General features: G+C 36.9%; 26 protein-coding genes, 5 long non-coding RNA genes, 1 other non-coding gene and 4 pseudogenes across 59 annotated transcripts; 19 read left to right on the top strand and 17 right to left on the bottom strand.

The window, feature by feature from the left end:
* Nucleotides 1–13259: 13259 nt before the first annotated feature.
* Nucleotides 13260–18216, bottom strand: LOC148695166 (uncharacterized). Of its 4 annotated transcripts, none has more exons than XR_015965350.1 (5): nt 18058–18216; nt 17892–17930; nt 17453–17542; nt 13654–13823; nt 13260–13536 (listed from the first exon to the last, which is right to left on the bottom strand). It is a non-coding gene; the product is annotated as an uncharacterized LOC148695166 (long non-coding RNA). The 4 variants fall into 4 exon arrangements; XR_015965349.1 differs by having other exon boundaries at nt 14029–17542; nt 18058–18209; XR_015965348.1 differs by having other exon boundaries at nt 13650–17542; nt 18058–18209.
* Nucleotides 18217–47358: 29142 nt separating this feature from the next.
* On the top strand, nt 47359–49122 carry LOC137718701 (uncharacterized). Its single transcript, XM_068458247.2, has 4 exons — nt 47359–47524; nt 47652–47690; nt 48036–48125; nt 48583–49122. The coding sequence occupies exons 1-4, from the start codon at nt 47467–47469 to the stop codon at nt 48903–48905; spliced, it is 510 nt and encodes a 169-aa protein (XP_068314348.2). The 5' UTR covers nt 47359–47466; the 3' UTR covers nt 48906–49122.
* Nucleotides 49123–55705: 6583 nt separating this feature from the next.
* LOC137717800 (uncharacterized) lies at nt 55706–63109 on the top strand. 2 transcript variants are annotated; one of them, XM_068457287.2, is made up of 19 exons: nt 55706–56025; nt 56876–56986; nt 57075–57302; nt 57392–57478; nt 57684–57773; nt 57862–57988; nt 58144–58244; nt 58500–58668; nt 58799–58920; nt 59407–59535; nt 59677–59775; nt 59873–59930; nt 60011–60086; nt 60164–60293; nt 60723–60880; nt 61267–61339; nt 61422–61616; nt 61767–61860; nt 62032–63109. In XM_068457287.2, the coding sequence occupies exons 2-19, from the start codon at nt 56912–56914 to the stop codon at nt 62910–62912; spliced, it is 2892 nt and encodes a 963-aa protein (XP_068313388.2). In that variant the 5' UTR covers nt 55706–56025; nt 56876–56911; the 3' UTR covers nt 62913–63109. The 2 variants fall into 2 exon arrangements, with proteins under 2 accessions (XP_068313388.2, XP_068313389.2); XM_068457288.2 differs by having other exon boundaries at nt 55782–56025; nt 56871–56986.
* Nucleotides 63110–64693: 1584 nt separating this feature from the next.
* Nucleotides 64694–65417, top strand: LOC137717279 (calmodulin-like protein 3). The gene has a single exon (XM_068456588.2). It carries the CDS (start codon nt 64735–64737, stop codon nt 65293–65295), a length of 561 nt encoding a protein of 186 aa, XP_068312689.2. The 5' UTR covers nt 64694–64734; the 3' UTR covers nt 65296–65417.
* Nucleotides 65418–66823: 1406 nt separating this feature from the next.
* Nucleotides 66824–70063, bottom strand: LOC137718581 (basic leucine zipper 9). The gene is made up of 6 exons (XM_088699250.1): nt 69771–70063; nt 68592–68712; nt 68283–68445; nt 68001–68076; nt 67687–67812; nt 66824–67320 (listed from the first exon to the last, which is right to left on the bottom strand). The coding sequence occupies exons 1-6, from the start codon at nt 69912–69914 to the stop codon at nt 67030–67032; spliced, it is 921 nt and encodes a 306-aa protein (XP_088555376.1). The 5' UTR covers nt 69915–70063; the 3' UTR covers nt 66824–67029.
* A 5060-nt stretch (nt 70064–75123) lies between these two features.
* Nucleotides 75124–78619, bottom strand: LOC148695165 (uncharacterized). 3 transcript variants are annotated; one of them, XR_015965748.1, is made up of 3 exons: nt 78285–78619; nt 75783–75904; nt 75124–75642 (listed from the first exon to the last, which is right to left on the bottom strand). It is a non-coding gene; the product is annotated as an uncharacterized LOC148695165 (long non-coding RNA). The 3 variants fall into 3 exon arrangements; XR_015965749.1 differs by lacking the exon at nt 78285–78619 and adding an exon at nt 78095–78265; XR_015965747.1 differs by lacking the exon at nt 78285–78619 and having other exon boundaries at nt 75783–78082.
* A 5948-nt stretch (nt 78620–84567) lies between these two features.
* On the bottom strand, nt 84568–86804 carry LOC137718443 (glycosyltransferase family protein 64 C3). The gene is made up of 2 exons (XM_068457995.2): nt 86619–86804; nt 84568–86265 (listed from the first exon to the last, which is right to left on the bottom strand). Exon 2 carries the CDS (start codon nt 86166–86168, stop codon nt 85143–85145), a length of 1026 nt encoding a protein of 341 aa, XP_068314096.2. The 5' UTR covers nt 86169–86265; nt 86619–86804; the 3' UTR covers nt 84568–85142.
* Nucleotides 86805–102051: 15247 nt separating this feature from the next.
* Nucleotides 102052–103260, bottom strand: LOC137716895 (senescence-specific cysteine protease SAG39-like; annotated as a pseudogene).
* A 4418-nt stretch (nt 103261–107678) lies between these two features.
* LOC148695164 (uncharacterized) lies at nt 107679–110261 on the bottom strand. 3 transcript variants are annotated; one of them, XR_015965147.1, is made up of 6 exons: nt 109804–110256; nt 109546–109629; nt 108964–109054; nt 108794–108877; nt 108496–108610; nt 107679–107879 (listed from the first exon to the last, which is right to left on the bottom strand). It is a non-coding gene; the product is annotated as an uncharacterized LOC148695164 (long non-coding RNA). The 3 variants fall into 3 exon arrangements; XR_015965146.1 differs by having other exon boundaries at nt 108496–108597; nt 109804–110255; XR_015965145.1 differs by having other exon boundaries at nt 108496–108877; nt 109804–110261.
* Nucleotides 110262–122691: 12430 nt separating this feature from the next.
* Nucleotides 122692–124801, bottom strand: LOC137718804 (uncharacterized). Its single transcript, XM_068458340.2, has 2 exons — nt 124503–124801; nt 122692–123340 (listed from the first exon to the last, which is right to left on the bottom strand). Exons 1-2 carry the CDS (start codon nt 124668–124670, stop codon nt 122798–122800), a joined length of 711 nt encoding a protein of 236 aa, XP_068314441.1. The 5' UTR covers nt 124671–124801; the 3' UTR covers nt 122692–122797.
* Nucleotides 124802–126924: 2123 nt separating this feature from the next.
* On the bottom strand, nt 126925–131713 carry LOC148695163 (uncharacterized). Its single transcript, XR_015965170.1, has 2 exons — nt 130160–131713; nt 126925–127269 (listed from the first exon to the last, which is right to left on the bottom strand). It is a non-coding gene; the product is annotated as an uncharacterized LOC148695163 (long non-coding RNA).
* Nucleotides 131714–140877: 9164 nt separating this feature from the next.
* On the top strand, nt 140878–141660 carry LOC137718734 (protein SMALL AUXIN UP-REGULATED RNA 51 pseudogene; annotated as a pseudogene).
* Nucleotides 141661–144586: 2926 nt separating this feature from the next.
* On the bottom strand, nt 144587–145772 carry LOC137718573 (uncharacterized). Its single transcript, XM_088699303.1, has 3 exons — nt 145502–145772; nt 145277–145408; nt 144587–144890 (listed from the first exon to the last, which is right to left on the bottom strand). Exons 1-3 carry the CDS (start codon nt 145640–145642, stop codon nt 144804–144806), a joined length of 360 nt encoding a protein of 119 aa, XP_088555429.1. The 5' UTR covers nt 145643–145772; the 3' UTR covers nt 144587–144803.
* Nucleotides 145773–146526: 754 nt separating this feature from the next.
* On the top strand, nt 146527–148164 carry LOC137718556 (uncharacterized). Its single transcript, XM_068458109.2, has 3 exons — nt 146527–146756; nt 146970–147213; nt 147672–148164. Exons 1-3 carry the CDS (start codon nt 146685–146687, stop codon nt 148019–148021), a joined length of 666 nt encoding a protein of 221 aa, XP_068314210.2. The 5' UTR covers nt 146527–146684; the 3' UTR covers nt 148022–148164.
* A 732-nt stretch (nt 148165–148896) lies between these two features.
* LOC137718914 (small nucleolar RNA snoR77) lies at nt 148897–149022 on the bottom strand. Its single transcript, XR_011065993.2, has one exon. It is a non-coding gene; the product is annotated as a small nucleolar RNA snoR77 (small nucleolar RNA).
* Nucleotides 149023–150647: 1625 nt separating this feature from the next.
* On the top strand, nt 150648–158696 carry LOC137718816 (L-arabinokinase). Of its 7 annotated transcripts, none has more exons than XM_068458354.2 (29): nt 150648–150958; nt 151057–151164; nt 151773–151841; nt 152004–152087; nt 152215–152291; nt 152454–152520; nt 152717–152774; nt 152892–152959; nt 153046–153108; nt 153215–153268; nt 153363–153465; nt 153545–153654; nt 154083–154202; nt 154289–154345; nt 154551–154717; nt 154798–154960; nt 155252–155335; nt 155552–155671; nt 155920–156050; nt 156124–156205; nt 156407–156494; nt 156587–156630; nt 156713–156808; nt 156906–156982; nt 157101–157301; nt 157585–157750; nt 157855–157926; nt 158095–158298; nt 158412–158696. In XM_068458354.2, exons 1-29 carry the CDS (start codon nt 150851–150853, stop codon nt 158535–158537), a joined length of 2967 nt encoding a protein of 988 aa, XP_068314455.2. In that variant the 5' UTR covers nt 150648–150850; the 3' UTR covers nt 158538–158696. The 7 variants fall into 7 exon arrangements, 5 of the variants coding, with proteins under 5 accessions (XP_068314455.2, XP_068314456.2, XP_068314454.2 ...); XM_068458355.2 differs by having other exon boundaries at nt 150658–150958; nt 154551–154711; XM_068458353.2 differs by having other exon boundaries at nt 150728–150958; nt 155552–155677.
* Nucleotides 158697–158981: 285 nt separating this feature from the next.
* On the bottom strand, nt 158982–160673 carry LOC137718818 (AIG2-like protein D). The gene is made up of 5 exons (XM_068458356.2): nt 160441–160673; nt 160257–160329; nt 160050–160142; nt 159538–159621; nt 158982–159303 (listed from the first exon to the last, which is right to left on the bottom strand). The coding sequence occupies exons 1-5, from the start codon at nt 160596–160598 to the stop codon at nt 159160–159162; spliced, it is 552 nt and encodes a 183-aa protein (XP_068314457.2). The 5' UTR covers nt 160599–160673; the 3' UTR covers nt 158982–159159.
* Nucleotides 160674–161160: 487 nt separating this feature from the next.
* LOC137717422 (proteasome subunit beta type-6) lies at nt 161161–163536 on the bottom strand. The gene is made up of 8 exons (XM_068456788.2): nt 163339–163536; nt 163164–163240; nt 163008–163063; nt 162843–162915; nt 162619–162730; nt 162043–162116; nt 161644–161718; nt 161161–161516 (listed from the first exon to the last, which is right to left on the bottom strand). Exons 1-8 carry the CDS (start codon nt 163448–163450, stop codon nt 161385–161387), a joined length of 711 nt encoding a protein of 236 aa, XP_068312889.1. The 5' UTR covers nt 163451–163536; the 3' UTR covers nt 161161–161384.
* Nucleotides 163537–165320: 1784 nt separating this feature from the next.
* LOC137717424 (gamma-glutamylcyclotransferase 2-1) lies at nt 165321–168066 on the bottom strand. 2 transcript variants are annotated; one of them, XM_068456789.2, is made up of 9 exons: nt 167669–168066; nt 167137–167260; nt 166941–167017; nt 166785–166841; nt 166545–166601; nt 166374–166420; nt 166160–166231; nt 165982–166061; nt 165321–165828 (listed from the first exon to the last, which is right to left on the bottom strand). In XM_068456789.2, the coding sequence occupies exons 2-9, from the start codon at nt 167243–167245 to the stop codon at nt 165650–165652; spliced, it is 678 nt and encodes a 225-aa protein (XP_068312890.2). In that variant the 5' UTR covers nt 167246–167260; nt 167669–168066; the 3' UTR covers nt 165321–165649. The 2 variants fall into 2 exon arrangements, with proteins under 2 accessions (XP_068312890.2, XP_068312891.2); XM_068456790.2 differs by having other exon boundaries at nt 167137–167269; nt 167669–168033.
* Nucleotides 168067–169671: 1605 nt separating this feature from the next.
* LOC148695162 (uncharacterized) lies at nt 169672–170151 on the top strand. The gene is made up of 2 exons (XR_015964978.1): nt 169672–169807; nt 169901–170151. It is a non-coding gene; the product is annotated as an uncharacterized LOC148695162 (long non-coding RNA).
* A 13965-nt stretch (nt 170152–184116) lies between these two features.
* On the top strand, nt 184117–186453 carry LOC137718276 (uncharacterized). The gene is made up of 2 exons (XM_068457795.2): nt 184117–184751; nt 185795–186453. Exons 1-2 carry the CDS (start codon nt 184253–184255, stop codon nt 186271–186273), a joined length of 978 nt encoding a protein of 325 aa, XP_068313896.2. The 5' UTR covers nt 184117–184252; the 3' UTR covers nt 186274–186453.
* Nucleotides 186454–187408: 955 nt separating this feature from the next.
* LOC137717013 (uncharacterized) lies at nt 187409–189842 on the top strand. The gene is made up of 3 exons (XM_088699105.1): nt 187409–188440; nt 188597–189032; nt 189301–189842. The coding sequence occupies exons 1-3, from the start codon at nt 187712–187714 to the stop codon at nt 189435–189437; spliced, it is 1302 nt and encodes a 433-aa protein (XP_088555231.1). The 5' UTR covers nt 187409–187711; the 3' UTR covers nt 189438–189842.
* Nucleotides 189843–195362: 5520 nt separating this feature from the next.
* On the top strand, nt 195363–198760 carry LOC148695161 (pollen receptor-like kinase 5). The gene is made up of 3 exons (XM_088698314.1): nt 195363–196044; nt 196251–196328; nt 198528–198760. Exons 1-3 carry the CDS (start codon nt 195363–195365, stop codon nt 198758–198760), a joined length of 993 nt encoding a protein of 330 aa, XP_088554440.1.
* A 173-nt stretch (nt 198761–198933) lies between these two features.
* Nucleotides 198934–199710, top strand: LOC148695160 (uncharacterized; annotated as a pseudogene).
* An 8515-nt stretch (nt 199711–208225) lies between these two features.
* LOC137718220 (putative LRR receptor-like serine/threonine-protein kinase At4g31250) lies at nt 208226–211218 on the top strand. The gene is made up of 3 exons (XM_068457726.2): nt 208226–208907; nt 209633–210214; nt 210548–211218. Exons 1-3 carry the CDS (start codon nt 208226–208228, stop codon nt 211216–211218), a joined length of 1935 nt encoding a protein of 644 aa, XP_068313827.2.
* Nucleotides 211219–212091: 873 nt separating this feature from the next.
* On the top strand, nt 212092–215252 carry LOC137718223 (uncharacterized). Of its 8 annotated transcripts, none has more exons than XM_088699072.1 (10): nt 212093–212333; nt 212415–212474; nt 212558–212659; nt 212782–212858; nt 212989–213113; nt 213419–213483; nt 214011–214079; nt 214297–214372; nt 214507–214600; nt 214865–215252. In XM_088699072.1, exons 1-6 carry the CDS (start codon nt 212285–212287, stop codon nt 213441–213443), a joined length of 438 nt encoding a protein of 145 aa, XP_088555198.1. In that variant the 5' UTR covers nt 212093–212284; the 3' UTR covers nt 213444–213483; nt 214011–214079; nt 214297–214372; nt 214507–214600; nt 214865–215252. The 8 variants fall into 8 exon arrangements, with proteins under 8 accessions (XP_068313831.2, XP_088555198.1, XP_088555197.1 ...); XM_088699071.1 differs by having other exon boundaries at nt 214011–214090; nt 214512–214600; XM_068457731.2 differs by having other exon boundaries at nt 214011–214090.
* Nucleotides 215253–215792: 540 nt separating this feature from the next.
* LOC137718221 (protein kinase C-like zinc finger protein) lies at nt 215793–218462 on the top strand. Of its 4 annotated transcripts, none has more exons than XM_068457727.2 (4): nt 215793–215911; nt 216896–217006; nt 217232–217711; nt 217794–218462. In XM_068457727.2, exons 2-4 carry the CDS (start codon nt 216929–216931, stop codon nt 218373–218375), a joined length of 1140 nt encoding a protein of 379 aa, XP_068313828.2. In that variant the 5' UTR covers nt 215793–215911; nt 216896–216928; the 3' UTR covers nt 218376–218462. The 4 variants fall into 4 exon arrangements, with proteins under 4 accessions (XP_068313828.2, XP_068313830.2, XP_068313829.2 ...); XM_068457729.2 differs by having other exon boundaries at nt 215812–215906; XM_068457728.2 differs by having other exon boundaries at nt 215815–215911; nt 216899–217006.
* Nucleotides 218463–220451: 1989 nt separating this feature from the next.
* On the top strand, nt 220452–224531 carry LOC137718597 (U-box domain-containing protein 35-like). Its single transcript, XM_068458147.2, has 10 exons — nt 220452–221050; nt 221191–221291; nt 221428–221549; nt 221731–221936; nt 222023–222080; nt 222197–222503; nt 222595–222696; nt 222771–223199; nt 223390–224148; nt 224257–224531. The coding sequence occupies exons 1-10, from the start codon at nt 220843–220845 to the stop codon at nt 224293–224295; spliced, it is 2331 nt and encodes a 776-aa protein (XP_068314248.2). The 5' UTR covers nt 220452–220842; the 3' UTR covers nt 224296–224531.
* Nucleotides 224532–224599: 68 nt separating this feature from the next.
* On the bottom strand, nt 224600–225580 carry LOC137718785 (casein kinase 1-like protein 1). The gene has a single exon (XM_068458319.2). The coding sequence runs from the start codon at nt 225488–225490 to the stop codon at nt 224600–224602; it is 891 nt and encodes a 296-aa protein (XP_068314420.2). The 5' UTR covers nt 225491–225580.
* A 3657-nt stretch (nt 225581–229237) lies between these two features.
* LOC137717015 (BURP domain protein RD22-like) lies at nt 229238–230645 on the top strand. Its single transcript, XM_068456335.2, has 3 exons — nt 229238–229323; nt 229451–229583; nt 229741–230645. The coding sequence occupies exons 1-3, from the start codon at nt 229285–229287 to the stop codon at nt 230514–230516; spliced, it is 948 nt and encodes a 315-aa protein (XP_068312436.2). The 5' UTR covers nt 229238–229284; the 3' UTR covers nt 230517–230645.
* A 1815-nt stretch (nt 230646–232460) lies between these two features.
* On the bottom strand, nt 232461–237471 carry LOC137717783 (RNA-binding protein 208). 2 transcript variants are annotated; one of them, XM_068457271.2, is made up of 13 exons: nt 237353–237471; nt 236820–236966; nt 236369–236430; nt 236068–236170; nt 235645–235721; nt 235456–235517; nt 235255–235342; nt 234892–234967; nt 234538–234568; nt 234322–234441; nt 233703–233788; nt 233390–233563; nt 232461–233113 (listed from the first exon to the last, which is right to left on the bottom strand). In XM_068457271.2, the coding sequence occupies exons 2-13, from the start codon at nt 236949–236951 to the stop codon at nt 232856–232858; spliced, it is 1269 nt and encodes a 422-aa protein (XP_068313372.2). In that variant the 5' UTR covers nt 236952–236966; nt 237353–237471; the 3' UTR covers nt 232461–232855. The 2 variants fall into 2 exon arrangements, with proteins under 2 accessions (XP_068313372.2, XP_068313373.2); XM_068457272.2 differs by lacking the exons at nt 235255–235342; nt 235456–235517.
* A 2443-nt stretch (nt 237472–239914) lies between these two features.
* On the bottom strand, nt 239915–250505 carry LOC137718390 (uncharacterized). The gene is made up of 22 exons (XM_068457930.2): nt 250288–250505; nt 249118–249897; nt 248610–249028; nt 247818–248472; nt 247085–247171; nt 246477–246523; nt 246004–246113; nt 245772–245872; nt 244915–245007; nt 244304–244387; nt 244019–244102; nt 243695–243763; nt 243324–243383; nt 242942–243013; nt 242653–242760; nt 242092–242168; nt 241879–241962; nt 241346–241460; nt 241145–241234; nt 240806–240871; nt 240614–240709; nt 239915–240504 (listed from the first exon to the last, which is right to left on the bottom strand). Exons 1-22 carry the CDS (start codon nt 250402–250404, stop codon nt 240385–240387), a joined length of 3534 nt encoding a protein of 1177 aa, XP_068314031.2. The 5' UTR covers nt 250405–250505; the 3' UTR covers nt 239915–240384.
* A 1267-nt stretch (nt 250506–251772) lies between these two features.
* LOC137717891 (SWAP (Suppressor-of-White-APricot)/surp RNA-binding domain-containing protein) lies at nt 251773–255172 on the top strand. The gene is made up of 3 exons (XM_068457394.2): nt 251773–252957; nt 253860–254134; nt 254251–255172. Exons 1-3 carry the CDS (start codon nt 251972–251974, stop codon nt 255015–255017), a joined length of 2028 nt encoding a protein of 675 aa, XP_068313495.2. The 5' UTR covers nt 251773–251971; the 3' UTR covers nt 255018–255172.
* Nucleotides 255173–259838: 4666 nt separating this feature from the next.
* On the top strand, nt 259839–262947 carry LOC137718829 (UDP-galactose/UDP-glucose transporter 7-like; annotated as a pseudogene). The gene is made up of 7 exons (XR_015965049.1): nt 259839–260022; nt 260224–260355; nt 260500–260746; nt 261541–261649; nt 261749–261908; nt 262513–262656; nt 262783–262947. The product of XR_015965049.1 is annotated as a UDP-galactose/UDP-glucose transporter 7-like (transcript).
* A 5920-nt stretch (nt 262948–268867) lies between these two features.
* LOC137717789 (putative xyloglucan glycosyltransferase 5) lies at nt 268868–272800 on the top strand. The gene is made up of 5 exons (XM_068457277.2): nt 268868–270137; nt 270706–271014; nt 271099–271389; nt 271600–271713; nt 271801–272800. Exons 1-5 carry the CDS (start codon nt 269415–269417, stop codon nt 272443–272445), a joined length of 2082 nt encoding a protein of 693 aa, XP_068313378.2. The 5' UTR covers nt 268868–269414; the 3' UTR covers nt 272446–272800.
* Nucleotides 272801–275172: 2372 nt separating this feature from the next.
* Nucleotides 275173–278145, bottom strand: LOC137717513 (serine/arginine-rich splicing factor RSZ22A). Its single transcript, XM_068456902.2, has 6 exons — nt 278012–278145; nt 277751–277867; nt 277528–277616; nt 276546–276789; nt 276214–276327; nt 275173–275967 (listed from the first exon to the last, which is right to left on the bottom strand). The coding sequence occupies exons 2-6, from the start codon at nt 277837–277839 to the stop codon at nt 275931–275933; spliced, it is 573 nt and encodes a 190-aa protein (XP_068313003.2). The 5' UTR covers nt 277840–277867; nt 278012–278145; the 3' UTR covers nt 275173–275930.
* Nucleotides 278146–283211: the final 5066 nt, after the last annotated feature.

The following is a 283211-nucleotide window of genomic DNA, read 5'->3' as shown; positions in this document are numbered from 1 at the left end:
TGCTGATATCTCATAGTACTGCAAATTCTTCTTTATGTGGAAGGTAACCTGCTTGGCTTTAACCTGCCTGCTCTTCACATCAACCTTGTTGCCACAGAGAACAATAGGGATGTTCTAGCACACACTGAAATACAAACGTGAGGAATCAAATATACCAAACCATCACCAACTAATGTTTAAAAAAAAAAAAAAAAAAAAAAAAAAACAAAATAAAGAAACATTAGACTTGACACAAAAATAATTTAGCCGACTCACCGGAAGAGATCACGGTGCCATGTGTTGGAGAACAATTTAGAAGCAATAAAATAACAGAAATACAGAACCGAAATACTTATACTTTATTATTAAAAAAAACTGGCAATACAGAATGCAATAACACAATAATTGCAAAAAATTAAAATGATACTAACTTGAATGGATTGAAGGTAGAGGCTAGCGCAAACGCTATGTCTTTCGAACAGTATTTTCGTCCCACTCGTGTGCTTGTGGTTCTACAACGTCTGCTCGACCAAGATACAACTACCTAATTCTACAACCCGTACTGGATTATAGAACTCTAGCGAATTGCTTTGTGTGTTTACTCTCTGGAAATTTTGTACGGAAGATAAGGAGAAAGAAAAGATGATTCTCACTTGGATACTGTGATTGCAAATATATAGGCTGTTTCACACCCTTTCAAATACCTGTTCAGTGTATTTGAAAGTACACAACTCTTTCTAATAGCTGTGTCTTTTAATCAAAACGTACAACTCTTTCTAATAGATGTGTCTTTTAATCAAAATGTTTTTTAATTAATAAATTAATTAAAAAACTTAATCCGAAAATTAAAATTAATGAATCTGATTAATTAATATTAATTGTATTTAGGCTATATTATATTCAAGTTTAATCCACACAACCATAAGGCCCAAGTCTTCAATCCATTTCCAAATGGTCCAAGTTCTAATTACTAAAAAAAGGAATAAGCCTATATAAAGGCTAGTAAAAAAATACTGTTGACCAATGTAGGACAAGAGGGTCTCAAACTCCTACAATACCCCACATTTGAGACGACTCTTTGGTCTTAGAAACACTAAGATACGAGAGTAAACAATAGATGTGACATACATCAGGAGATGTGTCTTTTGGACTTGAACCTACCTTAGTATATACTTATCAGATTTACTAGATGACGCAGTGAATATAAAACCTTGAACTGTTCATCTCCGCAGTAAACCAAGACAATGAGCAAAACATATGCCACATTTACACATCACAAATTCATACGTTTGTGTTCCTTTTGGTCCTAAACAAATCCTGGATTCATGAGAGCTTTAGAGAATGTAGCCATGTAATTCTCATAAATGCGAACCCACATTTACTCTCATATAGGTGATATTGATTAAGAATAGGCTGCGACTATTCCACTTGAATTACAAATATCAATATCATTAAACTAATGTATCCTACATCATCAGCAGTCACCACACTTCTTCCATCATAGGAATGGGTATGTAAGTGTGTTTCTTCTTGAATCTAGCCAAACCAGTTTGCCTATTGAACCTAGACCATGGGATCTCCAATCAACTAGGTTAGGTTTCCGTTTAGCAGTTTCATTTTACTCTATTGGCTTTAAACCCATTCCCCTCGATGTATGCTTAACTTGCTCTCTAGACAAACCTTTAGTAAGCAGATCCGCAATATTATCTTTTGACTTAACATAGTCAATAGAAATTACACCACTAGAGAGCCATTGCTTTATTGTATTATGCCTTCGTCTAATTTGTCTAGACTTCCCATTGTATACACTATTTTTAGCTCGATATTGTGCGGCTAAACTATCACAGTGTATACATATTGCCGTTACTGGTTTAGACCATATGGGAACATCCTCCAAAAAATCTCTTAGCCACTCAGCTTCTCCTCCAGCCATATCAAGAGCTATAAATTCCGATTCCATAGTTGATCAGGCTATGCATGTTTGTTTAGAAGATTTTCATCAGAGGTTCCACTTTTAATACTACCATCCGTAACAAACATTGGCATTGAATTGAAGAACTGAAACAAGAACTTCACAGGGCCATAACCCCTTTAATTCAATTTAGACTGAAGCTACAAACTAAGTTCGTCTTAAACTTTAATTTCAACAGCAACAGAAGGAACAATATTACATGACCTTGGAGCAGAAGCGATCAATGCTCTGCTAGCAATCCCCTTCACCCTAGCATCCAATGGGAAGTGGAAGTGGACGGTCAACATGCTCGGGTAACTTGTAGCAAGAGCTTCATTCATGGAGAACAATTAAATTTTGTAAAAAAGTTACCGAACATCTTGCAGCATAAATCTTGTACACTTCATAGCCAATTCGCAGTTATAGGTACTTGAGTCTACCACGAGCTCGTTCACTGTCGACTTTTGCCATTTGAATCAGGTAAGCAACAGATGATTCTTCTTGGAAAACAACTCTTTGAATGTAATAATTGCCACGCAATTTGGCCTAAGGATGACTTCCAAACGCTACAGTCCCGTAATATGAGCAAATGTTACTGACCCCTTCTTTCGATACTTGATTCGCTTGATAGACCGCTAACATCGCCTTTTCGTTAGTAGCTCCCAAACGGTTTCAAAACCGTACGTAAGACTCAATGGGGTTTGTAGATGTCACCTGATACCCAACTGTTGGCGACACTTGTGCCACTGCCAACATAATAGAAAAAGGAATGATTAGTATATTTATTAATTTGTTCATGAATAGAAAAGCTTATTATATTAACACTTCACATATAATTGAATAAACTCCACATACTTAATATGCTAAACATTTGCTTTTTTAATTAAACATTATCTTAACGCACCCCACATATTTCTCCATAATACCCTCACACTCTACATTCTGAACATATACCTTACATTTTCTATATGCACCTCACCTTTTGTATACAACCCACATTTTTCAAAACTTATACCTCTCATTTTTGTCGAAGGAGAAAAAGATCTATCCAAATATTGTTTGTCAATGTGAGTGAAAATCGTACAAGTTGCCATGCCACTAACAAAATGTTTGTAGACATGCTGAGATTTCAACCCATATGCTATTCCCTATTATGAACCTAATGCACTATGATGCAAAAAAGAATGCAAAAGTTTCCATGAAATTCACAGATGAACATTAAGGAATGAATCGCGTTAGAGAGACCGATTCTTTGCCTTATCTTGTATGGTCTGTAATCATTGAGGTTTATATCAAACTAGAGACTTTGGAAAACTATATTATAATTGAATAAGGACGGAGAAGCTTAAATAACGCAACAAAAGCATGCTTGAGTAATTATCAATGTGGTTGAAATTACTAAAACAATGAAAAATAGAAAGTCTTACCTCATGTGAAGCTTTCGAAACATCAATTTCGTGTTTTATTTGTCAAAAATAATTTTTCTCAATCAACGTATTTGTAATTTCATTGGTTAGAGTTTTGTTCAACAATGAAGGGTGAGAGGGGTTTTGATAGTGGAAGAAGATAAATACTCGTTAAAAGTAACTAGGGATGTATATAAATTTTTTATTTTTTAAAAATCTAATATGGTCAAAATTAGAGTAATAAGTCATTTAATATCAAATTTTAATGTGCGGTGCTAGAATAAAAAAACAATAAAAAATTACATAAACAATTAAGCGAGAAACAATTATCGTGTAATTTTCCGCCAGCGCTACCATCCTCCAAAGCGGCCTTTAACAACGCAAAGGCAACTTCCTCCTTTACGTCGTCTATGGAAACACCGCTGCCGCGTCTAGCCATCCCTTTTACATATGCTCTTCTAGCATAAACCATACCAGAGCCCATAATAGCAAATGTCTCGATCTTGCGTTGAAATCCTCTGCCGCTTCTCAAAACCTTGTCATAGCGATAGCCAAAGGAGTATAATATGGGATGCTGCAACATGCTAAAATTGGTTAGATACTGATTCAAGGTTTTTGGCTAAATTATATGGTTCAACATATCTGAAATCGATAATTACCCCTCCCTCGATTCCCCCAACGAAGCACTTTCCAGAAGCATCATCTGTAATACTGTCTGGGAATTCTTTCGCGCTATTTGCAAGCTCTTCAATAGTTACGTATCTGCTAGTCTTTCTTAGTTTTTCCGGTAGGTGCGCCCATATAGCTTTAGAAACTCTAACTCTGCCAACCCTAGTCAAAACTATGGATTCGGTAAGCTGGATCATCTTCTCTTTTCCGTCTCTCTCTCTGAGAATAGAAAGGGTAAAGACAGTAAATAAAGAAACAAAGAAAAAACCTAAACACTGTAAAATAAGAAAATAAAAATAAAAACAAGGATTTATAAACTTACTGTAGACGCCAACCCGGCAAGCCCTGGAGTCGACCGCCAGTCTCGTGTCTTCGCCGTGGATCACCCCTATGTTTGTTGTGCCACCGGAATCTGGATCCTGTATGTACAACCACAGACAAGTTTGATGTGTTGTGTAATTCCTAGTTTCATTTTGTACTGTGGAGACTAAATGCGGAGGAAGGATGTGGCTGAACATGTTACAGGTGTTGGTTATTTATTTTATTTTCCTTAAATGATTCCAAACTTTATTTATACACGTGTCACCACCACCTGATGCCTCAAATTATTACAACGAAAAAAGGTTCATCCTTCCACAAGACTATGACAATGAAAAAAGGTGCATCCTTCCTTAAAACTATTACAATGAAAAAAGGTAAGGTACAAACTTTATTTATACACGTGTCACCACCACCTGATGCCTCAAATTATGACAATGAAAAAAGGTGCATCCTTCCACAAGACTATGACAATGAAAAAAGGTGCATCCTTCCTTAAAACTATTACAATGAAAAAAGGTAAGGTACATCCTTCCTCAAAACAAAAAAGGTACATCCTTCCTCAAAACAAAAAAGGTACATCCTCAAAACAAAAAAGGTACATCCTTCCTCAAAATTATTACAATGAAATAAGGTACATCCTTTCTCAAAACGATTAAAAGTTGCTTTTTATAAGAAAAAGCAAATTTATAAGTTGCTTTTTATAAGCTCGTGTTCAGGAAGTTGCTTTTTATAGTCTGCAGTGGAATCCAACACTTGCTTTTTATAAGTTGCTAAAACCATCCCAACATGTTCTGGCTAAAATACAAAGATATTGACCCAAATATCTTTGTATTAAAAAAACAAAAAAGTAGAGAAATTGATTGAAATTGAATTTACCTTTATGATTATGCTCCAGACCAATTGGAGAAGATCATAATCCAAAAACTAGGGCAGAAAATGAGTAAAATATACAAAAAATAAAAGGGTAGAAATTGAAATGGATGGAGGGCTTTTGAATATGGTAAAGCTTAAGGAATTAAGGTTGCTGCTTTTCTTGTGGAGAGAAGTGGTCAATATCTTTGTATTTTAGCCAGAACATGCTCAATATCTTTTGTATTTTAGCCAAAACATGTCGTGCTCAATATCTTTGTATTTTAGCCAAAACATGTTGGGTCTAAACTTTATTACAGAGTGTTGTTATTGAGTGGTGACACTTGTATAAATAAAGTTTTGAATCTGTAATAGTTTCAAGGCATCATCTGTAATAAAGTTGTGAATCTGTAATAGTTCACAGATGAACATTAAGGAATGAATCTCGTTACAGAGACCGATCCTTTGCCTTATTTTGTATGGTGTGTAATCGCTTGAGCAATTATCAATGTCGTTGAAATACTAAAACAAGGAAAAATAGAAAGTCTTACCTCATGTGAAGCTTTTGAAACATCAACTTCGTGTTCCATTTGTCAAAAATAATTTTTCTCAATCAACGTATTTGTAGTTTCATTGATTAGAGTTTTGTTCAACAATGGAGGGTGGGAGGGGTTTTGATAGTTGAAGAAGATAAATACTCGTTAAAAAGTAATTTTGGGTGTATTTATAATTTTTTTTTAAAATCTAATAAGGTCAAAATTAGAGAAATAAGTCATTTCATATCGAATTTTAATGTGCGGTGCTAGAATAAAAAAATTACATAAACAATTAAGCGAGAAATAATTACCGTGTAATTTTCCGCCAGTGCTACCATCTTCCAAAGCGGCCTTTAACAACGCAAAGGCAACTTCCTCCTTTACGTCGTCTATGGAAACGCCGCTATCGCGTCTAGCCATCCCTTCTACATATGCTCTTCTACATATGCTATCGCGTCTGGGTTTTTTGGATCTGTTTTCAAACTCTTTCTTTCTTATCTCTCAATTTCTCTGGGTTTTCTTTGCAGCGACGCACGCGGTCGAGCGTCCATTTTTTCTTAAGCAAATCAAATCCTAAGCAAATCCTAAGCAAATCAAATCCTAAGCAAATCAAAGCATGTTGATTTGAATCTGTCTTTTTGTTACGTTGCATACGGACCGGTTGTCTTTTTCTTAAGTTACACGTAGGCAAATTGTTTTCTTTTTCTTAAGTTAGGAACGTATATTGTTTTCTTTTTCTTAAGTTACGAATGCTTTTTTGGGTACTGTCTTTTTCTTAATATTTGCACGTTAATACTTTCATCCCTAAGACCATCTTCAATGGTTGAGTTAAAAGTCAAATATTTTAACCCGAAAAATTTAGCTTTTAGCTCAGAAACAGTTTTTCTGCTCCAACCGTTATAGCCTAAAATTTTAGCTCGGGATTATTAAAGAATGTACTTAGGCTATTTTTTTTGTTAAATTAAATTTTTAAAAATAAATAAATATGTAGACTATCGTAAATTAATTTTAAGAATATTTTAATCTAAAAAAATTTAAATTCCAATAAATATTGGGTGGAGTTCACTCCGATTCCTGGGCTAAATTTTGGGGGGAATTTGGCCTTGATTTAGCATTTAGCATTTAGCCCAAATTTTCCCCTTAGGTTGGAGTGGGTTTGGGGGAAAATTTTGGGGGTTAATTTGGCTTTTAGCACACCATTGGAGTTAGTCAAGGTGTGAAGGTAAGAACCTTCATCCACTGAGTTCATACCTTTAACTTCATACCTTTAGAAAGTATTACGATTTGTAATAGTTTATAAACCAACTTTTAATTGAAACTATTAGTTGCTCAAGTATCTTATAATTGAAACTATTAGTTGCTCAAGTATGAACGCGTTCTATCTTTCCGTTGTAATAGTTTTCATATATAACTATTAGTTGCTAAAGCGCTCAAACACATAGTTGCTCAAACACAGTATAGATATAAATTTTCCACTTGATTCATCCACAACCTGTCAACCACCCAGCCCCATGGATATGCAGCCTTCTTCCTACGACGACTATCCACCACCTCCACCATATTACCCTCCCTATAATGACCAGTACTACGGCCGGGGCGGCTACCGCGGGGGCGTCGACGACAGCGACGATGCGGACGACGGTGAGGAAGGCAGGGACGACGAGGACGGAGATGACAGCGGCAACGACAACGACGGAGATAACAGCAGCGACGATGGAGACGACAGGGTGGACGACGACGGAGACGGCGGCGGCGATGATGATGACGGCAACGGCGATGACAGCGGCAACGACAACGACGGAGATAACAGCAGCGATGACGACGATGGAGACGGCAGGGTGGACGACGACGGAGACGGCTGCAGCGATGATGATGACGGCAACGGCGATGACAGCGAGGAGGACAGCAGCGAAGAGTACGACGACAACGACCACGGAGATGACAGCGGTGACGACGACAGAGACAGTGGCAACGACGACGGCGGAGACGACAGTGGCAATGAGGATGAGGTCCGTACTCTCTATTTATTAATTAGTTACTTGATAAATATCACAAACACTAAATTAATCTGTCAAAATGAAACTAGGAATTACACAACACATCAAACTTGTCTGTGGTTGTATATACAGGATCCAGATTCCGGTGGCACAACAAACATAGGGGTGATCCACGGCGAAGACACGATACTGGCGGTCGACTCCAGGGCTAGCCGGGATGGCGTCTACAGTAAGTTTATAAATCCTTGTTTTTACGGTGTTTAGGGTTTTTCTTTGTTTCTTTATTTACTGTCTTTACCTCTTATATTCTCAGAGAGAGACGGCAAAGAGAAGATGATCCAGCTTACCGAATCCATAGTTTTGACAAGGGTTGGCAGAGTTAGAGTTTCTAAAGCTCTATGGGCGCACCTACAGGAAAAACTAAGAAACACTAGCACATACTTAACTATTGAAGCGCTTGCAAACAGCGGGAAAGAATTCGCAGACACTATTTCAGATGATGCTTCTGGAAAGTGCTTCATTGGGGGAATCGAGGGAGGGGTAATTATCGTTTCAAATATGTTGAACCATATAATTTGGCCAGAAACCTTAAATCAGTATCTAACCAATTTTAGCATGTTGCAGCATCCCATATTATACTCCTTTGGCTATCACTATTATGACAAGGTTTTGGGAAGAGGCAGAGGATTTCAACGCAAGATCGAGACATTTGATACTATGGGCTCTGGTAGGGTTCATGCTAGAAAAGCATATGAAGAAGGGATGGCTAGACGACGCGGTAGCGGCGTTTCCATAGATGACGTAAAGGAGGAAGTTGCCTTTGCGTTGTTAATGGCCGCTTTGGAAGATGGTAACACTGGCGGAAAATTACACGGTAATTGTTTCTCGCTTAATTGTTTATGTAATTTTTTATGGTTTTTTATTCTAGCACCGCACATTAAAATTTGATATTAAATGACTTATTACTCTAATTTTGACCTTATTAGATTTTAAAAAAAATAAAAAATTTATAAATACACCCCAAATTACTTTTAACGAGTATTTATCTTCTTCAACTATCAAAACCCATCCCACCCTCTATTGTTAAACAAAACTTTAACCAATGAAACTACAAATACGTTGATTGAGAAAAATTATTTTGACAAATGGAACACGAAATTGATGTTTCGAATTCTTCACATGAGGTAAGACTTTTTATTTTTCATTGTTTTAGTAATTTCAACGACATTGATAATTACTTAAGTCTGCTTTTGTTGCGTTATTTAAGCTTCTCCGTTCTTATTCAATTATAATATAGTTTTCCAAAGTCTCTAGTTTGATATAAACCTCAATGATTACACACCATACAAAATAAGGCAAAGGATCAGTCTCTCTAACGAGATTCATTCCTTAATGTTCATCTGTGAATTTCACGGAAACTCGTGCATTCTTTTTTGCATCATAGTGCATTAGGTTCATAATAGGGAATAGCATATGGGTTGAAATCTTAGCATGTCTACAAACATTTTGTTAGTGGCATGGCAACTTGTACGATTTTCACTTACATTGACAAACAATGTTTGGATAGATCTTTTTCTCCTTCGACAAAAATGAGAGGTATAAGTTTTGAAAAATGTGGTGTGTATACAAAATGTGAGGTGCATGTAGAAAATGTAATGTGTATGTTCAGAATGTGGAATGTGAGGGTATTATGGAGAACTATATGGAGTGTGTTAAGAAATTTTTTAATTAAAAAAGCAAATGTGAAGCATATTAAGTACGTAGAGTTTATTCAAATATATGTAAAGTGTTAATATAATAAGTTTTTTTATTTATGAACAAATTAATAAATATACTACTGATTTTTATTTTTTTTAATACTAATGATTGCTTTTGCCTTTTTCGATTATGTTGGCAGTGGCACACGTGTCGCCAACAGTTGGGTATCAGGTGACATCTAGAAACCCCATTGAGTCTTACGTACTGTTTTTTGACCGTTTGGGAGCTACTAACGAAAACGCGGTGTTCGCGGTCTATCAAGCGAATCAAGTATCGAAAGAAGGAGTCGGTAACATTTGCTCAGATTATGGGACTGTAGCGTTTGAAGGTCATCCTTTGGCCAAATTGCGTGGCAATTATTACATTCAAAGAGTTGTTTTCCAAGAAGAATCATCTGTTGATAACCTGATTCAAATGGCAGAAGTCGACCGTGGAACTCAAGTTCAATTTTCGAGCGAGGGTAGACTCAAGTATCTATCACTGCAAATTGGCTCTGAAGTGTACAAGATTTATGTTGCAAAATGTTCGGTAACTTTTTTAGAAAATTTAAATGTTCTCGATGAATGAAGCTCTTGCTACAAGTTACCCGAGCAATGTTGACCGTCCACTTCCACTTCCAATTGGATGCTAGGGTGAAAGGGATTGCTAGCAGAGCATTGATCGCTTCTGTTCCAAGGTCATGTAATATTGTTCCTTCTGTTGCTGTTGAAGCTAAAGTTTAAGATGAACTTAGTTTGTTGCTTCAGTCTAAATTGAATTAAAGGGGTTATGGCACTACTAGAATTTTGGCTAAAAGACACATTTTTCATTGACGTCTATTGTCAATTGTGGACACTCACATTGGTGGCAAACCTCAATTGCCACCAAGCAGCCACTAAATTAGAGATCATGTCCTATGTAGAGGACTCTATTGTAACAATGGCTACCCTTAATACATTGGTGGCATTTGAAAACAATGTCACCCTAAATCATTGGTAGCATTTGAAAACAATGCCACCCCTAAATCATTGGTGTCAAAGTTGCAAATTATGTTTTTAAAAAAAAGGTGCCTCGTATGGTACGGGCACACAGATTGCAATTCCTTCTTTTTTTTTTTTTTTGCTGGATGGTGAGAAAACAAATTGTAATATCATTGATATATGAATAAAACTACAAATTTGCATAACTGATCTCTTATACAATTTTGCACAAATGTTGGTAACGATGACCGTTAACAAATAGACCGAAAATTTAGATCCCTTACTGAAATCACAATTATGTTACAAGATTAAGCTACTTCAGACTTACATTTCCTCCTTACACAAAGATAACAGCTTCCTATATGCATAACACCATTTTAGCTGATACAAAGTGCTTGTTTTGTGAATCCTTGTAACATCTTTACTCCAAGCTATTAGTGATTTGTGGGGGTAGAAAATGGAAACACATGAGATGAAATATAGAAATAACTAGCAAGGCAGCCCGCATGATGCTGCGAGTTTTAAAACAATATAAAACATGTGAAACCCTATTTATATACATATAGAACTATCAAATCTATTCGTACTTATATCCACTTTGGTTGGATCAATGATTTGAACAAATTTGCAATCACTTAAAAGTTATAAATTCTTTATAAAGTATGATGGCTTACCATAACTTCAGTGTCTTGAAAACTTTATTTAGTGTGCAGACTTGCATGACTAATAACTTGAACAAAAACATTTGATTATCAGTAGTAGTGACAGATATAAGGAAGGGAAAAACAAACGATGGAAGACAGAATTTTGGATAGTAGAAGATTAGCAAATGTGATTAACATGTGAAAAAAAAAATTATAAGCAATTGAGAGGGAGATTGAGATAGAAAGACACAGATGTTACACTTTTATCGTATGAAATACAACTTCATATGTATACTCTTAACTGGAAGATTGAAAACCATGCTATAACCAAAACTAAAGAGGACAATAATGTCACAGCATGGGGAGAAAAAGAAGGAAAAGAACATACTTTCCAGCTTCACCAAGTATACTTTTAGGTATCTTTGGTATGCAGACGGGACGGGACGGGACGTGACAGGACGGAACGGAACGGAGCGGGAGCAAAGATGCCCTGGGATGGAAACAAGGAGGAAGAAGATGGAGACGGAGAGGTTATAATTTTGTGTTCCACGGATGTGGAACGAGTCGTTCCAGGGGGTGAGGTGGAACGAAAATTCACCCAAAACTCGTCCTGTGGAATAGCTCGTTCCACCTGTTTTAGGCGCACCAAACGTGGGACAGAACGCCTTGTCCCACTCTGTTCCGTCTCGTCCCACGTACCAAACGGTACCTTAAGGTTCTCCACTGAATGATCCTCAAGTAGGTTCTCTACCAAAACAGTGCACTATAATGCACAAATTAGACGCTTGAACCGAAAAATAATACATAAAAAAATTAAGAACAAAAACTTAAAAAATTAAAGTCAAGTTCGAAAGGATACCTTTGCTATCAACTTTTCTGTGACCGGTAACAACAAAATTTAATTAAGACTGTAGTTTATGTAAAAGCTCCAAATTTATTTCACCAGTCAACGAAATGAGCTTTAGAGAATGACAGATTACCAAACCAAAAAGAGAAACTAAGATTTGGAGTTAGCTTTATGAAGAGATTACATGTAACATAAAAATGAACTAAGACCAACCAAAGTACAATAAATAAAAATGAATTCCATGATAATACTACGAGACTAATTATGGAGTAGTAGCAAGTAACGATGATAAGAAATTACCAGAGCTTGGCTCCAAAACAGGGCACTCTATTCCTATAGTTGCCATGATCCCTCAATCAACTTTCTCTAACCTTAAAACATATTAAAAAAAAAACAGCAAATCAACCTTGAAGCATATTTCAAGCATAAAACAAACACTAAAAACAAATAGTTTTCCAGTTTCTAGACTCCGAACACAGAGTACAAGAAGAGCTCTCAGACATTACAGAGTAATCACATATGTTAAATAGTATTTCACAACATTTTATATATGTATATTTCAATAATAATTACAGCTACTAGAAACAAGTAACAAATTAAGAAGTGGAACATTAACAACTTACTTCTTCACTGGGTATTACAATTGCCCACACTCTAATTAATAAATAAACATACTTCCACAATTCAACTTTTTATCAAACTTTAATCTGATAAACAAAATCATTAGTATTAAAATAAAAAAATTGTTTCAATCACTTATCCCCTGCATGTAAACTCATGGTTGAGGCTGACAAGGCTTTCTGGTTGCAAACGTTTTTGTTGTGGTTATAGGGTTGAACCAGCTCTGACCTCATCACACCCATTGTCGACCAATCCCTAACAAGTTCTCATCAAAATTTCTCGAAGTTTCAATTTTTGAACCAACAAAAGCTAAACATTAACAGAAAAGCATCAACAACCAAATAATATCAACCCAATCAAAAACCCTATACCAAGAAGGTTCATTTCTATGTTGAAGACACAAATTCAAACTCTAAATTAAAGGACTCAAACGTTCAAATATGAAAGAAAAAAAAAACAATCAACAAAGTTCCAAAAGTATCCCTAAAACTTTAAACGTATATTTGGATAGTAAACGAAGCTTTTTGATCGAAATTGCCCTTATGTCACAAGCAAAGCTGGCAAGTCTTGTTCCTTGCGTCGTGCTCTTCCTAACGACATATTGTAAGCCCAGTTTTAACACCGAACAACCTGCTAGTTTAGCTACCAGTTTTGCGTCTTCCCAGCTGTTCATCGATTAGCTCTATCATCTGTTTCTAGAGTAGCCAAATTGCCACACTAACTGATTTTCTAACGGAAGTAGACGATATTGGAAACTTTGATGACCAAAACAATAGACAAAGGACCAAACTGATGAGTTGCCAAAGCATAAAAGATAATTTGTTGTAAAAACTAAATACATGAGAAGATGCTTCAATCTTGACCGTTCAACACAGAATAAACGGTAAGGGATTATGACTTTTTATCTTTTCTTTACGAAACAATGCACTTGCTTCCTTCTCGCATATTCACCTTCTTTCCTTCATCTCTGAATCTCCAACTTCTTTTCATCACATCTCTCTGTCAACAATATTTGTAGGTTTTTAGTTTTAAAAAAAAAATCACGTAAACAAGATGTTAAAATCTTTAATTAGAGATGTTGGATTCCCAAAACTTTTGAACCCTTCACTTACTCACTTCATCGTTCACGTGTCTTGTCCTCCCTCCCACTCTTTCCTCATTGCAGATGTGCTGCCACCGCCTTTTTGTGCGTCCACCAGCCTCACGCACAAAGGGTTAAACCCAATCACAATTGAAGCCCCGTATCAGTTTTCCTCTTTTATATATATCCGACAAATGAAGAACCACTGTCAAAGGAGGAAAAACACAAGAAGAAAAAAACACCAAAATGTATCCATCTTTTAGAAGAAAAGAGTGACCATGAAAAATTGAAAGGAAATAGGAAGAAAGACCAGTTATGCTCTGCATGCACTCTCCTTTTGGCATTTAGCTTATAAAGGAAGTTGAGATTCCACCATAAAAACTAATTGACAATATAAGAAGTAAGTCAACCTCTCATAAGCCCTTCCAAAGTTTCTCCTTTCATCAATGTGGAACTCTTTTACTTTCATATTCTCACAGCTTCTCACCTAACAAGAGTTTGACTCCGTGACCTCCCTTAAAAATGGCATCATCAGAAATTCCGAATGAGGATAAAATTAGGGCTAATTGCATTTTACACAAAAAAGTTTCGAGCCATTTGCAGAATAAGCCATGGGGTTTTTTACACGTGGTCTTTGAATTGCACCAATTTAAGCGTAAAGAACTATACATTGAAATTGACGGTCAAAGTGTGCTTAAATGTGGGCCAAATCTATATTGCGTTAGCACTTAACGTCTGGTTATCTACACTACATATTAAAAAATTAAGGGTGAAATGGCTATTTAGTCTTCCATAAAAATAAAAATAAAATGTTAAAGGCAGTAACGTAATTTCACAAACAAAATTTTGCCTTCTTTTTTGTTTAAACCTCGCCTGCAAGTGATTTTAACATCTCTAATTTTAAAAAATTAAAATAAAAAAAAATCTCTCTACACTCTCACGTTCTCTCTCTTCCTCTCTCATTCAATTTAAAAAAAAAAATAATTAGTTAGACATTAAAATTGATGAAGAAGTTAAATTGATGCAATTTAAAAATCACATGATGTAATATGCAAAAATTGAAACCTTGTGGGCCATTTTACAAATCACCCGCAAACCTTGTGCTATAAAACGCATTCAACCCAAAAAAATACAAGTAAGAAATTGCGCTCACACCCAAAAGCCGAACCTTAACCATCGTTCTGTCGCGCGAGCTCTCTCTCTCTCAGACAAAGCCATTTCCAAGATCATATCCCAATCTGAAACTACAGCCTCCAGGTACGATGCCGGAACAAGTTCCATGGAGTGGCGTCCGTTGATAGCTATCGATGCGAACGTCCAGATGCAGAACCCTAATGGTATGATTTGTGATTATCTAGAATTTTTCCTTTTTTATAATTGTTAGTTTACGCTCTAACACCCTAATGCCGAACCCTAACTCAATTTCTATTGCTCTCCTCCCTATCTCCTCTATTCTCAACAACCATGGTCGATGATGGTATGCTTTTGATTCTCCATTTGGCTAATTTTCAATTCAGTATTATAATCTTTGGTTAGACCACGCTAACAATACAACACGTGAGGGACGATGCAGGCGAGAAAATCAGTTTTAGGGAAGGGGAGACTGATAGAGTAATAAATTTGTTTTTTTCTGTTCGATATGTTGAGCATCTCTAAGAGGTTTTTAATTTTTTGGTAAACTAGCTAGTGAATAGCATCGAAAACCTATTTTTGCTGGTCTTTAACTTAGTATCTCCAACAATACTTACTTTAAAAAACCCATAATATTTTAAATTGTTTAGCTTTGGTGAAATTCTCTCTCTATCTATAGAGTTACTATTCATTAAGTTAAACTACCAAGCAATTTATAGAGTGTATATTCATTAGAGCAAGGTTTTGTTGGGTTTTTGCTAAAATAATTAGCTAATGTTCTTTTAAGGATTCTCATGGAGATGCTTGATATTTGAAAAGAGTGATTTAAGTTTCCGAAACCTAGTGTCGGTTATCTCCCGCTTATATGAATCACAATTATGCTCTGCCTTTCACCACCCCAACTCTTATAAATTGCTCTCTCTCACACACACATTAAGTAATGGCCAATTCTAAAGCTACAGTCCAACCAAAACCAAGTTGGTTCGATGATGACGATGATGATGACTGCATTGTTCAAAGTCTCAATGGTATGCTTTTGATTTGGTATTAAATCCTCAATTTCTCCCTAATGAATATGAAGCATCTATTATCCTTAATAGTCATTCGTTTAGTGTCTTTGTACTGTATTCCCTTTTGTAGTGTTTGAGTAGTTAATGTGTGTCTTGTTCTAGTGTATTTCTAGTAATTGAGTCTAAAGTTCCTTGGCACTTTGAAAGTAGTCCCTTGTCCGAACGTAAGGTAATGAACAGTAAACAGCTAGTAGAGACGGTGCACACTTCAATTCCTACTTGTAGGTATAGGTGGAAGGCATGATGGATGCATTTCAAACAAACATATATATATAGGAAATTATTATTGGCACTCGAAAAATCTCATTTTGCACTCCAAACTCTATAATTAAAAAGAAAAATACACTTGTAAATAGTAGAATGAGATTTTTGAAGTGTTAATAATAATTTCATATATATATATATAAGCTCATGTAAAAAGCAAAATCAACTAAGTGCAGGCATACCCAAAGCTAAGAGAAAAATTACAACAATGACCGATACTTTGGGTATGCATGATGATTTTGCGTTTTTTCATGAGCTTTTCAAGTTAGGTGGCATGGCTTTGCAATATCCTAACGTTTTTCCAGTGGACGTTCTTGTAGAAAAAGCATTTATGAGCCGAAGTGCTCTTTAGAAAAGCTGTCCCATAAGGGCCTGATGTTTTGCAACTTAATTTAGTTTATATGTGTATTCATGTTTTTGTAGCAAGAAAAAGTCTTATGGGCCAAGAGATGATATTTTACTATTGTTATTAATATTATTATTTTGTATTCTAATTATGAAACTTTAAACAAACAGACGAAGAGGAAGGTATACAAAAGGTGATTAGAGACCCAATGGCTTGACTCCCAACTGCGAAGAAAGCGCAATTACTGTGAAGTTTGTTGTTAGGAAGTTAGAGGTCCACAAGAGTCACAATTGCCCTACTTTGTTTTGGTCCCAAAGGGCGCTCGTGTTGTCGAACACTGTGATATAGTTTGCACAGAATGTGGTGAACACTGTGATACATGTCTAAGCTCACCACATTCTGTGCAAACTATATCACAGTGTTCGCCAACACAAGGGCCCTTTGAGACCAAGCGATTGTGACTCTTGTGGTCCTCAACTTCCTCACAACAAACTTCACAGTAATGGCGCTTTTTTCGCAGTTGGAGTCAAGCTATTGGGTTTCCAATTGCCTTTTGTATACGTTCCTCTTCATCTGCTTATTTAAAGTTTCATTGTTAGAAAACAAAATAAGAATATTAATAACAATTAGTAACATATCATCTCAAGCCCCGTAAGACCTTTCCTTGCTACAAAAACATGAATACATGTCTAAACTAAATTGAGTTGTAAAACATCAGGCCCTTATAGGGACAACTTTTCTAAGGAGCACGTGGGCTCATAAGTGCTTTTTCTATAACTACGTCCCCCCCTAGAAACACGTTAGGAGAGCAAATTCTACTCAGTTAACCAACTATTAACTACTGAAGCATACAAAAATAATGCAAATACACTAGAACAAGACTACTCAAGCACTAGAAAAGTAGTGCGAATACACTACAAAGACACTAAACAAAGGACTATTAAGGATCATAGATGCATTCATATTCATATGCATTAGGGAGAAAATCGGGATTTAATACTAAAACAAAAATCAAAAGCATACCGCTACGATTCTGGCCAATGCAGTCATCATCATCATTGAACCAACTTGGTTTTGGTTTGAGGGTAGCTTTAGATTTGCCCATTACTTCATCTGTGAGAAAGAGAGAGAGCGATATATAAGAGGTGGGGTGGTGAGAGGCAGAGCGTAATTGTGATTCATATAGCTATAAGCGAGAGATAGCCAACACTGGGTTTCGCAAATTTAAATAATTCTTGTAAAATATAAAGCATCTCCAAGAGACTTTTTAAAAGCAGATTAGCTAATTATTTTAGCAAAAATCCAACAAAACCAAACCTTGATCCAAAATTGATTTTCTCACACACATTGTCGTATACCCCCATACCCTTTGTTAGCATGGTTTCTATAACACAATAACATATCTAAACAAAGATTATAATACTGAATTGAAAATTAGCCAAATGGAGAATCCAAAGCATACCATCATCGACCATGGTTGCTTCGTCGAACATGGCTTCGTCTGAGAGAGAATAGAGGAGAAAGACAGAAGAGCGATATAAATCGAGTTAGAGTTCGGCATTAGTGTGTTAGAGCGCAAATTAACAACTATAAAAAATGGAAAAATTCTAGATAATCACAAATCATACCATTAGGGTTCGGCATTCGTCTGGACGTTCGCATCGATCTCGTTCAACGGACGCCACTCCATGGATCTTGCTCCGGCGTTGTAACCGGAGGCTGTGGGAGAGGGAGAGAGAACTTTAGCTCGCGACCGAACGATATTGGGGCTCGGCAATTTCTGACTTACAATTTTTTTTTCTTTGAATGTATTTTATAGTACAATGTTTCGGGGTGATTTGTAAAACGACCCACAAGTTTCAATTTTTGCATATTATACCACCTGACTTTTAAATTGCATCAGTTTAACTTATTCGTCAATTTTAACGTCTAATTAGAGTGTGGGCCCATAATTTTCAGCACGCCTTGCCCGTTTTACGCTTAAACTGGTGCATTTTGTTTTGTTTTGTTTTTTGTTTTTTTGAAATAGTAACTGGTGCAATTTAACTTATCATGATTTAAACCTACAGATGAACTTGTCCAATAGGAAGATCACTGCTTAAATATTTCAGGTCGTTGAATCAAACCAAATTGAGAGGAAAGGACGAAAGCTGCCGTTTCATGTTCATCATTTATGAAAAAGAACTTTCTCAAACTGGTCAACTTTCCTCTACACCGTGTTTAGATGAAGAGATTTATGATTACTAAGGAATTCAAAAGTGACGGAATAGAAATGATTGAATTTTATTTTTAAGAATTTGTAAATTTTCTTATTTAGTTAATCTCAAAGAACTATGAAATTTGAATTTTGATGGGAGTTGCAAGGAAGCAACTCAATCCCTCCCAAATTTTGAACTCTTCTGAATCTGAGAAGAATAGAATTGCACCTCCTTTCCCATCCGTTGTCCTTATGGCTCCCTCCACATTCTGTTCTTCACATCAACCTTGTTGCCACAGAGAACAATAGGGATGTTCTAGCACACACTGAAATACTAACGTGAGGAATCAAATATACCAAACCATCACCAACTAATGTAAAAACAAAAAAAAAAAAAAAAAAAAAAAAAAAACAAAATAAAGAAACATTAGACTTGACACAAAAATAATTTAGCCAACTCACCGGCAGAGATCACGGTGCCATGTAGGGACATTCTTGTATGTCGACCTAGCGTTAACGTCAAACATGATGATTGCATACTGCCCATGAATGCTGAGAATTTTAGGTGTTCATTAGGAGGCATCCATCATGATTGTTTAGTTTTACTCACTCCACTAGTTCTTCGTTGGCCTCCTGGAAATCATGCATCCAACTGAAAGTGTTGTGAATTAAAGCCATAGGAATGCATGCTTGACAGGGCATCCATATGCGAATGACTGGCAAAGGCGAAGGTCCTGAGTTTGCACTCAGAAGCATTAATCTTGGAGGTAGTTTCACAATGACTGACATTGGCATCATTTCTCTCTAACATTGATTGATTCTTGTATGGCAAATCTACTACTACTACTACTACTGTGATTATGCCAAGTCCAATGCTTGATTAGTTTTTCTCCTCTAATGTTTTGCCAATCTCATGCTCGGGATGGAGGGGGATGCAATGACAAATTAATGTACTACTGTATCATAATCTCATAGAGTTAGTTAAGCAAGGCTGTTACTGTTAGCTGCCAACCTTTCATGAACTCCAACAGAGAATATGAAAGGCTGGCAATGTGAGAGTTGTTTCTTCATCCATGGGACTCAAGAGATTATCGGACATTTTCATGGTCTTGTACATTGAACATGGATGCGCAGCAAATCATATGTAACGAAAGGAACAAGAAAGTCAAGTAATCAACATAGGAAGCAACAAGCATTGGCATTGAAGAACTGAAACAAGAAATTCAATTCGTAACAAGAACTTCAAGTAATCAACAGAGGTTCCACTTTTAATACTACCATCCGTAACAAACATTGGCATTGAATTGAGGAACTGAAACAAGAACTTCACAGGGCCATAACCCCTTTAATTCAATTTAGACTGAAGCTACAAACTAAGTTCATCTTAAACTTTAATTTCAACAGCAACAGAAGGAACAATATTACATGACCATGGAGCAGAAGCGATCAATGCTCTGCTAGCAATCCCCTTCACCCTAGCATCCAATTGGAAGTGCAAGTGGACGGTCAACATGCTCGGGTAACTTGTAGCAAGAGCTTCATTCATGGAGAACAATTAAATTTTGTAAAAAAGTTACCGAACATCTTGCAGCATAAATCTTGTACACTTCAGAGCCAATTCGCAGCGACAGATACTTGAGTCTACTTTCGCTCGAAAATCGAACACGAGTTCGTTCACTGTCGACTTTTGCCATTTGAATCAGGTAAGCAACAGATGATTCTTCTTGGAAAACAACTCTTTGAATGTAATAATTGCCACGCAATTTGGCCTAAGGATGACTTCCAAACGCTACAGTCCCATAATATGAGCAAATGTTACTGACTCCTTGCGATACTTGATTCGCTTGATAGACCGCTAACATCGCCTTTTCGTTAGTAGCTCCCAAACGGTTAAAAAACCGTACGTAAGACTCAATGGGGTTTGTAGATGTCACCTGATACCCAACTGTTGGCGACACTTGTGCCACTGCCAACATAATAGAAAAAGGAATGATTAGTATATTTATTAATTTGTTCATAAATAGAAAAGCTTATTATATTAACACTTTACATATAGTTGAATAAACTTCACATACTTAATATGCTCCACATTTGCTTTTTTAATCAAACATTATCTTAACACACCCCACATACTTTTCCATAATACCCTCACACTCCACATTCTGAACATATACCTTACATTTTCTATATGCACCTCACCTTTTGTATACACCCCACATTTTTCAAAACTTATACCTCTCATTTTTGTCCAAGGAGAAAAAGATCTATCCAAATATTGTTTGTCAATGTGAGTGGTAGCCATGCCACTAACAAAATGTTTGTAGACATGCTGAGATTTCAACCCATATGCTATTCCCTATTATGAACCTAATGCACTATGATGCAAAAAAGAATGCAAGAGTTTCCATGAAATTCACAGATGAACATTAAGGAATGAATCGCGTTAGAGAGACCGATCCTTTGCCTTATTTTGTATGGTGTGTAATCATTGAGGTTTATATCAAACTAGAGACTTTGGAAAACTATATTATAATTGAATAAGGATGGAGAAGCTTAAATAACGCAACAAAAGTAGGCTTGAGTAATTATCAATGTCGTTGAAATTACTAAAACAATGAAAAATAGAAAGTCTTCCCTCATGTGAAGCTTTCGAAACATCAATTTCGTGTTTCAGTTGTCAAAAACAATTTTTCTCAATCAACGTATTTGTAGTTTCATTGGTTAGAGTTTTGTTCAACAATGAAGGGTGAGAGGGGTTTTGATAGTTGAAGAAGATAAATAATCGTTAAAAGTAACTTGGGGTGTATATAAATTTTTTATTTTTTAAAAATCTAATATGGTCAAAATTAGAGTAATAAGTCATTTAATATCAAATTTTAATGTGTGGTGCTAGAATAAAAAACAATAAAAAAATACATAAACAATTAAACGAGAAACAATTATCGTGTAATTTTCCGCCAGTGCTACCATCTTCCAAAGCGGCCTTTAACAACGCAAAGGCAACTTCCTCCTTTACGTCGTCTATGGAAACAGCGCTGCCGCGTCTAGCCATCCCTTTTACATATGCTCTGCTAGCATAAACCATACCAGAGCCCATAATAGCAAATGTCTCGATCTTGCGTTGAAATCCTCTGCCGCTTCTCAAAACCTTGTCATAGCGATAGCCAAAGGAGTATAATATGGGATGCTGCAACATGCTAAAATTGGTTAGATACTGATTTAAGGTTTTTGGCTAAATTATATGGTTCAACATATCTGAAATCGATAATTACCCCTCCCTCGATTCCCCCAACGAAGCACTTTCTAGAAGCATCATCTGTAATAGTGTCTGCGAATTCTTTCCCGCTATTTGCAAGCTCTTCAATAGTTACGTATCTGCTAGTCTTTCTTAGTTTTTCCTGTAGGTGCGCCCATATAGCTTTGGAAACTCTAACTCTGCCAACCCTAGTCAAAACTATGGATTCGGTAAGCTGGATCATCTTCTCTTTTCCGTCTCTTTCTGAGAATATAAAGGGTAAAGACAGTAAATAAAGAAACAAAGAAAAACCCTAAACACCGTAAAATAAGAAAATAAAAATAAAAATAAGGATTTATAAACTTACTGTAGACGCCATCCCGGCAAGCCCTGGAGTCGACCGCCAGTATCGTGTCTTCGCCGTGGATCACCCCTATGTTTGTTGTGCCACCGGAATCTGGATCCTGTATGTACAACCACAGACAAGTTTGATGTGTAATTCCTAGTTTCATTTTGACAGATTAATTTAGTGTTTGTGATATTTATCATGTAACTAATTAATAAATAGGGCACGTGTAAATTTGGATGGAAATGTGTAAATCATAATCTTTTGGAAAGAAGTAGAATAAAAAATAAAAAAATAGAGAGGGAGAGAGACAAACAAAAAAAAAAGGTTTTTTGATATGGGTCCAAAGTAACTAAAAATTGAATTTATTTCAAAAGTCAAAAGTCATAAAAAATTGAATCTATTTCAAAATGTGTCCTATAAAATTGGATCTATTTCAAAATTTTCCCAAAAAAAAAAGACATTGGATAAAAATGAAGAGGAGAAGAGAAGAAAAAAAAAAAAAAAAAAAAAAAAATCAGAGATGGGTTGAAATTCAAATCTTGTTTCCATCACCGGTCACTCCAATCCATCCATCCATCCGATTTTATCTTTTGAGTTCAATCAGTTTTCATGGTCAAGTATGAGTTGGTTTTATTGCTCATCTCACTCATTCAATCCTTCAACATTCTTAGTTACTGCAATCCACCCCAACGTCAAGAGTCTAAGATGTTATGCTAATTTACCTACATTCAAATTAATTTACCTATTCCGAAAAAAGAAATAGTTTTAAGGGGTAATGTCAAAGAGAATGACTAGAAAGATATATTAGAAACGGTGCAAACAAAAATAGAGAGTACGGACCTCATCGTCATGGCCGTATTCGTCGGTGTAGTTGCCATCATCGTATTCGTCGTCGTAGTCTTCGCTGCTGTCTTCCTTGCTGTTGTCGTCATCATCGCCGTTGCCATCATCGTCATCGTCATCGCCACCGCCGTCTCCGTTGTCATCGCTGCTGTCGTCTCCATCGTGGTTGTCGCTGCTGTTATCTCCCTTGTCGTCGTTGCTGCTGTCGTCTCCGTCGTCGTCGTTGCCATTGTCTCCGTCGCCGTCACCGCTGTCATCTCCGTGGTCGTCCCTGCCTTCGTTGCCGTCATGCGCATCGTTGCTGTCGTCATCACCCCCGCCGTAGTACTGGTCATTATAGGGAGGGTAATATGGTGGAGGTGGTGGATAATACGAGTAGTCCGTAGTCATCGTAGGAAGAAGGCTGCATATCCATGGGGCTATGAAGAAAGAGAGAGGAACAAAAATTGACAGGTTGTAGATGAATCAAGTGGAAAATTTATATGGTGGTGGAAGGGCTGCTACACCTGCTGCCAACAGCCTTAACAAGGAATTCGGGTCAAAATGGAAGGAGGAAATGCAATACTGTGTTGATCATCCTGAAGAAATAAGCAAGCAGGTTGGTTCCAGAAGTTAAAGGTAAAAGCTTATTGGATGTGGGGGAGGGATGGAACTTTTAGTCGACAACTCCATCAACAGGCACATGACTTTCGTACTGTGGAGACTAAATGCTGAGGAAGGATGTGGCTGCACAACATCTTATAGTTGGTTAACTGAATAGAATTCGCTCTCCTAACATGTTTCTAGGGGACGTACTTGTAGCAATAGCGTTTATGAGCCCTAGTGCTCCTTAGAAAAGTTGTCCACATAAGGGCCTGATGTTTTACAACTCAATTTAGTTTAGACATGTATTCATATTTTTGTAGCAAGGAAAAGTCTTATGGGCCATGAGATGATATGTTACTAATTGTTATTGATATTCTCATTTTGTATTCTAACAACGAAATTTTAAACAAGCAAATGAAGAGAGAGGTATACAAAAGGCGATTGGAGACCCAATGGCTCTACTCCAACTGCGAAAAAAAGCGTAATAACTGTAAAGTTTGTTGTGAGGAAGTTAAGGACCATAAGAGTTATAATTGCCCGAACATTGTCTTGGTTCCAAATGGCGCACGTGTTGGCGAACACTATCATATAGTTTGCACAAAATGTGGTGAACTTGTTTCTGAGCACGAAGGTGAGCTTAATGTGGACTATGAAGGTCGTGCTATTTTGAAGTACTGTGATTGGTGTGATGAATACCGTAGCCACTGGACTAAAGAATGCGAGTCCATGCCAAAATAGTGAATTGGTCCGGACCTTGTCTTGGTGAGTAACTAGTGGTAATGAAGATGATTGGTTCTCGTCGTCAGAGGAAGATTGAGTCCCTGTAGTTGTTATGTTTACAAGTCTTGTAAGCGCATCACTTTGAATGTAATGAATCTAATGATATGTTGTTATTTGCAGCATATGGTTCTATATATATAAAGAAGGGCTACCCTACCTTTTTAACTTGTTTCGTTGCCCTTATCCTTGCTTATGAATTGTTGTGCTATTAAATTAAATGGTTGGTATGGTGACATTAAGATGCTCTCAAACTCAATTACTAATTAATCTAATCATTACTCTTCAGATTTTGTGGCATTTCTTGGATTGCCATGGGTATATCCGTTGTGTCATACAAATTTTGCCTATTTCATTGGAGTGACAAACTTTTTTGATGAGACAATTGAGTAGGCAACATTTTACGTTAGCATTTATAGTACAATTTTTCCCACTTTAATTTTCCTAATACCGTTAAAGGTGCTCTAAGCCATTGCAGAAGATTGGATCTCCTACACCCGACGACTAAAGCTTTGCCCGTCGAAAACATTTTTTCGGACAAAAGGCTTTTGTCGAAAACAGTTTGTCGGACAAAAGCCTTTGCACAAACCAAAGTGTCAACCATTTTGCCCGACAAACATTTGTATTCGGTCTTCGGTCGGGTAAAGAACTAAAGATTGTTTGCCCGACAAACAAAATGGTGATTGCTGGTAGTGCAAGAGAACATGAAGCATGTCTCTTTTCTCTCCTCCACTACCCTCTTAGTTTTCCATAGGTGTCGAACATTAGAGGGTTCCTAACTTGGAACCTTGAAGAACACATGCAAGGAAGATCAAGGGGAAGAAACTTGGAGCCTGGAGCCTGTAGCACGGAGCTTGGAGAAGTACCAACGAGGGCTTAAACCATGTTACAGAGGTAAGCTTCGGAACAAAATATAGTTAAAAACTTAATTTTTTTTCACTCGAGTAGTATACATTATTCAAAAGCTTATAAAATATATGAATTTCGGAATTACGTTTCATAATTTCAGAATATGCCTAAAAGTCCAAATTTGAAAATTGTGATCCAATCCAATTCTCAAATCACAACACACATGCCTTAACGTTCTTTTGAATCTTGAAAAAAGAAAAGTGAGAAATTTAGGTCGGAATTTGGATGTTTATATGTGTTGTAAATCGATGATAAAACCTCATGAACAAAATGAAACGAGGTGGGTTCGGCCTTGGTTGACTAAACTCCTCCCTTTGCATGCATTTATTATGGTCCGAATATTAATTTAGTTTCAGTGAATGACTCTTCAATGTATCTTATGTTGTTTGTTTGGTGGACGACGCAAACAGGTGATTAGAATATTTAGACATGGTTCCCCGAGCACGTCGCGATAGGCTTCTTATGTGAAATTGTGATGGAAAAACTCAAAAATTGTTCTCGTACCTCGCTTCAAGACTGCCAAACAACCATTTATGACCAAAATCTTTTTATTTATTTATTTTTAATATGTATCATGAAGCATGTGAACTGAAGGGATTGAATTGGAACTATTACTAGGGTTTTAGAAGGGACTGGAAAACTTATCGACATGTATTCATGTTTATAACTCAATTTAGTTTATACACGTATTCATGTTTTTGTAGCAAGAAAAACTCTTAAGGGCCTTGAGATGATATGGTACTATTGTTATTAATATTTCTTATTTTGTATTCTAACAATGAAACTTTAAACAAACAGATGAAGAGGAAGGTATACAAAAGGCTAATGGAGACCCAATCGCTCGACTGCAACTCCAATAAAAAAAAGCGTATTTACTGTGAAGTTTGCTGTGGTTGAGGACCACAAGAGTAACGATTGCCCGTAATTTGTTTTGGTCCCAAAGGGTGCTCGTGTTGGCGAACACTATGATATAGTTTGTACATAATGTGGTGAGCTTGTTTCTGAGCACAAAGGGGAGCTTAATGTGGACTAAGAAGGACGTGCTATTTTGAAGTACTATGATTGTTGTGAGGATTACCGTAGCCACTGCGCTAAAGAATGCGAGTCCATGCCCAAAATAGAGAATTGGTCTGTACCTTGTGTATTGGTGATTAACTAGTGGTAAGTTTGTGTTGGAAAAGTTATGGAAAAATTGATATATATTTTATTATAAACTATTAAATAACACACAATAGTATCTCTATAAATGCAAGAAAAACAAGGAATAGAAGAACCTTAAGAGATCGAGGCTAGAATTTGATTCTATAGCCTTAAGACAAGATTGCCCCTCAGTGGTGCCTTAAGGTTTGTGTTGGCAAATGTCTCCCAGGATACAACGATCTTTCTCTTCGCGGAAGTAGCACTCCAATCCACCAAGAACAGCGAACCAAAAGTGTTTAAAACTCTCTCTTTATTGAACACTAAACTAGTCTAATTTCTATATGATTTCTGGATGTAAAATTATATCTAAAATGCTTGACTTGGTAGTCTATTTATAGGCATTGACATGCCCCATTTTCGAAGGATGCGTCTGCTCCCAAAGGACAAAGGTTCCGTCTGCACAAAAGCTGCGTCTGTTTCCAAGGCAGAAAGTATGCAACCTTTGGAAATCATACACTGAAACAATTTGTTTGCTTTTCCAAAAGAAAAAGATGCAACCTTTGAGCAAAGGTGCATCTGTTTCCAAAAGCTTCAAAAGTTGCATCTGCTTTTCCTAAACATACATAACCTCTTGGGAAAAGCTGTAGGTCAAAAATTTCCTTGACCATTTTCATAATAAAATAAAATTAAAAGGAAACATATACAACCCTTGAAAATCTACTGGTCAAACATTTACTTTAATTTTCATTCACTTGAATATTTAATATTTTAAATATTAATAATATTAATATTTAAATTATTAAATTTCTAACAATCCCTACATGAATGAAAATTACTAAAATTAATGCAAATGAAGATGCAGGCACTAAGAGAGAGTTTAATTGGACAAATACCGTATAGGGAGAGGTAGCTTTTGGCTTTGAACCTTCCATAGTGAAATATTATCGGATTTACTAGCTAATCAGTGAACGCTATGTCTTGAACTGCTCAGCTGTTGATGTAAACCACGATAATAATATTCACACGGTATTCCTCTGAACACATATAATTCTACGGTTGTGTTCATTTTGGCCCTGAACAATTCCCTGTAATCCTGAGTGCTTTAGAGAATTCAGCCGTATAATTCTCATAGAAACGATCACTTTTCACACTCATGCAGGTGATATCCCATTACGAGTATCCTGCACAATACCCCACTTGTTATTTCCAAATATAGGAATCATTAAAAGTAAAGCTTATCCTAAACACGCTGCAGATAGCACTATTTCATCATAGGATATGGGTAGGAGATTATCTCCACAGTGCTCCTACTGAATCATCCACAATTCGGTTGTCCCTTTGAACCTAGATCTTGGGATCTCTAGTCAGCTAGGTTGGATTGCCATTATGGCGATTCTTAAGACATAGGCTTTAAACCCATTCCCCTTGATGATTTATAAACTTGCTCTCTAGTCACACCTTTAGTAAACGGATCTGCTATATTTTCTTTTGACCTTATGTAATCAATGGTAATTATACCACTTGAGAGAAGTTGCCTAACAGTATTATGTCTACAATGTATGTGTGGGGACTTACCGTTATACATATGATTTTGTGCCCTTCCAATCGCTGATTGGCTATCACAATGTATACATATGGCGGGCACTGGCTTCAGCCAATTGGGAATATCCTCTAAGAAATTACGAAGCCATTCAGCTTCTTCCCCTGCTTTGTTTAAAGCAATGAACTCAGATTTCATAGTGGATCTAGCTATACATGTTTGTTTAGAGGATTTCCATGAAATGGCTCCGCCTCCCAAAGTAAAAACATATCCACTCGTGGACTTTGAGTCTTGTGTATTAGATATCCAGTTAGCATCACAATAGCCTTCAAGTACTGCTGGATATCTTGTGAAGTGCAATCCATAGTTCTGCATAAATTTCAAATAACCAAGAACCCTTAATTGCCTTCCAATGATCCTTTCCAGGATTACTCGTATATCTACTCAATCTGTTAACTGAATATGCAATGTCCGGACGTGTACAATTTGTAATGTACATTAGACTACCAATTATTCGTGCATATTCACTTTGAGATATACATTGACCAATATTCTTTGATAAATGCAAATTGACATCATATGGTGTTTTTGTAGGACTACTTACATAATTACTAAATTTTGTAAGTATTTTCTCAATATAATGTGATTGAGATAAAATTAGTCATTCAGACGTTCTAGAAATCTTGATTCCTAGTATAACATCTGCAACTCCCATATCTTTCATATCAAACTTACTAGCCAACATTCTTTTGGTAGATTTAATAATCTCATGATTACTACCAATAATTAGCATATCATCGACATATAGACACACAATGTGACATCCCACATCGCCCAGGGAAGTGATCCTTATATGTATATTCCCATCCCTACCTAGCACGAGGCTTTTTGGGAGCTCACTGGTTTCGGGTTCCGTATGAACTCCAAAGTTAAGTGAGAAGGGGGCTAGAGCAATCCCATGATGGGTGACCCACTGGGAAGTTGCTCGTGAGTTCCCAAAAACAAAACCGTGAGGGAATGGTAAGCCCAAAGCGGACAATATCGTGCTACGGTGGTGGAGCGGGCCCGGGAAATGATCCCTTCTAGGATGGGATGTGACACACAATGACATATCCCTCTTGTGTGCTTTTAGTGTAAACACATTTGTCACACTCGTTTATTTTAAATCCATTTGACAACATTGTAGTGTTAAACTTATGGTGTCATTGCTTAGGTGCTTGTTTTAAACCATAAAGTGATTTAACAAGTCTACATACCTTTCTTTCTTGGCCATGCACTATGAAACCTTCAGGTTGTTCCATATCGTCCAAATCACCATTTAGAAAAGCAGTCTTAACATCCATTTGATGAATCTCAAGATTATGAATTGCTGCAATAACAATCAACATACGGATGGATGTTATCCTCGTGACTGGCGAATATGTATCAAAATAGTCTAAGCCTTCTCTTTGCTTATAACCTTTGGCGACAATTCTTGCCTTGTACTTGTCAATAGATCCATCTGCTTTCATCTTCCTTTTGAAAATCCATTTATAACCTAAAGGTTTATTTCCAGGAGGAAGATCCACTAATTCCCATGTATGATTTTGCATGATGGATTCAATTTCAACATTAATAGCCTCTTTCCAAAATGAAGCTTCTGGAGAGGATATAGCTTCCTTATACGTTTGAGGCTCATTTTCTAATAAGTAAGAAAATCAGGTCCAAATGACGTTGATATCTTAGCCTTCTTACTACGTCTTGGTTCAATTTCTTGTACATGTTCTTGGTCAACAGAATTATCATTACTTTCTTTATGACTGCTATTAAAGTCATCATAAGTTCTTTTCAAAGAACTTTGTTCTTGTGCAATTTTCCATGGAAATACATTTTCAAAGAATGTAGCATTCTTTGATTCAATTATTGTATTAACATGTATTTCGGGTTTATCCGATTTATGTACAAGAAACCGATATGCACTACTATTTATGGCATAACCAATGAAAACACAATCAATGGTTTTAGGTCCTATTTTAATCTTCTTAGGATCAGGGACCATTGCCTTAGCTAGACACCCCCAAACTTTGAGAAATTTATAAGAAGGCTTTGTGCCTTTCCATAATTCATAAGGTGTCTTATCTAACTTCTTGTGAAGTAATTTATTGAGAATGTGGTTTGCAGAAAGCAATGTTTCTCCCCATAAATTCTGGGTTACCCCATAACTTATCAACATAGCATTCATCATTTCTTTCAATGTACGATTTTAGCGTTCAGCAACTCTGTTTTGTTGAGGTGAATAAGGAGCAGTAGTTTGGTGAATAATCCCATGCTGAGTACAAAATTTAGAAAAGGGTGCAACATATTCACCTCCCCTATCGCTTCTTATAGCCTTTATATTTTTGCTAAGTTGATTCTCAACTTCGTTCTTATAATTTGTGAATATTTCTAAGGCTTCATCTTTGCTTCTTAGCAAATACACATAGCAGTACCTTGTGCAATCGTCTATGAAAGTAATAAAATATTTCTTGCCTCCTCAAGTTTGCACAAACTTTAGATCACAAATATCACTATGAATTAATTCTAGAGGTTCCGTACTTCTTTCAACAGAGTGAAAAGGTGCTTTAGTTGACTTTGCTTCCACACAAGTTTCACATTTATGACTTATATCAATATGAAACTTAGGTAATAGGTCCATGTTAATTAGCCTACGGATAGTATCATAATTCACATGTCCTAACCTCCTATGCCATATATTTGGTGATTCCACAATATAAGCAGAAGAATTAACTTTATTGATAATTTTGGGTACAACAGTCATTACATTCGTTTTGAAAAGACCATCACTAAGATATCATTTCCCAACATATATTTCACTCTTTGTTAGTACAAACTTATCAGACTCAAAAACCAAATGGAAACCATTTTTGCTCAATAATGGTCTGGAGACTAAGTTCTTTCTGATTTTAGGCACATGAAGCACATCATTAAGAGTGAGTTCCTTTCCAGAAGTCATCTTTAGAATTACCTTTCCTAGGCCTTGCACCTTGGATGTAGAAGAATTCCCCATAAACAGTTGCTCTCCATGAGTAACTTCTTGATAGGTGGTAAACATTTTTCTATCAGAGCATATGTGGCGAGTAGCCCCAATGTCAACCCACCATTCCTTAGTGTTTCCCACGATGTTAACTTCAGATACCACAGCCGCAAGATTTATGTCAGAGATCTCTTTGGACAGCCTCTCTTCCTCGATTATGTGTACTTCATTACTCTTCTTTTTGGAATTTTCTTGACCTTTGCGGTTTCGACATTCGCTAGCACGATGTCCTGTCTTGTTGCAACACTTGCCTTTGAACTTCTTAAAATTCCCTTGGCTTGAACTTTCACCAGAGTGCTTCCTTTTTTTGTTATTCTTTGGCCCACCCTCCACAATGTGTGCCTTGGCTTGCATAAATTGACTGTTAGACTTCTTTTCAGAGCAACGATTATCCTCCTCAATCCTTAATCTTACGATTAAATCCTCAAGTCCGATCTCTTTGCGCTTATGCTTGAGATAATTTTTGAAATCTTTCCAAGTAGGAAGTAATTTTTCAATTACTGCAGCCACTTGAAAGGTCTTACTTAGTGACATCCCTTCAGCATGTATTTTATGAAGAATAAGTTGTAGCTCTTGGACTTGATTGATAACCTTCTTGGAGTCTGTCATCTTGTAGTCAAGAAATCGACCGACCATGAATTTCTTCATGCCAGCATCTTCAATCTTATATTTCTTGTCAAGAGAGTTCCATAAGGCTTTTGCACTTTTAATTGGACTATACACATTGTATAGTGCATTATCTAATGCATTGAGGATATAATTCTTGCAAAGAAAATCAGAATGGTTCCATGCATCTACTGCAGCCACTTCTTCTATGGTAGTTCTAGACACAGGCGCATCTTCAGTCAGAAACTTTGCCAAGTTCAGAGTGGTGAGATAAAATAACATTTTTTGTTGTCACCTCTTGAAGTCTGTCCTATTGAACTTCTCAGGCTTCTCACCATGGTTGGTGGAAGATGGGATCACCACGGGCACAACACTAGCAACTGATGTGCTGCCCAATTTACTAGAAAGATTACTAGTATTATCCATTTTCCCTTAAGAGAGAAAATCACACAATTCAATATATTATAATAAAAGTAAAACAACAAAGTATTTAGGAAACAACCAGACGTTAATTTCTTAATACCGTAACCCACAAGATTATTTAATTAAACTTGGCTAATAAAATATAATCAATTTATGAGCATGCTCCGAAATTACTATCATAATCATGAATCATAAATCATGCTTCATATATAAAATGCAAATACCAATCAGTATTATAATGCAAATGCACAACACAAAATATATGTCTTCGAATAGTCAATTAAAATATATATGCAGCACTATTGTAATCAACATATAGCAAATAAACCTATATCTTGTCTTAAGTTGTTGGAAAAGTTATGGAAAAACTGCTATATATTTTATTATAAACTATTAAATAACACACAATAGTATCTCTATAAATGCAAGAAAAACAAGGAATAGAAGAACCTTAAGAGATCGAGGCTAGAATTTGATTCTATAGCCTTAAGACAAGATTGCCCCTCAGTGGTGCCTCAAGGTTTGCGTTGGCAAATGTCTCCCAGGATACAATGATCTTTCTCTTCGCGGAAGTAGCACTCCAATCCACGAAGAACAGCGAACCAAAAGTGTTTAAAACTCTCTCTTTATTGAACACTAAACTAGTCTAATTTCTATATGATTTATGGATGCAAAATTATATCTAAAATGCTTGACTTGGTAGTCTATTTATAGGCATTGACATGCCCCATTTTTGAAGGATGCGTCTGCTCCCAAATGACAAAGGTTCCGTCTGCACAAAAGCTGCATCTGTTTCTAATGCAGAAAGTATGCAACCTTTGGAAATCTGCCACCGAAACAATTTGTTTGCTTTTCCAAAAGAAAAAGATGCAACCTTTGAGCAAAGGTGCATCTGTTTCCAAAAGCTCCAAAAGTTGCATCTGCTTTTCCTAAACATACATAACCTCTTGGGAAAAGCTGTAGGTCAAAACTTTCCTTGACCATTTTCATAATAAAATAAAATTAAAAGGAAACATATACAACCCTTGAAAATCTGCCGGTCAAACATTTACTTTAATTTTCATTCACTTGAATATTTAATATTTTAAATATTAATAATATTAATATTTAAATTATTAAATTTCTAACAGTTTGTTGGGATTTTGAGGTGCTGGATGAAGATGACTGGTTCTCATACTCAATTACAAACAATAAGATGTATATGTTTATATGTTTTCTAGCTATAACATACCCGTTGTTCTGGTTAATTAGTTGCCCAAAAATTCATGTAATTGATTTGTCTCAATATTCATACATGTTCTTTACTACACTCTCGTTTACATGTTGTTTAGCAAGAAATATTCAGCTCAGTTTATGTTATTTGGCCTTTGAGATGCCCGACACGAACAGCAAATGGATGTGGCAAGCCTTTCGTGAATTGGGGACGAGTTCTCATGCAATGCAAGTTCAGCGCCCCCCAGCGCCGTCATCATCTAATGATAGGTTTCCTAGTCCTTCCGCAAGTTCATTCCCACACAATTCACTTAAGTGCACTTACTGTGATAGAGATGGGCACTTGGTGGACAGATGCTATTACATCATTGGGTTTCCTGTGAGCCACAAGTGGCATGGCAAGAATGTGAAGCCTAAGAACAGGAAAGCAGCAGCCCATAATGGTGAGATCACCAAGCCTGTTGTGACCACCAAACCAACCATTTCCAACGGTCCAACTTTCATTATCGAGGAATGTAATCAGATAATTGCCATGCTCCGCAACGGTAATGGTCAACCACTCGCAAATGCGATGGGTATTTTCTCACCTACATGCAATATAACACAAAACGATGCACACTCGACTTTATATTGGGTTGTTGATAGCGGAGTAACCGATCATATATCTCATTCATCACCAACTCACAACATCGTTGATACTCAGCATGACTTTGTTGGTTTACCAAATAGGGGGCAAATGGAAATAAAAAATATTGGCTCAATAAATTTGTCGCATGACTTATCTCTTGATAAATTTCTTTATGTATGAAAGTTTTGCGTCAATTTGTTGTTTGTTATTAAGTTGACAAGAGCCTTGCGGTGTATAGTGATATTTTATTCGGATTTTTGTGTTGTGCAGGACATGGATACGAAGAGGGTGATTGGCCTGGGCAAGCATTTTGATGGGCTATACCACCTTACACCAAGTCAAAATCCTCACCTCGCCTACCATGTTACCCACACCACAGGTCTTTGGCATCAGCGCCTTGGGCATCCCTCATCCACACCCTTACTCTTGCTAGCTAAGAATAATATTGAAATAATGTTTGATTCCAAACACCTTTGTGAAATTTGTCCTTTAGCAAAACAAACCCGATTACCTTTTTCTACTAGTACTATTAAATCTACTACACCATTTGATTTAATTCATTGCGACATTTGGGGGCCTCATAAAATTCAAACACATTCCGGGGCACGATATTTCCTTAGCATTGTGGATGATTTCACTCGTTTTACATGGGTACATCTTATGAATTTTAAGTCAGACATACAAATGTTATTGAAATCATTTTTTTCTATGGTGAAGACTCAGTTCCACATCAACATTAAGGCTCTTCGTGCCGATAATGGTGACGAATTCCTTTCCATGCATTCTTACCTAGACTCTTGTGGCACTACTTTACAACATTCTTGCCCTTACACACCACAACAAAATAGGGTAGTCAACCACAAACATAGACATCTTTTAAATGTAGGTCATGCTCTTCGTTTTCAGGCCGACTTACCTTTAAAATTTTGGGGGGAAAGTATTCAAACCGCATGTTATCTTATAAATCGCCTACCTACACCCTTGTTATCTCACTAGTTACCCTATGAGATTTTACATGGCAAAGCACCCCCTTATGAGCACTTGCGCGTTTTTGGATGCCTTTGTTACGCCACCAACCTCACACCCACACACAAATTCGACATTCGTGCTAGACTTGTGTTTTCATTGGTTACCCTCTTGGCCAAAAAGGTTATAAAGTATATGATCTAGCCACCCAAAAAATTTTCATGTCTCGTGACGTTACATTCCATGAACAAATTTTTCCTTATGCCACATCACCACCCACTGACCAAAACGATTTTCCCATTTTATCAATCCTTCATCCATCACATTGCCCAAATGAAAACAATGACCCAAATGAACCCACCATTCCAAATGCAAATGAACCCCACGGACCACATGTAACCAATAACACAAATGAAACCCATGGCCCATCTGACACCATAATTCCCACCCATCTACCTGATACCCCTACTGCCCAGATTCCCATTACAACTCGACTTTAAGCAAACCCCGATCCCTAATCTGCTATTAACGACGCCGACCCACCTTCTGACACCCTTCCGTCACTTTACTCGCTCCACGCCCACCTGCTCATTTTAAAGACTACGTGGCTCATCATTTCGTCTTGCTCACGCCCCCGGCTCATTTTCTCTCCATGTCCAGCACTCGATATCCCTTACATCGGTACATCTCTTATTCATGTTTATCTCCTGGATATTGACAATTTGTTTCCCACATTTCACATCTAGTGGAGTCAACTACTTATGAACAGGCCTGTCAAGATCCTCAGCGGGTTACGGCAATGCAAGCTGAAATTAATGCTATCGAGGAGAACAAAACTTGGAGTTTTGTCCCTAAGCTCGGACAATGTCCCATTGGCTGCAAATGGGTTTTCAAACTTTAAGTACCACTCTGATGGCACTCTAAAGTATTACAAGGCCCGGCTTGTCGGAAAGGGATTCACCTAACGCGAAGGCATCGACTACAAAGAGACTTTCACACCGGTCGTTAAACTTATTATTGTGTGATGCTTATTAACTGTGGCTGCTATTCGACACTGACCTTTACATCAAATGGACGTTCAAAACGCCTTTTTACATGGCAAACTTTAGGAAGAGGTGTTTATGCTGCCACTTCCGGGTTCTAGTTGACAGGGGGAGAATGTCGTGTGTCGACTCCACAAATCCTTATATGGTCTTAAACAGGCATCGAGAAGTTGGTTTCGAGAATTCTCCACAACTATCTGTGACATTTGTTTTTGTCAATCTATGGCAGATTACTCTTTGTTCACTCAAGTCAAGGGAAATTCTTTCACTATTGTGTTATTATATGTTGATGATATGGTCATTATAGGAAACAATGAGGCTGAAATCAATAACCTTAAGGCATTTCTCAGCAGTTGATTTCGAATTAAAGATCTCGGACCCTTGGAAATATTTTCTTGGAGTTGAGGTTGCACGTTCGAAAGTCGGAGTCACGATTTGCCAAAGAAAATATACACTAGACATATTGGAGGAGGCTGGATTGCTTAATGTTAAGCCTACGAAGGTCCCAATGGAACCTGAGTTGGTGTTAACACCTACAGATAGTGCTTTGCTTCATGAACCTGCTAGATATAGACGTTTGGTTGGAAAATTAATTTATCAAACAATCACGAGGCCAGAAATTGCATATACCATCAACACCTTGAGCCAGTTTATGCAAGATCCTCAACGACACCACCTTGATGCAGCATATCGACTTCTTCGATATCTCAAAGAGGCTCTTGGACAAGGTTTGATGTTTTCTTCCCAAAGAAACTTACAGTTAACTGATTATTGTGATGCAGATTGGGCCCGTTGTCCCACTATATGTCGATCAGTGATCGGTTATTGTATCTTTCTTGGAAAATCACTAGTGTCCTGGAAGAGTAAGAAGCAAGTCATGGTGGCTCTTTCATCTGCAGAAGCGGAGTATCGATTGATGGCTGCAACCACTTGTGAATTAAGCTGGTTGCGGCACTTGTTGGAGGATTTACATGTTATGCATCCCTAGTCAGCAAAGTTATTTGGTGACAATCAAGCCGCTTTATACATTGCTGCAAATCCCGTATACCACGAGTGTTCAAAACATATTGAGATTGATCGTCACACTGTTTGTGAACGAATCCAAAAGGGAGAAATCAAGACTACCTATGTTCGAACAGGGGAACAAGTCGCTGACTTGTTTACTTAACCACTACACGCGCCTGTTTTCCATTCGCATCTAAGCAAGTTTGGTCTCATTGACATCCATACTCCAACTTGAGGGGGAGTGTTAAAGGAAAGAAAATCCTATGATCTGATTGTGAGCTATTCTAGCACTTGGTGATTAGTAAACTCTTGGGCTAGAGTAATTGTAAGATGTAAATACAATTAGCTATTTTGTAGATTCTGTCTACTCTAAATAGCTTATAGCTTCTATATAAATCGATTTCTATGTATCAATATTCATATTAATGAAATATACAATTCCACAATTTCTCAACATCCAAAACTAGCAAGACTCAAAATTAACAAGAAATTGACCTTTTGAACCAAATCCTTGATCAAGAAATTTGATCTACAAACCCAATCCGAATTACGTAACTCTAATTCATGTTCAGATTGGTTCATTGAATGGTAGAAAACCTAAATAAAACTAAGAACTCCAAATACATCATGGCAGTTTCAATTCAACTTAAGGAAATTAAATTCGAAAATCAAGATAATCAAGGAACAAGGAATTTACCCTTCAAATCTCTGAATGCTTCCTTCACAATCACGTTCTCTAACTCTCAATTTCTCTGCCAAACACTCCATCTCCGATTATTGTCTGAAGGAAGAAGAATTTTCTTCCAAAAGCTATGGAAGAGCCACCTCCTACCCTTTTTTTTTTCTTCCCTCTCATTTGTCTCCTTTATTTTTTCCCCCAGCCACAGCCACATATGTGGCTTATCTCCACCAAGCCACTCCTCCAGCCAAATCTGGAGCTTTCCAGATTAGTGGCCAAATGACCATTTTACCCTTGCCTTTAACTTTTGTTATAACTTCGTTTCGTGAATGATTTTCGCCTACGCGCTCGTAGGGTCATCCTCTATTCAAATATGTCAAGAAATATGATAAAATATATAAGGATAAAATACGTCCTCATATAATTACGTTAAACCAACTTGGGGCATTTTCATCATTTTCCACTTTACGAAAAAATTATATGACATAAATGATAATAGAAATTTGGAAGAGGAATTTCACCATTTCACCATTCGAATTTCATAACCATAAAACAATCTGTTGATGCACAAAATCGGCGAGGACTTTGGTATAACAGAAAGTGTCAAGTTTGTGACCTTCGCTAGGTTGCTCTGGTTATTAGTGTGGATAAGTATGTAAATGAATAAAGATAGGGAAGCAAACAACACAAGATGTACGTGGTTCACCCAGATTGGCTACGTCCACGGAGTAGAGGAGTTCTCATTAGCTGTGAAGGGTTTACACAAATACATAGGTTCAAGCTCTCTTTTAGTGAGTTCTAGTGAATAGTTTAGTACAAATGACATTAGGGATTATTGTGGGAGAATGATCCCCTTTTATAGAAGAGAGTTTCTAGCTTTGTTCTGACATTGACACGTGTCGTGTTGTGATTGGCCTTTGATATCGACATGTGTTGCGCTGTGATTGGCCTCTGATACCAACATGTGTCGTGTTGTGATTGACCTCCTGGTTGGAGGAAAAGTCTTGTGGGTCCTTGACGGTATGCTGTTGACCGGTGCTTAGTAGTTTCGGGATTGGTCAAGTATGGTACAAACACAATCTATTTTTTATTTTCTCCACATATTCATATACTTAAATTTTTTAGGGTATTACACAGCAGCTGCAAGAGTTGATCGCTAGCACCATCAAGGCGTAGTACGAAGGAAAAGGTAATGGGTTATCAGCCGCCAATAAGATTGATGCCTTGAGGATGACAATGGGTTATCAACCGCCAAAATTCATGCAATTCGATGGAAAGGGCAATTCTAAACAACATATTGCCTATTTCATTGAAACTTGCAACAATGCTAGGACAGAAGGAAACTACCTCATCAAGCAGTTTGTGCGCTCATTGAAAGGTAACGCATTTGACTGGAACATCGACCTTGAGCTTAAATCCATCAACAGTTAGGACCAACTTGAAAGGGAATTCCTTAATCGCTTCTACAGTACTCACGCGCACCATAAGCATGCTGGAGCTGACGAGTACGAAGCAGTGGAAGGACGAATATGTAACATCCCACATCGACCAACGGAGAGAGGATGATGTTCCTTATATGTACATGCCTACCTCCCTATAGTACGAGGCCTTTTTGGAACTCACTGGCTTCGGATTCCATCGGAACTCCGAAGTTATGCGAGTTTGGGCGAGAACATTCCTAGGATGGGTGACTCATTAGGAGGTTCTCATGTGAGTTCCCAAAAACAAAACCATGAGGGCGTGGTCGGGGCCCAAAGTGGACAAGATCGTGCTACGACGGAGTCGAGCCCAGGATGTGATAATTTGGTATCAGAGCCACTCTGCCGTTCGGTACAGATGTGCTGGTGAGGATTTCGGGTTCCCCTTAAGTGGGGTGGATTGTAACATCCCACATCGACTAACGGAGAGGGTGTGATGTGCCTTATATGTACATGCCCACCTCCCTATAGTACGAGGCCTTTTGGGAACTCACTGGCTTCGGATTCTATCGGAACTCTGAAGTTAAGTGAGTTTGGGCGAGAGCATTCTTAGGATGGGTGACCCACTGGGAAGTTCTCGTGTGAGTTCCCATAAACAAAACCGTGAAGGAATGGTAATCCCAAAGCAGACAATATCATGCTACGGCGGAGTCAAGCTTAGGATGTGACATAATATATCGTCGACTACATCAACAGATGGCGTTCATTAAGTCTGGATTGCAAAGATTGGCTTTCTGAAACCTCCGCCATTGAGATGTGTGTTCAAGGCATGCATTGAAGGCTATATTACATCCTCCAAGGCATAAGCCAAGGACATTTGAGGAACTAGCGACTCGTTCCCACGACATGGAGCTGAGTATTGCCAATCATGGGAAAAAGAGCCAATTACTGACTTCAAGAAGGACAAGGTGTTTGCTCCGAAGGTAAACAAGATTGGGAAGAAGCTTACTAATGAAGCTTTTACCGTTAACACTACCTCCATCAAGACCTCTTATGCACCCATCAAGATCTCCCCCAAGAACAAAGCGAATGAGGTAAAGAGATGTGAGCCTTCTTGCACCCAAGATAGGTACAAAAACACCTTAAGGAAGCTAGAGTAGAAAACGTACCCTTCCACGAACTTTGATATGGCAGCCATACTAGACGCCTTACTAGAAAATAAAGTGATTGAGTTACCGAAATGCAAGCACCCTGAAGAGATGAATCGCGTTAACGATCCCAAGTACTACAAGTATCATCGTATTGTGAACCATTATGTTGGTAAGTGCTTCATCCTCAAGGAGCTTATTATGAAGCTGGCGCAAGAATGACAAATCAAACTTGACCTGGAAAACACGGTCATAACGTACACTATGACGATTACGTTTGTATCCTTTAATCCTGTACCTCTCCAAGTGGCGCATGCTCATTCCCGTCCATGCTCAAGCCACACGGTACCTTCTACACAACCATCGCTAGGGGCAAGTGACTAAAATGCATCTGCCAACAATGAAAAAAGATGGACACTAGTGACCTACAAAAAGACAAGGAAGCCAAGACCACAAGCCACAAAGCCAAATGAGGAGTGAAGAATAAAGCACTGCCGCCATAACAATAGGAAGCATAAACGAAACACAATAGCTACTGAAGCCAACGTACATTGGGGAATCTATGGAGCAAAAGCCACACATAACTGTTTATTTACATGAGTAAACCCCGAAGGATTTCTTTTAACAGTGCAATGTCGCTGCTTGTCACATAGTCGAAATAGAGATAAAAGAGCCATCAAAAGGCAAAGCTATAACCGTCAAGGAAGAGAAAACTCCTATGCCTAAAGAAAGCTTGTCATTATACTTTAGCATCGATGAAACGTTATGATTACCCAAGGAAATGCAAAAAGAGCTGATAGCGGTTTTGGCGACCTTTCTGTCGACTCATAAAGAAGGACACTCCATTCATATGGGATGACGCATGTCGCAACGCCTTCGAGAGCATAAAGAGGTACCTAGCAAGCCTACCTGTCTTAGGAGCACCCACGCCTGGGAAGTCTTTCATCCTATACATTACCGCACAAGAAGGTTCCATTGAAACACTCTTGGCGTAAGAAAATGAAGACTAAAAGGAAAAAGCATTCTACTACCTAAGTAGGACCTTTACTGGTGCCAAGCTCAACTACTTACCGATCGAGAAAATATACCTTGCCTTAGTCTTTGCCGTCCAAAATCTTAGACACTACATGTATGCTTACACCATCCACTTGGTTGCTAAAGCTGACCCGGTCAAATACGTCATGTCCAAGCCAATTTTGACAGGGCGACTAGCGAAATGGGTGTTGATTCTCAATCAATACGAGATCATCTATGTTCTAGCTAAAGCCTTCAAGGGACAAGCACTAGCAGACTTCTTTGCCGATCATCCAATCCTAGCCGATTGGAAAATCTCAGACGGCTTACCTGACGAGGTGTTCTACATTTACATCTTCCTGACATGGACAATGTTCTTCAACAGATCCACACGAGCAGACGGAACGGGGGCAGAAGTAGTATTCATGTCACCACAAAGACAAATACTACCATATTCCTTCTGACTAAATGCATTATGCTCCAACAACGTCGCTGAGTACTAAGCACTGATTATTAGACTCCAAATGGAAATCAACATGGAAATCACAATGCTGTATGGTGACTCCAAGCTCATAATCAATCAACTCTTGACTGAATATGAATTGAGGAAAGATGATCTCGTCCCATACTTCTGGCTAGCAACTCAACTATTACAAAAGTTTGAGGCCGTGACGTTAGAACATATTCTAAGAAAAGAAAATCAAATGGTGGACGTTTTTGTTAACCTAGCCTCAAGTATGACGCTAGGAAAAGATGAAGCTGTAGACATGCCAGTTTGCCAAAGATGGGTAATCTTGCTCGTCACTGAAATGCTATTGGATGATACAAACTTCATCTCAGTACTTCTAGTCGACATTGAAGAGTAGAGACAGCCGCTGATCGATTACTTGGAACATGGAAAGCTTCCGGACGATCCTAGACACCGTTATAAAATATGTCGATGAACATCTCGTTTCTTCTATTACAAAGGAACACTCTATCGACGCTCTTTTAAAGAAGTACTTCTAAGATGCCTAGGTGAGGAAGAAGCCAATCAAGCGATGGAAGAAGCATACTCAGGTATATACGGAGCGCATCAGTATGAACCAAAGCTGCACTTCCAACTCAACATGATGGGCCGCTACTAGCTAAGCATGGTAAAGGATTGCCTGGAACACGCCAAAAAATGCCAAGCTTGCCAATTCCTCGCCAACTTCATACATTAACCGCTTGAGCCATTACACCACACGGTTGCTTTATGGCCATTTAATGCATAGAGATTGGACGTTGTGGGACCAATTACACCAAAATCATCTGCCGGAGAAGCCTACATCCTAGCCACAATAGATTACTTCTCCAAGTGGGCTGAAGTCGCACCCCTAAGGGAGGTCAAGAAGGAAATTGTTGTCTATTTCATCAAGAAGCATTTCATCTACCGATATGGTATGCCTTGTTAGATCATGATCGACAACGAAAAATAGTTCTTTAACCGACTCGTGGATGAGCTCTGCGAGAAATACAAGTTCAAGCAACACAAGTCTTCCATGTATCATGCTCCGGCCAACGATCTCGCGAAATCATTCAACAAAACGTTGTGCAACCACCTCAAGAAGGTAATCGGCCAAACAAAGAGAGATTAGCACGAAAGAATAAGTGAAGCACTTTGGGCATATAGGACGACACATATGACTTCTACCCAAGCTACGCCTTATTCTCTAGTATATGGCGTAGAAGCTATTCTGCCACTCAAAAGTCAAATCCCCTTACTAAGGATAATTATACAAGAAAGCTTGACTGAAAAGGAAAATGCAAAACTACGACTTCAAGAGTTGGAAGCACTCAACAAAATGAGGCTTAAAGCTCAACAACACTTGGAATGCTACCAAACACAACTATCCAAGGCATTCAACAAGAAAGTCCACCCAAGGTCTTTCCAAACTAAAGATATTGTTTTGGCATTACGAAGGCCCATCATCATAACTCACAAAACAAAAAGCAAGTTCACGTCATAGTGGGATGAACCTTACATAACACAAGAGGTCTACACCAACGACGCCTACTTAATCACGGGGGAAAACCTCTTGAAGATCAGCCTAATCAATGGTAGATTCTTGAAGCGCTACTATCCCTAAACCAAACACTCAAAGCTCCTCGCCTGCACGAGCCTAAACTGCAAACGGCACAATGCTCATCGACTGCACGAGCCTAAACTGCAAATGGCACAACACTCATCGCCTGCATGAGTCTAAACTACAAACAGCACTAAATACACATAACGATCCACGCCTGCACGAGCCTAAACTATAAACGGCGAAATGCTCCCTGCCTACACAAGCTTAAACTATAAATGTCACAACGCTTTTTGCCTGCATGTGCCAAAACTGCACACGGCACAAAGCTCCTCGCTTGCATAAGCCTAAACTGCACATGGCACAAAGCTTCTCGCCAGCATGAGCCTAAACTGCACATGACACAACGCTCATTGTTCGTACGAGTTTAAAAGGTGACACTCAACGCTCCTTGTTCGCATGAGCTTAAAAGGCAACACTCAATGCTTCTCATCTGTACGAGCTAAAACTGCATACGGCACAAAGCTCCTCGCCTACACGAGCCTAAACTGTAAACGGCACAACACTGCTCGCTTATATGAGTCTAAACTGCAAACGGCACTAAGTATATGAGTCTAAACTGCAAACGGCACTAAGTACACATAATGCTCTTTGTTCGCATGAGCTTAAAAGGTTGCACCCAACGCTCCTAGTCCGCAAGAGCATAAACTGTGTACGGCAAAACAAAAAAACAACATCATCAAAAGTCACCATCAAACTCGCCAACATCCATCACTCATTTAAACTACGTCATGACTTGATCCCTCCTCAACCAAGGGTACGTAGGTAACTTGAAACTTCAAAACTTCAAGCACAGTCACATCACCAATAAGAACAAACAAGGCAACATAAGTGACGCACTGCAACAAGGTCCAAGCAGCAAAAATGGCACAGCAGAAGCAGCAACAAATGCACACGACAACGTCACTACCAAGGGAATACTGTGACCAAAAGGCACTACATAGCATAAAAATGTTGTAGTCTTTTGTACAACACTACATGGTAAACAATGATGCTCCAAGCAAAACCCACCGCAAAAGCTCCAAGCAAGCCCACGAAAAGAATTATGTGATGTGAAAAAAAATGCGCACCCAATTATCCTATAAATAGGGGTCAATTGCTTCCTAATGCTATAAGGGAAATACATACCCGAATAGCAAATGGAGAATCAAAACAAGGAAGCACATTACCACCAAAAGAAGGAAGCAAATTCCAAGCAAAAATGGCAAGTTTCAGCCAATATGCGGAGGCAAGATGTTTTTGGTGATAATTTAACGTTCCAGAAGAATTTTGATGCAAGGCAAATTGGAGAAGGAAGCTAAGTGGCTGAGGATCATTGTATCCAAATTTCATAATTTTCCCTAAAGCCAAACGTCCCAGTTTTTAAAGTCATTCACGCAAAAGTTGTTTTTCCGTTAGGATTGTGTAGCTGTAGGAAAATGCAAAGTTGAAGGCTTTCATGATTTTTCCTAGTGGCATGCGATATATGCCTAAAAAGATAAGGGACAAAGCTATGTTTCCCATATTTTTTTTCAGATTTTTCCAGAAGAGAAATCGACCTCAAACTGGGCATGCAAGTTAGATGACATGTTTCCCAAAAAAAAAAAAAAAAAAGTAAGAAGAAATACCTCATTGCCGTGGGGAATCAAAAGGGGAAAGAAAAATACCCCTCCTTGCTGTAAGAAATCAAAAGGGTAAAGAAAAACTCCTTCCTTGCCGTGAGAAATTGAAAAAAAAAAAAAAAAAAAAAAAAAGTAAAGAAAAATTGTCCTCCTTGCCAGGAAAATCAAAACAAGGAACAAAACATCTTCTTCGTTGCCGTGGGAAAAAAAGAGGAAACAAAAAAAATTCCCCTTTGCAAAGAAGGAAAGAAAAATGCACATCCTACTTACCTAAGGACAATCGTTAAATCTTTCCAAAACCTTGAAAGAAATCACCAAAGCTTTCCAACACTTTGAAGGAAGTCACCCTCGCTACCAAAATTGAAGGGAATTAAAGGAAGGAAAACATTTTTTTCCTACAACCACAAGAAGAAAAAAAAATCAAAATGTGCCAAATGTATGTGCCGATTTATCCATTTTCATATCAATATGCACAATAAGTATGTGCTGATTTACCCATTTTGAAAATTCCTTTCAAGATCAAGCTTCTATGGCCTTTGGAGAAAAAGTTTATTTTCTTTCACGATCAAGCCTCTACTGCCCTTGGAGAAAAAAGTTTTCATTGCTTTCAAGATCAAGCCTCTACGACCATTGAAGAAAACTTTCATTCCATTCAAGACCAAGCCTCAACAGCCCTTGAAGAAATGTTTCGTTCAAGAACTACGCCTCGACGGCCCTTGACGAAATTCATCATGTCAATTCAAGAAATACACCTCTACGACCCTTGAAGAAGCAAACTAATTCAAGATCAAGTCTTAACGACTCTTGAGTTAGAATATTCACATTCCAGGACTTCAAAACACGTTTCCTACATGTGACAAGCACATGCCTACAACGCGCCTTGAAGTGGGGACATTTGTAGACATGTAAATTTCGTTGCAAACAAATGATGCTTCACAAAGTTCCACGTGGCATATCATCACAAATGGACAAGTCATCAATGACATGTGGCACAAATCAAACAAGGGAAGTATAAAACATTCCCTAAATTCGGCTAAAGGAAGAAACATCCTTTAAATTCTGCAAAAGAGTTCCAAAATCTCTCAAAACTAGAAAGAAAGCTAAGGCATCTTCATAAAACAAGTAAGAATTGACGATTGCTCACAAAATAGGCAACAAGACCTCATAATTTCAGCCAAAGGAGTAAAGTAGTTGAAATTAAGACACAAAACATGCCTAAATTCTCCCATGGACAAATTAGGACACAAATCAAAGCCAAATCCACCCAAAGGCAAGCTTTGAGAAGCCTATAAATACAAGGTCTTCGCACAAGCATTGGGGTCAGAAAATCTCTACATAGAAGAACCTCTGCCAAACCTTTGAAGACTAATACGCTACCAAAGCTCTCTTCGAAGAACGCACAACCAAAGCCGAAGCACTCCCTTGAAGAATCAACAAGCATTTGTGCCGATTCCTTCAAGACTTTGTTACAAGCTTATAAACTTGTAGCAACATTTGTTTCAAAATCAAGTCGTCCAGACCCTTGGAGCAACGAAATCTTGCATCAACACCCCTTTGCCGCAGCTTTGAGGTGAAGACCATCCAAGCATTGTTTTCAAGCTCAAAACTCGAAGCAATCGTTCAACCGTTTGTCCTAAATCAAGTCATCGCAACCCTTGGATCAACAATCAACCATTTACATCAAATTTGAAGACTTAATCAGAGGAAAAGTTGTAAACAAAGATTTTAACCTACAAATTAAAATCAATACAAATCTACTTTGTACTCGTGTTCTCGTTTCATTTGATACATAATTTTCGTGTTTATAGTGATCTATTCAAGATCTTTCTGCATTGTAAACATGACATGTGCTTACAACAAAGTTAGTTGGAGCTCAGTTGCTTACGACTAGTAATAACCCAAGCAACTTTACAGAAATTTTACTATGCACCTCATTACTTGATTCGTTGTCTGATATAGTTACAAAAATAAACAGTGTGATACATTGCTCATTTTCTAGTTCGATCTCTAGCAAGGGTTCTCTCTCACTTTTGCCTAATATAATTAGACATCTTGCTTCCCACCAAACAAGAGTTTGACTTTGTAAAATCCCATAAAATTTCCCAACTGGACAAAAATTAGGGGTTAATTACAAGGGGAAAGGGGAAGGAGGTTATTTTCAAAATGAGTCGTGGGGCTTCATTGTGGCGTATTATACTGCATGGTCTTCAAATTGCACCAGTTTAAGCGTAAGGTTGTAAATATTGAAATTAACGGGCACGGTGCGCTGAAAATTATGGGCCAAGTCTCTAATTAGACGTTCAAATTGACAAATAAGTTAAATGGATGCAATTTAAAAGTCACGTGGTATAATATGCAAAAATTGAAACTTGTGGGTCGTTTTACAAATCACCCGGAAACCTTGTGCTATAACATGCATTCAACCCACGAAAAAAAAAATGTAAGTCAGAAATTGCCGAACCCCAACGTTCGGTCGCGCGAGCTTCTTTCTGCCTCCCCCTCTCCCACAGCCTCCAGTTACGAAGCGGAGCGAGATCCATGGAGTGGCGTCCGTTGAAAGAGATCGATGCGAACGTCCAGATGCAGAACCTTAACGGTACGATTTGTGATTATCTAGAATTTTTCCAATTTTTATAGTTGTTAATTTACGCTCTAACACCCTAATGCCGAACCCTAACTCGATTTCTGTCGCTCTCCTGTCCATCTCCCCTGTTCTCTCTCAGACGAAGCCATGTTCGACGAAGCAACCATGGTCGATGATGGTATGCTTTTGATTCTCTATTTGGCTAATTTTCAATTCAGTATTATAATCTTTGGTTAGATATGTTATTGTGTTATAGAAACCACGCTAACAAAGGTATGGGGTACACGACGATGTGTGTGAGAAAATCAGTTTCAGATCAAGGTTTGGTTTTGTTGGGGCTTTGCTAAAATAATTAGCTAATCTGCTTTTAAAGAGTCTCCTGGAAATGCTTCATATTTGAAAAGAGTTATTTAAATTTCCGAAACCCAGTGTCGGCTGTCTCTCGCTTATAGCTATATGAATCACAATTACGCTTTGCCTCTCACCACCCCACCTCTTACATATCGCTCTCTCTCTATCACAGATGAAGTAATGGGCAAATCTGAAGCTACCCTCAAACCAAAACCAAGTTGGTTCGATGATGACGATGACTGCATTGGCCAGAATCGTAACGGTATGCTTTTGATTTTTGTTTTAGTACTAAATCCTCATTTTCTCCCAAATGAATATGAATATGAATGCATCTATGATCCTTAGTAGTCCTTTGTTTAGTGTCTTTGTAGTGTATTCGCACTACTTTTCTAGCACTTGAGTAGTTAATGTGTAGTCTTGTTCTAGTGCATTTATAATGTATTCGCACTATTTTTGTATGCTTCAGTAGTTAATAGTTGGTTAACTGAGTAGAAGTCACTGTCCTAACGTGTTTCTAGGGGACGTACTTGTAGCAAAAGCGTTTATGAGCCCAAGTGCTCCTTAGAATAAGGGCTTGATGTTTTACAACTCAATTTAGTTTAGACATGTATTCATGTTTTTGTAGCAAGGAAAAGTCTTACGGGCCTTGAGATGATATGTTACTAATTGTTATTGATATTCGAATTTTGTATTCTAACAACGAAACTTTAAACAAGCAGATGAAGAGGAAGGTATACAAAAGGCAATTGGAGACCCAATGGCTCGACTCCAACTGCAAAAAAAACGTAATTACTGTAAAGTTTGTTGTGAGGAAGTTGAGGACCACAAGAGTTACAATTGCCCGTACTTTGTCTTGGTCCCAAAGGGCGCTCGTGTTGGCGAACACTGCGATATTGTTTGCACAGAATGCGGTGAGCTTGTTTCTGAGCACGAAGGTGAGCTTAATGTGCACTATGAAGGACGTGCTATTTTGAAGTACTGTGATTGGTGTGAGGATTACTGTAGCCACGCAACAGAAGAATGCGAGTCCATGCCAAAATAGTGAATTGGTCCGGACCTTGTCTTGGTGAGTAACTAGCGGTAATGAAGATGACTGGTTCTCGTAGTAAGAGGAAGATCAAGCCCCTGTAGTTGTTGTGTTTACAGGTCTTGTAACTGCATCACTTTGGGTGTAATGAATCTAATAATATGGTGTTATTTGGAGCAGATGGTTCTATATATATATATATATATAAAGAAGGGCTAACCTACCATTTTAACTTGTTTCTTTGCGCTTATCATTGCTTATGAATTTTTGTGCCAGTAAATTAAATGGTTAGTATGACATTAAGATGCTCTCAAACTCAATTACCAATTAATCTAATCATGACTCTTTAGATTTTGTGGCATTTCTTGGATTGCCATGGGTAAATCGGTTGTGTCATACAAGTTTTGCCTATTTCATTAGAGCCCCAAACTTTTCTTATGAGACAATTGAGTTGGCAACATTTTATTTTCCCCACTTTAATTTTCCTAATACAGTTAAAGATGCTTTTAAGCCATTGCAAAAGATTGGATCTCCTATACCCGACGACTAAAGCTTTGACCGTCGAAAACAGTTCGTCGGACAAAAGGCTTTGCACAAACCAAAGCGTCGACCTTTTTGCCCAACAAACTTTTGTATTATGTCGGGTAAAGGTTATTTGCCCAACGAAATACTGTTTGTCGAACAAATGGTCATTGCTGGCAGTGCAAGAGAACATGAAGCATGTCTCTTTTCTCTCATCCACTACCCTCTTTGTCTTCCATAGGTGTCGAACGTTAGAGGGTTCCTAACTTGGAACCTTGGAGAACACATGCAAGGAAGATCAAGGGGAAGAAACTTGGAGCATGGAGCTTGCAGGATGGAGCTTGGAGAAGTACCAACGAGGGCTTAAAGCATGCTACAAAGGTAAGCTTCGGAACAAAATATAGTTAGAAACTTAATTGTTTTCACTCGAGTAGTATACATTATTCAAAAGCTTATAAAATATATGAATTTTTGAATTACGTTTCATAATTTAAAAATATGCCTAAAAGTCCAAATTCGAAAATTGTGATCCAATCCAATTCTCAAATCACAACACACATGCCTCAACGTTCTTTGAATCTTGAAAAAAGAAAAGTGAGAAATTTAGGTCGGAATTTGGATGTTTATATGTGTTGTAAATCGATGATAAAACCTCATGAACAAAATGAAACGAGGTGGGTTCGGCCTTGGTTGACTAAACTCCTCCCTTTGCATGCATTTATAATGGTCCGAATATTAATTTAGTTTCAGTGAATGACTCCTGAATGTATCTTATGTTGTTTGTTTGGTGGTCGACGCAAACAGGTGATCAGAATATTTAGACATGGTTCCCCGAGCACGTCGCGATAGGCTTCTTATGTGAAATTGTAATGGAAAAACTCAAAGTGTTCTCGTACCTCGCTTCAAGACTGCCAAACAACCATTTGTGACCAAAATCTTTTTTTTTTTAATCACCAATGTATCATGAAGCATGTGAACTGAAAGGATTGAATTGGAACTATTACTATGGTTTTAGAAGGGACTAGAAAACTTATCGACATGTATTCATGTTTATAACTCAATTTAGTTTATACATGTATTCATGTTTTTGTAGCAAGAAAAACTCTTAAGGGCCTTGAGATGCTATGGTACTATTGTTATTAATATTTTCTTATTTTGTAGTCTAACAATGAAACTTTAAACAAACTTATGAAAAGGAAGGTATATGAAAGGGGATTGGAGACCCAATGGCTCAACTCCAACTCCAAAAAAAAGAAAAAAAAAAAAAAAAAAAATTACCGTGAAGTTTTTTGTTAGGTGGTTGAGGACCACAAGAGTAATGATTGCCCGTACTTTGTTTAGGTCCCAAAGGGAACTCGTGTTGGCGAACACTGTGATATAGTTTGTACATAATGTGGTGAGCTTGTTTTTTAGCACAAAGGGGAGCTTAATGTGGACTATGAAGGACGTACTATTTTGAAGTACTATGATTGTCGTGAGTATTGCCGTAGCCATTGGATTGAGGAGTGCGAGTCCATGCCCAAAATAGAGTATTGGTCTGTACCTTGTATTGGTGAGTAACTAGTGGTAAGCTGGGATTTTGATGTACTGGATGAAGATGATTGGTTCTCGTAGTCGAAGGAAGATCGAGTCCCTGTAGTTGTTATGTTTACAAATCTTGTAAGCGCATCACTTTAGGTGTAATGAATCTAATGATATGGTGTCATTCGTAGCAGATGGTTCTGTATATATAAAGAAGGGCTACCCTACCTTTTTAACTTGTTTCATTGCCCATTGCTTAATTATGATTTTTTGTGCTAATAAATTAAATGGTTGGTATGATGACATTAAGATGCTCTCAAACTCAATTACTAATTAATATTCTAATCATGACTCTATAGATTTTGAGGCATTTCTTGGCAATCCATGGGTAAATCGGTTGTGTCACACAAGTTTTGCCTATTTCATTGGAGTGACAAACTTCTTTTATGAGGCAATTGAGTGGCAATATTTTACATCAGCATTTATAGTACAATTTTCTCCACTTTAATTTTCCTAATACCGTTAAAAGATGCTCTAAGCCATTGGTAATCCATGGATAAATCGGTTGTCATATACGAGCATCTTCAATGATGTAGACAATTGAGTAGGCAAATTCATTTTGATTAGCAACATAACCATAGGCAAAAATTAGTTTCAATGGTGTAGGCGATTGGGTTTGCAAATTTTGCCTACTTTCCCAAGTAGGTAATGTTGCCTACAAGACCATGAGTGGCAAATCGAGCCCCGTATCTCTTTTTATTGTACACCATTTTATGTGGAGGAAAATGACAAAATTTAAAGGTGAAAGTAGATGTTATAGACGAAAGAAAAGAATAAAACATAATTTTGTTTGCCTAGTTTGCGTAATCTATCTGTCATTGCACATTGTTAGTTGTTTTACTAATTCATGTTGAGCGGCACTACAACCCACTCAAAAGTTGTCATTTGTTAACCCAAAATAAGAAAAACTCTCATTTTTAGTGACGCATGTGCACCATTTTACTTTCCCAAGAGAACAAGAGAGTACTATCATCTCTTTTTTCCCTCATCCACTACCATCTTAATCTTCCCTAGGTGTCGAAAGTTAGGTTCGTAACTTGGAACCTTGGAGAACAAATGCAAGGAAAATAATGGGTTTCGGGTCAACATGATAACTAATCGAGTCACAAAATAAGAACCTAAAAATAACGGATCATTAACAAGTTTACACGAGAATGACACACGGATAACATGTTTCGCCACGATAAGAAAAAAGATATTTTGATGGTTTTAATTTTTTAAGCTTAAAAAAATACACTAGATATAGTGGATAAGTATATATTGTTTATTAATTATTATTGTATTGTTTTCTATATAAATTTTAAAATTTTAAGTTTTATTTATTTATTTATAGTATACTATATGCAAATAGTGAGATTAACAAATTAGAAAGCACATTAAAAATAAAAATATCAAGTAATTTAAAAATACCAAACACATTAAAAAAAATTATAGTAATTAATCTACAACTATGAAAAATGTGAAAAATATGCAAACGCTCGTAATCGCATCCTCTACATTGTCATTTGAATTTTTAAAACCACACAAACCCTCATGAATAGTATTTTTAAGGAAGTTCAAAATAAATAAAATTCATAATCATTAATGTTCAAGAAAAATGTTCAAAGATATACAAAATGAAGAGAGTTGCATTTCAAGGGTTTTATTGTTAAAAACGTGCAAGGTTCCTCAACCTTGAAACGCAACTCTCTTCATTTTGCTTATCTTTGAACATTTGTATTTTGTAGTATGCCCTAATGTTTTCTCATTAGGCTCTTACTTTGGGTATGTAAACTTGTTGACCCTAAAAACCACCAAGCCTATGTGGCACGTAGGCTGAGTAACTAATAAGCTAACTAAGTCCTTCGTTTATGTGCGGGGCGTGCCAACTCGACAATCGAGCTCGGCCGAGGAGTAAAATGTGTTGTTGCGTTGAGCGCGCTCCTGACTTCTTGATCCTGCAATTGCGACTGAGGAAGGAACACGTCTCGACCTTAGGGTTTTAGAGCTTGAAGACAAGGCTGCTAGTCCTGCAAAGTTCTCAAATCGTCGGTGCCGGATTCAGTCACGATGATTATATTCGTGAGAGTATAAGCACGCTGAACTGGCACTAGATTATACGGACACAAATACTCGAATGATATATATGTCTTGATGGTAAATGTGGTTCAGCCGTCGAAATGCTGAACTCTGAAACTTACTTGCAAGTATCCAATCATAAAACAACTCGACTTTCAATGTGCCGAGCTTAGTAACCTGTAACACCTCACTTCGCCGAGAAGGCTAATGAGATGACCTCTACCAATGAGGACTCGAAAATCCCTATCGATTGAGACTTGGATAGTAACTAGTCGGTCTCGAAGCAGTGCTGTTTATCCAAACTGAAGATGTGTTGGCGGAAGAAAGGGGAGAAGGATAAAATGTCAAAGTTTGTTGAGAAGCTTTGCATAAGGCAATTTGTGTGTTGAATTGAAGCGGGCTTGACTAATGTATTCCCCCTTCATAACCGAACTAGAAATGGTTGTTGAGAAGCTTTGCATAAGGCAATTTGTGTGTTGAATTGAAGCGGGCTTGACTAATGTATTCCCCCTTCATAACCGAACTAGAAATGGACTAGGATTAGAACTCCTCAACCCAATCTCATTAGGTCTCAGCCAATCCTAATCCCTATGGGACTCTGAACCAAACCCTTTAATAAACCAGGTTCATCTCCTAATTCTAAGCATTTCAGCCTTTAGGACTCCTTATTGCACCAGGATTCGACTACTTTCTCCTTTATCCAAAACAATCATCTTCATACTAGGATTCGGCCGACCTTAACCAACCGGCCCACAAAAGATTCTAGATGAATATTACCGAGCCGAGAATGACTCTAAGCTCGGCCCAAAATAATATTTTGGTCCAAACAAAACTTCAAAGACAATTTTTTTTTTTAAATTTTATGTTTTGAAGTAATATTTATGTGTTAGCGTGGTATGCAGTGTTCTAAAAATTGGCCTAGGTGCTGGACGGTAGCCAACCGCTTTGCTTAACTCCTAATCGGCTACAAAATCAGAGAGCACATTCGCTGGATGGGATTAGGCGGGACTAGGTAGAGATATGCAAGTCTGGGCAGGGCTAGGCGAAGCTGGGCATAGAATAATCGAGCTTATATGAAGAAGTCGGAATCTGCAATTTTTTTTTACTGCAGAGTCAGCTCCGCAAAGAAGAATACTCTGTTCCCTAACCTGACTTTGCACGATTCAATTAAGATGGTCGCCTCATCTTTTTTCTATAGCTGCAGCCTGCACGTTTTCTTTGAAATGGTCCCACCATTTTTCACTACTTTTGATACCCTTTTCTTTTTCCACTCTTAACCCCGTTATTACCTTTTCTTTTTTTTTTCCAAAAAAAGTAGGCTAAAATCATTTTGACCCCGTTATTACTTTTTCCACTCTTAACCCCGTTATTACTTTTGATACCCTTTTCTTTTTCCACTCTTAACCCCGTTATTACCTTTTCTTTTTCCATAAAAAGTAGGCTAAAATCATTCTTTAATAATTTCGGAATGAAATTTTAAGCCAAAATCATTACAGCATCTCCAATGGTTAGAAAATCTGCCATTGGAAAATAATAGAATTAGCAATTTGGTTTATTTTTATGTCTGGGTATTTTGGTGTGTATTAGGGTTATTTAGTATGTTAAGAATATTTTTATCTTCTGCAATAAGTTATCACTGCATTAGTTTGGCGATAATCTTACAAGAGACGAACAAAATTGAACGATACTCTCTTCTCCCTTAAGTATTCTTAGCGGAAATTTCTTTGTAGTTCCTGCGATGGATGACATGTTCAATTCCAACTTGGTGCCTAGAAAAAACACACGCTTACTTTTCTTAAGAACGCTTTGTAATTAGTCAAATACCGTCCATCAACTTTTCTTTTCTAAAGCACATTTGTCATTGACTACGTATAAAGGTGTGTTGTTTTTGCTCAAATTCTTGATGCCGTTCCTGTGTTTTGAAGGTTGACAATTCTTGATCCAAGTGTTTTATCGCATCAAAATCTTGGTCTCTTTTGCTCGACACCACGTTAAACTACTATGATGTGCCACATTTGTAGGTGACATGTCTACACATTGAGCACAGATTAGTACTAAACTTTAATATGTATAGGAATTATAAAAATCAAATCTAAAATTTTCGATATATAAGTGAAAATAACTACTACTAAACATTTCACTTACATTAATGCTCAATTTAATTATACATAAAAAAATATTCAAAATGATTAGAGATTTTCCAATTGCGCAGAACATGGATGGTGTACTACATGTCAATATACAAGTGATTGCGATACTTGTGTTAAAAAGTAATAATTTTAAAATATTATACTAAAAATATAAAGTGTCGGAAAGCCTATTAAAAAAAAAAAAATAGCCCGTTTTAAGAGTCTTGTCAGCATTTTCATTTTGGACCAATGGAAATTTCAACCACTATGATGTTATGAACCGGAAAATGGAAAGAATTCAACACCGAGCTATATGCCCCAGGCGCTTATAACCACAATTTTGTTATGGACCCACCACAGATAGTTCAGAGTACAAAATACAAAGGCGGTTAGCTACGCGCCACGCCTTTCAAGAATTCCACGGCCACGATTCTCCCTCCCACTCAATCCAACGGCCACCCACATTCCTTTATTTCGCGCGACTAACCGTTTATTAGAATTCGACCACACTAACCTCACCCATACACGCACTTACCCAACCAATCATCTAGCGACGCGTAATCCCTTATTTTTATTTTTCGGCGGGTTCTTTTTTTCAATTGAACGAGCTCGCGATCTAAAAGTCACAGGCGGTGGGGAATTACGTTGGTCGCGTGGTTGAAGTTGGGGAAGGCCTACGCTGAAACAAAAAAGGAAAGATCGTGTCATTAAAACGACGCCGAATCTCGTCGTTTCGACGAAGTTACCTATGAGTCTCTTCGTCTACTCGGCAATTTTCATTTCCAAATTGTTCTGAGCTATTCTTCTCTCTCTGCTTTCGCTTCCGGAGCTCTGTGGGACTTCAGGTGGATTGCATTTCTCTAATTAATTTATCTAATTATTTTTGTTAATTTCGGTTTTTTCTTAAAGTTATTGATTGGAATTTGCTGATTAATTGTGGTTTAGTTTGCTGATTAAGTTTTGGATGATGAATTTTATGTCAATTTTGAGAGGATTTTAAGAATTGGGTTTTGGATTTCAGTCAGAGAAATGAATTTTCATGAGAATTTGTAGTTGATAGAAATGAAATTTCGATTTTTTGTTAAATTTACCCTTGTGAAAGAAGTTAACTTTGTATGCACATATATAAGTATGAATTACAATGGAGGAAATTGACGGTGAGTGATCGAATTTCCGAAGGTTACGAACTAAATTAGTATAGTTGTTATGCTATTGGGGTTTATGTTCTAAGTTTGAGTTTAAGTTCATGAGCTTGAAGTCGGCACATTGACTGTATCAGGACACTTGAAGGGTTTGGTATTTGTGAAGTTGTCTGAAGCTGCATCGATAAATTTCAAATCTTGTTGAATTAATTTATCTTATCTTGATTGCTGACATACGTGTCACTTTTGCTCCAATATTTATTTGGCATATTCTTTTAATATGAAGCTGTATACCTTTAACGTAGAAGGGCTTTCATTTCATGGTTTTATTAGCAACAAGTGTAAAACAGGAATTACAAATTTGAAAGATCTCAGAATGGTTTTTGTGTACAAATTTATACAATGATTGCTTGAGAGGTGCTTGGAGTTTCAGCTCACTTAGTTTCAAATTTGTGGTTTTGCATTAACTGTTCAAATTTTCCTTATTTAGTTAAATCTAGGGTTCTCTAATTTTGGTTTTAAATTATTTTTCCTTCTCTTCCCTCAAGCAAAGATTTGTAAATTAAACTACTCGAGTCCTTTTACACCAATGGGATGGGCAAACATCTGCAAAAGACGCATGAAAGTATGCACTGTTGCTTTTCTGATATACCTAGATTACAAGGTAATTTTCATTCATTTCCTTTCATTTATAGGTTGCCTATTTTATATAAAATACCGTTTAAACTTTTTTATTTTTGAAATCATTGAAGACTTTGCAGCAAAGAGAGAAATGGGCTAACAAAACTAAAACAGATGCTTTATGGGAAAATGCACATAAGCGAAATGCTAAACGTGTTCTCCGTTTGATAGTGGAGTTGGAAGGTTTGTGGGTGAAACTTGGGCAGTATCTGTCTACACGGGCAGATGTACTTCCTGAGGCATACATACGCCTTCTCAAGCAATTGCAGGACTCTCTTCCTCCTCGTCCTTTAGAAGAGGTTGTCTCTATAGGTTTTGAAAGTTATAATATCAATATACAATTATCATCCGCTGTGTCATTTGCTAACTGACAATTTCATTTACACAGGTTTGTCGAACTATACAGAAAGAGTTGGGGAAATCAATGAACGAGTTGTTCTTAGATTTTGTAAATGTTCCTTTGGCAACAGCATCAGTAAGATTTTCAGACTCTTGGGTCTTGAAAGTAGAGTGAACAAATATAACCACTTAGCTCAGATTCATTGTTAATTATAATTTTGATTTTGATTTTGATTTTGATTTTTAAAAAGGTCTATTAGCTTAGATTCATTGTTAATTATACTTTGATTTTGATTTTTAAAAAGGTCTATCTGATTGGTTTCCCATTCTAATTTATGCAGATAGCACAAGTCCACCGTGCCACCCTGCTCAACGGGCGGGAAGTAGTTGTTAAAGTTCAACATGAGGGCATCAAGACAATTATATTGGAGGTTTGTCACGCTTGGCTTTTAAGATTCAGGTTGTATAAAATTAAGAAGGGGTCACTAAATTATTGTCGGACATGCTTGTGTTTTGCAGGACTTGAAGAATGCAAAGTCAATTGTTGACTGGATAGCATGGGCAGAGCCTCAGTACAATTTTAATCCTATGATAGATGAATGGTGCAAAGAATCTCCCAAAGAACTTGACTTCAATCATGAAGCTGGTACAATTAACTGTCATTCTTACTCCTGAATTTTCTCTCATACTGCTGAGATCTTGTATCTTTTTAGTTTGGCAACCTTGACGACTATTTGTATTACAGGCTTGTTCAATTTGTCTACTTTATTGATTTTGTTTATGCACTCTCTGTTTCTGTAGAGAACACCAGAACAGTGGCAAAAAATCTTGGCTGCAATACCAAATGTGATGATAACACACGCGCCGATCGAGTGGATGTTTTGATTCCAGAGGTTATTCAGGTAGTATCTGTTCCATTCTCCTAATATATATGATTCTGCAAGCACAGTTTCATTTAACTGAGAACAGTGTGAACAATTGTTCATAAAAAATAAAAAAAATCTGAAGATGATATATGGTGGAATAGAGTAGGGAGTGCCTCCTTTATTGCTGATCTTTACTGGTGGTTGGTCTAATTCATTTCTTTCAACTATAGGTGCTGTCTTTCCTATTTCGTACGTATTTCTTATTTACCATCCTGCTGCTTTTGTTTACAGTCAACAGAGAAAGTCCTAATTTCAGAGTTTATGGATGGTATTCGGATAAATGACATAGAAGCGCTGGAAGAATTTGGTGTTGACAAACAAAAGGTTGTTGAAGAAATCACACGTGCTTATGCCCATCAAATGTATGTTGATGGGTTTTTTAATGGAGACCCTCATCCTGGTATCCCTCTTCTCACCCCTTCCGTTATTTATTATTTTTACTTAAATTTTTTATTAGAACAAGTCAGTTCACAAGTCAACGAGTTTGTGAGATGGTACATGGTTTACTGATCCTGGAGTCTTTTTTGCAGGAAACTTTCTTGTGAGCAAGGAACCTCCATATCGTCCTATTTTGCTTGACTTTGGGCTTACAAAGAAATTATCAAGCTCTTTTAAAAAAGCACTAGCAAAGATGTTCTTGGCATCTACCGAGGTTTGTGCAAACTGTTATCATTTCTTTAAAACAAACTGTTATTTGATATCATATGGTTACTTGATGTTAAGAATTTTAGGTGAGTAGGGTCATTGATTGAAATGATCAGAGCCCTTATGAATTCTTCTCCATGAAATGTAACAAGGACTAGTAACACAATGAAAACTTTTACTTTCTTGCCTTTCCTTTTAGATGCTGAGGATCATCTTTGTCAAACAAATAAGAGCACTATAATGAGTAATAGCAATGCTTTTTTAAGTGATGACGATAACACTGTTTGTAAGACTAAGTTAATTGCACTGCAAATGTAAATAGGGATCAATCTGCATTCACTTAAATTACTAATTGATGAATAGTACTGTTTGTAGATTATAGCTCCCCTCTGCGTATACTTTAGTTATCCATTTTCCCTTATTTCTTTTTTAGGAATATTGCTAAACAGTACTATATTATTATTAATTTATTACTTTGCAATGCTTGTCACAGGGGGACCATGTTGCTCTATTGTCTGCCTTTGCAGAAATGGGACTTAAGTTGCGCCTAGATATTCCAGAGCAGGCAATGGAGATAACAACTGTATTCTTCCGAAGTACAACACCTGCCAAAGAGTCTAGTGTAAGTATGCAATAATGTTCGTCTTTATTCACTTTGTACTTGTTAGATTGTTTCTATTTTTCCAATGTCATAAGTCCTATTCTGTTCAGTTTGTCTTCCTACCCTGTTCAGTTTGATTAGTTAGCTTATTATTTTCCTCAGGAAACAATGAAATCTATGGTGGATCAAAGAGCAAAAAACATGAAGGTTATACAGGACAAGATGCAACTTAACCAGAAGGAGGCTAAACGCTTTAATCCTGTAAGTTCATGCATAATGTCCTCCTACCATCGTGCTTCTCTGCTATGTTTATTGATTATTTCATCTGTGCTAAATTTAGTAAGAATCCCTTTAACAGGTTGATGCATTTCCTGGTGATATTGTAATTTTTGCACGAGTCCTCAATCTTCTCAGAGGTCTGTATACGAAAATTTTCTCTGCTGTTTTGGTGTTAAATAACTATATCGTTTTAATTTTACATTTGACTTGGTTGTAGGGCTTTCTTCCACAATGAATGTCCGGATTGTATATCAAGAGATCATGAGACCATTTGCTGAATCCGTTTTGCAAGGGTAAGTGTATCTTGAATATTGTTTTGCATTGGTTTGTCGTCATATCTGGTTCTTTTCTGATTGACCCAAATTTTCAGAAACATTAGTAGGGGACCAATGGAAAATGATCAGTGGGTCTACGACACACCTGCCCACTCTAATGTGGAGGCCAAGCTGAGGCAACTCCTAGTTGAGCTGGGGAATGACAATAAAATACTTGGAGTCCAGGTGTGCACCAATTTATCTGTTGAAATGATGCCATGAAAATTTGAATAGTCCTTTTCCATTCACATACATAAAGCTTGACATTGTAGGATATTATTGTGCTCTCTTAAATTCCAGTGCAAGTCTCAGTTTCATTACAATGGTGTTGCGTGTTCTTTGAATGCTGATATTTTCTCATTAAAGTTATAAGTTAATAGTTCAAAGAGCTAGTTTTATGTTAGAAGGATTAGAGCTTGTAGATGCCCTTGAAATTTTATATTTATTTAAACCTCTGTTTTTTGTATTAAATGAAGAGGTACACAAGGTTCTTCATATTGTTACTTGTTTTTTACTTCCAAAATGTTGCTTGTTTGTTTTTAAATTTTTTTTTTTTTTTTTCCTGCTGTTCTTTCAAATTATAGTTTAATCAAGCTTTCATGATTTTGGATTAAGGTATGTGCCTACAAAGATGGGGAAGTTATTATTGACACTGCTGCTGGAGTGCTTGGTAGATATGATCCTCGTCCAGTTCAACCTGACAGCCTTTTCCCAGTTTTTTCTGTTACAAAGGGTTTAACAGCTGGAATGTTACATTGGTTGGTTGACACTGGGTGCGTATTAGTACGTTTCCATGTTTCTTTTTGCTGTATTAAATCTGCGCCTGAGGCATTATACGTGATTCAGAATAAGCTCTAATTTCTATTTTAGCGTCTTCATAGCATATAGTTTGTATCTAATTGTCTGAGGTTGTCTGGGATGCCCATTCCTTTCAGCACAACAGGGGAATCTATCGTAGTATGGAAACTTTGATCATGTGATCCATAACGAGAAATGATTGATATTTTAGGCATTACCTGCATGGCTTCAGGAGCAGTTTGATAAAATAACTTTCATGTATGTTAATTTCAGTTATAATGACATGACAAGAGATTTATGATGTATCTTTCTGCATTGTTGGTAAATACGGTAAATTGTTTTAACTATTCTGCCCTTTCAGAAAATTGAGCCTTGAGGAAGACGTAGCAAATATATGGCCAGAATTTGGATCATTTAGAAAACATAAGATAAAGGTATAAACTTTGTGATTCAATTCCTGATATTCTTAATCCAATAAAGCTATAAGTTTTGCTTGTATTTTTATTTTAATTTTAGGTCCATCACGTCCTAAACCATACCTCTGGACTGCACAATGCCTTGGGAGAGCTTGGCACAGAGAACCCTTTGCTTATGTTAGACTGGGAGGAGTGTTTAAACCGCGTTGCCCTTTCAGAACCTGAGACTGAACCTGGCCAGGAGCAGCTGTATCACTATCTATCTTTTGGTTGGATATGTGGTGGGATTATCGAGGTACAATTGCCTACTATTCAGAACAGTTATTGGCACCTATTATTTTCAGTGCTTTTAAATATGTGGTGAAATCACTTTTTGTGTGACCGGGAATCTAATGTTCAAAACTTGCTTTGATCATTTTTCTAATTATCTATTCGGGTGGAACAGCATGCATCGAAGAGGAAATTCAAAGAGATTCTTGAAGAAGCATTTGTTCACCCCCTCCAAATTGAAGGGGAGTTTTATATTGGAATACCTCCAGGCAAGTATACTATGCTTTTTGCTTCATTAAACGCGAGCAATACATGTCTATTTTACTTTCTGTTGTTTTCTGTTAATGTGAAAGTATTGCTTCAGCTATTTATCAGAATGTATTATGGTAATCGTGAATCTGGGATTTCATAATTACCATGCCTTTTTCCTCCTGTACTAGGTGTGGAATCTCGACTTGCAACCCTTACACCCAATACAGAAGACCTGAAGAAGCTTTCAGGGATTAGCGGTCGTACTGATCTGCCCTCCACTTTCCAGCCAGACAAAATTATGCAAGCTGCAACTGCATTGCCCGCTCTATTTAACATGCTAAATATTCGCCGTGCCATGATACCTGCAGCTAATGGACATTTCTCAGCACGTGCACTTGCACGTTACTATGCAACCTTAGTTGATGGTGGTATTGTTCCGCCGCCTCATTCCTCTTCCTCAAAGCCAGCTCTTGGTAGCCACCCTCACATTCCCAAATTTGCTGATCAACCGTCACTGAAAAAACAGAAAGGTAACAGAAGCAAGAAGATAGCTGCTGCTTTTAGGAACATGAGAACTAGTAAGTATGAGAAGACCGCGCAAGATAGCAAGGACCAGGACATTGGTAGTCACAGTAGAAACACTAGCGGCAACAGTAACACTTGCAACGGAAGTGACACCGTGTTGGATGAGATCATAGTGAATCCTAATCCTCAAAAGGACGTCGTTAAGATATTTAACAACCCCAGCATTCACGATGCCTTCATGGGCATTGGCGAGTATTCAAACTTGGCCAAACCAGATGGGAATTTCGGGCTGGGATTTAAGAGGTATTATTCAAAGGACAGGTCCCTTATCGGCTTTGGCCACTCGGGCATGGGTGGCTCAACTGGTTTCTGTGACATAAAGAATCGGTTCTCCATTGCTGTAACATTGAATAAAATGTCGTTTGGTTTAGAGACCGCAAAGATAATCCAGTTAGTTTGTTCGGAGTTAAATATCCCGGTGCCGGAGGATTATCTGAGATACGCTGAAACGGGATCTAGTGATGGAAAACCTCTGATCAATTGAGGCTGGTAAATGGTAATTAAGCCGTTTTACACTTAATCATCATTGCAACCTTGTATTACACATTTTGATTCGATTATATTCTTCTGGTTTTTACCCCAGATGAATGAGTGTATGCAGTTATGTTGATTTCAATTTTATACAGCAAGTATTTAAAAGTGAAACTTTGAACACAATTGAGATGGTTCATTTTCTGTCAATTTTCTTGTCCAGTTATTTTAGCATTTGAAAAATTACTTAATAAACTGGACCATGAAATTCCGTCACAACAAGAAAATCTGTCATATAATAACTAGTTTTATACAAATGTGTGTATCTCTTTTATCCTGTTGCATCATCGGTGAGAGTTTGAAAGTTGACTACATGATGAGAAAGATGGACATACAATTGTATAGACTACCATTTAAAAGCGACCCAACATAAAAAAATTTCCCCCATATATTATTTAATGCATTTCTCTTAGCACATTATATATAGATAGCGAACACTCAAGAATTTCTTGTCCATAAAAACTTAAAAGTTGGAGATATAATGAGAGAAATAAATGCATAAATATATACAATCTGTTACACTTTAGAATCTCTTGTGTAGAACGATTTAAAAGCTGGATGATCCAAAATTTTTTTTTCCCATTGTGTATATATTATTTTGGAAAGAATTTGCATCCACATGAAAGATTAGAAGTTTAAAATAGTGTGTTGCAGATCCCACGTGAGATGGTGGGCAGTGCATGCATTAGACAGAGAACATTGTTTAATTTAATTAGGAAATAAGTGAATAAATTAATGTTGCAAGTACGATTAAATAACTACAAAACGCGGTTTCTGGCATTTCTGTTCCTTCATGTGCACTCTAAGATTGGTGGAAGAAAATGGAAAATCATCTCTGCAATAACAAATCTGATTTCTTTGAGCTTCTTCATTTATAAAGAAACATTTTATCAGTGTCCTTCATGGCTTCATGCTTCCACCAAGTGCCATATGTCGTTATTTCTTCTTTTTTTCTTGTATCTAGATTGACATTTATATTTTGCAGATTCGGTTCAATGCTCTACACTCAAGTTCAAATCTCATTTCTTTATATTGTATATAAAACTAAATGTAGTAAGTATACTACATTTTGTTTCAAATTGGAAGTAGATGCAATACCATATACAAGGAAACAAAATGGTTGTGTGATCGAGTACTTATTTGACACTCACAACAAGAGTTCGATATCACTGCTAAAACAAGTTATTAGATCAAAATCACTGGACTATGTTGTATACTAACCATCATCTATCACAGTGGCATTTCACTTATTTCCCTGTACTGAAAGAAAAAAAAAATGTTGATTCGACATGTTGAACCAAACTTCAGATTTCTAATCGACCATTTAGATTAAAGTTCCAAATAAATGTATCAAAAATTATTTGACATATTTCTTGATTTTTCAAAGCAAATGACAAGCTAATTGTTATAACAACATTAATCTCAAGTGTCGATTAAAATACAACTAATTTATTTTGATCCAGATTTATTTAAACCGACCAACCCTAACACAAATATGACAGCATCCTTTGTGTATTGCACCAGTTCCACATGAAAATTCATTTTCTATACCATTTGCCAGCTTCTTAGGAATCTTAAAGATTTATCAAACAATAATTATCACAATTATCATGATTAAGTATTGGTGCAATGGCACTCGTGTAATTTACCCAAAAACTCGGGCATTTCGCCAAGACCAACACTATAAAAACTGTGGACAATTTTGAAGGAAATCACACACATTTCATATTTCTCCATATTTGCAAACTTCATTAGGGTTTCTGTGCAGTGGCATTATGGGAATTACAGGAGTTTGCTCTAGGTTACTTGGTGACCTGGTTCAAGCCATTGGAGGAGTCCCATCCAGTTCGGCAAGCAAAGGAGCTCACATTGATCAATGTGATCAGTATTCCAATTACAAACCACAAAGCATTGCAACCAAAGTTGATGAGTCCATGGCAAGGGCACTGATCACAGTGTTTGGGATGGAAACAAATGGAAGAATCAAGAAGGAAAAAGCGCGGCGTGTCGTGGAAAATCTTGGACTAATACGTAATGAGGAAGACCAGATGGGTTTCGATTTACCTGGGGATGATCATGAAGTGCTAGTGGAGGAGGTCCTTGGTAGATTGGAGGATAACGAGTCCGAGCGCAGCGAGCTCCTGCGTGAAGCATTCAAGATTTTCGACGAGGATGGCAACGGGTTCATAGAGGCTGTGGAGTTGAAAAGGGTTTTGGAGTGCTTGGGGTTGGGTAGTGGGTGGGACATGGATCAGGTTGAGAAGATGGTGAAGGTTGTGGATTTGAATTTGGATGGTAAGGTTGATTTTGGAGAGTTTGAGTTAATGATGGGGTAATTAAAATGTAATTATCTTTTTGATTAAGATCAAGAAGCTTAATTATTATTCCTTTATTTTCTTCAAACAAATGTTGTCCTAATTGTAAATTCAATGGATTCATAACCTTTTTTCCTCAGCAATGTCCAATTTGTGCTGTTTCTTCTTTTCCTTTATTTTAAACTCAATCATTCAACCTCAAATGAAGAAATCATTTTTTTTTCTTTTGTCTAACAAAGTGACACAGCAGAAGTTATGAAAAAAGGATCACGAACAGTCACCCTTAAATAGAATCTGGAACACCAGAAGCTTGAGAGAATTAATCTCAATTTTTATTCAATGGAAAATCAAAAGCCCCTAACAATACGCCAAGAAGGTGTCTACAATAAAACAAACTCTCGAAGGGCTAAAAAGGGAAACGAAAATATAAAATCAAAAACTATCAGACTTGGTTGCTGTTGTGCTCTCGGGTTTGCGGCACTCCAATTGTTTTTCTATCTTTTTCGCTAGTTGCTCTACATCACAAAGGCATGATGTTTATATAGAGGGAATGTTGAGAATCGAACCATTGAAGCTACAAGTACCCTTACACGATTAGATAATTTTGCGTGAACAATTATTTTTACACGAACAAATTATGATTACGATAAGATTGAGTGTGATTAGCAGTGATGATAGAACACTATATAATCAAATATAAAAATACTAAATTATCAATAAATCGTTGTTAAGTATTCAGCTATACCGGCGTAGTTGCAACCTTGCACCTTCCCTTATTGCAGGCACACCCAAATAAAAAGAGAGTGAATTGTCTGACATTTTGTAAATGATATCAAACTTCATCAGTTGGACTACTTAAGTCAGCACCACTAGATGTGGGATCAGATGCCCAAATACTAAAAACGAGGTTGATCATGCGGGCGATTTTCTACCATTGATTAAATGTGGGATCAAATGCCCGAATAGTACAAACGAGGTCGATCATTTGATCGATTTTTACCATTGATCAAATGTGAGATCAAATGCCCAAATAATATAAATGAGGTTGATCATTCGTGCGATTTTTGACCATTGATCAATCGTGCGATTTTTTACCATTGATTAAATATGGGATCAAATGCGATTTCTAACTATTGATCAAATGTGGATTATTGGGTGATCCACGGTAAAAAATCACCACCTGTAGACTTGTAGGCGACTAACTGTAGCATAGCAGGGCTTGAATATAAAATCTTGCAACTCTGGATGTGCGTGCTTTGCTAACTAGGGAGGTGACAAGCATATGTGGATGGATCCAAACGTTTCAACTACAGAATGCGGTTTCTGTGCTTTTCATGTGAGCACTCCTCAAGTAAAAGGAAAAGCAATTTCCTTAATTATATAACACAGTTGGCACCATGATCTTCCCTCTTTGCAACCTCAATTATTATACAGAAACAAAAAGAGAAGAATCTGTGGACTTATGGAGCTTGCGCGTCAAAATCGAAAATAATTGAAAATTCTAAAATGCACCAGTGTATGAAATGCGTCAGTGTAATGGATGGTTAGATTTGCGTGTTACAATTAAAATCATTCCAATTTCTTCACTAAATGCAACATTTTACATGAGAACAAGCTAGGAAACCATAAAAAAGAAAGAAGAAAAGTGAAAGAAAAGGAGACACTTAGAGCTACTTGGAGATCTGCCTAAAGCATATTACAAGACATATTCGATCCAATTGACAAGGCTACAGGCGTTACAATCGTTTTACTTTATCACCACATATCCGAGACACAGCTAACAGTATCGCTCATCATCCGGTTACTCAGATTGCTATTAGCCATACCAGCATTTCCGAGTCCAAGGCCTGCGTTCTGTCCAGAGACTGCAATTCCAGCATACGGAGCATCCTGTCCGTGAATGGTAATGGTTGGTGAGACGTGTGCTGCTACCCCACGCACATTGTGAGGGTTGAGTGGTTGCGGCGTGCCTAGATGACATTGAAGAATTTGATTCAAACTAGAGGTTATTGAGCCCCGAGCAACCATATCTTCAGCTAGCTTCACCTAAAATTAAATCATCATTCTTTAGTGACATCTCTTAACGTTTTACAACTGTTACGTTGCCTTTAAATACGCATACATACCCATGATTAGTACTTTTTATTTTCTGTGTATTATAATTTGATATAGAATTCGCTAATCGCTGACAGCCACGTTGGTAAATTGTCATGGTTTGGCTATATATCTACTACTACACTCGCAAGCACAAGGCAAATTAGAGGCTCTGTTCCAGAGTCTATTCACCTTCTTTAAACCTCTATAAGTTTGCTTCTTTTCTGTTTTCTTTTTATTATCTTGTTCACCGTCACGATTGCTTTGCCTACATTTTGATAGTTTCACGTTTAAACACTCTCTGATGTTATTTTATACCTTGGCTCTCAAGGCTTCCACGTCCGAATTCAATACTCTATTATTTGTATCAGCGTCGCAGAGCTGTTGAGAAGCATCCGTAAGCTGCATACATAGGGTTGAATTTTCTCCTCTCAGTTGTTCAAACTGAAATAAAACCATGAAGAGAGCTTATGCATCAGACTTTCTTCAAATTACTCAATGGATAATTACAAACTTGACAAGTTCAAGTTACTCAATGGATTATCACAAACTTGACACAGAAAACAATTAATCACTAGTCACTGCACACTAAACATTGTTCTGGTCAAGACTCCACGAAAAATATTTGATACCTGCAACTCGAGCTCCACCAGATGTGCTTGCTTTCTTCTTCTTGATCGCCTAGCAGACTCCCTATTTGAGACCATCCTGCAAGGTGGTTACAAGGTAATGCAGCTTTGGATCAATTCCCACCTTTAAATGAATGGAAACAATAGAATATCGATAATATGATAAGCAATTTAGCCTCGTTTTTTTGTCCCTCGATTCTCCTTTGATATAGTCAATGTAAAAGCCAATAAGAAAAAGTATGCATGAGGAGAAAAGGGGCGTGAATCGTTTCCCATATGGAATACCTTCTAATGCGTTTTATATTGAGGGGGTCTGTGCTGTCTCCACATGGACCAAATTCCATCTCAAAATCATCCTCATCGGATTGTTCTCCGGACGAGCCACCGTAGGCTCCTCTTGCTTGGTTATCTCTGCCAATTGGTTTAGCAGTCGATGTTGGACAGCCAACTGATAAACCATCTATCAAAACCACTAAATCACACAACAAGCAACAAATGGTGCCCAAAACACAAACATAGCACGCAGAAAAAGCGACGAAAACAACGACAAGCAAGCGAAAGGTGTAAGCTTGACGTGTTTTTCTGAAACCATACCACAAATCGATGACTGGGAATCCATGGTTGCCGAGATGCAGGAGTTTTTTGGAGTGAGATTTTGAGTGCAGATTAGGGTCTCTGTCAGTTCACCAAAGCTTGAAAACCCATCTATTATATCCTGCATATATGGAATACATATATATACACTTTGTGAAACATGTGACTGCAGCTAGAAATCAAAATTTGATACTTCATTTTATGTACTTGTCTTGTAATGGCTGCTATGAACTTTAGGTAGAGTCTCAAAAATTCACTCGCTAAGAAACCAACTTAATTATGGAAAACTAATTAAGATTACAAAATAGAGTATTAATAATATAATAAAAAATTATTCACGCGAATGGACGACTAACTGTTCCATACCTTAACCTAACTTGATTGTCCAAATATGAGATTGGTAATTTTTTTCACACCCAAACTTGTATTAGATAGTGCATCCCTAAGTCAGTGTATCAGTTTTGAGCGTCTAAATAGCACTACAGTATCAACTTATCCATAGAAAATATTTTATTATGTGCTGAAAATAAATCCATAATTTTTTCTAAAAATAAAACATCTCTAGGATTTAGAATTCTATGTATTTCTCAAACAATTGACATAAGCCTCCCCATATCACCAATGACTTGTTAAACTGGAACCTCTCAAGCATGATTAAACTGGTAATTAAGTATGATTAATTACCCAAGAAAAAAAAAATTTAATTAATTAATCAAATCTACCATCACGTTTATCTTGAAATAATTAAACAAAATAATTAAGCTTCATTTTCGGCCCCACTACGACAAACTAGGATCCTCTCCGGATTCATTTTGGGGAATCCTAGAGATCCCCACATGCTAGCCATTCATCATACATTGTGCTGTGAGTTTTGGTCCGGTATTATTTGTGTTTAATTTTAAATAAAAAAATCAAATGATTTCTGAACGTATGATACACGATAAATAACTAAGATGTGAAGATTTCTAAAATCCTCACAATTTAGATACAATTTAGACATGGATAGAATCCAAATCCCACTACCACGACGTTTGAGTCAAAATATTAAAACCACATATATAATAACATGTCAAATTTGTTCCAAAAAAAAAAAAAAATGTCAAATTGCGTTGGATGACGTGGCACTGGACTACGGCGTCCGAAAGTCCCTCAAGGTGAGAAAGAGTGAGTGTGACTAACCTCATTTTTGAAAGCGAAGCTGAGGTCGCCGGAAAATACATCCGTACTGGCGAAATTCCTGTACTTCGCCCAATATTCGCCGATTTTTTCATCCTGGTGCCATTGAGTATCAGCGCCCTCCTGACCGATCATGGACTTGTCCATTAAGTACTCCAAGGCCTCGCCAAGAGAAAACTCCCGCTTCAATTCGAAGGGAGACAACGCCGTTTGGGAGTGCACCGCCACGTCGTAAGCCGGCTTTTGCTCCACTTGGGATCTCCGTGCTACCACCGGTGAGATTAGCTCAGAGAGAGAGAGAGATGGAGAGGGAAGGGGGAGGGAATAAGTGCGTAGGGATTGGGTATAAATAGCAAAAATGGGATGCGGGAAAGTACGTAAGGAAAAAGTGAGGCGGCACACGAAGTTAAAGTTTAGTGTTAGGTTAGATTACGGAAATGCTCTTGGGAATTGTACGAAATGGCGCGAGATATGGGTTTTGTGGTAATTGCACATGACGGGATCTTCGTGTGCAAGTAATCTAATACTTTATTTATTTTATGAATCTGGACGGTTGATTTCTAGAATCTGGAAAGAATCATCACGCTGACACGAAACAAGTTGGTTGTTTGGTGGCCACCTGAATCTGGAAGGGTTTTCAGTTTTTATTTTTTTTATTTTTTGACATACGATCACGTAATGAGTAAAATTGTTAGTTGTTAGGGTTTTTGGTTCTTTGGTTAGAAACGAAAAATTTGTTTGAATGAAGTTAACGAAAACATCGATTAGGCAAAGGCAATTGCCTACTTAGTAGTTATGTCTGATCAGGCCCTGCCTAAGCCTAGTGCAGGCAGGGCGACCGTCCGGGGCCCAAAAAAATTGGGGGCACCAAAATTATTAGGGTGATATATTTATATATGTTTTTATAAGAGTATAAATTTATAAAATTTGGTTTAGTGACAAAGAAATTTAACTAGAACTGGTGGTTTTGTTGTTTAAAATGAATGAAAAGGTCTTAGGTTCAAAACACCATGTGTGCTTATTTACATTCCAATTTTTACAAATTTCTTTTCATAACAATATAAATTTATAAAATTTGGCTAAATGATCAAGAAGTTGAATTAGAAGCAATGGTTATTGTTGTTTAAAATTAACGAGAGGTCCTAAGTTTGAAATGCTATGTGCATGTTTATTTTTTTTCAATTTTTACAAACTTTTGTTTGGTTGTTAATTTATTTACTAGCTAGTAGCTATGTGGGTTGCTATTTTTAAATATCTGTTCCAATTCAAGTCTAATTTTCAGAAAAAAATAATGCGTAGACTAAATTTTTAGACCAAATTTGCAAATAATATTACGTGTTATCAAAAGTTTTAATTTAGCGTTCATTCATTACTTATACATATCCCTAAAGACTCAAAAACATTAATATTCTTTTAATCTTATATTGACAAGGTTAGTAAATAAAAAAAAAACAATTCACGATTTATACAAAAACACTTTAAAAGTTCAGATGGAAAACAAAACTCATATTCTATCTACTTGAAAGCTCGAAGTTTTTTAGTTCCCTTATCTTGATACAAAATAAATTAATTATTCCGTATTTCTAAATTATTAAGTTTGAAGTGTTTTTATAAATATAATTTTATCGATGTTTTACGTGTGAAAACAAATTTTTTTTGTATATGAAATGAGGGCACATTTTTTGACGTCGCCTCGGGCCTCAAAAATCTCTGGACCAGCCCTGTGTCTGATTCTTTTTTTCTTTCAATAGTGTAATTTGAGCTTGAGACTTCTTAAAATATTTATACTAGTTTTTCTCAATAGTGTAATTTGAGCTTGAGACTTCTTAAAATATTTATGCTAAGATCTAGTTCAAAATGTTTTACAATTTTCATAAAGTATGCTGTCAAATTGCTCAAAGTTATTGTTTATTTACGATTCTATGTTATGTTTTCAGATTAAGTTTTTGTTTATGTCAAATTATGTTTTAGGGTATGGTCTTGATAAATAAAGTTTGTTAAAATAGCATATCAAAACAGAATAACATGTTAAATTCTAGGGTAAATTACACAAAACTACCTCACATTGGTCTCACGACACTATCATACCTCATCTTTTAAAATTGACAATTTCATACCTCATCTTTAGAATTTGGTCCAATGTTATACCTTCCATTAGCTTGGCCTCGAATTTCTCAGTTAAATGTTGATGTGGCTTGATCCGGGGCCCACTTTCTATTAAAAATTAATAAAATATTAAAAAATAATAGTTTTCCTAAAAAAAAAAAAAAAAAAACAAACACCCATCTTCCCCGACCCCTTCCCCTTCCCCTTCCCTGCAACCCAAATCCAAAACCCAGGTCCCTTCCCCTTCCCATTCCCTGCAACCCCCGACCTCTTCCCCACCCACGCCAAAATCTCCTCCCCAGACCTACCTCTCCCCGCTCTTCCCTGCAACCTCACCGTCCTCCAGCTTCTCCCTTCCTTAGTTAAGTTCTGGAAATCCAATGCCTGCACCGCTACACCCCCAAATCCTTCTGTCGCTAAAGAAAACGATGTCGAAGAAGAAGAAGATTCTTTCTTCGACTTGGAATTAAGTTTTGACCTTATCCAAACCCCACAAGAAAACAACATCTTCGAATCCAAACCAAAATCAAACACCTCAGACAAAACAGCCGGCAAACCAACCATTTCTCTGTCCACTTCCAATTTGATTTCCAGGGAAGGAGGGGAGTAGGAATCGGGCGAGCGAGGGCCTGGGCAGACTTGACGAATGAGGGGAGGAGCTGGAGGACGATGCGGTTGGACTGCTTGGCCATTGATTCGGCTTCAAAGGCTTTGATTACGAATCTGGGTCAGTCCATTTCGGGAAGAGGGGTGGGCGACAGAGAAGGAGGAGGTGGGTCTTGGGGGGGGGGAGATGTTGGCGTGGGTGGGGAAGGGGTCGGGGGTTGCAGGAAAGGGGAAGGAAAATGGATCTTGGTTTTGGATTTAGGTTGCAGGGAAGGGGAAGGGGGTCAAGGAAGATGGGTGTTTGGGTTTTTTTTTTTTTTTATAGGGTAAATTATTATTTTTAATATTTTATTAATTATTTAATAGAAAGTGGGCCTCGGATCAAACCATGTCAGCATTTAACTGAGAAATTCACGGCCAAGCTAACGAAAGGTATAACATTTGACCAAATTCAAAAGATGAGGTATGACATTGTCAATTTTAAAAGATGAGGTATGATAGTGTCGTTAGACCAATAGTTGAGATAGTTTTGTGTAATTTATCCTAAATTCTAAAATAAGATTATCAATATGTTCGTTTCGACACGAACATGAAATGATCAGTCAATCCGAACACATAGGTTCTTAATGTGTTACATGATTAAACTGTTTAATATTCATAAGTACAAAATGGCATGTAAAATCAAAGATGAAATTAGATGCAAGATTATTTGGGGCCACATATTTAAATAGGTTACCTAATAGAATTGTTATAGTGAATTATTGGTCCTTATATGTGTAATGGAATGTTTAATTAATTTATTCAACCATTTTCACTATAAGGCTATATTTGATGGTGTCCTTCTATAGACTTGGCTCTTCTTATTTGATAGGTCCTTGTCAATAGTAATTTGACATGCTTTCAAGTATTGAGCTAGAACTATGAATAATAATAATAATAATTTTTTAAATGGTGATGCTAAGTCTACACAACCTAGCCTTTTAGAGTTCCCTTGGAGGGTTAAATGGGATTGAGTCTTAGAAATAAGATTAGATTGGCAGAGGCTTGTAAAACAGGACTTGTAATTCATACATAAGAATACGTTATATAACCCACTTTATTGTGGATTTATAACACATCATATTCAGTCATATCCATCTCACATTTTGACACACCAAACAAACTAGACTAAAGTCCATTATAATTGATCACAACATATCCCATCTCGCACACCAAATGGGACCTTACATCATACTCTTTAATCACAACACTAGCTAGTGCATATCATTAGCAGTATGATATTGCTTTAAGTGATATTAGCATCAGTGATTCATATGTTTGTAACGACTGTAAGTCATCAATGCATTACGAATGGGCCACAATTTTTTTCGGACGTACGTGTAAGCGACTAATATATTAAAGACAAGTGTGTTAAAGATATCTTTATAGATGGGCTAAGTGTTTTGCTTTATGCCCTTGGCATTGGAGCTAATATGGAAATGCATAGTGGCCTATGCCCTTGACATATTTCATAAAGTTTTCTTGTAATTTCATGGACATAAAGTTTGAATTAGAGTTTTTAATCAAGCAAGGACTCTCTATGTTCTTTAATCAATTTGGATAAGCTTTAAACTAAGGTCGTCACCAGTGGAATGCAGTCAAAAAACCAACAAAAGATCACACTACGTAATCTTCCATCTTTATGTGCAAAACATATAAATAATATTAATGCCTTGAAGGCAAAGCATATAGCTAGGGTTGAATGGTTTGTTTAGGTAAATAGAGTGGATCTCTAAGGACTTTTTTTAGGTGTGGAAAAGCAATGAGGGAAGCTTTGATTTGAGCAAGCACCGACCTAAATAATAAGTGTAGTCTTATCCACAAACTTATTTTTATTTCTTATACGTTTCTTTCAATTTTTAACCGTCGTAATGAATAAATTGAAAAAAATCAATGCCAAAAATTTATTAACTGTGTTCACAACGTAAAAGTGAGTGTATGACTATCACTTTCTAAAGACATGGATGCTTTGCATGCCTTGCTTAAAAGGAGGGTTTTCTCCATTCACTTTCTTTTGAGTTTTCCTTTTTTTTTTATTTTAAAGAAATTAGCTTTGGAATATGCTTTTTCATGGCTTTATTTACTCTTATTTAAGACCAGGTATACCTAACTTTTTTTTTAAGGCGAATCAGAAAAGCCCCCACGTCAGAATCACCACGAAAAGGTCAAGTGGCCAAAAAGAAAAACATCACAAGTTTTCGAATGGTTTAATTGTAGCAATAGTAGCAATAGTCTGTGAATTTTATCTCCAGTTTAATTTAGTTTTTGAATTTTTACGTTAGTTTCTGTAGTTTTTCGAATTTAACAATGTTTTGTACCTTTGGTGATTTTCACAAATGTCCTTTTTTTCCCATTAAATCTAGGGATATAAAAGGAACTTCAACTTAAAACTTCACAAAAAAAAAAAAAAAAAAAAAAAGCTAAAAAAAATGAAAATTTATACATTAATATCTAAAAGTTAAAACAAAATGACATTAGAATTATAAAATAAAGAATTAAAATGGTTAGTAGCAACTTGCAAATATTAGGCAATGTGATTTCGAAGTTGGTACGAGATCGAACTGTGGCTGAACTTAAATAATTAAAAAAAAATCACAAATTGGAATATGGAAAAAAAATTCGTATGTATTCAATTTTCTAACACAAAAAAAATCTGGTTCGTTTAGTTTTTTTTTCTTTTCTTTCTCATTTCTCATAGAGACCAGAGCATGCATGCATAAATTGCAAGCGGCCATGAGAAACATGTAACATTTGAGGACATGACGACCCTTGATTACTTTACTTGAGAAAATGCCTAACAATATCCCACTGTGTTTACAACGCTCGACTCAACTCACTCACCTAATTCAGTGTACTAGATACAAGAGATATAACCCTACGACACGACAGTTTTTTCTCGTTCCTTAAACATGTTGGGTTTCCCATTGATGCACCATGGCCTGAATCATTTCCTATATGGGATACCTTCTAAAGCGTTTGATATCGAGGGAGTCTGTACTGTCTCCACGCGGACCAACTTCTATCTCGAAATCATCCTCGTCCGATTGTTCTCGGGAACCACTGTAGGCTCCTCTTGCTTGCTTATCTCTGCCAATCGGTTTAGCAGCCGATATTGGATTGCCAACTGAAAAACCATATATCAAAACCACTAAATCACACAACAAATGGCGCCAGAAACACAAACACAACACGCAGAAAAAGCTATCAAAACAAAGACAAGCAAGGGTAAAGGTGTAAGCATGACGTGTTTTTCTGAAACCATACCACAAATCGATGACTGGGAATCCATGGTTGCTGGGATGCAGGAGTTTTTTGAAGTGAGATTTTAAGTGCAGACCAGGGTTTCTGTCAGTTCACCAATGCTTGAAAAAACCATTCATTATATCCTGCATATATGGAATATATATATATACATACACTTTGTGAATCATGTGATTGCAGCTAGAACTCAAAATTTGATATACTTCATTAATACTTGTATTGTAATGGCTGCTATGAGCTTTTGGTAGTCTCAAAAAACCAGCCACTAAAACACTAACTTAATTATGGATAACTATTTAAGATTACAAAATAGTATAAGGCAAATAAGATAAGACATATCCACCTAACTTTTTTTATATACGTTGATTATGGACAACACATATCCACCTAACTTTTTTTATATATGTTGATGTCGTCTATATGCACAAATAAATTCTAACAACGCACTAATAATATAAAGAAATTATCCTTACATGTGTCAATTTTGAACTTCTAAATACACTAGAACTGATCCATCAAAAATATTTTGTTACGTACTTCAAATAAATTCATACATTTTTCCGAAAAGAAAACTTCTCTAGGATTTATTCTCTGTGTTTCTCAAACAATTTACATGATCCTCCCCATGATCCATGACTTCTTAAACTGGAACCTCTTGAGGATGATTTAACTGGCTTGCCAATGCCATACATGTTTTAAATTAAGTACGAATTAATTGCCCAAGAAAAAATTAATTAATTTATCAATCTACCATCACCTTCTTAAAATGATTAATGTATTAAGCTTCATTTTCATCCCAAACGGACGACGTTTTGGTCAAAATATTAAAACCACACATATAATAACATGTCGCTGCTAAGTACTACGATTTAGTGATATTTCTCTTTCCTTAAAAGTAAAAGGTCTTAAGTTCGAATTTTGTAAATGACAAATTCGATATCAAATTAAATTGTCCATTGTGTAGCCAACGGCGAAGTCAATAACAAGACTAGAATGCGCTGTAGCATAAGCTGTAGCATAAAGAGAGTTTTAATTGTTTGGGACTAAAAATACTAATAGTTTAGACTATTTTATTATTTTAATTATTATAATCCACCCAATAAGTAAAAGTTCTGACAGTAAGACTACTTCTAAGAAAAGAAAGAGTTAAAAAATATTAAATAAATTATTTACTTTAGTGAAAGTTCCGAACACACTTCTTAGGTTTTCTAGGGAGAAGTCTATAGGTTTTAATATTTTATTATTTTTAGATTTCCTAGGTAGTAGTCATGGGAGCATTTTTACTCAATACCCTTTAGTATAGGGTATGCTCACACACTTCCTTGGTTTTCTAGGGAGTAGTCTATAGGTTTTAATATTTTATTACTTTTAGATTTCCTAGTTAGTAGTCATAATGGGAGTATTTTTGCTCACTATCATTTAATATAGTATATGTTCATCGCCCTATTTATTATTGTTAGATAAGTTTGAATTTCGAGATTTGTATAGTGGATAAGCACAAATCTCGAAATTCAAACTCATCTAACGATGATAAATAGAGTGGTGATCATATAGCACACTAAATGATGGTGAGCAACAATGCACTCGTAGTTACACGGTTTTAAAAACTAGGTTTTAGTATTTTATTATTTTAGGTTTTATTGGGAGTAGCACACACAGTTCTAGGTTTTTATGAGTAATTGTTAACTTTTATTATTTTATTCATTTTAATGAGTTCTTACACGTTTCTTAAGATTGTATTTTCGGCTTTTGAAGGCTATATAACGGTAGCCGATTTTTTTCCCTTTTTAGAAAGCTTTAGTGACATTCGTGTACAATTCACAGAGACTAAGCCCACAATTGTGAAAGTTTATTGATTTTTATCGTCAATAGGTATGTTTCTGATTATTTTATTCTTAATTCTTGATCAGTTTATTTATTTATTGTTTGAATTTTAAGAGTTTGTACTTGAAAAGTTAAGTGTCAAATTTCATATATTTTTTTCTGATAGATTTCTTATAAATATAATTGATTATATAAACTTGTTTATTGTTTTTCAATTTGTTAGGTCAACATCTGTTCAATTATAAGGTTAAGAACTAATGATTCATTCTTTAGAAAAAAGAGATGATGTGATAAATTAGAGAGTGATATACCTTTTGCATCAAATAATATCACATCAATATCAACTGAGCAGCCTTGTAATTCTCACTAGACATCTAATATAATTTCTTACTTCAAATTATTGCTTTTGGGCTTATCATTGTGTAATTTCATGTAAATAACAAAAAAATTTAACCATTTGATTTCGTAGTAATAATTTTAATTTAACTCACCCAACAAATAATTCCTAGCTCCGCCGTTGTGTGTAGTTTAACTGAACTTCTCCTCCTCCTAATATAAAAATAATGATATACTAAAAAAAATAACATGTCAAATTGCATCGGATGACATGGCACTGGACCAAGGTGTCCGAAAAGCTCCGTAAAGAGAGGGAGAGTGTGTGTGTGTGTGTGTGTGACTAACCCAATTTTTGAATGCGAAGCTGAGGTCGCTGGCGCAAACGTCGCCGAAAAATACATGCATACTAGCGAAATTCCGGTACTTCGCCCGAAACTCGCCGACTTTTCCATCCTGGTACCTTGAGTATCGGCGGCCTTCTGACCTCATGGACTTCTCCAGTAAGTACTCCACGGCCTCACCAAGAGAAAACTCCGACGAGCTCAACTGTAATTGGAAAGGGGACGACACCGTCTAGGAGTAAACCTCCGCGTGGCAAGACAGCTTTTGCTTCATTTGGGATCTCCATGCTACCTCTGGTGGGATTAACAAAGAGAGGGAGAAGGAAGCTTGAGGAATAGAAGTAGTGGGTGTTGAAATGTTTCACATCAACCTTATTAATGGTAAAAGAATAGTTTAAATACTCTAATGTTTTTTTTTTTCTTTTTGGTAAAGAAAATACTTTAATTCTACTCCAACTAATATTGAGGTCTTTTGTGATGAAACCTTACACCTGACGAATTGTGCATGTGATAATTACCAAGTTTGGGATAATATTGGTGTTGTTGGAAGTGGGTCTTCAGTCCATCTCTCTAATCATTCTACATGGCATCAGAACCAGAGAGTGAGTTCCTTTGGCCCTGCGTGTAGAGTGAGTTCCTTTGACTTCATGTGATTGTTGATGTGTAGATCTCTCATGTGTGACCCACTAATTGGGTTTCACGTGAGAGTGCGTGTTGAAATATCTCACATCGGGCGTATCAATGACAAAAAAATAGTTTAAATACCCTAATCGACAAAAGAATAGTTTAAATATTCTAATTCCACTCTAACTAATACCGAAGTTTTTTGTGATAAAATTTCATACCTGATGAATTGTGCAAATGATAATTACCAAGTTAGAGACATTATCAATGTTATTGGAAGTAGACATTCGACCCGTCTCTCCCTGATAATTCTATAATGGGAGTGGGTGTAAATAGCAAGGTGGGGTGCAGGAAAGTATGTAAAGAAAAAGTGAGGGGCACATGAAGTTAAATGTCTATTTTTGTACGGGAATACCCTTGGTAATTGTACGAAATGGCGCGAGATGTGGGTTTTGTGGTAATTGCACATGACGGGATCTTCGTGTGCAAGTAATGCAATATTTTATTTATTTTATGAAGATCTAGACCGTTGATTCCTAGAATCTGGAAAGAATCATGATGCTGACACGAAACAAGTTGATTGTGGGTAGCCACCTGAATCCGGAAGGGTTTTGACATTAATGGGGTTAAATTATTAGCTGTTAGCAAGGTTCTAAAAAATGCTAGTCGGGCAACGGGTTGGGGCTTAACGCCTAGGCGATTAGGCGAGGTTTAGGTGGGCGCCTAACTAACAGACTATGTGGATTTAAGTAAATCCATTATATTTTGTGTAAATAAGTGTGTTTATACTTAAAATATATATAATTTCATCATAAACTACAAAATAGAGTGACATATATATTATGAAATATTGGAACATAATGAAAACATGGGAACACAAGCATAAAATGTGTGCTTATTTAAGTATTCAACAAATCTCTTACAATTTTTAAAAAAATGCAAAATAAAAGTTATCTATTTTCTGTTTAAGTGAGTCGCAACTTAGGCAGACGCCTCAGCAGGTCTAGGCACCCTTTCTTAATTTTCAAATATTTAGGCATTAATCAGGACGGTAACCAGCCGCCTAGCGTCTAGATGGGGCCTAGGCGGATATTTTTAGAAAAATGGTTGTTAGGGTTTCAGGTTCTTTGTTTAGAAGACGAAAAATTTGTTTCAATGAAAGTTAACGAAAACATCGATTAGGTAATTGCCTAGTTAGTAGTTATGTTTGATTATTTTTTTCAAGGGTGTAATTTGAACTTGAGACTTTTTCAAATATTTATATTAAAAGCTAGTTAGGGTTAGCACTGTCCTAGTGTCAGCAGGACGACCGTCCGGAGCCTAAAAAAATCGAAGGGACAAAAATATTAAGGTATTAAGTATGAGTTTGTGTTATATTCGTATAAATATCAAATAGTTTGATTACTTATTAAAGTGTTTCTATGAGATTGCGTTTCGATCCTTCGTAATGTCTTTTATTTCTTTACTTTTTAAATTATTTAATACACATGAGCATTTTTTTTTTCTATGGGCACCAAACTATTTCTTAATTATTTTTTATAAGAATTTCCCAATTATTTTTTGTCCCTACATATATTCAAATTAAAAAAAACTAGTTGTGTTCTCTTGATCGCATAGTTTTCCTTCTCTTCGGCTGTAGTCCACATATATTATTTTATAATCCTGATATTCATCATTGTTAATAAAATTAATTAGTGTGTAAAAAGATGTCTATTAATTAATCTACAGAAGGCACCATTTGAATTTTTCCCCAGACAATTGAAAACTCAAAACTGGCCTTGAAGCTAGTTCAAAATGTTTTACAATTTTAATATGTTACGTTGTTAGAATACTCAAAGTAGTTTATTCAAAATTCTATGTTATGTTTTTACATTACTTAAAGTTATTGTTTTAGGATATGGCCTTGATTTACAAAGTTTGTTAAAATAGCAAATCAACACGCAATAACATGTTAAATCCAAAAATGAGATTATCAATATGTTCATGTTGACGCAAACATGAAACGATTAGTCAATTCGAATGCACACGTACTAAATGTGGTACGTGATTAGACCGTTTAATATTCATAAGTATAAAATGATGATATTTCATCAATAGTATAGTTGATGCAACTGAGCACTTCAGCAGTACGGTTAGACTAATCTTCCCAAGACCAATAACGATACAGTTTATTTTTTAATTGAACATGACCAATTATAAAATCAAAGATGAAATTAGATGCAAGATTATTTGGGGCCACATATTTAAATAGGTTACCCAATAAAATTGTTATAGTGAATTATTGTTCCTTATGTGTAATGGAAGGTCTAATTTTTTTATTCAACCATTTTCACTATGAGGCTATATTTGATGATATCCTTCTAGAGAATTGGCTTTTCTTATTTGATAGGTCCTCGTCCATAGGAGTTTGACATGCTTTCAAGTATTAACTATGAATAATAATTATTATTATTATTTTAAATGGTGTTGCTAAGTCTACACAACCTAGTCTTTTATATCATCCTCTTTAATCACAACACTAGCTAGTGTATATCATTAGAAGTTTGATATTGCTTTAAGCAATACTAGCATCAGTCATTCATGTAGTTGTAACGACTGCAAGACTGTAAGTTGTCAATGTACTACAAATAAATGACAATTATTTACGGATGTGTAAGCGACTAATATATTAAAGACAAGTCTATTGAAGACAATTATTATAGATGGACCAAGTGTTTCTTTATGCCCTTGGCATTGGAGCCAATATGGAAATGATAGTGGCATATGCCCTTATCATATTTCATAAAGTTTCCTTGTGATTTCATGGATATAAAGTTTGAATTATAGAGTACCATCAAGCAAGGACTCTCTATGTTCTTCAATCAATTTGGATAAACTTTAAACTAAGGCGGTCACCAATGAGATGCAGTCAAAAACCAACAAAAGATCACACTATGTAGTCTTCCATCTTATATGCAAAAGCTATAAATTAAAGTAATGCCTTGAAGGCAAAGCATATAGCAAGGGTTAGTGGTTTGTTTAGGTAAATAGAGTGGATCTCTGAGGATTTTTTTAAGTGCGGCAAAGCAATGAGGGAAGCTTGATTTGGAAAAGCGCCGACCTAAAAATAAGGGTTGTGATATATTATCCACGCATTAATTTTTATTTCTCAAACGCTCTTCTTAATTTTCAACAATCAGATTAAATGAATTGAAAAAGATCAATGATAAAAAATTTAGTTTAAGACGTAAAAATGAGTTTATGGATAGCACTTTCCAAAAACAAAGACGCTGATGGATGCTTTGCATGCCTTGCTTAAAAGGAGGCTTTTCTCCTTCACTTTCTTTTGAGTTTTTTTTTCTTTAAAACCAATTAGCTTTGGATTTTTCGTTTTCATGGCCTTATTACTCTTATTTAAGACCAGGTAATACCTAACTTTTTTCGAAGGGGAGCTGTCAGAAAAGCCCCCACGTCTGAACCACCATGAAAAAGTAGTCTAGTTTCTTGCATAAAAATGACCAAGTGGCCGAAAAGAAAACATCACAAATTTTTCGTTGGCTTAATTGTAGCAATAGTCCATGAATTTTATTTATAGTTCAGCGTCTGGGTGTGAGAAGCTAGCAATAGCCACTTAGTACTACAATTTAGTGGTATTTCATTTCACTGATAAGTGAGAGGTTTTATGTTCGATTCTCATCAATGAATTTGAATCACATTATTGCTAGATTCTCACACCTATACACTGAAGCTCTCAAGCCTCTGAAACTCCCAAATTTCCAAATACTCTAACATTCAAGAACACTCAAAAAATTCTCTGCATTCTTCATCAAACTCGTTAAGAATCATCAAGCATCACTACACACATTGATTCTTCCATTGCCACAAAACAAACTTTTGCGGCATCCGTTCATTCGAGATCAAGACATCGCGACCCACAGATCAACAATCCCCTACATACACACTTTGCATTCTGGCGATCGAATCAGAAAATACATTTATTTTGTACACATGTTCTTGTCTCATTTGTCGCAAAAAATTTGTGTTTACAAATTGGACCCATTGTGAGGCTTAGCCCACTCTCCCATCCCCTTAATGTAGATAATATCGTTTGTTCAAAAAACTTATAACAAAATTAAATTTGAACTATAAAAATACAGAATTAAAATGGTTAGACTTTAGCAACTTGTAAATATTAGGCAATGTGATTTCAAAGTTGGTAGGAGATCAAACTGTGGTTGAACTCAAACAACTAAGAAATCACATATTAAACTACCAAAAAGAATTCGTATGTATTCAATATTCTAACACAAAAAAATTTTGGTTTGTTTAGGTTTTTTTTCTTTCTCATTTCTCATTTTTTTAATTCAATTTTAGTGATGTGGGATGAAATTCCTATTATATCCCTAAATTTAACCATAAAATAAACAACATTAATGAAAATGACCAATGGTTCAACATATTGTTAAGTTCGAAAACAAAAGAAACAAATATAAGAGTTCAGGGACTAAAATTAAACTAAAGATAAAATTCAAAGACCACTACTGCAATGAATCCTTTTCGATTTCATGACAGTGAAATGTTGGACTAAATTTTCTATACCAAAAATGGACTTAATTTCTATACTCTAATTGTGGTAGTAATGTCTTTCTTACACCACAAGGTTTCTTTTGAGTTCGTATCATTGGATTCCCTTAGGGCTTAGGGGCAGGGCACCTTTTTTGTTTGTTTGAATGTTTCGAGTCCTAGGGTTTCTTGATTTCTACTTTCTTCACATTAATAGTAATGGCCCTTCAATTATTTACAGCTCCATTTCATTATCCTTTAATGTATTCCTTTTTCTGAGTAAGTGTGCACTTAGCCCATCATTACGATCCATTTCTATAGGTGTTTGAACGAAGAAGAGAAACTTAACTACTGTAGCCTGACTAGCTAAAACTATATTTTGGTTACTATTAGAACTCACATAAGTGCAACTCCCAATGCACAAAGCCTTACCCTTTGTGAGAGTGCCCTTACAAGCTAGCTAACTGGTTAAACTGCCCTACTCAAATTTAAAGAGTCGTCAAACGAGTAAATTGCAGGCGGCCATGAGAGGGCACTTAACATTTGGGGACATGAGGACCCTTGATTACTTTACTCGAGAAAATGCCCAACAATATCCCACTATATCTACAACACTCAACTCACCTAATTGAGTGTACTAGATACAAGAGATATACACCTACGACACAACAGTTTTTTCTCGTTCCTTAAACATATAGGATTTCAAATGTTGATGCATGATTTAAGGGCTGCTCCAACGGAAGCCGAGCTGCCAAAGCCCAACCAGTAGGGGTCGTGAAGAAGAAAGGCTGGTTGGCTCAAGGTGTATGATTGACTCCGAATTTGGTTGCTTCCTGGCAAGCATATTCCTGGAATCGTGCGATTTGCTGATTGCGTTCTACTGACAATTCATAGCCAATCCTAGTTTTGATTCATGCATTGGGTTTCATTTTGAGGATTCTTTAATATGCTCCAAAATATCTTATACTCTTGAGATTTTTAGCTGTTAGATTGCTAATTAAAATGAGAACCGAAATTAAGCTTTGAGATTTTAAAGGTCGAGATGAAACTAAAAATGCCGGCAGCCGGTAACCAGGTTACTGAACTTGAGACTTGTTTCAGTATAAAAACCGAAAATATCATTAGACAAAAGAGCTAGTTGGTTACTTATGTCATGTAAATCGGTGAAACAATTGGCATATACATGGCTAGGATGATCCTTTTTTAAGAGGCAGCCCAATCCATTCAATTGGATCAAAGAGCGCCGAAGTTGCAAAAGTAGCCTTACTCTTCCAGGCCCAAGCCCACCTCATACGAAAAGGAAGATCAACTTTCATTTATGGAATTGATTTCTAATAAATCAACCGCACTTTCATTGAAAGCAGCACCGGTTGAGTGATCGAATTTTCCTGCCCTCTTCGAGAAAAGATGAAAAAGAATAGGCACTAAAATACTGCTCTTTCCAATCTCCTCAACTCTTCGAGCAAGCACTTCCAAGGCATTGTCGATAATGCCTGCCTTGTCATCCATCAACAGTGCAATAAGCAGAGGAACTTCCTCGACAAACGCAACCTGACCTTGTTAGCATTGTAAACTGCAAGACTGAAGGAGTGCTACGGCAGCATTTTTTTATCCAGGGTGCTACACCATAAAACTTAAGACTATGAGATTTCAATCCTTCTAATATTTGAAAATTTCTGTTCTTCCAGAAAAACAACTATGATTGATCACAAAACACCAATTTCCCTCCTTTTTGACACAGACCTTGTTCGCCAACGGAGTTGACAACCTTCCCATAACTGAACCTCAAAGACATTCTCCCCAACACCCTATGAAACTCACCTATACACTCCCCTCTCCTCTTCCTATGCTTCGTTTTCCTACTACTCAAACCCACCTGTGCAACCTCCCCAATCAATCCTCGTCGTGCATCACCATCATCATGATCATTGCGCGCATCCCCCCAATCCCTAACCCTCTCGGCTCCGACCAATATAGGCCCTGCATTAACCTCATCCGCTGCCACAAAATTCATCAATATGTCCTCGCAGTTTTGCATCCTATCCACGATCTTCCTCATGCTGGCCATCACCGGTCCTCCTGCACAGCTGTACTGAAACAAATACTTGCTTTTAAAAAGCATAAACTTGGTGAGCATGATAGAGTACTTGTCTGGATGAACGGTGTAGATCCACTCTTTCCTTGACAAATCTATGTCGTGTGACCTGACAAAGAACCCTACCAGCCGATCCGGGTTTGTTCGCCACATTTTAAATGCAAATTCGAAGGATTTCGGATCAACTTCAACATCATCATCACAGACCAAGACTGCTCGGGTCTTAATTTCGGGCCTGGGGAGGAACCGATTATTGAGGCTGTCAGATGCTTGGCGGATTACAGAGATGCCACTGAATCCAAAGGAGGAGTCTGTGAGATTGCGAGCCAGTTGGGACAAGGTCTGGGATGGGGTGGAAGGGTTTCCCCAAAGCACAAGAATGTATGAAACCAAAGACGAGGCTGCATACGTGGAGACGATGGATTGAAGGAGAGGGATGCGAGACTCGGAGTAGCCATTGATGAGTACGGTTAGTTGGTCAGAAATGAGATTTTGTGGGTCCTGTTGGGCTTTGGGGTTGCAAGGATCAGTCGAAAGTGTACGAACAGATAGCACATGAACACCCCCAGAGCTCAAGATGACTAAAAACATGAGAATTACAAAGATAGTTGGACATGAATTCATCATCTCTAGTGCCTCCTTATTTTTCTAACTCATAAGAACTTATGCATTAACAAAACCCTAACCCTTTCGATTTTGGAACATTCTCCAATACAAAACCTCCCTGTTTGTGAAAGATTAAAAAAAAAAAAAAAAACAAGATTATAAGTCACAAGCAGGAAACAAACTTCACAGAAACCAGTTAGAATCACAAAATTTTGCAAAATTAAATTAAGCTAAATAAAGGGGATTTTGAAAATATACGCGAGAATAAATTTGGTTGATAAAACCTAAAATCTCATTCCCAATTCAAATTTGTGCTACTCAAACCCTAGAATCGCATTCTTATTCTTTCCAATAAATTTCATCTCAACAGCAACAAACAAATCGAAGAAAACATAAAATTAAAATTAAATTTATACTTGCAAATTGTAATCAACCCAACAAATCAATATATGAGATTGAAGATGGCGGTACCTGGAATCGAAGGTGGAGAACTGAATCGACGCAGAGGAATTGAGGTTTGCGATGCAGAAGGGAATATCGATTTGGGCATCAGTTCCGTCAGATTTGAAATGCACACTTATTAAAAAAAAAAAAATTAATTATAATGTTTAAAACTACTGCTGGACGTTGTCGTTTTGAGTAGACCTCTTTCGAAAGAGGCGCGCGTAACTCAAAGTGCTGGTTTTGGGAAAATCAACATTAAATCATCCTAAGCTGGTAACTAATTAGGGTTTGAGAAGTGATTAAAATGGAAATTATTATAGTTGGGCCAATGGGAAAATTTTTTGATAGCAAGAGATGTTTAATCATGTTTGCCGTTTTTGCTTAATTTTTTCAATTGAATGACCATAAATAAAGAAAAACTAAAACTCACCTCACTTCATGTGTAAATCAGTTCTCACTAACATTCACTTACATGACACAAATACATTGTCACACTGGGATCTCATACCAATAAAATAAAGACGTATGGATAAAATTTACACATATTACTATTGTAGCAGTGTATTCATATCATATAAGTAATTTTCGTTTTCAATATAGAGCTTCTTGTAAATCAGTTGCCAGTAGGGATTTTGTAGTGTAATTTTGGGGATAAAGCCGATCATAATTCATTAGAGAGGAATGCGACAAAAACAGGATAAATAAGAAAAAAGAGGCCGTACTTATTAGAAAGATATTTCTTATTCATTCAATGAATAACTTTACACTATGGGTATTTATACAAAGCCATCACAGCCATCACAGCCATCACATCACACTTGACGTGAAAACATCGCCAGTTGTCTCAAAGTGTCTCAAAGTAGACGTTCACAATAGCAAGTGACCCGTCTCCCTACAATGGGATTCTAGATAAACCTTGCCTAATAAAGCTGGATGCCGTCACTTCCGTCAAGTATCAAAAAATCTGATTCTGCATCCCGAGATGAGGAGTCGGAGAAATCAAGTCTGACCATGCTGCATCTCGACAATGCACTGTGCAAGTATTAAAGGAAGCAAAGAATAAGACCTTTACCCCCGTAGATACTACTGAGGTCCGAAAAGATAAAGAAGCTACCCAATAGTAATTACAACAAGTGAATCAAGAAGATGGTGCCCAAGCAGATGAGATAGGATGGAAATGCGAAAAGGACGCCGAGGACATCATTCTTGATCCCTAGCAGCCAGAAAAGACGGCTAGAATCAGCTCATGTCTAAGCCCAACCGAGAAGGAAGAACTCACAGTTTTCCTTATGGAAAATCGTGCCTTCTTTGCATGGTCACCTTCTGACATGCCCAACCATCTATCCTGATATAGCTTGCCACAAGCTGCACGTAGACCCCACTGCCAAACTGGTGATCCAAAAAAAAGGCATTTTGCACCCGAATGAGTGACGATCATCGAAGCGGAAATTGACAAGCTACTGAAGGTCGGATTCATAGAAGAGGTAGCACACTTAGTATGGCTTGCCAACACCGTGCTAATAAAGAAGAAAGAGAAGGGCAAATTGAAGGTTGCGTAGACTACACGGACCTCAACAAAGCATGCCCAAATGATCCTTATCCGCTTCCTCGAGTCGATCTATTAGTAGATTCGATTTCTGGGGACCAGTTGCTCAGTTTCTTGGAAGCATACTCCGGCTTCAACCAAATAGCCATGTATGAGCCCGACAAGGAGAAAACTGCGTTCGTGATCGAGTGATGCACCTACTGCTACAAGGTCATGCCCTTTGGCCTCAAGAACGCGGGAACCACTTACCAAAGGTTAGTAAACATGATGTTCAAGAAGCAAATTGAAGTAACTACGGAAGTTTACGTCGACGACATCATGGTGAAGGGCAAGCAGCGATCCGACCACATCGGTAACTTGGCGAAAACTTTCACCATCCTTATAAAGTACAAGGTGATGCTCAATCCCACCAAATGTACATTTGGAGCATCTTCAGGCAGATTCTTTGGGTACTTAGTGACCCAACAAGGAATCGAAGTACATCCCAAGCAAATCTGAACAATCCTAGAAATGAAATCTCCAACTACCTTGAAGAAGATCCAAAGCTTTACCAAACTAGCAGCCGCCCTAAACCTCTTTTTCTCACGCTCCATCGATTGATGCAAACCTTTTTTCAAGGCCATCAAGAGGGCACAACAAGACAAATATTGAACCGTCTGGGATAACAAGAACCACGCCTGCTCCCGAGCCTTTGTCGACATGCAAATGCCAAAAGTCTCCATTAAGGGGAGCAAGTGCGACTAAGGTGTGCTCGGCTGCTTCCAAGGTGTCATTGGGCCGCTCTGTTGCATCTTCTAGGCTAGGCTTGGCTTGAATTTCGCTATGAAGTTTGCCAAAGCTTGGGCCTTTATCGCCGTGCAGGGTTGAAAAACTAAAGCGTATTGGCCAAGTTTCAACGCTCATTTCATCACTCGTTGAGAAGCGTCCGGACCATGTAGGATTGATCATAGAGGATATTGAGTCATGACAATGACTGTATGAGCTTGAAAGTATGGTCTGAGCTTCTGAGCCACAACAACTAGTGCCTAAATTAATTTTTCGATCTTCGGGTATCTAGATTCCACATTGAGAAGAGCTTTAGAGTGTAGATTACCGACAATTGGGCCCCCAACTTTTATCATATGAGGGCATATCTCATTGCTACTTTGGAGACTGCCAATTAGATATATAAGTCCTCCGTTACTTCCAACTTGGATAGTTATGGAGGTGATGTAAGATATTTTTTCAGGTCTTGGAAAGCTTTTTTGCACTCATCATCCACTCTAGGCTTCAAAGCATCCAACAACAAAGTAGAGTATGAGGCTCTACTAGCAGGCCTCTGAATGGCAAAAGACTTGACAGTGAAGAAACTCACAATTCATTCTGATTCCAAGCTAATCACCAGCCAGACTACTAGAAAGTACACGAAAAAACATCCAAGGATGGCGCAATACTTAGAAAATGTATGCAAGCAACTTGAGGCATTTCAGACTTACACTCTTACTCAAGTTTCACAGACAGACAACGTCCACACCAATGCACTAGCCAGCCTAGGCTCCGCCCTCGACCACCAACTCAAATGCTTTATTTCGGTGCAGTATTTAGACAAGCCAACCATAGAGGCTAAGCCGGCAGCTGAAATGTCACAGGTTAGTACAACTCCCAACTGGCAAAGTTCTATTATAGACTACCTGGTCAATAACATGTTCACCACGAAAAGGTTGGAGTTTAGAAAGCTCCAAATGAAGGTAGTATGCTATTACATGTGGAACAAAATTCTCGTCCAAATATCCTACACCAGACCACATCTCCGCTGCCTAACGCTTCCCAACGACCCAAAGGCTTTAAGCTCAATCCACGAAGGCTTTTGTGGAAATCACTTCGAAGGCCGATCCTTAGCACAGAAAACTCTTAATGTAGGCTACTACTGGCCTACCATGCATCAAGACGCTAAGGAGTTAGTGCAAAAGTGTGACCGCTGCCAACGCTACAAGCCAGTACTAGAACTGTCTGCCAACGAACTACACCCGTAGATAAGTCCCTGATCGTTCATGCAGTGGGTAATCGAATTGGTAAGGCCAATGTCGCCCGTTACTGGGGGCAAAGGCATGATAATCGTGGCAACTGATTACTTCACCAAATGGGTAGAAGCAGAGCCCATGAAACCCACGACTTAGACGGACATAGAGTACTTCATATAGAGGAATATCATTTGGCGATTTGGCATTTCTCAATCCATTGTCACTGAGAACGGCCCGCAGTTCGTGGGTAAAGATTTGGTGAAGTTCTTCCAAAAGTATGGCATCAAGCAGCATATGTCCACGCCGAGATATCCTCAAGGCACTGAGTAGGCTGAAGCATCTAACAAGACGATCCTGAACTACCTCAAAAAATGCCTCACTGATAAGAAGGGAAATTGGCCAGACGAACTCCCTGGATGTCTATGGGCATATCGTACCACCAAAAGACAAGCAACCAGTGAAACTTATTTCTCTTTGGCATTTGGTTCAGAAGCAATCATTCATCCCAATATCATCGTGCCAAATATCAACACTTTACTACTAAGCATTGAGCAGAACAGTAAGGAGATGGCCACAAGATTAGATCTAGCAGAGAAGAAACGGGAGCAGACCATCACCCGCATCGCAGCCTACCAGCAATAGCTTCTTTCCAGCTACAACAAAAGGGCCAAGATCCGTTAGTTCCAAACCGGAAATCTAGTCCTAAGAAAAGCCTTCATCATTGCCCCTAGAGAATGCTCCAAAAAGATGGATCCTATCTGGGAAGGTCGGTAAAAGATCAACAAAGTAAGCGACAAGGGTAATTACACCATCACCACCATGAACAACAAAGAGATCAAAAAGTAGTGGAACGACTACAATCTAAGGAAGTACCATGTATGACCCTCCCACTACATCAAAGCCCGAAGAACTCAAACAGCTCAACGGGCACCACCTTCCGAGTTGAAGACTATCCAGTTGTTATGCATTCTCTACTTTACAGTTAAGTTTTCGTTCATTTCACTCGTTTTTCAATGAGGAATTCAAAACTAATATACAACTTGGCTCAACTACATGTCTACAACAACTAATCACTTCTGCACTTCAAAATAATACCGAACCCTTCTTAGGGACTCATCGCAGAAATTGCACCCACTTAGGGACCAACCATGCTCTCTAGTGCGAGAGGGTAAACCAATTCCCAGACATCCACATCGCTCTACTATCCAAAGTGGGAGGATAAACTCTACACTTCGAATATCCAAACGTGGATAAGCCCGGCTACCCTAGTATAACTAAATGCACGATGGGTTACACTGGGATTCCTGGAACTAGCCATAATGGTCTTTTTTCAAGGCTTGGTTAACTGAAGGATTTTGGGTCTCTTGGCCTAATCCGCGAGTAACCGAGCCCAAGAGACGGATGGAGCACACAAAGCAATACGCCCTATGAACGGCTACCCTAGAACCCTAAAGCTACTACCGAGTGCATTAATGTAGCCTACGATTTAGAAGATTGCCTACGGTTTGCCCTTTGAGCAGTAACCCGCACTTGACTTATACAACTGCATGTTTCTGTGAGAGGTTAAACAAGTTAGCATGCGTATACGAAGCTTCATCCATTGCCAACATGCTACACAGTCGATGAGCTTTATTTCTGCCAAAGCACAGAACAATTTACACAAAGTCCTAAAGTACTATGATACTTGCTACGCAACCTATAAAATAGGAGAAAGCCAAGGTTAATAGCCTAGTGGTTACGTGGACTTTTCTACTTCTATAAGTAAGGCGTTCGGTTGCTAACCCTATGGCTAACAACTTTGCAAAGTTCTACACCAATGCCTATAGTTGCATAGGCTACGTGAGCCTATCTGCTTATAAAAAAGTAGCACGCCCGCCACTGGTCTATAAAGTCTAAAGGTTAGGATATGAACAAAAAAAACGAAGATTGAAAAAAACGAATAAAGCAAGTTTATTAAATTTTCTAGCAAAGTTGATAAACGACTAGCAAAGATCGAAGGAGTTCAAGCAAAGCAAAAAGCAACAAGGAAAACAAAGAAAATCTTAAAGGCTACCTAGAAGACTATTCTTCAGCAGTTTGGACATCCCACGACTACTTGGTCGTCACATCTTCAGCAGCGCCATTATCCAGCCCTTCACCCCCAGCTGACCCAACCTAGGCACTAACCTCTTCGACTATTTCACTAATAGAAGCCTCAAAAGTAAAGTCAAGCAAGTTTTTCGGAGAAATAGAGAAGGTCTCAAAGTCTTTACGAGAAAACTCAAAGTCAAATGGTCGCCTAAAGAGATGGTTTACATAACCCAGCTTATAGAAATCAGCTTGACTCTGAGTAAGAAAAGCCTCGAACCCAGCATTCTTACCCTTCAACTACTCATTCTCCTCGAGCAAACAAGCACGTACCAGCTGTAGCTCATCCACTTCCTTTTTCAGACTATCGTTGAACTTCAAAACACCTTAGAATTCCAACACTTGAGGCTCAAACCTATCAATAACCTTCTTGAAGTGGATCATTTGGTTGTAAGCAGCAATCAATTCTTCATCCTTTGTGTAAGCAGCAGAGCGGAACTCAAAGATGGCACGCTCAAGGTTTTGAATCTGAGTATGTAACACTTGATCTTCTTCTTTCCACTTTCATACTTTACTTAGATCGCGTCAAGCCTAATCTTTAGATCCACAATCTTTTGGCCAGCGGTCTCAAGCTGCAGAGAAGTGGAGGTAGAGATATTAGACCCCTTCAAAGCAGCAAACTCAGATTTCAACTTTTTGACTTTCTCGACCGAAGAGTAAGCTTCGGCTACCACAGTTCTTGCCACCTCTTTGGCAGCCTTGGTATCCTCTTGATCAAGGAACATAGACTTGGCTGCTAGAATCATCGTTTTCTGCATCATAGCTAATAAAGCGGTCCTCCTATACCCGGTTGTATACTTCATAAATGAACTCAGGCCAATAACCCATTTAACGCCATCAATAAACTTGGCACACACATCCATGTCCTGGAGCAGATTTGCTCTAAAAAAGGCACAAATCTCAGCAGCTTCCTCGGAAACAGACTTGGTCAATTTCTCACAACTGCTCGCACGAGCAGTCTTCTTCTTCTCAGCAGATAAATCGGTCTCAGTAGCAGATGAAACGGGTTTTGGCGCCACTTTAGCAGGCAAAGGCACCTTGCCACTTTTCATAGTAACAAGCCTCTCAAAAGGTGAACCAAACTTAGCCCCAGACGGACGTTTTGACACAAATTTTGGTACTGGAGGCACGGAGAAACTTCTACACTTAGCAATCATGTCAGCAATCAAACTAGCCACCTTTAGAACAGCAGGCGTCGCGCGGCACAGATCTAGCAGCCTCATCATTCTCACCCTTGGGAGAAGTCAAGTCAATCATAAGCTTGGGGCAGCTGGTGAACCCTCGCTAGCAGCGAAATAAGTCTTTGACTTTTTCTCAGCCGGCATCTCTTGAGCAAGCGGGTAAGGTCTCTTCTTCTTATCTTCACTTACAGCGGGCTCCACAACGATGATCGAACGAGTTAATGTATCCGCCTTGATCCACTTTATCTTCTTTCTTTAGGGTAACCCACCTTTCTCCCAATGAAGAGGAATAAGCAGCCAACGCCATTCACGGTACTCAAAAGGGATACCAGAGTGACATTCATTTTCTTCATGTCCGAAGAAGTCTTAGGAGTTTAACCAAATTCTGAATCTACAAAAGTAGCGGGAGACAATCAGAAAACCTAGGGGTTAGTACGTTGATAACTGTTTTATTTTATATATATATATATATATATATCTACCTGGTCCACTCATGTTTGTTTTGCGCCCCCTTCAGGACTTAGAATCGAGGCATACAATCACAGCGTCAAGGCACTTCCACATTGGCATCTTCGAGTCCTTTCGATGTATGATCCATCCTTTGTTTCATTCAATTTTATATTATTTCTTTTAGTGTTCTAGTTAGTTGTATACTCTGAACACATTCCTTAAATTCATATTCGTTATTCTTTTATATTTATAAGCCTTATCTACCCCTTGTTTTCAACATTTGCACTCAATAAATGGCTTTTGTCACCCTTGGGTGTCGGCCAGCACGTGCCTATCCTGGTATTCCGGGAATATCGGGATCGAGGCGTGTCATGTCCAATACAAAACACTTCAAACTTACATATTTGAGAAACCACTGCGGAAACAATTCACAGTGTTTCTTGGCATACAAATGTGAAGGATGTGCCTGCTTCATCATATTTTCATGCTCGTCTAGGTATAACAGTGTCTCATCACAATTTTTTAGTACAAACCAATGTGCTACCTTCATGTCCTTCTTGGAAAATGACTCGTCATAAATCGGATCTCCGAATGGTTGAGCGATTTGGGCAAAAACTGAAAGTTTCTCCTTTCTCACACCCCCGTCATTATTGCGAGAATGACGATTGAAAGTTGCCTCAACATACTTTAAATACATTCCACAAAATGTAAGCACTTCATATGCCACCCAAGCTTGTATAATGGATCATTCAAGCTTCGCTTTGTTTCGTACACTTTTCTTCAAGTCTCCAAGAAGCCTGCCAAAAGAAAATGATACGATACAGATATTACTAATCGTAATATATTTAATATTGATTAATAAAAAAAGGCGAGGAATATATACATTTCTATTGGATACATCCATCGAAAGTTGACTTGTCCAGCAAGCAATGCCTCATCTGGTAAGTGAACCATCACGTGTATCATACTTGTGAAGAAAGTTAGAGGAATTATCATCTCAAACTTGCATAGAACTTTCACAATGTCATGGCGCAACTGATTAACGTCCATTTTTCATAACGTTCTTAATGTCAATTGCGAAAAAAAAAAACTGGACAACAATGTGATTGGTTTCACTACATCGGTTGGCAAAAGATGTCGAATACCCACAGGAAGTAGGCGTTGCAGAAACACATGGCAGTCTTGACTCTTTAGGCCAGCTAATTTACCCCCGTCAACGATCACGCAACGCGCGATATTTAAAGCACACCCATCGGGAAACTTTACAGATGATAAAAACTTTAAAAATTCTTTCTTGTCATTCGGTTTCATTGAAGAAAAAAAACACAAGATCCCTTCTGGCTTTATCATTGTCCCTATTCATCCATAAACCCCGTCGTATTCCCATTCGTTACAAATCAAGATAGCTTTGATCGTGTCATTTTTCTTGCCCTCAATATCTAGAATTGTGCCTACCAATGTGTCAAATACATTTTTCTCAACATGCATAACATCGAGGTTATGTCTCAATTTTAGTTTGGACCAATACCGAAGCTCAAAAAACATAGACTTGTGCTTCCAATTCATATATGTAGAAGGTTTTGTCCTACTGACATTGGTCCTGAAATAAGCAAAATCCAAACGGTTAAGTTGGTCTAAGATCTGATCACCAAACCATTCTCTAGGTCTGAGGCGATGCTCTTTTTCCCCGTCAAACTCTTTATTCTTCTCTCACCACTCGTGGTCCAAAGGCAATCATCTCCGATGACCAAGGTAAGAAACTTTTCCGATGTGCCAACTAGATGTTACGTTTTCCTTGCATACAGGGCATGCCATATAACCCCTAGTGCTCCACCCGAAAACCATTGCATATGCGGGGAAATCGTTCACAGTCCACATCACTGCAGCCCGTAAAGTGAACATCTTGCAAGTACATTTATCGTATGTGCGCACACCGTGTGTCCATAAATCTTTTAGCTCATCCACCAACGACTGTAAGTATACATCGATTGACCTACCAAGATCCTGAGTTATTAATAGAGTCATCATCATGTATTCTTTTTTCATACCTTTCAATGGCGGCAAATTATACGAAAATACAAAAATCGGCCAAGTATTGTGATGTTGGTTTAAAACCCCAAACAGATTAAATCCGTCAGTGGCAAGTCCTAATCTAACGTTACGAGAATCAGCAGCAAAATCAGGGAACGTTCGATCGAACTCTTTCCATGCCTCTCCATCTGCAGATGCCTCAAGACATCTTCATCAACCCGCTTTTCCTTATGCCATCTCATGTCCGTGGCATTATGCGTTGACATATACAATCGTTAGAACCTAGGTTTCAGTGGCAGATAACACATGACTTTTTGTGGGATCTTAGTCATTCTATTCTGAGATGTCATTTTAAACCTCAACTCATTGCATATTGGGCATTTATCTAATGCTTTATTCTCTTTGTAGAATAAAATACAATTGTTTTTGTAAGCGTGAATTCTTTTCATAACCCAATCCAAGAGCATTCAACACCTTTTGCGCATGTCTATGGTCTTTTGGCAAACAATTGTTCTTCGGAAGCATTCTCTTGAAAACCCGCAAAAAGTAATCAAAACACTATTTCGACATACGATACTTTAGTTTTCCGTCCATTAGTTCCACAATGGCTGTGAGAACGAAAAATATCTCGCACCTCGGGTATAACTCTTGGTTGGCATTTTTTAGTAGTTTTTCATATTGTTCGAACTCTACACTGTCCATTGGTGTACGCACGTCATCTTCCCCTTCCTGATTGGTGTTTGTCGATGCAAATGGAAAAGCATCATTTATAATATCCATGACTTGTTCATTAGGATCCACAATAGGTTCAACATTGTCCACTCTTGTGGCGTTTGAAGACGAAGTATTGTCTAATTGTTCCCCATGATGGTTCCAAGTATTATATGCCTCAATCATTCCATTCTTTACTAAAATTTTCAATAAATTCTCTCTTAACGTGTCGTTACACCTCCTACAAGGACACCGGATTCTAGTTGCACCCGGGTTATGTGTACGTGCAAAGTCAATAAAATCCTCGATTCCATCCAAGTATTCGTCCGCGCATCTATTCGGGTTCTGTATCCACGTCTTGTCTATAATTCCTGGAACCACAATAACAATATAACAATCACAACAACTTCATACAACATGATAATATCACCTTATGCCTCGGATAAGGGCCCTATCCCATTCGGGAATGCATAGTCATATCACGTAATTTACGGCTGCATCAGATTAGATTTTGACGTGGATGAATTTTGGCAGCATCTCGATACAATTCTTCAGGTGTACGACACGAAGAACGTACAGAGATGACACAGAAATCTTCACAACCGAAACCTAATCCTTCAACCATAAACTACGCATCATAACTGTGCATTCCCAAACTGTCCGAATAATGCGACAATTCAAGAATTAATTGGACCATAGTCATGCTTTCGCATCCATGAGCGAAATCCAACTAATCCTCGAATGGGAAACTAAGTTTTACTAAAAATAAAAAACAAGTACGAAGTTAATTTCAATTAACTCCGTACATCACAACACATATTTGTACGTCACGTACAAATTTAAGAACATAATATAAATATAATTTCACAACACAATATAAACATAACAAACTAAGTTCAACATAATTTAATTAATTTTATACGTTTAAAAAATAAAACGAAGAAAATACCTTCTCAATCATTCTCCACCAATCGCTAATCACACACAATATCCCTATAGACAATGAAATTAATGGCGTTAATATGAATTTCCATTAATACTTTTACCCTAACAACAAAAAAGGCTTACTAGACACACCAAGATAGCTCGGTCAATCTAGAGAAGAAGATGGAGGGAGTATTAGATGATGAAATTGAGAGAAAATGGAAATGATGGATGCCCGATTGAGCAAAATTGAAGGGATGAGTGCAGAGGCACATTCTGCATTTTTTTTTTTGCAGTTTGCCCCTGCCCATGGTTGAATCCAGATTAAAAAGTTCACTTTTGGACAAACGATTTTGCGCGACGAACCAAGTCTTCATCGCGCAAACACCCATTAAGCGACTAAGATGGTCTTCATCGCTCAAATGTCATTTGTGCGACGAAAAAAGAAACATTTGTCACAAGTTTACCATTTTTTTATTTTATGTCCTTTACTTTACAATTTATTCTTTTCAACACATTGCGCGACGAAAAAATGTATCATCTCGCAATGCATATTTTTTTAATTTTTTTATGTTTTTCTTTTTTATTTGTATGTATTGTAAATTTTAATTTTATTATAAATCAAAAACTCAAACCTTATTAAACATTAAATTATTTAACAAAACTAATTTACTATCCCAAATAGAAATTATAATTAATGCAAATATTAATACTCATCCACATAACATATATTTATTCATTAAATTAAATATAAAATCCACAGAATCTTATTTAAAAAAATAAAAATAAAAAAAACAACCCTCATCAACTTCAATCCTCCATCACCCGCAACACATCAAACTTCCACTGCCGGAAACTCTGCTTGAAAAGCCCATCCACATAAATATGTTGCTTCTCATCAGTTTCATCAACATCCCAATGAACGTACATTAATGCCAATAACAATAAATTAGTAATTTAAAAAATATTACGTTTTAACAAAAGTAATTGTTCATTATTTACCACAAACTTACCAATAATTCTCCCAGCATGGACTTCTTCAACTCCTTAAGGACCTTTTTCCAAGACACAAACTCGGCAAAAAAAATGCCTCCGCACCAAATTCCCAATGTCATACTTAAATTCGGCGTACGCCTCAGCCAAATTTTTGCCTTCAAAGTACAACACTTTCTTCCGTTGATACCTCTCTAATCGCACTACAAGTTTCTTTTTGCTAGAACCTACTCCCAAATCGGCCATTCTTTTTTAAACAAAAAAAAAAAATTGAAAACTAGGGTTCTAAAACTGTGTTTATATAGCACTAGGATACTTTTGCGCGATGAACATATTCGTCGCAAAAAATGCGTCATAAATGCGCAAAACACATGGATTCGTCACGCAAAGATGTCTTACGTGACGAATAAAATAATTGTAATTATAAAATTTGCGTAAACATAGATGTCTATGTTTACATAAACTTTATAATTACAAACAAATATTCATAAAATATTTAATACCTTAAATATTTATTCTAAAAATAAATAAGACTTTAAATATTTATTTTATAAATAATTAATACCTTAAATTTTATTCTATATATAATTAATGCCTTAATCCATACAATTATTTTCAGCATAAGTACGATATTCATTGAAGATTAAAAACATATATAAACCAAGGATAGGGTACTTACATTAGGTTTCAATAAAAAAAACCCAACTGGAATTAAACATAATTAAGTCCAAACACATAACTTAAAAATTAAAAAATTAAACAAAAAACCTTAAATTTAAATATTGTCATACAAAACATAAATTTAAAACTACTATTTGGATGGTCCTGATCCATTCCGGAATACTTCATAACACCATCGATTGTAACCTCCCTCCAACGCATTATCCATCAACTTCATCAACTGTTTGTTCATATCATCATCAAGAGTAGACTTAAACTGTTACGCATATAAGCAAATAATTAATTCTAACATATAACTAAAAATTTCACAAACTTAATTATTAATCCATGAACAATATACTTACTAATAGTTCATCCATCACAGCCTTCTTCACATTCCCAGGCACATCTTCCCAAGAACGTCACTCAGCAGTGGGACAATTATTCCCCATGGCTACAGCAATCGCATGCGCAAACTCAAAATGATCCCTCAAATCATGCAGGTTGGCGTCGCATACACCCTCATCCTTGTTTTTATCCGCCATCCCAACACAAACAGAATTTTGAAGAATAAGGATAATAGAATTGTGAAGAATCAGGACAACAAAAGTGCATATGTATAGGAAGGTTAGAACCTTTGTGCAACGAAGCCTTTGTCGCACAAACATCTGTATTAAATGCGGTATTAATTCCTCGAATTCACATGTAGTAAATGGTCAAAACTGACAGGAACTTGAGCGACGAATCATTGGTCACGCAAATGCCCCATTTTCGTCGCGCAAGTTTTTCGCACCAAACAAAATTACCCCGCGTTTTCTTGCTCACTTTACGCGACGCCAACAATTATTCGTCGTGCAAATTTTTTTTTTTCTCCTATCTTCTCTATTTTGCGCAACGAAGTGTATTTTTCGTCACTCAAGTACGTCTTGCGCTACAAAGATATTCATCGCGCAATTTTTTTTTTTCTCCCATCTTCTCTATTTTGCGCAACAAAGTGTATTTTTCGTTGCTCAAGTACATCTTGCGCTACGAAACATTCTTCGTGCACAAAATATCATCGCACAAACTGTTTTTTCTACTAGTGTTTTGACAGTTATTCAAGGAATAAAAATGTTCCAGTTCATATCTCAATCATACCTTATAATCAAGACCGATTATAAGTATTTTGAAGGGTTACAAAGAAGAAGAGAATGAGAGCTTCCCAATCTTTAACTTTTAAGATGGTCAAAATGGTTAACAAAATACCAGTTCACAGTCAAGCATATCAAAGGCAAACATAATGTGCTTGTTGACTAATCTCTAGGACTCCCTCTTAGGAGTACACATGATATCCAAAGTTGGAAGCAGTAGCAGGAACCTTGACCAATATGGAGCAAGAAGACTTCCAGAAACAATATATCCACGTCCAAGATCATATTGGGAGTTAGCTCAGAATCCAGAAGTCCAAAGATAGTTCATTCAAGCTTTACCACTGGCTATCCAGGCCCAAATTCTTGAAAAATTGTGGACCTAAAAAATGTAGATGAAAGGTTTACAAGAGTTGTGGACCGTCTACTTCCCGATATTTTGTGTCAAGGCTTATTGAGAAATGCTACTTGATAGGAAACCATGCTCCGTAAACAACTAGAAATAGGTTTTCCAGTTTACCTAGTATTTAGTCTATCCAACTACAAATGAGGAATCCTCTAAGGAAAGAGAGCTACCAAATTTATCTCCAACAACATTTTACATATACCGGTATGCGTTAAATCTACTTCCAACATTTTACTTATATTCAAGCAAAGGCAAAGGATTATATCCCAGAAGGATGTACCAATCCATTTCAAAAAATTGGTACAACTTTGAGCTGATCAATGGAGAACAAATCACTAGTCCAACATTTTTTATTCTCATTCAAACATTGCAAGTTTCCTTTACAAACTTGATGCGTAAGACCTACAAGTTTCTATGCATAAATATAGTTTAGATACATATGTTGGATAAATATCAACAATCAATGATAAATTTATAGATGCTAATAAATAATAAATGAGAATAAATAAATTAACAGAGTATGAAGAAAACGAAATAATATTAAACAGACAAATTGAAGATTGAGACTTGCGTACCACAATGTCCTTGAAACATAAATTTTGTCCCTACTTAGTGCTTGTAGTTCTACAGACATTTGCTTCACCAGGATTCAACGATCTAAGTCAGAATTCCAGCACCAGAAAACTTGACTTCTGGCTAATTTCTTTGTGGTTATCTCAGTAAGGATGTTTTGGATTGTAGAGGAATAATTTTATTTTTCTGTGTTCTAAATGCCATGCAGATGGATGTATATATAAAAGGTTTACACCTATTTGCAACAAGTATGAAAATGGGATGTGTATGTTGAGAGACATCTTCTCATATGGGTGCTTTGCTATCTGGCGTTCTTTCATCACTTCAGACTTCATCTAAAAAGATGACTCTATTGATATAAAAAAATAATAATTAATTAATTAAATTGGAAATTGATTAAAAATAATTAATTAAAGAATTTAATTATTAGTGCTCGAGCCTCAAGGCCCATCTTTTGATAATTAATTATATATTAATTAAATTGGTTATATATTAATTATCAATTAATTAGTACACCCAAAAACCCAACTCCAACATTGAGCCCAATTTTATTCTCCATGATCCATTACTCTAATCACTTTTTATAAGGAACAAAGCCTTATAAAGTGAGAGAACTTTTTAATAGTGACCAATGTGGAACAATGAAATTTCTACTCAAAATTTCTAACAACATATACAAACGCCTACAAGGCATATATTGTCGGCAATGACTTAAAAGCCTTTCGGTACAACTAGGCAGAAGGGTAAGAGGCCTCTATAGCGATGCCATAAAGTCCTTCCATTGCCTCAATACCCCTTTGCATTCTTATGCATCCTTCTTCACCCCATTCTGTATATGACTCTTTTATTAACCAATACTTAGTCCCATCATTGCTGCTCCCTTAACCAACAACTGTAACACCGTGATCCAAGCTTGTTCCACAAGTTCCATCAACACACCACTTGAATAGAATTGGAAGTCAAAACCACTAGCATCAATGGCAACAGAAATAGGTTGATGAACAACAACGGTAAAAAAAGCCTTTTCAATGTTTGCAGGTACATCTTCATAGCCAGTTATATTTGCTGCAATTTTGGCTTCCTTCTTGGAGTTGCATTTATTACCACCGATTTCGCTTTGGTACTAATCCCATGATGTTGGATGAACTGAAATGCGTCGTCAATCAAGCGACCTTCACAATCTTGATCGACACCACTGGTGTCACAACCAACCAATTTTTGCTCAGACAAAAATATCAATTTACTAGTTGTGAGTTGGGTGACGTCAATCAAGCGACCTTCACAATCTTGATCGACACCACTGGTGTCACAACCAACCAATTTTTGCTCAGACAAAAATATCAATTTACTAGTTGTGAGTTGGGTGATTCCTTCTATGGCTGCTACCGCTGAAAATGCCCTGCAACATCCTATATTTCTATTGCAATCAAAAGCTGCTAGCATAATATAAAAACAAATCTAATAAACTCCTAAATGAGGATAAGTAGTGTTGCTCTAATCTAATAAAAATTAGATATTACCGCATTGGCGTCGGTCCTTGATACGTGTCGCGGCTCCTTTCTTCCTACGATCCATTGTTGCTGGTACTGTTGCCGTAAGTTACATTTTCATACTTGAAAAAGTTGTCTTGTGGAACATTCATGGCCTTTGAATTTATTTCTTGAGGCTATGAATTCTTCATTTGTAAGATCTGCAAATTGATTTACACTTAATTTGTAAGGTTTGCTTGCATCGTTATTGGAAGTTTTTATATATACCACATTGTCCTTGAATTTCTTAAAAAAACGCCTATACCAAGCCATCCATTGCTTGTGTCTCCCATACATGGATGCGTCCTGGAGAATATGAGAAGTGCCTTCCGAAGACCATGCCCCCAACATGATGAGGATCAACATCAAAGAAAAATATGATTTGCGTAGCTGCAGGTTGATGAACTCCATGGTAGCCAGTGGAAGTAACTAGAATAATTGATCAAATAAAGGAATTAAAGAGTAGGTATACAAAATGGGTGTAATGCTCCGCAGTTTATACAAAGAATGTACTTGCAATCTCCGAGCCTGAAAAATTAACTGCAACTACTCTTCACCGGTAAGAAAAACTATTTGCGCGACAGATGTTTGTACGACAAAGCAAAATCCATCGCTCAAGGGCGTTTTGCGCAATGTAAAAAATATCTTCGTCGCGCGAGGTTGCTGCACTTTGTGCGACGGAGAACTTTGTCGCGCAATAAAGTTTGCACAACCAAAAAAGGATGCTCATCGCGCAAAGTCAGTACGAAAACTAGGGGTAATTTTTTTTGGCGCAAAAATAAATGCCTGACAAAGGCGTCATCGATCAAAGTGCGTTCAGTTTTTGGGTTAGAGCATTCAACGCATGGTAATCAGCAGAACACTTGAGCGACAAAGGCTTCGACGCGCAAAGTCCAGTTAGATTTTGAGTCAGAGCATTTAGTGCATTTGAATCAGAGGAATCAATATTGTATTTAGTGCAGAGGTTTGTGCGACAAAGGCTTCGTCGCGCAAAGTGTCTAACCTTCCTATAAATATGCGCTTCTGCTCTTCTTATTCTTCACATTTCTCTTTATGCTCAAATGGAGGATAAAAACCAAGAGCAAAGCACGCCCTCCGGACCCTATGATATGAGCCAATATGTGGAGTTTGCGTATGCGGTTGATGCAGCAATGCAAACTAATTGTCCTACAGCTGAGTGGCGTTCTTGAAAATATGTGCCCGAGAATGCAATGAAGGCAGTGATGGATCAATTATTATGCGACAAAAGTTGAAAATTTATAGTTTTGTTAAATTTTTTGTTATATGTTGGAATTAATTATTTGCATATATGTGTAATAGTGTAACTATACTCTTGATGAAACGAACAAAGAGTTGATGAAGTTGATAGAGGAGGCGTTGAGGGGGGGGGGGGGGGTTACAAGCGATGGCGTTATGCCGCGGAGCAGAATGGAGGACCATCTACACAATAGTTTTAAATTTATGTTTTTTAGGACAATCTTTAATTTTAAGGTTTTTTTATCGGTTATGTATTTGGACTTAATTAGAGTTTAATTCATGTTTTGTTGTTTAAATAATTGCATGGAAAATTAATTCAATTTACTTAAGTTTTTAATTATTTTTAGAATAAATATTAAATATTCTAACTGAATATTTATTTGTAATTATGAAGTTTACTAAATATAGATACTAAAGATCCATGTTTACGTAAACTTCATAATTACAATCCATTCGTTCATCGTGCAAAATTTTTGGAGACGACAGTTTCATCGCACAAAGGAGCAAAAAACACGGATATAACTTACCACCATATTTCGAACCTATATGTTTTGCGCAACGAAGGTGATAAAACCTTGCACGACAAGGGCTTCGTCATGCAAAGGTTGTTCAATTTTTAGGTCAGTGCATGTGAATTAGAGGAATCAAAATCGTATTTACTACAGATGTTTGCACGACAAAGTCTTCGTCACGCAAAGTGTCTAACCGTCCTATAAATATGCGGTTCTGCTCTCGTTCTTGTTCAGAATGCGTTTTGGAAACGCTTTACAATTTTGCAAATTATAATCAATTTGTTTTTTTATTGTTGGTACGATGGTCACTGTGGTGCGTGTTCTTCAAAGACAAATGGATGGCGAAGGTTCCAGAAAAGGTTTGCGTTGTAAATTTTGCATTTTGTATATAGTTTTTATTTAGCTTCAGTATTATGAATATATATTTTGTTGATAAACAAGAAGAAAAGAGCTGCGGTATGGGTCTGACACACTTATGGTGGAAGCCATTAACGAATCACTGCTAATGAATTAATGGGGGTTGTCAAGTTAGATATGCGCGCCAGCTTTTGGTCAGATGTTGGAGCATTGGTGCGTGACAAATGTGCCACGGATTGGAATTCTTGGAGAGCCATCCACGAGGAGCTGAAGATGCACATGATTGATGAGTTAGCTGTATGTGTTAAGTTATTAGTTAAATAATAATTATGTTTGATAAATTTAATATAATAGTGAGAATTTAATTTATTAATTTTTGCATGACAGCCTAATTGAGACATTGACAAAAGTAACCCAAATCTGATGAAGGCAATCGATCACATGTTCAAGTCCCGTTTTCGGGAGTGGAAGTTTGATAATCAACGTTCAGCAGCACTACATTGAGAACCAAAACCACCGGCGGAGGAGTAGAATAGTGTTTTTTATTTTTATTATGAACGGTTTACTTAAACATGTACTTAATGTTCATTTTGAATGAAATTAATGCATTTTAATAAATATTTATATTACTTAATTATGCACAAATGGTTTAATAAAATAAGTTCTTGATTCATTAAGTATTTATGTGGTTAGAAAAAAAAAATGAAGATTGAATGGAAAATTTTAATTTAACAAAAACAAAAAAAAAACAAACAAAATTTAAAAAAAAAAAAAAAAAAAAAGTAATGCGTGACGAACTACTAGTCGTCGCGCAAAGTGTTACAAAAAAAACGCGGCAAATCGTGGTTTGATGGCACCAAAAGTGGAAGTAGCATGTTTTGTGTGACGGTGCTTTCGTCGCGCAAAGGTCTTTTCACTTTACTAAATTTAACCAGAATGCAGGAAGGCAGAAGCTGCAAAACAATTGCAGCAACTGCCTTCCTGCTGGAATTTCCAACAGCCTTTGAATCCTGAGTTGCCGTTAATCTTAGAGATATATTTTCTTAACTAACTTATTTAATTTTCAATCATTTAAATTGTGTTGTATGTAGTTTATAATTGTTGTGAGTTTATGTATTTGTATGCAAACATTTTTGTATGGATGTACAAAAAAAATGGTTTGCAATGTTCATATGGGCTTAGAATTAGTTAGATTTCGCGAATGGATGCAAAAACATGACTGCGGTCGAATTAATTCTTGAATTGTCCCAAAATTTTGGATAGTTTGAGAATGCACAGTTACATGTTATATTTTGCGATTGACGCATTAGAGTTTGAACATGGGAAATTTGGTAGCATCTCTTTGCGTTGTTCGAGTGCATCGTAGTTTTTTGTATCTACGTCGTGCACTTGAAGAACTGCAAGGAGATGCTGCCGAAGTTTTCCCATAATCGAACTCTAATGTGTTGGAACCGTAAATTACAGCACATAACTGTGCATTCTCGAATGAGATAAGACCCATACAGGAGGCAAAGGGTGGCATGTCATAATTGAAGTTAACCCATGTAAATTTTTTATGTTTGCAGGTGATATGGACAAATAGTGGATGCATAATCCTAACAGATGTGCTGATGATTATTTGGATGGAATAAATCAGTTTATTGATTTTGCAATTGCAAACAACCGGGGTTCAACTCAAATTTGGCGTCTTTGTAGAAAGTGTAACAACTCAATGATTGAATATTTTGAAACTGTTTGATACCATTTAGTCAGAAATAAGATGATGGAGACCTATACTACGTAGAATCATCATGGAGAACAAATACAAAATGCTTCATCCTCACACAGTACCTGAGCAGTGGAGACAGTTGAATATGTTGTGGACCCAAATGAACAAATTATAGACATTATCGATTATGCTTTTCCAAATGCTAGTTCGAATATGAATAAGGAAGTAGAAGATAATGGCCCTCCCACCATGGACAGTGAAGTATTTGAAAAATATAAAAAACTATTAAAAAGTGCCAAGCAAGAATCAATCGTGGAGGCATGGGTCACATTTGAGTTGCTTACATTTTGTGCAATATACCTACAAGACATTGTGATTACGTTCAATCGACAACAACGCAATAATGACGATGGTGTGAAAAGTGAAAAACCTTCTATTTTTGCACTACTACAAAACGGACATTACTGTCGGATTAAAAACGACAAGAAACACCACTTAGTGTCGGATTATTGGGCAAAATCCAACATTAAATCGTGCAATGTCGGATAGAGGAACCGACACCAATGCTACCGTCACAAAAAAGGTATTGACGTCGCTTAGGCCCCTTAATCCACCACGAAGCAAAGTAATATAAAATAAAAAGGAACAAAGGCGTCGCTTAAAACTAACATAGGCACTCACGTAGCTTATAAGCGACATAGAAAGGCAAGATGATGTCGGTTCAAACCGACATTAAGTAACAAATAAATAATTAAAATATCATACTTGGTGTCGCTTCCAACCGACATCACTTGAGTTAAATAAATAAAATACTCAAGCTGACGTCACTTATAAGCGACACTAGACATATTAAAAATAAAATAAAATTATAAATCTTCACATCAGTTTTTAATTAATAATAATTACAAAAAATTATATGAAAATAATTCCAACTAATATATCATTTATAGGCCAAGTCAACCATTAACAAAAACTCATAACAAACATTTGACAACTTTTTATTGAAAGAACTGTTTTATATTAATAATCATATATTCAACTACATATGCAAAAAAATCAATGTAAAAATTTTACAAGTACTTGTTACAATCCTATGATATGTCTTATAATGCTAGTTTTTCATGTCCACTTTAACCAATCGTCAAGGAGTTCGAATGTAGTGCTACGAACATTGATCCACAATTATTATCTTTATTCTGCAAAAAATAAATAAATAAAGATAACTTATACCAAGCACAATATAATTGTCAATTGGTAAGAAACTCAAATAATGAAAATCAGAAAATAAACATAAGCTCTAATGAAGAGCCTTGCATAATTTTTGCTCAAGGTGTGAGCATAGCAACCACCAATCTATACCATAAATAATGCATGTAGTTGAAGTGAAAATTAAACAGACCTCCAATACATTCTTCAATTTTTCTCTTACCACCCTAAAATCAGAGGATGTTCATAAATCTAAAGAATCTAAAAAATATAAGGAAAGTAAAACTATATGCACAGTTTAACAATTCTGATGTTTCACAGTTTTAGGATTATAAGGACAACTATATCACATAAACTGAACCATGGTAAGGTATAGAGTTGGCTCTGTTTCAACAAAAAAGTTATTACAAGGAATAATGGTAAGATTGGTGGTCGTTTGGAGTGTATGGGCCTAACAGAGCTAGAGAAAAGGGTGCAATTTATGTGGCTCCAGGAGGTGCACGAATGTGGAAATTTCCATATGGCAGGAGGAATTACATGTACAAGTATCTTTCTTCTCAACATCAAAAAAGAAAGGGAAAAAAAGGAAAAGAAAAAATATAATACCTATAGGGTCATCCAATATGGTTTTCTAACAACTGAATGTGTATTAGCATCCGCCTCGGTCAGTTTTGTCGCAACACCGAAATCAGCTAGTTTCACAAGTCCCTGAAAAGGATGCCTCATACAGATCAAGAAATACAATAAGTTATTACTACAAAGGAAAGGGTACACAAGCAACAAATGGTAGATCAATATCTTTGCACCCTTGATATCCCAATGGAACAAATACTTTACAAGAACATGATGGTAACCTATATGAAAACTCGTCTAGTAAAAAGTGAGAAATACACATGTAAGTTACCTCTTTAGTTGTCAATATATTTGCACCCTTGATATCCCGATGGATTACGCCCTGTTCATCTAAATATACTAACCCTTACAGAACCTGTATCATAACGAATATCAAGTCCAAATATCTAACTTGCATGCGCCTACACATACAAATAACAAACTGCAAGGATATTAAGGAACCTGAGCAATGAACACAACTACCAATGATTCTGGGAAAGGTCCAAATTTGTTTGGCTTGATAATGTTGGCAAGTGAGCCATTCTCCACATATCTACAAGTATAGCAATCCAAACATCACACAGTTTTCTCAACAGAGTTTCCACATGAAATATTGGGGAAAAATTACTCTAGGATTATGTGAAGATGAGTCCTTGTCTTTAAGGATCCAAGGTACTTCACAATGTTTTGGTGATTTAAATTTTGCAATAGTGAATTTAATTCCCTAAGCATTGCATCTCATTCCAAAGGCATTCAGAATGTCTAGTGTTAGCAGGATAACACAGGGCAACTCAGCAATAGCATTTCATAAGAAAATTGTCAGTTGACAGAGAGACCTTCGTACAAACGGTTCTTTATTACATTGAAGCTTTTCCCTTAACATCTCAATCGGAACAAGACATACTCATGCACATACCTAAGAAGCAAAGTGGATTATCCGACTGATTTTTTTATCACAATGGACATATTCCAAATGGGTTACCAAGATTTATTCAAGCTTAAGTTATTTAATGAAATTGAGGGAAACATCTTCAATTTACTAACCATATGATGGCCCATGAACTAGTTAAGTAGAGAAAATGGAAGCTGCGATCATCATGTAGAAACAACATCCCTGTTGAGCAGCACCTGGGTTTAAAGAAATGGAAAATCCAGGTGGAGCAGGTTAGAAAAAGAGTTGACAGAGGCATAATTGGAGAAAGAAAAGGTCTTTATCAATAAAAATCAAAAGATGCTTCATAATTGGACATAGAAAATGAGGAAAATGATAGGACGAAACAAAGAGAAACCTCAATATCTTACCTGATCACAAATCGGTGAGAGAGCTTTTGGGAAAAAGGGTCAGAAAGGATTTGGAGGTGGAATTTGCAGAGCCAAGACGATGTTGCGGTCCTGGAGTCGGTCGACGATCAAAATTTCTTCTTGGGTTTTCCAATGGACAGCGAAGACGGGTTTGTAGTGCGGCGGTTATGGTGTGTAGCAGAGGAACCCATGGTTTTCCATTCTGGAGTTAAGTTTAGATTAGTGAATTTTGAGGGGTTTGTTGTTGCAGAGGAGGGGAGGACGTGTGGAATTTTTTGGATGAAGGCATAGATAGAGAGAAATGTAGAAGATTTTGATGAATGCAACTCTGAGATTATGAGAATGAAATGAAGGATAGAGGTTAGGGTTTTGTTTCTGGAGAGGAAAGGCAGAGTTGCGAGAGATATGAAAAGGAGGAGAGATAGCTGAACGGCAATGTGCGCTCTCTTTGGAAATGGAAAGTTAAAGTTTTTGGGCGCCATGCCAAAATTTTGGTAGCCTTCCAAAATTTATGACTCCCGCCTCCTCCAAATTTTTTTATTTATGAATGATTCTAACTTTTTATTTTTTTTTATTTTTTTTTTTGCCAAAATGTATGATTCTAGTTTAATCTATCGTTTTAACGGGATATGCATTCTATGAAATTATGAAATAAATTTCAATGATCTAATTGTTAAAATATTTGAATTCTATAAAAGTACGATGAACAAATTCAATATTCAATTTAAAATATTTGTACTAGTAAATACCACAAATTATTATGTTCTACTTAATAGAAGTATAAAATAAACTTCATGTGTCTGTTGAATCTATCGTTTTGAAGGGATACACATTCTACAAAACTAGTTTCAACGATCCAACCGTCAAACATGTTTGTATATACTTCGAGATCGCATCCACTAAAAATTGCAAAAAACAAACATTCAGAGATCAAGTAATGGGACAAAACGTTTCGACGGTTATCAACGAAAAATCACGATTTAACGGTTATTTTAACTCCGATTTTGATGATTTTTTACAGCTACACTCCTTGATCCTATATGAATACAATGAATGAATTCGATCTTCAATTTAAAATATGTACATTAGTGGATACCACAAAATCTTATGTTATACTTAATGAAAATATGAATAAACTCTTAAGTGTTAGTGAATCTATTGTTTTGATGGGATATGCATTCTACAAAACTAGTTTCAATGATCCAACCATCAAACATGTTTATATATACTTCGAGATCGCATACACCAAAAATTGCAAAAAACAAACATTCATAGATCAAGTAACGGGACAAAACGTTTCGACGGTTATCAACGAAAAATCGCGATTTAACAGTTATTTTAACTCTAATTTTGATGATTTTTTACAACTACACTCCTTGATCCTATATGAATACAATGAATGAATTTGATCTTCAATTTAAAATAAGTGGATACCACAAATCTTATGTTATACTTAATGAAAGTATAAATAAACTCTAAGTGTTAGTGAATCTATTGTTTTGATGGGATACGCATTATACGAAACTAATTTCAACGATCCAACCGTCAAACTTGTTTGTATATGCTTCGAGATCACATACGCCAAAAATCGCAAAAAACAAACATTCAGATATCAAGTAACGGGATAAAACGTTTTGACGGTTATCAACAAAGCGACAGTAATTCCGACACCATGTAAAGTAGGTGTCGGAATGTCTTAAGCACCACTATGTTTTATAAAAGCGACACCAACGACCAACACAATAAAGCCCTTTTGTAGTAGTGTTGCTCAAATTGCAAGACCCTTTAGCAAACCAATCAGAGGGGAGTCGTTTAACAAAATGGACATGAAGGTAGCACATTGGTTTGTACTTAACAAATGTGACAAGACAATTACCTACCTAGATGAGCATGAAGAGTTGATGAAGCAGGAACATCATTCACATTTATATGCCAAGAAGCACCGTGAATTGTTTCCATGTTGGTTTCATGAAAATGTAAGTTGTTCATGTTTTGGGTTATTTGCATAATTTTAAATGGTAAACTAACATGTCAACTTTTTATCATTAATTTTAGGTGAAGAAATTGAAAGACATGAATACGCCCGCTTACATTGAAGAATTGTACAACTTGGCGATTAGGCCCCTAAACGTAGAATTATACTCCGGTTGTCATGTAAATGGCATCAAGTTTTTGGTAGCTGATCGCGATGACAAGTTGTGTACACAAAATAGTGGGGTACATGTCCCAAGTGCAGGCGACATTGCAGACATTGATTTCTATGGAAAACTGATAAGTGTTGTGCAATTGCTTTATAAAGACCCCTGTCAAGTTATCTTGTTTAAGTGTCGCTAGTTTGATACAAACTCACGTAAGGTTGGAGGTGTCAAGTGATATGATGGTTTGCTATCGGTCTACACTAACAGATGTTGATATGACGATGACCCCTACATTTTGGCAATGATGGCCAAACAAATCTTCTATATAGATGACCCTAAAGGCGGGAAAGGATGGAAAGTTGTTCAGAAGATTGAGCACAAAGGGCTGTATGATATTCTGAACCGAGATCCTGCTGACGATGACTATTATGGTGACGTTGTTGACCAACAATTGGAGACTTCAACGAAACTTGGTGCAAATACACTGTGGGATATGACTATTGTACAAGAACTGTATCAGGTAGCTGGAGGTCTTGAAATTGAAATACCGATCGACTCCATTATGATTGACCTCGGGGATCTACCACGATACAATGCACCAGAGCACACGAACAACGATGTTGACGTACCTATAGACGAGGAGGAATGAGAGTCTGAATCTGATGATAGTGATGATATTTAATCTAGTTCAAACAAGGATTAATGAAAACTTGTGATGTAAATGTAATGATATTTATTTTGTATACAAACAAAAGTTTCCTTTAAAATTTGTAAAAAATTAATTATACAAAAAAATATTTATTTATTTAAACCAAAAAAATAAAATAAATTTACAAATATGCGCGACAACGTTATGTTTGTCACGCAAATATTTTTAAAAAAAAATTTAATTTAAAAACTGGTCGCACGACGAAAATTTAAACACACTCGTCACGCAAACATGTAAAATTTTGATTTTTTTTGCCAAAATTGGCGCGTTTTTATTTTGGCGCCTTCACTCTATCTCTCTCTCATTCTCTACATGCGAAAACCTCGATCTTAGACTCACTCTCATCTTTCTTTCTCTCGATTCTCTCTAGCTCTCGCTCTCATCACTCACTTTCTCAGTCTCTCCATTTCTCCATCTCTTGCACTCTCTCCGTTTCTCTGTTTCTCTGTCTCTCTGTCACTCTCCCTCTCATATCCGCCGTACTCCGACGCCACACCCTATCCCCGCCGCCGCAACATTACTAGATAAGCACCTAGTATCCTTTAATTCACTCTCCCTTAATTCAATTATTTATTAGTGCAATTTTCTCTTCTTTTTTTTTTTGTTGAATTGTTTTAATTACAACGTTTAGGGATTTACGGTTCAAATTGGGAATCCTAGGTTAGGGATTTAGGGTTCGAATTGGGAATCCTGGGTAGGGATTTAGGGTTCAAATTGGGAATCTTAGGTTAGGGTTTCGAATTTAGATGAGATTTAGACCTTCGTTTCTCTTGGAAACGGAATGGAACTCTTGCTCTCGATAGGGCGAGCATTCACATTATGAGAACCTTGTAACTTACTCGAGAAAGGGGATCAAAACCTGAAACTAATACTTTTGTTTCTGATTGCTTAGGAGAACACAACAATATTTCCCTACCATTTTCGATTCAAGGATCGAAGAGATATATCATTCAAATTTTTTGTTAATTTGGTGAGATATATCATTCAAACCTTTAAATGGCATTCATGTCATTCCCCTTATTTAGAATAAATATAGAGTGATCGAAGTATCATTATGAATTAAAACTTATCAATTTCCGCTCTTAATATAGGCATCAGTATAGTCAGCTATCTGCTATTTTAGATGATAGTGTCCTCTCAAACAAATGACTTGGTATAATTTATATTATAAAACAGCAGGACATAAAAGCTAGTATATAATTTTGGATAGAGATTTGTTTGGCTTCCAAAATTATTTAGTCTCTCCTTTTTTTTCTGGATTTGCGTTTGTGAGGTTTCAAACGTGTAACAAGTGTCCAAACTCTGTAATCTAGTAAACTTAACAAATTGAATCATAAGGATACAAAATTGGCCCAATAGGTTCCTATTACAAGCTATTTCATGGTGAAAAAGTTGAGAATACATTAGTGCAATAAAGAAAAACGCATAATAGTCACCGTGGAAAGTTAGAGGTTCATCTTAAGACTCGCCTCCTCTGACAGGTTTCAGCTGGTTCTATGAACTCTGAATCATTTTGGTTTCCTTTGTCATAATTTGATAACCTCGTAAGTTCAGGGAAAAAGATAGTTGTCGTGTTCTTGAAACGGTACTAGGCCGAGCTTTCAGCTCCCATTTGTTCGATTCTATGCAGTGTCTTGTTAATTTCGTTGAACTTAAACATACCTCTCCCATTGGCGGTGCTAATTTTGGCATGTATAGCAACCTATGAACCAACTTAGTTTATGGTTCTAAAAGGATTCAAGTGGTAATAAGAAACAAAACAAATAAATGTTATAACACTACTGGAAAACATGTTTTAGCAAACGTGTGAATCATTTGTGTTTCGTTTTTCCTAGGATCTCGGAGATCATACACGGTAAAGGCTCAGCAATATTTCCCTACCCCTTTCCCAATGTCTTGTTAATTTGGTGAGATACCATTCAAGTTTTTGTTGTATTGGAAATGTAAGATCATTGGATGCACCTATATCACACATTCTAGCCTCATTCACATTTGCATTACACATGTTAGGGATGCAACTGCTCCACCTATCATGGTGCCAATTGCTGTCAATTTGTTCAAGTTTTGTAACTGTCTTCCATTCATAATTTGTACAAGTTTTGTAACTTAGGAGGAACTTTGTTTACGATGTTATTTATTTATTTCCGATTTGATCGTTTAGACCTTCTAAGGTTTGATTTTGTATTATGCACATATAAATACAATTTTGTGGTGTTGGAATTGTCACCTTTTGAATTTTTTTCATTATAAACGTGAGTTTTCTCTCAATTATTCTTAGTGGATTCTAGGGTTTGCTAATGGATTCTACCTTGAGGTTATCATTCGACTTCCCTTCAATATATTTGTTGCATCATATATGTCATTGTAGATGGGTCAATTTGTTTGTTTGTTTTTATGAATAAACTTGTTCATTGCAATAGTCTTTTTTATTCCTATCTCATGTTTTCATTCACCTTATATATGTGAAATGAAATGCATATAATAAGATGATATCTAAACAAATTCATGATTTTTTTTTTCTTTTTCGAACTTTGTCTACAACTGCTGAACAAAACTTTATTCATTTGTGGAGATGGGGGCTGTCCACCTCTCCCTTTGTCCAAGTCATGAATATGATACATAAGTACACACACACACACACACACGTTCACCCTTACCTTTAGCCAGAATAAGTACACGCTTGCCATCTTCCATCATTCATCGATTCCTTGCAAGTTGCATTGTCTTGCAAACTATTTTGTCCTTTTAACTTTTCTTTTTCATGTTTATCATATAGGTTTGCATAAGGCATGTAAATAGGTTATACATATAGGCATGTGGGATACTATAGATGTTCCTATTGTGCATGAATATATATTTTGCGCTTGTATTGGTAATTTGATAATTTGATTCCTTATTTAATGGTATTAATGAAATTAATAATATATTTTATTTTGCTTCAAGGTTAGGATTTTTTAGTATATCCAAACCAGATTAAAGTAGTGAAATGTAACTTTTTTATTAATTATTTTTGTAGATGTCAAACTTAATTTTAAACCGCTGGGCAGCTAGTAGGGTCAGTTAGACACCTTCTCTAACACGTAGTGTTGCTGCCACATCCCCACCTAATATGGGCACGACGGATGTCCCTACGTTCATGCATTTGGGGTCAACGGTGTCTACGGCTCCTATGTCATCAACTACTTCAATGACGCATCCTATACTAAGTGCCCGACGAACACATCGACGGCCTCGGAGTTCTAAGGAGGCTGAGCAGTTTGGTGAGGCTTTCTCTATCCATGGAGACGGGTCCCAGACAGGTAATGCATCTTTCTCATAGTATAATCGAAATTTTGAACTTTTTTTTGTTGTTGTGAAAATTGAACTTTTAGATTGTTTGGTTTTTCGGGTAGGTTCATAAAAAGTCATTAGTTACAAGATACTGTCAAAGAGGATACTGAAATATGTTGGTGGATGACAAAAGAAGATCCCCAATCTTCTTTAGGAAAAGTTGGTTGATAAATTCTTTAGTTACATTCTTAAAAAGTTATCTTTCTTGTTCTTTTATTTTCTCATTAGTGAAAATCTTTAGTACATTTTTCAAGTTACGAGTATGGTGTGTTAAATTTTCAAAGAGACAATACTACTCACATGATATTGTTCACAACTGACATAATTACATGTGAAATCCAATATGTATGTAGTTTCGTCACAGATTCATGGCCAATTATGCAATTAGAAGTGAAAACACTTAAACAAGTTGTAAATTTTGTTTCAGAGTCCCCAATTGGTATAAACTATTTGAATTGTTGGGTGGATGTGTTGTTGTTGTTTTTGTTGTTATATTGTCTGCAGGTTTTAGAAAATGTTATAATTTTAGGGGAGGTTCTGCCGAATTTTTGGTAGAAAAAATAATTTTTTTATTTGGTAGTTCAAAAAATAAAAACTAGGGGCCCATGCAGACTTCTGAAGACGTCACCGACCATTCGCACCACGACCAAGAAGATCACTATTACATGGGATCCTTGACATCGTGTGGCTGCAACAAAAGAGCAACACAATGCGTTGGCCAGCAACATTGGCTCGGTTATCAGGAATCATTGCCCCCTTATGTGGGAGTCCTGGAAAGTTGTCCCATTTGAAGTCAAGGAAGTCATTCTTCATGAATTATCGGTAAGTATTTTCAACCTCAAATACTAAATTTTTATTAAAGTACACAGATTATTGTAAATTTTAATTACTATTTATATGTTGAGTTTTGCAGCATCACTATGAGCTCACCAACCTCGATGCCAATCAAAACCAATACATCAACAACCTTTGCACTAGTAGGTTCACTCCATGGAAGAGTGACCTCCACAAGCATTACGAGAAATATGACGGTCCGGAGGTCGCTCTTGTAGTTGGGTGCCCTATAGAGTTGGTGGACCGCCGGGATGAATGGGAGTGGCTCTACGGTCATTTTCAAGACGAAAAATACCTCGTAAGTATAATATATATTTCAATAATATTTAATCATAATTTTTATATTTTTAAATAATATGTTAATTTTTTCATTAATTTTTTATAAATATCTAAACTAATAATTTTTTTAATTCAACAGAAAAAAGTGAAGGCAAACTCGATCAATTGGTCAAAGAAGAAACTTCTTCACCGCTTTAGCTCACAACGTTTCTCTTATAAGTTGGAGGAGCGACGTAAGGTAACCGTATATTTATTTTAAGTTTTCATTCTTTTTACTCTCTATTACACAATTGGTTATCTATGTTATAATAATTTTTTTTTTCAAGGGGGGTCAAAGTTTCCTGAGATTGACATGTTCAAGGAGGTGTATGTTTGGCCCGGGGATGAGCTGATGGAGCAGTTTCATGTAAATTATTCTAATTTTTTAATATTAATTACATGTATATTAAAACTAATTTGTTTATTTCATTTTTCTAGTCCACCATGGTGGAGAAGGGCCAGACCGTTCTGGAGGAGGTGGCTTCCCAGCTTCTCCCAGAAACCCCGTTTAAGGAGGTGTTTCCCCCTGAGGATGCCGATTTTCAGATCATGATGGCCACTCTTAATCAGACCCTCGGTTGTAAGCATGGAAATGTTCACCGGGGCTTAGGAATGCCCGCCTTCGGGACCCGTCTACCTCATCCTCCAAGCAGAGAACATAAGAGGTTGAATCGTTGACATTTGAAGTGGCGGACCTTAAAGAGCATATTGCCGCCCAGCAGTCTCAACTTGCATCCCAAAGCAGTTTGATGAACCAAATTCGTCTCACCCTTCAAATCTTTGGCATTTGGTTCCCCGATGTTGAATCACCTCTAGGAACGACCTCCCAGCCCCCCATCGTAGCAGTTAGGACCTCCCAGCACCCCAACGCAGCATCAAGACCACCAGCAGGCGATTGTGACATGGAAGACTACATGTTCTATTTTTTTTTTAAATTGTTTCAAATTTTAAAATATTTCTTTCCGTTGTATGTACATTTTCAATAATTTTTTAATTCAATATTCTTCTTTACATATCTTGTTTTTAATTTCATTAAATTAATTTATATATAAAACAATATTATCAAATTTTGAAAGGAAAGAATAAATAAAAATTATTTTAAAAAATTAATTTTAAAATCCGACTGCAACAACCTTATGTTCGTCGTGCAAGGGTATGGGGGTCGAACCAAAGTTTCGTCGCTCGGAGTATCACACGCAACGAACAACCATTCGTCGCTCTTAGTTTTGCGCAATGACCACCTGATTCGTCGAGTAACATTCCATTCGCGTGACAAATAACCTTCCTTCGTCGCGCAATGTCTAACGTCACAAGCTTTGTGCGACAGAATTCATGCGACGTCTGCTTTGCCGTCCAATGTTTCTGGCAACCATATTCGTCTTTGCGCGACGGATGTCCCTTCATCGCCCAAGCAGTTATGCTTAGTAGTGCTTCATGCACTGAAAAATGTTTTGATATGGGCCTGTAAGAATATTTTAACAGTTCATATTGTTGTGTAATTTGATATCTAATTTGATGGCATATAATCCAAGCCGTTGTTCTTATTCAATAATAAAAAAGACTCATCGTCCTTTTATGCAGTGTTCATGACAGGCCTGCACTACAACGTGTTTGTTGTTTTTCATAAATTTGATAATTTACATGCACAATTGTTCATTGGTCATTGTTTTTCATGTACCCTGTACTAGTTTTGTTGTTTTTCTTGAATACTCGTTTATGAAGAAAAACTTTCACATGTAACGAGTTCATTGCTAGGGTGCAATCTTTGTTAGCTAGTTTGGATTACTAATTGGTACGCGTAATTGGGTACGTATTAATTTGGACCCAACTGTCCAATTAGTGCTTCACAAAACAGAATTAATGTGTAAAGTAAAAGAAAGCCTAATGGGTTCTGAACTTGTAGCTAGCTCATAGTACACTTAGGCCTGGTTTGGTACTGAGGTGATTCTGAAAAAAGCTGGTGTCAAAAAAAGATGGGAGTTGTTTTTGTGTTTGATAAACATTCAGCTTCAGTTTTTTTTTTCACAGTTTTGAGTGAAAAAAAGCCAAAAACAAGAAACTGCAAAACTTAGTTTTGAAAAACCGGCTTTTTTCACATTTGTTTTACATAAAAGTTTACCAAACACTATAATACTGCTTTTTTTTTTTTTCAAAAGCACTTTTACAAAAAAGTTTATCAAACACTCTGCTGCTTTATTTCACAGCTGCTTATTCTCACAGCACAGCAGAAGCAGCCTTTTTTCAAAGCACAACAATACCAAACCAGCCCTTAATCCTAGCACTTGTGTGAGTTAATACACACACACATATTTGTGTGTGTATCGCGGTAACATGACTCAAATCCTGACTTTCTGAAGTTATATGTTGCCAAAATATTGAGCAATTTTTTTTTTGTAATGTCTGCAGTCTGCATTATTATAAGGAGTTATAACAAAACACTCCCAGCACTGTTCGCTGTTAACGAAAATGACATTTTTACTCTAAAAAGTCATTCATGGTACTATTCACTTACAACACTTTTTTATCATTTTGATTAAAACTCAAAATTTTCAAATTATTTTCATTAGATTTCCTTCATATTATACATATTCTCTTCGGTATATTGAATTCTAGTTCAACATCGATGACGTGAAGCAAGAGCTTAAGAACAAAGCTGAGAAGCTTAGCCATATTTTTTTAGTGGAATGCAAATAATGACTTTGATGGCTTTCACGGTTTCACCGAAGCTAATAGAGTTTGCAGAAATATAAAGCGATCTATTATTAGTTTTTGCTTTTGATCGGTGCAAGTACTGGGGATGATTTATTTAGAGGGGCTCGCCTACATTGGAACCAAATTACAAAATGATCAGTGATTGTCTAATTTGAAGAGGCTGGATGAGCGGCAAGAGTAACAGGATGGAAGAGAATTATTCAAACAATAAAAACGATCTAGAGATTATAGCAAAATCTAGATCCATAGTATAAAATCTCTGTAAAGTCATAAACTTGGGTCCAAATCAATTTTATAACCTTAGAGAGGTTATTACTAATTAATAGAGGTGTAGTTAAAAAAAATTATTACTTATTGACTTATTTAACCTTAATGAATGTTGTATATTCTAAGAATTCTCTAGGCGTCAAGTATTTTATTACTTTCACATATGTAATGTATTTGCAAGCTCGTAAACGTGATATCAATTCTAAAAACTAAAGCATTGTCCCTAACTTTAGAAAAATATTTTAGTTCATCTTAAAGTTTTTTTTTGTTGTATTGCATATTTTTTGTACTCATTGACAACTATTAATATGTGGAGGCGTGTTTCTTAAGATGAGAACAAGAAAAATGTTAACTTATTACAACATGAAGTTTATTCCTAGACATAACCAGTCTCAAGTTGGGACCAGAAATTTTATGACTTTAAGAAAGTTTATTTCTTTATAGAAGATTACCTTAGAGATGCTTAACTGTGAGATATAAAGAGTAGTTTATTTTTAATTAAATTAGGGTTAAATAAAAAATCCTAATTTAGTTGAAAATAATATCCTAACAAGAAATTAAAGTAAAACAACAAACTTGACTCTGCCAAAACCAGCTCGGGACAATTAGTCCAACTTTCTTGGTTTTAGTCGTCCAGTGGTTGGGAATTCTCTCCAAATCAAAAAATTGTTCACTAAAGATCATATACCAACTTGTTATACATGATTGTTCTCGGCAATGAAACATTACATCGCTTCTGTGAAAAATTTGACAACCTTCCGGCTAACAAACACAGCTTTCTTGTAAACACAGCTTGTTGAGCTACTTGATGAAGCTTCACGTCGAAAAGTTCAGAACAAATAAAATATAAACTCATTAGCTACCAATGAATCACTTTTTCAATAAAAATCCTTTCTTAATTTTAATTTTACACAACTAAAAGTCTAAAAATCTCGACCTGCATCACTTCATAGGAATAAAAATGAATACATTTGTGATTTTCGTGAGATTATATTAATCAAGAACTCCACAAGTTTGCGGAAATCTCACTTGATTTGCGGTTCCATTTATGAGATCATAGGGATTGTAATCGAGATTTACAGAGGCATCTTAGCATCCTCGTGGTCACATTTGTGTGATTCTCTAGTGTCAAAAATTAACTTATGACATGCCATGTGAAATACGGATCTAGAATTTATTTCCAATCTCTTGACGTGCCATGTGATATACAGATCATAGCCTTCTTGTGGTCACCTTCGTGTGATTCATCGTGGTAAAAGAATTTCTTGTTTTGATTCTTAGGTTTTTTTTACCTAACAGGATCCTATCATAATTCTTTTGGTGAGAATTTTAAAGATTCGTAAATCGTGTTCATTCATCGTACATCGTGTGATAAGTTTTTATCAGGTACTATTTGTATTTAATTTAAATAAAAATATTTAAAATAATTTCTTATCGCACAATACACGATAAACGGATATAATTCATAAATTCTCGAAATCCTCATAAAAAGGATAGAATCGGAATTCTATTATGACGACTACAAATGAAGTCATTCTAGCTAGTAGCGTAGCCTGGCCTATTATATATACTAATCATCTGTCTCTACAAGAACTGATGACTGATTGAAGTGGAAATGACAAGAGCTATAGATGGGAGGATGAATGACTAGTTGGAAAGATCCGAGATGCTTGTCCCATATCGTGGGATTATGCAAAGCTATTCTGATATTCTTATCCTTTGGTTTTCAACTATTCTACGTTATATTTCCTCTATTTGTCTGTAAATTCTTTTAAAGGGATTTTAACGAAAAATTATATATAATGATTAATATAACGAAAATTTATATTTTTATATTAAAATATTAATTATATTACTATTTATTTTACATTTTACTTTACTTTGTACTTATCGTTAAAATTAAAAGTTTTCAAATTTTTTTTATTATTTTTCTTTTCTTTTAAATGAGATAAACTTACACATAGCTTTAATGATATCAGTGTACATAATTTAGTAGTCATGTAGTTGAGCTAGATATATGTGATATATAGGCTATCTGTCGTCTTGATATGTACTTAATGATAATGTTTTTCCTATTTATTACATATAATTAGCGAAAACAATTAAATTATAGCCATTTTTTATTTAAAGAATACAACTTTAGTTAAATTTTGATAGCTGCTCAAGCTGAACTTGTACCCCAACAAATAGTATTTGAACTCGTTCAAGTCGACAGTTTTTCTAAATTTGCACCTTTTTCAAAAGGTAATAAATGAGATCATTTGCATTTGACCTTTACATTATTTAATTTCTCGATCAATTTATATGTTTCAAAAGGATCAATTAATTTATATGATTATGTACCGGCTAAAGAGAAATTTTTTATTGTAATCAGAATACGGATAGTACATCACGTATTTTTATATAAGTTGTGAAAAATTGTATTTTTTAAGTTATTAACTTTTTAACACATATATCTTACCATTTATATTGTGATATGTAATGTATCACTTCGTGTTCCAATCACATTGAAAAATATCTCCTAACAAAAACTAAAATGAATAACAATATGGAATTCGTTAATACTTCATATCAAGGGGATCATCAAACTTCAAAGTTGATAATTCTTGGATTTAATTTCTACAATTTCTTCAGCATGATTGAACCATTCATGCACCAAACATTTTCACTGTGGACTATGCCGAATTCATACAAATTCATCCCTATTTTCATTACCAATATCCATTTTTCTCTTCTCAGTGCTACTACTAAACACAAAGTCCAAATTGTAAAGCACGGGAACCATTGTGACAGAACACAAAAACACCAAAACCGGTCCAAATATCCATAGCACAAGAGGCAGTGCTGCATAAAACAACCTGTTCCCCGCAGTGTTTAACAAGTAACCCTTTTCTAAAAGCTCAGACACATACTCTGGAGTCACCAAGGACATGGGGTCTTGTGGAGTGTTAATTAGGATGTTCACTTGGTTTATGAACCTGATTGAAAGCGAGTGACACATGAATGAGAAGAGGAAAATTGTGAGTAGGGTAACGTATTTTAAAGCAACCATGAATTCCCCGTGAGCTCCGTAAACAGTGTCATTGAGCGGTTTCTTCACGCTGTATGTGCTGCTGATCACGGCTGCTAGGCCGGAGCATAAGAGGATTGATGTAGTGGCCATTAGGGTTGATCCCATGATCGTGTTACGAAGGGTTTGGACGGCCAGGATGTTCTTCTTTTCATTGTCCTGTCAAAGATGAGGGAAAAAAAACAAAAAAAAAAAGATATCATTTTAGAGTAGTGATCGACAATTTAAAACTATTGACTGCTCATTATCTTACATGTTATATGTGCTAATATTAGACTGTTAAGTTTACACTACATACTAAAATAAGAGGAACTATATCGGTAATCAAGATTGGCAATTGACGCAATAATATCATAACGTTGGTAAAAGATCAACTTTATCAAGAATCAAGTTGCAACCACATAATATAAACATTTTCCAATGATTTTTTTTTTTTATACCAACGATACTCTATGCTAAATTTATTTAAGCTACCAAAAAAGAGAACCCAACTTAAGTGCAGAAAAATACACTTTTATTTTTTTAACAAATAATATTATCTACATTAAAGGGATGAAGAAGTGGATTAAGCCTTACAATAGATTAGCAATAATGTGGCTCAAATTCACCTTTAACGAGAATCGAACCTAAAATCTATCACTTACAAGTAAAGAGAAATATCAAGTAGCGAAAAATACACTATTTTAACCATCTTAACTAAATATAAATCTGCTTTAATGATTAATGCCTAGTTACTGACTGTTTCACGTTACCATAAATTGCCATGTGGATACAGCATTACTAATGTTGGAGCTGACGTGTGATACAATATATAGAAGCTGAGTGGGTTCTTGAAGTGGAAGAAAGGTGATGCAATATATAGAAGCTGAGTGGGTCCTTGAAGTGGAAGAAAGGTGATGCAATATATAGAAGCTGAGTGGGTCCTTGAAGTGGAAGAAAGGATATACGTATGGTGGCATGCAATTAATCTCACTTATCCAATACATGTTGTTAGTCACTTTGATTTCCCTAATTACCATGTCATATACTTCCGGTACCATAAAATAAAAGTGAACTATGTGATGCTCGAGAAAGCACTTCTAAATGGTTTTTACGTTTTTACTTTTTACTTGTGGCTAAAAATGATAAACCAAAGATTAATCCCCACTAATAAGTCACCTTGTGTATGCTCTGTTGGTTACATCTCACATTGGATTAATGAAATGTGCAGGGATGTTCTTTATGTTAGAGCAAATTAAAATTCACCCCCTTCTCCACCATAATTTAGCATAAAATGCAAAATATAAGTGCGTACCTTAGAATGCAAGATATAAATGCGTACCTTCATCATTGCCGAGACCCAGAATCGTCGTCCGCTGGTGTTTATGCCGATGATGGTTGATCGTGGGTCAGTCCGAACTTTATGCCATAACCAAGCATGATAAGAAACAGTTATGAGAAACCCTAGTGGTACAAGAATGACATCCAAGTAGCATTTTCTCCATTCCATCTCTCTCTCTCTCTCTCTCTCTCTCTCTCTCTCTGCGCCTTTGTTTGTTTAGGGCTTTGGCTGCTCCTTAGGTAGCTCTTATAATAATATTAACTTTCTCTCCACTTTGGTTCTTGAGCAGCTATATATATAATAAGTTTACAGAAGGAAATGAATGTGGACTTGATTAAATACGTAATGCAGTGCACAAGCCTGGAAAAATAAAATAAAATAAAATAAAAAATCCATGGCCAAGGACAAAAACGAACAATATCAAAGCAGGGAAAGCAGACCCCCCACTTTATTGCTAAATTACAGGCATGAGCCTAGTGTGGATGTGCTTTATTTTCCAATCTGCAAACCTCCTTTTTCCCTTGTGTTTCTTTATTGGCTTTTTTCTTTTTAATTATTGGCTTTCTTTTTCCATTGAATTTTTTTTTAGAACCCGATACGCCAATTTGGTGGGATATATTGTCCATATACGTTTCTTTTATGGCTGATCATCAACTGCTGAGGTATGTCAATTATGATGGTATTAAGTTGGACGCAATTGCGTAATTGTTGCTTGAAAAAACAGAAATACATGTCACAAAGAAAACTAAATTGGTTCAGAAGTTGTAGTAGCAACATGTCTCAACTCCTTGCATATGTAACTGAATATGTAGTAGTAACATGGCTCAACTCCTTGCATGCTATCTTTGTATGTTTTGCGTTTTGAAGTAATAAGTTCCATTTGCTTAAAAGGCCTAAACAATGAGCACCAACTACTCTTGGCATGCATCCCAATAAAACTAGGACAACTCAACTGCTTGATGATGAGACTGGATATTTTCGGATTTGTGTACACAATTCTCAAGTGGATTTTTCGTCAAATTGTAAATTAATTTTCTGTACCACACAAAATAAGAAGGGTGTTAATGATATTTAGACCCAAATGCAGGACTAACATAAAGAGTGGAGGGGCAGCATAAGATTGTGAGAGTCTGACAAGGCGCAGGAAAGAAAAGAAATGATAAATTGTGAAGTAACGAAGGAAGAAAGGGCACGCCTTCTTCATGAGTCGAGAGGAACTGTGCACGCACTGCCCACTAATTTCAGGGATAGATTAATGTTTTATAGAGAGCCGTTTTCTTTTCGGAGTAGGATTTTTTTTTTTTCTCTCTAAATTTCTCACCCTTTTAGTTTCCTCTTATTTGAACAAATTTAGACACGTAAACATCTGATTTTGACTTCTTTATAGAGAAAAAAAATAAAAGAAGAAAGGAAGAGAGGAGGGAAAATGAGGGGAGGAATTTAGAGGGGACATATATCTACTACTCCTATTCCTTTCAACTTTGATACGTAAGGTCTACTTTTTAACCATGATCATAACATATGCTAATTCACATCAAGGATCATCGTTGGTCATATATAACAAGCTAACAATTAATACTACGGGTGCAATTTGGACGGATTGGAAGGTCAACCCAATTCTAATCCAACTTTTACAATTTGGGATTGGGTACGGGTTGGGTTTTAATCGGATTCATTCGGACTCAGGTTTAATCGAGTTTGGGTTTACTTGGGTTGGGTTTGGGTTACCCAACTTTTTCAAGTTTTATTCGGGTTCATGCAAAGTTTGAATTAAAATACAAGAAATACCAAAGCTAGTACCAAAAGAAAAGAAAAGAAAAAAAATAAAAAGAGAGAGGAACACTTCATTGTCCAAGGCTAGTACCCAACTCAAGTCTTGTCATTCGAAGCTCTTGCAGAAAAACAAGGCTAGTAGCCAACCGGACATAGATTACAAGCTTCCTTCGAGCAAAAATCAAAGTGTGGCTGCCAAAAAAACAATTGTTTTCTGCAACTCCATGCACTTTTCTATCATAATCCATCAAAAGTCACTAGTGAATCCTCCACGAAGGTGCAAAGGTCGTTGAGAAGCATGTTGCACAGCTCAACCCAATCGGGTTTGGTTGGGTTGAGTTGGGTTGCACAAATGATCAACCCAACTCAACCCAATTAATGAACGGGTTGAAATTGGATTGGGTTCGGATGAGTTATAACTAAAAAAAAAATCCGCTTGTTCGAGTTTAAAGTCGGGTTGGACATGGACGGGCTTGAGTTGGCCCAACCCAAGTTGCACCCTTCACTAATACTGATCCTTTTCTGTTGGATTGCTGAATGTTAATAATTGTTGGCCCATTTTTTACCACTGGTAATCAATCAAAATAAAATAAAAAATTAGTCGCATGATCAATGATATAAATACTAATCTTATAGTGATATTGCAGTGTAGAAAAACATGAATGATACGCTGAGAAAAGGAGTAGTGCTAAAGTATGATTAGGACATTCCCAATTGCATTATATTAGCTGGTCTAAAAGGAAAAGGCTAGGTTGAATTGTTTATGGATGTCCTGTTCCATTTGGTGAACGAAGCTCTCACTCACTTTGTCAAAATGTGATTGTCTGTTTGTCCTTTTTCCACTCTTATTTAGCAAGGAGCTGTCCAAACATTAGTAGTGGGATATGAGCATGATTAACTTAGGATAATAAAAAGATATTCAAAAAGCATCGTCTGCATGCATAGACACCAAAATAAAAACCTCCGAATCCTTGCTGCACCAAAATTATGCAACCTACATTTCAAAAGCAAAAATTGAAATGAATTGCATCTATATATGGAATTCGTTTTCTGATGAAGACCAGAAAGATGTCAAATCAATGAAATATGTAATGGGGAGCGTTAAATAGTGGGGGTGGCCAACAAGTATTGGTTATGTGGCTTCTGTCATCCACATAAGACCACTGCATATGTACAAGTAGTGCTCTCAGGGTACACAACATTGGAAGAAGCATTCAAATAAATCTACAGGTTCCTAGCACTCCTGCACTGAAAAGAAACCTAACCTCAGAGACTTTTGTTAGTTTCTTCTCATAGTTATCTTTCAATTTCCATAGTTTGTACATGTAGATAACCATTAATATATTTAGTGCTCCAATACATATTTACCTAACTTGGGATCATGTTTTTGTTGGCATGGGTTGACTTTTCTGTATTTTACTGATTCGAACAGTGTCTGTTAGAAATTACATGCTCTGTTTTTGTAATTAAGTTTCATTAATTACCTCTGTTATTGGACACCCAGTTACAATTTAGCAGTGTTTAGCTTCAAAGTTTGATAAGATTGACAGATGTGGACGTACCCATTTAAAAAGAATATGCTACTTGAAGATTCTTAAAATTCTTATTCATGTGTGGTAGTTAAATTTCTAGAAGTTTTATCAGAATTTTTATGGATTGTATTCCGAAAGGGTTGTAACTTGTAAAACAAGCCATGCCAGAAGATAATTTTATATCTGAATTCTGAACCAATCCTTGTAAACTTGTCTTAGTTTTTGTTAGCATAACATATATATATATATATACGTAAAGAAGTTAATAAGATATGCCTTGGGATCAGCTACCTAAAATCCATAGCAGATGTTCTTAGGGATCAATCATGACCATGACAATAGCATTTTGCTGGTTATTCGGATTCTCTGATACCTTTAAACTTCATATTGGCTATATATGCATGAGGGGTATAAACCAACTTTTTAATCGTACTATTGTCAATCGTGAGATTTAAATTTAGAATCTCTAATGGTTATTAATTGCTAGGCTGAATAGCATCTTCCACTGAAGATTCGAGTACGCATATAAATTTGATTTGACTACTCATTACATGTGGCAAGCATTTACATATTGAATAGTTGGTTTACTCTTTAAATACGTAACAAACATTTATTGGAAAAATGGCACCATAAAAACTATATTTTAGTTGCAAGAGAGAATCTCGTACGTAGGCACTGGAACTAGTTGAAGCTTAGGAGACCATATGAACCTTCTCACAATGCGAAATGTTGTATTAATATATGCTAGAGATTGATGTAGCTTCGCTTTTATATTTATAGTTGACCCTCCTCACAAATGTAATTTGCTCATGGTTGAGGGTTCAACACTTGATTTCATAATTTCATTCTTTGCCACTTAATCAAATAAATGATATATAAGTTCATGTCCTCATACTAATTTGAATTATTTTTATTCGAATTTGCACCAAGGTGCATATAGGTATGATTGTTTTTCGTCATTGTTATAAAGCATCATCTCCTATAATGTGATTAATTAAATCATAACGATATCAAGGTTGGCAATTTGGAACATTTTTTATGCTAGATAGATTGATAATTATGATCATGTTTTAAGTAATTTTCATATATAAGCTCAATTATCATAATTTTATAGTCACTTAAAACTGACACTCCTTAACAGAACTTTTGATTCTGCCACTGTACGTAGGATGCTCTATTATTCTAATGTCTTGTTACTAGACACGCCATCATCCACCAACAATTTGGCGAACTAAAATTTGTTACCTGCATGATATGGTACGTGGGTTTTATATATTCCAAAAGGGTTGTAGCTTGTAAAACAAGACATGCCAGAATAGAATCCTATATCTGAATTATGAACCAACCCTTGTAATCCTGTCTTAGTTCTTGTTAGTATAACATATATGTAAAGAAGTTAATAAGATATGCCAGATATGCCTTGTGATCAGCTACCCAAAATCCACACCAGATGTTCTTAGGGATCAATCATGACTATGACAATGGCTTTTTGTTGGTTATTCAGATTCTCTGATGCCTTAAAAGTTCATATTGGTTAATATGCAAGAGGGAGACAATCCTTTTTTTTTTTTTTATCTTACAATTGTAATCGTGAGATTTAAATTTAGAATCTCTTGTAACAAAATAGATGATTACTAGACTAACGGTTGTTACTTGTTGGGCTAACAAGCATCTTCCACCGAAGATTTAAGTATTCATGTCGATATGATTTGACTAGCCATTGACGCTTGTCGCCAATTCACTACATGTGGCAAGCACCTATTGAATAATTGGTTTACATTTTAGAACCAGGATCCTCGCGAAAAACCGACACGATTGCGTGATCCCTAGGGAATGGATCCGGCGAGGATCCTGATTCTACATTTTAAATACATAGCAAACATTTATTGAATGAATGACGCCATCAAAACTATATCTTAATTCCAAGAGAGAATCTCTCGTACATAGAAAACCTCATTAGGAGGATTAAATCACGTACATTGTGCGACTTATTTTACTTGTATAGCCTTCATCATACTACTAATCATTATAATGTCTTGTTTAGTTACAAAATTACTCTACTAGACTCGCCATCTTCCACCAACAATTTGGCAGACTAAAATTTTGTGACCTACATCCTATGGTACGTGGGTTTTATCTAGTTTCCAGCCCAAACTGTATTTTGGGCCGTACAAAGGTTTTATCTTAGTTTTCAGCCCATACTTCATCTTATTATTAGGGCTTTGATCTTTATAATTAGAGGCGGGCAAAGCGATTTATACGTTTGCCTTTTGGTCATGAAAACAACAGAAACAAACATGGAGCTCAGCAACTGAAATCAGAACCCAAGTTTGGGGGTGACTGAGTTTTTACCTGCAGATGAAGGAGTCTTGGACGAATGCCCCTGGATCTGTGAAGATTGGGTGTTGATGCATCTCTCTTGTTGTGGATCAGAGATACCTCGCAGAAAAAATAGTTGCATGTGTTAATTCTTTTGTTTTTCCATGAAACTCGTAAAAAATGGAACTCAACGGTAGCAAGGAGAGATATTTACCTTTGAGGATTTCGTGTTTCGCAGCAGAGATCCAGCAATGGTGATGAACTTTCAGACTGGGACCGAAGGTAATAGGAGGCATGTTTTGAATTTATCAGATTTTTAAATTTAATTTATTATTTAATAAATTAATGATGAAAAAAATTAGTTAATTAAATAATAATTATGGTATACAATGAGTTTTTTTTTTTTTCTTTTAATTTTATAAATTAATTTAAATAATTTGACTGTCTGCATCAAATGCTAAGTATAAAAATATAATATGAATATCCTTACTAAGAAAATAAGGAGGCGCGGCTAGGTTTTCCAGAGTTTATAGAGAGAGACAGGCCTAGGATTCCTATATAATCAGAAATGAGGGAAACGAGGCTGTGTTGAAATGGTGAGATAAATAGGCATTCGGCTCTGGGCTCGAGGCTAGAGAGTGACCGGGATGGGTTTCAAGGTTTTGAATGAGGTGACAATAGGGTTTCAGTTCTTTGTTATTTTATATTTTCTTGTATTGGTTTTTTTTATTTCTATTTTTCTTTTTCTTAGGTTATTTTCTTTCTCTTTGATAGTAGTTTTACGTTTTATTTTAGGATTTCATATTTTTGTTTCTTTTCTTTTATTTATTTTCCACATCTTGACAAAGTGTGAAATAAGTTTTGGGGTGAGAAATAAAATTTTAGGATTTTAATTTTTGTGTCAAGTTAAAATTTTTTCATTCTTTTTAAGTTAATATTTATAGATTAATTTAAACGTTAGATAATCTCATAGTAGAGTCTTTTTTATTTATCGTTATTTAGACACTAGTTCATGAGTTATACTTTGATAATTTGCACTTTCACATCAACATGATTTGTGGGAAGTGAGATTGGAACACTTGCTTTTCAACTAAGTTAATTTTGAATTTTTGTTGTAAATAAAGTAAAGTTAGTTATTATCCTATAAAAAGTAATAATTATTCCACCTGAGGTTTTGCTTAGTAACCGGGTCAGTTCTGTCTCATCAGCAATGATTCTCGCGTCAAACGGTAGAGTTTTGGCATGGAACATAGTGGTTAGTTGGTTTCGTAGTCTTTCCAGCTCAAGTTAGTAAGTTCTTAGGGGTGTTCTATGTGACAGCCCGTTCCGAAAATTTTAAAACGTACGCGTGAAAAGATGATTTTGCCCCTAATGTGAATTTTTACGTTGTGTGGTTGTTTTGAGCTTGGTGTGGCTGGTTTTGCACCACATATTTTCCCCCACACATTTCCCTCACCCTTTCCCCTATCCCTACACCTATCCCGTGCCATTTCCCTTCCCATTTTCATATCCATGTGTACGGACACACTCCAAAACCCTTGTAATCTTCACAGATCGAAGAAACAAAGTACATATCCATGCTCGTGAAGTCCGTAGGAGTTCAACCATATCCATTTCAGGTAAGAATACCTTCGTTTTCACGTCGAACTCGGGATACCCGATTTTTGGCACTGTTCATGCACACGTAAATTCTTATGTTTTTGGGAATTTCAAGCTTGTAGGAAGCTTGGTGAGGTCCTTAGGAGGCTCGGGGTGGTTCGTTTGAAGGTTTTGGACGTCGGGATCACGAGTTTCGAGGTTGGCCGGAGTTGGGGGTATTTTCCCGACGAGATTTCGTGGATTTTAGCACTTGAAAGTGGTATGATTTTGTTCCTCTCGTTGTAAGCTTCATTTTGGTACCAATTTTGTGAAATTTGGTTGAAAAGCGAAGAAGATATTACGATTTGAAATTTTCCCGATTTTCCGGCGCCGTCGCCTCGCCGGAGAAGACAACGGAATATTCCGTTAATTTGGACGGAATATTCCTAACGCCGTTGACGGAATCTGTTAAAGTTAACGGAATATTCTTGACGGCGTTAACTGACGCCGTCAGCGTGCCAGGCACGTGCCTGCGCGTGGGGGCGCGTGCGGCGGTGAAAATTTTTTCTAAAAATATGGGGATGTTCCTGAGGTTGAGTAGATCACGTTGGTGTATTCATACACCTCATTTGAGCATTGTATGAGAAGTTATTTTTTAAGGTTGGTTATGTGTTTTAAAATTAACGTTTTTATAGTTGTTTCGTATATAGGTGATACCTATCCCGAGGACGAGCGTGGTCACTCGAGGCAGGGGGGTTACGACCCTTCCACATACCAATAAGTGGGCTTTTGATTTTCCGTATATACCTATATACTTATACTTTTCCCAAAAATTGATTTAGAACGTTTATTCATTTATATGCCATGCCTATAATTGTCGTTGTTATGCATTGTTAGTGGTATATATATATATATGTATGTATGTTGGGTGCTATGGACGCACAGGTAAGTGTCAGGTGAGTATGATTTATGTTTGCATTCAGTGGTGATTTGAGATGCATAGAGAGCTCATAACCTGCACCTCTGATGTTAGTGCTCCCGCCCAGAGTTGGGCACAATCCTTCACGTGATGTTCACCTCCCGCACCACAGGCTCATCTTAGATCCAAGTTAGGTGCACAGTCTTGTCGTACAGACCACTTTAGGTGGTTTCGACTCGTAGGTGACCCGCAATTATTCGCCCAGCCTTCACATGATCGTAGCACTTGAGCGTATATATATTACACCCAGGCTTGTCGTACATACCACTTTAGGTGGTTCCGACTCGTGTGCAGGTTTAGCTAGTAAGATGGAGATTTGAGCTCTAGATTCAACCGTACAGGTCACATTAGGTGACTCCGGCTGTCAGATTATGTGATATTGATGCGATATTACCTAAGCACTTGCATTTTACTTTGAGGTTTTGGCATAGCATATTCCTGAGCATGATTTATATATGTATATTATATTTTCTGGGAAGTATACAGGTTTTACGGCGAGGGGTTAGAACTTATTTATTAAATGGTTTTCGAAAAGCTTTGTTTTTGCCCACTCACGCTTTTGTTTTGCGCCCCTTCAGATTCTAGTTGGCTAACACGTTTGGTGGCTTCCCTGAGGATTTCCCCGGCATATCTGACAGACCACCACCAGTGTAGGACCTAGGGCTGGGTTCGGTTCTAATCGGTTCGGTTTTTTGTCAAAACCGAAACCGAACCGAAATTTCGGTTCGGTTCAATTTTTTTTCGGTTTTTTTCGGTTCGGTTTTTTTTCGGTTCGGTTTTTTTCGGTTCGGTTTTGGTTTTTTTTCGTTTTTTTTTTTTTTTTTTTCTCCCTCCAAAATTATTATAAAAAAAAAAGAAATATGAAAGTTCACATTCATATTAAGAGGCCAGGCGGAATGAAAAATAAGGAGGAGGAGGGTTAGGGTTACAGTTAAGGGTTTTGTTAAAAAGATTAAAAAATTAAAAATAATCTCACAAATCCTGAAGGCATGAGGGTTCAAACCCATGCCTCCATGCCTGTAAAGTTTCACTGAAACCAACTTGGCAACAGGTTCTGTTTTGTTATGATTGTATGACTAAACTATTTATAAATATTCAAAAAAATTATATATATATATATATATATCGGTTCGGTTCGGTTCGGTTTCCGAGCCTCAAAAACCGAAACCGAACCGGTCAGATTCGGTTCGGTTTCCGAGCCTCAAAAACCGAAACCGAACCGGTCAGATTCGGTTCGGTTCGGTTTGACAATTTCGGTTCGGTTTTTTTTCGGTTCGATTTTTTTCGGTCTCGGTCTGGTTCGGTTTTCGGTTTTTTTTGGTTTTCGATTTTTTTCGATTTTCGGTTTTTTGAACCCACCCCTAGTAGGACCACCTTCGGGTGTGCTTTTGTTGTGTCGTTTCCTTCTGGACTGCATTAGGCTTTCATACTCTGAACCTAGTGTTCACACTTACGCTTGCACTTGTTCATTATTACCTTGTGTAAAGCTAGTTTTTATTTATTCGTATTATTTATATTATTATTTTAATAGCTTCCGCACTGTGCACATGGTTACGTCACTTCCACATGACGGCCAGCATGCCCTGATCTCGATCGGGGTGTGTCATTCTACACCTAGTTACCTAAGGCCCTTGTGGTTTGGGAGTTATTGACCTAAAGCTTGCTACATGGGTTGGATCAAAAGCTTAAGTGAACCGACATTGCACAACCACTACTGTTATTGGAAAAAAAAAAAAAAGAGAAAAAAAAATCGGAAAGAAGAAAAAATAAAATAGTTATATTTGAATTTAGTATGTGTGAAATAAATGGACATGAGGTAAGAGTTTTAGTCGAGTCTCCTTAGCTATGTTGGTTCAATTTACACCAAAGGAAGTTCATGAATTCTTTTCTAACTGATTCTAAATAGCTTAGACTCTGTGATGGGATTAGTTGGAACTTTTGGAAAGATGTTCTAATTTTTAACGTTTTCTATGGATTGCAACTTGGAGGTGAAATTTTGTGTCTTAGTTACTTTTGTTTAAGTTTCTAGTTTGTTAGTTTTTTTTTTTTTTTTTTTTTTTTTTTTTTGAGTTTTGTTTTGCTTGAGGACAAGCAAAACTCTAAGTTTGGCGGTATTTTGATAAGTCGATTTCATATTATATATTTTACCTCATTCTTAGTATATTTTGGTAATTATTTTGGTAGAATTTTGATATTTTGCTTTATATTTTCAACATAGAACATTCGACTTCTTCTGGAGCGAAACATACTCAAATCGATGAATTTTAGAGTGATTCAAATTGGAAGACGTTCGCGTGTCGCTTGGTGTGTTCGTGTCAAAATTTTAGCAATTTCTATCAAGCGGTTATTTTTTGATAATGGAATAAAGAAGTTGTGTGTAGTTCTATAAAATAACGTTTTTGGGCTTAAATGCAGTTTTTGGAGCCCAAGATAATCTCAGATGGGTTCTTGGCCTTCTGGAGAAGTGTTCAGAGTAGTCCAAACTATAAATCTAGCATTTTGGGCCAGTTTTGGAGCTGATATGGGTCTAAAACGTGGCAATGAAGGATTTTGGGAGAAATTCCAAGTTAATTTAGGATTATGTTTTCTAATTTATTTCAATTTATTTTGTTTCCTAGTCTTATTCTGAGACCCTTTAATAGGAGGATTTAATTAGAGTAGTATAAATTAGCCTTTTTGGCCTGCCGTAGGGTTTTTCTTCTTTATACAATTTTTGGAGAGAAGATTTTGGGTAAAGCTTAGAGAATTCAAGACTTATACTTTCAAGGTGTTTTCATTCTTTTTCTATTTCAATAAAGACTTTGTGATTTTTATTATGAATATGCGTAACTAATTCTCTATGCTAGGGTGAGGTCATGATCCTTAGCAAGAATATGTAATCTCTTTTTAAGTTGCTTATGAATTTATGCATGCAAGTTTGAATTGTTAATCACCGGTTTCAACTATCTATTTGTCTTAGTGATTCGTGACCATTAGGATATTTAGAAAAGTAATTTGATGAAATTTTGGCGGAGGGCTGTTCCTAAAATTGACTAAGTCTTCTTGTAATTAATATGTGTAGCTTCTTAGGATGGACGACACGTCTTAAGGGTTATATGGTTTTTCAAAAGGTTTTCACAAAACTTAATGAGTCTTGCATGTGCACATTCGATCTGAACACCACAAACAGGTTGCATGTTAAATATACGTTCTATGTTGGAGGTTCCAAGTAGGATATACTCTAGGAAAACCTAACATTCAAAATATGCATGTGTAATTCATAAGTAATTAGAAGAACTACATAGGGTTGTTAGGATGACGGCGTAATCCTACCACTTTCTCACTTTGAATTCTAAAAATTGTTTCCTTTTTCCTTCTTTAAAACTGCAGATTTTAGTTAACCTTTTTAATTAAATTCGTTTTTCTTAATTTAGGTCATTAAATCACCCTTTTCAAAAACTTTGCTCTAATTAATAAGTTGAGAATTGATTTCGCGTTAATCTATTTAAATTAATCCCTGTAGAGAACGATCTTGCTTGAGCCAATTATACTACAATAACCTTGTTTCTTTTGCAAGTTTTTTAAGTGTTTTTAACCCTTTTTGCGCAGGTGGTAAAAATCATATCACCTCCCATGCGCAGGGTGCTAGCTATTCTCAGGGGAGATTTCCGTTTTTTGTTATATAAAAATTGATCAAACACTTAAAGCTGTCATACTTTCAACGAACTTCAAACCCTCTTTTACTGTGCATATATGAAGATGGAGAATCGAATTTAAGACCTCAAGGGTGCAGAGAACTACATGTTGGATGATAACCACTTAAATTACAAGCCTATTTTCCTTCATCAGACATTTATTAGCAAAGATCCACATTGATTGCCAGTGTCGTTGAAGAACCAAGTTCCCAGAAGGTTAGAAGAACAAGCGAAAGTACAGAGGGATGACCATGAGCGGGGCACATGAGCTCTCCAAGGTTGGTTTTTCGTACAGTGGCACAATTAAGCTGAACCAGCCAATATATAAGTGAAACAATTAGATTGGTCAAAAAAGTATAAAGAAGCGCGGCCCATACGAGTGGGAGCAAAAAGATGAGCCTCATGCGCCTGGAAATTGGATGCATTGATTGAAACAGACTTCTGAATCAAAAATGGAAGCTACAGTTAATGATTGCTAAAGCCCTAAGTTAATTATTTGATTAAATTGCTTATCCATTGTCACTATAACAATAAAAATGTAAAGTGTAAACGCAAATTCTGAAAGTTGATGGGGAGTGGGATCTTATTATTTTAAGGGGTTTACATTCTTGGTGCAGTATGAAAATAAATTATATATAAAAATCAAAGTCATTATATTATGAGAAAAGGGGATTATATTATGCTAATTTGCAGATGCAGGTACATTCTGGGGTTCTAGAATATAGTAGCCAGCTAATTAGAAATAAATTATGGATCAAGCCAGCTAGTTAATTAACTACCTAGCTGGGTTAATTGGAATATAATGCAAAGCTCTCTAAGAAAGGTCAAGAAATTTTATAAATTAATTAAATTGTGCGCGTGGTAGGAAAATGATCAGATGTCGGTTTAATCATTGGATGCTATTATTCCTGGATTTGTATGATTTGAGGAGGGCTTTATATTATGCATTCTCTGTAAAGTTGAATAACATAAAAGAAAAGAGATAACAGACGAATCTTTATTGAATTAAATCGTGAGAAATTGGTGAGTTCTTATTTGTTTAATTCATCACCATATTGTTTTGAGTACTAACCCTAAGCTGGCTTTTGAACTATGAGAAAGAATACAAGAGAGGAAATAAGTAGGTCTGCCAAACTTGGAAGGCACAAGGTTGACCACGCCAAATCAACTTTGTCATGCACTGAAAATGTTAATTAGGAAGATAATTTAGATTATGTTTTGCTGAGAAACTTTTTGGTGTAATGGTAATAGTGGCCAATGTTATGAGTTTCGCTAAGTAGTACTATTTTTCTGTTCTTATGATCCCTTCTTGAATTTTGTAGGAGTCGTTTCATAAACATTTCATTTTTAGTTATTAATTTTTGTTTTTAGTTTTCACTTTTTAAAAAAAAAATGAAATCTTGTTATGTGACTACTTTCAGTTTTCATAAAAAATGAAAACTGAAAACTCAATGCCAAATTTTAAAAACTCTAGAAAGCAGTTTCAATTTTCATTTTCTTGAAAACCAAAAGTAGTTATTAAACAATATTTCAATTTTCAGATTTCAAAAAGGTGAAAACAAAAACTAAAAACTAAAAACGAAATGCTATCAAATGGCCCCTTAATTACTCGTATAAGAACTCAGGGTAAGTACAGGTCCGTTTATTACTCTTCTTCGATCTAATTTTTTGTTTAAAAAAAAAAAGAAGATGAATATAGCTAATTTTGTAATACTCTTTAGTATAAAAACCAAAAAGTGGATCAAAGAAGGTTACCAAACAACTCCTAACACACGCGCGCGCGCGCGCGCACACACACACACACACACACACATATATATATATATATATATATATATAAACAAACAAATATAACACTCGAGGTAAGAGAGATGGTTCGACTAGGGCCGTCTCTGAGATTTAGGAGGCCATGTGCGAAATTTGTAAAAGGGGCCCTAGTTTTAAGTTTTTTTTAAGAAAAAGAATGACAATGTATTGATACTAGAAAACATTCACTTAAATCAAAACAAAGCTACTTAGTACTACAGTCTAGTGGTATTCCTCTTCACTTGTAAGTGAAAGGTCATAGGTTCAATTCTCACCAAAGGCGAATTTGAACCACATTATTGTTAGCACATTGTGATGCTTAGCTTACTCCACCACCCCCTTAGTATAATATAGTTTGTTAAAAAAAAATATATATATTCAAAACAAACTTAAGTACTCACTGATTGCATGTTTACATATGTTCTTAATGATAAGTAAAAAGAGTTACCAACATAACCTTCACTAAATAATCAAAAGCTGTTTTATCTTAAACAACCAAACATGAAGAAAAAACTTCAAAACTCTAACTTTAAAGTCACTTGAATATATAACATTGTTATATAATAAGATTAACAAACTGTCATTTTTAGGGTGTTATTATTGATGCTCAAAATATCTCATTATACTCCAAGTTTTTATATTTAGAAAAAAAAAAAAAACTCTTATAAGGAGTGCACAACGAGGTTTTAAAATGCTAACAAAAGTAATTTTTTGAATATAAAACATTATTATATGATGTTCGATTATAAAAATTAGGGGCCCCTTCAAATTTAAGACTCTATGCAATTGCACATTTCGCTCCCCCTTAAAATCCCCTCTAGGCTCGACAATCATTTGAGATCGAAGCAAGTTGTTCTCGACCTAAGCAAAGTGTTTGAATACCGTAGGACAAATTTAAAGGAAAAAAAAACAAAAACCTCTTAAATTGTAGATTAGTAGTGCGGATCACGTTATACTTGCAATATTATTTTCCAATAATGATATGTGCTTGCTTAATCTTACTATAATATACATTTGTCCTACTATAATATATGTTTGTACCTCTCAATGATCACGCTCCTTTGCTTCACCATGCGAATTACGCAAAGTTAACTAAGCTCACGCACACTACGTAAGAAGAAAATAGCTAGGAATATTCAAATGCTAACCAGCCGTTTGTCTAGTGTTGTACTTCTTTTTTCGACACTCAAAATAATCGTAAGCACGTACTTAATTATTTCTCTAATATTAAAAGATTATTTCTCTAATGTTAAAAGAGGTCACAGTTAGCCACTTAGTACTATAGTCTAGTGAGATTTCTCTTTACTTGTAAATGAGAGATCTTAAGTTCGATTCTCGGTAAAGGCGAATTTGAACCACATTATTGGTAACCCATTGTGAGGCTAAACTCACCCCCTCATCATTGGTGTAGATAATATCGTTTGTTGAAAAAAAAGAGGCCACATGTACTATGGTCTAGTAAGATTTCTCTTTACTTGTAAATGAGAGATCTTAAGTTCGATTATCGGTAAATGCGAGTTTGAACCACATTATTGGTAACCCATTGTGAGGCTAAACCCACCCCTTGATCATTAGTGTAGATAATATCGTTTGTTGAAAAAAAAAAGAGGCCACATGTTGGTGTTAGAGTAGTTGTATTTCAAAGAGGTCTCAAGTGTTTTGAGTCGAATTCTCCTTCTTTGTCAGTAAAGAGAAAAATAAATTTAAAAAGGAAGCAGGAACGAATAATTGAGCATCTTTTAGGTTTAGACTCGTTACCTTTTTCATCATTCATTTGAAAAAAGTGGAGTACTTAACTTAACTATCTTCGCTTCAGATCACAGATCATGCCATTATGCCTTTCATTTTCCTTGAACATAAGAAAATAATTAATAAAAATAATCACATGAGCTGATCTTCAAGTCTTGACGTCTGAAATATAACTTGATTTGAGACCACCGCAACTGTAAAATCCTAAGAATTAAAGAAGTAAAAATATCTTAGCCAAAAAAGTAAGTTTAATGTTACGAGTTCCCGTGAGTGTTGGTATTAGTCATGCTCGTTTCTCACACTCTGATAAATTGCTATTTTACTCCTCGTATTCAGTTGAGTTCATATACATATATACCTAATTTTAAAACTCAAACATGTATTGGTGCGAAAATGTAAACCCTAAAAGCTACAATCGGAGACAATGACAGAGATCAGTCTTCACGTATTTAACTGATGCATAAAATATAGGAGTGCTATTCAAACTCTTTTCAAAGGCAAAATTACTTTATAGTATTCAAATACTATCACGTGTATAACAAATTACTTTATATGTTATAATACGAGTAGATGGTTGGCAAGTTTATGTTTTAGAGTATAATTTTAATAAAAAACCATACATATTTTTAGAACAAATAGGCTGATTTTATGATGAGGCAGATTTTAAATTATGGTATTACAAATATGAACGATTACAAATATTACATATGTAAATCAACTTGAACTTGCTCACGAGAGAGTTTGAATAGTATTCCTATTGGTGCATACATAATTGCACGTTACGAGAATAGCCCATCTCAATCAGTCCCGAGACCCTAAAGCTTCTGTGTATATACGAAACTGTCAACCTTTTGATAGGTTTGTTACATAACTTTATATAATATATATATATATATATATCGAATTAGTTTATAGAGAAAAATGTACATTAAATATTAATCTTAAGGTCCTCAACCACTATAAATTGAAAGCACGGGCCTTCTCAAACGGACAAAAAGCAAGCAATTTCACAAAGCACTTTCACAAAAAGCTAGCCATCTACATTGACAGTTTGGTTCAGTAACAATGAACACCACCATGGATTCAAAGAAATCTAACAAGATCAGAGACATTGTCAGGCTCCGACAGATTCTCAAGAAGTGGAGAAAGATTGCTAACTCATCAAATGCAATCTCCGGCACCACCGCCGCCACCACTGCAACTAGCAGCAGCAAGAGCATCAAGTTTTTGAAGAGGACACTTTCTCTGTCTGAAAAAACAACGACTTCATTTGACGCATCAAACAATGCTGCTGTCCCCAAAGGCTACCTTGCTGTCTGTGTTGGGGAAGAGCTCAAGAGGTTTGTCATCCCAACTGACTACTTGGGTCGGCCGGCTTTCCACATTCTGTTGAGGGAGGCGGAGGAGGAGTTCGGGTTTCAGCAGACCGGCGTTCTGAGGATTCCATGTGAGGTTTCTGTGTTTGAAGGTATTCTGAAGATGGTGGAGGAAGACAAGGACATGTTCTTCAATAATATGGGAGGCTGCTCATCATCTGAAGACCAGCTCAACTTTTCTCACCACCCAGAAAGCCCAATGTGCAGATAGGGTTTTGAACCTTTATTTTTCCTACCTTTTCTTCTACTCCTCAAGATCTTATCTTTCAGATGAGAAGGAGGTGAAAGAGATTTGAAGTTGAGTTATGTAAATTATCCTCTGATGCATTTTGTCAGGCATCCAATTCCAATTCAACATCTGATTTTCTGAGACATCTAATCTACTATTTTGGTAGCAGAACTGCATATAGTAATATACTTACAGATTATATACATAGTGTAGCGTTAATGAATTAGTAAGATAATATGACACTAATCGCTCGTCCGGACACCCCATCCAAGCAGTCATAGTCAATAATCTAAGATCTTGATATCAGAAAATGCATCTACTAAAGTACGTAAAATCCCAACATTAAAAAGTAAAAATGAAAAATGAAGAGTTGTTAGAAAGCTATGTCAATCAAGATTTGAAAAACTGATGAGGTTTCAAAACCCTAAAATTTCCAAAAGTTCTCCACTAAATCAGATGACAAAGTAAATTAACGACATAAGCAGCTGGCCAATGTTTGCAAGAAATAACATCATCCATTAGATTTAGAAATCAAAAGGTATCCGATTAAAAAAATGAAATATGTTGAAAAAAGAGAGAGCTTCATTCAAAAGAAAAAGAGGCTTGGTCAACATTTCTCCTGGTGACCCCAATGAAAATGTTTAACCATGTCTGCCATGACAGTTTCATGAACTTTGAAAATGCCCGTAGTACTATTAAGTACTATTAACACCTAAAGTGTTGCCCTATTATAAGAGCCTCTAGATTTTCGGTACTTTCATCTTTGTTGTCAGCTAACCACTCGTCTGAATTTGCGATGCACCTGTATACAAACTTATAAGAAAATGTTAACATCAATTGTATACGCATGTATAAAATGTTTCTAATTAATGATTTATGAAACTCACAAACCAAACCGCCAAAATCAACCATACACGTACATGAGTCGTTGGCCGTAGCATTTTAATAATCTGCAAGCTATGGTATCCTATGTCTTTGATGCAGAAAGTCAGAAACAAAGTGACTAGTTTAAAGACTTTTGATGCATAAAAACAATACTATATTGCAGGCATTTGCACTTACATCAAGTAATAAACACCGAAAATCTCACTTTGACAGATTTTATTTCCACAGTTTGTTCACTGACCATCACATGCATTCTTCTGTTTCAAACTTGAGGAAGCAAAACCATGTGTCATTGGTTACTAATCAAGCAAAGGAAATGTAAAAAAATCTGCAGTAAGATCTTGTAAAACGGAGAGGATCACATGATGTCTGTAGTGAGTAAGTCCCTTTTGTCCAATTTGCAAGTCTCAAAAGCCTAAATAAATCACGTGAAATGCGGCTGAAATAGTTGTTGGCTCTGGGGTCAGTATTTCGAGAAATTTTTTATTATGACAGGAATATGAGTGGTACATTACATGTTTTTATATAAATGTTGTGAAATTTTATTTTTTAAGTTATTAACTTTTTAACACATATATCTCATCATTTCTATAATGACATGTAATATACTACTTCGTGTACCAATCACACTAAAAAATCTCTCTAGCATTTCATGAAAACCTGCGGCTAGAATTGTAAGTTCCAATAATGTCTTAGAAAACCCTGAATCCGAACCACGAAGAAAGACTTTTATGTCAAGTGTACATTGCTATCGTATCATGTCAATGATACGAAAATATGTGTAAATTTTTATTTATATAATTTTATATTATTAATGCAAAATGTAACGATAAAAGTATATTTATGTCATATAAATTACTATGCCAAATACTAATATTTCCTACAAGTTCCATTCCATGGAGATACAACAAACACCCATTTGACATTTGTACATGGAACCAGAATTTAACCAATCACCAAGTGATTATATATTAATAGTCCTCAGAGATTATATAGTCCTGGTACTTGCAACTTAGGAAAATATATTTAAAACATTAGTAATATATGTGTGTCACTGAACAGAGGTAGTACCGTTGCTAGTCTCACTGAAAATTGCACAAAGTAGATTGTTTAGTTAGGACTCGTTGGGTGCTTAAAATTAAATTAAATAATTTACATTATTTTAGGTATGTTGAAGTAAAAGGGAAGAAATCTTAAAGTCTGATCTCTTATAATCCCTAAAAATGAAAAATTACCTCAACCTTCACATATGCCTTGATCCCATATTCTTTGAACTGTATGAGTTATCCGATCTAATATTAGGTATCGAATAAGCACTTGGCTTTGTGATATTAATATCCTTTAACTTTTTTGAATACATTCAGTGTCAGAAAAATGGAGAAGAGCGAGAGGAAGAGGAAGAAGATGGAGTCGTTCCTCCAACTCCTTGATTCACATAATGAATCACATCACACATGAGGAGTGCGGGTGCATGGCATAGTAGCCGTTGCAGCCCTACTCACTCAGCTTAAATAGCACGCGTGACGCGTGCAATGTACATGACTCACTTAAATTTCTATTTGATATGCCAGATGGCATTCATCTAGCATGTTAGCTAATTCTAATCACAGCCGTTCAGTTACAACTTAAGAACAGAAATGGAAAACTTGCAGAAGGATCAAACCCTTCTTCTTCAATCCTCAGTAGCAATGCTTACAGTCCAACATTTTATCCATGTATAATCCATTCATCTTTACATGGTTAATTATCTTGGAGGAAAACTTTAACTTTAATCTGATTGCTATCTTGAGTGCTACTACAAGAATAAATTAATACATTGTTTAGTCCTCTTATTACGTACATTTTCTATCACATCCCAATCCGCATGGTAAGATATTGTCCGCTTTGGGCCATACTCTCATGGATTTGTTCTTGGGCTTCCACCCAAAATACGTCTCACTATAGGGAGATGGGTATGTACATATAAGGTACATCACCTCCTCTCATCCGGACGATGTGGGATCTTATATTTTCCTCAATTTCTACTACCTTAAAACTTAACAGATTATTTCTTAAAAGTGGCACTGCGCAATAAGCCTAAAAATATTGTGAACTCAGGCCTACTTAGGCATTCAGGTATTTAATTTTTCAGTGGTGGATGGTAGGAATGTTCTCAATTTATATGGACAAGAAAAACCTGGAAAATGGTTTTCTAATTTTCACTTGTAAATTGTAATATTGCTTCCTCTCAAACAAAACTACACACAAGGAAAAAAAGATGAGAACCTGAATAATGAACATAAGCTGTTCAAACTCAAAGTTGGAGGAATCAATCACTCATATCACATTTATATATTGGCGAGCAAAGAAGAGAATTGAACTCGAGACTTCAGGTGCTTGTTTGATACAAGAAATTGGAGGCTTAAAAAGACACCTCCTCACCATCATTGTAATTTGGGAATGTGACACATTTGAAAACCTTGCACTTTGAACACAACACCTGACCAATCTGCACCCCCCAAAGAAAATATGGATCATTAGAAAAAAAAAAAAAAAAAAAAAAAAAAAAAAAAAAAAAAAAAAAAAACGGACAACTCTAAGTTTTATAAAGAAACACTTCGAGAATTGAATTAGAGAAAAAACACCTTCATCTATCCACATATCATCTTAATGATTCTTAGTTGTAAAACCCTTTCTTCTTTTTCAAGTTAGTTGGATTTTTTTTCTAGCCTATTGCGTTTGAAGTGTTCTTCTAAAGTGTACTTTTTTTTTCAGGGGTATGTGAAAAACCCTAAAAATTAAGCACCAAAAAGCAAATATTTTACTTAATCTCCATAAAAATCAAACATCTAACAACAAATTATTGGGTTTTGTGAGGAGGAGTTGAAAACTCACAGCTCTGCAAGATGGGCATCGCCGGTAGATTCGCCTGGTCTCGGATTTCACGTTCGTTTTCTGCCCTTTGCAAAAGTCGCAGAGCAGCCACCCTCTCCCGTTGCAATCCTCGCACAGAATTGCCACGTCAGCCTTGGAAAAAACTGGAACCGAATCAGTCGGAGTGTTCGAAAAGTCTGCAGTTGCAGGAAAACGACTTGCAGTATAAGACTTTCAGTGGCTTACCTCTTCTTGTTGTTGCTGTTGTTGGATGATGGGTGAGCAATTAGCGGGCTTGAAGAAACGACTTGTCGTTGGCGGAGGGGAGGGAGAAGTACGTAGAGAAGTGAGGTTCCAGGGGGCGAAGGACGTCATCGTCGCCGCCATTGGGATTGGATTGGTGGTGAGATTTTGTAGACAGGGGAGAGCGAAGTGGCGCGCTGCTAATCTTCTCGTTATCCGAATAGCAGAGGTGTGGTCTGACGTGTCTTCCACAAGATTGCCACTCCCCCAATGCAAACAAAATTTTAAATTGTTTTGTGACATAATTGTAAACTCCTCTAATCTACTAAAAAAACATTTTGAACATGACAAGGAGATGGATACACTACCTTAGCTACCACAATGCACTCACAACGGGTGGAACGATCGCGTGTCTAAGTGTATATGAAAGTCATACATAAGAATTTTTTCTATAAAAAGATATATCGAAAGAAATATTTCTCCTTCATTATTTGTATATTAATAAGCTTCATATTTATCTTGTCAAAATAAATTTGAATATTGTTTTTGGTTTGAGAGTAGGGAGACCTTTGAGAGAAGGGATCCCTTATTTTACTATAAAAATGGGGATTAGTTGTGGAGCTCAAAATTCATCCTTGCAAAGTATTAGTCAAATCAGAAATATTTGAGGGAGTTTTAAGAAATTGACGAGCACTTTGGTCTAAGAAAAATATTAAAATTTCATCGTGATAATTAAATAGACAAATAGTTTCATATTGAATTAAAATTTTGCAACGATGATCTATGAATCGAGACTTACCAAAATAAACAATTGAGATCGTTAAAGTTCGATATGAAGTAAATCCCACAATTAATCCTCATTTTTTAAATAAAATGAAGGCCCTTCTCTTAAAGGATCTGTTGAAAGTAGTAATTCAAATTGTTTAACAATACCAATTTGGGCCTTGCCAATACATTGGGCTAGCATTGGAGGCATCGATCTGGGCCTTCTCCGTTTGTTATGGGCGGGAAGTGTTCTCGTTAGTGAAGAAAGATATTGGAAGAAGGTTGAAGAAGCACCCAGAAGAAACCACCCACCATAACCAAGACCAAATAAATAAACCCAAAACGAAGAATCAGACGGTGCGAAACACGGGAAGCCGACGGCGAGAGAGAGATTCAAATTAGGGTTTTTGAATTTGCAGAGATGAAGCGCAAAGACTTTGTAGAATTAGACGACGACGACTACTTCTCTCCTTTCTCAAAATCCAGGAGATTGGTACGCTCTCTCCGCTCCGAATTTCTCTTTGTTTTCGTTTCAGTTCCCAATCTCCCAGCAATTTAGGGTTTCTTTCCTCGCCTTTTGCAATTCTCAACAATTCGTTACTAAAATTTGTCGTTATGGTTATGGACTCTGTTACCCACTTTCTGTTTGAGAAATTGCTGAAGTTTTTAAATGTAATTTTCGATTTTTGTTGTGGAAATTTTGAAGGATGGTGGGTTGTTTGCAACGGTAAATGAAGACCAAAGTAGTGCAGCTCAGGTGTTTGAAGAAATGCCGACACCAGAAACCAGTGTTGTGATGCAAACAGATGATTTGCCAACGGAACCTTTGCCTTCTGGGGATGAGAAAGCTCTTGTGCTCTATAACCCCGCGAATACGCCGTTTTTCAAAGCACCTGATTCGCGGGATTTCTCTGTCATTGTGAATTCGGACTTGATTCCGGGTTTAAGAGGTAAGGCTCTTGGATCTGTGTATTGTTATTACTGTTTAACAACTTTGATTTGGATATGTAGCAAATCATTGTGATCATATAATCTAATTTCAAGTTATTATTTCAACTTTGAATGGTTTTTGGGCTGCCCAGAAGCATTCGTCGTAGGACGAATGAATTGAAAAGTGATTAAATGTGCTTGTGATCTTTTTGTAATAGTATGTGTTTGTGATCTCTTCGCAATGTCTGTTCATATTATCAACAACCTTTTGATGGAGATGACTTGGTGGCAGCTATGTTTGTTTAATTCTGTTTTGATGTAATCGTAGATCGAAGTTCTCATATTTCGATTCAGATAAATTTAAAAATGGTGGCTTGTTTTCGGTTTAGAATGAATGACTACTTTTAGTATCTGTCTGACCTTTACATGAAACTGGTCTGTTAGTCGTGCCTTTTACTAACCGAATTGTTTCTGGCAGATCATATTTATTCGTGGGGATATTCAAAGTCACTGAAGCCGGTAGAGGATCGTGGGTCGGAAGAGGAAAACAAAGATGTTTCAAATGGGTGTATGGCTGTTGTTCCCTGGGTTGCACCCAACTTCCCACCGTCTTCACGAGATGTGACACAGACTGCAAGTCAGTCGGAGCCCATGGAAGTTGAAATGATGGACACAGATGATAACAGATTCAATGGGGCGGAAGCGTCTGGGTTCAGTGGAACGATGATGGAAGGATCGAGTGGGGTACAAAACTGGCATCAGCAACAGCAGCTGCATTGGATGGAGCCACAACTCCTCCTGAACAATTATACTCCCGTCACTTGGTAACTAACAAGTTGTACATCGTAAGTCCCAGTTCTTACCAGACACCTAATCCCAGTCTAGTATTTTGTTCAAACTGAATGACATCTTCCACTTCTGGGGAAATTTTATAAATTTACCATGGAAACTCGGAGTTCCATCCTTGCTTAGTTTGCGGGTGATTTAGAAATTTGTTTTGTTCCGTAACTTTCGAATTAATTGAATTTCACATAAATCATATAGTATAGCTCAATTTTGTTCAAGGTTCTAATAAACGCTAGACGCTAGTCGAGCGGCGGGCTAGTGCCTAGTGCCTAGGCGGGTTCTAGGCGGACGCCTAGACAAATTTAGGTAAATTTCTTATATATCTTGTAAATAAGTGCATATTGACATTTACAAAAAATTAAACTTGTATGAAATCCATAAATAAAATAATAAAATAATAATAAAATGCAAAAAGAGGTATCCAACGAGTCTAAAATTTAAAAACATATTAAACATATATGTTATAAAACCAAAATGAGGAGTATCGTAGGATGATACATGTACAATAGGAGGAAAATAAAGAAATATAGTAATGTATATAGGTTTTGTTTTTTTTAATTTCAAAAAAAAAAAAAAAAACTCCTAGCCTCCTAGCCGGCCTAGAGCCGCTCGCCCGCCTAGGCGGCAATCTAGAGCCTAACCAATTTGCAAGAATACGCCTTGGGTCACCACCGCCTAGCCTAGGCTGTTTTTTAGAACATTAATTTTGTTCAATTTCTACACAACTCTCCTTGTTTATGCCCTCAATTCTCATAATAAATCCAAAGAATGAGTGCTGAAGGAAAAAACAAGAGTGCGAAAATCGCTTCCTATGGAAAAACCCGAGATGTTGTAGAACTTAGAAAACAAGTTTAAGGAATGTACTGATGCCTACTAGACCAGCTTCAAAGATAGAAATCTCAGCAAATCTGAAGAGCAAAAGCAAATCGATATACGAGCAGTTAAACGCCTCCCAAGCCATCGTCATCGCAAGGGGGCTGCCTGAATTACCACTCGAATCCAATACCAAAATCTTTAAATTAAAAAATAAATGAAACAAATTAAATTCAAGATAATATATGTATCAACCTCATCAGATAAAAATCGCCAGAATGCAAGAAAGACGTGGTGAAATTGGGAGAAAAGGTTGAGAGGTTGATGTAGGGAAGCTGCATTCATCTCTATGGCACTGTTGTAAATAAGCCAAAGAGCCAAACTCCAGCCCCATAAAAATCAAAATTCGATTCGCCTTAATTCAAAATTCACAATATCCAATCTGGAAAACGTAAACCCAGAAACCCTAACCCTAAAACATAAAAAAATTAAAAAACGGAGAGAAAGAATCGAATTGCAATTGGCGATTCGGCGCAAGTCAAAAACCATAAACCCTAGGTTGCGTAGGCTGAGGGAATTGTAGGGTTAAACGAGTGACCGATATATATACACAGATGAGGAGAGGACACCCGCGGGGATTTGAAATTACAAATTTGTACATTGGCCCAGACCAATTTCTCCTTCATTTGTCCTGGGCTGGACTCGAATTTTACGAAAGACAAATGAGCTTGACCCACAGCCGTTTTGATGAAGTAAAAAACCCACAACATGGAACAAAGGGCAAACATGTACTTGAAGACTGATTTTATTTCCTTTTGTTGAGGTTTTTACACAAATGGTCCATGATATTGATCAAATTCTTTATTTTGGTCTCTTATTTTTACAATTGATCAATGTCGTCCTCGAAATTTGACCTTAGCATCAATATAGTCCATGCCATCTAATTCCTTTTTGGCACGTTTGGTGGACCAGACAAGATATGATTTGGTATTTGGATCGGTTAGGCTATTGGATAGGTTGTGCTTTTTATCTATTGCTCGTTGTAGAATAGCTTAAGCTTAAACATCGCAACCACAACTATGACCGATGATCGTTAACTGTGACCCACCCGCTCACCAACCCGCATTGCGGCCGACCCAAGATGATCAACCCCGACGTTCACAACTCATGACTTCCACAACTCATGACTTCCACCTGCATTTAGATTGAACCTCACAAATCGCAACCCACACCTCATCATCCACAATGCTGCTCATGAGCCCGTGATTTCCACCAGCAATCAGAACTGAGATTATTAGAAAAAGGCGTGCAATTTCCACCTGCAACCAAACTGAAGATGCTCCGCGTGAAGCTACTACCTCGACCCCTCGCAACAATCGATATTATTTATACTCTTAAGCGGCTATAATGGAATTTGTTAAAATAACAACACACGAACACAATAAACAACTGTGTTAGTATATATCTGTGTCATATAAATTATCCCTCCCGTTTACTAGGCCTATTATTTACGAATATACACACCACTCCGACCATGGATGGTTGCTTGAGATTCCCTCCCAACAAATTGGGCCTCAATTTGGAAAAATAATTCTGAAAAAGTAAATTCGAACAAACCAGTGTGTCCAGATTCTTCGGAATATGGAACTGTTTCGGATTATCTTACATTGGGAATGGCGAAGATCAGAGTCTGTTCAACTGACGTGGCATTGCCGTGTCTTACCCAACCTAGCCGCAGAGCTGACGTGCGGAAGAGGATAAACATTAAAACGGCAGCATCCCGCTGTCAATCCATTCCTAATCCTGAAACGTCACCGTCTCGATCGTCTTATCCTATTCCTAATTACGTCATTACCCAAACAACTTCCAAGTACTCGGCACTGCAATCAATCACACAGTTCTTCCTCCTCCTCTATAATTGGGATTCTCTTCTCCTCCTTCGCCACAGACACCAACTGCTATTTTCTAGAGAGAGAAAGAGAAGAGGAGAGAGAGATAATGAGGATTGACGAAGAGGGCGAAGGAGTGTCGGCGTCCAGGAACCACCTGGTTTTTGCCTACTACGTCACCGGTCACGGCTTCGGCCACGCCACCCGAGTCGTCGAGGTCGACTTTTCTCACGCCGATCAATTTTTTTTTTTGGTTCAAGTTTGAATGTCGATTATCCGTTGGCTGCTGATCAGCGCCGCATGCTGTGAGTGTAGGTTGCGCGGCACCTGATTCTCGCCGGCCACGATGTGCACGTCGTCACCGGAGCTCCTGACTTCGTTTTCACTTCCGAGATACAATCGCCTCGCCTCTTCATCCGCAAGGTAAGACTTTTACTGTTTTACAGTCTCGCAATTTGCTTGTCTGCCGATGATAATTCTTCATCAAAATTATAAGAGAAAATTATAACAATGATGTTTTAACTAAAAATTCATGATTATTGATTATTTAACTTGTCGAAACCTAAAACTTACGTCAAAATTAGAATTTTCCTTAAATGAGAAAAATTGTAGTAGCGGTGCCTTAATTTTAGTTCAATTGGAGAAATAGTTCTTAATTTTTTTGAAGTAATATTTCCTCGACTTTAATCAAATTATAGTAATAATCTTTCCAACATAATAAACATAATAATTCAGATGGAATTCTGACAGAGTTGACGAAATGACCATATTGCACGTGTTAGATGAGTTAATGGACAAATGGTCATGACTTTGTAGTTGAAAGACCATTGCTTCAATTGAGTTAAAGTTGAGGATCATTTTTACAATTTTTTAATTTTTTTAGCTTGAAATTATTACTGTAGCAGTAATTTTAGTAATGTATATCATTAATGGTAAACAAAATTTTGATAATTTCTATGATTTTTCATAATTTTAGCTTGAAATTAGTAAAGTTGAAATTTTGGTAATTTATGGAATGATGTGGATATTAGGTTCTTCTGGACTGTGGAGCTGTGCAAGCAGATGCTTTAACAGTCGATCGTCTTGCTTCCTTAGCTAAGGTAACGATTAATTTTTATTTTTTGTTTTTGTTGATTATATTTTTTTTTTATTTCGGCAATGAAGTTGTGTTGCTTTTCATTTTTGGTTTTCGGATTGTTACTAAATATTGGACTATTTTTTAACTTCTTGGTGTTTACTTTCCATTTTCTTCGCTGTGTTAGTATTCTGAGACAGCTGTGGCGCCTCGGGCTTCAATCTTGAAAACGGAAGTGGAGTGGCTAACCTCCATCAAGGCTGACCTAGTGGTACTTAAATTGCTGCTTCTGTTGTTTTATTGCGATTCAGTTGAGATTGAATCAAAGGGAACTTCTGTGTTTATACTGTGTGTGAAGATCTTGGCTCTGATAGTTTGTTCTGCCTGTACAAGAACAGGTCTCAGATGTTGTTCCTGTTGCATGCCGTGCAGCCGCTGATGCTGGAATTCGCTCTGTTTGTGTCACTAACTTTAGGTATATTGTTATCGTTAGCATTCTTTTTTACTCAACCTCTCATAATTTTTAAATGTAAGTACATATCTTGAATTAATATGTCAAGTTATGAGTTTTGATGATTTTGAGTTGTCCAACTATTTCAACTCTTTGTAACTCTATGCTCATCCTTTCTCTATACAGTTGGGACTTCATCTATGCAGAATATGTCATGGCTGCTGGAAGTAATCATCGTTCAATCGTTTGGCAGGTGACCTTCCTGTGCTTCAGACGGAATTATTTACTTTAAAAGATGTAGTAATTTGTTCATTGCATCTCTTCCGCTCTCTCCATTTGATACGGTCCAGTCTGTGTCTCTATAATGTAGTATGTGAAACATACTGATAACAAGTTCTTATGGGTTCTTGATGTTTGCTGTGTTAAAATTTTCTCTGTGTTGAATATAGATAGCAGAAGATTATTCTCACTGCGAGTTCCTCATCCGCCTCCCAGGATACTGCCCAAGTATGTTGCTTTCTATCCCTGGACAGTGACTTCCTTGTCTTTAAATATTATCTTTCTCTCTTTGGTTCAGGGGATTGTTTACTAATTTGTCTGATATCATTTTTTATGACTTTGCAGTGCCTGCTTTCCGTGATGCAGTTGATGTACCTCTAGTTGTGAGGAGGTTTCGCAGATCCCGCAAAGAGGTTTTGGTTTAAAGATCCTTAGCAAATCACTTTCATCGCTTGATTTGATTGATTGGATCAGTTGTTCATTATTTTCCTGGTTGTAGGTGAGGGAGGAGCTTGGAATTGGAGACGATGTAAAACTAGTCATCCTCAACTTTGGTGGACAGGTAACATTGATATTTTAGTCTTTGATTCTAAAGAATCACCGCTTCAAATGTTTATTAAAATACCACTATTGCTAATTGTACCTATATTTTTTCTCTCTATCTGCAGCCAGCAGGCTGGAAGTTGAAGGAAGAGTTTTTGCCTCCTGGATGGCTGTGCCTGGTATTTTCATCGCATTGTTCCATGTTTTTGCTTGTCTGAAAGTGCTTAATGATGATCTTCATAGTGAAAAAGGTTTTTTGGTTTTTTGGTTCAGGTTTGTGGTGGTTCTGACACCCAGGAACTTCCACCAAATTTCATAAAACTGGCAAAAGATGCTTATACACCTGATTTTATGGCAGCATCTGACTGTATGCTTGGTAGGTTTGAAACTATTTTGGCGGGAAGCTTATGTTGAATGGATAGAGATTGAAATTTTTTCGGTTCATTTTATTTCAGGAAAAATTGGATATGGCACTGTGAGTGAAGCTCTTTCATACAAGTTACCATTTGTCTTTGTACGCAGAGATTATTTCAATGAAGAACCTTTCTTGAGAAATATGCTTGAGGTACGAACGATCCACTTTGTTATAATAATTTTTATTTTGTTTGGTTAAACAGTATCATCTTCCTCTCGTACCTCCTTGAAATTTACTAGCAATGATGTACAGACACTACACATGTCGTTTCACAATGCATATGTGATAACTTCTCCAGCCCCTCTCTTCCCCTCCACTTCTGTAGTCAACTGATTTTTCTCTTCTATCTACTTTTGACTCAAAAAATTAGTGTCAATTATTAAAGAACATATTAAGTCATTTTTATTTTGTTGAAGTCTGTGACCCAAAGATGATCCTGATTTTCCGATAGCAAACATGATTAAAAATCTGATACGTGTTTACCATTTGTTATTTTTCTTCAACTGCTTCTCCTTTCTCTCCTATATTCTTGTCAAGAATCTGATACTAGTTGGGTTTATAATAATTTCTTATAACAGTATTATCAAGGTGGCGTTGAGATGATTAGGAGGGACTTGCTCACTGGTCATTGGAAACCTTACCTTGAGCGTGCAATCAGTTTGAAACCATGCTATGAAGGCGGCATCAATGGTGGTGAGGTACCTTCTTTGTTTCTGGAATCGTATGATTAGATATACACTTGCATTTCGCATCTGTGTGGTAATGTACAATTTGAAAATTATAGGTGGCAGCTCACATCCTGCAAGAGACGGCTATTGGGAAAAACTACGCTTCAGATAAGGTAATTGAACTTTAACTGCTATTTTTTTTTTTTTTCAATTTTTTTTAAATCGACTTGTAGATTTCATAGAACTTCAATACCAAATAGTTTGTTAGCACTAGTCAGATACAATTTCACAGGGTGTGGAAACTGATAAGCCAAACTGTGCAAAATCTACTATATTTCAGTCATATAAAAATCCCACTTTTCTCTCACTAACATGTAGCTAAGTGGGGCAAGAAGATTGCGTGATGCCATAATTCTTGGGTATCAACTTCAAAGGGCACCTGGACGAGATATGGCAATTCCTGAATGGTATGCAAATGCTGAAAGTGAACTTGGAATTGGATCACCTACTTGTGGAATGAGCGAAAATGGCTCCCTAATGTACTCGTGAGTTGTATCTTCTATTACTACTGTTGTTAAGAATTAATTGGATGCTTATTCTAACATCACTGCAAATCTACTTTTAGATGCACTGAAGATTTTGAGATTCTTCATGGAGATCTTCATGGTCTTTCAGATACGATGACTTTTTTGAAGAGCCTGGCGGAACTAGATTCTGTTTATGACTCTGAAAAAACTACTGAGAAGCGCCGGGAGCGCAAGGCTGCAGCTGGACTCTTCAACTGGGAGGTCTCACTTAGTTCAACTCAATCTCATAGCCTGTCTTAGGTTTTCAAGTTTTTCAACAATTCCACATGGTTGATGTAGATGACATATAAACTGATACATGTATAGTTACATCACAAGTCATAACTTGTTAGATATGCATTTGTATTGGCAATTTAAGATTAACTAAACACCTTGCCAGTGTTGTTTAGGAGTTTGGCTTAGGAAGAATATTAGATGTATTCATAGTTTCAGAAGCTGAACCGTTTTTCCAATGATTTTACTGAGTAATTGTATTTGATTTTTGGGACACAGGAAGAAATTTTTGTAGCTAGAGCACCTGGACGGTTAGACGTAATGGGAGGGATTGCTGACTATTCAGGAAGCCTAGTCTTGCAGGTTTGTCTCTGTATTTCATGGATATTAGTTATTCTGTCTGCAAAGCGTACTATTGCCACTGGGCAGTGTATCATGTATGCACACTCACTGGTGCACAGACACATACACTTCTGTGTACACCTATTGTTGAAACAGACGCCTAGTATAAAACAGGACTCATGGGACAAAAACCTTGTCTTTCCTCCTGATGGTTTCTTCTGATGTTCTCTCTCACAGATGCCCATAAAAGAAGCCTGCCATGTTGCTGTTCAACGGAATCATCCAAGTAAACATAGGCTCTGGAAACATGCCCTGGCCCGGCAGCAGGGACAAAACCCGACGCCTGTCCTGCAAATTGTAAGTGTAAGCATTAAGAGTCAATATGCCGTTTAAGTGTTGGAAGCGGGGTTGTCTTCATCTTTGGGGTAGTGAGGAAAGGTTAGAATGTAGATATAGTTTCTCCTATTGGCATGATATAAACTTTGGTTGCTATTTTTCAAAGTTATCCCGACAGCCTAATGAAGGAAGCCTGTGTGGAAATACCTTCTCTCAGAAATAGAAATAAAAATAATTATCGTTACCATTTTCATAATTGGTTGTATCAGGTCTCATATGGTTCAGAGTTAAGCAACCGTAGCCCAACGTTTGACATGGATCTATCTGATTTTATGGATGGAGATAAGCCAATGTCATATGAGAATGCAAAGAAATACTTTTCACAAGATCCATCCCAAAAGTGGGTCAATCTTCCATCTTTAATTTGTCTGTATCTGTAACTTTGTGAACTACTGACATGGTTTCAATTTTAGGTGGGCAGCATATGTTGCAGGTGTCATTCTGGTTTTAATGACAGAACTAGGTGTACGTTTTGAGGATAGCATCAGTTTGCTGGTATGAGTTGGCATTTCGTTTAACATGTTGATTTAGTCCTATCAACTAGCTCAAAACTTTGTATTATAGTGCTTCGCTGTTCTATACTTTATTGTGCGCTGTTCAGTTGATATGTATAGTTTACTCTTCAGTTGCTTAAATTAGCTGATTGTCGTATACTATGACCATAATGTTGACTTCGCCGCTTGCAATAACATACAGGTTTCCTCCTCCGTCCCAGAAGGCAAAGGTGTCTCTTCTTCTGCTTCTGTGGAAGTCGCTACCATGTCTGCCATAGCTGCTGCCCATGGTACTTCCATTATTCAACTTAGGCTTTTTAGCCGTCTATTTGTACTTTCAACATATGACAAAATGTCTAAAACCGACCCCTTTATTTTGTAGGATTAAGCATCAGTCCCAGAGATCTTGCTTTGCTTTGCCAAAAGGTTACCCCCTCAACAGTAATCAGCATACTACTGCTTTTCTTTTGAAATTACATTAATGTTGATTTTTCTAAGTGTATGTTAGGTGGAGAATCATATTGTTGGAGCCCCATGCGGTGTCATGGACCAGATGACATCTGCATGTGGCGAAGCAAACAAGCTTCTTGCAATGGTGTGCCAGGTATCCGCTGTTGATGTTGCAGAAAACAACTCTGCTGCTGCATTTTATGTATCAAAAAACTGTGTCAAGTGTTTTTTTTGTTTTGTTCTCCCTACAGCCTGCTGAGGTTCTTGGACTTGTAGAAATTCCTGGCCATGTCAGATTTTGGGGAATTGATTCAGGAATAAGACACAGGTAGAAGATCAACGGCCTATCGTCTTACATATTACCAAAATCATAAGTTTTTATATGGCCTTCAGAATCCTCAAATAAGGAATTGTACTTAAGCCTTGCGATTTTACTTCTTGGATAGTGTCGGAGGTGCAGATTATGGATCTGTTCGAATAGGTGCCTTTATGGGTCGGAAGATGATAAAGTGTGCAGCTTCTACGATTTTGTCCCGGTCATCATCAACTGCAAATGGGACAAACGGTGATGAGTTGGAGGATGATGGTTTTGAACTACTTGAAGCTGAAGCCTCATTAAATTACTTGTGCAGCCTGTCACCTCACAGGTAATGTTTTCTATGGGACTTTTAAGTAACTTGTTAATAATTAAGGTGCACTTACCGGCCAAAAGACAAAGGCGACGTTTTCAGCTAAATACTTTTACGTCTATATTAAGGGAACTGTTATTAGCACTCCAAAAATTTTATTCTACACTCCTCACAAGTGTATTTTTCTTTCTAATTATAGAAAGTTTGGAGTGTCAAATGAGATTTTAGGAGTGCTAATAACAATCCCCCTGTATTAATCCTGTAATAGTTTATCAATATATTTTCGTAACTTGAACTTCAGATATGAGGCTCTTTATGTTAAGGTGCTTCCTGAGACTATACTTGGTGAAACTTTTCTTGAGAAGTATGATGATCACAACGATCCAGTTACAGTAATTGATCCAAAATGTAACTACGTAGTAAGATCACCTGCTAGACATCCTATATATGAAAATTTCCGGGTTAAGGTTAGTGCCGGAATTTTATATGACGATGCTTGTGTTTCTTGTTATTCTTATTATGGACTATGATTCGATCATCTAAGTTATTTTGGTATTTACTTGACTTGAAGACATTCAAGGCACTGCTAACATCTGCAAATTCAGATGATCAGCTTACAGCTCTTGGAGAATTACTGTATCAGGTATGTACAAATTTCTGAATTTGCATGATCGTTGAAGAAAACGTGAAATTCATGATATGATTATTTGCATATAGGTTCATAAACATATTACGCATTGGTTCCATGTCACGGACAAATCTCTGGCTATTTGTTGGCTAACCAGTACCTGAACATAATCTTCTTTTACAGTGCCACTACAGCTATAGTGCTTGCGGACTTGGCTCCGACGGAACAAACCGGCTTGTACGGTTGGTACAAGCGATGCAAAATGCTAAATCGTCTAAATCCGACGATGGGACATTATACGGAGCCAAGATTACAGGCGGAGGTTCTGGCGGAACGGTTTGTGTAGTCGGAAGGAATTCTCTGCAGAGCAGCCAACAAATTTTGGAGGTAATTCTATCAGGAAAAAAGTATCTTGTCTTAAACGTTACTGCAGTAGCTAATAGATTTTCCCTTTTTATTCCTGTGGATTACTGGGGTGCTGTTGATTTTGATCTATGCAGATTCAGCAGAGGTACAAAGATGCAACAGGGTATCTGCCATTTATTTTCGAGGGCTCGTCGCCCGGTGCCGGAAAATTCGGGTATCTAAGAATACGCCGCCGCGTCTCCCTCGATCCAAATGAGTAATGTATTGGAGTATAAAATGTCTAGTGATTTGGCTTAAACTTAAGCCTTCTATTCAAGGATCACATTTGGTACAACTCTCCTGTGGACGTATTGGCAGGATAACAATATTATTTATTCCAAGCCCAAATAATATTATAAAATATTTGATTTCGACTCTAATGTAGATTATATTATATATACTATTAACTTTTTAAGTCTCGTGAGGTTTCACTTCACACCTCAACATTTTCGCCTAAGTGGGGTTGCCTATAAAAACGTCTCGACTTCGCCCTTTAAAATATTGTTGTATATTAAAAGCACGGATACGAAATTTTTTTCTTTTGTTTCCAACCAGCAATTCGTGTAAGTTTGGTGCAACATTGCTTTGGAAACATATAATTCCGATCAGGCAAGGAAAAAAGTTGAATACTTCCAATATCATCCAAACCTTGAGCCAAAAGAAACTTAACAATTAATCAAAACTCCATAAAACTTGTAGATGCTGGTAACAAATACTTGTCCTTGGTAAAAGCTTCAAACAACTACAGAAAGTTACTTCAATTATTACGAAATACGCTGAATACGGATCATAGAATGACAGATACGGTTTATACGGATCAGTATCTACAAACTGAACCTAGAATTATGACACCGGTGGATTCTCGCGATCCTGCTGAAAGAAGGACTCGTATGTTGCAACCCTCGGCTTTGCTTCAGGCAGCTCCAGCCCTTCCATAAAACCGGAAGTCATCTCGACGAAATCTTTCATGTGTAATTGTTTCCATTCCTTCCCATTTTAAAGGGATCAAAGCAACCAAGAAAGTGAGACACAAGTGAATTAGGATTCTAACAATAAACAATGTTGGTAGAGAGCTAACTTCTAGTCTTCTACTTAACGAAAAAACTATACGCATCCATCTTATCGATACTCAAACACATAGGAGTCTTCTTCCGTTTTGTTTACTTAATTTTGTTTTTGATTCTCCTAAGAAGTAGAACAGCGAAAGGTGAAAGAGTTTACCTCAAAATTCCAATCTCCATACAAGTTTGGATCATTTTTGTTGCTCCAAACATAAGCCTGAGCTAGAAAACTCTCAGAACTATCCTGCAGAAAGAAAAATTGCCACCCTCCCATTAAATCCACAAACTTCTTGAGAAAAAAGGCGTACACCAACGTTTCTTAACAAAAGGCACCAAAGATCACACCAAGATATTTCCCAAATTTGGTGAGAGCTGACGAAAAATGGCTTGCTTCCGTCGCATAAAATGCATCAAAATTGCAAATTTTTAGAGCTTCCCAATCCTACCCAGTACACCAATTGATAGCGTATAGCCAAAGCTTAAGCCTTTCCCAAACATTGTCTTCAATATGACATTTCCACAGCATACTAATATGTAAGTAAATGGTTTTTTTTTCTTCTTCTGATTAACGCGGTATTCTAAACTAGTCTAATATGCGGAAAGACGATACAACTGGAGGTGAAAACGGTGGGTTATTAGAATTATAGAGTGCAAGTGAGTGAAGGGGAATACCATCAAGGAGACCTCAACAGAGCTCCTCTCATACTCCACATCCTCAAATTCATCTAAAATATGCAATTCAGGATCTGTTATTTCCAATAACACCTGCTTAAACAAAACTTGATTCATTATTATTCTTATTTAATAAAAAAATAATTCACAATTTACGTGATTAATTATTATGTCATCTAATAAACTTGATTACGAATTAGAACTTGCCTTGCCAGCAACTTTTTTATTCTCGACCGGAAGAATCGCCGGATAAACTCTTCCTTTGATGCTATACCTATCACTGATCATTAATAATTACCTAATCATTCACAAATTTCAATTCTTTTGCAATTTTTTAATATAATTAACAATAAAAACAGATAATTAAGTTGAGAGAGAGAGAGAGACTGACTAGCCATTGAGAATGGCAGGGGAGGATAGAGGGACACGATTTAAGAGGACTCGGCAGACATCCTCCGCCATGAGGCTGCCGTACACGAACACCTTGTGAAGGCTATGCGACTGACCACCACCGTTCGCCACCACTGAGCTCATCGCACCACCACTCATCTCTCTCTCTGCGACTCTCTCCTCTCTCTCCCTATTGGAATATCTTTTGTGTGGAATTCATTCCGAGTTGGAACCATACGACGTGTTTTTTTATTTTTTATTTTTTTTGAGTGACGACGATTTTTTATTTTTTTTGAGTGACGACTTGTAATTTGGTGGTCAATTTTTCTAGGCTGTGTCTCTACCCGATTCGCCAAAAACGACCTCTCAAATATTCATCAATTTTATTGAATTTTTACATGCCTTTCCGAATTTATACGATGAAATTATGTTTTACGCATGTTACATTCCTTGGTAAAACTTCTTTAAGATCCGAGTCCTGTAAACTCATAATGCAACAACTAAATGCTATTAACTACTTGAGCTATGAGTCGATTGAGGATAACATAACACACTAGTGTGACACTTTCACGTTTCCAATACAGGCATGTTACAGGGGATTTATACTGCGGATTCCATAGTCAATTGAAGTTGTTTCATAAAAAGAGGAGAAACAAGGTTTGTACTTTCGATGAGAATAAGGTAATGGCGGAAAGTAACACAAAGAAGACGACACAATGCATGAGCTACAATAGTTACGGTGTAAGCATTTCTAGCTCCAAGTATTTCATGTTTTTTCTTAAAATCTCTGTCCAAGTTGAACCAACATACAACTAAATCACAAAAGATGAGCAACTTTTCCAAGATGGAGCTGAACACAATATTCCTCTCCGTAAACAAGAGTCTGATCAGTTCAAAGAAACTAATAGAAAGTTGCCGGACTCGTGTCAGTTCGCAGCAACATCATCATATGTTCATTGGCTCGGGACTAGCAGTGTTCAATATGTCCAACAATGAGTTCTGAGGCTCCAACTCCTCATGCCAGAGTGGAAGTTTGTCGCCAGGATAGTAGTTTCTTGTCACTCCCTCAGAATTTATCTGCAAAACCGCACAAACGATAAGGAAAGTAAGGGACTTAGCCAATCTATGGTCTAGTATGTTGGAAACAAAAATAAAGATACGATTGCTTAGTCACAAATAAAGTTGAGGGGAAACAAGAACTTACAACTACAGTACGGACAACACCCCCACTGGCACCATCTCGTGCAATGGCGAGGGAAACAGCCTTAACCACCAATTGCTGCAATGATGCCACCAAAGAGTCGTTAACTATAAACCTCAAAGTCAAACTTTACATAACAATAGCAATCTTTTATTTGTCACAACAAATGCCTGAGTGATATCATCACCAGCTACATATTATATATGTTGGAGCACTAAAATGAAAGTTTTAGTACTGATTTCCTTTCCAAGGGTCAAAGCTTGCTTGCGATGTTGTGGCATTTAAGTTAATTATTGATGCACAATAGTGACCAGGTCAAGTGCCATGTAAACTTAGAACTTTTCATGACCAGTATGTTCTAAGTACTAAAATTTTCAAGTTCAAACATTAAGAGATACATACCTCAGCTTCGTCCTTGGTCATTCCTTCTTTCCATGCTTGATCGAAAAATCCATACAAGTAACTGGAGCCAGATCCTACAAAGCAAAATATTATGTTAAGCCAAACTCGTGGGCAAAACTATCAAACTGAACCTTTTCAGAAGGCAAAATCACATTTAAAACTTCCAAAACATGATGTGGAAGCCAATCGCAATGACGTAGGGATGACAGGAATATGATATCTGAACATAACCCTTTTTGGGGCCAGTAAATATAAGTCGTTGGTCCCTCCAGTTATAGTCATTAACCCTAAGATGAATTCTTGGCACGTACTTGAGGCACATCCAGCATTACCAATTGATTGCATACATTACTAAACCCGACTTGATATTGTCCATAAAGTAAAACTTGAAACCAAGTCATACGTTACTAAAAATCCTATTTCAACCAAACAAATCCGATGACTTTCTTTGGTATAAGCAGCAAAATTTACATCCCACAAAACATACAGAAACATCTAAAGCGCACGTCATTACCCAATCGCAAGCGGGAAACAGAAATTTGATTATGAAGTAAGAAATACTCTAGCATAGCATACCTCCAATGGCAAAGGGCAGCTCTAGCAGTGTGCCACCAAGAGGAATCCCATAAATCTTACCGCCTTCGTACTTGTCCCACCCGCCAACAATCAGACCAGTTTCCAACATATTCTACAAAGTTCAAAACATCATGGTAAAAACACAAACACCACAAAACTACAAACGAAATCTCACACCACAATACCAACAAACAAGAAACTACAACAGCAAACAAAAACCCAACCTTGTTACCATAGGACAGCAGCCTGACGAGGTTTGCACAAACTTTGACGGTCGCAGGTTGTCCAAGCTGAATTCTGTGCAAGCACAAACCCATCAGAAACAAAAATCAAAGGAGAATCGTAAAAAAGTAAAAGAACTGCAGGAAAAAAACGAAGGAAACACTGACGTGTGCTGATGAAGGAAGTAACGAACGTAATCGGAAACAACCTGGGAATCGGCAGCCTGAGAATCCCAAAAGGGTAAAACGTTGGAATAATCGGATTTTTTTAAAGAAGTTGTAGGAAATTGAACAGAAAGGAGGGAAATTTGACGAGATGGGTACCGATCCAGAGCGGCAGACGTAGACATTGTCGGTGAGCTGGGTGATTTTGTCGGAGGCGCGATTGGCCACGTATACTCCTGCAAGAATCAAAAGGCGATTTGGGTGAGTGTTGAAAGAGAAAAATCAACTTAGGGTTTTGGTGGAGGAGAGAGAGCGAGAGAATGAGGAGATTTACCGGTGCTGGTACGAGAGTCGGCGCCAAGGACGACACCTCCGTCGTAGGTGACGCCGATGATGGTGGTACCCATAGAGTGAGGGGCGTTGTGATCCATGTCGGAAGAAGCCATAACGAATCAAAGGTTGGGTTTTTCAGAGGAAATTGAATCTGCAAGGAGACGGAGCGGAGGGGTTTTTGTTAAGCTGACTTACTGCACGAGTTCTTTGGATTTTAGATATTAATGGGATTTTGGGTCTTTCGGCCCAAGAGAATGTTACATTTGGGCTTCAAAATCTTCATGGAGGCTCTCCACCTTTATTATCTCCAAGGATGTAAAATTTTTTAGGGCCCGTTTGCTAACGTTTTGTAAAACACATTTTCGTTTTGCAAATATAAAAATAGTTGAAAAATGACAGAGAGCCAATATGAGAACAAAAAATTACAGTCATTCACTCATAGCCCTGGATTGTCTATCGATAAGAAGAGACGAGTGCAAAACTAAAAGTACTTTCTGACCGCTCAACCCAGTTGGTAGACTTACATTTGGGCTTCAAAATCTTCATGGAGGCTCTCTACCTTTATTATCTCCAAGGATGTAAAAGTTTTTAGGGCTCGTTTGCTAACGTTTTGTAAAACAGTTTTTCATTTTGCAAGTATAAAAATAGTTGAAAAATGCGTTTTGTGAACCCATGATCTATTTGGATAATATATGGTTGTTTTTGGGACGAATAGATGGACTTGGAGAGAGCCCACTAAAGAATGAGATTGGGCCTACAAGCCAACCCAATGAACCCAGATGACAGAGCGCCAATACAAGAATGAAAAACAACAGTCATCAACAATCACTCATAGCCCTGGATTGTCTATCGACAAGAAGAGATGAGTGCAGAACTAAAAGTACTTTTTGACCGCTCAAGCCAGTTGGTAGACTTGACAACTTTCTAGCACAGAGTTTCGGAGACAGGTCTTTCCATGCATCAACATCTACAAGAACAGGAGTCTATGAAAGGACATAAATACTATCAGACCTCTTGGGTAAAATGCTTTTCCAACACTCTATCGATGCGCTCGTTAGTACCAACTCGAGAAATTGTGCAAGTAGTTGTGTAAATGTCACTTCCTCTCTACGTGTCTGGTGAATAATGGAGAAATAAACTACAGGTCGCATCTATGTATTTGCACCATTTAATGACACAATTCCGAAGGGATCTTGTGGCGATATCTTCTTTAGGAGTTTTTAGACCTAAGAGGCAATGGGTGCATTGCCGTGGAAAGAATGCCAGATTTTTCGGAGATGTCTGAGAATGAGAGAATTGCATCTGAATCACTCCCCCAAACTCACTGAGATTCTAGGCCTGGATAACTCGTCTCTCTCTTATGTATCATACATGCATGTATTAGTTGCTCATACAAATCTTGCTCCTCATAGTATAGGGATGGAGTGCGAGCGGAAATGGTGACTTTTTTCTTCCTGGACTTTGGTGGTTTAGGCGTGTCGAACCTAAGGAAGAAATCGATGAATATACGGTTGACTGTGTTTCCAGGTCGTATTCAAGTGAAAACAAGGAAGGCGGAAATCATAAGGCGGCAAAACCAGTTGCTGACTCGTACGATGAGAATCGATTTCACAAAATAATAATAGGAAGGACGCCGGAGGCTTCAAGCGCTGTACTGGTATCCGATGTGTTGTCAACCGGAACCCATCGGAACTGCAAATTGGCACCAGTTGGACTTCCTACTTGAATGTTGTGATGTGTGGTTACGTTTCTTGTCAGGGGTTTGGTGTTGCACTTGCGCAGATGAAGCTTGAACAACGAAAGTAAGGTCCAACTCCACATTGTTTCGATCTACAAAACGAAATGTATGTACGTACATCCTCCGATCACGTCGCGGATTGAAGATTCAGACGGGAAGGAAATTGTTGGGGAGATTGCTGGGATTGCTGAGAAGCAGAGACATAACATTGTAAAATAAACGGAAATGCGTATTTAAGCTGGGAATTGGAAATAAAAGCACCACCATCATTGTATCATTCCTTCCATTAAAGTAACTGTTACATCCCATATAGTTTGAAAGGGTAAGAAGTAAAAAATAGGGGAAAGAACAGCGGTTAGTTTATCCTCGTAATAATCCTGGAACATATTCCGAACCATGAATTTTGCCGCACTCAAACCTAAACTTTTCTAAGGCCTCTGAAAAATATGCTTAACCAAAATAAGAAACTAAGAAAAAAAAGTCCGGAATAATAAGCCAAAAGAATCTTAAACTTAAACTAGGGAGATCGATATAATGGGGTTAGCACTCTGTAGCTTCCATCTGTGTTCAGAGGTTACGAGTCCATGGCGATGGCTTCCGGGAGCGGATGGAGTTGGAGGGCCGGGATGTTGGACTTGAGCGGAAGGTTGGTTGGCCCGGCCAATTTCTTCTCCATCGGAAATCCTTTACCGGCTATTCCAAGAACCTTCCTCACCTCATTTGCTAGCTCTATCACATAGTCCTCTTCATGGCCTGTTCATGTCAGCAATTCGTTAATCAATCGTGTTTCTTGAAGAAACAAGCATCTAAACGTATTTAATGAACGAACTAGGACAAATTCGGTCATGGACCTCACGCACATAACCTTGATTCATAACATGGAATTCGAACAATGAGTTTGCTCACCTATATCGAACAAAGCCTTCTCCAACAGAAAGAGATAGTCTCTATTGTTTCCGCAGGGCCCAAAAGCAGTTGCAATTTGCCTGAAAGGAAAAAACCTCATCAGAAGCTGTAAAAACTATTTTGGAAACATTGTTACAACAATCAACATCAAACGAAGAAGAAATGAAATCTGCAATACCTTGCCATGTTCTCCAGTGGAGCAGGACCCAGATAATACTTGTTCGATTCTTTGTCTGGAGTCGACGTGAAACTGCAATATCATGAACAAGTTCGGTTAGGGATACTTTGCACGTCCACAGTATTTCCCTCTCTTACATTATAATAGTGCAATTTTACATAAGATGAATGATATGTCAAGCGAGAAATGAGAGATCGACAACCAGATGACTTACACAATAACTCCTGTCAAAAATGGCTCAGACTGGGAGAACTCCCCTTCCTGTAGTGTACACAGAAAGCACATGTTATGACAAGCAGTACAAAACAATACCTAAAATCCCAAATATAAATTAAACTGGCTAGTCCGGGCATGAAGGTGGGAGTAACATTCAAACTACTCTTACCTTGTAAAAGTCGACGAGAGCCTTTGAATCATACTCGCATTCTCTCCTTTCCAAGTACTGCAAATGAAAAGGAAATGTATAAGTATGGCTATTAGATAGCGTGTTTCATAAACCAAAACGCCAACTAAAAATGCCAATTCTATCTCAGGCCATACTTTTTCCTACTCTAGCAAGTGTAACCAACACAATTAACCGAAAATATGCCACCACGATGGCAAATTTACTTTTGAAGAAGCATACCTCCATTGTCAGTTTCTCCCTTTCCGGCCCTCCGCGTACAGAATACGCAGCACCCCACTGTTGGACGAGATCGAATGTCAGAACGAAACACTAATTGAACCAACCATACAACAAACGCTCAAAAATAATTGAATGTTCAATTAGATGGTTACTTACGCAAATAGCTCCTTCTTGGTACTCCAAAGTGCAAGTCCGAGCAGGGTGCTCAGGGGTACCTCTGTGATCTATGCAGGCTTCGGAATTGAAAAACAATATGACCACAATCAGTGACAGTCAAATGACATGTAACGGATCGAAAAGTAGAACAATATATCCAATTTCTTCCTCAACAACAGAGATTAGAGAGACATACCAAGATCAAATACACGCCGGTAGTCCTTGATGTAACCTATCACCTTCTCGTCGTACTCGAATCCGGGGTTCCACACAAGTGAACCATATCCAAAGACCCAGAATACCATGGTTGCGTTTGACCACTGCAAAAGCTACATTGGTGTAAAAATCCAAAGCTCTGATACAGCAAACCCCAATGATGCCTCACTTTATAAAATTAATAATACTAAAATTAAAAAGCTTCAAACTTTAATTTCTTTTTCAGAAAAAAGTTGACTTGATAAATGCATAAATCGTTGAAAATGCGGATAAATGCATAAATCATTGAAAATGAGCTAGAGGAATTGATTTTCTCCATATTTGGGAATTTTCCCAAAAGTGAAACATCAAGTTCGAACTTTTCCAATGTTCCCCTTTTTCCCATTTTCCCAGCAACCAAACAGAAATTGAAAATCACAGCATCAAATAGCAACGAAAAAATGAGAAAAATCACCAGCATTGTCATCCAACCAAAAAGAAATTCAAGATTTACAGAGGAATCGAGAGCTTACAACGAAGATTGAAGAAATTTTCCCGAGAAAAAAAGACGAGATGAAGTGTTTGGAGAAACTCCTGGGGCGAACTGATTCGATCGATCGAGAAAGCGAGAAGAAATCGACGGTGGTCGTTTGAAATTGCGGTGGCAGGAAAGAGAGAAACGAAAAGAGAATGGAAGCTAAACGCCGCGTTTAGGGTTTAGCTTCTGGATTTGGGGCTTTTGTTTCTCTCTCTGTCTCTCTCTCTCTCTCTCTTCGCCTTGTCTCTCTCTCTCTTCTGGGTTTCGCTCGATGAGGACGGAGGGAGACGAGAGCCCTCCGTATTTATGAAGCAGAAAACCCGCGTGAGTGTGGAGTGCGTGATTTGCCACGTGAGCTAGAGTTGTCGTTGATGTTTGTGGTATCGATTTTGTATCATGTGCATCCATCACATCATCTCATCCATGCAACTACTGTTTTTTTTTTTCTTCTTTGTTATTTATTTATTTACTTATACTGTTGTTTTTTTAGTCAAACATTTTTTGGAAGAAACACTAGATATGTGTTTCCTGCAGGAAGCACTTAAAATGCTTTTGAAATCACTAAAAACGCTTTCTGAGAAAATGTTTTTGGGTTCCAAAAGAATTTGAAGTGATTGCTCCAAGAAGCACCAGTTATGTGTTTCTTCTAAAAAGAACTTGATTCATTTGCGTTTTTACTAAGGATTGGTTCCAAAAATATTTTCATATGCTTTCAGTAATTTTAAAAACATTTACAAACAAGCATAAGGTTATTTGTTATGGCAATAAATAATGATTTTACGCATTCTTCTAGCCTCGTACACATTTTTTTATTTTTAGACACTAAATTAAATAAATTAAGATATATCAACATATAAGATTAAATAAAAAATATGTGAAAGGTAAAAAAAGAATACGCGAGTAGCAAACAGCTTTGTAAAATAAAAATCTAATTAAAATAATAGGGTAAGGTGAAAAAAAAAAACAAGTGACTAAAAGGGTTAGGACAAAGTCCAAGTTTCTAAATGTCAATATTTTAATTCAAGGTTGGAATCAAACATGTTGACTGATTAAAAAGTCCATAATGGCTATAGAAGGTCCATAATGGGTAACTAAGGATGGTTTGAAAGGGTATAATTCTCTAAGAAAAAAAAGGTTGCTCTCTTTATTTTTTTTATTGAAATGGTTGTGACCTCTTTCAATAATTTTCTATTCATTTCACAACTTATATTTAGGTAACAAAAGTCCAAAGTTAACCTCAAAAGAAAGTTCAAAATTAGTCATGCAAATGCCTAGTTCATTGTTATTATTAAAAATATTAAGCTATCTTTATGGGATGAATACTTTAAACTCATTTTTATATATGTAAATGGAAAATCAGTCGTGTAAATTTTGCTACCACAACATCATATGAAATTACAAGAATCTTTTGTAGTCCATTCATTATCTTATCTTTATATCTTCCAACTTGCATGTATTAAGCATATCACCAGTGATCATCCTGAGCCGGGATCAAACTCTCCAAATTTTGCTACCACAGCATATAAAATTATAAAAATCTTTTGCAATCCATTCGCTATCTTATTTTATCTTCTATATCTTTATATTCACATTTTTTGAAATAAAAATAAAAGATTACCAAATCAGTATGTTTTCTTTTCCAATTATTATACTTAAAAACACAATTTCTTTTTATTTTTGTATCTCGAAATAAACAAATCATTAATTACACTTTTTATTGCCAAAAATTAGGTAATTGTTCAAAATTTGCATCCATATTCCATACCATACATGTCCGTCTCATCCAACCACGTCGTATGTCCACATACATAACCATGACGTTTGTCCACATAACTAACCATGATTTATTGCCACAGTTTGGTGCAACGTAAAACCGAAAAGCAACTAGTCAGGTTCATTGAACCTGGACAGCTTTACACAGCTGTTATCGTTTTCCGCGTCTTGGAATTACGGTGGAATTACGGCTTTAATTGCCGGTCCAATTACCCGGGAAATCGTGTCACACAAGTCATCAACTAGACAAAACAACTTATTTGGTTCAATGAACCTGGACGCTAATTCGGCGCCTAAAGAGAACCCTACAGCTCTATCGAGATGGTGGGGTTAGGCAAGGAAGGGGATTCCCGAATCCGAGGTACAGTGGGGATTCTGATTCCTTTGTCACTTGGACGTCGGACCTTCCGTTGCGTCAATATTCCAAATTGAGTTTGCTGCTTTTCTTGTGTAGGATTCCAACCAGGAACGGTGAGACGATCAGATGTGGTGTGATGATTGAAGTGCCTGCTGAGCCAACGATCTTTGAGAGGCTTCCGTTCAAGGGAAGAAAATGTTTCGAAGGTTTCTATCTGTCTATCTACTGTGTATTTATCTTTTGATTTATCTTAATTTGATTATTGTCTGATAAATAAAGTATCAGAATTTGACTGTAACTTTTGAAATTAACGTTTGATAAATAAAGTATTAAGATTTGACTGTAAATTTTGATATTGACGTCGAACATATAGAGAAATTTTTAGTTGTGACGGGAACATGAATTGTACACCACATGTTTTTATGCAAATGGTGGAAAATTTTAATTTTTAAGTTATTAACTTTTTAACACACATAACCCACCATTTCTATAAGAACATGTGGTGTATCATCTCGTGTGACGGTCACATTAAAAAATCTCTTAAAGATATGGGGTGATAGATCGTTGTACTCATTCATATTTGTGACTTGCTGTTGAGTAATAGTTGGAACTATTGAGTTTTGCATGAAAAATGCGGGTGAATCTGTGATTGCGCGCAAGCATACTTTGCATGTCAGACTCATGAGTTGTGCATGCATATAAAGTGGACGTATATGAGTTTTTGAATGCACGAGTATTTATCGAGTCTTGTTGCTAATGAAGAATAAACAAGTAGTGCATGTTCTTTTTGTCTTGGTAGTAGTTTGGGCGCGATTGGCTTGCTTGTACTCAACAATACACACACACGCACACGCACACGCACACGTACTTGTCAGTCTACAAATTGGGATAAATGTAATTTTAAATTTGTGTATGTTTTTCAAGTCATTGTATAATGTAAGTCTAAAGAATACGGTTAAATATTAGGGGGTTCTCCATTTTAATCCTTGATAAAGATTGAAATTCAATTAAAATCTTATGTTAGATTATATATTCATTAAGATTTAATGCCTTTTTTTGTTTCCATAATGCCCATATCAAATATTTGGCTTAATTTTGCCCCATATAGTTTGGGATTGATTATTGTTTGACTTTCTCAATTGATTAACATACCTCATCTAGACGTCCAAAAAACTATTAGTGATACGTTGCAAGAATTAAACAAATACCTAATTTAAATTATTCATTATCATCATCCAAAGCATAGAGGAAATAAAAATACCCAAATCATATATTATACATAATCAAATGCACTAAAATCATGTCCTAATGTGCTTAAATCATAGTACATAGTCGAATGCACATAAATCATAGTACCAAGTCAAATGCACCTAAACTATGGTACCTACTACAATGCACTCACTAGTAGAAAAAGCAGCTTGAGCAAAGAAAAAAAATTTCGTCGCCCAAGTGGCACTTGCGCGATGAAAAAATAAATTCATCGTGCAAAAATGGTAGGATAGAAAAAAAAAACTTTCTAAAACGAAAACATTCATCGCATAAGAATACTTCGAGTGACGAACAAGTGTGGTTGTCGCGCAAGAAAAAACGGGAAATTTTTTTTTGCTGCCAAGTGTTTACACGATGAAAATTTTCAGCGCAAAGTTTCACTGAAACAGTCAGATACCCTTCAACCGCTCCCATTTATAATGCATTTTGCGTGACAAACCACTTCGTCGTGCAAAGTGTTATGGGTTCTATATAAACACTTTAAGAGCCCTAGTTTTCAAAGGTTTTGTTTCAAGGGCAATGGCCGATTCAGTTCCTGATTCAACGAAAAGTTGCGTGGAAGAAGGCTCTCGTGAAGGGAAAGGTAAAAAAGAAATTTACTGTTGAATTAGTTGTTTTAATATTTGATATGGATGAAATTATTTATTACTTACAAAATTTTGTGGTAGAAAAAGATATAAGGAAAGGTGTGTTGCAAATAGAGATGTACCATCGTAAGCGAGTGCCCTACTTTGAAGACAAAAGTAAGGTTGATGCGTACACTGAACTTAGGTTTCATATTAGGGGTTTGGTGTGGAGCCAATGTTTTGCTGAGTTTGAGTCTTAGAAAATGGTGCCTGAGGAGTTGAAGAAGTCCATGGTGGGGGAGTTATCAGTAAGTTTGTATTAAAAAATATATAATTATTTTTGTTAAAAAGTAGTATTTTTTAAATTACTAATTTATTGTTATTGACATTAATATATGTTTATTGGGATGTTGATGAAACCGATGAGAAGCATCAAAAGTATATGGACGACCTATTCAAGATGCATTTCTGGTAGTGGAAGTTCGATGTGTTGTGGGATGCGGAGCGTGGGGGAGTTCTTGATGCCCCGGAGGAGGAGGATTGAAGTTTATTTGGTTTTTTTTTTTTTTTTTTTTTTAATGAAATAAGGTTTATTTGGACGTTATATTTGACTTTAATTAATAAATTTATGTTATATAGATGACTATTAATATTTACATTAGTTATAATATTTATTTGGGATAATAAATTAGTTTTATTAATTATTTTGGTAATGTTTAATTAGGTTTGAGTTTTTTATTTAGATTAAAATAAAAATTTACATTAGTTAAAAAGAAAATAGAAAAAATGATTTTATTTTTTATTTTTAAATATGCATGTTGCACAACCAACAGAGTATTTGTCATGCAACTTGTTTACATTAATAAATTATAATGTAAATGAAAAAAATAAAAAAATATGTAGACTTGCACGACGAACACCATATTCGTCACACAAAATCATTAGTGCAAAAGTAATCTTTATAATCTCGATTCAGCTGCAGAGGCAGAAACTGTTGTAAAATTGCAGAATCCACCTCTACACCTTTTCCCCATTCGTTTTTCTTCAATCTGGCATCTGTCACTTCCATTTTCTCTCAATTTCATCATCTAATACTCCTTCCATCTTCTTCTCTAGGTTGATCGAGCTATCTCGGTGTGTCTGGTAAGTGTTTTTATTTTGTTAGGGTAAAAATATTAATGTAAATTCATATTAACGCCATGAAATTCGTTGTCTATAGGGATATTGTGTGTGATTAGCGATTGGTGGAGAACGATTTTAAAGGTATTTTCTTCATTTTATTTTTAAAAAATATAAAATTAATTAAATTATGTTGAAATTATGTTGTGAAATTATATTTATATTATGTTGTTAAATTTGTACATGACATACAAATATGTGTTGTGATGTATGGAGTTAATTGTAATTAACTTCGTACTTGTTTTTTTTTAGTAAAACTTAGTTTCCCCGTTCAAGGATTAGTTGGATTTCGCGCATGGATGCGAAAGCATGACTACGGTCCAATTGATTCTTGAATTGTCCCATTATTTGGACAGTTTAGGAATGCACAGTTATGGCGCGTAGTTTATGGTTGAAGGATTAGGTTTTGGTTGTGGGAATTTTGGTGTCATCTCTGTATGTTCTTCGGGTGATACATAGGAATTTCATATCTACATCATCCATTTGAAGAACTGTATCAAGATGCTACCGAAATTCCTCCACGTCGAAATCTAATCTGATGTAGCCGTAAATTACGTGACATAACTTTGCATTCCTGAATAGGATAGGGCCTTTACCAGAGGGATAAGGTGACAATATCATTTGTATGAAGTTGTTGTGATTGTTGTACTGTTATTGTGGTTGCAGGAATTATGGACAGAACGTGGATACAAAACCTGAATAGATGCACGAACGAATACTTGGATGGAATCGAGGATTTTATTGACTTTGCACGTGCACACAACCCAAGTGCAACTAGAATCCAATGTCCATGTAGGAGGTGTAACAACACGTTAAGGGACACAATTGAAAATATTCGATTTGTTTTAGTAAGGAATGGAATGGTAGAGACCTATAATACTTGGAACTATCACGGGGAACAATTAGACAATGCTTCGTCTTCAAACGCCACAAGAGTGGGCAATGTTGAACTTAATGTGGATCCTAATGAACAAGTCATGGATATTATAAATGATGCTTTTCCATTTGCATCAACAGATACTAATCAGGAAGGGGAAGATGACGTGCATACACCAATGGACAGTGCAGAGTTCAAATAATATGAACAATTATTAAAAATGCCAACCAAGAGTTATACCCAGGGTGCAAGAGCTTTTCAATTCTCATGGTCATTGTGGAACTAATGCATGAAAAAAATTAAGTATCGTATGTCGAATCAGTGTTTCGATTACTTTTGGGAGGTTTTCAAGAGAATGCTTCCAAAGGACAATTCTTTGCCGAAAGACTATAGACATGCGCAAAAGGTGTTGAATGGTCTCGGATTGGGTTATGAAAAATTCATGCTTGTAAAACAATTGCATTTTATTCTATAAAAAGAATAAAGCATTGGATAAATGCCCTATATGCAATGAGTCGATGTTCAAAATGACATCTCAGAATAGAACGACTAAGATCCCATAAAAAGTCATGTGTTACCTGCCTTTGAAACCTAGGTTGCAGTGATTGTATATGTCGACACATACTACCGTAGACATTAGATGGCATAAGGAAAAAACGGGTAGACGACGATGTGATTAGTTATCATGTAGATGAGGAGGCATGGAAAGAGTTCGATCGAACGTTCCCCAAGTTTGCTGCTGATCCTTGTAATGTTAGATTGGGACTTGCCATTGACAGATTCAATTCGTTCGGGGTTCTAAACCAACACCACAGCACTTGGCCGATTTTCGTATTTCCATATAATTTGCCACCTTGGAAATGCATGAAAAAATAATACATGATGATGACTCTTTTGATAACTGATGATCCTGGTAGGTCTCGATGTTTACTTAAGGTCGTTGGTTGATGAGCTAAAGGATTTATAGACAAACGGTGTGCGCACATACGATCAGTGTACTGGGAAGATGTTCACTTTGCGAGCAGCAGTTATGTGGATTGTGAATAATTTTCCCGCATATGCAATGGTTTCTGGGTGGAGCACTAGGGGTTATATGGCATGCCCTGTATACAAGGATGATTTAACATCTGGTTGACACGCCGGAAAAATTTATTACCTTGGTCATTGGAGATGGTTGCCATGAGACCAGGAGTGGAGGGAAAATGATAAAGAGTTCGATGGGAAAATAGAGTCTCGCCTCAGACCTAGAGAATGGTCTGGTGATCAGATTTTGGAACAGCTTAACAGTTTGGATTTTGCTTCATTCGGGAAAATAGTGATTAGGACCAGACCTTCTACACATATGAAATGGACGCACAAGTCTATGTTTTTTGAGCTCCCGTATTAGTCGAAACTAAAATTGAGACACAACCACGACGTTATGCATGTTGAGAAAAATGTATTTGACAAATTGGTGGGCACCATTCTAGATATCGAGGGCAAGACAAAGGACACGATCAAAGCTCGTCTTGATTTGGAACGAATGGGAATGAATAGGGATAGTGATAAAGCCATAAGGGATCTTGCATTTTTTTTCCATGAAATCGAATGACAAAAAAGAGTTTTTAAACTTTCTATTGTCTGTAAAGTTTCCCGATAGGTATGCTATTATTCATTACAATATCCAAGGTTTGGGAAATGTTATAACTTTAGGGGGGGTTCTGCTGAAATTTTGGTATAATTTGTAGTGTTTGTTTAACTTTGTTTAATATTTTTTTCAGTAAAAAAAAAAATACTCGGGGACCTTATCGCCAGTTGAAGACAGTGAAGGTCACCCGGGTGACCAACGGACGTATCACAATTGGCATCGGGCTGCACCAACGGCAGAGCAGTATAGCGCATTGGCCCACGACATTGGTCACGTCGTTCATACATATTGCCCTATGGGATGGAAGTCTTGGAAGGCAATGCTAGATGAGGTGAGGACGAAGGTGTGCAATTATTTGTCGGTAAGTATCCTGACTTTTTATTACTTCTTTCCTTTAAAGTTTATATATTTATATTAATTAATGTATGTAATTAATTTGTTACATTGCAAATGAACTACAATTTCGACGACATCAACGACAATATGTTGGCGTACGTCAAAAAGCTTTTCGCTGAACAATACAGGCAGTGGAAAGGCGACCTGCACCAATATTTTTAGACATTTCCGTAGGTCGCTCTTGAGGAGAGTTACCCGAAGGAGTTTGAGGACCGGGAAGAAAATTGGGTGTGGCTCTGCAGTCATTTTCAAGAGCCCAACTGTGGTATGTTTTTTTTTTTTTTTTTTTTTTTTTTTTAATTAGGTCTAAAAGTATTATATGTTTCTTATTAATGTTTATCGATTTTTTTTATATTTCATTTAAATTACAACTAATACGTTCATTTTGTGTATAACAGAAGAAGGCGAGAGCCAACAAGATCAATCGGGAGAAGAAGACTATTTTTCACCATTCGGGTTTGAAGCCCTTCTCATATAGGATGGAGGCACAGCGGCAAGTAATAGTAAAGATTTTCATATTCAATTTTTAATATGTTAGTAATATTAATTTTTTTTTTTGTACTAACATTTTTCTTCTCTTGTTTTATTCAGGGGGGTTCAAAATTCTCGAAGATCAATGTCTTTGCAGACGTTTATGTTCGACCTGGGGATGAGTTGGTCGAGTCCCTTCATGTAAGTATTCTTCAATTGTAATTACTATCTTACACATTCAAGTATCATGATTATTATTTCAATGTTATTATTAATATTTCATGCTATATTACACATGTGACGATGATGGAGAAGAGGCGATTGGTTCGTCAGGAGTTCGCCTCCCAGCTTTCTCGTAAGACTTCGATCGAGTCCGTGGATCCCCCCAAGGATGCAGGGTTTCAGATCCTTATAGACATCTTAGATCAGACTTTTAGGAGGAGGCAAATGAGGTATTGTAGGGGGATGGGGAATGCCTGATGGTGGGAACCTAGAGCCTCTTCATCCTCGCAGTCAAAGGGCGATGTGACAACTTTGACAGCAGAGGTAGCCGGCCTTAGGACCGAGCTCGCCTCGTATAAAAGCTAGATGTCACTGATTGTAAAAACCCTTAATGAGTCAGGCATTCGTCTCTTTGATATTTGTACCCCGTCAATGTTCGAGCCCCTCCAATCCGAGCATGCCCAAAACTCTACCCCTTCGACCTCTAAGCTTGTCCTCAACCTTGAGGCCTTCTTGCCCCAAGCTTTCTAGCCACCTGCGGATGATGACCTCGTAAATTATTCCACCTTATTTTCTTAGTTTTTTTACTCCCTTACTTTTTAAACTTTTTCCTTGTACATACATTTTATTTTTATTTTAAATAAATTATGTTTCTCTTCATTACATTTTTTAATAGCAATTTAATTTTATTATTTTATTACAAAATTAAAACCATAAAGAAAAAATAAATTAAATTTTTTATTTTTTTTTGCACGACGAATACCTTTGTCTTGCATAATTTTTTGCGACTAATTCGTTTTCGTCGTGCAAGAATAACATGTCATCGCGCAAAGTTTTTAGAGACGAAGATTAGTCATCCCATATATGTATCCTGGCATTTTGTGCGACAAATATATTTGTTCCTAAAAATTTGGTGTGACGAAGGTGAAACCGTCGCACCTTCTTCTCCACAACTAATGTGTTTATTCGTCATGCGAAGTCTTTCTTCACGATCTTTGTGCGATGGATTTTGCACGATGAAGTTTTCATCGCGTAGACGTTTTTGCAATGGAAATATGCTTTACACGACCAATTTGTGTTCGTCGGCCTAAATGTTCAACGTAGTAGTGACCTAAATCACAGTATCTAGTCGAGTGCACCGAAATATGTAATCATAGTATCTATTTGAATGCACCTACATCATAGTACCTACACGAATGCACCTAAATCATAGTACCTACATGAATGCGGTACACAAATGCAGCTAAATCATAGTACCTATATGAATGCACCTAAATAATAGTATTTAGTTGAATGCACCTAAATATTCGTACCTTAAGTTCCATGGTAAAAAACAAGTGATGGCATTACAATATACTATATACATAGCCATCTTAATTTTAGAAAATGAATTACTAATTTCTAGAATATGAACTAAAATTAGTTTGAAATTGGAATGAGAATTAAAAAAAAAAAAAAAAAAAACTATTGCATAGTATCATATATATTATACATCCTCAAAAAAAGCTATAATAAATGACGTCCTATGATTTTTAAAAATAAAAAAAATAAAAAAAATGGTCTTAGTTACAAACATTCACAAAAGGGTATAATTGGAAATATAAAACAGAAACCAACAAAGAAATAAGTGACAACCTAATGTGGAATAATGTAGGCTGACGTGGCTATTTGCCCAGAGACTTAATTGAATTGTTAATATTGCATACGGTATTCTCCTAAACTAAATCTTTTTCAAGAATTAATATCTAGTTTTCTATAAATATCATCAAATCATGATATTGACCTAACTACATGTGGCAACATATTATTGGAGGTGTGGGATATCATGGGTGCCACATCAATCATCACCAAGACGGAAAAATCATATCGATGCGCGGTCCTTAAAGTCAAGGACAACATTTTTTATTTTTATTATCAATCTCAAACTGAGATGTTAGGTCAATCTAACAAACCAATTTTAACTAAAATCCTGTAATAATATAAGAGCATTTCCAACAAACTAACTAAGAGAGGACCTTTTGGCTATTTCAAGATGAAACAAAGCAAAACTCAAAAGTGTCAAGTCCAAGTCCAAATAACGCAATGAACAGTTTCTCGCTAGATTTAGTGATGTAGGAGAGAGAAATTATTTTTCTTCTATGCACTTCCTATTGATATGTCTCCCTTCGAAAGTAACAATATTGTAGATTGGTTGTTGGCTGGCGGATGCGTCAAGGTCTAATATCTGGGGAGCAACAACAGAGCGATGAGATTCTTCAGCTTCTGAGTGGGAAAGCATCTAGGTCCTCAAATATGGATTGACACACAGCGGAGTGACAGACCGATCGACGGAGCGATGATATACTTCGACATTGAGTGATGGGGTTTCTTCGATTTCGGCGAGTCAGCTTCTGAAGTTTATGGTTGTCAACTATTGGGTTGATTATGGAAGAGATAAGGGAGAAGGAAAGGTGAGAAAGAGTACTTCACGTGAGAAAATTTAAAAATTTATAGAGCTTCACATGTCCAATAGCTTAACTAAAGGATACCTTTGTTACCATTTTTCATCATATTCTGGACTTTTTTTTTAATTCTTAAATAGCAAATGAAAAAATTATCTTTCAGTTAAGTACAGAACAAATGTTAAAATATTAGTAAAGAGACACAATAGAGATACAAAAATGGAAACATCAGACCCTTGGCTATAAAAAATTAAAGGTGTTGGATTCTTAAATAATAAAATACTATAGTGTTTGTTAAAATAGAGAGCCGCTGGGAATGATAAGTTAAATTCACTAGCTAAATTGTTAAAAAAAAAAAAAAAAATTCACTTGCTAATTTAGATTTTTTGACACTACTAAATAGCTAAAGTAACAAAAATTTAACATTTGTTGTTGGAGATGCTCTAAGGCTATCTCCAACCCAAGGTTGGAAAACCCCAAAATTTAGCCCTGCATTTTCAACCAGTCATCTATATATATATGAGGTTAATTAGTTTTTTTTCTCCAACAGTAAGAGACCTATAATTCTCACCATCAACTTTATAATTTGTTAAATTTTTTTATTTCATTGAATTTTTTTTCTAATAATTTTGGAATTAGTTTTTGTATAATCTATCTTGTTTATTTTTACAAACATTTTGATATAAAAAAGATTCAAACTTTGAAAAAAAAAATGTTGGTGTATTTTCGAGTGGGATTCATATGATGAACAAATGGATGAGTATTTATAGAGTTTTGGTGTTAGATCTGATTGGGATTAATTAATAACACTGTTCTAAAAATCTCCACTTAGCGCCGCCTGGGCACTAGGCGGCTGGTCACCGTCTCAATTAATGCCTAGATGTTTGAAAATTAAGAAAGAGCGCTTAGACCTACTGAGGCACCCACCTAGCCTACCAAGATCCGCCTAGGTTGCGACTCACTTAGACAAAAAATAGATAAATTTCATTTTGCATTTTATTTTTTTCAATAAATTGTAAGAGACTTGTTGAATACTTAAATGAACACACATTATATACTTGTTTTCCATGTTTTCATTATGTTCCAATGACACACCCTAACCTAGATCGAGGTGTGACTAGCCACCCAGGCCCCTACCACATCCCGGGCTTGACTCCACCGTAACACGATATTGTTCGCTTTGAGCCCCGACCACGCCCTCACAGTTTTGTTTCTGGGAACTCACGAGCAACTTCCCAGGGAGGGCGTGGTCGGGGCCCAAAGCGGACAATATCGTGCTACGATGGAATCAAGCCTGAGATGTGGTGGGGGCCCAGGTCGGGATGTGACATCCAATAGCTCATAATATATATGTCATTCTATTTTGTAGTTTATGATGAAATTATATATATTTTAAGTATAAATAGACACTTATTTATATGACATATAATAGATTTAATTAAATCCGCTTAGGCGCTCGCCTGGCTGCTTAGGCGCTAGGCCCCAGCCCGCCGCCCGACTAACACCTAACGTCTTTTAGAACCTTGATTAATAATATTATTTTGACCGTTGGATTTTTATTTGAGCTGTTAGATTTTTTTTATTGTCAAATGGATGAGTATTTATAACTGTCGAAAAAAATTTAAAACTGACAGTTGGATTGCAACGGTAAAAAACATTAAATAACTGTTGGAATCTGATGTAGTTGGGCACACCATATCAGATCAAAACTCAGGAGCACGTGTCAGCCATTTGATGCCAACATGGCTATTATTTGGGTAGCAGAAGAGATGTTTGTCGTTTGCTCGCCTGCAAACAATCTGTCTGCTATATTGCATCCAATGCACGAGCCCCGACCTTGTCTGGTCACTTCCTTCCCTCATCCATCAAGGAGGGAGAGGGGGGGATAACAGACCCAAATCCTATAAACACAAAATTCCATTTTTTCCAACCCTAAATACTTCCTTGGAGATGTTTTGGGCTTAATTTTTGGTGTAGGATTCTCTCCCCCTTTTCTCCCTCCCATCCCCTCCCCTTCTATTTGAACTATCACGATTAAGTCACTTCAATATCTTTTAAATTTTTTTTTTTATAGAGAACAAAAGACAAAATGAAAAGTATGAGATGAAAAGATAGAAGGATACATGAATAAGAGAGGAGAGAATCTACCCCGCAAATTTTGAGTTCCCTTTCCCATCCCCTTGAAGACGGACAAGGATTGTCTGCCTTCCCACTTTCGGTGCCCTTCCGTTCCCTCCTGCTTGTGTGGTCACGGTTAAGCCACGTCAACATTTTATATTACTATTTATTTTTGTCTTATTATCTCTATAAAAAAAATAATATAAAATATTGACGTGACTTAACCGTGACCATATAAAACAAGAATGCACGAAAAGGCACCGAAAGTGGAAGCACGGACAATCCTTGTCCCTTGAAGACAACCTAAGGACAGCAATGAATTCATTAAAATTAAAATGTTAACCATGACCAATGGATTTACTATTTAGGCGGCCAGCCTTTTCATCCTCACAAGGCCCACCCATTCATCAAGTCAACTTTTATCAGCCGATTGTTTCATTTTTATCTCGTTTCACACGTTTTATTAATTAATTAATTAAATGACGCTACAACGCTAATTAACGTCTAGGGGCAAAATCATCTTTTCACACTAAAGTTACAAATAATTCAGGACGGACTGTCACAATAATTCTCACCATCAACTTTATAATTTGTTAAATTTTTCTATTTCATTGACTTTTTTTTGCTAAAAATTTTGGAATTAGTTTTTGTATAATCTATCTTGTTTATTTTTACAAACATTTTGATATAAAAAAGATTCAAATTTTGAAAAAAAAAATGTTGGTGTATTTTTTAGTGGGATTCATATGATGAACAAATGGATGAGTGTTTATAGAGTTTTGGTGTTAGATCTGATTGGGATTGATTAATAACACTGTTCTAAAAATCTCCGCCTAGGTGCTAGGCGGCTGGCCACAGCCCCGATTAATGCCTAGATGTTTGAAAATTAAGAAAGAGCGCCTAGACTTACTGAGGCACCTGCCTAGCCCACCAAGATCCCCCTAGGTTGCGGCTAACTTAAACAGAAAGTAAATAACTTTCATTTTGCATTTTATTTTTTTCAATAAATTGTAAGAGACTTGTTGAATACTTAAATGAACACACATTATATGCTTGTTTCCCATGTTTTCATTATGTTCCAATAACTCATAATATATATGTCATTGTATTTTGTAGTTTATGATGAAATTATATATATATATATATATATATATATTAAGTATAAATAGACACTTATTTACATGACATATAATAGATTTAATTAAATCTGCCTAGTCCACCTAGGAGCCCCGCCTTGACCCGCCTGGCCGCCTAGGAGCTTAGCCCTAACCCGCTACCCGACTAGCTCCCAGCATCTTTTAGAACCTAGATTAATAATATTATTTTGACCGTTGGATTTTTATTTGAGCTGTTATATATTTTTTATTGTCAAATGGATGAGTATTTATAACAGTTGATTTTTTTTTTAAAATTGACTGTTAGATTGCAACGGTAAAAAACATTAAATAATCGTTGGAATCTGATGTAGTTGGGCACGCCATATCGGATCAAAACTTAGGAGCACATGTCAGCCATTTGATGCCAACGTGGCTATTATTTGGGCAGCAAAAGAGATGTTTGTCGTTCGCTCGCCTGCAGACGATCTGTCTACTATATTGCATTTGATGCACGAGCCCCGACCTCATCTGGTCAGTTCTTTCCCTCATCCATCAGGGAAGGAGAGGGGGGGATAACAGACCCAAATTCCGTCCTACAAACACAAAATTCCATTTTCCCAGCCCAAAATACTTCCTTGGAGATGTTTTGGGCTCAAATTTTGGTGTAGGATTCTCTTATCATTTTTTCCCTCCAATCCTCTCCCATTCTATTTGAACCGTCATGATTAAGTCACTTTAATATCTTATAATTTTTTTTATAGAGAATAAAAAACAAAATGAAAAGTATGAGATGAACCGATAGAAGGATACAAGAACAAGAGAGGAGAGAATCTACCCCTCAAATTTTGAGTTCCCTTTCCCATCCCCTTGAAGACAGCCCAAGGACAGCAATGAATTCATTATAATTAAAATGTCAACCATGACCAGTGGATTTAATATTTAGGCAGCCAGCCTTTTCATCCTCACAAGGGCCACCCATTCATCAAGTCAACTTTTATCAGCCGATTGTTTCATTTTTATCTCGTTTCACACGTTTTATTAATTAATTAATTAATTAATTAAATGAGATTTCAAATCATTGAAGAGCATTACAATTACATTCAAGTGCCATTGATCGAGACTCTAGTTTTACATTTGTCCTAGTTAAGTTACCAACTAGAAACACTTATAAAACGTTCTATTTAGGGAAAAAAAATTGATATCAACACTTTAAAATGTGATCATGCACGTTCAAAGTGAAAAATATAAAAAGAAAAGAAAAGTGCATAATGACTGTTTTTAATCTTAAATTGACGGTTATTTTGTCATATTCACCAGCATCGAGCTCTTGATCTCCAACAACTTCACCAACAAAGTCCGGCCATAATCAAGATGGATACATGGAAGCCGGAGATAAGAGAGATCTATAGAAATGGGAGAAAAAGGAATTGGATTTTGAGAGAGGAGAGAAGTACGACGCTAGTGTTGAACTCCGGGTACTGAAACAAATGACAATCAGATGGAGAAAAGGGGTGAAAAGAAATGTGTTTGGATTTTCAACATCACTTTCAACCCATTTGTAGATTTTCACTTTCTATAATCTGATTCGTCTGATGAATTTAACAATCATAATAGTTTACTCCACAGCTAAACCTTGCACAATACCTCCGTACTCCAACAGCTTGGTCGGTTTACATTAGAAAGACGAACTCAACAAGTATTGAACTTAACAGAAATGTTCAACTCATCAACAAATGGTCGGGAAATATCCGGTCACTCGTCTTTAAATTGAATACTAAACACGAAGAATAAATAAAGGGATCTATTATTAGTATTTTAAAATTCTCATTCTATACTTCTTTGTGTTTTTCTTTCCAATTATAAAAAATTTGAAGTATAAAATAAGATTTTTGGAGTGCCAATAACAATTCTGTAAATAAATGTGTTTTTCATATTTTAATCTCAACCTTTTGACTAATGTAACGAGACTCCTGAACTTAATCCATTTTTTTTTTTTTTTTTTAAAAAGAAGGTAATCCAAACTGGAAAAAAAAAAGAAAAATCTTTAGATGAACTCCACACCAGTGTGGTTAAGGGTTTTAAACAGAGCCACCGATCGCTCCGGAAGGACTCCTGGGTAAGTCGATTCGACACTCACCGCCGCCCAATTTCCGAAAAAATGACATTTTGAAGGCAGAATTCGAAAATGAAACCCGAACAAACCCCGTCCCAGCTCGACCGATCTCACCGTTCTTCCGGCAACCGGCGCAGCACGCGTTCCCAAGTAGCCCCGGACTGGAATCCGACGGACGAGCTCATCCTCGTGAACGAGGTCGCCGCCGTCGAGGCCGACTGCCTGAAAGCGCTGTCGTCGTTTCAGAAATGGAAGATCATAGCTCAGAACTGCTTTGCCCTGGGTGTGTCGCGGACATTGGACCAGTATCGCCGGAAGTGGGACGCTTTGTTCGGCGAGTACAAGGGGATCAAGCAGTGGGAGGCGAAGTGCCGAGCTTCGGATTCGTACTGGGTTTTGGGAATTGAGAGGAGGAAGCGGAATGGGTTGCCGGAGAAATTTGATCAGGAGCTGTTTAGCGGGATCGATAAGCTTGTAAGGGTGAGGGGGAACCAATCGGATACGGACCCGGATAGTGATCCCGAAGATGAGGCGGAGGCTGAGCCGAAGGAGGAACTTGATTCCAAGCCAGGTATGCTTGTTCACAAGCCCCAAATGGAAATCTGTGTTGATATGTAATACTGCATTGCATGATTACAATGCAATTGCGTGTTTGGTTTCACATTTTCGTTTAATTTTGTGCCGAAGATTTTGTGTTGGCATCATTGGTTGCTGAATGAATGTTTACATTGTGAAGTATGCCTTCTATATCAGCTCATTACTTTGGAAAATTATTAATGAAGCGGGAGGGTCCAATCGAGCGCCCTTTGTATAGAATGGTGTTATTTTGCCCGCTCACAAATCACTTACTAACGGATAGATGCAATATGCAGGGGCTTGTAGCTCAAGTGGTTAAGAATTATTACTCTTCCACCCGATGTCTTGTGTTTGAATCCCTCACCCCCAATATCGCTTAAATAAAAAATAACGTACAAATGATTAAGAGATTATGGGCTTTGAAATCTGGAGAAGAACATAATCTTGGTTGGTAAATGCAAGATATGTTAAATCTAAGTAGTAAACAAAACTGGAAAGTTTATTTATTTTTTGTTTGCCTATGATTTTTGTAGGTGAAGGGGCAAGTTCACTCCTTAAACAGTGTATTTACGCACCAAAAACGAATTGATACTTAAATCATGATTCATAAGGTTGGAATGCTGATGTGCATGAATGTTTTATTAACAAGGGTTGGTTGAGACATACGACATGTGCATACCCACTTAATAGTTCTGTTGTTTGTGAGATTGATTACTCTATAACAGTGTGTATACCATTTCAATTTTCAATAAATTCTTGATTAATTGAGTCTCCTGCTCCTGGTATTATTTCTAGACGTTAATGGGTGATGTCGTTAAAAGTTTAAGGTGGTTGAATTTGCAATGTGAAAAGTTGTTTAGATAGTTTTTATAGGACAACTGCATAAGTCGCTTGAACTTTTGAGTAATGGGTGAGTAAATGAATAATTAGTTATTGTTTAACTGTTTTTGTGCTTGAAGTTGTGAAAATGCTAACAATCAGGTTGTTTGCGTAAGTAATTCTCACCAGCTCTTTTCTTTTAATTGCCTTGTATGCAAGAGTCCAAGAGGAGAAAGCGTCGATCAATACCTCAGAAAAGCTGTCCTAAAGAAAATTCATTGAGAAGCTGCAAGAGAGAAAAGCCTCACGAAACTCATGCTCAAGAAAAACCTCAAGAAACCCATGCAGAAGAAAAACCTGTGGGAAGCGGCTTAAAAGCAATTCCTACGAAGAGCCTGGCAGAAGAACAGCCTCAGAAGAGCTGGGTGAAGAAAAAACTTACAAATAGTCAAAGAAAAGAGGAGGCAATCAGCATTGAAGAACAAGAGAAAATTGCGGCTATGAAATTGCATGAAAGTGCAGAACTAATCCGTGCTATCGTTACTGAGACACCTGACCATGAGGCTGCTGGCGTGAAGAGCACCGGGGACCTCCAAACTGATTTTGTTAGGTGCCAAGGGGACCGGGTCATTGCATGCCTCGGCGATATTGTGAAGACTCTCGACCAGCTCCGTCATCTTGTCCAGGAATGTGAATAGTTTTTCCCTAACTTTTAATTTCTTTTGGACTGAATGTGAATATTTAAATGGTTAAGAGTTTGGTGTTAAAGTTTATCTTTAATGGTAGATGCAACGTTGGAATTAGCTTCATTACTGTGCTGTTTGCGTGTGGAACACCAGTTTAGCCATGAATGAGAGTTGTTCCCGGTCTTTTTCGCATTATAGTCCACTCTTTCTCTTCAAAAGGGCAAGGGCAAGTTGTCATCCTAGATACATTATTAATCTCAGGTGATTACCCGCGGGTTATTGTCAGCCTTTGATGCATATAGATCTCATTGTAGGCTTTGCATACATCAACAGTTGATGGTCACCATCATACACTTTGTACGCGTGTGGATGACTGTCGAGAACAATCCTCTAGGCAACAATGCCAAATTGTAGTAGTGCTGTATGACCATGGGCTATCACAAATGTTTTAGGACTTGTCCTTCGTTTTGCTTCTTCCTCAGGAGCTTCACGTGTGGAAGTTTGAGACCATTGGAAAGCACTAACTATTACTTGTATCTGGCTTTGGACCCGTGATTGCCAACTGAAGAAACGAATATGAAATGACATTGAAAATTAAAAAGGCTAGGGTGGCGGGTTGCAAGGACACCTCTCACGAGATTTCGGACTTGGTTTGGTTCAGTTCTTGGGATCCTTTACTCTTTGATTTATCAAAACCGAATCAAACCGCCACTTAAGTTTGAATCTGGTTAGTGCTTGAGCGTGGCTCAATCTCCCTATGTATATGTCAGTATGTATGTATGACATTGTTTTGTTTCTCAGTGAACCAAATATATATAAATATATATATATATATATATATATATATATATATATATATATATAACATGTCAACACATGAATATGAAATGACATGGAAAATAAAAAAGCTACTAAAATCTCTCTGGAGCATCTGTACTCTTCACTCCACTTGAAACCCCTAGGTGAAGAAAGCCAGGGTGGTAGAGAGACTCTCACGAGAAAAGGCAAGCTCTTTTGCCTTTCCTTTTCCAAATTTCCAACTTTCGTTTTCTTCGGGTTTTGGATCGTTTCTATTTTGATGGTCCAACCTGAACTAAACTGGTCATTATGTCTTGAATTGAATCGTCTGGTTTGATGTCCACTCTTATGTTGATAGGTTCACTCTCACTGCTAAGACTTTTGAAACAGTCGCGCGTGTCTACGAACGAGTGGTCCAAGTGGCATTGAAGTGAGTTGGCAATTGAAAATTTTGATCTTCCAAGGGAGGAAATTTAGCATGAAAAGTATGTATATGTGAATTGCTTCATCTACCTTGCAATTACAAAGGGCCCTCTCCTTGTTACAAACAGCATCTTACTCTTGCCCAAATGCCAAGCAAAATCTTTCTCAATCTTCTAACATTGTTGCTTCCATTAATTCATTTACTCTCCAGCACTAACAGAACCAATCCATGAACAATCAAATCAATGTCCACTGCACCAGCCACCCTCAAATTTCATCTCCCGGCCGCCCAAACAACAATTCAAACAAACCTAACACAGCTCCCTTACTTCTCCAATCCTCAGATGAACTCTGCAGCTTCAAAGTCAGCCTAAAATGGTGGGCACTTGACCACTCCTCGTGCTTCGGAAAATTCCTGTCTTACTTCACCTTCATCTTCTTAACAGTCCTAGTCCCAATCCTCACCTCCCTCTCTCTCAAACTCCCATCCGGGGACCCCATCTCATTCAACAAGCTAGTCCAACTTCCCGAGTCGAGCTTAGCCACCATTGGGTTCATTACTCTTTCTGGCTTCTTCCGAAAATATGGACTGAGGCAACTCCTCTTCCTCGACGGTCTTACAGAAGACTCTGGCTTTGTTCATCGCGGATACACTCGTGAGCTCGATAAGGCCTTCAAGTACCTAGCTTGCATACTACTGCCGTCCTTTTTCATTGAGCTTGCCCACAAGATCATATTCTTCTCCACTGTCCATATCTCACTGCCTCGTATAAGCTCAAGCGTCCCAGTCAACTCAATTATGTTTGTTTTGGTTTTGGCTTCTTGGGTTTATAGGACTGGGGTGTTCTTGCTGGTTTGTGTTATGTTCCGGTTGACTTGCGAGCTACAAATACTTCGATTCAAAAGGCTTTGCAAGTTGTTTGAGGGGCGTGAATACGAATCCAGTATCATATTCCAGGTATAGTTTGAAATTTCGATAAAATTCCCCATATTTACCATTATACAGTACCTGGTACATTGTGGTATTTAATTAATACTTTCACAATATTACTAAATATCAATAACGCACAATATTTTGTGTATACATTTGATAAAAAAATTCATATAATTTCAGGAACATGTAAGGATAAGAAAGCAATTGAAGGTCACGAGCCACAGGTACCGCTTCTTTATCATCGGATGCATGTTTATCATCACGGTGAGTCAATTCGGGGCCTTGTTGCTCGTTTTGGCATCCAAGACGGAGAAGACTTTCCTCAACTCTGGTGATCTTGTGGTTTGTTCTGCAGTCGAGCTTAGTGGCTTGTTTTGTTGCCTAATGGAGGCAGCAAGAATTACTCATAGAGCTCAAGGAGTTGTAGCAATTGCAACAAGATGGCACATGCTCTTGACTTGTCCGTCTGCCGGATCAGACCAGCAGTGGAAAAGCCGGCAGATTAGCTCAAAGGCAAATGGACGCCGTGGAGAGAGTGACTCTGAACATTCATCAGACATTTCCACTTCAGTTCCTCCGCAGGAGCCTTCCTCATTTCAAACCAGGCAAGCTCTGGGTGAGTATGCTTGCTTTCTAAGTTTATATTCCTTAACTTGATAGTAGTACAGTTATTTTTGTAGGATAACCAGGAAAATTCAAGACCTACTTACTAAATAAAAGACAAAGGCGTATGATGAACTCCGAATATGTGGTCACTTTCAAGTTAATTAACCCCATGTATCAGTTAAACTCGTGTGTCTTTAACATGTGAAAACACACGAGTTCACCTGATACATGGTGATATGGATGCTTATGTATAGTTTGGTGTACGTTTGGGTGTGCAGTGGCGTATTTGAGTCACAACAACGGAGGGATCACGCTGTATGGGTTTGCGCTTGATCGGGGGTTGCTTCACACACTATTTGCATTTGAGTTCTCTCTGGTGCTGTGGGTGCTCAGCAAAGTGGTTGTTTTGTCTTGAGAACAACTTAGAGGTTTGCCGAATGAAGCTTCCAACACCAACATGTCAACGTTAACAATGCTGGAGGTGGAAGAGCAGTACCAATCAGATGAGCTCAAAGACAGATAGGACGATTATATTGAAATCTTCAAAATTTTCCTCATGAAATGGGACAAATACTAGTTAATTGAACATTAATATATACATGAGGATTGTCGATATCAAAAACACACAGAAGGAAGATGTAGAGAGAAGCATTGGTGAGGCAAAAATTCAAATGCTACAACCAAACGTATCCGAGTACATATATACATGTTCATGAACTCGGCTGAGCCAACAATGAACTTACTACTCATCCTCCAAAAAATAAACGAGCAACTTGCTAACAGCAAAGCTATAATACAAAGACTAAAAAACGTTTTTTTCCATGTAGTTTACACAAAGTTTCTCTTACGGGACTTCGTCCCTGTAGTTTCATGTAATTTGCCAATTGTTCCAGGTAGAGGACATCTGCCACTTATGTTGATTTCCTGTACGAAATCTATCAAGCTAACCCTTTCATGAACCATGTACGCGACAATTTGTTAACAAAAGTTGACAGATCTCCTTAGAGTTGCAACAATTGGCATATAATAGATACCGAATTTGATGCATTATATATAGAAAATTATACACGAAAGTCAAACCTTCTGAAAAGTTGAGTTTAGTAGTACTATTTTATGTAAACTTTTGACTTTTTTTTTTTAACTATAATATACCCATATTTATTATAAAATGTATCATAGTTTTAAAATGTACCATATCAGACTTTCACAGCATATATGAGTAAAAAATCATTACTTGATACTAATCTTTGCCCAACATTAGGGTGAATTATTAGTTATTGTAGAAAATGATTCTTTCTTAATCACCAAACGTGCAGCAGTACAACATTTATACAAATATTACAACCATAACAGCCCTTACTAATTACAGCCATAAGAGTCCTGAACTAATGACACAGGAATGACAAATAATTACGAAACGGAAAACCATTACACAAACAGTCATTGCATTGGTGATAAAGGTTGTAACTCGCCAACGCTCCCCCGCAAACTTAACGTTGGTGAGAAGACAAGTTTGGAAATTAGACGATGAAATCGATATGAGGGAAGTGATTTGGTAAAAACATCAGCGAGTTGGTGGGTAAAAGGAATAAATTGGACTCGATGACTGCCATTTGCAACTCGTTCTCGAACAAAATGATAATCGGTTCCAATGCGTTTGGTTCAAGAATGAAAACGGAATTGACCGCCATGTAAGTGGCAGTAAGATTGTCACAATTAAGAACAATTGGCCGAGAGAGAGGGAACTGAAGTTCATGTAAAAGACCTTGAATCCAAACAGTATCAGCTCAAGCATACGTGAGAGCACGATATTCAGTCTCAGTACTGGATCGAGAGACAGTGCGTTGTTTCTTAGCACTCCAGGAGATGAGATTGGGCAAAAAAAAAAATATATATATAGTATCCGGTAGTTGATCAACGTCTGTCTGGACATCCTGCCCAATCAGCATCCGAGTAAGCTATGAGAATGGAAGACTAAGTGGAGCGACGAAGTAATTAATAAACCTTGACCAAGGGTGCCTTTTAGATAATGGACAATGTGTTTCACAACCTCAAAGTGTGTATCACTGGGAGAACTCATAAATTGAGAAACATTCGCATAGGCTATGTCGCGGCGAGTAATTGTGAGTTATTGAAGAGCACCCACAAGTTGACGATGCGACGTACGATCAGCAAGAGATGTATTCCAATCCTTTTACCCATTAATATTTTAGAAAATTTCACAAAACCCTTATCGCTTAGTTTTCGACTTTTGGGAAATATTTTAGTTGATGAATTAGTAGTGGTTGTTCTTGTTTCTTTAGTACCTTCAGTAGTTCCTATACATGTCATGTTCCCTTGGATTATTTACAAGCGGTATTCAAGCTCTTATTTTTGCAACTTTAGCTGCGGCTTATATAGGCGAATCCATAGAAGGTCATCATTGACTAGTTACATAGTCTTAGCCTGATGCAATATTGTATGCGCGACTGAAGGTAATCCACTTAGGGAAGATAAATAAGGTATAAATAAAGGTATATACGATCTATAGTAAAAAAAGATTATGATACAATATTAGGGAATTGAAAAAGAAAAAAAGAAAAAAAGGAGAGATCTAAAAGATCTTTTTCCTAAAATTGTTGTTTGGCCCATTTATACCTCCCTCCAATGAATATTCTCTTTGTAGTGTTTTGTTTTTATCAGTGCGTGAAGCAGAAGTTCGTGAGGCCATGGGAGTCGAAACCGGCTTGCATTCCAGAAGATTGCTTTTCTTGAGGAGATCAACAGTATATTTATTTTGAGTAAGGCAAACAGAATCAGATAACTGAGCCACTTCAATGCCAAGAAAATAATTGAGAGGTCCCAAATCTTTAACTTCAAATCCACACAAGAGAGTTGATAAAAGCTGAAATATGAGATGGATTACTACTCGTAAGCACAATGTCATCAACATAAAGTAGTAAAATCATTATATTAGCACCATCCTGATACACAAACATTGACGAATCAAATCGACTTTGTAACAAACCAACACGAACAAGAAAGGAACTGAACTGGAACCACACGCCGCCGGGGGGGGGGGGGTGGTGTGCGGCCTGTTCAGACCATAAATCGCCTTATGAAGCTAATGACCATGATTGGGACGAAGAGAGTCAGTGAAACCAGGGGGCTGCCACATATAGACTTCTCCTGAGGATAACTGTACAAGACTGCGTTCTTTACATCAAGCTGACGAATTACCCAGCTACAAGAAACAACAATACTCAAAACTATTTGAATAGTGGTCAGCTTGACGACAGGACTGAACGTATCAAAATAATCAACCCCAGGCTGTTGATGAAATCCTTTAGCAACAAAACGTGCTTTGTATCTTTTAACGGAGCCATCAGACCTCCTTTTTACCTTGAAAACCCATTGCATCCCAGTGTGTTATGTCGAGGAGAAGGAGGAACAAGAGACCAAGTGCCCTGTTGAAGAAGAGCATTGAACTCTTCAAGCATGGCCTGTTGCCAATTTGGAGATTTAGACGCCTATGTGTAACATATGGGTTCCATTTCAGTGTCAACTGTGGCCATGAGAGCCAGAGGAATCAGATAGCGAACATATAAGTTTAACTGATATTTGGGGTTTGGTTTGAAGATGCCAGACCGAGAACGCGTACGAATTGGACTGGTGCGACTAGAGATGGAGGAGGGAGTAGGCTCGGCCACAAAAACCGATTCGGTGACAACAAGGGGATAAGTGACAACAAAAGTAGATTCTGGAGTGGGTGGTGCAGCAGCAAGGTCAGCGCCTGGAACAATCTCGGCGGCGACAGGTTGTGCGGCTCCTAGATTGGACTCGGCTGCAGGAGCAGTGGTGTGGGGAGCAGCGGTTACAACTGATGTGGGGGACATGGGAGTACTCGGATGGAGATCCGAACTTGGGCTGGTGACTATAAGTGGCGGGGCAGGTCCACTGTGTGAGTGAAGGCGTGGAAACCCAACGAGAACGAATGCAAATTCTGGTACAGTGGGCGTAGCAAAAGCAGCATCATCACACGGAAATGAGTCCTTATTGGTACCGTTTGGTACGCAAACGGGACAGAACGGAACGGGACGGAACAAGATGGGACGGGACGAATGTTCTGTGTTATGTTTGGTATCCGTAGGACAGAACGGAACGGTTGTTCCGTTCTACGTTTGGTAATTGCATGACAGAACCAAACGATTAAATGACCAACTTACCCTTGTTCCGTCTGTTGTTTGGTACAATGTTTATGTGTGGAACGGAATGGGACAATTTTATTCTATTTTTTTTTTTATTATTTTTTTTAAAGTTGTTCATATTTGAACACATATTACATATATGCTTAAACATTTTAGGGTTTAAACACTCAGAACTTAAACAAAGAAAATGAAATCCCATGATAACTGTTTATCCCATAAAATTCAGAACATTTTTGTCTTAAAATTTCATAACTTTGTGTTCCACGGATGCGGAACAAGTCGTTCCAGGGGTGGAGGTGGAACGAAAATTCAGCCAAATTTCGTCCTGTGGAATAGCGCGTTCCATTGTTTTTCGCGCACCAAACATGGGACAGAACGCCTTGTCCCACTGTGTTCCGTTCCGTCCCACGTACCAAATGGTACCTATGAGACACAACATGACGAGATGCGTAGAGACGACCAAAGGGATTATGGAGACACCGGTAGCCTCGGTAGTGATCATTGTACCCTACAAAAATACAAGCTAAAGAACGAGGTTGTAATTCATTAATTGTACAATATCCAAGGTATGGAAATCAAGCACAGCCAAAGGTCCGGAGAAGGGAATAATCAGGATGTTTGCCATATAATTTGAAAAATGGAGAAACCCATTGGATGACAGAAATTGGAAGGTGATTGATTAAATGAACAGCAGTACAAAGGGCTTCAGGCCATAAATTGAGCGGGACTTGAGCTGTGAGGAGGAGAGGACGACCTATATCAGCTATATGACGGTGTTTGTGTTCAGCAAGGTCATTTTGTTGAGGTGTATGTAGGCAAGAGTAATGATGTAAAATGCCCTTAGCGTTACAAAATTGTTTGAACATCAAATTATAAAATTCTTTGCCCCCGTCACTTTAGAATTGTTTAAGAGATAAGGAAAATAGGGTTTCCACACAAGCAACAAATTGAGAGAAATGAGAGAAAATTTAATATTTTTGTCGCAATGGAAAGATCCAAGTGTAACCAGTAAAAGTGTAAAACCATTAGTAAAACGTACATAATAGTGAAACCAGAAATAGACAGAATAGGTGACATCCAAACATTAGAATGTATTAATTCAAAAAAGGAAGACGAATTGACTTAGCTAGTGCACACTAGCTACATTTATCGGAAGATAAAGAAAGACGAGCCCCATGTTGAGAAACTAATTTGCGTAGAACGTGATCAGATAGATGGCCAAAATGACGATGCCAGAGAGAGATGGAACGACAATGGAGGCTAGAGGTTGTTTAAAACCAGAAGAGGGAAACAAAGACGGGAGAATGAGATATAGATCATCTTTATCTCGACTTTGATACCGTGTAGAAAATGATTATTTCTTAATCACCAAACGTGTAGCAGTACAACATTTATACAAATATTACAACCATAACAGCCCTATACTAATTACAGCCATAATAGTCCTAAACTAATGACAAAGTAATGACAAATAATTATCGAAACGGAAAAATGTTACGGAAACAATCATTGAATTGGTGATAAACAGTTATCATGATTAAATTTTTTAACTAATATTAAAATTTAATATTTTATCTTTCAATCCAAATCTTTAAATCAATTATGTTCAATACCAGGAACAAGAACTAAAATTTTCGCAAATAATTAGTGAGAATCCATGTTAAATCGGGATGATGATTTGGTCACACAATAAAAAATACTCCGGTCGATGGCTAATACAATGGTCAAAATTACAATTAACGGAATGAAGTAATTAGTGAAAGTGATCTCGTTGCTAATCCGATCGGCTGAGCCAACAATGAAACACCTCCCCAACACCATTAACAAGAACAAAACAGAAACTCAACAACAGCACACACAAAGCTAAAGACAAATAATAAACTAACCCGTTTAGTATTGCCAAGAAAATCAAATCCAAATCTTTTAATTAAAATATTAATGCTGGCTTTCAACCCAGCTCATAATCCCTCATAGGGAACATTGAACCTTGTCATTCTTGCACCCCCAAATCTTTTAATTCTACCTTTACATCTTCCCCTACTCTATTACTGTCATCAAATCCACTTAACCTAATCCCATATTTTCCATCCCCCCATTCTTCTTCTTCTTTTATCAAACCCTAGCTTCCAAACGAAAAAACCCTAATTTTTATGATGGCACATATTCACAAAGCATCATATGATCACCATCACTGGCTTTTCATGCTAATTTTCTTAGTCCTATCATACGTTGCTTCCTCTTCAGATCCGACCGAGCCAGCCACCCTCCTCAAGTTCAAGTCGTTTCTATCCAACGACAGTGCTTTGGACAACTGGACAAACGCCACACCTCCCTGCAACGGTGCGCACAACCTCTGGGCAGGTTTGCTTTGTGATGGCGACGGCAATGTGTTCGGGTTGGCTTTAACAAATATGGGTCTCCGGGGGATAATCGATATAGACACACTTATGGATTTGTCTGCCCTGAAAACCGTAAGCTTCATGAACAATAGCTTTGAAGGTCCTATCCCTAGTGTGAACAAACTTAGTTCACTTACATCAGTTTACTTGTCGTACAATCAATTCAATGGTGAAATCCCAGATAATTTTTTTGTTGGCCTGAATTCCTTGAAGAAAATTTATCTGGTTGGGAATGAATTCATGGGTAAAATACCAAACTCGCTGGCTGCATTGACTAAGATTGTGGAAATGGATATTCGGGGAAACCAATTCAGTGGGAAACTACCAAATTTTCCACAAAATCCAAATGCATGGAAGACTATGAATGTGTCATACAATCGGCTCGAGGGTCCTATACCGGCAAACCTAAGCAATTTCGATGCAAGCGTTTTTGTGGGTAAGCAAATTAATAACCTGCGACAGTTAGTGCTTGGTTTACTAATACTTTTCTTTTTAATGTTGAAAAAATTCTCAAGTTTAATGCGCCCTGCTAATCGATAAAAAGATATAATCATTAGTTGTATCAAAACTTTGTCAATTGAGATTTTCATTAGTTTTTGGATGTGTACTGCGTAGTTACTTTCTGAAAAATATATTATGCAGGAAACAAAGGGTTGTGCGGGAAGCCTCTTGCGCCATGCAAATCTGATGAAGAAAACAAATCTGATGCAGAAAAATTGAGTGATTATATTTCTTATTATGTATTAAGTTATGTTTTTTATTTTATTTTTCATAATTACTAATACGACAAAGAAATTAAGTACGTTCCCAATGTATTTTAATTTTCTAGAACACTATGTCATTTTTTCTATTACAGCATTATGTAACTAGAGTTAAGGATGACTTTTGAATTAATAATAACGACAACGATTCCTTGCCTTTTATCCATTTTTGTTATTTGTTCACTGTATTATTGTCACTGTTCTAAAAATCCCCACTTAGCGCTGTCTAGGCGCTAGGCGGTTGGTCACCGTTCCGATTAATGCCTAGGCGTTTGAAAATTAAGAAATGACGCCTAGACCTATTGAGGCGCTCGCCTAGACCACCTAGGTTGCGACTCACTTAGACAGAAAATAGATAACTTTAATTTTACATTTTATTTTTTTCAATAAATTGTAAGAGACTTGTTGAATACTTAAATACTTGTTGAACACACATTATATGTTTGTTTCCCATGTTTTCATTATGTTCCAATAACTCATAATATATATGTTATTCTATTTTGTAGTTTATGATGAAATTATATATATATATATATATATATATATATATTAAGTATAAATAGACTCTTATTTACACGAAATATAATAGATTTAATTAAATCCGCCTAGTCCGCCTAGGCGCCTGCCTAGAACCCACCTAGGCACTATGCCCCAGCCCGCCGCCCGACTAGTGCCTAGCGTCTTTTAGAACCTTGATTATTGTTGATGTGAGCACTTCCTAATCCACATCAAAATGTTTGAGGAAGATGATCATTGTTATGGAGTAACGAGTGAAAACTCCTACAGTGAGGTATTCGTCGATTTTCCCTAAATTTAAGGAACTACCAATTTCATCCCTTAAACTTAACTGATTACCCCCTGAACTTTTATAATTTTCAATTTATCTTCTGACATTAAATTTGAGAAATTTCTATCCAATTTGGTCACGTACATGGCACATGCCAATTGTTTGAGGAAAAAAAAAATGTAATTATGCACCACAACCAAACCTAATCATGGCTAGATATATCGGAAGGCTAGCGCCATAGAGAACGTATGAGGAATTGGGCATCCTAGGGTTAGAATCTGAGAAAATATATGAATAATTGACCTGGGAATCAACAAATTGCTACAAAATATCGAAGGTATCTTAGATGAGTGTCGTAGTAAGAGACGGTGGGCATCCTCCAATGTACAATAAGTCTTCATTTTTCCTTTTTCAGTTTGTTCAATATGTGAACGGGTTGTTTTGTCTGTTATTTTCAACTTTAAAAGTCAAACGGAGTGTGTGTATGGGGTCTCTTGGTTGTTTTTTTAATGAATTACTCTCTCTTGCTTCAAGATTCCATAGATTGTGGCCCCAAAATATGTGCTTTGTGTATTTGGTCTAATACAGAGAGGAGGGAGCTAACAAAAAAGCAGTTATATTAAATGGCGTTTAAAAATGAGAGCAAAGCTAGAAAGAGGAGATTTTACCATTAGGTGTTTGTATGCTATCATCTTTGCACAAATAATGTGTTTACTTGTTGCTTCAATTGAATTTTTTAAATAATTAGCAAGTTGGGTTAGTAAATGTTGTAGATTGGTGGATATTTGTTTAGTACATGTTGTTTGGGTCTTCATGTATTTGTTGTAGGTGATCTTGGCTTATTCACACTTAAAAAGATGCATTTCTGGTACTGGAGAAGCTCTTAGGGAAGAATCTCTTTCTTAATTTTTTTTCTTCGTCATGGTGCTCCACGAGCAAGGAGCGAAAAAACCAAGTGGGGTATGGTGATATCAAAATTATACACTATGGTGGTCACTTTAAAGCTAGTCAGTATATGGGTGGTGTTATAAAATGGGTTGACAATTGTACTAAAGATTATATGTCCATGCTTGATCTGTATGAGGTTGTTATAGTGCTTGGGATACAAGAAAGAGACTAGATGTTTTTACTATTGGCACCTAATAAATGGGTTTTTACCAATTGAATGTGATGCAGAGGTGTTCCAATGGGTTTCACTTATGTTTCAAGAGAAATCACAAACAACTTTGGGAGTGAGCTATTTGCATCTTCCTTTGTTGATTGGATGCTCAGTTTGAGGGGTTTAATGTACAAAGTGAGATAAGGAAAAGTTTGGCTGTAGATTATCAATATTGCTAACGAATATTGTTTTTGCGGATGATGAACATGAAGTAAATTCTAGTGTGGAGGTTGTTGGAGACACTGTAGAAGGAATAGACGAAGAGGTTTTAGATTCAAAGAAAAAGGAAGATGATGATGACGATGGGGTTACCCTTAAGTTCAAGGATTCTGACTATGAACAATTTGAGGAAGATGATGATAAAGATGCCACAAATGCAGAGGCATATAACATCTTGTTTAATCAGATTGTAGTGGGTGATGCTATTGAAGAAACACATAAATGAAGAACCTAGTGAGATCTACCCTGAAGAATATAATTCAAAAGATTTAGATAGTATTACATTTGAATCTGATGAGCATGAAGCCAATGTGAGGGTTAGAAGAAGGCTCAAAACACTTAAGCTACCTCAATATTGGAGATAATCCCACTCTTCATCTTGGGTTGGAATTTCCAAACATGAAACAATACAAGAATGCAATAAGGGCATATGGTGTTTCAGTTAGTAGACCGCTAGATTAGGCAATACATGACTCTAACAAATTGTTAATCAAGTATCTAGGAATAAGTGCAGTACCCTGTCAATAGAAATTGTATGCTTCTTTTGCAGGAAAGGAACCAATAGTTCATTGTTGGCTAATGGGTTTGACCCAATACGAATGTGACTGGTTTCATGGAACTTGTGAGAAAGTATTATATATGGTATTGACATAACATAAAACCAAGTTTACAAAGCAAAGAGAATTGCAAAAACAATAGTGACAAAAGGTAGTATAGATGAGCATAAGCAGTATGCCAAGCTTTGGGATTACCTTGAAAAGTTGAAAATGAGAAATCCTGGCAATACTATCAAAGTAAAAGGTGAAGAACATTATTTTAAAAGGTTGTACATATGCCTTGATGCATTGAAGAAAGGCGTTCAAGAAGGTTGTAGGCTTATAGTGGGTTTTGATGGGTGCCATGTTAAGGGTGTTGGTGCCAATAATGGCACGTTTCCAAAAGTATTTGCTGTTTTGGAGGCGGAAAATAAGAAGACTTGGACTTAGTTTGAAGATATTCTTCGAGCATGTGGGAATTGAAAATAGAATTGTTTGGGCCTTCATCACTGACAAACAAAAGGCGCTAGGCGATGCTATATGGAATCTGATGCCAATTATAGAACACAGACATTGTGTTAGACATTTGCATAGAAGTGCAGGTCACATCGGAATTGCCTTGAAACAAAGATTGTCTTAAAACAAAGGCTAGTCCATAGGTGTTTGTTCACTCACTTTACAAAAGTTGATTATGATAGGTGTTATGATGAAGGGTACATTGCTCATATGCCTAGAAAAGAAGAATGGAAGAGAAGGCCCATGAAACCCCATTTTTACCAAAAAACAGCCTAGAAGATCAAAAGGCAAAAGAATGTCATATAAGATAAAGAAGGGGGAAACAAAGCTATGGAGATATGTCTAATGCTTTGCCAAACCTATGGATGGGAAGGAAACAATAGACCAAGTTGTCCACAAGGGTTACTATAATCACAATAAGGTTTTGGAATCATAAAAGAGGTCATTTGATCAACAAGGATTGTATTTATTTTGAGTTTTGTTATATCCCTTATCATAGTTGCTAAGTGAACATAAATAATGCACAGTCATGGCCAAATAGTTGGTATAAATTGTCAGAGATGAAGGTTGGATTCATAATCTTTGTATCTTCTTATCCCGAATGCAAAAACCTTAGCGAGGCCAAAACCCTCAAATCCCCCAACGCCAAGATGAGTAGGGAGAAGCTTATGAAGATGGTTGGTACAGTTCGCACTGGTGGAAATGACAATGTGAGAAGGAAAAAGGTTGCTCACAAGACAACCACCACAGACGACAAAAGGCTTCAGAGCAACCTTAAGAGAATAGGGGTGAATGCTTCCTATAATCGAGGAACTTAACATATTTAAGGATGATGTAGTTATCTAGTTTATAAGCCCCAAAGTTCAAGCTTTAATTGCTACCAACACTTGGGTTGTTAGTGGTTCTTTTTAAACAAAGAAGTTGCAAGATATTCTTCCTAGTATTATCAGCTACTTGGGGCCAGATAACTTGGTACAATTTAAAGAAGTTTGCTGAGCAGTTTCAGAGGCAAGAACCTGGTATTGGTAGAGCCACTACACAAGAAGACAATGATGATGATGTTGGAAGTTCAAATAAAAACATGTTTTTAATGGTTGTGTGTTGCTAGCTGTTTTTTTACTTATACTTCCTGCAACTATCAAAATTAAGTCTTCCCATGTGCTGGCTGAAATTGTCGAATGTAACCAATGGAATAATGCAGAGTGTGTGTCCAAAAGCCTAAAGCTGCTTCATGTGTTTTAAAGGGTGTAAAGACTTTGAACACCTTCATTTATTTTGCATGTGTTAGTCTTTGTTTTGTATTGTTTATTAAAACCACTTGTGAGATTCTTTATTTTTTGCATGTATAAGTAAGTCTTCCCCGTAAGGCTTTTGTAGTCAATCTCATTTCCAGCAATAAGAGTTGTAAACTCTTTTAATATATTAAGTATGTGTTTTCCAAGCAGCTTGTTGCTTCTTTCTTTTCTTTATTTTTGTTTGTCTAACTTCGTAGAGAGTGGAAAACAAGCGTGAGAGGTGTGATAAAGTTTGTAAACTTATCACCCACATTTTGGTATTGAGTTAGTTAACTTTTAAATATCAACAATTGGTATCAGAGCCAAACTTCTTTCTAGCAAAGTGCAGCAGCTATGGTGTCCAACTTGGTGCAACTCCAGGTTTCTATATTGAAGAAAGAAAACTATGAAAGATGGTGCATCCAGTTCAAAGCTTTGTTTGGATCACATGAACTATGGGAAGTTATTATTATTAGGTATAAAGAGAACTCTCAAGGCCTGCGAAAGAATGACAATAAGGCACTGTATCTTCCCTGTTAAGGATTAGAAGATTCAACGTTCAAGAAGGTTGCATAAACAACAACCAGCAACCAAGTTTGGGACATTATGAACGTAATTTACGAATGAGTAGATGGAGTAAAAAGAGTCTAGCTTCAATCATTAAGAGGAAAATTTGAGGTTGTTTATATGAAAGAAGGAGAAAACAATTCAGATTACTACTCTCGACTACTTGAAATTATGAATGAAATGAAAAAGAATGACAAAAAGCTTGACGATGTTCGTGTCATGGAGAAAATCATTTGATCCCTCACATCCAACTTTAAGCACGTTGTGACTATTATTGAGGAATCCAAAGAATTGGAAATTATAAGCGCAAAAGATCTGCTCTAGGATCCTTCCTAGTTCACGAGCAACACATTTAGAAAAATGAAAGCCCCACAATGTTAGAGCAAGCTTTGGAGTGAAAACTAAATATTAACAAGTCAAGTAGAGGTCGTGGACAACATAACTCATGACGTGGGAGTTCATCCAATCGTATCTGACGACAAGGTAGTGAAAAAGACCAAGGCTATGCACAAAATCGAGGTCAGTCTCAAGAGTGGAGATTGCTCAAGGAAAAACGCATATCCAATGTCACAACTGCAAGCAATATGGACATTATGCCAATAAATGTTCATAAAAAAATGGTGAGCATATCAACATGGCAGAATGAAGTGGATATGCTAGTGAGTAACTTACAGTTTTACTAGCACACCATGATTCCAACAGCCAATAAGATATTTAGTATTTGGATTATGGTGGAAGCAATCACATGTGTAGGAAGAAAGAGTTCTTTTTCGAACTTAAAGATGGGGCATATGGATCTGTGAGTCTTGGTGACTCCTCAAAGCTGCCAGTGAAAGGCAAAGGGAAGATCAAGATCATCCAGAATGATGGTAGATAAGAATACATCTTTGATACTTACTACATACCAGGTATGAAGATCAACATTCTGAGCATTGGTCAGCTGCTTCAGAAATGGTTCATTATACATATGAAGAATATGTTTCTCATTCTCAGAAATGCAAGGAGAAAACTTATTGCACATGTTCGAATGTCAAAGAACCGAATATTCCCATTGAATTTGAGCACAAGGATTAGAAGCTGCCACATAGAGGTGATGGAAGATGAGTCATGGAAATGACATCTTCACTTTGGCCATCTTCATTTCAATGGCCTAAAGTTGTTGTCAAGTGGAGGAATAGTTCATGGTCTACCTCATATAGAAACCATAAACCATGTATGTGGAAGTTACGTGCTTGGTAAGCAAGCACGACTCTAATTCCCTCTTGGTGATGCATGGAGAGCAAAGGCACAACTGCAGTTGATGCACACAGACATATGTGGTACATTGGATCCTATGTCCTATGGAGGTAATAGGTATATTATTATTTTCATTGGTGATTTCAATAGGAAGACTTGGGTTTATTTTCTTAAGGCGAATTCGGTTGCCTTAAGAGTTTTCAAGGAGTTTATGGCACTCATAGAGGTTGAAAGCAACCACAAGCTTGTGGCTGTCAAATCAGACCGAGGTGAAGAGTACACCTACAATGTTTTCCAAACATACTACAAGGAGCAAAGAATCAGGCATCAACTGATTGTTGCCTATACCCCACAAGAAAATGGGATAGCGGAGAGGAATAATTATACTATCCTAGACATGACAAGGTCCATGATTAAAGAGAAGAATTTTCCAAAAGAATTGTGGGCATAAGTTGTAGCTTGTTTGATTTATTTATTGAATCAACGTTCTAACAAAGAGTGTCAAAAGGATGACAACACAAGAAGCTTGGAGTAGGTACAAGTTGAATGTTGCACACCTAAGAGTTTTTAAGTGTGTTGCATATGCTCAAGTTCTAGAAGCCAAAAGGAGAAAGCTCAATGATCAAGGTGAAAGTGTGTGTTTATGGGCTATAATGAAGAGTCCAAGACATATAAGCTATACAACCCGCTAACTGGCAAACTAGTGGTTAGTAGAGATGTCATCTTTAGTGAAGATGAGACATAGATGTGGAACGACAAAGAAGTTAGTGAGGAGAATATTGTTTCCATTGATTTTGACAAACTAGAAGTTGTACCACCTGTTGAGCAACAACCTGCTCAATCAATCATAACAACTCTGTTACACAGAACTATAATGAGTGGTCCTACATCCAATGAAGAAAACAGCTGCTTAACTATAGTGAGGCTAAGACTTCTCACCGAGATATATGGACAAGAAGAAGAAACCCACATTTTCTACTTATATGCAAACCACGAGCCTTTCTCATTCAATGAAGTTGTGGAAGACCATTGAAGAATAGCCATGGAGGAAGAAATACATGCCATCAAGAAGAATGACACTTGGGAGTTGACAATGCTCCCACAAAATCAAAAGGTTATTGGTGTCAAGTGAGTGTACAAGATCAAGCCCACTGCACATGGAGATATGGATTTGTACAAATCTAGGCTTGTAGCAAAGGGCTACAAACAGAAATATGTAATGGACTATAATAAAGTCTATACTCTAATTACAAGACATGACACGGTAAGATTGCTAATCTTTCTTGTCACTCACAAATGGAAAATTTATCAACTGGATGTCAAGTCAACCTTCCTTGATGGAGTTCTTGAAGAAGAAGTGTACGTAGAACAACCAAAATGCTTCCAAGTACAAAGAGAAGAAGATAAGGTTTATCATTTGAAGAATGCTTTATATGGCTTCAAGCAAGCACCACGAGCTTGGAACTCAAGGATTGAAAACTACCTTCACCAAAATGAATTTCAGAAATGTCCATATGAGCATTCAATTTATATGAAGAATGGTGCAAAAGAGGAATTCTTAATTCATTGTCTCTATGTAGATGACTTGTTGTTTACAGGAAACAATGAAGCAGTGTTCTGTGAGTTCAAGCAATCCATGTTCAGTGATTCGAGATGACTGACAATGGATTAATGTCATACTTACTTCGAATGAGAAGGTGAGTATGTAAACTTAATCCTGTACAAAAGCCTCGTTGGAAGCCTAAGGTACCCTACAATCACAAGATTGGAGATCATTTATGGTGTTGGACTCGTGAGTCTCTACATGGAAACACCAAGAGAGTCTCATTAGCTAGCTACGAAGAGAATTTTAAGATACATAAGAGGTACTCTAAACTATGGTCTGTTTTATAATTTTGGTGAAGGTGCAAAATTATTTGGTTATTCAAATATGATTGGGGAGGTGACCAAGATGAAAGGAAAAGCACAACTACCTATGTGTTCTTTCTAAGATCAACAACTTTCTCATGGACTTCAAAGAAGTAATCAATTGTTTCTTTGTTATCGTGTGAAGCCGAGTACATTGTTGCAGCCTCAATCGTGTGTGAAGCAATTTGGTTAAGAAATTTGTTGAAATCCTTATGTCATCCATAAGTGGAATCAATTGTGAATCATGTGGATAACAAATCAGCAATCAAGCTTGCAAAGAATCCTATTCAACATGGAAGAAGCAAGCGTATTGATACTAGGTTCTATTTTTTGAGGGACCATGTGAGGCACAAGACAATCGAGCTTGTGTACTCATCTTCACTAAGCCACTGCCAATTGAATCATTCCGATTGTTGCGTGAAATGCTAGGAATGAAGGCATTTTGATTTGAGAAAGTGTTGGAAGTTCAAATAAAAACATGTTTTCCATGGTTGTGTGCTGCTAGCTATTTTTTTTCACTCATGCTTCCTACAACTACTAAAATTAAAGTTTCCCATGTGCTGGCCGAAATTATGGATTGCAACCAATGGAATAACATAGAGAGAGTGTGTGTGTGTGTGTGTGTGTAAAAGTCTAAAGCTACTGCATGTCTTTAAAGGGTGTAAAGACTTTGAACACCTCCATTTATTTTGTATGTGTTAGTCTTTGTTTTGTTTTGTTTATTAAAACCACTTGTGTGGTTTTTTATTTTCTGCATGTATAAGTAAGTCTTCCTTGTAAGACTTTTGTAGTCAATCCAATTTCTAGCAATAAGAGTTGTAAACTCTTTTAACATATCAAGTGTGTATTTTCCATGCAACTTGCTTTTCCTTTCTTTTCTTTCTTTCTATTTGTCCAACTTCGTAGAAAGTGGAAAACAAGTGTGAAAGGTGTGATAGAGTTCTTAAACTTATCACCCACATATTTTGGTATTAAGTTAATAAACTTTTAATTACCAATAGATGAGGTCCTCGAGCTTGTAGTTGGGGAGAATTGGTCCTCGAGCTTGCAGCTGGGGAGAATGACAAGGAGAAGAATCAAGCTTCCTAGGGAATTTTGATTTTACCTTGTTCGTGTCTGACCATGTTTGATGGACTCTCCTTTTGATACATTGGGTAGTAGTTACTCTATCTTTTGTTTAAAATTTAGTTTACTATTTTCCTAAAAAAATGTTGGTAGAAACACATCTAGAGGGTCTAGCTCAAATACAAAAGGACCTAAAGCAACAAAAGGATACAACAAGAAGACGTAACTCAAAAGCAAGAGGATCAAGCTCAAATGCAAATGTAACAACTTGTATCAAATACTTATATTATGTTTGACCCTACTATGCACTTGTATGAAATTAGTATTGCCAGTGAGCTTCACCCACAAACAAACTCATAGCCATTCATGTAGTGGGCAATCAACCTGGTAGGGCCCATGTTGCCCACTACTGAGGGCAGGGGCATGATGATCGTGGCTATCGACTACTTCACCAAATAAGTTAAGGTTAAGCCCATGACCACCATTACTCAATTAGACATAGAGCACTTCATGTGGAAGAACATCATTTGCCGATTGGCATCCCACAATCTATCATCACCGATAACAGCCTGCAGTTCGTAGGCAAAAACTTTGGCGAGGTTCTTTCAGAAATATGGCTACAAGAAACACATGTATACTGCTAGATATCCTCAAGGCAATAGGCAGGCAGAGGCATCTAATAAGACAACCCTCGATTGCCTCAAGAAATCCCTATCAGATAATAAGGGAAAGTGGTCAGACAAACTTCCCGGTGTTTTATGGGCGTATCGCACAACTAAATGAAAAGCAACCGGCGAAAGTCTTTTCTCTTTGGCATTCAATTCAGAAGCAATCGTCCCTTTCAATGTTATCGTGTTGAGCATCAACACCCTATTGCCAAGCATTGAGCAGAACAAAAAGGAGATTGCCACAAACTTAGATCTGGCAGAGGAAGAGTGCAAAAAGGTTATAACCATCATTACAGCCTACCAGTAGCAGCTCCTCTCCAACTACAACAAAAGGGCAAAGATCTAGTAGTTTCACCCTGGAGACCTAGTCCTGAGAAAAGCCTTCATCACTATCCGCAAAGAAGGCTCCAAAAAGATGGATCCCATCTGATAAGGTCAGTACAAGATCGGCAAAATAAGCGTCAAGGTTAGTACTATGCATAACCTTCCACTTCACCTTGAGCCCTGCTCGGATGGAATAAAGCTCGAAGACTCAAGTAGCTCGACGAGCACTACCTCGTAAACCGAGGACTATCCAGTTGTTATCAAGTTTCTACCTTTCAACTAAATTCGATATCCTTCGTCTCATTTTTCAATGAAGATTTTCGAAGTTATTCATCACTTGGCTCAATTACGTATCTGAAACATATGTCTACTTCTGCTCTCATTGAAGATCACACCCAATCAAGGACTTACTACATGAATTGCGCCCACCCCCTCCCCCCTTTCGAGACCAACCATGCTCTCCCCCTAGGAGAGGGTAAACTACACAAACTTAAATAAGTTTTGGTGGCAATTACATTATTTTTCCTAGAAGAATTTAAATTCCAAGTCAAAAAGGAAATCTACATCAAATTGGGACAGAAACTCTATTTCTACCTATGCAGCTTTGGATTCCTACACCTCTTGTCCTTTCTGCAAGCAGCCCAGCAGGTGTGCGGGCATTTGCTCCGTGAAGCAAAAAAAAAAATCCCAAAAATCATTAAGCTGACACATAGATTATTTCCCAAGAAACACAAGACTGCCCCTATTAAATGAGCAGGGAGCATTCTCATTCACCATATGTAGTTGAGGTAGAGTAAGCAGAGATCAATGACTGCTTAAGGCACCCCTGCTCGTAGAAAAGTCATAGGCATTTATGATAGAATAATTTCTTATTCTTATCATAAATACATTCCTAATCAAAGAAGACCTATTTCAAGTAAATAATCCTAATTCCATTTATTTAGGATATCTACACTAGAGGGTCGGCCCACTTCCTCCTTTTCTCCTATAAATATCCATCCAAAATTCACGAGGCTTTTGTTGCTCACAAACTTCTAAACACATTGTTTTCAGAATTCTAACTTTGGCATTGGAGATTCTTCGGACAAAATCCCTCACTCGTCTGGGTGCATGAAGCTTTTGGCCTTAATATTAAGTGTTATTATTTTGCAGGTGCATTTTTATAAAAAAAAAAAAAAAAAAAAAGGCGAAAATTTGCATCCACAATCTCCTTGCAAATATGAATCCGATCGGCTGAGCCAACAATGAAATAGTTCCCCGACACCATTAACAAGAACAAAACATCATCCGAACAGCACACACCAAGCAAAAGACAAACAATATACAAACACGTTTAGCATTGCCAAGGGAAAATCAAATCCAAATCTTTTAATTAGAATATTAATGCCGGCTTTCACCCTAGCTCATAATCCGTCATGGGGAACAATGAACCTTGTCATTCTCGCACCCCCCAAATCTTGTATTTCTACCTTTCCGTCTTCCCCTACTCATTTCTGTCATCACATCCACTTAACCGAATCCCATATTTTCCATCCCTCCACCATTCTTCTTCTTCTATCAAACCCTAGTTTCCAAACGTTAAACCCTAATTTTTATGATGGCACATATTCACAAAGCAATATATGATCACCATCACTGGCTTTTCATGCTAGTTTTCTTAGTACTATCATACGTTGCTTCGTCTTCAGATCCGACCGAGCCAGCCATCCTCCTCAAGTTCAAGTCATTTCTATCCAACGACAGTGCTTTGGACAACTGGACTAACGCCACACCTCCCTGCAACGGTAAGCACAACCTCTGGACAGGTTTGCTTTGTGATGGCAACGGCAATGTGTTCGGGTTGGCTTTAACAAACATGGGTCTCATGGGGATAATCGATATAGACACACTTATGGATTTGTCTGCCCTGAAAACAGTAAGCTTCATGAACAATAGCTTTGAAGGTCCTATCCCTAGTGTGAACAAACTTAGTTCACTTACATCAGTTTACTTGTCGTACAATCAATTCAATGGTGAAATCCCAGATAATTTTTTTGTTGGCATGAATTCCTTGAAGAAAATTTATCTGGATGGGAATGAATTCACGGGTAAAATACCAAAATCGCTGGCTGATTTGACTAAGATTGAGGAAATGGATATTCGGGGAAACCAATTCAGTGGGAAACTACCAAATTTTCCGCAAAATCCAATTGCATGGAAGACTTTGAATGTGTCATACAACAGACTCGAGGGTCGTATTCCGGCCGGCCTGAGAGTTTCCAACGCAAGCACTTTCGTCGGTAAGAAATCAATTCAAGAACTTCATTTTTTCACTATTGTCCACCTTTAGTTTAGAATGCTCTATTTGTTTAGTTTTCAGCCAGTACACAATACATGATTTTCCTTTGAAATTTGACAGTTTTGTGCTTTTACCATTATGGGTGAGCTAGGAAATTGATGTGCACGATTACTCTATTTCTTTGTCGCAATCAGAACTTTCTTTCAATATTCGTCTATTATGCGATATGATTGTCAATGATTGATATGTATGTGAATTACATTATAAATTCACATACATCAACAATTGACAATCATTTATGCGCGTGTAAACAACTATTGTCAACACTAACTTAAAATGTATTTAATTGTGCATTTGAATTTGAGAAGGGGAAATTCGGTCTAAATGTCATGTTAACAAATGAAACATATTAGAAAAATATGTGATCGCATGACTTTGTACTTTCACTTTAGAACTAAAAGTTTGAAACATTAATGGAAGAAAGAAAATCAAGACCTAATCAATTTTAAGAAGAAAAAAAGTCGATTCGTTGACAAAAAGATTGAGACATGCTCCTTCATCATTGAAACTTGATCTCCTCAAACACGATCTTTTATATAATGGAAGCACGTCGATATAATGTCATTATCTTTGTTTATTAAGCAAATTATTTTTATCAAACAAAATGGGTTCTTTCGATTTTTAGTTTCTTGGGCCTAATTATGGGTCTCTTGTGTTGACAAACAGGAAACCCAGACTTATGTGGGAAGCCACTGGCAGCATGCAAGTCCTCAAAGAAGAAAGTCCTTCTAATCATTGCCATCGTAGTCATCTCAGTTGCTGCAATCTTGTTCTTCATTGTAGTATGCCTCAAACGACCCCGTTCAGCAGAATCAAAACAAGTGACAAGAGTACAAAACAAGCTGGGGGCCAACCATGACACAGGCGCAATGGAGGTCGAATTGGCAGCCGAAGAAGAAAATAACAACTTCAAGGACAATGATGAGAGAGGAGGAGGGGAGTTGTATTTTGTGAGGAAGGACATAAATTTTGAGTTGGAAGAGTTGCTGAGGGCCCCAGCTGAGGTTTTGGGAAATGGGTCCTTTGGGTCATCTTACAAGGCAGGGCTTTTGAGTGGGTCCAAGGTTGTGAAGAGGTTTAAGCAAATGAACCAAGTGAGGAAAGATGACTTTTATGACCACATGAGAAGGCTTGGGAGGTTGTCACACCCTAATTTGCTCCCACTTGTTGCTTTCTATTATAGGAAAGAAGAGAAGCTCTTGGTTCATGATTTTGTTGCCAATGGAAGCTTGGCTAGTCATCTCCATGGTATGTTCGTAACCTTATTATTATGTATCATTACATTACTAATTAATCACGCATTTTACAAAGTTGGAATTCAAGTAGAATCTAAATGCATAAGTCGGTATTATTTATGCACAACAAATATTAACAATGTAATCAGTAAATGCGATACAAATAATCTACTTTTAATTATTATACAATTAATGATTTAGTATCTACCTCAAGATGAATCCAATTGGCTAGCTGTTAGTCGATTGGCCACACTCGTCCAATGTAAAACAACATTGGCTAGCTTCAACTCGTCTGACCACATTGCGGATCACATCTGACGCTGTGATGTTTTGCATGCAACTTCAGCTAAGCGAGAACCCGGGCAGCCGGGATTGGATTGGCCAACTCGGTTGATGATCATCAAAGGAGTGGCAAGGGGTTTGGCCTACCTCTACAAAGAGTTCCCCGGACTAACGGTACCCCACGGTCACCTCAAGTCTTCCAACGTGCTCCTAGACCGCAACTTCAACCCTCTCTTGGCAGAGTATGCCCTAGTACCCCTAGTCAACAGAGACCATGCCCAAGAGTTCATGGTGGCTTTCAAGTCCCCGGAGTTCTATCACAACGAACGCATGTCAAAAAAGACCGATGTATGGAGCCTAGGCATACTCATCTTCGAAATGCTCACCGGAAAATTCCCAGCAAACTATCTCCAACAGGGGAAGAGAGCGAACGCGGACTTAGCGGCTTGGGTGAACTCAGTTGTGAGAGAAGAGTGGACGGGTGAAGTGTTTGACAAGGACATGAAGGGGACGACGAACGGAGAAGGTGAAATGCTGAAGTTGCTGAAGATTGGGATGTGTTGCTGTGAGAGCAGTGTAGAGGGGAGGTGGGATTGGAGAGAAGTTGTGGACAAGATTGAAGAGTTAAAGGAGAGGGACAGAGACGAAGACTACTCATCTTATGCTAGTGATGGGGATGTGTACTCTTCTAGGGCTATTTCTGAGGATGATTTCTCTTTCTCTGTTAATGCTTGAGAGAGTTTCGTGGGGTTTTGGTGGGGAAACAAAAATGTATTAACGTGTACTGGAAGTTAATTAGGAGGATTCATCTATATAAAGGTGCTAATTTGAGGAACAATGAATAACAACAGCGGAAGAAGAAAAGAAAAAGCGCCTTGAATTTTTTTCTCTTTTATCCTATTTTTATTTGAAGGCTTATTTTAAATTTGCAATCAATTTGTATTAGTAATGTGTAAGTATGTGACATGTTTCTATGAACTTCATTCTTTTGAATTTACACATGAATGTATGATCTCCTTTTGATTTATTTTATCGATTTTCAATTTGATTATGAGATCCCTTAATCTTTTTAAACATGCACTTTGATGTCAAATTAATCATATTTATTTGTCAGTTTCCCTACATAAATAGAGGGGAAAACCCTTAATTATCAAATTAACTAAATAAAATGATAGGTTTTACAACAAAAAATCAAAGAGACCACATTTTTATCAAATCAACATTCACTGACATATATTCATTAATTGACGTAGCATGTACATATCACTTACTACATCAGATCAAATGATACACAAATATGGTACAAAAATGTGATATCTTTAGTATTTTCCTTGTTTAAAGATTTAGAAGGCTCAAACTTTAGTTTTAAGTTTAAGACACACTAGTAAAAATTCTCTTTACCGAACACATACACCACAGTAAATGTGGAAGAAGTATTTTAAGTAATTTACATTTTTACTAAGGTTTAATTTTAAATGCATTTTCTTTAAAAGTACTTTCAATCGTTTAAAAGCATTGATCAAACAAGAGTAGGCACTTCAAGTAATTTACATTTTTACTAAAATTTAATTCTAAAAACATTTTATTTAAAAGCGGTTTGGGTTGTGTAAAAGCACTGATCAAACGAGCTATTACTCTCGGAGGGAAACTGACTAACCTCGTATGGACGAATAGTAAATCTGGGATTTCCCACTTGATTGGAGATGTCTGAGCTCGCGCAGTTTCTTTCTCCTTCGTTTTCGTTTCGTTTCACTAGCCTTTAGTAACAGCTAGGGTTTAAGGAACGGAAGCTTTCTATTCAATGGCGTGGTGGGAAGGGTTCGAAGAAACCCGTCTTCTCATCGCAGCAGGTAAATTTCTTCCCCAATCTCTCTTTCCCAATTTTCAATTTAGTTTTTCTTCGCACCGCCCTTAAACCCTAAATTCTACAGATACTACTGAATCCGGAAACGACGTCGGACAATTGATTTCGCTCCGCCATCCCAAGTCCGGTATAGCACAATGCACGCATTTAATTTATTGAAATTTTGGAAATTAGGGCATCTTTCATGTTTTTTATTCAATTTTTTAACAGGAAACAAAATGTGCTGCCTTTTTGTTAATGGGGTACTTCAGGAACTCAATTGGTTTAAGCAATCCTGCACTTTTTGGTGTCTGGGTGAATATGTTACTGCAGGTTGTACCTTTATTGATTTTCCTTTCACTATATTGTTTTCTTCATTTTTTAAAGTTTAATTTTTTTGAAATTTTATTGAATTATTCTGATCATTGGCTAATTTCTGTTGCAATAACATATAGATGCTGGGTTATATACTGCCACTCCAGTTGACCCTGTCTTCATTTTCTTGCCCATTTTCGAAGAAGCTAGGATGAAGGTACCCGAAACTCCTTGGTGCTTTAATCCCACCCCCTACATAGGAATCTTGTTTTAGTATTTTTTTTTTTTTTACATTATTTTTATCCCGTTTGATCCCAGCAGTTGTTTCATTGATTTAAAAAATGCAGAAAGGGGACGTTCCTGGGAAGTTCAGGCTTTTAGATGACATAATCTTCATCGAAGGCTATCCGGGATACCATAAATTACTGTCCATTGCGGAGAACTGTTTGCAATTAGTTTGCGAAAAAAAAAGGTGGGATACTACCCATGCACTTGTAATTCAGATTTTAGGTGGAAGCTTGTAAAATTGATCGATGAACATGCACTGTCGCATGATGGCATCTTACTTTGCTTGTGAAATACGGTTTCAATGTCTAACAGAACTAATGACCTCTAATTTAAGAGGCAATATATTAGCCTGAGTTTCAATGTACTTGTTTCGTTGGAGTTTCCAATTTAAGTGATTTGAATTCTTAAAAATTTTAGTGTCAAACATTAGAATGGACTGTGTTATAGTATTCAAGTGGATAAGGTTTTTGTTTCCCTCTTGGTGTGCAGAAGTCGGATCCTCCAAATTGTTTAGGCTGGATGATTCCAAGGTTCTGGCTTGGTTGTACCACAAGGTCTGTCTACATCTGATTTCGCTCAATTTTGATGTTTGATGATTAATGATTGTCGATGAATTACTCCCCCATCCCCCCTGTTTTAGTTAGTTTTTGGGTATGAAACCTTGTTGAAAAACAGCGTGATCTATAAAATATGTATTTGACGGACCACACCTTTCAGTTTAAGAACTGCATTTGTACATCATTCGTGCATCAAAGCCATACATGAAGGATAAGCATGGATGTTTACTTTTATACATTTAGCTTTTTAAAGATAAGGCACTTCTTATTACTTGTACGCACATGGCACAAGTGGCCATCAACACGTTGGTTTACTTATTCCTGCTGGTGTTGTTAAGTTAGTCTTCTGGGACAGTAACACCCTTTCCCCCAATTAATATGGTGAAGGGTAAGTTCTGGGTTTCAAGCAAGTGCAAGTGTTTGTAGCGTGTTGAGGTTATTGAATATATCCATGTAGAACCATGTCTATGTCATCCATAGAATGTCGTCCAAAGTTTTTTATAATCTATGTTCTGTGGTGGCAGGTATGTCAACTAAAGCAGACACTATCCACTTTGGACCATAATTATGCTGCAGGGGAAGAGAAAGACATTGTCCAATTTCAGTGAGAGACAATTTATTTATGACCTTTCTGTTTTTCTCCCCTCTTTCTTTCTAGTGTGTGTTGAATTTTCATCTCTTCAATGTTGAATGGGCTAAGTGAACTCACTTGACAGTCAAAGAATGAGATGTAGCCAAAGACTATAATGGGATGGTAAAAGTGAACCATTTCATAAACAAATAGGTAATTCACCTCTTTTACTGGTGCAGTGACTGATGCAGTTTCAGTATTGGGGGAATACGTGAAGGATGAGCCCTGGTTGAAGCTTTTGAGTGACCGTTTGAGGTATTGCATATAGAATGGTTCATAAATCTTATGCTGTTGACATCTGGAAACCATGCATAATGAACATCTTATTGTTGCTAATTGTGATGATTCTTCTTTATGTATTAAATCTGGATTTCTGATTGTGTTTCCAGTATAGATTTTACAGAAGCAACGAGAAAAATGTCAGATATCGAATTTCTCCCGACTGCCACAGGAAGTAACCTGGGGCCTTGTAATGGTTCACAGGTATGACCCCCAGTCCCAGACATAGGACCAGTTTTCTCTACAAATCGGAGTAAGACTAAAAATCACTTGGTTACAGGGTAGAGCCTGGACTCTTTCCTGGGAGCCAAACACACACACGACGTGCACTCAAATGTTTAACCAAGCGTTTTCAAACTAAACAGTTATTAGAGTTGATAAATGCTTTCCATATCTCATGACTGGTAAAAATTTGGGTTAATTCTGATTCGTTTTTAATCTTCGTATGCATGCTAAAATTTTTGTCAGGAAAAAGGGTGAGAGTGAGATTAAGCCCACTCAAGCTGGAAGGCAAGCGAAGAAGGCGAAAATGGAGACAGAATCACATAACATCAGAGCTATGTTTACTAGGGCTTCTTCAAGAAGGAAAAAGTGAACCATTTCAAAACGATTGCGTAGATCATGAAATTCCTGTATCATGATTCAAGTTGCCAATTGACCAACATGCTGTCTCCTTGTAATGCTTTGACTGTATCGTTGATTCGTGTCACAGTGATTAGTAACTTGTTTCTCAAGTTTGATCAATTTTCTATTTGTTTTGTAAGAACTAAGCTTACTCAATAGCAACATCTGTATTTGGCACCTGATGTATTGTATCGTGCAGAACTTTTTTGAGTCTGCCGAATGTTTACTGCAATAGCTCAGCACAGTGGCCCCTGTGCGGATGGGTGACTATCAGCCGTCGTCGATGGATGAACGTAGTTCCCACCGAGGAATTCATATTCATTAAGGTTGATTGACGGACATAAGTTTTTCCGTGAAAATTTTGTTCATTAACGGTTGACAGTCACCTATATGCTGCCTTGCGGCAATGTCCTGCAATACAACTTGCGGTATCAACTCCGCCCCACCCGTCTGGCCCACGAGAGGTTTCAATTTGTCATGCGTTGGTAGACTCGGTAAGGCTTTGAAATCCGTCGACCTTATCCGATCGTTTGAATGTGACATATTTAATTATCCAAGATTCTAAATATTTTTTCTAATAAATTAAATTAAATTTTTTTTTTAAATATTTTTTTAGGATTTACAGTCTGTGTAAGAACACGTCTTTCGTGACGCCGAGGACTTACCGTTAGAGTGAGAATCTAAATCTGTGAAATGGATATACCTTCCTAATATTATTTATTCTTATTTATCCAACCTTTTTTTTATTCTATTTATTATTATTATTCCTTGGCATTTTTCATCTTTTTCTCCAGACTTCTCTCTCTGAGTACTCTCTGCGGCTTTAATTCCTTGGAATTTGCATAATATATTCAAGCCAGGATTTCAGGAATAACTTACCAAAATTGTAAGGTACACTCATTTCCTCTAACTTTGATTCACTCGAGGATTATTTTATCTGATTTATAATTATGAATTCCATAATCTTTGTTTCTGTTCATCAACACTCCCACCGGATTATCAACGTAATCTATTGATTTTCAATTACGACGATGAAAGATTTATAGCTTTTCATGTGCATGCATGTGCGTTTGTTGAGTTTTATATACATGCATTAACGATTGACAATTGTCGACATGGATGATGGTCCCAAGCATAGCTCTTAGCGAAATACTTATGAAGTTGTTGTAGGGACTACTAAGGAGCATTTGCCTTCACTCCTCCTTCCCGAGTTCGAATTCTCCCTCCTTTTAGCCTCCTTTGTGAGTTGTAAGGATAGTTGAGCTAGAATAAGAACATGGTCTGATTCTGCACAGTTGCAAGTTCTTTATTCCATTTATGCAACACACTTGAGGGCTTGCTGCATCGTGGGCTGCTAAGTTCTAGATCCTCCTACCGAAAATGTCATATGTAAGGCATCTCTCACGAAAGCATAAGTTTTTGGACGCCCTCCGTAGCAAGGAACCATTTGTTGGAATATTCCTTTGTCTAGATGGCATGAAGAGTTGCCAACTAAATCAAACACGGAAGTTAATAAGATATGCGTATCACATGTTCTTTGATTTATTGGAGAATTATAAAAGAGAGAATAACTAACTAGGCGAATCATCCTCATGTCTATGTCTTCCCCTTATCCGTAGATGAATTACATTTTGGGAGAATAACAACTTACGGATTGATTCGTATCGAAAATGTTTTAAATTCGATCCCCTTGTTGAATATATATGAAGCATCTCCGCCTCCAACAGTTTGTAGCTTGAAAACATGATGACGTACACACATATGCGTAATGTGAAGCAGAGATTCTTGTGCAGCAGAGTCTAGCTACTTTTGTGAATGTCACGCTTTCTTTTCGTTCCATTTGTGACTGTATCTGTGTTTTGGTAAATATAAAAGAAGGGTGGAGGCCATACGTTGCTTGTAGTTCTGATGGCAGTGCATAGCAGCAATATAGCAACCGTCCTCGAATCTGAAGGAGTTGAGTTCCTTCTATCCGGCGACACAAGGGTATGTAGCCTCGAAAAGCTTCTGTTCTTCTTTCTCTTGTTTCGATCAGTATTTTTTCATGTTAATTTCTCGATTGTTGGATGTCAAAATATGTTAATTTCACAAAAATATAGGAACGTGAGGTTCAAATAGTTTTATAGAAACCCTTTTTTGCTTAGAGGTTTAAGTTCTTATTTTGGTTATGATAATTAAAACTTAATCTTGTTTTGATTATGAGATTATTAGGTACCGTTGTTGTCATGTAATGGGAAGACAGTGTGCCTCTACTTCTCTGCAAATTGGTGTCGGCCTTGCAAGGCTCTTACCCCTCAGCTGGTGCGACTTTATGAAGTGCTTAGATTGGAAGGAAAAGAGTTTGAGATAATCTTCATATCCTTCGACCGTGATGAGGAAAAGTTCAATGAACACTTCAAGTGCATGCCGTGGCTGGCAGTGCCATTCGATGCTAATCTTCATAAAAGATTGAGTGACATGTACCGCATAGATCGCATCCCATCACTCATTTCATTAAGTTCAGATGGAATATCAATTGAGGAAGACTTGGTTGGATTAATTGAAGACTATGGAGCTGATGCATTTCCATTCACTAACAAGAGAAGAGAAGAGCTAAAGGCTGCCGATGAAGCAAAGCGTGAAGGGGGAAAAATCGAAGAGTTGTTGACGCATCAAGGAAGAAACCATGTCTTGTCTAGTGATGGCAGAGAGGTAGAATTTAGCATACTTCTTTCGGTTGTTAATTTGTTATAGCTTGCATACGCGAAAATTGACATTTGATTGCCGCCTGCAGATACAGGCGTCTCAACTTGTTGGTAAGACAGTAGGCCTTTACTTTGGTGCACATTGGAGCCCTCCTTGCCGTGCTTTTACTTCCAAACTCATAGAAGCATACGAAGAGCTCATGACCTCCGGTGATCAAGACTTCGAAATCATCCTAGTCTCCACAGACCGAGACCTCAAGGAGTTTGAACTCAACACTAGTAGCATGCCATGGCTTGCCATACCCTACCAGGACAAAACAAGACAAGACCTTTGTAGAATCTTCGACATCAAAGTGATTCCGGCTCTGGTTCTGATAGGACCGAATGGGAAGGCGATTAGCACGAATGGGAAGGCCATGGTCTCCTTATACGGTGCCAAGGCCTTCCCGTTCACAGAAGCGAGGATCACAGAGCTCGAAGCAGAATTGAGAAAAGAAGGAGAGGCATTGCCTCCTCAATTGAAGGACTTGAAGCATAAACATTTGCTTAAGTTGGAGATGGCCAAAGCATTTGTGTGTGATTATTGCCAAAAACAGGGGAGGTTTTGGGCATTTTCTTGCGGTGTTTGTGATTACGATCTTCATCCAAACTGCGTAGAAAAATCATTGTAAAAATGGGTTTATGAACTATGAAATTTGGATATTCTCAAAAGTATTGTAAAATATTTGTATGATAATAAAAAATTTGAAAGGTGTGTACTTCTAGCTCTCATCTCATAGTATGAAATCGGCATCTTGGTGCATAAGTAAATGCTCTTAACTATTACAGTTACGAGCCCCTTGCGGAGCATGAGTTTTTATCAATAATAGCCAAAATTTAACACTCAATTTCATAAATGTTACATTTTATAAAATCTTTCAAAAATAATAGAAAACTTACTTAAATAAACCTAAATACCCTCAAAATTAAAACCAAATAGAAATTAGTGGCAAAACTCTCAGCCCACAACTATATATACGAGCAGCAACATTGCTGAACTTCCCAATCATTTTCATGTTTAAAAATTTATCACTTTCTGCACATTGATTAATATTTTTAGCCCCATTTTTGAGAGCAGCATTTTCGCACACCCTCACTCCATTATTTAGTTTTGATTGGTTAATGCGTTACAATTTTGAACTTGCTAATAGGGGTTATAGATTAATTAGATTTGCGGGGAAGAGAAGCACAAATTTAATTGGAATGATCCTCTTGTGAAAACTGTTATGGTTTTAAATCCCTGTCATCCAACAAATTTAAGGAAAATTTGTAAGCACAGTCGGATTGGAATTTGGTTTCAATGAGTTAAAATCCTCAACTAATATCACGTCTGCTAAAATGATTGTACAAATAATATTTTGTCGTGATGATATTGTATCAACAGTAACAATTGAGTTTGAGTTTTAGACATGACCAACAAATTTTCAAGTCGGTACTCAATTAGTTGACAGTTGGACAACACCCTCAACTGCTCCACGACGTTTACCAACTGTCCTCGTGGCCTCGTACTTTGAACAACGATGTAGAGGAGATCTATTCAAGGGCTTTGGCTTTTCTATGCAAATAAGTTTTGGGATTTTGAGAGTATTTAGGTCTATTTACATGAGTTTTTTGCTATATTTGAAAGTTTTTGTAAAATATGACATTTATGAAATAAGGTGTCAAATTTTAGCTATTATTGATAAATACTCGCGGAGCATGAGTTGTTATATCATATTTAATTTTACATATTGCCACTCTCCCTAACTAGTGTTGCAATAGGGACAAATCATTTATTTGAACATCGGTGACAATAGAGCTACTCTTTTATTATATTGTCATATTCCCAAATAAAATGATATTTGTTGTAGGGGTATTTTAGTGAGGGAATAAGAAAAAGGAGCAGCATGGGGAAAAAGAGAGCATAGAGAGTTGGAGAATTTTTGTGATGTAGTTTCTCACCAATTTATTCCTTTATTTATAATAAACATAGCAGGCTTCTTTAGCCTACAAAAAAAACAAAATCCAATAAGAAAGATTTAGAACATAATCATAAATACAACTTATATATGCACAAAGTGTGTGTGAAAATTTGTTTTTTATTTTTTATTTTTTTTATTTTTTATTTTTTAAATTAGAGATGATAAGGTCGCCTGTAAGTGAGGTTTAAATAGAAAACAGCAAAATTTTGTTTTGTGAAATTACATTACTATCCTTAACTTTTTTGTTGTGATAGAAGACAAAAATGTATTTTCATCCTCTTTTGGTTGACAAAGAATATTTCATTAATATGCAGTTTAGATTAAGTTATCTTGTTTGATGAAATCTTGACTCTTGACTTCTCAGATAATGGTTTCACATTGACTATAACCTATAGAGAATTGCTCAAATGAGTTGCCCCATGCACGCATGTGCTCATCCTGACCGTTCATTTTGTGGAATTGACGTGCACGTTGTGACTGATCTTTCTTAATCTGTGAGTCAATTTGTTGTCCGAATTCTTATAATTTGTTTTAAAAATGAATAACAATGACATTTTTCATGAAATGTTATTAAGAATGGATCAAATCCTGTCCTTGTGCAGAGTGGGTGAGAATTTGAAGGAGAGGGAGGGTTGACTGAGTGACAAAAATATAGTCATTAGTTAGGGAGAGGTTAAAACACCAAAACAATCCGCAAATGGTGGAGGGTCTCTCATAAAAACAACCCAATTGAAGAGAGAGAGATTTATGGATTCACCAGTGAAAAATCAAAAGAAGTTTGTTATTCCCAAAAGTGCTTTTTCTTCTTCTTGTTTGGTTGCTCTCAAACAACAAAAAAAGTAACATTAAAGTCAACACAAACACAACACATACTTGAAACGCAAATCCTTCTTGTCTCTCTTTAGAGATCCTGCTGCAAAAGAGAGATAAAGAAGCTTAAACAAAGATATAAAATTTAAAATCCCACCAAAAAAAAAAAATTTAAAAACATTCTAAGGCTTTGTTTGCTAGTTTGTATTGGATTTTTTGTTTCTTCTTGCTGTTTTTGTTTGGTTTTTTCTTCTTATTTCTTAAGATTAAGAAAGTACAGGAAAAGAAGAGAGAGGAGAGAGTTAGAGTTAGAGAGAGAGAGAAAGAAATGTGGCTAGCCAATAATCAAGTGGACAAGAAGGAAGCAGGGAATGGGATTGTGGCAGTGGCAATAGACAGGGACAAGAACAGCCAATGTGCTCTCAAATGGGCAATTGACAGTCTCATCAAACCAGGCCAATCTGTTCTTCTCATCCATGTCAAGGTCAAGCATTCCATAATTTCTCAGTCGCATTCTCTTTCCAATTCCACCCCAAGTACGTACATATTGCCTATGTTTTCATTTTCAGGCCAGTGATTTTCACGCTCCCGTTTTCTTCTTCTGTAGCTTGATATGCAAGTTAAGTTAAATCACACCTCAAGATTTTGCATTGTGGTGTTTGATTTTTGGTTGCAGGAAGTAATCCAAATTGGGACCAACAGTTGGTATGCAAGGACCCTGATCCCCAAACCCGGGAATTGTTCCTTCCCTTTCGTGTTTTTTGCACACGTAAAAATGTGAGTTTGATGAACTTATACTTGCATTCTTGAATTATATTCATTTAGGGTTCATGAACAATTACACATCTGTTTAGGATTTGAATATTTTTATTGCTTTTCTACTTGTGTGTTATCTTTTCTTTTTCGAATTCAGATACAATGCAGAGACCTTGTACTAGAAGACTCCGATGTAACGAAAGCATTAGTTGAATACGTTACTCAAACTGCAATCGAGCATTTGGTTGTTGGTGCCTCAGCAAAAACCGGCTTTCTCAGGTAAGTACCTTCGTTTCTAAGTCAGCTGCCCTTGAACAAATTATTTACCCTCCTAGTTGTGCTATTTGATTGCAAGTTAAATTTCTGAAACTATGAAACCAATTCCGTAGGGCGTTACGTTGCTTCGTATGCCTCGAAATTCCACAGAACATTGTCTCATTTTTTTTAAAATTTTATGTAGATTCAAAGCATCAGATATTCCAGGAAACATATCAAAGGCGGCACCAGACTTTTGTAATGTATATGTTGTATCCAAGCAAAAACTCCAATCAAGGAGGGCCGCCTCACGTCCTGCCCCGGCTGTCTCACCCCTACGCAACCCAGCTCGTAACCACACCCCAAGCCCAAAGTCAGAGCCATACGTCTTCCCTCCTTCTGGTAACAAAGGTTGGTTTCTTTCACCCTTAAGCATAATCATCTCCCACTAATTTTTTGAAAGTCAAGGAACCTTAAAATGTTGGATCCACTTCCAGGAAATGAAAAGCCACCAGAACCGCCACGTCAATCCCACGATGAAATGGACTACTTCAGGTCAGTAGCAGCTCTCAATCTCTCCCTTTCAATGAAGATGGACAAAATGGTTTTTAAAACATAAAGCAATTTATCTGTTTTGTTGTGAGAACTAACAGTAATATCATGGGAAGCAGGTCTCCGTTTACTAGGAAAGGCCCGAACGGGAAGTCATATGCAGATCTCCCTATGCCGGATACTGATATATCTTTTGTTAGCTCTGGAAGGCCGAGCATTGACCGTATCTTCCCTGCATTTTATAACGAAAACCTAGATTCAGGAAGAGTCACCCCACCACGAATGTCCAACAGCACGGAAATAGACTTGAACCACAGCTTTGAGTCTATGCAGTACTTTGGACGGAGGTCCGTGGATGTCAGCTCCTCTCCACCCACATTCTCTTCGGTTTCTCAGGATAGTGATAGGTTATCCTCTGCATCAATGGTAAGTGCATCTAGTCTCTATTAATTTACGAATTTGTACTTCTAGTTAAATTTTGTTACAATAGAAATGTTTTTTGTCACTCGAATTTCAGGAAGACATGGAGGCTGAAATGAGAAGGCTAAAGCTGGAGCTCAAGCAAACTATGGAAATGTATAGCACTGCCTGTAAAGAGGCACTCTCGGCGAAGCAAAAGGTAAGCGAAATTCTATCAACATTTTACACCTTTCGTGATTTCACATAGGTCTGATAATTGATGTTATTTTACAGGCTGTAGAACTCCAGCGCTGGAAATTAGAAGAAGAAAGGAGATTGGAAGAGGCGCGGCTAGCTGAGGAAACCGCAATGGCTATTGTAGAAAAGGAGAGAGCAAAGTCCAGAGCAGCCATCGAGGCTGCTGAAGCAGCTAAGAGGATTGCAGAACTGGAAGCACAAAAAAGAATCAATGCAGAAATGAAAGCACTCAAAGAACACGAAGAGAAGAAGAAGGCACTTAGCGCTCTGCAACAGTCGGATGTCAGGTATAGGAAGTACTCAATTGAAGAGATTGAGGCTGCCACGGAGTTCTTTACAGAATCCCGCAAGATTGGAGAAGGAGGTTACGGTCCTGTATATAGGTGTAATCTTGACCATACTCCTGTTGCAATTAAGGTTTTACGTCCAGATGCTGCACAAGGAAGATCACAGTTCAACCAAGAGGTATGAAACAAAAAGGCGCGTGTTCTCTTTCCAATCAGTTTGACAATATAAGATACGTATGCTGCAAGACTATGTATTTGGACCCCCAGTTTGGTTGATTCGTGTATTGCCGGGCTGTCTGACAAGGGATTATAAATTTGGAAACATAAGTTTTTTTTTTTTTGGTTGATTTGCTAATTACCATGAACAGGTTGAAGTATTGAGCTCTATACGGCATCCTAACATGGTTCTTCTGCTGGGAGCCTGCCCGGAGTACGGATGCTTGGTTTATGAGTACATGGCTAATGGGAGCTTGGAAGACCGTCTTCTTCGTAGAGGAAACAGTCCAATTCTCTCTTGGCAACTTAGATTTAAGATTGCAGCTGAAATTGGGACAGGCTTGCTATTCCTCCACCAGGCCAAACCAGAGCCACTAGTCCACCGCGACTTAAAACCCGCTAACATCTTGCTTGACCGCAACTATGTGAGCAAGATCAGCGATGTTGGCTTGGCCAGGCTTGTGCCCCCATCTGTTGCTGACACCGTGACGCAGTATCGCATGACATCAACAGCTGGCACGTTCTGCTACATAGACCCTGAGTATCAGCAAACTGGCATGCTTGGTGTTAAGTCTGATGTGTACTCTCTTGGGATTATGTTTCTGCAAATGATCACAGCCAAGCCGGCAATGGGATTGACTCACCATGTTGAAAGGGCTATTGAGAAGGGGACTTTCGAAGATATGCTGGATCCATCAGTGCCAGATTGGCCGGTTCAAGACACATTGAAGTTTGCCAAGCTGGCTCTCCAGTGTGCAGAGTTGCGGCGAAAAGACAGGCCGGACCTTCGAAAGGTTATCCTGCCAGAACTTAACAGATTGAGAGGGATTGCTGAAGAGACAATGCACCCAACACTGATGGCTGGTGGTCATAGCCCCTCGTCCGAACACAGCCAAGTTTCTGTGCAGCTAGTAAGTGTATATGGACAATAAACATAGTCCTCTTTCTCTCACTAAATCCTACTTTGAACCCTGAAAATTGTCGAATGCGATCTAAAAGGTGTTGATTGGTTTTTGCAGGAGGGGAGTGAACCAGAAACAAGATCTGCTGAGAGCTAGGAATAGCCAGCAAACACTCACTATCATCTCAAACCGTAGACTATTTAAGAAAACATGTCTAAGGATTGTAAGTAATTAAGCACAAAAAAAAAAAAAAAAAATTGTACAAGTTTTGTAGATAAATTGACGAGTCGATGAAACTCAGCATGTATGTGACAGTTTGGTTTTTGGTATTCTAGAGTAGTCAATTACTTATGATCAACTATCAATTTCTTATATATTCTCTTTGTCGATAATTGATACGAGTATGAAGATTGAAACAACCAAAGATCCATAAAGACTACATATTAACACCAGGTTGAAGTTACCGGACGTTTAAGCGAGTCCAATCAAAATCATAGTCGAACTGAAAACCTTCACCAACAAAAAGGTCACGAAAGAGTCTCTTCAGAGAAGCATAATCGGGTTTAGCATCAAACCGCAATGACCTACAGTAAAGCAAGTATACCGAAAACTCTGAAGGGTAACCAGAGCATAAGGACTCAATAGAAGTTGACATTTTCTTTTCTACGATGTTCTCATCTTTCTGCTTTTTTGTTCCCACTTTCAATCCCTGCCAAGGAAGACTTCCTCTTAGAAAGTACATAAGCACATATCCAAGTGATTCCAAATCGTCGCGGCGGCTTTGTTCAATGCCAAGATGAGTATTTACGCTTGCATACCTTGCATTACCTATCAGACTTTTATTTTCTCTGTAAGGAATATGCCTATGAGTTGAAGGGTCTCTATACTTCTTAGCGAGACCTAAGTCAATGATGTAAACCTGATTCGCTCGTCGACCGACTCCCATTACGAAATTGTCTGGCTTGATGTCGCGGTGCAGGACTGATTTCGAATGAACAAACTCTACTCGATCTAGCATTGTATCTGCGAGCATGAGAACCGTCTTAAGAGAGAATTTCCTGTTGCAAACTTGGAATAAATCCTCAAGACTAGGTCCGAGTAATTCCATGGCAAGAAAATTGTAGTCTCCTTCAGAGCCAAACGCTCTCACGTTTGGAATTCCAGGTCCTCCATGCACTACTTTATACAACTTTGATTCATACAGCAGTTGTGGATGCTTCGTCTTGCCACTTTCGAGCTTAATAGCAACCTCCTCGTTTGTCTGAATATTAGTACCTCGGTAGACCTCTCCACACGATCCCCTACCGATCTTTCTAACAAGTTGAAACCTTCCACCCACCAGAGGTTCCATATCCCCCTAAAACCCTACGACGGCACAAAAACCCTAGCCCTAAATCAAATGCTTAAGACCGAAAACAATTAAGTAATGGTTTTGAAGGGAAATAACGCAACCAAAAAGACGGAATAAAGGATCGTCAAAAAGAGAGAATTCCTGACGTAAATATAATTCCCAAGGGAACCTAACGATTCTAGGATTATTAAAGGGTTATATAGTACATAGGATATAACAAATATCTATTCAAAACTCAAACGTGAATATCAGAAACTAAAGTTGTGTCTTAATTAAAAGACGTACATCGTGATTAACATCATGGGGCATAAAACAAAAAAAAAATATTACAAATATCAGCACAAACTATGAAATACAAAGTCTTTCAAATCAGTGTAACATTGTCTTCTTACAATTTAATCCAATACGCGGTCCAAAATGTCTATGTGAGTAAATCTTTCCAAATGATGTTAGTACCTCGGTATATCTTTCCAAATGATCCGCTACCAATCTTCTGGCCAAGTCGAAACCTTTCCCCCACCTGAGACTCCATACCCCCAAAACGCAACGGAGAGAAACCCTAGCCCTAAATCAAAACCCTAAAACGAAAAGAACATTAATTGATCAGATTTCAGAAGAAAACATCTTAATTACACATGGGATGACTTAACCATCAAAACCCTAATTAATTAGAAAGTTTAATAATCATTGATATTTCTTGATTAACAAGAAATCATTGACCACATACTTTACTTACCCATAATGGATATATATACACACACACACATATACATACATATACATATATATATATATATATGTTGAAAACATTGGCAATGTTGAAAATATTTGGCAGATTAATGAATGCCCACACAGATTTTCAATACTCACACAGTAATGTGGACTTTGGAAATGAAGGAGATCGTATTTTCAAAGTGTGTGTGCTAGAGTTGCTTTATAAATAGCGCGCTCCGTGTACTATCAAAATACAGAGAAAATGAAAGATAAATAACATCAGTATCCATCCATCCCTCTTTCATTTGTCATCCCCTTGTGTTATAGTTACAGTGTAATATTTTATACTTGCTTCGCTCCTGTCACTAGTAAAGGTTATCTCTCTAACTTTTACCTATTTATAACAATATATATATATGGGAGCAATTCAGTCCTTGACTTTTCCATGTTTAATAATATAAAAATTAATAAATACGAAGATCCCACCCAAAAATCGTATCAAATACCCTACAAAATAAGAAATTTGATCTGCATTCAGCAACTAGCACCTTAATCAATATTTGAGGGTTTTTTTGTTAGCACCTTATATAGGATTATTTTTAACTACACTCCTAAAACTCCACTTTGATCTCATTATTTTTGTCTCTTGAAAGTCAAATTTTGTTACTTAAACCTTTAAAACTCGATTTTTACTTCATTTTTCCTAAATTCTGTCTATTCAATTAGATGATGCCACATGATTAAAACAAACGATAAAAAAAATATTTATTTTTAGATATGCGTGCATGTCCACTTTAACCCCTCCTTCCGTTGTCTTCCTTGCAACTCCTTTCAAACTTCATCGTCCTTCATCTTCTTTAACGAAATTTATAAAAACACAAAAGAATGTCTGACCCTCTGTTTATACAACAGCTCTGCAATTCTAAATTTGAGTTGAGTGTCATTTTCTTCTTCTTTTCTACTGTCGTTTATAGAATCGTCTATTTCTTCTAGAATAAGTCATTTCTTCTCAATTCATTCCCTCTTATCCCAAGTTGTTGATATGATTGATGTCAGAGAATTAGTTTCCACTTGGTAATTCAAGCTTTTATCCCCTTGAAATTACGAATTTGACAATGGATGGAAAGCACTTTTCTTATGTAAAAATTGATTGAGCAGCCTCCCTTCTGTGAAAGAGGGGTTTTGCCGCCCACAATGCCATAGCATAAGGTTCTTTTAAATCTTAGGTTGTACACTGTTCACTTGCTGCCAAAGTAAATACCCAATAAGTTTTCCACACCAAATTCGACTTGTTGGGCCTTGGACATACCCAACAACTGATTTCAGTCCAAAGTATCTCTGAGTTTAATTTCTTGTTTCATCATTGTCTCCTGTTGCAAACGTTGAGTCTTAATTAATCCATATGTCACAAGTATTCTTTGCTTTTCTCACCGTCCATAATTTATGGGTGGTGTTATTAGTACTCTTAAAAGCCTTTTTGCACTCCTTAAATGTATTTTCCTTCATATATTCACGAGTGCAAGGTAACATTTTTGGTAGGAATAACACTTGCATTCCCTCTCATGGGGGAATGCACATATTCTACCAAATACAAATAATGTAGTTTCGCTCTAAAAAATTTATAATCGAAACCATTCAATTTTTTAATCTTCATTTAAAGAGCATCCCACAACAAAACATTCAAATTGGAGATTGTTTAGTCACCAAATGTATCAAACAAACATGGGGATGCAAGTATTATTCTAATTCATTTCAATCATATATTATATATAAATATACTAATTGAGAGTGTACGTGTAAATTTAATCTTTGAAGGTAAATTTGTCATTTGAGAAAACATATTTTGATGCAATCGGTAAATTTTGGACGGAATATGAGTTGAACTATTTGTTTTGAATAAACGATATTATCTACATTAAGGGAGTGAACGAGTGGTTAAGTCTCACAATGAGTTATCAATAATGTGCTCCAAATTCAATTTTTGGGCCTCTAGCTAAAGTGAGATTCATATTTGAGTTTCAATATGAGATTTAAGTCTAATGTGGAGCTCATGCTAATAAAGAAAAATGATACTTAACCAAGAAAATAAAATTTGAGTCGTGAGTGAAATTTTTCTCCTCAATGCAAAAGTATTAAACCTATAAGTTTTTAGACTTATATAGATATATGTCCAAATTTTAGTTTTACATTGAAGATACTCTTTTTGATTGTTTGAATGGCTAGGATATAGGCTGATACAAAGATTTAGGTTTGGAAAATTTTATCATGGTTAACCCACAGTCATTCATTCATATCTATGTTAAATACTACTATCTTTAATGATAATTGCATAATAGGTAAATCAAATAATTTAAAATGACGTTTTATTCTAATGGTGGAAAGAAAACATGCTTATCCACTCTGGTATGGGTTTAATCCTCGCTTATTCTCTTTCTCCCTAACAATTAACTACTCAATCCACTAACACTATGACTTTACTAGAAAATTTCATATTTAATTTTTAAGTTGGGTGTAAAGGAATATAAAAAAAAAGTTGGGTATAAAAGAAACAAATGATAATTTCAAACAAAAATTTAAAATTTGATTTGATTTTTAGTTTTGGGGTGTTTGGGTCAATTGAAATAAAGTTTTTGATATATGTGAAAGTTTTCAAAGAGTAAGGTGACATATACCATTTATACTTGAAAAATTATTATCCACCCTTTAGCGTAAATATGATTTATATATACTTAAAAAAATTGTCCATAAGGAATGAAAACTCCCCATGAGATAGAACCTACCTACTTCCGTTACAAAAGAATTCTGCCACGAAATTACAACCTTGAAGAACGAGATTAATTTCCAGCCACTGCATGCTCTGCGTTTGTAACGTTCCATTTTAATAGAGGAGGTTTACACGAAGCAATGGGAGGGTCTGCATGTTGTACACCTAATCTAGACAACCAAATTTACCTGTGATGCATGCATCTACATCAGCTCTCTCTGTTCTTCCCTTCCCTATAAATCTTCAACCAATTCGCTTTTGTTATCATCAACTAGCAAACTCTGAGTTGCAAAAGATAAAGTATCTTAGTGTAGTGATGGAGTTCCGTTTCTCAAAAATGTTTGCTTTTCTCACTGTAAGAATAAGCTAGCTCCATCTCTAGTTAATTAATTTGGATATTATCCTTTTAATGTTTACTAATTTCGTTGTTTTCTTAATTATCTGCGACTTAATTAATGATGGTTCGACTTCAACTGTTGCAGCTGACCACACTGGTGGCAATGGCAAGTCATGCTGCGGCTGTCCGGCAGCCGTTGCCTCAACTTTCCTACTGGAACTCCGTCCTGCCAAACACACCAATGCCTAAAGCTTTCAGTGAACTTGTCCATCCTGGAGGTTTGTGTGTGTGTAAATTATTGAAAATTAATTACAAAATGGTTATAAAACGAGTCTATAGTTTCACGTAGTAATTATATAACAACATGTTTGCGTATGTGTAGTCCCTCGCATGTACTTTGCTGCGTTAATTTGGTTTACGCTGCTAAATCTGCAGACTTAGTATCCAAGAACTTTCTCCGTCCTGCTGGCGCTGAGAATCAACTTGACAAAGCCACTGATGCTCTTGGCCCTTGTGCCGGTTTAGTCCTCATGGAGAAGGACTTGCGCCCTGGAAAAACAGTGAAATATGGCTTCCCCAGAGATACAACTAGCAAATCATCACGTTTCGTGTCCCGCCCAACCGCAGAGTCGATCCCCTTCTCATCAAACAAAATGGAAGAGATTCTCAGACGATTTTCGCTGAGGCCGGAATCCGCAGAAGCCAATACAATCAAGGAAACCATTGATTATTGCGAAATGCCAGCCATGAAAGGAGAAGAAAGATATTGTGCTACCTCTTTGGAGTCACTGGTTGACTTCGCCACCTCCGAGCTCGGAAGTAACATCCGAACAATGTCGACGGAGGTGGAAAGAGGAGCCAACAATGATGTGGAGCAGACTTACACAATAACCGATGGAGTGAAGGTTCTGGCGGAGGACAAAGTCGTTACGTGCCATAAGATGAGCTATCCATTTGCTGTGTTCTTGTGCCATGCCATAGAAAAGACACGGGCCTATATGGTGCCTATGGAAGGTGCTGATGGGACCAAGGCTAATGCAGTAATCATTTGCCATCGAGACACATCTAAATTTGCACCAAACAATTGGGGCTTGTCACAGCTCCATCTTAAACCAGGAGAAGGTCCCCTCTGCCATCTTCTTTCCGACGGACATCTTACCTGGCTTAGAGAAAAAAACCTAGATGATCACTACATCGTTTCAGTTGCCTAATCGTCGTACTAAACGACGATCAGTCAGCTGAAAAAGAGTCCATAAGAATAAGGGAGTTGTATCTGCTTCTGCTCCATGAAAATAAATAAAGGAATGCCTTGAGAATAGGCTAGCACTGTTTCAAGAAAATATTAGTTTCCAAAGAAGAAAAAGACGAAATTGACTGAAGAATAGAATATCTTTCTCACCCTCTACTCCTTCGATTTCAGCTATCTTTAGCGACGGTGTGATGATTCGCTGACAAATACTTTTCCCAAACTAAACATGTCCTTCTCTTTGCACTTAATTTCCTTTTATATAATTTTATTTTGGTGAAACTATTATGTTTAATGAGGCACAAGTGAAGAAATAGAATTAATACTTATTCTTGTGAAAACAATGCCCGGGAAATGGCCCTATTTTATTTTTCTAGCATGGCCACCAAAAACTCAAGAACCGCCTGGTATCCTACACTCTACGTCAGGTTATTGAGATTTGAATCCCAAATTGATGAGAGAATAAACTTTATATGGGCTTATAAGAAATTAGGTTGCTTTCTATATTGCCAATTGATTTTATGTGGAACCTCAACTTTCTTTATGATATCATAGCAAGTTGTCCTTGTGTGAAGCTCAACACCACATGTGAAGCTCAACACCACACGTGCTCCACGTCACCTAGTTTGTGTTATCAACGTGTTTGGCTTAAAAATTCCTTACACGATGGGGCATGTTGAGATTGAATCCCACATTGATAGGAGAATGGACTTTACATGGGTTTATAAGAAGAAAAGACCTTCAACCCAACACACAAATCAACGCTCTATGCGAAACCTCTCACAACTTTATGTGAAACACTAAATACTTTACTAATTATTAGCACGAATTCCATCTTGTTAGACGGGTTTGAGTTGGCAACCAAATGACAACGACTGTCTGGTTATGCGGGTTTTCCTGAAGCAACTAGCAAAGGCAGCTATCTAGTTAGACAAAACCTAAGTTGTAGAGTTACTTGCCTTAGAAGTTTAGTTGTCTCGTTAGACAGGGAGTCTCTCAAGCTCTATTGACTATCTATCTTAAGTCTCAGCTGGTGAAGAGTGTTTGGTTTCTTTTGCCGAAAGAAGTCACTTCATTAGCTTTCTCGGCAAAGTATTACTTTCAAGTTATTCAAAGTTTGACACATAGACAGCCAAACCAATATTGAACCTCATAGCAATTGACATAACCTTGTCTTCAGGTCATATAACCCAAGGCGAAGAGTGTTCCTTTCAACATTCACCACATTCAAGATTACCAAAAGTGCTTCTAACTATGTTCGGTAAAAAAAGATAGAAGTCTTCATGAATTAAAAAAAAAAAAAAAAAAAAAAAAAAAAACACTTTAAGTGCTTTAAAAGCGCGTGCTCTTGTTTTTTTTTTTTTAAGAAACACTTCAAATGCTCTTTCATAGAGCACTTGCATTTTTTATTAATTTCAATATGCTTCTAATACAAATGCTTTTACAATAAGTGCTTCTTAACATAGTGTTTTTCTAAAAAGCAGTTCAGAACAAGGATAGTTCATCATTGTAATCTCTTAGTGCGGAATACTCTCTGGCAAACCTGGGTTGAAATTTTCTTTTGTCGAGGTCCAAATAAATGTACCATTTTCTCCATTGTACTTAATCATGGATTCACGGTTGCTTTTGAGATAAATTTAACGTCAGAATGTGCGTGGATTGGTGACAACTTTGTGGGTTGGTGACACCTGTGTTTATACTTGCTTAATTGAGGAAGCTTAGCTGACAATGTTAGCGCTTTGCCACCTTCGAGAAACTGACAATTTCATACATTTGCATGTTGCTGTGAAATACCACCTCTTTTTCCAACCGATAGATTTGCAGTTTGATTAATTTTTTCCGGAGATTTTTAAGAAATGATCAAGAAAATAAAAGGAACTAATTTTGAGTGACTGCTCACATCGAGGGAAAAAAAAAAAAGGTGACAATCAATAAACAAATAAATCCGTTGAGTTTGACTTCAAGTTTCCTAACTGATCAAGACAAGTTAACCAAACTATAAAATAATAAATAATAAAAAAAATAAACCCCATTTCATAACAAATCCCACAAATTTAAAAAGAAAATCACACCTCTAATCACATATTACATGATACAACATACATAGGAGATCAAAAACCCATGTAACTGAAGATGAATTCACAATCTGTAACCGGGAAAAAAAAAAAGGACGGGACGCACAATCTCGTTTGTAGTAACGCATAGCACACGCGGACTGACTGACGACGTCCAAGAGAAAGAATTGGCACAATGCAACCAAACGCAATAGCAACTCTGCCTAAAACCCACCGCCGGCCCCTAGTGTTAACGATAATACATCAGCTGGTGACCGGATGAACTGTTAGGATAGGCATCGTACATAGGTTGGGATCCGCCAGAGTTCAATGCCAAGGACGTGGCAGCAGCCTGATTCAAGGCAAGTTGACGCCGATAAGGCATCAAATCAGCTGGAGAATATCCTTGGTTAATACCAGCAGTAGGAAGAATCTGATAGGGCTGGACAGGAGGAGGTAGTGGATTAGAAGCTATCCCGGCAGGAGTTGGTTTGCTACCCCACGAGCACTGCATACACGGTCACACAAAAGAATAGATGTTTCATCAAGACAGATATACACTGTTTGTAATTTGATTTACCACCAGCAAAAGACGTACAGTACACATTGTTTCAAATGGTGTCACTGTCAACACGGGATTTCAATTGTGGTCAATTGAATGCATCGCAACCCACTGAAAGGCGTCAAGTGTCATGTGCACATGTGCAATGAAGAAAAGTATGAACGAGGCAAAGGAACTGCGTGACCATTAAAGTTTTCAAATCTACAGTAGAGTTTCTATTACCTTCATGGACTTTCCATGAACTATCCTGCCATTTCCAATTTGAATAGCCAACGCTGCTTCATCATGAGTGTTGTATCTCACAAATCCAAAACCTTTATCCCTCTGCACACGTACTTCCTCAATAACCCCAGCCCCAAGAGCATGAAACTGACTATGAAGTTCAGCTTGAGTAACCTGAAAAGGAAGACCAGATTTTCAGCGAGAGGTTATAGCTAAAAACATATTTGCACCCAAATATATAAGTCATAAGACCAACTTTAAGGCTTAAAAATTAAATCCAAATGTAACGTAGCCAGAATCAATGTTTAATCACCTCATGGGAGAGGTTGCCAACATAGACAGTTGTGTATGCTTGATTGTTTTCAGGGGCCTCTTCATTGGAGTTCTCTTGACCTCCATCTGCAAAATAAAGTAACCACAAAAACAAGCCATCCACATCAAGTCTTGTCTGAACTTCCCACTCAATCCCAGCATCACAAAGTTCGGCAACATATAACAGGGTCAACCATAAATCGAAGAACTATCTGCTTTAGCCAATTATTTAAATTGCCCTAGAAAATGCAAAGGTTAAACACCTATGGCTATATTAGACCAACGCGAAGGAAAATTTCACTGACAATGTCGAACTCACTACTGTCAGTCTTTGTTACATGAGACAACCAACACCAGGCTAATCTGATATGTTTATATTTCATCATACAGCGGCAGAGGAAACGGATTCAAGTAATGAAGGGCCTACATCTTGATCCCGTTTTAAAATTTCATATTTTCTCTTGAGCACAATCTTTAAATTTCATATTTGCTCCTTTGGCACAATCTTATCTCAAATGCCACAATCATTGAAGTCCCAGAAGGCCAAAACAAGAAATCCTGGGCTTAACACAACATCATAAGTACTGTGGGCCAACCAAGTCAGAAACTTTTCAAGCTACCTGAAGATCCATTTGTAAGCATAACAGCATTTTGATTGTCACTACTCTGCTTCTCTTCACTAGAACCAGCATTTTTGGTTGCCCAGTTGCATCTTATTTGCCTATTTCCAAGCCATTTACCTGTCCAAAACGCATCAATCATAGCACTACTGGTATTACTATGTTTCAACATCGATGAAAACTATGCAACATGACGCAACATTTTAGATGTGTTACCTGTTAAATCATTTATAGCACTCTGAGCATCCTGAAAAAAAATTCCAAGAGGCACTTAATCAGCTTATGATGTACCAGAGTTCTAAGAATGTAAAATCAACACTTGATAAACCAAAATATGGTGTCATGTTAATACCAACACTTTTTGGTACACAAAGTAGCAAAAATGATACGGAAAAACCAATTGCACTAAGCGTTGCTTTATGCATTTCATGTGCACCACTAATCACACGAAAGAGTGCAAAAAACAAGCTACCTTGATGTGATTCTAGGTTTTCAAACAAATGTGGGAGGAGATTTTCGGTGGGACGAATCTCACCAAAACTCTAGTTTCTACTCACAACAACTTAATACCTGCTGTTCACGGAAAGAAACAAAGCCATATCCCTTTGAGCGGCCAGTTTTGTGATCCCACATGACCCTTGCATCACTGCAAAAGATAAAAAGGACAATAAGAAAAAGTCTTGTAAACCTAACAGCAGGACATTTGGAATTTAATAGGTGATTCACACTGTTACACACCCAGGTGGAAACACAAATAAGTGGAACTATTATATTTCTACACCAAGTTTCAGCCCTGAGCCTTTAGTCCGTCAGTAACATGAACAGTGGATGAAAGCAATGAGGTGAAACTAAAACATGCTACCCTAGCGCCTGAGATAGAAATTTTATAAATTTGAAAACAGAAAACGATAATAAAAAGAAACAGGAACTCACGAACAACTAGGATAGACCCTGAAGCAAGCAAATAAAGTTGCATCTGTAACCTCTGGACTAAGATCACCGACAAATATATTGAAGTGCCCTGATCATTGTAAAATTGCATTAAAGGAATGAACCCTAATTAAATTGTAAGAACCCGTAAAAATAAAATAAAATTGTAAGCACAGAAGTAGAACAACTGAAGCTCAAAGCAACCTGAAGTATCTCCCCTCTGGCTATTGGCATATGCCCAATTCACCTTAAGGGCCTGACCATAACTGCAAATCAGATTTAGAAAGACTAATGAATATAATCAATCCTCGAAGCTATTGACAGACATACATGATCGAAGTAAAGAAAGGCAAGAGAATAGCCACACTTGTTCTAAAGTAAGTGAATGCTTACAGTTGGCGTCCATGCAGATTCATTATTGCAAGGGCTGCAGAATGTCGGTCATGGTAGTCAATAAATCCATACGACGACTGCAAAAATATATATATATACAGCCACATCATGAATTCATTAAGGAAAATCAATTTTGAAGTTAAAACGCAGGATTCCTATTTTGTTTGCCACAATTGACAATTTCATCAGCTAGTTACATTTTTTGTTTAAGAAATACATGATGTCACAAGATCAAAGTGTAAGCACTTGTAGAATCATTTCATGACTCCTAATGGGTAACCAATTGGCATACACTAGATGTCTTATGGATGTGTCAGTTTATCGCATATATTTCCATCTAACTGAAGGAAAAACAGAACCTTCAAAAGAACAATGACTAAATCATATACAATGATTCAAAAGAACCTGAATCATGTGATGTACCTTATCCTTTCTGATGAGCTTGCATCCTGCAAGAGGACCAACACTCTGGAAGACTTCAGCAAGAAGCTTATCGGTGACATTTACATGAATGTTTCCAACATAGCTGAAACCCACCATCAAATAATAAGCCTTAATTCAAAAGAAAATTATCCTTTTGAATATGAAATGGTGTGAACTACTTGAAGTTCCGCTGTCCACTTTAGCTAAAGAAACTTCAAGTAGACAAACATAAAGATGAATGGGAAGGAAAACATAAAATTCCAGAAATAGAGTAAAAAGAAGACCGCTATCTAACACTTACACACTGTTGCACTGAGACGGGTCAAATCCGGGAGGCAGATTTCCACTAGGGATAGGCTCCATCTGCATATTGTAAAATGTAGAAGGAAGATAAACAAATAATCCCAGAAAATCTAAGACCGTACCACAGATGATGCTAGCCCCAAATAATCTATGAAAGGGCACCAAAATCCCGAGAAAAGTATGAAACCAAAGAGTTCAAAACAAAATTCTGGCAACCAAAGGGTATATATAAACTTAAGGCCCCATTAAAAAAAAATGTAGTAGCAATATATTACTTGCTACTCTGTTGAATTACATAAGGTTTGAAACTCTGAATGAATCAAGTGAAACCCAACAACCTAAATCATCTAAGTTTGTGATCAAAGCAGGCAAACAATAATTTCTGCACAGACAACGGTGAGGGAGGGAGGGAGGGAGGGAGGGAGGGGGAGAGAGAGAGAGAGAGAGACCTGAGACATGGCAGCAGCGAGCACACCAGGATGGTACATTTGTTGTTGCTGATGATGAAGAAGGGCTTGCTGCATTATAGCTTGTTGTTGTTGTTGTTGTTGTTGCTGCTGAAGCTTCAATCTTTGTTGCATATTACACTATACTCCCTAATTTAATTATTATTTGATAATAAAAAAAACCCCAAAAAATAATCAGAAAAACAGAGGCAGATCACCCAGTAAATCCCAATTTTCAATTTCAAACAACATAATCAGAGCAAGTGCAAGAACATACAGAAAAACCAAAAGAATGAAAGATAAATTGAATTCAAACGTCAAAATTCTAAAAGGTCCCAAACTTTCAATCGAAATTCATCCGGGGGTTCTGAATAATTGAACTATTTTTTCACTTGAATGTGAGAAATTGGAGTGGCAGATAAGATAATTCATATAAATCGAAACCCAGAAACAAATATAAATTAAAAATATGGAAAAAGGAGGGGGTAGAGAGAGAGAGAGAGAGAGAGAGAGAGAGAGAGAGGGAAGATAGGAACCTGAGGGTAGAAAATGGAGCGAAACTCGGTGTGGCTTCTTCTGTGTGTTGTTGTGTCGGAGCAACTTTCTCACAGTGAAAGGCTGAAAAGCACACGACTAAGGTTCGGGTAGAATAAGAATGATAATTCCTTCTCTATGTCACCTATCTACGTTTTATCGTGTATCGTGTAATCAGTTTTTATCACATACTGTTTATATTTAATTTTATATAAAAAAATTTATAATAATTTATAATCCCACAATATATAATAAATAAATATAATTAAAAGATCTTCAGGATTTTCATAAAAAGAATTCGAAAAGAATTAGTAGAATAAGATCACTGTCCCATTAATCATTGTTTTTTTTTATTTTAATTATATTAACTTTTTCTGTCACATCAATATTTATTTTATTTATTCTGCCCCTTTTGGCTTTTTGCGTTGAGAAATGGTATATACGCCATTTCATATCGCCGTTTTTAAAATGATTAAAAAAAAAATTTAATAAAATACTTCTGAAATTAATTCTTAATAAAAATAAATGAATTTTAAAAAAATATTTAAAATGTTTTCTACAAAAAGCATCAAATGTTTTCTACAAAAAGCATCAAGTGTTTTCTTCAAGAAACACTTCAACTGTTTTTAGAGGTCAATTCCACTGAAATCGTTTTTAATCATTGTAAAAGCATATTTAAATAAGTCATTAATCATATTTGATAGGCTAAAAATAAGTACAAAATTAACTTCCTTTATTATTTTGTTCTCAAAATCAGGTTGGGGTTCAGTTATGGTTCGGTTTGGGCTCCCCAATTTGAAAGAAATTGCGAAGGATGTAGCATTGTAGTTTGCGAGCTCAATTCTCCCTCAAGCACGTTTAAATGCACCTTAAGAAAAACTTGTGTGAGGCTCAGATTGCGTAGCTCACGTCCACTTTACAAATGTGGATGGAAGAACTAATGAAAACTTGATGAGAATTGGAGATTTATAAAAGTGTAAGAAAATAAATCTTAGTCGTTGAATGCTAGACTAAGAATTTGACAGTCAAAAATAGTGGTGCGTAAGATACACCAAATAAAGCATGCCAAACCAATCTGATTTTTACACCCTTCAGATAAGGATGGCAACATTTCGGTTTGGGGACAGAAATACTATATCCATCCTCATAATCATGAAAATTAATCATATCGATAACTGCAAATTAATCATTGGGTATTATCCATAACCATACCGACCAGGTAATGGATTCCCCATTAGTTAACGAGTATATCCATTTTCGTCAATACAAAAAATATATTAGTTCAATTAAGACATTATAAGTTAGTAGATATTAATTTCGTCATTAAACATTTGATGTATAAAATAATCCAATGAATGGATCTTGTTGAGTATAAAAATTAAAACACTGATGATGTTGGCTTGTTTTTGATATCTCAATAAGAGCAATTTCACCCCTAAAGACTTTGCATCAGTACCCAGCGTATTTATCCACTCAAGTAAACAGTAATAGACCTCAATGAATAGTAATAGGCCAAAGCATTTCCATCCCTAAAACAAAAAATAGGCTGGTCAAATTTATTAAAATATTATTATTTTTTATTATAAAATAATAAAAAGTCATTATTTTATTTTTAATTTCTGACTTAAATTTTTTTTTTGGGGGGGAACGTGGACCGTTGATCTGTGATCGGACGGTCCAGTTTAAAAGTGAATTTCAAATTTTTTTTACCGTTGGAAATCCAATGGTTTAGAATAACTAGCCGTTGGAAATCCAACGCCAGAAATTGGGCCACGTTGCCCCCCTGGGGGAGATGTTAGTGCACCTGCGCCGCTGGGCCCCGCCTCTATTTTTGTTGCCTGCTAACTCGCACCCACGCGCCACGCGCCAAGCGCAACAACACAAATGGCCTGGTCCCAAGGTCTATCAAAAATGGGCTGGTCTGGATACCAACTTGGACTGGGTGCCAGGAAAACACACGGGCTAGAGTGAATTAATAGGGTGCCAGCCTAGTTTTTTTACTGGGTGCTGGGCTATTCCACCTCCGGTGGAATTGCTTTAAGCACCATTGAGTTCACATTGATTTTGATTCAAAACTTTACTTTCCTACAAAATACAACTTGTGTATTCTCAAGGTAATGGTTCAGTGAATAATGGATATACAAATATATATACAGGGGTGTGTTATCCACACACCCTTGTTAATTTATGTCCGTTAATCTTCTACAATTCATCCGATCCGACGGCCAAAAACCAAAAAGATGTAGGAGAAGTAAAATGGGGTGTGTGAATATCACACCCATATATATATATATATATATATATATATATATATATATATATATATATATATTATACTTATATTATTTACTAATCAGGTCGGATCGGTTATGGATACAGTTTGGGACCTCTATAACCATATCCAAAACCATAACCGAATAATATAAAATGTTTTTCCCCATATCCAGAATGTACCCAAACTTCCATAGCCAAATCCGTTCCATTCGGACGGTTATCCACGGTTATCGGGTTTAACGGTTAGAATTGTCATCCCTAGGCTTCAGAAAACCAAAAATGGAATTACATTTATGAAACAGTTCAGTAAATTATTTAATTGATCAAAATTCAAATGCCATAATTCGTAACAAAGTATAAAAACATTCCAACTTCTATATACTCTACAAACATGTAAAATTCCCGCCGGCGACTCAGATCAAATCAATGACCAATTACTAGCTAAACTCAATACCGTAATCCTATACGGCAATGAAATACGCTGATATCTACGGTATACAATAAGCAAATGCACGAATTCGATAGTACAAAATGGTTTCATTCAGTCCTCAATCATAAGTAAATCAATGCAGGTACGTGCACAAACTAAGTTGTTTCTTCAGTTTGTTCAGCATTTCTAAATTCGGAGCTCGTGCAGTATGTGCATCCACACCCCCCTTCCTGCCGAACGAAGTTCTGCATCCCATGTTCGGTTGAACCACTTTGAGAGGGACAATTGGTGAAATGTTCATATGAATTGATATGCAAAAGGTAGTGATCATCATAGGGCTGCTTGGGCTTCTTCAATTTGTTTTCTCGTAGGTCGACCGCATTTTCTTACATCCTTACCAGACAAAAGCTTCAATGCATCCTCGAGGGTGATTTCAGTGGGTTTCATATTCTGCATGTGTAATTAAGATAACCCCGATCATTAAACTTGGTAAAATTTTGTGCAATGTTGATCAAAAGTCCAGACGTAAAATTCTGAATGTATAAAAAAAAAAAAATACCTTAGGAACAGAAGCAATTGTGCGCCGATGTCTAACCGCAAACCCAACCTTCGCCACCTTTAAAATGACTGGTTGTCCATCCGCTGGATGGTCTCCCTGAAATTAAAATAAATCAGGGAAAGGGAGAGAGAGTAAGTTCAAGGATGATGAAGAGCAGGAAACGGAATTCAGCAATCAGAATGAAGAACAAACCAAGGTCACAGGATATCGCAGCAACTCCAGCGCATATTCAAGGGTAATCGAATTCACATCCTTTATCTGAAAATTTCATGTGAAAATATGGATTCAGATTTCAAATAAAAGCATGGTAAATCTTCGATACACGTGCATGCATACAAAGACAGAAGGAAGAGAAAAAAATAGGAGCAAAAGGCAAGTAAAAGGCATCGGTAAAAACATCTACTATGAAGGACAGTACATATTTAAGTATTATGGATATGATTTTGGACAATAGCTGGCAAGAAGATGTGTAAATGAACAGAACAAGAATACAATGTTCCAATGTGGCGTTACTATACAACTTCAACATACATGGGATACGTTGGCTCTTTTAGGTGCGTTAGTCTTCCTGTCTTCACCAAGTTGTACATAGCATCCGTAAGGACCTTTCTTCAGAAGAACCTGAAAGAGTACATAGTTTTTTTTTAGTGTAAACATAACTTGTAAATGATAAATTCAAGAAAAGCTACTACTCCACCATAAATCAACAAACTATCAGAATTCAAAGCAAACCTTTTCATTGGAGCCTGGACTTAGACCTAGCAGTTTTGGTTCCTCCACGCTGCTGTTCTTTTTTGGACCATCTTCTTCTTCTTCTTCTTCACCGTATAATGTCTTAGCAATGTATCTATTTGCAGCAACAAAAGGAAACATTGATCAATTATGGATAGTGGATTATCTTTAGCTGCAACTAAGACAAATTTAGGCCAACAAAATACAACTTGAAATTAGAAGAAAGTCAGCGTTTTCAGTTTGTTATGTTATAGAAAGGAGCCGGGTCTGATAACTCAATCTTTCTTTTCAGTTTAAATGACCTGGAAAGACAGTCAATTTACTTGCCAGCTTTGCTCGTATATGTAGGCACATGGCCACGGGCAATGAAACTGGTAATTGTTTGTTACTCTGAATTTTCCTTTTCCTTTCCTGTCACTTGTTATGTTCTTCGTATTGAACCCTAATTATACTGCTACCAGTAACAGAATAATCAACCACAATATTGCCGCACATGCATGAGATTAAGTTATACCATAGGTTTTCATACTCACTTGCACTTCGGGTGTTGATCACAACCTATAAAATAGCCTGCACCGAACCGACTCACTTTGAAAATCAAACTGCCTTCCATACAACTGAAACATGTACAAGTTAAGATTGCAATAAGTATTAGAAAAAGTGCTCAAGAAAATACTTTCAGCGTGAACATAAATTATATAAGACATACGGTATATCAATTCGTGTTAATGACAGTATATGCATACCATGGGCATGTCCTGCTTTGGTCGGGAAGAGAAGCAAACAAGAAGTCTCCAAATTTTTTTTCCATCATCTTCTCTACCTGTGATATTGAATGGCTTATTATAAATATGAAAGTTCTAAGTATAGGTATTTTACAAACGGAAGCTTGATTTTAACGGAGACCAAATGATGCAGCATAATGAATTAAGAATATTTTAATTTAATTTCCTATTTTTCTTGTTATCTTCCTGTTCTTATTACTTTCCTGCTTCAAGTAGGTTTAGGATTGTTTTCCTGTTTCTAGTGAGATTGCGGCATTATAAGTACATGCTTTGTAATTCAGTTGAGGTGGACTAGACAAGACATGAATGATTAATTAAACATATTTTCTCCCTGAGTATCTTTGTCTCTCTGCCTTCCCTTCTGTCGGTATGATTTATGTTCTAATCATTGGTCGTCTTCTTGAAATCTCCTTGTACTGTCTATCTATTTCCCTTCTCTTGAACTCTAATTCTCTCTCTCTCTTTCTAAATGCCTCTCTAAATTCTAAATTCCTGTTAATTGTTCTATACACCAAACCTTACCTGATGAATATGAACAGTGCTGGTACGCTCACAATAAGTGCTGAATCGGGTCCAATAATCTTTAAGGAGGCCTTTCCATTCAGTTAAGCCAGCAGACACATTATCAAGCTGATGCAGAAGCGAGAGACGAAGTAAAGAAGTCAGTCACCCGTAACATCAAGTACGTCGAATAATTAACAATGACAGATGAACAAAATTGCTTGACGAAAGAAATGTTATATGCTATATCTTTTATATTTCAAAATGAGTAAGCTTATACTGAAAAAGATTATAATCAATATAGATTTACCTCATTCTCCATGTCAGCAGTAAAACTGTAATCTGTGACCTCGGAAAAATGGTGGCAGAGAAATGCTGACACCTAAAATTAACCAAAAAAATAAAATAAATTGGGAGGCAACAAGGAATGTCAACATATCTCATGGACTCAGCAATTTGAGAAATCCCATGTTAACTACACCCTTCAACTATGAACTAACGAGAAACGAATGAAAAGACAACCAAGAAACCAGCAAAAAATAAGATAAAATGGCACAAGTTAGAAGTGACCAATATTAGAAATAGGAGGATAAAGCCACATAACAATGGACTTGCACGGATCTATAAGAAAGCATGTAAAGATCTTTGCCGTTTCTCTGATTTCCAGTAACTCAAAAAGAATGCCAACATACCATACGACCACGAAATTCTGGATGTAATACACGGCTTTTAACTGTCACATAGTTTCTATCCTGGCACCACAAATCAATAAGTCGTCAAAATATTGTCAGGTTAAAAATCATAATAAAAAGACCAGCCAAAATACTTCCTGGAGATTGTTGACAAGAGAACGTTTTAGAAAAATTCAGAAAGAATTCTCAAGAACATGCTTATTGTAATGCTATGAAATATCTAACTTTCCAAAGTACATGGTACAACTATTAAAAGGGTTTCTAAGAATATGAGACATAATATAACTCAAAGTTGTGCACAATTTCCGTCAAAACAATACATTAAAAATTATGATCAAAGAAAACCCAACAATTTGAACACCTTCAATTACCTGTAAAACCTTCAAAGTGCTAGCATATGTTGAAGGTCTTCCAATCCCAAGCTCCTCTAATTTCTTAACCTATGGAACACACCACCACGAAGATGAGACAACTAAAGCTAAAAAATAAGTACACCAGTTATAACACTAACTTAAAGAGCTTGTTATAATTAAACTTCCCATCTATGGAGTACATTCAAATGGTAAAATACCTCCGGGGGCAGCAATTTTGAAGTAATTCCTATTGCCAATAGTTTCATGGTCCCCCTTCCCAAAGAAAATAACTAAAGAATTCTAACAGCATTTCTTGTATAATGTAAAATTATAAAATTTTACCAGTGTTGCCTCAGAGTAGCGGGGAGGAGGTTGAGTATGGTGCTCCTTGAGTTCCACTTTACCAATACATAATGGATCCCCGCGCTACATAAACAAAATAAAAGACTTAAGAAATGAAAAAAGCAATGATAAATCTCGTATGGAACTGAACACAATCAGAGTTATACGTTGTCGTTCAATACCAAAGGCCCTTATCCTGAAATTTAGACGGGGCATGTGCATCCGAGCATATGTGGGTAGGGGCAATGGGAAAGTGACACAACGTAAATTTAGGTCCAAATTTACCTTCAAAGAATTAAGAAGTACAAAAGGTTCATCATGACTCTTCCCTTCCTGTTCTTTATATTTGACTGCTTGAGCTTCCACATCCTAAACATTAGAAATAAACATGCTCAAAACTCCACATATGCATGCAACACACTGCCAATTTAAGATGTGGCATCAAATCAATCGCATCAAAGTGAAGCTACATGAATAAAAGGGAATTTACTTTCCAAATCCTGACATCAGAACTGCCTTTTAAAAACAAATAATAACTTGCAATTATACGGATTTGTGCAGTTCCCAGTTTGGATCCTATGACTAATAGATATGATGAGTTCATGACACTAAAAGTTAAATCGGCATATAAGATCGTACAAGTAGCAGTATTTTAACATATCTTGGGAATTAAAGTGTATATCCATATAAAGAAAAACAAAGCAAAAGTCACACCATAACTGAGGAACATTAAGAAGATTCCAGTGTTTACCAAAACAAAATAGCAGATTCAGTTACTGATACTCAAGGACTCCCACCAGTGAGACAATTTTAGAAATGCAAATGTGTTATGACTGTGGCACACGAGCCAATTGCATACGTTTGCAACAACACTAAGATGGAAAACAGAACTATACCTCAAAGACGGCCTGATATCCAGGGAACTCAACCCTTGAGCACGAAGAGCGGAAAACAATGGACTCGCCAGCATTTCCAATATCGAGTTGTATCTGGTTAGATTTATGGGGAAATGAATTAGGAAAGAGATGGTGAATTTGCATTACATGTATATATGAATGGAACATAAGAACAAGGATATGAGGAAACGTCAACAAGTTAATGCATGTTCTATTTGACAAAGAATGTGTTGCTTTTATCATTGAACTTTGAATAAGTTATCTTTCAATCACGTGTACTCTTCTCAGCAAAGTACATGCTAACACCCAGGAATTGATTGAAATAGCATCAATTAGGTCTCCCTGAAATCCATAGTGAATAATCAAAGAATAGGAAGCAAACTGTGTTTTCCTCTCTGAATTTCATCCTATATTCAAGTTTAAGAAAGCAGAACAACTGTGATCCATTTTTCTCAGAAATAGAGCAATCAAGGTTCCAAGATGCAGTGTTACTCATAAGGTGTAAATTATTGTGTTCCCACTCTGATGACAGTTCAGATGCACACCACGCACATACTGAACTTTATAAGATAAAAACAAATAAAAGAATAACAATAAATTATAAAAGAAAAATACATAGTTTGAGGACAGTGGAAGTACTGCCTATAACAAAGTACAGCAACATATATTGAAGATATTCTAGAAATGTAACTACTTGTTCAAAAGGAAGAAACAACTTGGAAATAATTATAAAACAGATTTTTGCAGCCTGTATTAATTGCGATAATTGACCACTGGATAGTAATAGTTATAAGGCTATTTGTTCCCATCACTTAAATGAGAAGAATTTTCATAATGTTATATTCTAAGTTTCTAACCTGCTCAATTGTAGCAGGCTCCATCTGACATGCCACTGTCCGACACCAAATTAGAGTGTACAACTTCAAGGAATCTTCATCGAGTATCCCATGAAGCAAAGCTAGATTCCAAGAAGAAAATTTTAGTCAATTCACTAAAAAGAGCCTATGAACAGATGAACTGTACATCTGAAAAAACTTGCATAAAAAAACATGAAGAAACTTTAATGTAGCATGCAAAATTGTTAGTTACATGGCAATCTTCGAACATCAGTGGGTCTAATTGCTTCATGGGCCTCTTGAGCATTCTTCACTTTCTTAAAAAATTTGCGTGCAGTTTCTGATGCAAAATTCTGTCCATACCTGCATCAAAGGAATATTGTGTGTAATGAACAAACATATAGATCTCATTGCACAAGTATAACCACAAATAGCGAAAACCTGTAGGTCACTACTCATCACAGGAACAAGTATATATATGAACTAAGTTTTGAAACTATAGGTCATTTTAATCTCTCGCTTTCAATGCTCTAGACCAATGGTGATTTTCAGACCTTACAAAGCAAAAAACCTGTAAGTTTTGAATTGTAGGATAGAATAAGCATAAATTAAATTCCAAATAAAATGACAGCAGAAAGACATGAACATGCATATCATTATTCTGCATTACATCTAAATTTAAATTCCAAATAAAATAGAAGTCGAAATAACATGTATCAACAGAACCTTTCAATGACCATGGAGCGCACATCCTTACAGGCTTCATCAGAAATCTGCAGAAATTAAAAGACTTTGGTATTAGAAAGACTGATAGATGTCGAACTCAACTAGAGATGAACTATACATTGAGACAGTGTAAATCAAGCGCACACATGCAAACAATCAGCATACATTGTAGTAATTATCATCACAAAGAAACGAAGTACAATTACAATTCTAAGCAAACTCAACAATTGAAACTTAGCAGCCTTGGACACTGACACTATGCCATAAAATCCATCGTTTTACATTGTGCAGCATAAAAGAAACCGATTTGCAACTGAGGAATTTTAAACACAACAAACCATTCCGCAAGAGCAGTTCAATTGAGTTATGAAAATAATTAACTAGAAAGAAGAATGTTATAATCAAGTAAAGATCCTATTTCAAAATTTTCCTTTTAAGATTACATTGGTTCAGGTTATCCCAAATCAATTGAAAATTGATCACCTAAAGAGAAGGCAATAGAAATGTTAAAAAGGAACCAGCCACCAAAAACATTGACAGACAACATGAAACTCAATCAAGAACACATACTGTAGGGAAAATATTCAAGCAGCCAAAAAGATACCTACATGTAGTCCATCTGTTCGGGTGTAAGTGATCAGACCCGCTGCTTTACCATCAGATAACTGAACCCCCTCATAAAGTTTTTGTGCAAGCTGCATATATAATGTATCTTCCATTAGCCAGAAAGTCTGTGTATCTATATGATGCATATCCTTAAAGCAAATATATATGTATATTCTTGAAGCAAATATATATATATATATATATATATATATATATATATATATATTATCAATTCAAAGCATGAATTATAAGATTAACTGCATCAAAGAAAAGACTTGTGGCTAGAACAGAAGATGAACGTTGAAGTAAAACTTTTACAACTCTTTCTGTTAATGAAAAATGTTACTTCATTTCAGGACATCTGCTCTTACAATTCCAATTAGAAAAATAGAATCAGAGCAGTTAGTTCACCATTAGGCTGGTTTTGTTTTGTGCAGACATCTTTCTGCTTTATATGAAGATAATATAACTATACGATAACAGTACAGAACATAAACAACAATGTTTCAATGATACAACATTCCATATGAACTGGATAACAGCCGTTACAAATCTGGGCATTGAAATTGATGTAATAGTGGAGAAACTTATACTTATGAGCAGAAGAAACAACTTCAAAGCTATTAAAAACATTATACTTTAAAGCAAGGATAATGAATAAAATATATGGATAATTGTCATTTTAGCTTTAGAGTTTAGATGGAAATCAGAAGATAAATGCTCTCAAGCCCGCACCTTCATTGTATATGCTGCATTGAAATGCAATTTGTTTGCAGCATCCTGCTGAAGTGTGGATGTTATATACGGCGTGGGAGGATTCTTCCGCATTTTGCTTTTCTTAGAATTGACAACTTGAAAATTTTCTGAATTAATCTGCTGTTCAATTACTTTAGCCTCGGTATGAGAACTGATGGAAAATTGATTTAACTTCTTGGAATCATAATGGGTCAAGTGTGCTGGGAAGGATGGGGCATTCACTGATGAACCCTTATCTTTTTTCCTCAATTCAACTGCAGTAGTCCAATATTCCTGCGGTTTAAATTCATCAATTTCCATTTCCCTATCGCACAGAAGAGCCAATGCAGCAGATTGGACTCGCCCCGCAGACTGGCAACCTGGTAGTTTCCTCCATAACAGTGGTGAAATGTTAAATCCAATCAAATAATCAAGAGCACGCCGTGCAAGGTAAGCATGGACCAAGTTCTCATCAATTTCTCGTGGAGTTTGCAGCGCGCTTTTGATAGAGGCCTCAGTGATTTCATGAAAAACAACCCTGGCTACAGTAATATCTTCACGTAAAGCATCCTGTTGTTGCAGCATCTCAATAATATGCCAAGCAATAGCCTCTCCTTCACGATCAGGATCTGATGCAAGAATAAGAGTTTCTGCTCTGATGAACAAGGTGTGAGAAATAAGAAATTCAGAAACATAGCTCCAAAATGATTACCATACACCAGCATATCCTAGCTAGTATTGTTAATAGCTTGTAGCTAATTGAATCAGAATGAAAATGATAAGAAATCATACCCTGTTAGTGCAACCTTTATAGTTTGCAGATGAGTCCAGGCAGCAGATGGAACTTCCCACACCATACTGAACTCATCATCAGGACGTACAGATCCTGACCTAGCAGCCAAGTCCCTTACATGACCATAGCTAGGAAGAACTTCAAACATGTCACCAAGATAACCCTGAATAACCTTCGCTTTTGTAGCAGACTCCACCACCACGACAGTTTTCCCAGTTGCGGGGTAAAGCGGCTTCAGTGTCATTTTTCCATGAGGTTTCACTTTGCCTATTTTTTGTGGTAAAAGTTTCTGTGGCGACTTAGTATCTGAATTTACCAATTTTCCCTTTCCCATAGAGTTCCCGCCTTTCTTCTTTGGCTGGGGTTTTGTTGAAGAACCATCAGCAACTTCTACGGGAGTTTTCGCAACGAGGTTCAACTGAAAGACTGCAGTGTTAGTTAAAATATTGTAATGTAAAGATTTTAATCCTAATTCTACTAAAAAAATTATAGTTACTATTTGCTAACCTCTGAAACATCCGCCGACTTTTCGCCTCTTTTGGTGCTACCAGATTTCTTCGGTTGAGAAGTAACCTTAGAACTGTGTGTTGTAGCAGCTTCTGCTGGAGGATTTGCGGCAGAAATTTGTTCTTTAGTTTTCTTGCTTTTTGACCTCTTTTTCCCTTTGACTTTAGAGACCTTGGTATCATTACTTATGGGAGAATTGGAAACCAAAGATCCCAATTTTCCAGCCCCCTTCTCACTTCCATCTTGCTGTTCGGTTAAAGCTTCTACATCAACATCTTTGGAGATGCTAGAATCAGTAGCTTTGGTTTTGCTTTGAGCTGCTAATGCCTTTTCCCGTTTCTTGCGTTTGTTAAGCTTTCTGAAAAAAAATGTATTTCCACTATTCATGCCATCTTGGACACCCACACTCTCTCCTTTGTATATAACAGATGGAACTTGAGAGAAAAACCTCTTGGGAAAAGCTCCCGCGCTATGATTAGTTAAACCTAATCTGCAACTATTCTTAAAAGAGACACAACTGATAATACCAGCAGGCCCTAAAGAATTAAGCGAACCATGTTCTAAATGAGAATGAATGGTAAAAGCACGTTCAGACCCATCACTGGTTCTTCTGAAAGAATGAAAATTTGGCCCAAACTTTGAATGGTTGGCCGTGATCATGGAAGAAACTCCGGATTTCTTTAACCTAAGCTGAGAACAATTTCTGTATACATTTGCTGTCAAATTCAGCGAAGATGGTAAGCAAGCACATGGATAAGCCTCAAACGCCCTCCACTGCATCTGGAAGATCAAAAGTTGCACGTCACGATAAGATTTTTAGGGAACAAGCATACTTGGACAAATATTGAACACACATACACACACAAAAACAAAATCAAATTCCGAATATCCCAGTGTTGCATTAGTTAGCACAAACAACATAATTTAATCAAACCCAACAAGAATGTATACATATGTTCGTATTCATCGGTAAAATGTTCCATTAAGTGAAAAGGTTCCGTACTTGAGTGTCCAATCAACCAAAACAGACCATCATTTTACACCAAATTAACAACCCAGAAATATAGCCAGCTAGAAATGGTACAAATTGGTGCGGGGAAAGGCATGAAATTGAAACAAAAAGATGGAAAAAAATAGAGAGCATGAAAAATGAAAGGGAAAAGTGGGAACCTTGGCCATGGAGCGGCGGAGACGGAGGGCGGAGGAAGCTAAGGTGTTTGAGAAAATCAAGGAGGAAGCGGGGGCGGTGGACAGTGAAAAGGTCCGTTGAAAATGTATCATCGCCATGACAGTTTCATTTGCTTAACGCAAGCAAAGATAAGAGTGGAGTTTCGGATGTTCTGTTATACTGTATGAGAGAGAGTGAGAGATGGAGAAGGAGAGGCTACGAAACGAGGGTTTAGACCAAAGGGTTTTAGGGTAGGTTTTCGGATTCGGGTGATGATCCGGGTACTGGCCTTTAATTTTGTTCCCATATTTTGGCCCATTCCGGGGCAGAATTTCTTCTCTTTGGGTTTCTTGTGTCAATTAATCATGTTATTCGTCTTTTTCATTTTCAGTCTAAGTTACTTTCGTTAAACAAAAAGACTAATACAAGGTAAAGAAAATTCAAAAAACAGCTCAAAACTTAAATACACGCCCAATAAAATAAAAATAAATAAATACAAAATAAATGCCCAAAATAATCCAGCTGAAAAAACAACATAAACCCTAAAAACGGAGAGGAAACTAGCAGCCACCACCAAGTCAAACGCACCTCCATCGCAAGGCCACTGCTACCAAGAGAACGAACCAAATGGAACAACTGGATCAACGGAAAATAGGGGTGAGCGAGCCACACGTAGAGTGATCACTCCCATAGTGCAAGTTGCCCTTTAACAGCCACTCAAAACCCGTGTGTCATCGAGGAGAAGTACCTGGGTCGAGTAGCATTGGTCGGTAGTTGAGGACAAGAAGCATCGGAGCAAGAGAGGTGCATGAGGGTTCCGATATGAGACAAGCTCAGGGAAGTTGAAACAAAAAAATAAAGCAAAAGTAAAGCAACGCAGGAAAAATGAGAAACAAAGGAGGAAGGCTTCCCTCTCCGCCCTGCGTCTACACTGCTCCATGTCCGTGTATTATTCGACAAATATGTTAAAACAATATTTTGGAAAATTCAGCTATTTTAATTTAATATTTAATTATTTATATTTTTCAATAATATATAAAAAACACATGAATTTTATATGGAATATTATTGAGAAATGTGTGAAAATAACGTGAAAGGTAAGTATGTACGTATATAATATGTGTATGATACGTTGAGGCTTTAACAACGTGTAATTTAACGATCATCAAAGCATATATAGAAAATGAAAATATTTAAAAAAAATATGTACATACTTATTTAATATACGTATTATATGCAAATTTATTAACTATGCTAATCTTTTTTATGTCCATTAAAAATTGATTGTCTTGGACATTCGATGAAATTGGAATTCATAAAAAATTAAAAAAAATTAACGAAAAGATCAAAAAAATTTAATTTTAATAAAAAATGACAAATAAAAGTGTATTAAATAATACAAAATAAAGATAAAAATGTAATTTTTCATTAAAAATAAACAGTACTGAGGATATCACATTAAAACTTCTTAAAAAATTAGCATTAGCATGGCCCACGCTTTTGTCAAATTGTACACGATCGTTTGAAGCCCTAAAGTAAACCCAGGTGGATCTGAGCTTTCCCCCAAAATCCCCAAAATCAAATTGGCGGAAGACGAAATAAAAGTGAAATTAGGGATTCCTAGCGGAGGCAGTCTATCACTCAGAGACAACACGACTTCCTACTGTTTTCAGACTCAGCGCTGCAATGGATCGGCAGCCTCACGACTACGCCGCCTCCGCCATGGCCTACGCCCAACAACAGCGCCAAGCAGCCACCAGCCTTCAACAGCAGCAGCAGCCACAACAACCGCCCCAACAGCAGCAATTCGGGTACCCGCCCCAAACCCAACAGTTCCATGGAGGCCCACCACAGTTCGTGGGTCCCCACCCTTCTCTGCAGCAACAATTCCCTTACCATCCCCACGGGCCGCCGCAAGTCCTTCCCCACGCCCCGCCTCACCCCCACCACCTCCCTCCTCCGTCCTTCGCTCCCCACCTTCCCCCTCCATTGGTTCCCTCCCCCTTCCACACAGGGCCCACCTACGACTCTCCCCAGCCTCCGCCGTCTGCTCCTCCGTCCGACCCGGAGCTCCACAAACGGATCGATAAGCTTGTAGAGTACTCCGCCAAGAACGGCCCGGAGTTCGAAGCCATGATCCGGGACAAGCAGCAGGATAATCCCGAGTACGCTTTCTTGTTCGGCGGCGAAGGCCATGGCTATTACCGCTACAAGCTCTGGATATCGACCCGGGCTCCAGGCGGATCTTTCAACCCAGCTGGATTCCCACCCGGGTCGATGCACATGCTGCGCCCGCCCCCAAACCCCATGATGAACGCGCCTCCATCTGCGGCAATGATGGGCGGGCCTCCGCCGCCTTATTTTTACGAGCAGCAGCGACACGGGCAGTCGTTCGGAGTGTACGGGCGGACAGAGTACGACCAGTCTCCATCCAAGCCCTTCAAAGGGCTCTCGGGACCGCTTCCCTCTGAGGTTGCAGTGGAGCTTAACAATGTGCTTATGACGCTGAATGGGACCAAAGAGTCGATTAAGGGAGCGAAATTTTGGTTTATGCAGCGGTCAAGATTTGCGCCGGCATTGGCTGAGGCTCTTCGGGAGAGGGTGTTTGGCTTGGATGATTCTGAGAGGCAGCTTCATGTGATATACCTTGCAAATGATATTTTGTTTGACAGGTAATTCTAGTGGTGCATTGTTCATTTGTTGCAATTGCAGAATTCTTGTTTGCTTTTGCCTGCTTAACTGTGATTTGTTGCTTTTGCTCGGATATGTTTTGGGTCGAGTCCAATGGAATGCAAGTCAAAAAAGATACATTTTTTGTTTTTTGAGCTGTGCCGGCGATTTTAGTGGAAACATTTACTTGTGTGATAGTCTATTTGACATCTGGATAACAGCCTACACTACATCTCACAGAAGAATCATATTTCCATGAAATCGTTGGAAGTTTTAACAACATTAGTTGTTATAGTTCTTACTTCTGAATAACACAGTTAATCCATGGGTTAGTGCTTGGGTGATGTTTGTTTTCCATTGTGTACAAAAATAAGAAGGATGATGGGTGTGGCCTTTGAACATGTTTGTACGGAGACAGAGGCTTTTCTTTTCTTCTTTTTTTTGTTTTTTGAGGGGGGGGGGGGGGGGGAGGGGGAGCGGGGGTTGCACTGTTTTGACGTGTGCTAGCTGCGGGAAACAAAAAAGCAATGTATACTTTTTTCGTAGGGATGATGGGTGAACGTTTTACAGGGATATATATGTGTGTGTGCCCTTTTCTGTTGCCACAGGGGCTGGCAGATCAACAGATCATCTATAAGTTTGCCATAACTCTTGTTTCTTTACAGTATGAAAGAGCTGGTATTGAAAAAGCTCCGTCTTTCATACAAGTCTCTGTTTTTGTTTATGTGCACTACAATCCTTCAAATATCTAGCCTCAAGTCTTTAGTTTTCTGAGTGTACGGTGATAGTGTCATTAAAGAATTTAGAGGTTTCTTTTCTTGTTTGCCTTTTGTTTTCTTTGGCACGGTTGGTTGATGATAGTCTGAATAATTCTTTGATCCCTTCTTTGCCTTTGAATTTACAGCTCGCATCGGCGGACTGTTGAAGGCCTTGATAATGAATCACTTGCTTTCAAACCTATCTTAGGTTCCATGCTTGCAAGGATTTATCATAACCCTCAAATCACAGAAGACAATCAATTGAAGTTGCAGCAAATTTTACAGTTATGGGCTTCTAAGAACATTTATGATCAGGATACTATTGATACATTTAGGAATGAGATGCTTGGTGGACCATCAAGTAATACTTTTACGGGGATTCCAAAAGACTTATCCACTGCTTCAGCAGAATCAGCAGCAGGTAGGCAGTAGGCTTCTGTGTTGTATGTATGTCTAGGCTACTAAATTTCGGGCAACTGGGCTCTATAAACTGGTTTGTCCTACACTTTAATTATCTTTTTCTTTATTTTGATGCAGGATTGCCACCACAGACAACAAACCACAATGCATTTCAATGGCAGACGGATAGGCAAAGTTCTGTATCCAGTTCACTTGATCAAGATCACCTTGATAAACATGCAGTTCCTGGCCAAGGCATGCCTCTCTCTATGCCTTCCCAGCAATTTCTTCCGAATTCAGTCCCTCCTGTTGCTTTTCCCGGGTCCATGCCCATAACATCTTCCGTTCTACCAGCAAACCAACAACCCCCACCCCATTTACTGCCAGGCCAACCTGCTAGTGGTGGGGAGAAGTTGACACCATATCCGTTGTTCCCACCTGGTCTTATTCCTGAGATGGTCAGAAAGATGCAGATTGGCAGTGGTGTGCCATACTCGCAGATGAGCCCTTTGGACATTCCAACTGTTATACCTCCATCCACTGTACCTCAGTCAGAAATTCTCGATAGAGTGTCGAAATTCTTCAAGGAGATTGGAGAAGTTAACCCTTCTGAAGGGCCCCTTCATAATTCAGATGGCAGGGACGAGGATGATTACGAAGGAGAGCCTGTGGCGCGCAAGGGTGGAGCTTGCATCCCTCCACCCCCAAACCTGCAGATAGACCCTGAGACGGGGGCTTATGCTGATGGAAGTGTAGATAGAAAGAGTGGGTCGGGAAGGTTGGGACTAGGGGCCACAGCTAATCCAAATGAGGCAAGCCAGTACGATGATGTTTATTCTTCTTACAGGAAACAAAGAAGCACCAACTACCACTCATCCATGAGTGCACGAGCTTCAGCGAGGTGAAAAACAGACCTGATTAGGAAATGCCAACTTCTTCCTTTTGTTTCGGGTTTTTGATATCTTTTCGATATTGTATTAATGTTAATGCATGGAAGAAATAGTACTGCAAACATTTTACCTGACTAACAGATAAATTCAGAATCTTTAGTTCATGCAAAGTTTCCTTTCATTCGTCTATCAAACATTTTTAACTTTGATCCTACGTGACAACGAAGAAAGTACAGAACATTTTTTCACTTCTGCAGTGATTGGACACGGTTCGGGTGGTGGGAGGGGAGAGACCAGAATGAGTATTACTTCTATGTTTTTTGATTTTTTTTTTTTTTTTGGTCTATTGACATAACGGGAAGGTTTTGGATAGGAATTTTTCACTTGTTTGTGAATTTGTGTGATTCCACGGCAATTAAGTTCCTCTTCGTTGTGATTTTTCGTTTGCCGTGTCCTGCATGCATCCATGATCCATTGTTACAACTACGGATGTGTTGAAGAATATTTGCGGGGAAAGGAGAAAGGGAGTGGGTTGCGGGGCTGGTTGGGGGGTGGGGGTTTATTACTTTTGCTTTTTTTCCTTTTTATTCTTATTATATATTTTCTTTTACAGTCCACGTGGCAATATATCATTGGACTCAATAGGAGTATAGGACTCACATGTATGCCTTGTCAGCACATTCACTATGTTGGGGTGGGGCTGTAGTGATGGGGTGGTGATGATGGTAGTAGAGGTTGCGGTCATGTTGAAGGTGGTGTGGCTGGTGGTCATGGTTGGTGATGACGACAGTAAAAAGATGGTCGTAGGACGATGTGGTATGGTGGTGATGATGGCATGACGTTCATGCCAATGACAGTGGTGACAACGATGATGACAATGTTAGTGGTGGGGCTTGAGGGATGGTCAGGGTAAGATGGTGGTGATGACATTATGGTGGATAGTGAAGCATATTATCAAAAAATAAAAAATAATGAATTCCGTCAAAATCTTAGGGATAGGAATAGAATTTGATATGACAATAACCCTACTATAAAAGCACCCAAGTCCATGATTTTTTAAATCCCTTAAATCAATGAAATTTTGAATATACCTAGACTTTTATAGGCTCGCAAAAAGTTGTAATTGAATACCACAAGATTTTAGTAAATTTTTTAGAGAGAGAGAGAGAAAAAAAAAAAACTTTATTTGTTGACTCCTTAAAAGTTGTATTGAATATATCTAGATTTCCGAAACAAGTAAAGTCCATCAAATTTCATATACAATACGCTCCCCTTAAGCTTCAAGGAGAATATTTGTATTCGGGTATCCTTTTAGGCAGGGGGTGGCGGCGGAGGAGTTTGAACTTGTGACATGGTGGGAGTTGAAAAATTATAGGAAAATACCTCAAAATGGAACAATGTCTTAATATTGGGACAGAAATAGGACAAACATGTCATACACAAGCCATGCGCACCATGCACAAAATCAAAATTACTAAAATACCTACATATAGATACTAAAAATCATCACCCCATTGCATCACTATTCTCATTTGGAAGAGAGAGATGTCGAGAGAGCTCTCTGAGCTCTGAGTTTCTGGGTTGAGCTCTGATTTCAAAGAGAGAGAAGTCCAAAGAGTGGCGAGAAAAGTGAGTTGGGTTTTAGGTTGACCTCATAGATCTAATTTCGAACAAAGGGATGCAAGAGAGAGGTGAGAAGAGTGAGCTGGGTTTTGTACCATATTTTATGTTTTGGCCGAAAAGTTCCATTTTTTCCGGCAACTAAAGCTTCGGTAGGCATAGTAAGGTAGGGTGTTTAGTTTCAAGTTCCTTCATCAATAATTTATGGAATAAATGAGTTGTTTGTAAGATAATTAATACTTAGAAGTTAAATTTGGGTTTGTGTTTCATGTTCGGGTGTTTGGGTTGTGGAATAAATTTCAAGTTTTGACGTATTAGAAAACTGGGATGGAACAATTTTTGGTTCCAGTGTTCAATTGCAGAAATTTGTGAAAATTTTTCCGTAATGTGCATGTGGTGTGCATATGGTGTGCATGGCTACATCTTAATATGAGAAGCGGGGAATGTTCACTAGTTATGATGCACGTATGTTGTGCCCCGGAATTTAGCAAGTATGACCATAACCTATTTAGCCTCGGCAAAAAACAAAATTAGAAAAAAGCTTAGAGGAAGTTAAGGGTCATGCGTGTCTATGAAATAACAATAACGAGTATCATGTTTTCCACGTGCTCAGTTAAGTGGTGGTTGATATACGTAACAAGACTTTTCAAACTATCACTGTAACCTTATATACATAACAATTATGTTTTAATTGTATTCACTATACCAATATGTTGCCGTTAAAGTTTCTCCCGCTTTGTGCATATTATGTGCATGTGGTGTGCGTATAGTGTATACGGTGCATATTTACATCTTTGATACTCTTCGCGTTAACGTAGTTTACTACTTTTTTCTTTTTTTTCAGAGGCAAGCCCTACAAATACGAAAAAAAGCGAACGAGTTCGTGAAACAATTTTCTTTGATTCAATTGGGTTCCTTCGTGCCCATTCAAAATTCAATTTTCAAATCCTTGAAATATTTGAACCCAATCAAATTTGATACCAAATTCAAATTAATGAATCTTCAATTCTTCATATAAAGTTTAGTGTTATATATCTGATTGCGTCATTTTTCTGATTTCGAAGAGAGGTATGTGAACTATGAGTTTTTGGGTTGAGCTTAGATTTGTGAGCATAACATGTGCATGTCATGTACATATAGTGTATAAGCGAGCTTAATATGAAGAGAGCGAACGATTACGCGAAACAATTTCGTCCATATCCTTCTCTTTTCCCTCTTTCCACTCTAATTTCTTTCTTTTCCCTCAAATTTATCTCTTCTCCAAAAGGCAACTGACCTTTAATACATTTTTTTATTTAATTGCAGCAAAAGCCAAACTCTATTTTAGTGCTTGTAAATTTGGATCGAGAGAGGGAGCAGAAGGAGGGAGAAGATAGAAGAAATGAAAACCCAATATAAATCAGAAATGATTATAAAAAATTAAAAAAAAAAGTTAAAAATTGAAGGAGTTGGGTCTCCTCCAAGAAACACCAAACCAATCACTTCAACTCCAAAAATCCATCAATCAAAAAGCAAAATTAAGTAAACCCAGTTCACAAAACCTACAAATGAAAAGGTAAAAATCGAAGAAGATGGGTGGGTTAGAGAGAGCTCTTGTGCATATTCGAAATATAGAGAGAGGAGAGAGAGAGAGAGAGAGAAAGAGAGAGAGTTTGGATGAAGAAGATGGGTGGGTTAGAGAGAGAGAGAGCTCTTGGATGAAGAACATGGGTGGGTTAGGGTTCTTCGAATTGGAATTGGTCAAGAGAGATTTTCTCTCTTTCTCCTCTCTATTTCTCTCTCTATAAAATGAGAAATGAAGGCTAGAATTTCTAGATAACCCATTTATATGGGATGACAATTTGGTCATTTCAAAATGTCGTGTGCATGTTGTGTGCATATTTGAAATGTCATATTTTTGTCCCAAGATTAAGAAATTGTCCCATTTTAGGAATTTCCCAAATCATACTATATTCACCATGACAATCTATCATTTTACAATGTAAAATGACACATAATTGGTTACATTATAAATTCTCAATCTCATATAGGGATAAAAAGTAGAGTAAAATTAGACGAGACTAGTTTTTCGTCGGTAATGACGTGTATGACACCAACTCTTCTTTGGAGAGGAAAATACTATCGCACCCATAAACCCCTCGCCCCTCCCTCTCTACTAAATGTTATTAATACAGTAAAACCTTTATAAAGTTATAAAGTTGGGGTGTAGTTAATTGAACAATATTATTCCTTGACTCATTTATACTTAATGAACGTTTATTTCCTAAATAGGATTCCTGAGAAGGACATTGTGAAAACACCAAAGGTTTCAAGTCAAGAAGTTATAAACATGCTTGAGAAGAGAGAACTATTTTCTCTTTTTAAAATGAGGACAACTGATGGCAAGCTACAGTTATCCACCCCTTTCGCGCCCAGAAAGGCTATGCTGATGGCAAGCTACAGTTATCCATCCCTTTCGCGCCCAGAAAGGCTATGGGGAATTTCACTCTGCCATGTGGCAACAGTCAAGCAGACTCACTACCTTGGAGCATCGAACTCAGGATCTCCCACATTTTGGCTTCAACAAAAAAGTGTTCATGTTTACGAAGTATTACTTACTCGTAAGCTCAAAGACGTTGCATCAATTCTAAAAATTAAAACATTGTCCCAAACAACTTTAGAAAAACATTTTAGTTTAGCTTTTAATTGTGATATTGCTTAGTTTTGTAATCTTTAATTTTTCCCATGTGGAGATGTGTTTTCCTAATAAGGGAACAAGAAAAATTATAACTTGTTACAAAAAAGTATTAATTTTCCGACCAAAAAAAATTTACTATTCCGATATAAGGTTTTAAATTTTCCGACGAAGAAAAAGGTTTAATCTTTCTCTTCGGAGGTCGCAACCGAAAATATAAAAACGTAAAATTTGAAAACGCAGTGCTTCCCTACCATGCTCCAATCTTTCACATTTCCCATTTCTCGCGTTCCCATTTTTCACATTCCCTTTCCTCCCTTTCCGGCTTTCCGTTACAGCGTTACTCTCTCTCCTCCATTTTTTTACTCCCTCTCTCCCCCTCCACACCCTCCTCACTCCACTTTCTGGACTTCCTATCTCTGTCTTCGCTTCAAAAACCCATCTCAGAACCAGGTTTCATTCGATGCAATTTACTCTCGAATTGGATCGGTTTCGTCGTTCATCAGTCCTGGGTCCAATCGAATCCAATTCCCTGGTTTCGAAATTTGGGTTTTCATCGATTTGAACGTTTTTGGTCAAACAAGAAAAAATTGTCATGTAGCTTTGATCAAACAATAGCTCCCACTGAGCTCATTTGACACTGATCCAAAACAAAGGATTTGTGTTTGGAAGCTTAGATATGGCCATGGAGAAACGTATTGAGACAGAAGCTAGCTCGTTTTTGAGGTTGTCCTTCTGTCTGTCCCAAGTTGTTTTCTTTTGGGTTTATGTTGTTCCGACAAAGATTTTAGCTTGATGATTACAACTGTAAGCAAAGAACATGGTAGCTATGTTAAAATATATAAATGTTTCGACTTTTCGATGTTTTGAATCAAAAAATTGTTGATTGATTTTCTTAGTCTTCTTGTGTTTGAACGTTGAATGCAGTTTGTCCGCGGCCTTGTCGTATGGGGCTACTTCCATGGCAATGGTTTTTATCAATAAAGCAGTTATTATGGAGTACTCACATTCAATGACCCTTCTCACAATGCAGGTATTACTTTAACAATTCGAATATCGGTCTTTTAATTCATGAGATTAGGATACCCTTGCTTGATTGTTCGCAATGACCCGTCTTTTATTTGTTTATTGTCTTGGTAATTTGCAAGTGTTTTCTGCTTGGTTGTGCATAATGAGCCTTCTTTCGTTTCTTTATTGTTTTAGCAATTTGGCAACTGCTTTGCTTATACATGTTGGTCGAAGATTGGGATACACGAGATCAAGAGGACTAGAAATGTCCACCGCGAAAAAACTTCTCCCTGTGTCGCTTTTCTATAATGCTAATGTAGCGTTTGCTTTGGCCAGTTTGAAGGGAGTTAACATTCCCATGTATATTGCAATCAAGAGGCTCACACCGCTTGCTGTGCTTGTAGCTGGATTCTTCTCAGGGAAGGGGAGACCCCCAATACAGGTAATGTCTTGTCTTTATTAGATCAGCTTGTACATTGTTTGATGACGTCTGTCTTATTAAACTTAATGTTTGTTTATACATTTGATAGGATTCGTTATGCTTCTTTTTTTGTTTAGTGTTAGTGTAAGTTAAACCTAAATTTGTTCTTTCCCCAACTGGAATATGAGAAGGATACTATTTAGTCTTTGAAACGTATGATGTAAAAGTTCCATAAGAAAACCTACATGATTGACCAACACTATAAAGTAGTTTAAAATGGAAGCTAGATTACATTAGTCTTTGATGTGCTTTCTTTTGGTTCTGACTAAGTGGTCTGCAATTCATAAGCTAAGTTACGTTGGATGAGAATAAGTAACATCTTGTGTCGGATTCACATTATTACTGGCAAGTCATTTTCTCATTGCTTACCAGAACCGTTTGCTAATGCACTCAGCTTTTCAAAATATAATTATTTATGTTGGGAAGGGTCTCTGTGATAGCTTTCACTTGCTGCTTGGTGATAACAAAGATAAATCATCTGTATTTGGCATAATATTTGGAACGAAATGTCTTGTGACATAATGATACTTTCCTTCATAAATAAGTTGGCCTTATAAATGTAGATAAAGGATGCTTGATTTTAAAGAGTCATCCGTCAAAACTTATTCATTGAAGATGAGAAATCTAATGCTAAAGTCCTGGAAAGAAGCATATTCGTTACAACTAAATTTGACAATACTGAGTTGCATTTAATTTAATTTTCTTCTCTTTCATGTTTTAGATTTGACAATACTCAGTTCTCTTTCATGTTTCAGGTGTGTCTTTCAGTAATATTGACTGCAGTAGGGGTTCTGATAGCTGCACTCGGAGATTTTTCATTTGACCTTTTTGGATATAGCATGGCCCTTACTTCTGTTTTTTTTCCAGGTTGGTTATGATGTTTTTGTTCACCGACTGGTTTGTGCTTTACTTGCTTCGAATTGTATGTTATGGTAATTAAGCTCATACAAGCACTTCTTATTTAGACCATGTACCTTGTGTTGGTGGAGAAATCTGGGCTGAAGATGGGCTATCATCAGTTGAGATCATGTACTATAACAGCTTTCTGTCTCTTCCGTTTTTGAAGCTTCTCATTGTAGCTACCGGAGAATTTCCAAATTCTTTATCATTACTAATTGCAAAGGTCAGACCTTTTCTTTATATAAGTATTTGAATCATTCTCTTTTTACGTGGGACTCTATTTTGTATTCATTCTAGTAACTAAGGAAACAGTAGATGATTGACTGCTTAAATTGTTGGATTTGTATCCGGAAATGGATTACTGTCTTTGACATCTAGTACGAGGCATTTTTTATCCAATGTTACGATAAGAAAGACTTAATACATATTAGATAGCATAAAAACAAGGGATTTCAAGTTGTAAATTCCAGCTGACAACATCATTGACTATAAACATGGTTCTTTGTACATATTAGTTTAGCCCATTGAGAAGTCCTAGTTTTCTTTTGGCCTGCATCCAGCAATATCAACTCGTAGTGATATCAATTTCAGCAATTTGGTGGGAGCTGGCGATACATCTGGCTCCACTAATTTTTCTGATTTTGTGTTGTTTGAATTTACCTTGGGATTCTGGATTAGTGGATATACAGTTGCATTGCTGGCTGTTCATATAAGTAGTAACCATGTGAAGATTTCTTCAGGGGCCTTGGGATTATTGCTGTGGCACTGAGTTCTTCTTAGAAAGATCGTGCATTATATAACTGATATGAAATTTTCTGTTTTTGCAGAGTAATTCCTTATATTTTCTGGTGATCCTCATTCTTTCATTTATTATGGGCATTGTTCTCGACTTCACCATGTTCTTATGTGCGGTAGTCAACTCCGCTCTAACAACAACCATCGTTGGAGTCCTAAAAGGGGTTGGGTCCACGGTATGACTGAACTACCTCATTTTCTGTAGGCTAAATGACGATTTTGGGAATTAAGTTTTATTTCATCTTATTTTGAGACAAATATTTGTGAGAAAGTTTGTTTATACGTGTTTCTTTGCTTCTCAGACCCTTGGTTTTGTACTACTGGGTGGCGTGCAAGTACATGTTTAGAATGTAACTGGACTAGTTATCAACACAGGTGGCGGAGTTTGGTATTCGTTTGCCAAATATCAATAGAGGAAGAACAAGCCCGCAAAGTGGATTGCAGATGTGGAGGCTCATCGTAAATAACGTTGATACCAAAAGATTGCATATGGTTACTAACAGCTCCTTTCTGTTTGTACATTTTGCTTCTTATCTTCATCAAAACATGGCAATTAGTTCCTTGAATGACAATGATACACGGTAGAAATGTTTAAACATGTTCTGTTCACAGCATGTCCGAATTCGTTACTCTACTCACATGGTAGAGATGTTTCTTGATAAAACAATTCATCATCCGTCGGTTTACATAAGATTCCGGTTTGTTTACTTTTGTCTTCTGTTCAGTGTTTAACCAAGAAAAACTGATTCCATTCGTTTTGGGATGTTGAATGTAAATGAAAGCTGATTGCTTTTTCTTTTTGGGTTACTGATTTAGGTCCTCGTATGATCGTATCGTATGAATTTGGATGCATTCCTCGACTCTACTGAATCTTGAAATTCAGTTATTACAGAAAGTGAATACCCCGGTTCATGTTCTGGGAACGATTATTATCCGTCGAGACGAAAAGTCTTCCGGCTCCTCCATGCACATGCACTTGTTTTCCTGTTCTTTCCAATGCAATTTTCCGACTCAGATCAATAATTTCCTTTGTGTTTTCTCCCATGCTTCAATAATTGCTTGTGGCTGTGTAAGGTGTTGATTGAAATTACTATTTGTTTTTTTTCGTTCTAATACAATCGATATTGAGGGAGGCGGTTTTCAAATTCGAGACCTCGTATCGCATGCATAGCAACGTAGGAGAATGTAATTAACCAACTGAGTGTAAAATCCCGTTAAATTCTTCTTCTAAATCGCTAAACCCCTGGGGTTTCTTTTACCATTTCCATTTAAAAGGATTGGGATTTAAGGCTTATCATCTTCCCACCGCACCCAAGTGAATTTGGGGTGGCTTGACCGAGGGCTGCAGAACTTTAGAATTTGGGTGGCTTCACGATGAGAAGAGATTTTTTTATATACTCAAAATATGAGCAGATAAATCACGTGTCATAATATATGTGGAGAAGACTGTCATAATATATGTGGAGGAGACTGACTGACCGTCTCCTTCTCGTCCCCTTACATAAATTATTCAATTTCATTAATATTTCCAACTCAAGCTTTGCTGTGCAGGCGACAAAGCAATTTAATCGAGCTTTTTTGGTGGCCTTTTGGGTGCGCTTTCAAATTTAATGCAAATTGTGCTTTTCCTTGCCTACTTGTCTTCTTTGATTCCAACCCAAAACAGCTCTTTTATGCAAAGTTTTAAAGGCGTTAGGCAATAGGTGCTAGTCAGGGGACATGTAAAGAGGGATATATGTAGTTACATAAACTATGAGTGACATCTAACATGTCATGACTACCTGAATTAGTAGAAGTATACGTGAACTAATTATAATACTTTTTTGAACCTTGATTGAAGTTACAATGCAATTTGATTCTTTAATCATCTATATCCTGATCAAGATTTATGTGATATAGATTTATGTCAAATTACATGTAGTCATCTATGATTGCTATGATGCATCTCACGTTGAAACAATTCTTACAAATAGTGCTTGATCAACATGTACTTTGGCCGAAGATTTCTAACATGGATCTTCATGTAGCTTTTTAGAGATATCTCTTTCTATTGAATAGTTACCAGAAGGTGATACATTCCTTATTGTGCATTCATGTATCTTCACTCATACATATGAACCGGTGTATCACACTATTCGACTCTGCAATGCAGTGAGGGCCTTGAAGTAAAATCAAAGTTCATATCTATAAATATAAGGTACATATAATCTGATGTCTCATGTCTGAGAACAATTTGCATACTACAACCATATGCCTTGCGCCTAGGTGAGGCCTAGGCGGTCCTAGACGGGACCTCTTGGAACATTACTTTTATGTGTGAATTGGTTATTTTTGTTTAAAATAATTTAAATTCTTTATTTTTGTTTACATGTGACAAAGGAAATAATAAAGACACACATTTATGTTCACACATGCTCATTTAAAATCATTCGTTATTTTTATTTTATTTAATTAATCTATGACTAAAAATAAAAAGAGGTGTGTGAAAGATAAAAATAGTAGGTGAAAATATGCTCCCAATGATTTTTGCACTTCTTTTTATATTTGTCACTTGATTTTCTTTTAATTTGTTCAATCAAGTAGTTAGAAAGGTTGTCCACCAAGATAAAATGAATGTGCCAAAATCATTTCCCTAAATACAGGGCCGGCCCTGAGAAAGAATTCGCTAATTACATAAAAAATCTATTTCTTCATCAAATATCATTAAAAATTAATATCAAAAGATACTAACATTACTTAATATTACATGTCACATGCCTTTAAACGTAAATGCACAAAGTGTAAAAAACAATAAAACTTGATTGACGAATATAATAATTCAACAACGCCAAGTAGCTCTCTTGTGTTCTTTCTAAAATCAACACACACTAGCAAATCAAATTTTAGAATAACCTAGTTTAACAATAAATTTTTGAAAAAGAAAATTTAAATTCAAAGTTATGGTTACCTCAAATTACAATCTTCAGGACCAAGTGATAATTGCTTAAACATTCAATAGAAATAGAAAGATTGAGAAGTTGAAAGAAAATGAGTACAAAGTTATGATTATTCTGGTTTTTGTTATTTTTTTAGGCTATTTTCAAAAGCAAAAGAAAAAAAATGCATTTGGACAATTGAGGCCATTAATTTCACTAGCCTCTTGTCACATGCGTAGGTGTGTGAGAATTGGTCCTTGTTTGTTTTTTTTATTTAAGAAACTCAAGTTTTTTCTATTTATACAATTTTTATTTAAAATATTTTTGAAAATAAATAAGAATTTAAATATAAACCACCCACTAACATGATGTTTTGTTATTTTTTTTTTTCCTAAAGTTGAAAATTTTAAAGAGCAATTTATCTTTAATTTCATAGATTTGAAAAAAAGCAAAAACTAATGCCTACAAGGTGTTTTGAACACACCACCCCAATGAAAACGAAGTGGAACCGTTTCCACTGCACCAACTAAATAATTGCAATGCTTCTTACATTTTCTTTATTTATATTTTATATACAGGATATATAAAAAAATTTGTTTGGGGGCCCTGGGCGATCGCCTACCTCGGCTACTCTCAAGGCCGGCCCTGCCTAAATATATATAAATAATTGTCACTTAGTACTACGGTCTAATAATATTTTTCTTCACTTGTAAGTGATATGTCTTAAGTTTGAATTTCAAGAATGACGAGTATGCAACCAATTTATTTCTTTGCTTTTATAGTGTAACTATATCGTCACATTATATATATCGATTACATTTTTTTTCCTTCACAGAATAACATACCGTGACAAAGAGTCATATATACATAATTAGCCATCACACTAAATACATCCAAGTTTGTCATGAACTGATGTTGCAAGATTATAAGGTTGAAGATTTGTGATCACATAACCAAATTCTATCGAAAAAAATCGAAACACAAAATAAATTCGGTGGGTTGGCTCACGGGACCAGGATCCGAATCTTTAGTAAATAGAAAATCTCATGTAGACCTAAGCTTTGCATGATATGATCACACTCATATGTTTCATGGGACATGTTATCTACCTATATCCAACTATAATATTTAAAAAGATGGGCAACCACGGTTATCCACTTTTTCTGAGTCCCAAAAGACTATGAGAAATTTCACCCTACCTGTGGTCACAATCAAACAGACTCATCAGCTCGAAACATCAAGCCTGGTACCTCCCACATTCATCACACATTTTCTCATATCTTGCATATTTGTTACAAAAGTATTATGACACAATCAAATTATGAATTAAAATCATAAAGAACCGTGTCTACTAATTAACAGTATAACATAAGTTCACATAAGTATAAAAACTTTAGCATCATACTAGAGACAGAATCAGGCCTGGCTGGATTGTGCTATGACTAATTTCGACTAGAAAACAGTTTTGATAAACAACTTCACGCTACCTAATTGCATACTAATCCGACCGCTTAGAAAGCTCACTTCTCAACCAACTATATATGATATTTGTGGACATATTCACGATAATATGATGTCTCGTGTAATATAAAAAGCGTTTAATCTAATTTACTATTGTTTCTTTTTTGTTCTCTAATTAGACATGTGAATTCAAAGTAGCTAAAGATTTACATGGATCACATAATTAATAAAAAACTTGGAATAAAAAACTGAAAATATGATAAAAATAGCTAGGGTTTTAGTGAATACAAAGATGGATAAGAAATATGGATGGAAAGAGATCTGGGGAAAAGAGTACGAGTTGTAATCTCCAGCTCACAGTATTGTGATCACATCTCTGAGACTGTTGAGATCACATGCATGGAGGCACAGAGATCTACTAATAATTGAGATCATCATCTCCACAGTTTTTCTGCATGAAAACAACAAAACTACGAGTCTACTACTTAACTAGTAGTAGAATGTGAGACTAGTATATTTTATTAAGATGGTACGTACTCATCAGATTCAGAAGACAAATAAAATAAGGGCGGTGCTATCACACAATCCTTTTTTATTTTTTACACAATTTATTTGATTTTTAGTCATCGAATCGAATAAATTGAAGAAGATTAAATAACATAAATTAACATGAGATGTATAAGAGATAAAAAAGAGTATATGGATAACACCACTTTAAAATAATTTTTGTGGATTTTAATTCTCAGTGAATCTTGATAAGCCAATCTAATGTTAATGTGTCAATGGATTAGCGTACAATAAAGTTCGATTCCTTTCAATATAACTGAATAAAATTCAACTTTACATATGCTGTAAAAGAAAATATGTCTTGAATTTTTTGTTCTTTCAGCGAAAGAAAAAAAATCAAACTTTAAACATCTTCACGTTAACATATATTACAAGTTTTTTTTGTTTTTTTTTTTTTGTTTTTTGTGTGTGTGTGTGTGTGTCAAAAACAGCTATTGCAAGTTTGGAGGGAAAGAAATCTCATTTAAATATGAAAGTAATCAAGTTTGGAGGGAAAGAAATCTCATTCAAATATGAAAGTAATCAAGTTAATTAAGGTATATGAAAGTAATCAAGTTATTTAAGGTATATTATGTTTTAATTAATCAAGAAGTCAACTTAAATCAATTACAAATTATCATTAACAATTTGCCTACATTATATTAATGAGATGACCATTTGTTCTTGATGATAAAATCATATCATAAGTAGGTGATGTTTTATTGCAGTGGCGAAAAACAATCATATTTATGCATCCAAATATACAAGTTAATCCCTACTGATTGCTCTCCTCCTAACAATTAACAGTTTAACCTATTAACGTTATTGTTGTCAAAAGAAAAAAATAAATTCATATAATAAAATTTTGCATTTTTTGCAATCTTAAATCAATTAAAATTTTTCATTAACAATTTGCTTTATTGTATTGACTAATTGACTAAAATAGGAAAAAAAAAATTATCCAAACTAGTTAACTAATTAAAAGGAGAAAGAAAGTATAATATGCAAAAATTAAAAAAAATATATTTTTCTTCCTTTAAAAGAAATGAAATGTGAATAAGTTCACATTTTCACAACCTAAATAAAATAAAATCTTTTTACAACCACATGGGTGGGTAATGGTGTATTGGCTTTTAGTAGTGGCCACTTCATATTTAAATTAAAGAACAAAAGAATATTCTTAAATATAAGCTTTAATTTCATTGCCAAAGAATAATAATAATAATACAGTTATTATTTTACTAAAACTTTCTTACATTGAAAGTGAGAGTTAGCTGGTATGGATTATGGCCTGTTTTTGACAGTTGGTGATCTGGGTTTCCTCCCAACTGTTCCCTTGACTGAAATTCTCTTTTTTTTTTTTTTAACAAAGCCACTAATTGTCTTAACTCTCTTAATCGTGATTAATGACTGACCATGTTTAGCTCCTGATTTCTCTATTGAATATTCAATTACAATAAAACGCATATTTCTCATTATTTCTTAGGAAGAAAGAATATTTTTTGAGCAGATTCCTAGTCCAGAATATTTCACCAAATGGTAAAATATTCGGTAGAATTTTGTGGAGTATAAATTGAAGGGTTGAGCTTTGATGGGTTTACTTGACAAGTACCCCACCACATGGTGTTTGGCCTATTTACAGCTGCAGCAAACAGGCAGATTATACCTTCCCTCATAATGTGGCCTTCCCTTGCTCTCTCTCTGTTTTCCTAGGGTGCCTTTGAGGGAATACAAAGAACCAGAACATCCCACTTTTCCCTTTTTTACCTTTTATTGCCTGCATTTTGCGTAAAATTATGAGCTTTCATATGGGTTCTTCACCCTTTTGAGTTTTTTGAGTTTTCTTTCGTAAAGTTTAGTTTTTTTATGGCTGGTTCTCAAATGGGTTTTGTTCATTTCTTTGTTTTCAGATCTGGGTTTTAGTGATTTTTCTTGGTTTTTGTCAAATTTTGGAAATTGGGTCCTCAAACTCTTCAAAGTTTTGAACTTTTTCTGCTATTTAGTGTGAGAAAATGGCTCCAAGGTTGGATTTTTCCGGTTTCTGGGCAAAGGAAAGCAGGAAGGGGACACCAGTAGTGGTGACAATGGAGAACCCCAACTTCTCTGTGGTGGAAATCGACGGTCCAGATGCAGCATTCAGGCCAGTTGATAAGAGCAGGGGGAAGAATGCAAAGCAAGTGACATGGGTTTTGCTTCTCAAAGCTCACCGCGCAGTCAGCTGCATTGGGTGGGTTGCCACCCTCTTCTGGACACTTCTCAGCACCATTAAGAGGCGGTTAATCTTCAGGCAAGGTGTATCCATGGAGAATGGGAAGCTGGGAAACCAGAAGTTACTTTTTACTGTCATTAGAGTCTTCTTATTTACTTCCCTTGGAATCCTGGCATTTGAAGTTGTTGCTTACTTCAAAGGCTGGCATTATTTTAGGAATCCCAGTTTGCACATTCCTGGAACTTCTGATATACAGAGCTTGCTCCACTTGGTTTATGTTGGTTGGTTATCGTTTCGGGCAGATTACGTTGCACCTCCCATTCAAGCACTCTCTAAATTTTGTATTGTTCTTTTCCTTATCCAATCCGTGGATCGAATGATACTTAGTTTAGGTTGCTTGTGGATAAAGCTCAAGAAGATTAAGCCTAGGATTGATCGGGAGTCTTTGAAGTCGGAGGACGTTGAGAAATCGAAATATGAGTACCCCATGGTTCTCATTCAAATTCCAATGTGCAATGAGAAGGAGGTAATGAATTGAACTCTCTCTCTTTGCTGTCTGTTTTGTTCTTTAATTTATTCCATTATTTTGTTATGTTGCTTTTAGCTGGTGGCTGTTTGATTCACTTTGCATTAGTTACTAGTTCTGGATATATATTTATGCTTAATAATCTAGTTGTTCCAACAAACTTGCAAAACTTTGACAATGTGTGGACTGTCTCTATTTAATAAAATGGGGAAAAAAGTGCCTTTGTCTTCTTAGATTCAAACAGAATCGTATAAAACTCCGAAACAGTCAAAGACTTGACAGTCACTATTTAGAAATCATCAAGAATCATCATTATTATAAAGTAATACATCCTTTTACTGAAGATTGTGAATTAGAGTCACACTAGTCAAATTTTGGAACAAAAATGTATAGGATTGCGACGTTGTTTGGACATGTTATTGAAACTTAATAGTTAGCGAATGGTACTTTCGGTAGTACATGATGGTGACTCTGAAAAACTGAAGCATATGAAACTAATTGGCAACTGCAAAAAGTCTTGTAAGATTTTTTGTGATGTTATAAGGTTTTCTGGCCTGGCCTTTTGCAGGTGTATGAGCAGTCTATCTCTGCAGTCTGCCAGATTGATTGGCCAAAGGATCGTGTTCTGATTCAAGTTCTTGACGATTCTGATGATGGGAGCATCCAGTGGTTAATAAAGACAGAGGTTGCTAATTGGAGCCAAAAGGGTATCAACATTATCTATCGGCATCGCGTTGTTAGAACTGGTTACAAAGCCGGAAATCTCAAGTCTGCGATGAGCTGTGATTATGTGAGAGACTATGAATTTGTTGCAATCTTTGATGCAGACTTCCAACCCAATCCAGATTTTCTTAAGCAAACGGTGCCACATTTCAAGGTGAATAATAGCAACATAATATTTTTTCAGTGTGATTTTTGGTCTGAACTCTTCGAATTTAACCTATTTTACGTTCTGTTGCAGGACAACCCCGAACTAGGTTTAGTTCAGGCTAGATGGGCCTTTGTGAACAAGGAAGAGAACTTGTTGACTCGTCTCCAAAATGTTAATTTGTGTTTCCACTTTGAGGTGGAACAGCAGGTTAACGGGGTGTTTCTTAATTTCTTTGGTTTCAATGGAACTGCTGGTGTTTGGAGAATTAAAGCCCTTGAGGAGTCTGGAGGATGGCTAGAAAGGACTACTGTAGAGGACATGGACATAGCTGTCCGGGCCCATCTCAACGGTTGGAAATTCATCTACCTTAACGATGTGAAGGTAATCTTGGATTATAGTTTTTCCGTATCCGCTAATACAGGACCACACACATTTGCATTTTATCTGTATGAAATGCTACTTCAATTACATTTAAGTAAATACCATCAACATTCGCATTATGCATGCGATATGTATGTTTAGGCAAAATCCAAATGAATTTAAGGGAAGGAAAAGAAGATGTTTCAAGCCTTATAGCCATGCAACTTTCAGGTACTATGCGAGGTGCCTGAGTCCTATGAAGCATACAGAAAGCAGCAGCATCGTTGGCATTCTGGTCCTATGCAGCTATTCAGATTATGCCTTCCAGCGATTATAACTTCCAAGGTGCCTTGAATATCGAAATTCTGTTATTCCCTGTCTCCCGTTGTTTATAACATGTACGATAATTTCTTGCTTTCATGAATTCTGCAGATATCCGCATGGAAGAAAGCGAATTTGATACTTCTATTCTTTCTGTTGAGGAAACTTATCCTTCCCTTCTATTCCTTCACCTTGTTCTGCATAATTCTTCCGCTAACCATGTTTGTCCCGGAGGCAGAGCTTCCCGCATGGGTCATCTGTTACGTTCCTGTTTTCATGTCGTTCCTCAACATTCTTCCATCCCCTAAATCCTTCCCTTTTATTGTTCCTTACCTTCTTTTCGAGAACACAATGTCTGTTACCAAATTCAATGCAATGGTCTCCGGGTTGTTCCAGCTGGGTAGCTCTTATGAGTGGGTTATCACGAAGAAGACTGGCAGGTCATCAGAATCGGACTTACTCGCTGCTGCTGAAAGGGGAACAAAGATGGTAAACCAATTACCAGTCCACAGAGGAGCTTCCGAGAGTGAGCTTTCTGAGTTGAACCGAATTATGGAAGAGAAAGAAGTAGCTCCCAAGCCTATTAAGAAAGCTAACAAAATATATCGGAAAGAGCTTGCTCTAGCATTCCTTTTGCTCACCGCCTCTGTCAGGAGTCTGTTATCTGCTCAAGGTGTACACTTCTACTTCCTGCTCTTCCAAGGCGTGACCTTCCTCCTCGTTGGTCTTGATCTCATTGGTGAGCAAATGAGCTGATATTTCATGGCTACAAGAGAAAAATGGAGAAAAAATCAAACACATACACACATTGAGGGAAGTTCAACCCCTTTCGCCGCGGGAATGGGCAGCAGAGTTACCCTTCGGTTCAGTAACCCAAATTACTTGCAGTCCACAGTGTGAACGAAGAAATAGATAGGAACTTCACATTTTCGAATGTTATTCCTCTTTTTTTCTTTTTTCTTTTTTTAAAGTTTCCAGATAGGGCATTGATCAGTTTTAATGTTCCACGGGTATTGGATTGTTCTTGTTCACCTTAAGAAGGTTTCCCTGAGGCTTGCAAAGGAAAAGCAAGCACCTTTTGTAATTAATTTATAATAATTCCTTTGCCTCATCGTCTAAGCAAGCATTTGCCTTATCGTTAAATCGCAGTTGGAAACATATACCGAAGTAATCTTCCAGCATAAGAATTTTTATACATATATCAAACTGTGATTTGTCTGGAATGAGATTTTCCGCTTTTCCACTATCTGGAAATAATGGAGTGTATGTGTGTGTCCATGCACACGCGTGTTGTGATAAAATTCAAGTGTCGGCAGGCAAACTGCAAGTGAAACAAAGTTTGCATTTTTATGGTATTTTGTGGCGGCTGAGGATTTTGGTTCTTAACTTTCAAGCTTTCGAAGTGTCCGTTTTCGGGCCACATAGTTTTTGGGGGCCAGAGATCTTTGGTGGGCATGTACGTGATTCTGGGTCCATGTTGTAGTTGTAGGATAGTGCCCTTGGTTGGGAGGTCTAATCAGACAGATACTATCACCACTCTTTCTAAATTTTTACAGAAGAGAACAGAAATTCTTTGATTTGACAAGCCACCTGTTTAAGTCTGCCTCAATTACATTTTACACTCTTCAAGTTTGAGATTTGAGGTAGTTTTCAAACCGGGCTATAATATTTTAAAATTTTCACATTATACCTTGAGCTTTTGAAATTGTGTTAATTATATATACCTTTTGAGTATTTAAACGTCTAATCCTTTATTATATTAATGTGTTTTCTTGTCAATGATGTGTAAATGTGGCTGAACGATTGTAAGTTAATGCATTGCATGAAGCTTCTGCTCACATGCAACTAAAGAATCCAAAATGTGATGTGAAGTTCAACAAGAGAGAAAAGTAAGAGTTCAATGACAGACAAGATATTCTACGCTACATTCTTCTAGCCTGCAGACGAAGGATTCGAACTTGAGTTCAAAGATGAGCACATTACTCTAGCGAGCATGGCTAAGCGTCTGCAAATTGAAACGAAAATTAAAGTGAAGAGTTGAGAGAGAGAGAGAGAGAGAGAGAGAGAGAGAGAGAGATTGATCCAAGGCTGAAACTTTGGGATGAAAAGATGTGCAGAAATCTCAGGGAGAGAGAGAGACAACATGAAGAACATGAATGTTTATATAATTATATTAAACAAAAAAGTGGTGAGAATTCAATTCTATTTCTTAATTTGGTGATCTAACTTGTCAGATGTGCTCCCTCTTATCTACGTAGGTATGAATAAATTTTTAGTCACTTGAATTACAAATGAGAGCATCTCCAATGAAGATGTCAAAAGATATACGTTAATTATTAATTTGATGACTGACGTGACAATATCAAGTTTTCTCTTTTTCTAACCGATATGTTTTGTCAATCCACATAGAATTAACATATCGGTTAAAACTTATTTCAATCTTCAAATTTAATTACACAACATTCCACTCAGAATATGACATCATTTTTTTAAATGGTCCTAGAACTTCGTATTTGATTTGATATTTGGGTAATGTGTATTGTACGAGAAAACAAAAATTCAAAACTCACCATCCCTCTTGAGTATAAAAGTAAGGACTCATTTGGATCGGATTAAATTGGACATTCAAGGTCCATTTAGGATAGAGACAAATTTAACAAAAGTGTCTGAATAGCGCCATCGTTCCTCAATTTAGGCCCGATTTGTTGTATTATAATTTTTTTTTTTTAATTACAAAAATATAGTGGATTATATATTCCACTCATACACTAAACCTAAACGCTAAACAAGGGCTGTATTGTAAGCTTTGCATTGGAGACCATAATTGATCATATCATGGAGAACTAAATACCTGGTCATTGGCACTTCTAGATGACCCTCTTTAAGTGCTTATAACAATTAGCATCCAAAACGCAACACAAACAAAATTGGAGAGACGAGACCCAAACTCATGACCTAACCTGACGCTCTTAACCGACTGAGCTGCAAGCCTCTTGCAAAACACTATAATAGTCAATTATTGCAAATAACGGATAGACCGTCACGTTTAACTTGTCAAACCACGGCCAATTCAACAGTAACGCTTTACAGGATTTGGCTTTAAAATATATAAATGCATTGTTGCAAATACATGGATGAGGAGATGCAAACAAAAACCATACTTGCATAAAGAAAATAATTGAAACTATCATTTTCTGAAATCATCTTGAATTGCTAATGCACGGCGTCACCAAAATCATAACCAAATATATCGAAACAAAAAGAAGTAGAATATAACAAGCTTGTAATGTCTATATACTTGGCTATAAAATAATCCAACGCAAAAAAGAAAAATGTTACTTTCGGTGTAGTCGTAATTTAACTTGGAACCAAATTTGTTTTTTTTGTATTTTTAGATCAAATTGAAGATCAAATCCAAGAATATGAGAGCTTTGGGACTAAGAAACTATTGTCACTGCCAAATCTCTAAAAAGTAGAATCATGTAGCACACGCAACGAACTCGTTTATATATTAGAGTACCTGCATAAACAACTCCATCGTTTATGAACAACCCAAGTTCTGAAGAACAGATGTGAGTACCTGCACAAACATTCGGCGCGTACCCTGCTGCTCGATCCTTTTTAAGTAAAAGTTTAAACAAATGCATTATAGTAGTTTGAGAGAGGCGCATAGCTACCGACGAAGTTCGAGGAAAATAGAAGCTCTGCAGATAGCAGGCCGGGACCCACAACCATTCAAAAATTGAAGATCCCACTAGCAGGGCAGTGAAGAAATCCCCGGGAGAGTGCAGAAACACAAAATTGAAGCTCTAGCCGGCTGGGACCAACAACCGTGCAAAATTGAAGATCCCAGAGCAGGGCAGTAGTGAAGCACAAAAATCCCAGGGGCCAGGGAGTGCAGAAGAACAAAACCAATGAAGCAGAAGAACCAGACGACACCTCAACACAAAAAGCACAGAAAAAGTATAGAGTTTTAGCAGCATTCTCAGAAACACTCTTAAACAAAGTTATAATGTTTTAAGACTTTACCTTTAAGATCCTTATCCCTACGCCTATTTTGCAAAGGTAAATAAAACGAGCTAGAGTTAAGAAAGGAAGGAACTTAACCAAATCAGAGAGACAGTAGAGGCTGAGGGCGTCCCCCAATTTAAACATAGTTGTCCTGATGTCCAAGCACACTAAACAACACTTAATCCCAGTATATCTTCTTAAACAACACCGGCTAGCCATCCATGCACTCCTTAACTCCTGCTTCGGCGGCGATCCTTTAGACCATTGCTGCAAGTATTCAGCACCATATTTCAGAGAACAAATAAGCAATGGCAACTGTTACACAGCTACTGCCATACTCTACCATCCAATATTGGAACAGTAAATAATGTCCGCATGCATAAGACATATATACCATCATGACATGAATCAAATGGAAAATCATCCTTCCAACACAACTAGTTTCATGCTGTAGAACAAGGGTTTCATAATCTTGCATCAGGATTTGCTAAAATGTAGTGCAAGGAGCCTTACCCATTGGCATATGGCAACTCCTCCCGCCCACGGTATGGTGGGGACCTGCTGCGGCTATTCCCTCGTGGTGTCAAACTGCGACGCCTAGGGGATCTCCCACGAGGACTGTAGCTCCTGCTTAACAGTAGAGAGATGTCAAAAAAGGTATTAGATAAGAGAAATCATCTCCAATCTAGATATAACAGCTGCTATGAGATATGTTTGTGAACTTGCATCCAGCAAGCCAGCTTTCAATACCAAATACACCAGAACACAATAATGTTTGATAACTGACTACCATGAGAAAAATAAAATGGGAATTAAGTAAAGAATATACGGCAAAATGACATCACCTGCGACCATAACTAGGACTTCTGCGATAGCGAGGGGGAGTGCGGCTACGACGCCTTCCACCACCACCTCCACCACCACCACCACCACCACGTAGACGACATTCACGAGCAAAATGGCCAGGCTCACCACACTCATAGCACTTCAAATCAGAACCGCCAGAGCGGCCACGACCACCTCCACCACGACCACCACCACCACCACCTCTAGAGTTGTGTGAAAGCTCAACTCTCCAGTTATTCTTACCTGTTCCAAAATAAAAATAAAAACTCAAAACATTTTACAGCTCAAAAAAATTTAGAACACCGGAAAACAAAGCGAAAGTTTTTACAGCCAGTAATACAATATAAACTACCCGATGAGAAGGCTTAAATTGAAATAAAATAAAGCCATTGTATGAATCGTTGACAAACAAGTTGAAAATATAATTCCGAGGAGGGCAAGAGACCTCCATCGCTTAGGAAGGGACAGCTAGCCTGGGCTAATTAAAAGTTCAACAAAAACCAAACCAAAGACCCATCAATGCATAAGTAAAGGATTAACATCAAAAAAGAAACGGTATATCATAAAAAGCAAGACCGCAAGTCACAATTCTAGAAGAGGAAAACAGAATGCTCACAACTCAAGCAACAGTATCAATATTGTTCGACTAAATTACACGTTATATGATGAGCATTATTTTGATTGAGATATCTCACATCTCAAAAAGTTCAGAAATTTCAATGAAGGTGACGACCACAGTATATAGAGAAGAAACCTAGACCTAGTTGAACACGCATAATTCGTGAAAAATCACAGGTTCCATAAGGAAGATTTTGAAATACGCATCTCAAAACAGATACCATCATTCATTGTCCAGCTGAATTATGCTGCTTCACAAACGAAATGTTCCGATGAACTTATGCTTCTCCCTTATGGCGGATTCAAATGATATAAACTAAGAAAACCCCATATTAAAAATCAACAGCCAAGTACTAAACATACCATCTATTTCACGGATTGCATCCTCTGCATCTCTACTGTCATCGAAGTCAACAAAAGCATAACCCGGTGGTCTCCGAGCAACCCACACGCTGCGAAATTAACAACACAAAAGATCAACAACCATCCTCCATAAAAATAACACCACTTTACGAATCCGTGCGTAAATTACTACAAATATTATAACAAATCAGACAGAAAGGTCATAAATTTAACAGCAAATTACCTTCTAATATTTCCAAAAACACGAAACTCGTCTTCAAGCTCTCCCTCGGACACTCGAGGACTCAAGTTTCCGACGTACACACGAGACATTCTTCCAATCAAGCTGTAAAATCACAAACTAAAAAGCAAAAGCAAAGAACACATTTTTCAAATTTAATCAGAAATTAACAACGATTAGTAGTGAAATTTAGGGATTTGGGGGATTAAGAATCGAACTGAATAGAAAGCATGAAAGGGGAAAGATTAGGAGAGAGATCTGAACCTTGAGCGTTGCCGTAATAGACGGAGAGAAACCCTAGCAGCAGCTCCTTTTTGGGGGTCGGTCACTCAGGTTTTGGATTTTATAGGAGGCTAATTGGTCAACGACCCCTCTAAAGTTTAAAATCTCAGATTGGCCCCTCAAAGTTTTTTTTTTTTTTCAATCCGCATATCCCCTCAGATGTTTTTTTTTTCTTTCTCTTTTAGTATCCCATGTAATCGCATGACTCATCATTTTTTGAAGTATAATGCGTAGACATGCAGTATCACTTTGTACCTTTCTGTTCCATTTTTGACATACCCATAGCTGATATGCTTAAGGATGTACTCAAAATTTCTTGCGGATTTTGACTCTAATGAAAGATGTTCATTTTTCACTTCAATAAGTTCTCATTTGAGATATTCGACATGTTTATCGTGGACCAAATTTTATTATTGATGCTCTTGCTTCATGTGGTTGTATTCTTCCAAATACTTGTCTTAGTGGGTCTAAAGTTGACTTATGATAACATGCAATTGAAATGCTTAATTTGGAAGACAATGAATATGATTTCATTTCTTTATCATCGTTCAAAGATCATCTCTAAAACACTGATTTGATTTGGAGACCATTTAGTCATCCATATAAATCAACTATTAAATTATGAAATTATTTATTAACTATTAAATTATTAAACCTATTTGTAATTTTTTTTAATTTAATTAGACTTGTGTGACCCATTTATGTGTCACATCAACACATGATAGAGTTTTTGATAGAATTGTGACAGAATGATTACATTGATTTGAGACACTTACTTGAGGGACTATATTGATCAATTTTCAATTTCAGGAACCATTTTGATGTCATGGGCAATTTCAAGGACCATTTGTGAGGAAAAAAAATGACTTATGGAGCCTATTTATGTGTCATATTAACACTTAACAGATTTTTTTAATAGAATTGTGACGGAAGGATCACATTGATTTGCAACACCCATTTTCATGGATTATATTGATTGATTTTCAATTTTAAGGATGATCTTGATGATGATGATCAATTTTAAGGATCATTTATGATAAAAATCCTAAAAAATAATCACTCCATTTTTTGCTGTTGATTTTTTATGGTAATGGTGTGCCTTAGGAGCCCAAAGAAATTAGAGCGGTATTTGCAAAAGCCTAGATAAACATTTTGCAAAGAAGGCCCAGCCCAACACACGGCGAAGAGCAGTGTCAACTTATTAGCCCAGGTTCAAATAACATGCACTAGTATCTACATTGCTCAAGACCCAAAGCTCTGTACTGCAGCTCATAATTTATTTCCATCGGAAACCCTATAACTACAGATATCAGATGAGAAAAAAGAAAGAAGAAACAAACCCTAGGTCCTAGGTCGAGGAACGGGAAATAGGGAGAGAAGAGTATAATGGTAATTACAAAGGTAAATCTCATGATCAAGGACCTTGTAATTGAGAAGAAAGTTTTTAGTGTGCAAGGAATACGGTCTGGTACATCAAGTATCATAATACAAGTGGTTGGGAAAAAAAAAATTCAAATATCCAACCACTTTTATTATGACATTTGGTGTACCGAGTCGTGTTTCCGGCACCTTAGAAAATCTCTCGTAATTAATACCATAACTGTAGGATCTTCATTCACCAAGTCTCTTAGGTCTTGTTTGGTATTTTTTTTATTTAATTTTTTTGCTTTCAAAAACACTACTAGAGGGGACTGATAAATGCAAATCCATTCCAAATTCACCAAATCTCCAAGCTTTTACTTTGCTGTATAATCATGTTCATCTGAATCATCTCTAGTGATTTGTGGAGCCTTGGGTCATATAATAATTAAGCTCTTTTGAATTGGATGCTTCAAAGCTAGCCGAAAAAAAGAGTTCCCCCAATTGCTTTCGATCAAAGATTCAATCATAAAATGTCTTTGATTCCAACAAGAAGACGAACAACTTTCGTTTGTGTTAAAATTTGAGACGGGGTGTAGATTTCTTATATTTATTTTCTTTTTCATCTTTTTTTGTTTTGTTTTGAATAAAGGATATTTTCTACTCTAAGGGGAGGGGATGAGCTTTGCCTCATAATAGGCTAGCAATAATATGATTCAAATTCACCTTTTGGCGAGAATCGAACTTAAGGCTCTCACTTACAAGTGTAGAGAAATATCACTAGACCGTAGTACTAAGTGACTTTATTCATTTAGTTCAAAGTACTTTTATAAACGTGTTACTTTGGAGTTTGGAGTGTAGAACAAACTAACTCTTTGCCATTCACACACTCACTTTTACTTCTCACATACCCATTCAATTTTTTGGTCGTCGGATTGAATGAATAGATTAAGATCAATGACCAAAAATTAACAAATATGTGTAAGAGACAAAAATAGGTGTGTGAATAGCATTATCCCTTGCAAAAGATAGGATCAGTAAACGGAAATTCACTAAGATTGAATTGAAGTGGGATCTTCAATAGTGGTACTAAGGGTGTCTTTAGAGTATATCGAATCAGTATAGCTATCATTCTTCTCTTCTGACACATCAATGGAATTTCAATCATAATATAAAAGAAGTGATACAAAATTTCTTTCTTCCTTAGCATTTCATGCTTAAGCTCTTCAATCACTATACATAGTTAAAACTAATTTTATTTTATTCATTAAACTACTTTTTAATCACTTTCGCTGAGGAAGAACATGCCAATTTGATATGCGTTGCATCTTTTGCGGCTGCTCCACCCCTTTCTTCCCTTTCTTTCTTTGTTTTCTTTCTTTTGTACTTGTGCTTTTTGGAATTTAGCTCTACTTTCTATAGAACATTCTATTTGTCCATTTCAATTGAAAATGATCATAGCATTGGCCCATTTCAAACCTTGTCTAATTTCAAAGCACTAGGTTAGACTATCGTGGAAAAAGAACTTATCTCTCATGAGTGTATACGCTCATTTCATATAATTTTTCTCGTCTCAAAAATAAGATAAAAGAATTTCCCATCACAAAAAATAATCAAATTTTGTAATATCGTGTCTGATGCAATACTTTGCTTGAGCAAACTGTTCTTAAATCTTACGAGGAGACTAATAATCCTAAAAACAAAAAAAAATAAAAAATAAAAAATACATTAGTCATCATTTTCTTCCTAATCAAAAGATACATAACTCGTCACAAAATATTGAGTTTTATGTGTCCGACGTCGTGCATTGTACGTGTACATCACAAATCTTTCTTTCAAATGTGAGTGTTTGACACATAACATTGCATGTGTACACATTACAAATATCTCTTTCAATCGTATGAAGAGTCTAACCATCCCCAAATGCATGAACTATATCTCTTCAAATCATGTGAAGCCATGAAACATGACATCAAATCAGACAAGAGAACATTGTGAAGTTTTCCATAGTCTTTCAAATCGTACATGTGGCATGTATTTTATATAGTTTATCATGAATATTAGCTTTCTGTTGCACATTGTGAAGGCCATTACCCAAAAGAAGAAAAGTTGTAGCATGAGATCATGGATTGCGATCAGTGGCGGATCCAGGATTTTAACATCGGGTAGTCCCAATTTAGAAGCTTTGAAAAAAATTAGACGAAAAACCTTGAAAAATTAAATGATGAACTACTAACTTTTCGTTTACACACTACATACTACAGCTTGGGATCATTTCCAAAATGAACCACAAGGTTTCAGTTTCAGCATTTTATACCTAAATGTTTTTATTTTCAGTTTTTTATGACTGGTTTAAAACGAAGTGATGCATTGTTCTGGTGGTTAGAGTTTTCCTATTCAACCACGGCGTCCCGGATTCAAACATTATTTCTTTTTTTATTGTAAGATAAGCATAGAAATTGTCTTATGTAATTAGAAAACGATGCAAACAAATGAAAATAATAAAAAATGAATAAAACAAAGAGAAGAACATACACGCAAACAAGATGAAATTGATAGCAATTAAAAAATAGATCAAAAAAAAGAAAGGAAGAATAAGGAAGCGGTAGAGAACGAAAGGATATAATTTCAACCAAAAAAACAAAAGAAAAGCAAAGACGTAAAATAAAGTGACGTGGCTTAATTTTCTAAAAGCTAGAAAACGCCGCCTTGGCCCAAAAACAAATGGCCATAAAGCAAACACTTATTAAATGATAGGATGAAACGACGCCGTATTGTCGAAGAGACTTTTTAATGTGACCGTCACACGAGGCGGTACACCACATATTTCTATATAAATTGTGGGATATATATGTTAAAAGGTTTTAAAATTTTTTATCACTTACATAAAAACACGTGGTGTACCATCCGTATTCCTGTCACAACTAAAAATTTCTCGTATTGTCGAGCGTAAAAAGTTGAAAAAAGCTGTTTTTCTTCCTCCTCCGCCTTAGGCTGCCCTTTTTGGTTTTCTTTCCCCGCGGGCACTACCACCAAATGCCCAGATTTAGATGGTCCTCAGTGGTCTTCACAGCCACCTATTCGGACTTTCGGGTGGTCCTAGAATCATCCTGATCCCTTAATAGATTCGCCCCTAATTGTGACAGAAGACAAGAGAGCAAAAAATTCCACAACCAAGGCAAATACCAACCATGCAATAATAACGTGTTACCTGACAAAAAGCTGACTTGTTTAGAGGTTGTGAATGGCTTAAGTCTCTTTTCAAGCACAAGTCGCCATGATATCAGAAAAATGAACGGTTTGTGTTCACTCTCCATGACATCATTTCAATCTTCATTGGGATATTATTAAGTGAGCTTGTATACTTATTGAATTATATATGCTCATCGGGCATTCGGAGGGCGTAAGATGAATATCTGATAGTGCTAATAAGGATTCCTGTATTAAATCTCATTTTGATCATTATGATACTAGGGCTCAAAGCTTTGGTGCATACATGATTTTATCTATTTATTTTTTTCTATGTGGGAGAAGTGGCCTTCCATGAACAAATGAGTATGTCAAACTTGTAACTTTCTTTATAATGTGGACAGGCTTTCTGAGATAAAACTTTACATTTAATGTGAGAAGCTTGTAACTTGTCCTTAAATAGTTAGAATCATTTATTTTTGCACTCGAAGTCTTAAATTCCATTCTCCTGCCCATGCTTAACTAATAAATGTTCTCATTGATTAAAGTTTTTGGTTTGGATTCATATCAATTAAGAATGAGATAGGAAGGAAATATACTAAATTTTTTTCTCTATAAATTTTCCTGAGACTTG

Source organism: Pyrus communis, chromosome 8 (assembly GCF_041283825.1).
Source record: "Pyrus communis isolate YQ-2024b chromosome 8, ASM4128382v1, whole genome shotgun sequence".
Lineage (NCBI taxonomy): Eukaryota > Viridiplantae > Streptophyta > Magnoliopsida > Rosales > Rosaceae > Pyrus > Pyrus communis.
Note: the sequence above shows the minus strand (reverse complement) of the source record. Positions and strands in the feature narration are given on the sequence as shown.

Coding starts and splice junctions, on each gene's coding strand:
- LOC137718701 (XM_068458247.2), top strand. CDS start 47,467: ATGGAGTGGCGTCCGTTGAAAGAGATCGATGCGAACGTCCAGATGCAG. Junction 47,525..47,651: donor CCAGATGCAGAACCTTAACG/GTACGATTTGTG, acceptor GTTCTCTCTCAG/ACGAAGCCATGTTCGACGAA. Junction 47,691..48,035: donor AGCAACCATGGTCGATGATG/GTATGCTTTTGA, acceptor TCTCTATCACAG/ATGAAGTAATGGGCAAATCT.
- LOC137717800 (XM_068457287.2), top strand. CDS start 56,912: ATGGGATGGGCAAACATCTGCAAAAGACGCATGAAAGTATGCACTGTT. Junction 57,479..57,683: donor TTCCTTTGGCAACAGCATCA/GTAAGATTTTCA, acceptor TAATTTATGCAG/ATAGCACAAGTCCACCGTGC. Junction 58,921..59,406: donor TGTTCTTGGCATCTACCGAG/GTTTGTGCAAAC, acceptor TGCTTGTCACAG/GGGGACCATGTTGCTCTATT.
- LOC137717279 (XM_068456588.2), top strand. CDS start 64,735: ATGGGAATTACAGGAGTTTGCTCTAGGTTACTTGGTGACCTGGTTCAA.
- LOC137718581 (XM_088699250.1), bottom strand. CDS start 69,914: ATGGACAAGTCCATGATCGGTCAGGAGGGCGCTGATACTCAATGGCAC. Junction 67,813..68,000: donor TGGTGGAGCTCGAGTTGCAG/GTATCAAATATT, acceptor GTTTTATTTCAG/TTTGAACAACTGAGAGGAGA. Junction 67,321..67,686: donor TGGAAGCCTTGAGAGCCAAG/GTATAAAATAAC, acceptor ATTTAATTTTAG/GTGAAGCTAGCTGAAGATAT.
- LOC137718443 (XM_068457995.2), bottom strand. CDS start 86,168: ATGATGAATTCATGTCCAACTATCTTTGTAATTCTCATGTTTTTAGTC.
- LOC137718804 (XM_068458340.2), bottom strand. CDS start 124,670: ATGGAATGGAGAAAATGCTACTTGGATGTCATTCTTGTACCACTAGGG. Junction 123,341..124,502: donor GGGTCTCGGCAATGATGAAG/GTACGCATTTAT, acceptor CATCTTTGACAG/GACAATGAAAAGAAGAACAT.
- LOC137718573 (XM_088699303.1), bottom strand. CDS start 145,642: ATGGCGGCGACGATGACGTCCTTCGCCCCCTGGAACCTCACTTCTCTA. Junction 145,409..145,501: donor AACAGCAACAACAAGAAGAG/GTAAGCCACTGA, acceptor GTTTTTTCCAAG/GCTGACGTGGCAATTCTGTG. Junction 144,891..145,276: donor GATGCCCATCTTGCAGAGCT/GTGAGTTTTCAA, acceptor TGGGGGGTGCAG/ATTGGTCAGGTGTTGTGTTC.
- LOC137718556 (XM_068458109.2), top strand. CDS start 146,685: ATGAAGCGCAAAGACTTTGTAGAATTAGACGACGACGACTACTTCTCT. Junction 146,757..146,969: donor TCTCAAAATCCAGGAGATTG/GTACGCTCTCTC, acceptor GAAATTTTGAAG/GATGGTGGGTTGTTTGCAAC. Junction 147,214..147,671: donor CTTGATTCCGGGTTTAAGAG/GTAAGGCTCTTG, acceptor TGTTTCTGGCAG/ATCATATTTATTCGTGGGGA.
- LOC137718816 (XM_068458353.2), top strand. CDS start 150,851: ATGAGGATTGACGAAGAGGGCGAAGGAGTGTCGGCGTCCAGGAACCAC. Junction 151,842..152,003: donor GTCTTGCTTCCTTAGCTAAG/GTAACGATTAAT, acceptor TCGCTGTGTTAG/TATTCTGAGACAGCTGTGGC. Junction 152,292..152,453: donor GTTTGTGTCACTAACTTTAG/GTATATTGTTAT, acceptor TTCTCTATACAG/TTGGGACTTCATCTATGCAG.
- LOC137718818 (XM_068458356.2), bottom strand. CDS start 160,598: ATGAGTGGTGGTGCGATGAGCTCAGTGGTGGCGAACGGTGGTGGTCAG. Junction 160,143..160,256: donor ATAAAAAAGTTGCTGGCAAG/GCAAGTTCTAAT, acceptor TTGTTTAAGCAG/GTGTTATTGGAAATAACAGA. Junction 159,304..159,537: donor ATGGAGATTGGAATTTTGAG/GTAAACTCTTTC, acceptor TAAAATGGGAAG/GAATGGAAACAATTACACAT.
- LOC137717422 (XM_068456788.2), bottom strand. CDS start 163,450: ATGGCTTCTTCCGACATGGATCACAACGCCCCTCACTCTATGGGTACC. Junction 163,064..163,163: donor ACGTCTGCCGCTCTGGATCG/GTACCCATCTCG, acceptor TGGGATTCTCAG/GCTGCCGATTCCCAGGTTGT. Junction 162,731..162,842: donor TGCTGTCCTATGGTAACAAG/GTTGGGTTTTTG, acceptor TGAACTTTGTAG/AATATGTTGGAAACTGGTCT.
- LOC137717424 (XM_068456789.2), bottom strand. CDS start 167,245: ATGGTATTCTGGGTCTTTGGATATGGTTCACTTGTGTGGAACCCCGGA. Junction 166,232..166,373: donor TTTTTGACAGGAGTTATTGT/GTAAGTCATCTG, acceptor ATGATATTGCAG/TTTCACGTCGACTCCAGACA. Junction 166,062..166,159: donor CCACTGGAGAACATGGCAAG/GTATTGCAGATT, acceptor TTTTCCTTTCAG/GCAAATTGCAACTGCTTTTG.
- LOC137718276 (XM_068457795.2), top strand. CDS start 184,253: ATGAAACCCGAACAAACCCCGTCCCAGCTCGACCGATCTCACCGTTCT. Junction 184,752..185,794: donor GGAACTTGATTCCAAGCCAG/GTATGCTTGTTC, acceptor CTTGTATGCAAG/AGTCCAAGAGGAGAAAGCGT.
- LOC137717013 (XM_088699105.1), top strand. CDS start 187,712: ATGAACAATCAAATCAATGTCCACTGCACCAGCCACCCTCAAATTTCA. Junction 188,441..188,596: donor AATCCAGTATCATATTCCAG/GTATAGTTTGAA, acceptor ATATAATTTCAG/GAACATGTAAGGATAAGAAA. Junction 189,033..189,300: donor TCAAACCAGGCAAGCTCTGG/GTGAGTATGCTT, acceptor TTGGGTGTGCAG/TGGCGTATTTGAGTCACAAC.
- LOC148695161 (XM_088698314.1), top strand. CDS start 195,363: ATGGCACATATTCACAAAGCATCATATGATCACCATCACTGGCTTTTC. Junction 196,045..196,250: donor CGATGCAAGCGTTTTTGTGG/GTAAGCAAATTA, acceptor TATATTATGCAG/GAAACAAAGGGTTGTGCGGG. Junction 196,329..198,527: donor ATCTGATGCAGAAAAATTGA/GTGATTATATTT, acceptor ATGAACATGAAG/TAAATTCTAGTGTGGAGGTT.
- LOC137718220 (XM_068457726.2), top strand. CDS start 208,226: ATGGCACATATTCACAAAGCAATATATGATCACCATCACTGGCTTTTC. Junction 208,908..209,632: donor CAACGCAAGCACTTTCGTCG/GTAAGAAATCAA, acceptor GTTGACAAACAG/GAAACCCAGACTTATGTGGG. Junction 210,215..210,547: donor CTTGGCTAGTCATCTCCATG/GTATGTTCGTAA, acceptor ATGCAACTTCAG/CTAAGCGAGAACCCGGGCAG.
- LOC137718223 (XM_068457730.2), top strand. CDS start 212,285: ATGGCGTGGTGGGAAGGGTTCGAAGAAACCCGTCTTCTCATCGCAGCA. Junction 212,334..212,414: donor CCGTCTTCTCATCGCAGCAG/GTAAATTTCTTC, acceptor TAAATTCTACAG/ATACTACTGAATCCGGAAAC. Junction 212,859..212,988: donor TCGAAGAAGCTAGGATGAAG/GTACCCGAAACT, acceptor TAAAAAATGCAG/AAAGGGGACGTTCCTGGGAA.
- LOC137718221 (XM_068457727.2), top strand. CDS start 216,929: ATGGCAGTGCATAGCAGCAATATAGCAACCGTCCTCGAATCTGAAGGA. Junction 217,007..217,231: donor TTCTATCCGGCGACACAAGG/GTATGTAGCCTC, acceptor TGAGATTATTAG/GTACCGTTGTTGTCATGTAA. Junction 217,712..217,793: donor TGTCTAGTGATGGCAGAGAG/GTAGAATTTAGC, acceptor TGCCGCCTGCAG/ATACAGGCGTCTCAACTTGT.
- LOC137718597 (XM_068458147.2), top strand. CDS start 220,843: ATGTGGCTAGCCAATAATCAAGTGGACAAGAAGGAAGCAGGGAATGGG. Junction 222,504..222,594: donor GGTTATCCTCTGCATCAATG/GTAAGTGCATCT, acceptor CTCGAATTTCAG/GAAGACATGGAGGCTGAAAT. Junction 223,200..223,389: donor GATCACAGTTCAACCAAGAG/GTATGAAACAAA, acceptor TACCATGAACAG/GTTGAAGTATTGAGCTCTAT.
- LOC137718785 (XM_068458319.2), bottom strand. CDS start 225,490: ATGGAACCTCTGGTGGGTGGAAGGTTTCAACTTGTTAGAAAGATCGGT.
- LOC137717015 (XM_068456335.2), top strand. CDS start 229,285: ATGGAGTTCCGTTTCTCAAAAATGTTTGCTTTTCTCACT. Junction 229,324..229,450: donor AAATGTTTGCTTTTCTCACT/GTAAGAATAAGC, acceptor CAACTGTTGCAG/CTGACCACACTGGTGGCAAT. Junction 229,584..229,740: donor TGAACTTGTCCATCCTGGAG/GTTTGTGTGTGT, acceptor CTAAATCTGCAG/ACTTAGTATCCAAGAACTTT.
- LOC137717783 (XM_068457271.2), bottom strand. CDS start 236,951: ATGCAACAAAGATTGAAGCTTCAGCAGCAACAACAACAACAACAACAA. Junction 233,789..234,321: donor GCTTACAAATGGATCTTCAG/GTAGCTTGAAAA, acceptor TTTATTTTGCAG/ATGGAGGTCAAGAGAACTCC. Junction 233,564..233,702: donor TTGGCAACCTCTCCCATGAG/GTGATTAAACAT, acceptor CTTCCTTTTCAG/GTTACTCAAGCTGAACTTCA.
- LOC137718390 (XM_068457930.2), bottom strand. CDS start 250,404: ATGGCGATGATACATTTTCAACGGACCTTTTCACTGTCCACCGCCCCC. Junction 249,898..250,287: donor TCCGCCGCTCCATGGCCAAG/GTTCCCACTTTT, acceptor TTGATCTTCCAG/ATGCAGTGGAGGGCGTTTGA. Junction 244,388..244,914: donor GATATCAGGCCGTCTTTGAG/GTATAGTTCTGT, acceptor TCTAATGTTTAG/GATGTGGAAGCTCAAGCAGT.
- LOC137717891 (XM_068457394.2), top strand. CDS start 251,972: ATGGATCGGCAGCCTCACGACTACGCCGCCTCCGCCATGGCCTACGCC. Junction 252,958..253,859: donor AATGATATTTTGTTTGACAG/GTAATTCTAGTG, acceptor TTGAATTTACAG/CTCGCATCGGCGGACTGTTG. Junction 254,135..254,250: donor TTCAGCAGAATCAGCAGCAG/GTAGGCAGTAGG, acceptor ATTTTGATGCAG/GATTGCCACCACAGACAACA.
- LOC137717789 (XM_068457277.2), top strand. CDS start 269,415: ATGGCTCCAAGGTTGGATTTTTCCGGTTTCTGGGCAAAGGAAAGCAGG. Junction 271,015..271,098: donor AAACGGTGCCACATTTCAAG/GTGAATAATAGC, acceptor GTTCTGTTGCAG/GACAACCCCGAACTAGGTTT. Junction 271,714..271,800: donor CAGCGATTATAACTTCCAAG/GTGCCTTGAATA, acceptor TGAATTCTGCAG/ATATCCGCATGGAAGAAAGC.
- LOC137717513 (XM_068456902.2), bottom strand. CDS start 277,839: ATGTCTCGTGTGTACGTCGGAAACTTGAGTCCTCGAGTGTCCGAGGGA. Junction 276,790..277,527: donor TGCAATCCGTGAAATAGATG/GTATGTTTAGTA, acceptor ATTTTGGAACAG/GTAAGAATAACTGGAGAGTT. Junction 275,968..276,213: donor GAGTTGCCATATGCCAATGG/GTAAGGCTCCTT, acceptor GAATACTTGCAG/CAATGGTCTAAAGGATCGCC.